This window comes from Rhopalosiphum padi, chromosome 2, assembly GCF_020882245.1.
Source record: "Rhopalosiphum padi isolate XX-2018 chromosome 2, ASM2088224v1, whole genome shotgun sequence".
Lineage (NCBI taxonomy): Eukaryota > Metazoa > Arthropoda > Insecta > Hemiptera > Aphididae > Rhopalosiphum > Rhopalosiphum padi.
In genome coordinates, this window is record NC_083598.1 from 24,805,111 (window position 1) to 25,048,903 (window position 243,793).

The 243,793-nt window shown below is 27.1% G+C and overlaps 10 protein-coding genes across 16 annotated transcripts; 5 read left to right on the top strand and 5 right to left on the bottom strand.

The window, feature by feature from the left end:
- Positions 1–719: 719 nt before the first annotated feature.
- On the bottom strand, positions 720–9,201 carry LOC132921096 (uncharacterized). Of its 2 annotated transcripts, none has more exons than XR_009660831.1 (17): positions 9,041–9,201; positions 8,797–8,953; positions 8,542–8,681; positions 6,546–6,735; positions 5,666–5,808; positions 5,428–5,590; positions 5,219–5,361; positions 4,978–5,140; positions 3,471–3,925; positions 3,079–3,232; positions 2,642–2,778; positions 2,445–2,560; positions 1,908–2,032; positions 1,632–1,798; positions 1,230–1,542; positions 1,053–1,136; positions 720–944 (listed from the first exon to the last, which is right to left on the bottom strand). XR_009660831.1 is itself a non-coding variant. In XM_060983932.1 (17 exons), the coding sequence occupies exons 1-17, from the start codon at positions 9,096–9,098 to the stop codon at positions 837–839; spliced, it is 2,832 nt and encodes a 943-aa protein (XP_060839915.1). In that variant the 5' UTR covers positions 9,099–9,201; the 3' UTR covers positions 720–836. The 2 variants fall into 2 exon arrangements, 1 of the variants encoding a protein (XP_060839915.1); XM_060983932.1 differs by having other exon boundaries at positions 1,053–1,154; positions 1,232–1,542.
- Positions 9,202–18,463: 9,262 nt separating this feature from the next.
- On the top strand, positions 18,464–35,059 carry LOC132920385 (inactive pancreatic lipase-related protein 1-like). Its single transcript, XM_060982742.1, has 11 exons — positions 18,464–18,620; positions 20,363–20,728; positions 21,263–21,398; positions 21,490–21,652; positions 21,760–21,863; positions 22,311–22,582; positions 22,649–22,762; positions 23,997–24,114; positions 24,201–24,349; positions 24,590–24,672; positions 34,609–35,059. Exons 1-10 carry the CDS (start codon positions 18,557–18,559, stop codon positions 24,643–24,645), a joined length of 1,542 nt encoding a protein of 513 aa, XP_060838725.1. The 5' UTR covers positions 18,464–18,556; the 3' UTR covers positions 24,646–24,672; positions 34,609–35,059.
- Positions 35,060–36,811: 1,752 nt separating this feature from the next.
- LOC132920815 (uncharacterized) lies at positions 36,812–81,237 on the top strand. Its single transcript, XM_060983509.1, has 7 exons — positions 36,812–36,885; positions 64,800–65,005; positions 70,511–70,646; positions 72,317–72,450; positions 78,126–78,212; positions 80,837–81,014; positions 81,092–81,237. The coding sequence occupies exons 1-7, from the start codon at positions 36,846–36,848 to the stop codon at positions 81,160–81,162; spliced, it is 852 nt and encodes a 283-aa protein (XP_060839492.1). The 5' UTR covers positions 36,812–36,845; the 3' UTR covers positions 81,163–81,237.
- A 10,115-nt stretch (positions 81,238–91,352) lies between these two features.
- Positions 91,353–96,921, bottom strand: LOC132921910 (parafibromin). 2 transcript variants are annotated; one of them, XM_060985152.1, is made up of 12 exons: positions 96,619–96,921; positions 96,340–96,445; positions 96,145–96,264; positions 95,915–96,063; positions 95,387–95,600; positions 95,130–95,307; positions 94,910–95,046; positions 94,779–94,799; positions 93,620–93,744; positions 93,185–93,414; positions 92,848–92,989; positions 91,353–91,968 (listed from the first exon to the last, which is right to left on the bottom strand). In XM_060985152.1, exons 1-12 carry the CDS (start codon positions 96,747–96,749, stop codon positions 91,932–91,934), a joined length of 1,590 nt encoding a protein of 529 aa, XP_060841135.1. In that variant the 5' UTR covers positions 96,750–96,921; the 3' UTR covers positions 91,353–91,931. The 2 variants fall into 2 exon arrangements, with proteins under 2 accessions (XP_060841135.1, XP_060841136.1); XM_060985153.1 differs by lacking the exon at positions 94,779–94,799 and having other exon boundaries at positions 96,619–96,920.
- Positions 96,922–98,640: 1,719 nt separating this feature from the next.
- On the top strand, positions 98,641–104,776 carry LOC132922555 (mismatch repair endonuclease PMS2). 2 transcript variants are annotated; one of them, XM_060986125.1, is made up of 15 exons: positions 98,641–98,969; positions 99,050–99,109; positions 99,203–99,362; positions 99,429–99,634; positions 100,118–100,257; positions 100,323–100,428; positions 100,488–100,658; positions 100,876–101,040; positions 101,144–101,264; positions 102,558–103,321; positions 103,383–103,531; positions 104,016–104,116; positions 104,184–104,281; positions 104,370–104,519; positions 104,621–104,776. In XM_060986125.1, exons 2-15 carry the CDS (start codon positions 99,050–99,052, stop codon positions 104,690–104,692), a joined length of 2,463 nt encoding a protein of 820 aa, XP_060842108.1. In that variant the 5' UTR covers positions 98,641–98,969; the 3' UTR covers positions 104,693–104,776. The 2 variants fall into 2 exon arrangements, with proteins under 2 accessions (XP_060842108.1, XP_060842109.1); XM_060986126.1 differs by having other exon boundaries at positions 98,641–98,958.
- LOC132922556 (tether containing UBX domain for GLUT4) lies at positions 104,777–109,560 on the bottom strand. The gene is made up of 10 exons (XM_060986127.1): positions 109,347–109,560; positions 109,077–109,199; positions 108,957–109,012; positions 108,715–108,884; positions 108,479–108,638; positions 107,837–108,170; positions 107,279–107,412; positions 106,052–106,275; positions 105,813–105,987; positions 104,777–105,119 (listed from the first exon to the last, which is right to left on the bottom strand). The coding sequence occupies exons 2-10, from the start codon at positions 109,155–109,157 to the stop codon at positions 104,954–104,956; spliced, it is 1,500 nt and encodes a 499-aa protein (XP_060842110.1). The 5' UTR covers positions 109,158–109,199; positions 109,347–109,560; the 3' UTR covers positions 104,777–104,953.
- Positions 109,561–109,951: 391 nt separating this feature from the next.
- Positions 109,952–117,349, top strand: LOC132922558 (N-alpha-acetyltransferase 80). Of its 3 annotated transcripts, XM_060986131.1 has the most exons (6): positions 109,952–110,135; positions 110,291–110,323; positions 115,523–115,659; positions 116,351–116,499; positions 116,957–117,032; positions 117,100–117,349. In XM_060986131.1, exons 3-6 carry the CDS (start codon positions 115,559–115,561, stop codon positions 117,278–117,280), a joined length of 507 nt encoding a protein of 168 aa, XP_060842114.1. In that variant the 5' UTR covers positions 109,952–110,135; positions 110,291–110,323; positions 115,523–115,558; the 3' UTR covers positions 117,281–117,349. The 3 variants fall into 3 exon arrangements, with proteins under 3 accessions (XP_060842114.1, XP_060842115.1, XP_060842113.1); XM_060986132.1 differs by lacking the exon at positions 110,291–110,323; XM_060986130.1 differs by lacking the exons at positions 109,952–110,135; positions 110,291–110,323 and adding an exon at positions 112,078–112,213.
- LOC132922557 (putative glutathione-specific gamma-glutamylcyclotransferase 2) lies at positions 111,857–113,902 on the bottom strand. Its single transcript, XM_060986128.1, has 3 exons — positions 113,452–113,902; positions 113,014–113,052; positions 111,857–112,352 (listed from the first exon to the last, which is right to left on the bottom strand). Exons 1-3 carry the CDS (start codon positions 113,656–113,658, stop codon positions 111,969–111,971), a joined length of 630 nt encoding a protein of 209 aa, XP_060842111.1. The 5' UTR covers positions 113,659–113,902; the 3' UTR covers positions 111,857–111,968.
- A 609-nt stretch (positions 117,350–117,958) lies between the features above and the next one.
- Positions 117,959–237,874, bottom strand: LOC132922553 (protein trachealess). 2 transcript variants are annotated; one of them, XM_060986123.1, is made up of 14 exons: positions 237,080–237,874; positions 216,167–216,199; positions 204,552–204,596; positions 136,966–137,207; positions 130,649–130,728; positions 130,489–130,578; positions 128,358–128,529; positions 127,333–127,454; positions 124,931–125,124; positions 124,299–124,405; positions 122,099–122,246; positions 121,769–121,899; positions 121,528–121,676; positions 117,959–120,896 (listed from the first exon to the last, which is right to left on the bottom strand). In XM_060986123.1, exons 1-14 carry the CDS (start codon positions 237,334–237,336, stop codon positions 119,418–119,420), a joined length of 3,249 nt encoding a protein of 1,082 aa, XP_060842106.1. In that variant the 5' UTR covers positions 237,337–237,874; the 3' UTR covers positions 117,959–119,417. The 2 variants fall into 2 exon arrangements, with proteins under 2 accessions (XP_060842106.1, XP_060842107.1); XM_060986124.1 differs by lacking the exons at positions 204,552–204,596; positions 216,167–216,199; positions 237,080–237,874 and adding an exon at positions 149,014–149,962.
- On the top strand, positions 154,498–154,968 carry LOC132921682 (uncharacterized; the record flags this gene model as incomplete). The annotated part of the gene is made up of 1 exon (XM_060984840.1): positions 154,498–154,968. A coding segment is annotated over one exon (471 nt), but the record flags the coding sequence as incomplete, so codon positions are not given.
- Positions 237,875–243,793: the final 5,919 nt, after the last annotated feature.

A 243,793-nucleotide genomic window follows, 5' to 3' on the forward strand; every position in this document is an offset into this window, starting at 1 on the left:
ATGTCTACGAACCGAACACATTTAAAAAAAGAAAAAATATTTTTCAATATTTCAATTGAAACATTTCAAGTAAAATTTTTCAAATTTAGAACCCTACCTATAATAGTATATATTTACAATTTTAAATATAAAAAGGGGTGGGGCTAAATAGATAATCGTTCTGCTGTGCAGCAGTCGTTGAGTGAATTTTTTTTATACATTTTATTATTTTAAAGTTTTGAACAGTATTTTTTTCAAGAAAATAAATTTTTTTTTTGTTTGGTCCGCCGCAAATTCTTTTTAATTTGTGAATGTGGCCCGTGAGTCCAAAAAAGTTGCTGACCACTGATATAAAGTTGAAACTCTATGAGCATATTTTTAACTACTTATTATGTACACATAGGTAGGTACACACAAAAAAAAAACGCATACCTATTTAAATAAATACATCCATCTATCCGCTCAAAATCTAAAACAAATGAAACAAATGTTATCGAAAATTCTTCTCCACCTCACACGCACCCACACACACACACTCAAAAATCTACTAGATCGAATTTGCTACAGGAATCACCCTCAGAATTAAAAATCGAAATGTTTTAACTACTCCAAAAAGTAATGACATACAGAATAATAACAACTTAGAAAATACACATCATTGTAAGATCAAATAGATTCGTCGTTTCGTTTAGAATCTAAAAATGTCATAATCTGAAAATCAAAAATAATTAATACAAATATTGAAATATAATACTCCATATATTGTATTTTATTAAATTTTTTATTTAAACAAAACATAATATTGTTGACTATGTCATTGTATAATTTATTTAAAATGAATTGATATAGTTATAACATTAACTTTCTGATAATGTAATCTTAACTTGTTTAACTCGTAATGCTGATTTGTCGTCACTCCATGTTGGTAACCAGTGATTCCTGTCCTTCCAGAAATTTAACATAGCCTATAATATTTAAAAAGAAAAGTGGATAAAAACCTATAAAGTAGGTTGTTGCCTATTTATATTATTTAAAAAAAAAAAAAAATTAAGATAATTATTTTAATTATCAACCTTATTATCAAGGTTTGTCCATGGTTTTAAATGGCCATTACTTAAACATCCTTCTTGGAAACTCTTCATACCACCAACTGACACACCAATAGACAAGAAAAACTATAATAAAAATAAGTAGAATTTCAAATTATTATAATAAATAATAATAATTTGGTAATAATTTTAGGTGTAGGTACCTCGGATTCAAGTATGGTATTAGTTGGTAAATCCGCCGTAGTTATACGGTGACCCTCGCCGTCTATTTCAAATACCATAGTATTATCGGAAGACCAAGACAGTTTGAATGTATGATAGTCATTGTGCCAACCATTATCCGATTTTAATTTCATCACTTTCGATTCGATATAATATAGTTGATCAATTTCCAATCCGTATCTTAAGAAGTTTGCACCTTCATCGCTTCCGTTACATTTCAAATCGGTATTTCCAACTGTTTTGGCTAATACCAATTTGTTTAACTCATTATTTACGCTAACCAAAGCTATTTCTAATAATTTAAAAAACATGAATTTATTACAATAGTATAGACATTTTTTGAACTGGTAACTAATTAATGACCGTTTTTATATTATTTACCTGAAACAATCCAATCTCCTATTGGTAATTTAGCAATAACTTCCACTTGTCCAAAATGAAATAATAAATTTTTTTTTGTGGTAAGTCTCGCTGAAACTACAGGTGGTAATATATTAAAAGACACAGCACTCATCTCACAGTTAGCAGATCCTATACTCTTTGTACAACTAAAAACATGATATTAATATTATTATTATATTGATTAAAATACGTGTTTGTTTGTTTTTAAAAGACGTCTATAATTATGAATTAACAATTTGAATTAAAAAAATATACCCGTTCAATAACAATTCACCATTCTTGATAAAACTATCGGATAGCACTGTTGGTCTTATTATTAGCTCTCCATTATCCACGAATGAGTTCTGTTCAGAACTATTGTAAACAACGAATTCATAATCCTGTTATCAAAATGTAGTACAATGTATAGGTTTGAAAATATATTTAATATTAATAATCGTTTATATTCAGTAACATTATTATTACAATGTGCAGTGAGAGTGATTCATTGGCATTTAAAACGTATTATTTCACTGTATCAATATCACATGGCATGTAAGAATAATGTACGTATACTAGAGTGTCTATATTATTACTACGCGTGTTATAAATTTTTGAATAATTTTAAAAGAATTATTTGATTATTATTTATTAGTAAATATATAATTTAGTAATAAATTATTACAAATAATTTTTGTTTTATTCCATATTTCTTACTTTGATTTATCAGTTAATAACCATAAAATCTCCTTAATATATTTTTGATTTAAAATATTTCTAATTTTCTTATATTATTATAATTTTATTACATACTGGTTCTTGTGCAATAAAAACATCATGACTCCAAGTTGAATTTAAGTTTAGTTGTTCGAAAGAGTCTTCAAGACTTAGTAGTTTATCAGGAACTATAATCGTTTCCATAAATTTTTCTTTAAAACAATACATAAAAATTAATATATTTTATTATTTTATCTACTAGAAATCATTATATTTTTGATTGCAATGATTACTTGAGAGATCGTATACGTGTATTCTATCTTCACCACCACACGTTTTACTAGAATCGCCAACACAGGTTATATCACAATAAGTGTCATCTACTTTCTGATCATCTTCTGGTTTCCGGTCACTACAGAAGCAATTGATTCTATAACAACAATACGCATTACAAATTAAAAATAATTAAAATGTATGAGTATTGACAATGCTAATCATAATAACATATTATTCTAGAATTAGAAGCATTTTTCAATAAGTGGTCTGATATGGTAATTGGAATTGAAAGGAGATTAGCTTGGGCAGAACATGCATGTGAGACATAATAAGATTCTATAGTTAAACATTTCTCTAAAAAAAAACCATGAGTCATTTTAGTATAGACTATTAAAACTTTTATAGGAAGATTCTAAAATAATATATAATTGTACTATAAAAAGATATATATTACCCCATAATTCCTGCAAATGTATATCCGTCGTTTTGACAAATTGTTGAACATTTACCAGGTGCATTAGTGTTGATAAGTTCGAATTTTCTGTAATATAATGGAATGTCTTCTTGTACAAAACAACCAATATCATTTTGATCTTGGAATTCAAAATCTGGTTGATTAAAAATGAAATAATTAATTTTTTTACATGACATACAAATAAAAATTTTGTAGTTATTACCGTTGTTATAGTATTATATGAGTTTATAGATAATTATATTTAGTTGATATATTATACAATTTTAACTTAAATAATAATATCGTATAATTAAAATTAATAAAACATAAATACAAGAAAATTATTTATAGTTATATGTATTAATAACTAGGTAGTAATTATTAAATTTTACCAACTAATCCAGTAGAAAACACGCCCATTCTCCAGCCGCCTCCACAAAATTGATTAGCATCACCCGAACACTTAGTATTGCATTGTTTGTCATCAACTTTAGAAAACCTAGGTTGGCTTGGAGGTAGGTCTCCACAAAAACATTCAGATTTATATGTTACGCCCGAATAAGGAAACCCAAGTTTGTAACAAAGGTTTGAACAAAATTCTGGGGTATTCACATCATAAGCCCGCGAGAACCCATGAAATATTCTCTTATTTTGACTTTCCTCGAAACAACCTAAATAATAATTTCCAACCGTATGCGTCCGCCACTCTAATCCAGTGTTGTATATATCTATCGCATTTTGACCACCACATGTATGTTGAGATGAACCAGAACAAATAGTATTACACATAGTGTCCTCAATCTTACCATCTATCGAAGGTTTAGTAAAACTGCATAAACATTCTCTCCTACAACATAAATTATGCCATTTGTATAAAAATATTTTTTATGTTTATTACTTTATGTTTTTTTTTTGTATCTCGTATTCAAATTATTTTATTTTTAATGTTAAATTATATTATAATATTCTGAGTATTTAATGATTTATTTATGCATTCCATAATATAGTATGTTTGCTTGAATTTTCTTGATATAATATATTATTATTTATTATGTTTAACTGTATTAGTTAACGAATACCTACATGCTATCTTATTTTTTTAATTATCTAAAAGAAATAGTATTAACAACATTTGATAACATAAATTAAAGAGCAAGTAATAAAATAACTGATTTATGAACCTAAGTAGAATTTATATGTAAGATGTAACTAACGAAAAAAGTTTCTTCGGGAAAAATATATTTACAAAAATCCCATCAACATTTGGAATGAATACAATCATGTTTTGAATAATATGCAAATAATAAAAAGTTTGCTCGAAGCATGATACTCATTACTCTTAGCTCAAAAGTATAATCATTCAAATATTTTAAAGTTGTTGTAAAACTGGAAAAATATCAATGAAATAATATGAAATATGTACCATACAAAATCATAATGGATGGTTACAATTGTGTTCTCTATTATATCTAAAATACATACATATTAGACCAGAAACATGACGAAAATAACTAAAGATGAAAAAAACATAAGACTTGGAAAACAATTTTATTTTATAATTGAGTCATGAATTTTTCATAAAATGATTCTTAAAATAGTTTAAACTAAGCCTTAAATATTAAATGCTATACCGCCTATACCTAATATAAATTATAATGTATTAATTCAACTAATTTTAAAGAAAAAGTTTGTGGTCTATTTAATTTTTGTATGGCTATTTAGCTATTATGTAAATAAATTATTTTTATTTCTGTTTATAGTACTGATAAAATGTAAACAAAATAATAATGAATACAATTTTCTGGAAATATAGTGATATGTTTTTTGATATAAAATATTTCGTATTTAAATTAAAGCTATCTAAATTACTAGAAATTCTATTTGAATTTATTTACTTACGAAGATATGAGTGCCGCATACGGAAACCTTCTCGCATAACAACTGTGCACACAATGATTAGGAGTAAGGTTAGAAGACGTTATTCCCCAACCATTTACTGTTGGATGTCTTCTATAATTTCTAAAGCATCCAATATGATTCGCATTCACTTTCCCCAGAGGATCTACATTTTTATCATTTTTCAATAAATATAATACGAGGTTATACTATTAATTATAATAAAATGTGCATTTTCTTATACCTGAAAATAATGTTTTGTAAATACTATATGCATTTCTGCCACCACAATATTCAGATGGATTTTCTGTGCATAAAATATGACAATCGCTCTGACTTCTTTTTAAACTATGACGTGGTGCGGAATTCATACATTCACAAACTTTACTATAAATAAATATTACACACATTAATAATAATTCATAAATAAATTATAAAAAACGGAATATCTACTCTTTAGTGGCAGCATATTTAAATCGTTGAATATTACAAAGATTCATGCACCGTTTAGGGCTATTATTTGTATTCATCTCAAATATTATACGCTTTTCTTTGGTTTTGGGTTCCTCATCATCATTACTATCGTAGCACCCAATATAATTTTTTGCTGTATAGTCTATAATTATGTTATTTTTAATATTATTTACATGTTATTATGTATTAAAACACCCGACAAATAATTAATAATAACCAGTGATTCCAGTTGAATACATCGCCATTTTCCATCCCCCGCCACATAACTGATTATTATCTCCACTACAAGGAGTATCACAATTAACGTCTTCTACTTTCGCGGACTTTAATGGTTTTTGATTTCCACACCAACACTCCTTTCTAAAAAAAACAAATAAGATGTTCCTATGTTTAATATTGATAAATTCTTTTATTGAAAAAATCTTAATGCTAGGTAATGATTACATTATTTTAATTATAATGAATACCTAAACCACAATAACTTAAATGTATTAATACAGTTTAAACAATATTAAGTAATAGTATTAACTGATACCTAACCATGATATTATCATTATAATATTTGGTTTTTATAAACACAAATTAAAAGTAATTGTACGTTTAACATATTATTAAAAATGGTTTGAGAATAATAACTTAAGTTATAGTTTTAAATATTAGGTAGGTACCTTCCGTCTGGGTAATCGAACCACTTAAAGTGTCTATAACCACGTGATTTTTAAATAAATGTTGTTCTACATAATTGTTTATTTGTATTGTAACTGTATAAAAAAGTAAGTAGGCAATTAGTTAATAGATTTAAGCGTTATTCAAATATACAATTTAAAATTTAAAAAATAACATATTATGCATTAATTTGTTTTTGTATCGAGTCTATTTGAAAATTTTTAACTGCTGCATTAAGAATTTTAAGGCCCTAAGATTACAAAGGTATGATTTTAATTTATTTTTTAAGATTTAAAAGCTGAAGCAAGTGCAAAAAGTTTAAATCTTACCCCAAAAAAAAATATTATGGCATGAAAAATTTTATAATTGTAAGTACTCAATAGTCTTGCTCATTTTTCTTTATTATGTATAGTGTATTATTTGTTACCTACCCATATGTGTTTCCAAAATATAAGTAGCCCATCATGAAACATATTTCTAAGCATTTTTGAGGTGTATTGTTATTATAAGGTCCAGCTTGCCCTTTTAATATACGATTTTCGTCATCATTTGGAGATTCAGCGTAGCATCCTAAATAAATTGGTATTGGAAAACTACCATGTCCAACAAAGTTCTTTGAAACTGAAATTAGTAAAACAAAATTTGAATGAAATGTATGAAAGTTATAAAATGGTATCATCTATTATCATCGCTTAAATAATATATATGACTACATATTTTCGATTTTAATTAGTAAATGAACAATTTGTAAGAAAACTTGTTTTTCATTTTATTTCTACAAATAGCTCAAATAAAAACAAAATATTTTATCATACTTAGAAAATACTAATATATATATATATTTGATGAAAATTCAAAATGTCAAGTATCTAAAGTTTTTCATTTGATTTTGTCAAATGCTGACTTAACATAAAAATGAATGGTCTCCCTTATTATTTTTTTTTTGTTTTTTTCTCAGTTATTTTGAAAAGTACTGGAATTTTTTACTGTTGACCCTTTAAAATACCCATAAGATCTGTTTTTTTACCAGACACCACCCTCAAAAAGTTGAAAATCTATGCATTTTTATAGCTCCAAGCTGATGACAGACAAAAAAAATAAAAAAGCAAACGTCACATATAATTGTAAAATCAATTCATTCATCGTTTCATTTATAGTGTGTCAAAAATGATAAATTATAGCTAAACAGTTTTTAGTAAAAATTATAACTATAAACTTATTAGGTCCAAATATTTCTAAATATTTATAGTGAATCTAAAATATTATTTTAATTTGATTGAGTTTTACATCTAAAAATTCTCCCGGGAGTATAAAATATTAATCATATAGTTCAAATACAGTATAGAAAAGTGTGGTAACTGTAACAAAAATTGATTAGGACAAAGTGGTGGGCGGTGAGTATCGTTAAATTTAAAAAAGATTTTACCCCATTTCATCAAAAAAATATTGTGAATAGAATGATAAATATTTTATAATAAATGAAAGTTAACTTATGTTTATTTACAGTTTATTTTATAAATATCCTGTATGAAATGTAACGCTACATTTGTATTCGTAAAAGTTCTAAGTAATTTTAACAAATATAGTTAGCTGAAAAAAAACTAACCGAAAAATAAAAGCACTCGTCGAATTAAAAGGTTCGTATTAGTATAAGTTAATCGTAAGTCTCGTGGAGTAAATGATAGTAAGTATCTTTAAAGCTAAAGAGTTAAATAAAAATACGCATAACATGGCGAAAGTTAGGTATGCAAGATACAATTTTTGAAATAAAAAGGCTGGTTAATCGCACAAATAAAGTGTGATGTGGCCAGTCCAGTTAAATTTTGATTAAATAGTACTTATTCCATTTTCAAAAAGTTAAACATTTTATTTAAAATATTTTGAACATACCTATACATATATATACATATATTACAATAATAAATATTAAAAATATGTTCTAAATGAGTTTTGAGAAAACTGCATAAATATTTATTAACTTCTTAACCATTGATATATATATATATATATATTATAGGCGTTTACTTTCGTGGAAAAGACGTAGAATATTGTCTCGACCATTAGGCTATAATATATTAATATAATATAAATATTTATTTACTATATCATTAGAAAACTATTTCAACAGCATAATATGTCAGCATAAAAATGTTTGTATGCCACGAGATGAAACGATATTTTTGTAAACGCTCGTTGTTTTGATGAGTAGGCCGAGTAAGTAAGTTTTTTAATTTTTTTTTATGTTTATAAAAATCACGATATGATTGGTGTTATAAAAATATATAGATATTGTATGTAAACAATTATCAAAAAAAAAAAAATATATATATTATATTTGTTAAAAGTTAAAACATATTATATAATATATTATTAAAAACTAAATACATTTAAGATTTTAAATGCATGAAACAAATTATTCTTACTTACTTGAACTATCTGTTACATATGAAGACACTAAATTTTTTCCACCGCACGAAGCCGATTCATCTCCTGTGCATTTAATCGTACACTCATTATCAAACTGTTTCATTAGTCTTGATATATAATTTTTGCTACAATAACAGTTCCTGGAAAAATTACACAGTAGTCAAATTCTTTTTTGGTGATTTATCAAAAATGTAATTAACGTTTTTCTTTATTTTCATACTACAGTTAAAATACAATATAAAAACAACATCCTACTCATTTTTAAGAATAAAAAATAAATATCTTTTCCCGGAACAAAACGTGGAGCAAGCATGAGGCGATATTGGTGTTAAGGTACGGCTCTCTTCTCCAAGAGTTAATAGTTCTGTATCCAAAAAACATCCTAAGAATTGATGATTTGACTTTTGCGCAGCTAAAACAAATAAAAAATTATTCTATCAAGCCATCATAAGTTTATTGTATTTAAAATTATATTACAATTACATATATATATATTTACCTGTTGTTGCGTATAAATGTAAACTAAATAGTATTAATGATAAAAAATTGAATATCATTATATCTAAATAATGTCAATATCAAGGCGATGTATAAAAATATTTTACTGCGTATGACTACCTAAATCGTATCGGAACTAATATTATATCTTGACGTAAATTTTGTGTTTACCTCGGCTTCGACGTACATATTCAGGTTTATCGAGAAAAATCCCCTCTACCTATTCCAAACGCTGATTTACTTTATAGTATATACCTATTACCAGTTACCACTGTCCACTTCATAAATTACACATAATGTATTTTGTTATTGCTATTTAAATATTATTTATACTAGTAGTATATATTAAATTGCTAATTATAAAGTAAGATTACGTCTGATAATAAATAATACGTTATTTATTTATTATAGGTACATAGAGCTGGGAACCCATACATTAATGTGGATATACTTAACATTGGAAATATACGTAATTTATAATACATATTGTATATATATTACAATGTTTATAATTTACTGTACGATTAACTCGACGAAACTATTATTGTATTTCGCTTAAGGCATAATTGTAATTTAAAAATAATATAATTTGTTTAATATAGAAGCACGTTATTACAATGTTCTAGTAAGTACATTTAAACAATGTTATTCAATGGTACGTAGGTATATATTATAATTATACGATATTTGTCTAACAAATGTATGTGTAAAAAATTAATAAAATACAATTTTTTGCAATAAAATGTTTCAACATATTATCTCAATCAAATTAAAAACTAATATTTGTTTGACAAATATTATTATTTTTATAGACCTCGAGTAAGTTAAATTTTGTTTATAGTTGTTTTTTTTAGAAATAAAGATAAACCAAAGTTGTTAGTTAATTTATATAAAATTAAATATTTAAATTGTAAATTAAAAAAAAAAAAAAAACTGAACTGGCTGAAAAATTAACTGTAAGTTTTGATCGAAAATTACACAGACCAATAAGATGACCTCCCATTAATTAAATATTTAATTTAATATCTTTATATATTTCAGATATTAGGTGGTACACACTCAGTATGCTCAATCTAGATAAATTACCAACAACATACACTTTTTATATATGCTATAAAAATTATAGTATGTATATATATAAAAAAAAATTTACGTTTTATATGCATAATTAGTTAAATACATTGAGCAACTATTTAAAAAACAAATATTTTATACGTATAATATACACATTTTGTATTTTTTTTTTTATTGATTCTGAGGAGAAGAGTTATGAATTTATTGATTTCATATTGATAAATATTTTTTAAGTCTATCATCGCCTTTTCATTTTTGATAGTGTTTTCTGACAGGAAATTGGATCTAGTTGATACTATGGGATGTCAAAAGTAAAAAATCCTGAGTTATTTAACAAAAATGAAAAACAGGAATTTTTAGACAAAACCACTTTAAAAAAAATAGATTTTGATTTTTTGTTGTAACTAAAAATTGACAGACCAACAAAAAAGGACACTATTCTTACATAAATTTGGTTAATAATAAAAATATTCTGTTTAGGTAGTATAGATTTTGCGATTTCATATTTCCATCGGCGAGTAGAGAGAGTATGTAACCTTGTCTATAACACAAGCATTATAATATATAATGTAAAAAAAAAAATAAATCAATGCTATTTATTCGCTATTATTTAAGATGATCTTATAAAAAATGTAAACGTGTTCTTGTATGATTTGACCAATAATTGGTGTCCACGGTGAATAAGTGTAGGTATATTTAATACCTGGGTATTATTTAATACCCACGAAATTAGAGGTCACAACTAGTTGCAGATGTTATGAGATAAATCATTTCCTATTGAGTATTTTATTCACACCAACTACTAAACCGTAATTTAAAATAAATTATAACACTAACGTTGGTGAAATCGTGTTATGCGTAATTGTTGAAACTCAATGTTCCTATAGTCTCAGCTTCCAACATAGTGATTATCCTCTTAATTGTTTAACTTATTTATTGTAATTATAAATTTGAAGACTTTTTAGTTTTTAGTATTTTTTTAAACTGTATTTTAGATCCTGCAGAGTAGAATGATAAGTGTATTGGTTGAACATTTTTTTTTAATTGGGAAAATGTTCCTATCTTTAACTTTGAAAGTGGTTATTGGTCACAAATTAGTTCTAGTTCCTATTCAACAGTCAAAAATTAAAAATATTTATTTTGATGTAATTTTAAAGTGAAAAGACTTGAATTCATCACCAAATATTTAAATTAGCATTTTTCAAAAAAGTATTTTAGTTCTTTTTACGCTATTTGTATATATTTGAAATAATTTTCTTTATTTGTATGTAATAAAATGTTTATAATTTGTATTTGCGAGTAAAGAAGTTTTAAAATGTAATACTAGGACACACATAAGTTTTTCTACAACAATAAATATATTATATTAAGAATATATACACAAAACTGTTTTTATAAACTTCTGAATATTGTCAAAATTTGATATTCAAACAAAAAATAAAGATTTTGATTAACTTGTTGTAGTCCAAAAATAATTATTCGAACTTGAAACTTTTCGCCACTATATAAATATTTATATATTATATACTATTATTTACTAATAATAATATTATATTATAATACTTACCTATCACGATTACATTTAAAAAAAAATTTAGATTAATTTTATGTTATTTATATTAAGAACCTATTCATACCGTTCTACGATACGTTTGTATCACACAGGCTATTATATTCCACTTAAACGTAATTATTAACAGCTAGTAATAAATTATAATAATTACTATAAATAATACAATTTTTGAGATTTTTTGTTTACAAAAATAAGAACAACCCACCTCTAATAACATCACTAAAAACAATATAAATATACAAGTGATGAAATACTCCTTTAGAATTATAGCTTACCATCTTTGCTCAGATTCGTTTTTCATATGCGTATATATTAAATTATAATTAAATTAAAATGTAACACTTTCATTATAGGATCCTACTCAATGATGAGATACGCTTGACACTTTATATATAACAGAATAACTTCTCCGGTTAGTTAATTTAAATTAGCTTAAAAATTAATTTAGTAAATTGAACAGTCATACATTATTATAACTGTACTAATAATTGAAAAAAACAACTTTTCAATGGACTCTAAATATCATTACATATTAATGTATTACTTTAATGAGAAGATGGTAAATTTCTATAACCATATTACCTGGTTATTAAAACTTGTAATTTTAATTTTAGATCTTCGACCAGATATTTTCTTGAGATTTCCGAGTAAGATGTTAGTTAACGTAAATTCATGATATCATAATTCATAATTAATTGTCTTATATTATACATTACTAATGTGACGATTGCTGTCTATTGACGTTGCACATTGATTCTTAGGTAGGACTTAAGTATAAAGGACGTTACACACTAACATGTAAAGTACATACTAACTTAATTCAGACTAAAAGTTTTATTATAAAGTAAAGCAATTTTAAAGTCCAGATATCTTTTACCAATCTAAACTTTAAACTCTTCTTGAATTTAAAATCAAATATATAAGTTATATTAGAAATGTAAATATTTCATAATCCAAATTGAACTATGCCTTTATAGATGAGGAAAGTGTATAGAATCATTAAAATGTATAGTTACTAAGAAATATAAGATATAGTTGAGGTTAAAATATAATGGTTGATTATATTCAGCCTAATAGTATATAAATTACAAAATCAGAGCCCATAAACAATGATGTATAATATACAATGCCTAATACAATATGTATACAATACGCAATATTATGTCGAAATCTATATAATATATATATATATAATTGTATATAGTCATAATCTTTAGATGAGATAAGTTGGAAAATATTATTCCAAATTGATTTGCATTGTTCTTAAAATATTATGGTTTATTATGGTTAAAAAAGACATTGAATTTTTTTCTTATTCTTTATTCAACAATGTGCAAGCTAAATTATATTAATTTTCAGATATCAAGGTTATACTAAGCATGGTTTTGCTTTTATATGTATAGTATAGGGGCGTGTTTCTTTAACACATACATCATTAAGAAGGAATGGCACCTGAAATGGTTTTAAACTAACTATATGAAAATGTACAGATGAGGTAGTCGATAACTATTAGGGTAGATGATTATTGGAGTTTGCATTTTTTTTTTTTTTAAATAATTCGTATATAAATAATAGACACCTCAGTTACCAATATACGCGAGACAATATTGTGTTCCAAATACTGCATGTTAATATAAAAATTTTGTTTGTATATTAAAATTAGAATATAATATTGTAATTTATTTTATATTAACATACTTAGAGATAGTATCGGTAGTTTAATTTATAAAATAAATCTCATCGTGATTCTAATTTATTTAAAAATATCTTAAAATTAACAAAATCAACATTATTTTGACAAAACAGTTAATCTAGAAATATTATTACAATTATTTACAGTCTTCATTTTTGAATAGTGTTTATTTATTCTTACTTTTGTTAATCATACAATACATGTTCTAAACAAATAGGTATTACTTTTCATTATATCCAATTCTAATCTATACATTGATTAGTTTTACAGTGATAATGATGTATGTGAACATGTACTAACTATAAATATAGCTTAAAATTAAGATTTTGAGTAAAAAATAATAATAAACGTTTATTCAAATTTTAAAGATATTGATCTAATTCAGAAAATAAATTTCATGAATTATTTGTTTATGTAAAATGTTGGCGTAAAATTATTACTATATACTAATTTTTCGTTGAATTGCCATGACGTGCGAACACCATTGCATGAACATTCGTGTAACACTATAACATGTACCCTAATATTCTGTAGCGTACAAAAAACGACGAGATGTACGGGTCTTGACAACTATAATATAATATAATATATTATCTTTTAATTTTTTAGATCCTAAGCGACTGGTGATGAATGTATTGATTTTACAATAATACATAAAGTTTTTTAGTTTTTAATTTTTGTGGCAGAAAAATGCTTCAATCTTTATATCCGAATCCAAAATTTTACAAAAACCTCATTTTTATAAAATCAATCTTATAATTTTGTTGTAATTTATAAATAAATACTGTTGAAATTTAAACCGAATATTTATATTACCTAGCATTTTCTACATAAAGTATAATTTTAAAAATATTTTAAGTTTTTATACTATATAATATAGGCATTAAATATTTTCAATTTTTTTCTTCCATAAATATTCAAATTTTCAAATTTATTTAATTTTTTCATACCTAATACTCGAAAACAAGGCCACATATACGATTTGCTTATAAAGATTATAAAAATAATATTTTTTTTTTTTTTTTTTTTTTTTTTTTTTTTTATTTTTAAGCTAGAAAATTGTACAATCTGTAAAATAATTATTTACAATAAGCACAAGTGATTAAAGAGTTAACATAGAAAAGACAAAATAACATAATATAAAGTAACAAAGTTACAAATCGTAATAAGTTAAGTTAAATTACGACTATGAAAAAAAATAAAATAATATTTGATTGATATTTTTTTACATATATTTTTTAAGAGCGCCAAAAAGTTTAAATTTTAACGAAATTGAATAGTCCTTTTAGTGTTTTTCAAGCGTTGATAATAATATTTTGCCTTAATGAAAAACATAAAAATTGTATAAAACATATAAATAAATACTTATAAATTAATTCGACCTTCCGCATTAGGTATCAACAGTACAATAAATGACTATAAATATAAAATATATTTAGTAATAATATCTGACACATCGTATTCGCTAAGAATCATTTTTTGTATTCAATGAATTTTCCTTTCATTGAAATTCAACATATACATTGCAGTTATTTTACACAATGGCGTAGTACACTCGACACCTACCCAGAGCAGTTACCTACTTGTCTACATTTTTACTTGTTTCTTCGTTGATATAACCAAATCAATTTTTAATTTTTTAATAATAACCTATATTTTAATTTCATATACTGAAATATTTAAATGTTTACATAGTTTTCACATTAATGATTATTACCTAGTGGGTACATTTATTGCCAATAAAGTTTAAATGAAAGTTTAAAAACGAGAATAATATTATTTACAGTAAGAATGAAATTAAAAATATTGATAAATCTAATTTATGTGCAATAATTATTTATCTATGATCTTTGCATACCTTAATTTGTAAATAACCATTATACACAAGTCCATGATTAATTGTATATTTATAGTGTTAGGTAAATTGCTTACGTACTTATATTTATTATATAATAACATTATTTAAATGTAATTTTATTTTAATTATATATCAATATGTAATGGTATAACTTTTATAACAGAATCTAATTTATAAAAAATCGCTCTATTCAGAAAAGTATATTGATACTATTGTAGACTGTAGTTATTTATATTGGTATGTATTTACAGGTATTAAAGAAAAAACTTTTAAAATACACAACATTAAAATAGGGTGAAACTCAGTAATTCAGATATTATTGTACTAATTATATTAATGCAATTCATTGCCAATTTCATAAATAAAAACATTTTAATAATTGGTATTTTAATTTAAAAAAGTTAATATTGTGAATAGTTTGAATAAGTTTTTTTTTTAATAATTATAAAATAATACTAAATTTAGTTTCCTACATAAAGAGTAAAATGCTAGATTTTCTTTATGCTGGTTTTAAACATATAACTTATGTACATTATAGATGTTAACGTTAGAAGTGTAATTATTTAGATTCTTGAGAAAGAATTAAATATGACGGAGTTTTTTTTAATAAATTTAAAATTGTTGCAAATGTGATGGATGGGATGAAATTTAATAGTTTAATACTATACTTGAACATTTTGGAAGCAGCATTATTATTAAATTAAAATGTGTCTTGGGCACACAACCCTAATCAATCACTTTTATTTGAAAATTTAATAATATTAGTCAAAACAAACTTAACAGTGTTCGCCAACAATTCACGAGCTAAATCAAATGAACAAAATGAATAAAATGATTATAATAATAATTATTATTATTATAAAGCTTGATAATAATAATTATTATATTTAATAGATAGACCTATACAATTTGATCTTTGGACCTATTAATAATTAAAATATAATAATATTATATTCCTTATAGGAACCTAATATAATTATTATCGATATTAAATATATAATATTATGAACCAAAAACATAACTTTAAAATAACCTATATTATTGTATACTAATCAAAAATAATTTCATAAATTTAGTTCTTAGTCACCATAATAAAATAAGTATTTATGTATAATCATATATTATTTCAATAATTAAACCTTACTTAATTGGTTTTTATTAGGATTATTTTATTTTTACCTTAATGTTAACTCTTAATGAATCTGATTAAAATACATACGTAAAACTACGGTTAAGCTTTGTTTAGTTTAAGTAATGCTTAAGCTTAAGTATATATATTTAAATTTATAAACTATCAATTGCACAATAAGTTTAATCATTTTAATCAAAAACAAATAGCCGGTTTAGGCGGCGAGTAAAATTATTTTTATCAACGTGGGCGACATGGACTTTGATGCACATACGATTTTTTTTTTTGATTTTTTAATATTATTAAAATGTATATTACTATATGGTATATTATAATGTATAAAAATAATTTTATCTATAAACCTTTTTAAATTAACATTTATTCGTCCAAACAGTATTTTTGGTGGTATAAACACTCGCCTAAACCGTATATAATTGTTCATCCAAGCAAACCACATTTTAGGTTGATTCCCCTCAAACGGCCTACACCAGTATTTCTATATTCATTTCAATTTTTTCTGATTGTTGATGTAATTTTTTATAATACCCTAAGCTCATGAAAAACTTTGAAAGCCAATTTCAAATCTAAGTATTCTCAAAATAAACTACTTGATAGCTATTACCTGTCTTATATACTATACACTTTAATAATTTAATTAATATTATAACGATTTATATCACGAAATTTGAATAATAGTATTATTATTATTATAATAATTCTTTTAATTTTATGTAGGTTAATTAAAAAATCATATAAAACTATGATAATCGGAATATTAAATTTTAGTTAATATAATATTATACATTTAATATAGGTAACAGCAAATCTACTCTAAAACCTATGACCATATTATGTATTGTTATGCATATGACACACAATATAACAGTACTATTGTTATTCATTTTATTAAAAAAAAATTATTTATTGTATTTTTAATTCATTTTATCAATTCAAATTTGAACTGTAACAATAATATACTTACGTTTAACATTTAAATAGTTAAACAAGTAAAAATTTAACACATTTTAAAAAGTTAATTCTACAAATTATTTTATTTTAGATTCTGATTGGAGCGATAAATAATTTATTTAATAATCATATATATTTTTTTTGTGTACACTAAAAAAAATAGATAAAATACTTTTAATTTTCACTTTGAGGGTGATTTTGGATACAAAACTAGATCTAGTTTGTACTTTAGACAGGTTAAAATTAAAAATGTCCAGTACTTTTTATATTGTCAGAAAAAAACAAACAAAAAATTAAGAAAACGGGAATTTTACGCAAATTCAAATTGTTATTATTAATATAATCGTGTTGTGACGATAGTTGGTTGTGTGTTTTTATGCGGACCAAATGAATTGAAAATTACATTATACAAATAAATTCGAATAAACAGTGCATGACATATTTTAAACAGATTTAGCAAAACTCGCAAAGCTATACGCACCTATTTTGGTGTTTTTTTTATTACTAATTATTTATGTTATGTTTGACTATAAAAATACATTTTAAACAACTCAAATTTTTAATTATAGGTAGTGAGATTAATTCATTAAAAGCACTTCTATAATGCTAATATTTTTTGTTTGATTTTTTTATTTAAATAATGGTTCATAAAATTAAACAAATTTGATTATATCAAAAAATGAATGATGTGAGCTAAACAAGATAAAAGACGCGTGTCATGACTCATATTTTTAACGGGGTATGGATGTTAGGTTTGAGTATTTGACTTGGCAAAATGACAATTTTAATCTGTGTAAAATAAAAAGTATAAGACAACACGAATATGGTCGTCTCGTTGGCCATTTTTTAGTTGATAAACATAAGCAAGAAATAACAACAAATAAATATATACAAAAGAATAATTCATTTTGTTATTATGTATTACACGTCGACAAAGTTCCTACTGCATATTAAAATATTTTTATAAATTACTCATTGTAATGATTAATTGATTGCTAAATCATTGTGAATATATTGTACTATTGTGTATTGATGGTTACATCCAAGAGTACATCTTGATAATCTTGAACTTAAGGTCAGACACCGGAAAACATTATATACTTATGTATTTTTACTAATACTAAACTTGATTAGTACATATGAACGTTTAACACACGCACATTACGTTCAGTCGATCAATAATCATTCTTCAACGAAGGTGTGAGTCATATTTATATCGTTATGTTGTTTAAGTTCCAGTTTCTGACTGTAGGAATTTTGGTATTCCTATGCACTTTAAATAATTGTAAGTAATTTATTAAAAAAATATATATTTAAATTGTCTTTTAAATTATAAGTTATAATATAAATATAGGTATCTAATTTTTTTTTTTTCGTTTAGCAATATATAATTATACCTATACTAAACGTAAAATTTATATGAATAATATTATGTAATAGGTATTTCATTTTTTTAATCCAAGAGTTTATAAAAACAGCAATACACTTTATATACGCACAGAATATATACATCAGCGATCAGCGTACTGTAGAAATATTAAATAAAAATAATATTTTCAAAATTAAAATACTTAAGTTTTATTAAAAAAGAATATTATTGAATATCACATTTTTTCAATTCTGAAGTTAAAAAGAAATTAATATATATTTTAATATTAATAATAATGTTTACTTGTCTAATATAATATTAAATCTATAAAACTTGAATTTACAATTATGAATAGATTTTAATGTTCTGTTATGTAAAATGTATTATAATAATTAAAGTAATATAATAAGTCAAAACAAAAAAATAAATACAATAAATTATTCAAATAACGTAATAAAAATAAAGTATGATAGGTTTTAAAATAATTTTTAAAATAAACATAATACTTAAGTAAATTGTATACCTATATAGATTTTGGAGTATAAAAAATAGCATAAAGAATTTTTTTTTTTTTAATGAACATTTTAGGGGAAATTTTAGTTTTTCACCAAATATATTTTCTTATTTTATTTTAATTAAACGACAAACAATCATGGATATTCGAAGTTTTCGCCAAATATTTACATTAGCATTTTTTATACGTAGCCTGATATTAAAATCTTTTTGACTCTTTTTAAACTATTTATAGATAAATGCAATTTTTATAATTAATTTTTTTTAATTTTTTTTTTATAGATTTCAATAAAATTTCACCTAATAAAAAACTTGAAAGTGTATTGCAGTGTTTATAGTTATTCAAAAAATATTAATGATACTATATAGAAAATGTTTTTTTCTATATGCATTGGAAGTTTAAAATTTTAAAATTATTTTTTGATTGTAACATATGTATATTATTATAATTTATACACACAGTGCTATTTTGAAATGCAATGTTTTCGACAAAAAGTATTTGATAGATGAAATACTAAAATAAATTATTTTAATACCGATTTATAGTTATATCATTTTATAATATAAAACTTTGTAATATATGACAGACAGTCTTCGCTAATAATTGTTTTTTTATTTTCCATGTTTCAAATTCAACACATATTACAGAGACTTATACTTACTGATGATAGCTGTACATTAAATCAATTACCAAATTTCCTTTTTTTTTAATTTATTTTTTAAAGATATATATTATAAAGTTAATTAAAAGGTATTAAAATTACATTTTTTTTATATTCCTATATCATATAAGGTTATAAAGTTATTTATTTAAAATTACAGTTATAAAATATGATTAACCACAAATGATACAAACTTAATCTACATTATAAATTATAATTTTACTATATAAATTTATTTATTATTAGTTAATACTACATAATAAAATTATATAACTTATTTGTTAAACTACTTTCATAATATTTTTACGTTATAATAAATACAACAAATTTACAAATTTCAACTATTTTATTCAACTACCAAAGCAATACGTATAACATAAATTTCAGTATTGTAAAAGATAACTTACAAAATATAAAAATTATAATATTGGGTTTTAAGTTGTTTCTAAATTATTTATTTTATACCTATTTAATTGTTGACAGGTAATGGACAATTACCGGATCCTATAAATAAAATAACAGGAGTCGTTAAAAATGCAGTGTCAGACGTTAAAGATTCTACCACATCGATATTGCACAATGTTAAAGATGTATGCGAAAAGATTGGTGATTGCGCTAGACAAAGTGGGACCAAAGTAGTAAACAAAACTGTTTCGATAACAAAAGAATCACTACAAAATGGAGCCACTGTGGTGAACAAAACAATTACGACGACCAAAGAGACACTTAAAAAAATCCCATTCAAATCTATTGAAGAAATAATAAAAAAAGCTAAATGTGTGATACCCAAGAATGCAGATAACGTCCTTAGAGCTGCATTACTTCAGCAGTGTATTTCACCCAGTCTAGGTAAAACAAACAAATGAATTTTAAGGATATAATAGCTTTAAAGTAGTTACAAAAATTATGTTAATCAACTTAATTATCTTCTCCTTTGAGAATGGGCAAATAAGTATTTAATTTAATGAGAAACGTTTCATACAAGTAAATTATATAGTAACATGATAATATTTGTAGTAATGTGATAAAATATGGTAAAAAAAACCATTGACTTTTATGCACACAATAACATTGACTAAGTTAGTGTGCGCCATATGATGCTAATAAATGTAATATTATCATAACCCAATCCAAGTATATTTTTCATTTTTTCACAAGATAATAAAAAATGTATAAAATCATTTTGATGAAAAACTATGTGTAAAAAATCAAAAAATCTATATTTTATATAATTTACTTACATTGGATTATATTTTAATTTTAATATTTATCAAGATATTATATTGTTATAAACTAAAGTATAAATTGTATTAAATGTCATAAATCATAATGTTAATTAAATTTCTAAATATTCAGATTAACAATATGAGATTAATTTATTAGGCTTTGGGAACGAATCTAGATGTTTTGATGAACTTGGTTGTTTCCCAATGGAATATCCTTGGACTTCAAACCTAAGACCTTTTCCACAACCTATGAAACCAGAAGAAGTAGAAGTAAAAATTTATTCGTTTACTAGGTATTACATGTTTTTAATATTTTTTATAATTAATCAATACGTATATGTATATAGTATTTACAAATGTTAACTATCAATACATTAATTTTAGAAAACAAAATAATCGATACACTGTACAATTATGGCCAAATATTTTACTAGAAGAATCAGATTTCGATCCCGAGAGGCCATTTACTGTTTTTATAATACATGGATTTAATAGCGATGGAGAAAATCAATGGATGGCTGCTCTTAAAAATGCATACCTAAAACAAGTATGATATAAAATGAATAAGCAATAATATTTAATATTTTTAGACGTTTGTAGATTATGAAAATTGTATAAATTCTAATTGAGAATTTATTTATATTTTTTTGTTAGCGTGATGCAAATGTGTTCTTAGTTGATTGGGGAAAGGGTTCAAAGCAATTTAATTATTTACAAGTTGCTTCAAACACAAGAATTGTTGGAGCCGAATTAATAAGGTAATATTAAAAATTAAATTTAAGAGATAAATTAGATTATTGTATAAATGTATCACGCTTATAGGTAAAGGTACATTTTAAATTATAAAACAAACACATACAATTAAACAAGTAGGTAAATTATTATAAGAATAAATAATTAAAAGATTAAATATTCATTTACTTTCAGTTATATTACATACAACTAAATTTAGTTAATTTTTCTCCTCATATTTTTTAACTGGTTTTATGATTATATATAAACAAAAAAAATAATAATAATTTGTGAATATTAGAAATAATATATTTTTAATGAATCATACAAATGAATAATAATATCAATATTATGATATAAAAGTTTATATTATATGAGCGTTTTATAATAACTCTATATAGTATGACACACAAATACAAAAATTGTACTATTTAAAATTCTTTAAATATAATATCGACCGTTTTTACCTTAAGGTTTGGAAAATATCTCATTGATCGTTATCAATTGGATCCACTGAAAATCCACGTAATGGGCCATAGTTTGGGTGCTCATATATCCTCATATTTTGGTAAAGGCATTCATGGCGTGAATCGAATAACCGCATTTGACCCAGCTCAACCAGGATTTGAAGGTTGTCCAAAGGAAGTAAGATTAGATAAATCAGATGCTCATTTTGTTGATGTTATACATACTAGCTGCAGACCCACAGTTCCATTTTTAGGTTTTGGACTTATCACTCCCGTAGGTAATTATATGAGTTTTATATGTCATTGCAACTTGATCTATTAAATTATACATTTAAATTCGATAGGTCACGTGGACATTTATATGAATGGTGGCTTCATACAACCTGGATGTACTCTACCTCCAATAAATGAAGTAAAATTAACGAGTATTGCGGATTTAGCTGCTGTTCCTGCAGATGGTAATAATATTTTTATTAGTTATTGACATAACAATTTAACATAAATAAATGTATATAATTATGAAATATCGTGGACAATTGTCAATTATTCTAATATGAATGAATTTAAAAACATAATACGATCATTTATTTTATTAAATACGATAGTGATAGTATGGTATTTAATGATAAAAAAAAAATATATTTATTTCAGAAGATAATAATATCATCTATGAAATGATAGTAAAATATGAAATAGTGTGCAAAAAAGTTTCTTTTGCATGAATTGGTGAAAAGTGTTTGGTTAATGGTCGAATTTCATAAATTATTTCATAATAAAACTGACACATGAATCCCCATTTCAGAATAATAAGTAAATACTATGATATTTATTATTTATGTAAATATTATGTGTAACTATTTATGTAAAATAAAGTCTAATATAAAATATCCTAGTCATATAAGATATTTATTTAAATACTAAATAATAAAATATGACATTAAAGAAACCCAATTGCATAATTCAATAATCATGTTTGAAACATACGCAACTAAGATAATTAAAAAATATAATTTATTCAACATTTTACTACTGAAGTTCGGAAATATCATTTTTTCTAATATAAATTAATTACTGCGAAATTAAAATCGATGTGGTATTTAGTACGCAAAAGATAGATAAAGGTAAAATATTGAAAGTAATAATTGCTAAATTCAAAGAACAGCGGATAAATGAAAAATCCAAAAAAAGGATACGTATAGATAGTACAAAGAGAATTAAAATATTATTTAATAATTATTATTAAAACTAAAATAGCAGTATACATTTCCCTATAGTCATAGTTATTAACTTTGTCCTCAATAAATTTCATATATTACCCAATTATACAATTTAGTATTTATTAAAATATCAAATTAATATTATTTAATTTTTAAAAGGACAATAAAAAAAATATTAAAATTAATAAATGTTACTCTAGTCATAATGAACTAAATCATTCGCTATTCTTTATGAATAATTATATATTATAATTACATTGCGGATTTGTGATGATACAATAAATAAATTAAATATGTATATTTTTGAATAAACATTTTAATTTTTTGGTTAAACATGTTATATAAAATAAATAATCACTGATCTCTTAATTTAAATATTTATGAAATAATAATTATTTATTATATTATTTATTAATAATTGTTAGTTATTTTAATCGGATTATTTATTAATATTATGTGGTTTTATGGGATTCAGTACTAGGAACTTGGGTTGCTTGCTCACATGGAAGATCGTTTTCGTATTTCATAGAATCATTAGAGGACAATTGTACGTTCTGGGCTCAGAAAATAAAATTATTTTCTGCTATTACAAAGTATTATAATTTTTTTTATGTTTCCTAACATACGCATACGACCTAATTACTTTTAAAACTTATATAATGCGTTGTGTATTTCATAGTGCTGCTACCGTCGGTCAACTTCAGCCTTTATTGATGAATATCGACAAATGCCAATTTAATGAATGTGTACCATTGGGCTTGGATACTGATCGGTATCCAGGTAGAGGAGTTTTTATTGCAGGAACTGCATTTTTTGAACCTTATTGTAGTAAGTATAATTTTTATTGAACACATTAATTTCGGTAATTAAGCTGAGTAATTTAGATGGCATTTAATAAACTTCACGTGTTATTATATTTCTTTCAGTTTAATACTCTTAAAAAATGATAAAAATATTGGTACATTATGTATCGAAAATTAGTGAATCAAAACTATAATTTAATGCATAAACAATATAATTTATTATGTATATAATTTTTTTTCTATGGATTTGATTATTTACTTACAGAGAGCAATTTGGAAACAGATCGGATAATGCGGAGTGGATTCAAAAATTTAAAATGATAAATTGGAATACATCATGTAATATAGGTAAATAAATCAAATTTAATTTGAATTAATAATCATACTCTATTTAGTGATTGAATAATGTAATATAAAAATAATATTAGAACCCAAAAACACGCATTTAAAAAAGTTGTCGATATTTTCAATCGTTTTTTTACAATATCTATATGTATAAACATATTATTTGCATAACTATAAAAATAAATATTTTATGGCTAATTTAACTGAGGTATTTAATAAAATGCATAGTTAATTAGTTGTGATTAAATTTATGATATATTCGTTGAATAATAATAAGTGCAAACAATATGATACTTAAATAACGTTGTATTTATATTATCTAGTTATCGTAAAGTATGGACTATAATTCCTATGTCTAATGTTTGCCACAAAAGCAATAATAATAATAATAAAGCCTTGTACTCTAACATCAAATCTAAAATATCGCGAAACTTTTAAAGAAATATTGAAATAACAATGACAATACTCAGAAAAAAAAATTCACATTAACCTAAATATATAGCTGCTCATAAAAAATATTATTATGTAGTTTAATCATTAAACACTAATCAACCATATTTAGTTCGATCATAGAAAAATTAATATGGTAGGTAATAAAAGTAAGTCTTAAAATTGTTAATCAGTCGCGATAAGTCAACCATCGAAGCAAGTCGTTCGTTAATTGTCGCTCCGTATCTACGTTTTGCTATCGCCTTTTGTATAATGCCGGCGTCGTCTTCGGGCGGCGACGACAATCGTCCGCACGCTCTTAACAATTCAGTCGGTAAAATAAAAAAAGCATCAAATGCTTCCAGACCACACAACACGGATCAGGAATGGACCACCAAGACAAGTAAAAAAGCATCTCAATCTAAGAAGGTATCAACTCCAACTAGCCCTATATCTCCCACTCTACAGCAGATTAAAAATAATCCACCAGTATTAAATATGCCCAACAATACATTCGATTACGACATTTCGTTATCTCATTCTACTAATGACACGGCCTCTAATAATATGAATATAGATATAGATTTATCGCATTCTACAACCGATCACGCTAATGTTCCCGTTTCCGCAAATACAACATACACCGCTGATATTTCAAACACTAATATAAATTACGATTCCAACGATATACAGTCCTTACGTAATTCCGAACAACTTAATAAATTTTTCTCCGCGGATTATAACGGTCCGTTCACTACCATTGCGGAACATTCAGATATCAACCTAAAAATTGATCACTGGCACCCGTTAAAATATGCAAAAATTTTTTCCACCAATTTCATTGGCATCAACAACATCAAACCAATTGGTCATAAAAAAATCAAAATCACCTTCAATACTAAAGTTTCAGCCAACAACTTTCTCACCTCCCCTCTACTCGCAAACATTGGATTTACAGCATATATTCCATCTACGCTTATCTACTCTTTCGGAATTATCAGAGTCGATAGTTCCCTAACCGAAGAAGATTTCTGGGAAGGACTTGATAACACAGTCCGCGCTATTGCCTTCAAACGCATTTCAATCAAAAAGGATAATGTCCTAACGCCTACTCGTGTCGTGGAAATAAAATTTTTATCCCCCAAAATCCCAGATGCCGTATCAATTTACAACGTCATTTTCAAAATTTCTCCTAGCGTCCGTTCTCCCATACAGTGCAATAACTGTTTGCGATTTGGCCACACGGCTAAATTCTGTCGCAGTAAATCCAAATGCAGCCACTGTGGCTTAAATGACCATTCATTAACTACTTGCCCTTCAATCAACGCAACAGATCCAGTTTGCATCTTCTGTAAACTCCCCCACCTCTCCACTGACCGGAATTGCCAAGAGTGGTCATTCCAAAGGGATGTTAAGAAAATTATGGCTACGGAAAACTTACCCTTCCGCGAAGCAGTCTCTCTCAAGAAAAATAATTACTCCTCAAGTGCATTTAGCTATTCAAATATTGTTAATAAACAGTCTGTGTTAAATCCTTCTCATCAAGTTCCGGATACCTCCACTAACTCTTTCCCCCCGTTAACCTCTCAATCACATTACCACCATACACCTCATAGGAAGTATAACAATCATTCTTCTCACTCTAAACAAAAACAATTTCACGTTCCCAACCAATCTAATTTTTCCCTACCAAATGGGCACTTCATAGATTATGCTAGTAAAAATCGGTCCCAGGATCCCAAACCTCCTCAATTTGATCTAACCTGGGTCAATGCCTTCTGCATCAAACTCTCCGAATCCTTATCCAACTCCCCTAGCCTCTCTCCCTTATCTCCCTCTTCCCTTCAAAACTTAATTGAATCATCCCTTATGTCTTGTCTCTCGATTCCAAAAATCTCCGTTATTTCTTCTAATGGTCAATATTCTACAATGGAATGTTCGTAGTCTTCCTGCAAGACTACCTTCTATCCAACACCTCGTATCTTCCTATAATTGTTCCATAATACTTATTTCTGAGACTTGGTTACTTCCATCCCGTAATTGCTTTATTCCTCATTTTAATTTATTCAGACAAGATCGAGTCGATGGCTACGGGGGCGTCGCAATTGCCGCCCATACCTCACTTAATGTATCTTTAATAGAAATTAAACCCCCCTTAAAACAACTTCTCTTGGAAAATAATATCGATTTAATTGGTCTAAAAATAACAAATATTGACGGTTTACCTAATACATCATTCTGGTCCTGCTACAGTCCAAATGATTCACCTATCCCCTTTGAAGTATGGTACTCTCTCTTCCAACTCACAGATCACAACTCTTTCTTTACAGGTGACTTTAATGCCCATCACCCAGCCTGGGGTTCCACTACGTCCACCAGACGGGGTAACTTAATCTACGATGCGTTGAACTCTTCTAATCTTAATATACTTAATAACGGCTCACCTACGCATGTAGGCAGACCCAACTCAACCAATTCGTGTATTGATTTATCCTTATCCACTCCAAATTTATTCTGGCTTTCAACCTGGCGCATTATAGACGATCCTAACGGAAGTGATCATTTACCTATTATCATATCTGTCAATGTTACAAACCCTAACTCCTTACCAAATAACAGATCTACCTTACCCAATTATCTCTCCCCCAATCTCAAATTTAACCTCAATAAAGCTGACTGGCCCCTTTTTTCTCAACTCATCAATTCCTCTATCCCTCTTCTCAACACTTACACATGTCCATTAAAAGATTATGAACAGTTCACTCATATGATCTTAGATATTTCTAAGAAAACAATTCCTATCAAACGTAATAACCTTAACAATTTCCCTCCCTCTCCCCCGTGGTGGAACTCCTCCTGTTCCGAAGCAGTTTCCAACCGCAAATCCTTATATAAAACCTTCATTCGCTCAGGCTCCGTTCAAGATTATCTTACTTATCGCAATGCCAGCGCTGCAACCACACGTCTCTTAAAAGAATCTAAAAGACTAGCTTGGAAACAATTTTGTACGAACCTCAACCCTTCTTCATCCATTCAATCTACCTGGACCACCGCTAAACGCTTTCGCAATAGTATTGTTACTCGCTCTCGTCCTCACAATGACAGTTGGTTCAATGATTTCTGTTGTAAAGTAGCACCATGTTATGTCCCTTCATCTTCTGAAGCCTTACATAATTCAATTTTGCCTGCCTCAAATACACTTACTAATCACATAATCTCCATGCCTATAACCTTAAGTGAGCTAAACGCCGCCATCGCCTCACGTAAATCAATCGCCTCCGGCCCTGACAACATTTCCCCTGTTATGCTCAAACACCTTCCTACTAATGCCGTCGAGTACCTCTTGAATATACTCAACAAAATTCTCCTCCTCAATAAAATTCCTGACTCCTGGAAAGAGTTTATAGTCATACCTATTCCCAAAGCCAACTCTACCACTGCATTTAGGCCCATCGCCCTGTCCTCAGCGTTATGCAAAACCATGGAATTTATTCTAAAAAACCGCCTAGATTGGTGGCTCGAACATAACTCTATTCTCTCTGACAACCTATATGCTTTCAGAAAAGGAAGAGGTACACTTGATTGCCTCGCAAATTTTTCGAGTAAAATATACCAATCTTTTAACAACAAACATTTTTTACCTGCAGCCTTTATCGACATTCGTGGTGCCTTTGACTCTGTCCATATACCAACTCTCCTATCTCACCTTAATTCACTCCAACTACCCCCTATATTCATTAACCTTGTCTCCCTCCTGTTTTCACATAGAACTCTAAAATTCACATCCCCATACGGCTCTACAAACATACGCTCCACTTACACAGGTCTACCCCAAGGTAGCTGCCTAAGTCCCATTCTTTTTAATTTGTATATGAATTTCATTATTAAACAACTAAATACACTTGGACATGAGTGCCTAGTGTATGCTGATGATCTTGTCATATTCTCCTACAATTCAAATATCGATCTCGCTATTGACTCTTTAAACAATTCGCTCAATCTCCTACAAAACCTTCTATCTTCTTCCTTTTTCTCTGTAGCTCCCGAAAAATGTAAGGCCATGATTTTCACTAGAAGACGTTACCTTCTCTCTTTAGATATCACTATAAACGATTTTCCAATTCCAATTGTCCAGAACATAAAGTATTTAGGACTAACACTAGACTCCAAATTACGCTGGGCTCCGCATCTTCAACATCTCATTAAATTTACCTCTCTTTGGGCCAATTTCCTTAGATCAATTTCCAATACGTGGTGGGGATCACATCCCTCCACACTTTTAATCATTTACAAAGCTGTTATAAGGTCCAAACTTGACTATGGATGCTTTTTATCAGGCTCCGCATCCTATTCACATTGGAAAAAAATTAATAATCTCCAAAACTCCTGCCTTAAGTCAATTATTGGTGCCCTTAAATCTACCCCTAATGCGGCCGTTGAGATCGAGACGGCATGCCCCCCCTTTAATATCAGAAACAGATGGTTGGCTGGTAAATTTCTACTAAAAAACTTCTCCCTTCGTCATTCCACAATATTTAATTCCTTTCTTGACATATACTTCTCCTGGCGTTACGTTAAAAAATCTCTCCCAATTCTTGCCTCCACGGCATACTCCTTATCTTCAATCCGTAATTTTGTTACCAATTCTAAAATATTACCCTTATATGAAATTAATTATTTGGCTCTCTCCTACTCACCTATAGTTCACACCAACAGACATTTTCTGAACTTTACTTCCAAGGCACTTAAATCTATATCACCCATCATCGTCAACAATCTTTTCTTAGACTACATTCAAAATAATTTTCCAAATTCCACCCTAATTTATACAGATGGTTCAGTTTCCCCTCTTTCGGCTGGTTACGCTTTTTTCATTCCTGACTTACACATCTCCATGTCTAATAATCTACCCTCTTCTGCCTCATCATTCACTACGGAATGCTTCGCAATATTAGAAGCCCTTTCGACCATCTCTGCCCTCCCCCCCAGCAGTTATCTCATCGTCTCCGATTCCTTATCATGTCTTCTTAGCCTCTCCTCCGATTTTTTCAATTCCCGTCCTTCTCCTATTTCCATTAGGATCAGGCAACTTCTATATGAACTTACCCTTTCAGATTTTATAGTTGAATTCCTTTGGGTGCCCGGCCATTCTGGTATAAAAGGAAATGAAATAGCGGACTCCATTGCAAAATCTACCTCCTCGTTCTGCTGTCCTTCTCCTACTCTAATTCCCTGGACCGATTTTTGTCCCTTATTAAAATACCATATTTATAATTTATGGCGCAACCAATGGAACGGACTAGCCCCCAATTATGCCTCTTGGTACAAAAATATCTCACCATCTATCCCCTCTCACCCTTGGTTTCACAACCTCAAATTGAATCGTAAAATAATTACCTCTTTTTCACGTCTAAGATTTGGACACACCTTACTACCTTCTCACTCTTATAAACTTTCTCTCAATGACTCTCCTTTATGTATGTTCCACGTTCACGATCCCATGATTTGCGATATCTCACATATACTTTTTCACTGTCCCTCTCTGGTTCCCCAACGCAATACCCTCTTCACCCTAATCCACTCCTTTAATGTCAAACTCGACACTCAATCCATTCTCTCTTCACCAAATGTACCAATTATTACCTCACTTATATCCTTCATCAACCAGACTGGTTTAAAAATTTAATTTATTTGTAATATTATTTTTGTTGTTAATATTGTTTTCTATGTAATATTTATAATCATAATTGTCGAAGCTAATTGTTTACAAAGTTTCTTTTAATAAAAAAAAAAAAAAAAAAAAAAAAATTGTTAATAAATAGGCTCAAATGTAATATAGGAAAAATAATAAAATTATTAACATATAATCAAATTTTAACTATACATTTTTCAAGCCTATACATATAATTATTACAATCAATAAAAGTATCGATAACATTTATAATGATATTTATTAATAATTATGCTTAGACTATTCGATAATAGCTAGTAGCTTTTTTTAATAATTACAATCGATATATATGTTACTGTGAATGTCCGCAATTGGGGAGTGCTGACAGTCACCGGTTAATGTCGTCATACTCCAAAGTCATTGGTGTATGTTGGCATATTGATTAAATTTGTACTGTTTTTAAACATTTTCTAGCGAATGTCGACATTTATATAACGATATTGGTGAATGTTGGTAATGCCAATATTATTTAATATGATCTTATCTAATATTATAGTACCTACCTATTAACTAATACACAAGGTAGGTATTGTACAAGTTGATAATTTTTATAAAATGTTTTATTATCTTACCCTGCGACTTATTATATCTGGATAATATTTTATATTATTGTCTATAGTACTATACTATAATATTATGTGCGAATACGTAACCTATGTCAACATTAACCAAAACCATGTTGTGTATGTCAACATTGACCAAAATCCTAATGTAAATGTAACATCCACTATGTAGTGCATGTCTATATTATTTTAATTTTTCAACATTCACCAATTTAATAGGTGCATGTCGACATTCACTAGGTGATTGTCAGCACTCACCAATTGCGGACATTCACAGTAACATATATATATATATATACCATAAGTACATTTTGTACAGAATATAAATTTATGATTTTTTTGTTTTTATATTGATGAAGGGTTTTTTAAGGCCATTTCAAAGGCCATTCAATAAGTAATATACAAGGTGTCCCGTGAGGATTTACCCATTGCGATATCTCCTGAAATAATGGAGATATCCTAATTCTGGTTTTTTAATAAGATTCACAGGGACAAGAATTATAAATATTTCATGTTTTAATTTATTTTAATGTTTTGATAAAAAAGTTAAAAAATATATTTTTTATTTAATTATTAAAAAAAAAATTGAAGATAGACATTTTGTACAGTTTATTTTTCCGAAAATATTAACGTTTCAACATTTTAATTTCATTAATCTCCTGATTTTTAATATTTATTTTTTAGTTACGAAAATAACTGCTAATTATTTAATACGATAGTGGTATCATTGTATCAAACATGCTCGTGCGGCCGGCGAACTAAACTAAAAAAAAATATTAAAAATTTTCATTTCAGGAGATATTGCAATGGGTAAATCCTTACGGGACACCCTAATAACCAATGCTATTTTTTCTTGTTAATTCATTTTTTTTTTTTTTATATATATTTGAAATTTGAAATCAGCATGAGGAATGTTTGATAAGTATGTTGATGATAAGTTAAGATATTAGGAGTCTTATGTTAAAATAAAATTGTAGAGAAATGATAAAATAATATACTAATTTGACCTTGAAAAATCATAATTTGAATTTCATGAATAGGACTTATTGTCTTACTGTGAATTTATATAGTATGTTTCGTACGCATTGTCAGTTTTTTGATTTTAAAGTTGGGTGGAGCAAATAGATTAATAATAGCACCTTAATTATATAAAATTTTATCAAATAATATTTTCTTCCGTAGTAATATAATACATGCAGGTTTCGTAATTATTGTTAAAACTTAAAAGCCATATAATTTTGAGATAAGATTAAAATGTCGAGTTTTAAAACAAAAAAATATTAAATTATATATAGTCACACACAATGTACATATTGATATATTTACCATTCAAGCTAAGAATAGCTAAATAAAAATAAAACGTTTTAAAACAAATAATTTAATGAATTTCTAACGAGATTATTTGTCTAAAGTAAAATGTACAATTAACTTATAAAGACTGCGCATATTAGAAATTTAGTACCTATATTTGTGATAATAATTTATAATATATAAGTAGTAGGTATTAGAAGGATTGATTTAGAATTTTTATTTTTATTTCGTGTATACCTATATTTTAAAATAACACAGCTGGGCTTATGTAACTAGTTTTTTCGTCTGTCATATTTTTGAATACGCAGTTTAATGTGGTATTAGAATTATTATTATAAATTTAATATGTACATCATTCAATTTATAAAATATGTAATTATGATTTATAACAATTAACTTTTGAATGAATTCCTATATAGATTAAAGGTATAAAATAAATGGAAATTATAAAGAGAAAAGTTTTTGTTTTATACAAATGCGTTATTGAAACAAACGAGAAAGTAGCTAAGTTTAAACTTAAAAAAAAAAAAACAAAAAAAAAATCAAAGGAATCTGTTTTCTAAACATCAAAAAGGCGGTATCTCTCAACAAGAAAATATATTTTTAATACACGTCTAATTCACTTATTTGGCAAAAAATCAATAAAGTTCATTATATTAAATAAACCTTCGACGTTTCAACGTTAATCTTATATTATATTTATAAGTTCTTTGTATAACTATGATTTAACTCGAAGTGTTTTCAGATATGAAATAAAAATATATATAATAAAATAGAGCATAATTATGAAACCTATAGGCATTATATATACATAAACATAAAAAAAAATAATTAAAATAACTATAAATAGAAATATAACGAAACTTATGAATACGTAACTCATTCCAAATAAAATGATAATTACTAAAAAAAAAAAAAATCGCAACATTAATGATGGCTTTTGGTAGAATATTGAATTTATAGTAAGTTAAAAGTGAAAATTCAAAATATTGCAAGAAAAAAAAAGAAGTATGTAATCGCTCTACTGTACAATTGGTGTTGAATGAACCTCGTCATTGAAGAGTAAATCACTGTAATGAATGTGTTAAATTTGAATTCAACGATAAATCATTGCATACAAAAAACGATTTTGAATGAATACGGTCTGTTAGTCTATATTTTAAGATTAAGATATATTTATAAATAGGATAGATTGAATTATTTTTTGCTAAAAAAATTGCATTTGAAAATATCATCGTGCGTATAAACTATAAAGCATAATAAAACTAGCCGTAATATTTTTTCAATGTAATTTTACTGCTCCAGAAATTGATTACCAATAGATAAAAGTGGTGAAAGTTAAAATATTCAGAAAAATTACGAAAATTTGAAAAACAATTTGTTATTAAAAATGAATACAATTTTTAATTTTAAGAGCTTAAGCTTTAAAATGTATTACAATATCTTTTATAAAATAATCTTACAGAATCGTATTTAAAAAATTTCAAAAATATATAAATCCTACTTTCTTTTATAGCCATCTAAAGTTTTCATCTTTACTGAAATTGGATATTTATTTATTTATTAAAATAAATTAATTATAAAATATCCTTGGGAATAGAGGCTGATCACCTTATTCACTCAGAATTTATTTTTATAAGCAATCATTTATCATTGAATTTAAACTTAATATACTTATTACACTGATTTACTGTCTGATTATATAGATATACTCAAAATCTATTTTATAACTTTCCTCGGTTTTATTTATACTATTTTCTAGGGTTTTTTTTTTTACAACAATTTAAATTAATCAAAAAAAAAACAAAAAAACAAAAGTTTAAAATTATAGTATAATTATAAATAAAATTCAAATTATTAACGAACCCATTAATGACTAACAAATATATTTATTTTATGTTATAGCTGTAATTGTGTACATAGAATCATAGCCGGAGCCATAGCGTTATTTTATTCAAATCACTCAGTATTGTACACAATGTTCAACGCAGTATAACTAACAATTTACAAGTATATGACCTGGGCAGTCTACAAAATATTAATAAGAGAACAAAATATTTTCCAGGATACAAAAATAAATTTATAAAATGATTAGTATAAATTACGTTTGTAGGTTAAAAACTAATAATGTTATTATGCTTATGAACACTTAAAACAATACGGCACGATATTATATTATATTATATTTGTTATTATATTCATATAAACACTTAAATTAAATACATTTTTCATTGTTTTTATATGATAAGATATCTTACTACATGTATCTTTATTTCATTTCTAATTTATTTTAAAAATTGTATTATTTATTATTTTAAGATTTTTTTGACCTAAATAAAAAAAATTTGATTATTTATTGCGTTATTATTTAGTTATTAAAATTAACTTAATTCACTATATATGTTATATATTTATCTATTCAATATATAAAAAAACATGAATAAGCCAGAAAAAGTGTAATATTTTGTATACGAGAGGAAAATCATGGTGAGTTAACCTCATAAGTATATCATTATGATTAATTTATAAAAATTAATAACTTTTACATAGTTACAAAATATGTTTTAATTATTTGGATAAGAATCAAGAAACTTACTGACTACTGTAATATAACACAAGTATGTGCACTTTATAATGTTAGATTATCGCTAAAGCAGTATAGAATGTATAAAAGTCGAAGTTGAAAGAAGAAACCCTAATACTCCAACCAATTTATCTGAATCAATTGGCCTCAAAAGTTTAATAGATGATCTAAAATCTTTCTTTAAATCTTTAGTGCCAGACAATCAAATTAAGTGCAATTTTTATACTTCTTTTATTATATTATACATTTAACCAAATGTAAACATTTTGAATTAAGTATAAAGCGATGGAAAATACTGCTGAATCTTAGTTCCAATTAATCAAATAGATACCAAATAATACTTTGAATATTGTAAATAATTCTACTTATACACTCTCATATTTAAACGTATTTATCTTGTAACTTTATAATCATTGGTCTAGTATCTAAATCATTTAAAATTGATAATTTGTTGTTAGTATTTGACAAATACACAGTCATGTTCAAAAAAATAAAAGTTCGTTTTAGAAAATGTCATCTATATTCTCGTATGTTTAATCTAATTTAAATTTACACAAAGTAATATACAAGATTAACAGTAAATAATATTTATTAATTATTTAATTATTTTTATGATAATGTCATGCTATTTATATTATATTATTTCAATTAAAAGTTAAAACTTTTTTATTTGAAAATAATAGTTATGCATAAAATATATTTCTAAATAACAATAAAACAAATAATTCTTACTTATAAATTTATATTCATATATAATTTTATAATTTTATTATACTTATAGAGGAAAACCTTCTTTTTTTATTTTATTTAATTAGAATATAAAAGTGAAATTACAGTTAAATAATTTCAACAAATACAGACAAGAGATGCCAATAACTACACTCGTGTGTTGTGTCATACTATGTTTCGAGTGTCAATACTATATTATTAGCATAGAAAATTACATTGCCAAATTACTACATAGTATCTTGTGATAATTTCATTTTATAAAAAAGTGTAATTAAATAAACTAAAAATTTTATATGCATATAAGTTAGTATCGTAAAAAATCATCATTCTTTTCAAATAAGATACAAAATTACAAATAGTGACATTAAAAAACAAATAAGCATTTGTTTATAATCTAAACTCAAACTCTATCTGCTTGAAATAAATGACAATTTTAAAACTCTCAATAATTTTTAAGTACATAATTAACGTAGATAAACTATAATTTGAACGTTTACATAAACGTATCTCTTTTTAAAATTATATACCTACTGTAATACACTATATAGTGTATATAGTAAATACTATATAAGTAAATAATATATTCCATCTTCCAAGCCTCAAGAATACAAAGATATTTTTAAAATAAATTCTACCGCCATTTCCTGGATTAAATTAAAACATACCTGATTTAATGTTATCTTACTCTAAACCACCAGAGTGCACTAAACACTTCATACAACACGAGAGGAGGGTATGCTTTTGTCAAATCCCTTACACGTGCTCAACCACCAATGCTAGTATTCGTCATTGGTCCCAACACAGTAGTCTGGCAGTGCTTTCGATTGCCATGAAGCTTATAACATGGTTTTTTCCGTTTTTTTTTCCATGTGAGTATATATGGTTCTTAATATATTTTACATAATATCAACTAATCTTCTAGTGTGGTTATTATAAATGTCATTTATTAACAAAAACTTATTATATAAAAATGTAACTAGTAAATTAAATTATTAGAAATTAAGAAAATTACACACAACTTAAGTAGATGTCTATTGTAATTTTAAATTAACGTTAGTATTGGGATTGCAAAAAAAAGTCGCATAATCTTTAACGTAAAATGAAAATTAGATATTATATATAGGTAAAAATTAAAAATGTTGAACTTCGTTTATTTTATATTTCACTCAAAATATAATAATAACAACTTTTTAATATTTAAAATTAAAAGTATTGATATAATATTAATTATACCACAAAACATGATTTTAAAATATAATATATAAAATGTAACAATATAACTTTCAATTAAACAAATATTTTATGAAATGTATACTAATATTGACCAACACTTGGTAATATTTTTTTTATAAACGAGGTTGGTCTATCGTCATAAATATAATAAACATTATATATACTTGTTGATGTCAATAACATTTATTATTGAAAACACAATCAAATTAATATTAATCTACAAAAATGTATTTCATAAAAATAAATAAATAAGTAGGTACTTAATATCACTATTTCTTAGATGATTGATTTGACCTAATATTAATTAATGCACAAAAATAATGGCAGTTAAAAATAAAAAGAATACATAAAAAGCAACATGAAGAATGTATTATTATTCACAAAGCAAATAGATACTTAAAATATAATTTCATCGTGTTCTCTATTTCAATACTATAATAATACTCGTATATTTATGATTTTTATACTAATAAACCAATCGAAACCTTATATATAATGAATACAAGAAGCATACAAAAACAATAATAATTCAAACTACATAGAATTCTATTAGCATATTTTAATAAACAATAATAGGTACTACGCAGCATTAAATTATTGATATTATTATTCTAAAAACATTTGTTAAATAATGGTTTTTTTCTGTATAATAATTTCAACAATAAAATATTTTTAAAAATGAATAAAAATATTAATAATACAATTATAATAATTAATATTGCTTGATAATCTAAATTGCCGATTTCAGTAAATTACATACCTCGACATATTAATTGATTCTTATTTTATGGCTTTATAACTTGAAGAATATACTAAACAATAAATATTTTAATTTTAATTATCATATATTCTCAAATTAATTATTCGTTTTTATAAATCAAAACAATTTAATTGAAAAAAATATATTATACACAATTTTGAATTTAAAAATATTATGCAATTATTTTTTTAATTTAAATGTTCAATATTTAAACGGTATTACCTGTGTAGTTATATATTTTTAATAATTAAAAATGCTAATTTTAATTCTTATATAATATATATATATATATATCAAATATCATACAACTTCATTAATAATCTGCTCTGATATAATTGTACTTTAAAAAAAATGGTTCACATATTTATTACAATACTTTAATATAATCAAAGTGGTTATAGTTCTATTTATTAGTATAGGAGTATTAATTTATTTTTAACAAAATAATATGCTGTCGTTTACTAAATTTTATTTTTTAACTTTTATAAATGTACCTAAATTGCCTATTCATCGCGCCGGGTTAGGATTTTACTAAAATAATAAAGGGTATATTATCTAGATTCTAGAAGCCAAGTCTTAAAAAAAGGTGATAATTAAAACGGTCAGCTTCAACGGGGTTGGTGTAATTATTTGCGGGTATTTGAAAGTTGAAACGTACAAACTTAATATTAAATCATAAAAAAATATTGATTTTCAATTTATAAAACATTTAGATCCTTTATCATTATGCCAATAGTAATAAATCCCCTCGATAAAATTAATACACCAAAACAAACCTGTGTAAACAATAAAAAATAATAAAAAGAGAAAACAATTTCTTAGTATGATAGTTTATTTAAGATTTATTAAAAATATATTATACTAGTATTGAAATAATTCTAGTATGATAACACTACATAATTCAATAAAATTATAATTGATATATTTATAATATTAAAATAAAAATAAAATATTTTTTCTTATTTAACATCATTTTATGGCATTATTTTGTAAAATTTGTTATTCGATATTTTATACTTCATATTGTGTTAAAAAAAAAGATGTACTACATTACTATATTAAATGGATTTTTAATAAGTCTTTAGTAATTATTAACCTTTTTTTATATTTTATACTCCACATTTCCATTTTATTTATTAAATCACATTTCATATTTTGAACTAGTTAAAATTTAATTTTTGAAAAAATCTCATATAGTTTTGTACATTTTTACTAAAAGTGAAATTTCACCAGACAACATTAAAATACGTATTCTATAAACTTCCGCTACAATTTAAATATTATTTTTTGATACATTACATAATATGCATTTTTACACTAAAGATATGTGTACTAACAAGTATAAACAAACTCAATTTGGTATTATTTTTAAGTAAAATTTAAAGTTCAACATTATCAGACATCTATACACTGGTAAACATATAAAACATAAAAAAAATATCACTATATTTTTTAACCTCTATATGTTTAACTAAACTAAATCTAGACTCGATAAAAACAAAACATTAATATTAATTACGTATTTACATCTGAAATATTTAATTAGTAATAAAATCAATATTACAATTGAATCTTCTATAGTTTTTTTATACTGATAATATTCCAGTATACGTTCAGATTCACAATATTATTAAAAATGTGTATATAACAACATTCATGTATGTATATATTATAATAATAATGCACACATAAATTATTTTCGTGTATGGTTTAGACATTTAAACGCTATATGTAACGTAATGATAATTTAAATGTTATACATAATAATACCATTATAGGTACTATTCTAAGATTAATAGTTTCATTTAATTCTTTATTATTTGCTCACAACAGCTATTACTAAATGCTACTATGCTAGTATTGTTATAATATTTTAAGTTTGTAGTCTTAGTCGGTTTCGATGTAAAATATTCTTGTATATTAAAAATTGCCTTCAACGTCCATTGAAGTAATTGGTGTGACACGTGTGGGTGCTTTCAGTTTAAATTTTCAAGTATATTTATTTTTTCATTTATAGATGGCCATGATGTACAATAGTACAATTAACAGAAAAATATATTAATTTACCAAAATATATTATTATAATATTTTAAACATATCAATGACAATGTGTCATACTCGTCACAATCTCACAAGCATTAATATCACAAATACCAACAAAATGACATGATAAATTGATCGTTTAATACAAAATATCCAACACAAAAAAGACATTTATATAGAAAAAAATTCAAAAAGAAGTTAATTCATTTAAACAGAATTTCAATTTATTCAAAATATGTATTTTATTATATATTTATATATAAAAAAAATATTTTCTTTGAAATCCAACCTCTAGAATAATTTTAAACTAAAAACTAAAAATACGAGATAACTAATAATGAAACATAGAAAATATACCTAATATTATACAAAGATATTTACATAATATTGTATTTATGTACATAAATTATTACTATACATTATACAATATGCTGTTAACTTGACACTGCATTAAATATAGACAATAGTAAACAGGTATCAAACACTTATCTTATGATTAAATTTAAGCAAAAACTAAACGTAAAAAACATTAATCATTTTTGATCACTCATTACTTCAATATTCGGCTAATGGGATATTTTTTCTTGCTTTTAACACATAATAGTGTGACAAGCCGTTTAATAACGAAAAGGAAACGAGAAAAAGTACGTGTTTAATGTAAAAAATCTTTAGTGCTCCATAAAGATGACTTTATTAAGCTCAGAGCTATTAACCTTTATATAAACACTACTTTATTTTCTGAATCATTTATATCCCGTATAAAGTTTGGTCAGAATGGGATTTTTTTGTAAGAAGTTGTCGTAATATTAAGCCAGGTCTTAAGTATTATTATTTATTTGCATATTCCCATGTGTATTATGAACTGAATAATAAATAAAGGTAATTTGACATGTATCTATTTCATTGTGTTTATTAGACTTATAAAAAACAAAATAATATAAATTATTTTTAAATAAAATGTATTTTTAAATAATATGCTATTTGCTAAAAGTGTACAGTATTTTTATAAGTGATCGTTATTTTTGGAATAATATTATTCTAATATACTATTTCGACATAATTATAACATTAGACTATAATTTAGTGAAAATGATTATGTAGATACAGGTTATAATATAACGGTTGCATTAGAATTTTCTGCCAAGAGATTTTTGTGAATTTTTTATCTCCGATAATTAATACAATGGTTAACTAACAAGTTTAGTAGATGTAATTATATAAATGTACATTATCATTAAAAATTAGATAGGCTTACACTTATTCTTAAACGTTAATTTTTATAAATTAAATTTTTGGTAAAAATATGAATTGTGATGTTTAACAAATACAAACCATGTTATTTGGCTGTATTCATATTTATCTATTATGTATTTATGTCCTTTATTTAATTGTCTTAGTCAATTTTTTTTTATATATATATATATATTATGAATATATGATTAATATACCTATAAGTTATACATTTATTATTAATGCCACATGCAACACGGCTGCACTAAAAATAAATCTTACATGAATTTCAATTGTATGATTTTTAATTTCTATCTACTGAACGTAATTTGGATGCACAAGATAGAATAGATATATAGCTTGAATTAATTATTATAATTATCAAAGTACAGGTTAAGTAATAAAATTAAAACTCTACGAAAATATAATTAATATAAAATTGTATTTCAAACTTCTAAAATAAAATGTACATTTCATATTCTACAAAAGTAATTTTTGTCAATACGATATCATAAAATAAAACTCTTGACGATACTGTCTTATTAAGTTTTGTTCGTTGATATTTTATTGTCATACCAATTTAAAAATTTAAACTACAAGTTTTAAAAGTTCTTACAAATTTTGGTTAGATTAAAATATTTATATAATATTTTTAATCTGAATTTCTGTCGTGTTAATTGTTCTATTGGATTATATCTTTATTTAAATCTTAATTTATATTTTTATGTAGAATTTTATGCATCGATTTAACTTCAACATAACTATTATAGCGATACCTGTGATTGTTTGAAGAAAATCCTGATTTAGTGTAGACTTATAATTATATATTATTACAATTCATAATTTATGAATATTATTTATAGCACAAATAATATTATATAATAGATATCTACATAGATAATATATAGGTAATGATGTTAACATTTATATATATACGTAGATTAGATCCTAGCAGCTAGGACATCTGACACCTGGTAGACAATTACATTTAGTTAATTTTTTTTCGATGTGTGAGGGGGTCTAAAGTAAGAAATGTATAGTATTTTTCAAAATGATTAAAAAGTAAAATAAGAATTACGCAGAAATGGTTTATTTTTTATTTTTATTTTTATTTTTATTTTTTTTTAAATGAACAATTGTAAAGAGATGAATTTTTACTAAATATTTAAGTAAGCAATTTGTATATACCTACGACTTACGTGTTATCAGTTTTATTTTATACTACCTAAAGACATTTGAAATATTATCAACTATTTTCATTTTTTTATTCTATAAAAATAAAGAAATCTATTACAAGATTCTCTGTAAATTGCTCATACCAGAATAAAAACAAATTTAAAACACAGTTATCATTTTTTTTTTTTTGAGCGTACAAATGTCCAAAATACATACATTTTGAAGCTAAAAATTCATAAAAAATTTAATTTTGAGAAATGAAAGTAAAATCCAAGATTTTTCATGATTTTATTTTACTGTAAATTAAAATAAAAATTAAGTATAAAACCATATATATATATATATATATATATATTATTATGAACGATAAAATTTAAATTTTTAAATAACCAGATATTTCATTTGACCTTATTGGTATTAACATATATGTCAATTATTAACAGTGCTAGTAGTATATTATATTATTATATGAAATAATAATTACTGAAGTGACATATTATAATGTACAAAGCTGATCCAGGAAACGTTATTTTTAGAGTGTTTCGGAGTATTGTTGTCAGGAATATTCTATGTGTATGTCAAATTTTAGCAAATATACTATATTATGTTCGTGAGTTCATACAAAAATTCCATTGAAAAAGCTCTTTTAATTTTTCACGAATTTTTCAATTTTCTAGACAACTTTATCAAATTTTCATTCCGTAAAACCGTTATTTAGACTATTACAAACATTTAAAAACAAATGAGCTGTGTTTATCTATTTTAAAATTATGCGCTTAACTAACAAACAGCATTTCATTTTTTGTATTATATGATTTATTTTGTCAAATATTAGTTTAACTTACCGTATTACTAATAAAAAAATAATAAATATAATAACACATCTTTAAAAATATGGACTGATAAATCAAAAATCATCAGCTTAGAAGTGTTTTTACGTATATAATGATTATTGTCAAATCAAAACTTAACAAATCCAGTAGAGATACCTAATAATCAATAACGATGTACACAAAACATTAATAACAATATTAATGTTTTTTTTTATTATTATTGTATTATTAATTAGTATCGGAAAAATTTTAGTTTATAAAATAATTAAATAATATTAATTTCCAGTGAATTAAAATAAAAATAAAATATAGTCACTTAATATAACTCCCTTTAGAGAGTTAGTGATTTATTATATGTGCATAGCGTTTGAAGGAATATTTAGTATTTACAAAGCGTGGGTATAAAATGAATTTAGATTTACAAAATTAAAAATATCTGCATTTATTTCTAAAGATGTTCATTATATACACCTTGAACTACAATTGCATGAATACGTATTATCAACACGAACCTAGTGGCTATATTATTAAAACAAGATGTACTTGCAATTTTATAATATCAGAAATTTAAACTTTAAGATGTAAAGCATGTTAATAAAGATCGTAAGTCATAAAACACTGAAATAATATCAGAATATATAAATACGTTTTACATACTTTTTTTGTAAATATTTAATAAACATTAAAGTTTAAACAACTATGAAATTCATGATCCTATTATTTATATTTAATATGATAAATTTGTAAAATTATGTTGTTAAATTAAATTAATGTTTATGATTTAATGATTGGATTTTTAATCTATTTACATCTTTATTATGATAATAACATAAAATACATAATGAAATTATTTATGAGTAGATCATACACACATGTAATATACTAATATAAATACAATAAAAACCAATCAGACTATATATTTTTTTTAATTGCCTTAATAGGTTAGAAAATAGATTTTTACTCAAAAATGTATAAATTATTAAGAAATTTAATTTTATAATATGGCAGTTGGTTTTGTTATTCTTAAAAAATAGATAATTCTGTAAGGTCGCATTACTATTGTTAATTCATTAAAACACATTTAATAATTATAATTTTTAATGAATCAATATAACATAACGTTTAACATACCTTCTTGTACAATTAGTTCGATTACAAATATTCGCATAAAAAATGCCAAGAAAAGCGGAGTTCATTTTTACACATTTTTTTATATCTGATAATTTACTTCAATACTTGTAAATTAGTATAACGTATACTATATACTAATAGCCAATATTAATGTTATCCTAATACTAAATTATAGGATGACAACTATTAGTATTTTTTAATGAAAATATCGTTTTCATTAAAATACAGTTATCATACAATGATACAAAACATGAACATTTTACATATCAATAACTTTCTTAATTATCATAATAACAGTTTTAATAAAATACTCTATTTAATATTGTAAAATATTGATAAGGTGATTATTATAAAATCATATTTTTTGCAACATTTGATTTTTTTTATAAATTAATAGTTAGGGTTCTAATCATTTAAATAATGCAAAGACTTTTTTTATAGTTTATAGACAATGTATATTGTGTATATAAGCATATAACGATGGAGCTAATAATGCCCTTCTAATGATAATTTCTGGATTATATGTATTTACAAGGACTTGACCTTATTCAAAATGTGTGATTTGTCTTGTTGAAATTAAAGGAGGGTAATATTATGTTATATATTTCTTATACTTTTCCAATTCAGCTAAATCTAATGAGTAATCATTATAATATAATTAGTGAATCATTCGCATGTGATAAAGTTTTTTTTCTTTATTTTATATTTTTATTATTCAAATACTCTATTCATTGAAATTAATAATATCACTTCAATTTATATATTTATTTATGTGCTTAAAAACATAAAAATTAATAAAAAAGCTAATCAGACATAACCATGATGCAAATACATCCGGACGTCGGACAATTCTTTTTTTATACTTCAACCCAAGATGGTGAAATATTGTGATACATTTATTGCTTTGAAATGATAAACCAGGGTTTGCGATTTTGAGCAGAATTCCGTTACTACGCCTGCAGGTATTCCATCAAAATGGTTGCATGATGGTTGTTAGTAGATTTGCCTTATGCCTGAAGAAACCTCTGAGAAAATAGCAAAATTGCTTCTAAAAAATAAATATTAAATTCAATTGTCTTATTTAAAAATATGATATACATACTACTATTAGGAGAACTATAATAGTTACATTTACCCAAAAAAGTGTTAGAAGGAAAACATAATATACATTTAATAAAATGTTATTGTAAAACTTTAAAACAATAAATTCACAAATAATTTTTAAAAGAATCATATTATATGTATATGTCAGTAAGTAATATACTCGTCTATTAAATTACACATATTTATTTTTGTATAGATAAACAAAATATTAGCAGAACTCGAACAAACAAACAAAAAAATAAATACATTTAATCAGAGAATACATTTAAAAAACACAATTTAGTAGTATATTTCTCATCATATTCTATGCATAGATAGTTATAGAAACTTAAAACTCTTGGAAAAAATGTAAACACATAAATAGCATATAATATGTAACGAACCTATCTGTGTCTCGGTAATTATACATAATAATATTATATTAATTAAATTAATATTATAATATATTGAGTCATTTTAAATTGATTATAATTGATAAATATTTGTTATGTATCCTAAAACACAATTGTCGACGTTTTTATTAAATAAAATATGTACCCTTTAGCAAGTTTTGATTATAATAAATTAACTATATGATATACATTCAATTGTGTTTAAATATAAAAGAAAAATTCTCATATTAAATATATTTAATTTGACTTTTTAAATAAATGAGCATCCAATTACAAATTATTTTTGAATATTTTTTAAAGACACATAATAAGGTGTACACGTCAAAAATACTTTAAAGGCAAATATGATTATTATTCTAATATTATACTTGAAATGATTTGTAAAAGCTATCCACTTAACAACGTGTGGATTATTATATATTGTAGTAGAAAATGTTCTTTAATATATTATTTAACTTACCTTAATAGTACTTCATAAATCATAAAGCATGTAAACGCGATGTTAACCATACCTTGGGAATTACCGATCTACAAAAAGGGAAAACTTTGTAAAGTAAACATAAATAATTCATCATAAGTAAATTTATTAAATTTAAAAAGTCTCTAAAATGTACTAAAAATCATCACTCAATTTCTTTTATACATACAGCATATATTAACATTAAATAATATGGTATTATAATTATAAAACAGCTATGATCATTATTTAACTTTAAATTTAATAATATGCTAGCGTAACGTGCCTTAAATTATTTGCCAATACAATTTTTTAAATAAATTTATATGATTTAAAGAATGGGCTTTATGTTGGTTCTATGAGATTAAGAAATTTTTTTAGATTCTCGAGTGATGTGCTATTCATGCTTAACTGAGAAAACGTATTATTTCTCTAAATGTTGTCCAAATGTTTCCATTTGTTTCAGAAAATATCCATACATCAACTATAATCATAATTGAGCTGATTTTATTAAATAAATGACCTCATATAGTCTTATGTTATATTATATATTATATTAAGCTAGATACTTACATTTGTATTAGCTTATGTTCTTCAAAATTATGCATAAGTGCCTTAAATGTACGACCTAACTTTTTAACCATTATTACTAACTGCTAGTGTTTAAATTATGAATAAAATATTTAGGTATTTCATTTGTTGATTGTTTATTGTATGTGGTATAAGAAGAACACATTAATTTTGAAGAATGTATAATAAAAATAATTTATTTTTAGAAAATAATATTTTTCTATCACATGTATCTCATATTTTTAGATATAAACTAATATATATTATTATTATTACTAAATATTAACTATAGAGTGTAAAATGTATGATTAATATTAAAAAATAAGTTACTAAATAATTATTTTGATGAAAATAATAAATGAAAAATATACTAAAAAATATTGAATTTTATCTATAAAAAATACTATGGCTATTATAAAAAAGCTTTACTGAATACAGTAATAACCAATATTTATATACCAATCTATTCGATATTTGATGCTTAATTTAATAATCTTAGCTTAAGATAGTTTTATATTTTTATGTTACACTAGAAAGGATTTACGAAATATCACATTCAAAAATAGTTATTGAATGAATAGATTAAAATTATATATATATTTATTTCTTATCACATTTTCTACAGTTGTTATAGCTTAACTAAAAAAAAACTATTGTGAGTTAAGGAATAATGACTTATTTAAAGAACTATTCAAAATCAATATACTATATTTTTCAGAATTACTTGTACTAAAAAAAAAAATTAATGATAATAAACTTTGTAAAAAAGATTGTAAAAGTAATTGGTACGTTCTTGGTTTCACTCATTAAATGATTTCTTTTTATGTATAAAGTCTTAAATGTTAAAATAACTAAAAAAAATTATTTCTTGTGATTTTTTTTTTTTTAATAAGAAAAATTACAAAAATTTTTGATTTACAAGATATTACTTACTTACTTATATTTAATAAATTAACTTTTTATATAGGAAATAATTTTAAGTACAAAAACTATACTTCAAACTTTTGAAAATTGCATTAGTATAAACTAAAAATAAATTAAATCTTTTAACGTGCTGTAAGCTTCTGGACGATATTCTAAAAGTTACTGTAGACGTTTTTTCAAGCTATAAAAATTTAATGTGTAAGCTAGGACACAAAAATTTAAACTATAAATATATTATTCATATAAACGGTTTCCAAAATTTCAATATTTATAAAAATAATTTAAAATTGTTCAGAATATTATACTTTACATTAGATTCCTAGTATGGTTTGCTTTAGTACTTTAATTAAATAATTTATTAAAACTCTTATTCCAGTTAAAGTAGTAAAATATCTAAGTATAAAATGTATTTATTTATTTATTTTGTTACATACTTGTTATACTAGTTATGTACTCAATACTCGTAATTATTAATTAGTAATAGCAATGTCGATTCTACGAGGGTATTCATACTTTTTTACAACTATATTTCAGTATTTGAATTGAGTTTTTCCTGAAACTTTCGCATATTAAATTTGGTCATTAAATATTTATTATTCGTAATTTTGTTGGAAAAAATTATCACAGCAGGCTGTAGAATCGAATCGACCTTTTTATTACCTGATATCAGTGAGACAATTTTGAAGACGAAACGATGGTAGCCGTTCCAAGACTTTGTTAATTCCTTTTACGTGGGTATGTAAATATTAAAAAAAATTATTTATGATAATATTATAAAAGTTTTAAAATGTAACAAGAATAAAAAAAAAGTACGCTTGAACAGTCTTCGGTAAGTAGATGAAGCATATTTTTTTTGTGCCATGCTCATAAATTTACCTACTTTTCCCTTTAAGCTTTGTAAAAACTGCTGATGCTTGTTATAATTTCCGGTCTAAGTTAACATTAGCTCATCCTAATATTTACTGAATTCATATAAAGTATTAAAACACTATAAAAATATATTATAAACCACAGTAAAATTAATAAATATTTCAAATATAGGAGCTTGAAAACTATATACATTTTATGTTATAAACAACTATTTATACAAAACCCGTATGTTACAAATTATATCAACGACATAACTCTTCTGAAAAATCTAATAAACCACAATTTTCAATCTTAATGTTTTTATACTAATTTAATCTCACTAAAACAAATGGACATACATTTAGTTATTGATCCAGTCTTTTTAAAAAAAAAAAAATTATCAAAAGTAATACCATTGTAAATACACTTTTAAGTTTTAACGACTATCTATCGCTAAATTAAAGCAAACAAAAAATGTATAATTGTATTTTTATAAAATATGTATTTGTGTGTATAACAATGTATTTGAATCATAAATTTAAGTAATTACTTAGGTATTATATTATTTTAATACAAACGATGGATATACTGCTAAACTTTAATTAACTTTTCAAAACTTATAGTTGGTATAAATGTATAATATTACGAATAGCCATAGCTAACATGGCCGTGTATTTATGGCTCTTCAGCTTCTTAAAGAGAACACCTCTCTTTTGGCTCTACTTCTAGTTTTGAAAAAAAAAAATATAGAATTGTTGATTGTTTTTCTAATAATTATAAACTGGTTTTCCGCAGAGTTAATTATAAATATACGTCATTTTCGTTATTAAAAAATGTCTACAAAATCAAGTCAATTACCGTTCCCTTAACCTGATACGATTAACTAAATTTGAATCATAATAATTTATCTTATGGCTTTTTCAATAATTAGCTATAATACGTCTTCGATGATAACCTCCCACCCTCCCAGAATCACCAGCACAAAAGTATCGTTTATATAAGTCATGTCACTATATACATATTATCAAAGACTGCACGTTTGTCAATAATTTTCGTGTGATTACAGACAAATGGGGTCCCCGAGTTACGTTGACTGCCGAGTCGTGGCAATTCTGCGACGTATATTATGTGCCTCTGTACCGCATTTGTGTTTAAAATAAAATTATGTCATTACCACGCACGCGCGAGCAAGCGGTGACAATATAGTAATTATTTGTCAGGCGATAAACTGCTTCGGTTTATCATATCAATGGATAATCAAAAGCAGGTATTCTATCTATCCACACATATATATATACATACATACATGCTATAATAGCATAATGCAATATACTAAACATACTAATCACCATATATTATGATATGCACTACCTACAGTATGTAAGCCTCGTGTGTGTAGCATTATAATATTATAATTAATAACTCTACAGTCATCTATGTTTTTAACATTACCTATATAATACATCAGACCACCATTAATCATATAGTTGGTTTCGACATAATATTATTATAACATTATATGTGACCAAAAATAATTAAACGTATCAAATGTCCATGCTGCAGTGATCTACGTGTTTTATTGTTTTCACACCACAGCACTATATATAACTACACAATAATAATACATTATTATATATATTTATATAATGAAGTAATAAATCTTGTACGTGTATTTAGTATGTATTTAATGGTGGAGTATATTATTTTTGGTATAATTATTACAGGTAAAAAGCTAAAATGTATTTTATATCGTGTCGTCCACATCGCCATAACCATTAAATAACGAAATAGCGTTTTTCATTTGCTTAAACCTTTTGATAGTATCCCGCGCTTTATCTGTCACGGCCATGCTAAATACTTTTATTATTAATTATAGAACGCAAAAATATCATCTGTTTATTGTACAATATAAACAAAGTATAGTGTCAATCAATGTTGGAAACATAGTTGTAGAATGGAACATTTCGATTTTCAGAAATACAATTTATCACCAATTTTTTTTTTTTTATGATATGCGTCAAAAATAACAGAATTAAATGTAAAACTATTAATTTTACCATATTATACAAATGAAAATGAAGTTACGATTATAAACATGACAACGATGTACATATATACATATTTTATGATTGCGTATCGTTATAAACTTGTAAACATACTTATACCTATAACAATTTCAATAATAATGAATTTATAATCGGTGTATAATCGCATTTAAAATATGATGCTCATTGGCTCTCCGTTCAGTATAAATTATAAGGTTATAGGCTTTTATTGCTCACATAGTTAAATATGATCTTAAAAGTAAGATTTTTAATAGATAAATAATAGATGAATGGAAATTCAATTTTAACATGTTATAATATGTAATATTAATTTTCAATCTTAACAGATTGAATAAATGCAATAAAAACTAGTAAAACACAATTACTTTTAAATCATCTTAATAGTTCTCTAAAATCAATACATTAAGGTAAATTCTAAGATTATTTTGATTTTGATTCATTAATAATAGATATTAAACATTTAAAAAAAATATAATTATGCCATATATTATAGCCTGAAAACATGCTGTATTAGGTTTCTAATTAAAATTTAATATTGTAACTGTGTATTTAATATGATTGCTTAACTAATATTCATTGATTTAAAAAAAATCTATTTGAAACATAAATATTTATTAAATATATAATTCCAAATAGTTAATTTAATAAATTCGATAATTTAAATTATTTCGGTAAAATCATTAAAGTAGGTATAATTAAAAATGTTTCGATGCAGCGCATTACTGAAAGCTAAATTTTTTGGTATTAACAATAAAAATACATGACACAGATTATTATCATTAATATTGTTTTTGAATATACTCATAATTTACCATAATGTATAGGTATATGAAAAAAGTCGATTATCACAGTACTCGGAATATTTTATAGTCAACATTAATTAAAAACACCGTATTTAATATTATGGAATGTTAATATGTTTTTCATAGTCAATTTATATTTTTTTTAAAACTTGTATTAAATAATAATATCTGAACTTAATTATTGTATTCAATAAGATAGATCTAACTTTTGGAGCACCCATTCACTTGAAAAAAGTGTTTAGACTATTGTTAAAAGAAAAGTGCTCAGAATATAAGAATATATAAATATATATGAATATAAGAAAATATTCATAATCATTTTCCGCGATTTCGATCAACTTATACCGTTATAGATTTTTGATTCGAAATGCAATACTACACAAATACTGAAATATTGTGATAATAAAAAGAGGCCATAAGCTCTTTAAAAAAAAACCTTACAGGAAAGAGGAAGCATATTACAATATTTTTCATACGGTTTATGCACTTTCAATTTATTTAAGAGCCTGAAGCAACTATACTTGTAATAATATATTCTATATATTTATAAATTTCTACCAACATGTTAATGAAAATCGAAAATAGTGTAATATTTTACACGCAAAAATATTGTTTTAAGCATTTTTTTACTAAATTTAAAATCAATAACATGGTAACGCCCTAATATCCTGACGTACATACTAAATTTGATACAAATAATTATTAAGTTCAAAATTATATTACATAATTTAAATATTATTTTACAATTTCGCAGTTACAAAATTTAATAAAATATAAGAAATGTTGATAATTTTTATTCATTGTAAAATATTATTAGTGTTATCATTAATATACCTATAATAATAATGTACTAATAATAATAATATGATACTTGAAATTTTGTAATTAAATTATAGTTATAGATACTTTTAGTAAGATGAAAGAAATAATGGGTTTTATAAGATGATTTTTTTTTTATAAAAATAAAACAGTTCTACGTGTTAGTTTTTAACAAAAGTAACGCAACAGATTCTTATTGATTAAAAATTAGTTCAAACCTAAAGATAATACTTTATTGTATTGATTGTTCATTTTAAATAATTCTCAGTAGATATTATTGAACACCTTTTTATACATAATAGTGATGCAAAGCATTGCATTTCTTATAATTATATATATTTTATAGTAAATTAACTGTTAAATACAATGTATTTAATGTATTTGTTTAATATTTTTCAATAAAATTTAGATTTTTTATAAGATTTAACATCGAATAATTAGTTCAAAAAGCGTACGTATGTATATAAACATTTTTCATCGAAAGATAAACATTTTGAATTTTATGTATTAATAGATTATTTCTTTTTATACATATCATTTCTACTTTATTTTAGATCAAAAGAATTAAACATAGTATTCGATGTGGTTATAGTTTTATAGTCGTACTTTTTATAAGACTAAATTCTTGATACCTATATCATAGTTCATAATTTTGTTTCATGACAAATTTTTTTTTTAAATTAACCCTATAGAAATGAAACTTTTTTTGGATTGAATTAGGTATTTATCATTGCTTCAAAATATGTAGTAATAAATAGTAATACTACACCAATATCCATCTACCCGTTGATAATATGATTGAAGTATTCATTGCCTGTGTCTGTTTGTATATCCTATCCCGTTTATTTTTCATTAGTGAAACTTATTAGTGTTTATATATGCTACACCTGCGTTAGACTATTTATTTGGAATTTTTTTATTAAATTAAAACTTTTTATAACTGTAATTATGCTATTGAAACATTTGTACAATATTTTTAATTTAATTTAAAAAAATGAATAAAATAAAAATATTAACTATTATATACATACAACTTTTATATTTTATTGATATTTGAAGTATTACAACAACTTGTTGTTATAATAATTATAATTCAATTTTACTTTAATTTAAATTTTAAAAACCTAAGATATAATAATATACTTATATAATCTAGATATCTTCATAAATACATTTTTTTTTTATTAAAAATAATAAATGGGTATAAAATGTAGTGTTCAATATTTTTAGATATCAGACAGTAATAAACTCGGCATCGAGATAAATAAATAATTCTTATTCAGCGATATATTTCAGGGTATAATTATTATTAAGTGTTTGCAAATCGTAAGAGTTGTAAATAATGTAAATAAAGTACTCGATTTTGAAAATACAAAAAGAGAGGAGAGGAGAAGAGTTTTACAACTTGCATTTTATTTATATTATTTAATATTTATTTATTTATTCATACACACAATAAAGGTAATATTATACTACAGTAATATCAAAATAATTTTTTTTCAAGTTTAATTTAACATATCAATTGTATATTATTCTATAAAGTGAATAGTGATTTATTATGTGAAACTGTAAAATTAGTTGATTTTTAAATAAATAAAAATGTTTATGATAAACCTATGTATATATACAGTAATATTTTGTTGTATATGTTATACACTGCAATATGTACACCATCATTTCAAAACTTACTAAAGTTCCTATAAGTATTTTAAATATATGTATATATAAGGTGAAATATTTAGTAGTTGGGTTGGCCGCTGGGGCGGTTGTATTTAAATATTTTAAATTTGAAAGCAAAGATAAATCATCGCATTTGGAAAATGATTTTGAACGGTACTCGGTTCACTATGTGTGTGTAAGACATATTTCAAACTTAAAACACTTATAAGAAAAAAATGTTGGATAACGATTTTTATAAATTTTAAATTTAGAGTTTAAATTAAATAATAAAAATCTGATTGAAACTTCAAGTCTTTGTGTAAGTAATAATATACCAAACAACTAGATATCCGATACTATATTGAAAACAAAATTCAAAAATATTTAATTTAAATTATATACGTACAACGCTTGTGGATATGTTTAAACAAGAGAGTTCATTTTACTCGTTCATTTATCATAATATAATATATTATACCTACTCCATCTATTGCAAAATGAAAAGAGGTCAATGTAGCTACGTCAATATCGATTTTGTATTTTTCACAATTGAATACTTAAAATAATACGAAATACTATAATAAGATACATATAAGATACAGACACTAAGCACTATTCTCGCTTCGTTTACTTCAGTGTAAGCTAGCATTGTACTAAATATTTTAAATTTGAAAGCGGTGATAAATTATTGTATTCCAAAATTGATTCTAAGAGGATTTCAGCATATGCCATTTATTGTTATGTGAATTTTCGACTTTTAGATTCTGAGCGGAGCGGTTTATTCTAAAAAGTATTTTTTTTTTTGTGTCTGTCAACAACTTTTCAAGTAAAAAAAATGTTTTTATTTTCGACTTAAAAAATTGTTTTAAATAGAAAATTTAATTTAGTAATTTATTTTTTGAGGGAGGAGGCATCAAAAGTAAGAAATTTTAGGTACTTTTAAAAATAATCAAACAAAATCTGAAGGATAATTTTTCGCAAAATCTGTTTTTATTTTTATTTTAATTCAATAATAAATAACTGTAGAACCTTGAACGTTCATCGAATATTATTATATAGTTTATTAGTATTTACTGGATATAATATTATGTTCAAAATATTTTAGCTTTTATTGTGCCATTTATAAGTATTTGAATTTTTTAGTATTTATTTGATTACCTATACTCACTATAGGATTATCTATTACCTGAAAATTTTATTTTTTAATTTGCAAATATTCAGGGTTTTGATTAATTTTCTTAAAATTTAAATGCATATAAATAAATATGTACAAAAATAAATTTTAAAATTTAATACACAGCTCTTTATAAATGTTTGTGTAAAAATTAAAAAATTAACACATAAGCATCATGCATTTAAATTTAAAAAAAATAACCTTGAATATTTGCAAATTATAATTTATATATAAAAATAAATAAAATCATTAATTTTGACAACATATAAAAATATAATATAAGATTCACAAGATTATTGATTTTTTAAACGTATACCCATAAACCTATATACTAACTATTTATCCCCTTACTGCTTTTGCTATTTGGTGATTTTTCAAAAAATATCAATCGTAGAAACTTGAAATTATTCACTATAACTTAAATTAAAATTTTATTTTTTTCTTAAAGTCCATTCATCTATAATTCTGCTAACTGCTTTATACATTTGTTTGCTTGTAAAAACAAACATCTTCATGAAAAGATATATTTTTTTTTATTAATAGGTTTTTAATAAAGTCGATTTGTCGTTTGAATTAATTTTTATAGGTTTATTTGCATTAATAATTTGTAGTCCCTTGATAAGCACTAAAAAACAACGTCACTATTTATTGAAATATTACATCATGCTATATTATACGAAACAATATAAGCAGTCATAAAAAATTGAAATTACGTTATAACCATTTAAAATTTGACGTTTTCGGCATTTTGAATTAAACTTAAAAAAGCGTGGTATATAACATTGAAATATGGAACCATTTCATACTTATCAATTCAATTAATTTTAATAGGTGGTGTCAAACTGTCAACTATCAAGCCGAAGACGCTATTCCTGTTTTGGTAAAAATAATCATTACGTTACTGAATGTATGAAATAAATGTATAATATTTCTAAATAATTATATTGTTTTTAAATAATTATTGATGTTGACGAAAAATCCAATATTGAAACGAAACCACTTTAAACCTACACTAAAAACATGATAAATATCTATAAACTAGCAAACAAGTTAAAATTAAACAAATATGGGAAAATATACAAAATTAAATTCATAATTTAAATACTTCAGAGTGTAGAGACCATGAAACAATTTTCATCTTACTCCGCATTAATTTACTCATAAAAAAAATATTAAATATGCATAAATATCCGCTTTTTGTCTATAAATATTATAACCATATATGAAAATGCACCCCGTAATAATGTACATAATTTGCCTATATGAACCCTTTTTTTAATACAAAATGTAAAATTTAATAGTATTAATAAACATAACACTAATTTTAAAAATAAATAAAATACATAGTTTTAATAATAAAATATCTCATGTGTTTTTGGAAAATTAAAACAAAGGGATAATAATTTTACAAGTAACAGTCATTATTTATAAATACATATATTAAGTATTTTTAAATAATCCAAACAGTGCTCGGTATTGGTAGGTATCTAATTTATCAATCTGCTGTTTTTTTCTTCGCTTAATAATTATATATGTTTATAAGTTACGTCACCTTAAAATCTATAAGACTTTACTAGTAGATTCAAAGTATTTTTTAAAAAATGTTAAATATAATAACAAATTATTAAGTTTTTTTTTTTATTTAAAACAAAACAATATGTAAAATAATGTACTACCAATATGCAATTACTAATTATGATGATACATAGTCGTAAGAAGTTTAAGTGGCGTAAGAAGAAACAAATTATTATAACTTCATTTAATTATTAATTTATAAGTTTAATAAATCGTCATTCCAGTTTCGTTTTAGTCGACGGAAAGACGTCAGGAATGGAAAGAGAAGCCATATTTTGTATTTGCTTATTAATGTTGAAGATTAATTTGGAATGAAAACATTTGTAATGAAGTTCGGAAAAGTCGTAATTTGTAGATCTTTATTTATTATTATATTATAGGTTACCACTCAGCACTAGTAATACTGAGTGATATATTCCCAGAAGCTTTAATAGGACTTACGTGTATTTGTGAATACTTTTAATAATCTAATTATTCAATTAACTTTATAATGGATTATTTTATTCAAAAAAAAAATAAAATTTAATTTAATTTAAAACAATATTTTTACGTATACTTACGCCTATATTTTCCTATATTTCTTAATATTAATATGTTGTACAATTTTTAATTTTTAAACTGAAATATTTGTTTTTATATTTTGAATAAACTAAATTTTACATGCAAATATTATATACGTATCGTTTGTCGGTCAAAACTTTTGTATAGATACAATTTATGATCAAAAAGTTGTTGTCAAACCCTTTTTGTTTACAACAAACATCTGAAAATATGAATTTTAAATTCAGTTGATGTCGCAATTCTTGGTGCTAGTTCAAAACTTTCTAAATATCACAAGGTATTTCTCAATATATTTTTTTAAACTTATTAAATATTTATGATATAAATACATTTGTATATATGTATATATTTTTAAAACATAAGACACCTAAAATAAATTCAAACTTTAGTACAAAAAACATTATTTATTTGAATAACAGAACTAATTCATTAAAATGTCTTTGAAATTAAAAATATAATTAGTTATGCGAAGATAAGTATTTTATTGATTTAGAAATTATTTTTTTTTTGTTATTTAATATTCTCTGGCTGTTTTTACTTGCTACGTTATGAAATAAAGTCTATGAACTAAAAAATACATTGAATGGATTAAACTTTAAAAATTGTATTTTTAAAAGTCATTAAAATATTTTATTTAATGACTAAACTATACATATTGTATATCTTCTCTTCAATCATTTTAGTGATATAGACATTTAATTTAAAATCAAACATTCTTCGCACGTTGGATAAAATATCAAGGCAGTTGTTAATGACACAGAAAGACAAGTATTTTAAGTGCAGATGGCATATAAAAAGCTTGATGTTGGCTACTTCTATCGTAGACCATTGATTCATTTTAAATATGACCATAATAATGGTACTTCAAGATATCGTCGTTAAAACATCCAGGAAAAAATATTTAGGTTAGAATAACTCCAATAAATACCCTTAAAAAAATATTCCAATTAAAATTTAATATATACAAGCAAAATTATTTATAAGTCATATACGTATAATGTGTATTCTCGTACTTATATGACAGCTTCAAAGATAATACATATTATAATTGAAAAATCTAGTGACTTATAATAAAAGTGTTGATCACCAAATTTAATACCTGTAATCATATGTATTATATTTTTATCTATTCGTAAGCATACCTATAAGTACTTGTTTATCCAAAAAATAGTCTAGGAAATGATTCAAGATTGATTTAATTTTTACAACTTAGTAACTTTTCTTAGAATCCAAAAATAAACAATGTTTACAGATACAATAAAAATTTACTTGACTTTTTTACTCTTTTTTTTATTGATAATTTAATTTTAAAAATGTATAGTATTATTTTTAATTTCACTGTTATCTTGGGAGAAATCTTTATGGGATACTTATGGAATAGTTTTCTTTGAAGGTACGTATGTTGATAATTATTGAATAAACAAAAAAGTTACAATTTTGAAATCACACTTGGTTTAACATATTGCCTTGTTGGTTTAAAAACAATGCCATAATAATTAAATTGTTAAGACACAAAATTTTGTGAAATTTAAAAGTAAGAATAAATATAGATACCATGTGTATTTATTTAAAAATGTTTTTTTTTTTTTTTGTTATTAGGTATAATAAATTTAAATTTTCTAATAAAAGAATATAATGTATATTTATAGATACCAATCCATAATGTAAAATTTAAACATATTTAATATCTTTCTTATGTGTATCTGTAAATTTGAAGTGATACTGATTTATCTATTTATTTATATATATATATATATTATAAACTAGATATGTGATCATTATGTGATATAAATCCTACATATTTATTCCCATTAATATTAACAGCAAAACTATCAAAATTATGTAAAATGAACAATACATTTTTCAAAAAGATATATTCCAGTAACTGTATAAAGAAACATTTCGAAAAAATATAATTTATAAGAATTTAATATTTAGGTAAACCAAGAAAATATGAATATAATATATTATGTATGCATAAAAATTCTACTAAGTATAAATAAATAACAATAATTAATTGTTCGTAAAATATGAATGAAAAAAATCAATTAAAGATATTACTGAAAATGGATTAATTAATAATTTAAAAACAGGTACTCTTCAAATAATATAAAATAAACATCAAAGGAATATTAATACTATAAATAAAATATTTTCATAGTTGTGAAGTAAATGAGATCACTGAAATAAATAAACACTATTTAAAGGATTTAAAATTTCCTACGGTAAGTTTAACTTGTACAGACATATCAGATAAATTTAACCCTGATTTAGACATCGCCTCTAATTAAGTATTGTAGCTTAAATTCTATTTAAACCAGGTTAAATAGATCAATAAATAAGGTTAACTTAAATCCTTATCCTTATGGTAACTTCTGTCTTGACAATTAAATTTATAGTTTTCGATTTGAATAAGACTTTGGAAAGGTCAATGTAAATTGAGTAAATATTGTATTAATTATACCTATTAATTAAAAAAAATATATTTTCATTAATATTATTTATGTATATGTAAAAAACAAGGCATTTTTTTCAAAATAAATCATATGGATTTTTATATAGATGCCATGCAAATACATTATTCTACATAATATTTAATTGTATACGTAAGCACGTTAAGAGTTACTGTACTATTTAATTTTATATCGTTATTGTTTCTAAAACTTATGCTATACTAAGAAGTTTTACGCCATATATTTAATGAGAAAATAAAATTATTAATTATTCAAAAATATAATATTATGTTGATGCATTTTTAAGCTAAGCTAAGCTATATAATATAATATATTGTACAATACTGTAAGACCAACTGTCTTCGTGTAAAAAAATATGAATTATTCAATGAATGACATAATATAATTTATACTTATAGATATTTAAGGTATTTATTTACTAAAATGTAAATATATTTATATTTTAAAATAAAATAAATTAAAGTATTATTAAAGTAGGTAAAGGTAATAATATAAAAGTGTAATTTCTTTAGCTAATAATAAAAAAAATGTCTATTTATTTTTAAAAATAGTTTTTAAAATATTAATAGCTTTATTTCATAAACCTCGACTTTACAAGAATGCCATAAAGTAAATATTATACTATAAAACGCATTAGCCTTTATTTATTTTATTTATCATAAGAAAGCTATTTTTGAAAAACATTCATATATTTCTAATTAGTTAAAAATAAAGTTTTTATATAATTGTGTCATATTAATAATGCCATAGCTTTAAAAAAAAATAAACTTTTCACAAATATACAAATAATGCCATGAATCTTAATTATTAGTTAATCAGTTATATAGTTATATATCATTAATTATAATTTATTCTACTTAAGCATATATTATATAAAGCGCATTAAAAACTGTATACGTAACTATAGGAACAGATGTGGCCGTTGAACCATCAAATGAATTTTAGATAATACTGATTTTAAATTTCCTAAAAAATAAGTAAAATCCATTTTCGGATACATTAATGGCAATTGGAATAAGGAACGTTGATTAAATTATTTTTGTCCAGTTTCATCATTTAAATTAAAATAAGCTTACAACAGAATAAGTAGTTTCAAAAAGGTAGTATGAAATCATTATGTTCAACTTTAATTTTTATACGTTAGATATATAATATATATTCATAATAATATTTTCTATTAAAATGTCAATAATGACTAGTTTCATACTTAATTAATGAACGAATCTTGCTAGTAATTGGTCTTAGATATTATTAGATAAATAGGGGGTGATCACAATTTGTAAATACAATTCGTTGAATATTAATAAATATTTTATCTTAAGTGTTCTTGTTTTACTTTATAAAAAAAAACAATTATACAGTAATCTAACACTTAAATTAGTTCATGACCAGTTAAACAAAAATTGAAAATATTAAAGTCAATACTGTTAATAGAGAAGTACACAGTGTAGATGGAAGAAAACTCGTTAAGACGATTTATAGAATATTTCATATACCCTTAGCTAAGTAGAATAAATCAGTATAGTGGACATGAAGTGAAAGTGTGAAGTATAACGGATATTCTATTAAAAATATATAATATGATGTTTCTATGAATTTTGAAATTTAAACGGGAAATCTTATTAATTTTCACAATACACCTACATGAATGATCTGATTTAGCAAAACCATTGATTACTTCTATATTTCTTTGCTGAATGTAGAATAAAGCAATTGATTTATACATTCATTCATACCTACATATATGATATAAATACATACATAATACAAATTACACATAATATATAAATATATGAAATATTTTTTAACCCACACCCGATCATTATTTTTTCAGGAAAATTAAGAAAGTTACTAAAACATTTTAATGGTATCTACTCCATCTTGCATCGGCCTCCTCCCGATTTAACCACTGAATTTGATCTATGGTCATTATAAAAATATGTAAATAAGATCCTAATATATACATTATACACATCACACATGTTATGTATATTTAGTATACAAGAGATTTATAATTGTGTAAAAATTCTATATGATTTTAACTACAGGTTACCTCTTAAATTCGTTACACAAAAAGCAAAGAAGATTGGAAAGATTTATTTATTTCAGTAAGGCTTAGGATGATTTGTTGGAGAGATTTAATCTTGTTGTCCCAACTCAATTTAATACAATATGTGTACTTAGCCGGTGCTTAAAATTCGTTTTCTTAGAACCCAGTACGATAGTTTTTTCTCCTGTTGCAGAGTATGATATTAAAGCCATTAAACTATTGTTTATTTATTCATATAATAACAATGGTATATTTTATAATTTTTTTAATATGTTAATTAACTCATTCGTGCACTTGATTTATTATAAGTATGCATATTTAATTTAATTTAATTTAATTTTTTTTTTTATATATTGAAATCAATACTTTATGTTCGACGCTATGCTTATTTTACCTTACAAATGTCATTGCACATTCCATAGCATCAAATTAATAAATGATTAAAATTTTTACAACGTTATATTTTTAACAAATGTGTGTACCTATAATCTATATCGATCATGAATAAAAAAAAAAATGTTTGTATTTGTTTACATTATTTTCCAATGATAAATAATGAAAAATTGACTATAACCTGGCTGTTTTTATGATTATTTTATGGAGTATTTATTTCTAACCAATCCTGTATAATACCACTAACGTATATACACGGTGACTACCATTTATAACTCAATACATCAGACCATTTTTTTTTCCTTCGGCATTGTCTTTAGTGAATAAAAAAATTATATATTTTCCATCTTTCTTATTACTTATTGTTCCGAAGTTAATGCTAGGGGACATTCATCAAAGTCACACTCAGGGCGCATTTCTTCAGAACTGCCCTCAAGCTAATCCACAAGTTACAACTGATCTTGAACAATAAATTATTTTTCTACGCTTTACTTAGAAATTTTTTTTTCTCATTTCTGTCGTTTATTTTAATTAAAATGTATGTATTTATGTTATAATGGAATATTTGAATTACAAATAAGTATAAACGTAAAACTAATATATTTTTGATAATTTAGTTTTTTCGTATAATTACAAAAATTCACCATTTATTTACTAGATATTATGCATACGTGACAATAAATGTACCTAAATAATATAAAAACAACCACTAACACAATGTCTTAATTTATTAAAAAAATATGTAATTAGTTTATTTTTAACTACAAATAAGTACTAAAACCCCATATTATGTCAACGGTTATCAAAGTGTGGTAGTGGAATACTTTAGGGTTCTGCGAGAATCATCTAGGGGCTTTGGAGAACATCAAAATTCAATATTTTTATTTAAAATTGATATTCCTATAGTTTTTGAGGAATTTTTTTTAACAGCTCCGTGAACAAAAAAGTTTGAGAATCACTGCTATATATTCCTACATTAAAAACAGATTGTATGGAATATACGATAAATTTACAATTTATAAAATATAGCCAAATATATTATCAGTAATCAATCACTAATCGCCTATTATGTATTATTTTATATTTATACATAATATCATCACACAGAAATTATATTTTTATAAAGGCTATACATAAATCCATAATACAAATCCAAGGTAATTATTTTATAACCCCTATCAATATTCTATTGATAACTTACTAGACAGTGCTTTTTATTTTAAAATATTGCTATTGTAAATTAAATTTTAAATTTTATTAAAATAATCATCCATTTTAGGTTATATTATACTAAACATAGTTATAGGGTATTTTAGGATAAAACAATCAGATCATTGAATTTTTAATTATATGAACTATAATAAACTTACAAAATAATTTAAAATAACTGTTAATGAATTGGTGTTATTTGATTTTTATATTCACAATCACAAATATAAATAATATAATATATTATTATTATTTAAAATCAGTTATATGTCAAAGGGAAAACAAGTATAACTATAGTTGATCTTTAAAGGTTATTCTACTTAAGATAATGAAAGGGTTATCATAAAAACAGTAATGTGTTTTATATTTATACTTGGATAACTTTAAAAAAAAAATCAATATATTTATATTCATTTAATTATTAATATATTTGTAGTTACTAATTAGTTATTATTTAAAAATGTTTTCTATTATAATAGTTATCTTCTATAACCTTTTTAAAATATAAACATATAATGGCCAATAAGAAAAGATACAACAGTAAGGTATTATGTCTTGTACATAATCTAGAAAAATTAAATTCTTAACAAGTCTTTAATTTATTCATTACAAAATATAATTTCATAAAATTTTAAGCTTAAATTTATTGCGATGGTTAAGTATGTTTATTCGGTTATAAGCGGTCACTCGCGCAAGCGCGTATTTATGCGTGTGTATGTGAATATGTGTGAATGTATATGTGTAAAGTTTTACACAATGGCATGTCTCTATTCTATAGCAAACATAATTTGATATTCAGAATAGCTTTCCTTCCAGATCAGGGTTACTGGTAAGGACCTCATATGGTTAGACCTCTCGATATATCATTCGGTTCTACAAAACCCACTATTATTCGGTATTCATTCTTAAACCCAATCACTATATATCATCCAAACTGTTCAATATAATAGCTGTCCAGAAAAATGTCCAGAACCATATGTCTGATACATAGAAATAATTTGAAAATACTTATATTAAATTTTAATTAGAAAGTTATTAAATCATTTACCAACATGGTGTTTTTTTTTCTTACGCGGTTTCCTTAAATCAGTGGATATATTTAATACAAAATATTGATATCATAAAATAACATTTTAAAAATCATATAACTAATGTAAATACATTAATTAAATTAATTCATTACAAGTAAACAATAAAATAGTATTAAAAATATTTAGTATATTTGAATAATAAATGTTTGTATTTAAATGAAAATTATTTATTTATATAATATAATTAATGTATAATTCTTATTATAGTGACATTAGCGTTGAAAATAATCGACGTACTCGTGCCAAGGTACGCGGACTTAAAGCAGTCAGTTATACTCGGATGCAATTTCGACGTAGGCCATGACATATTATACTCCGTTAAGTGGTACAAAGATGATCATGAATTCTACAGGTTTGTCCCAGAGAATCGACCGACTATCCAAGTTTTTCATCTTCCGGGTATTATATTGGATGTAAGTATTTTTTTTTTCATTTAAAATCACTTACCTAGATAATAATACGAATATAGTACTATGCGTATATATTTTAATATTTATTACAACATAAAATTCTAATAAAAATTAATAATTGAAAAGAAACGTAATATTAAATTAAACCTACTTCAACAACTTTATTACTTACTTGATAAATGAAAATCAGATACTGTAGTGCCATGAAAAATTCAATCAAAATGTATTCAAAAAGAGGAGAAAAATTAAAAATGTTTATTTTTTTCTATAAAAATAAATAAATCATTTATATAATTTAAAAATAAATTGCTCCATTCAACTTTTACATGTCTTTATTGATAAATATATTCATAGAAAATTAAGTAAACATATCATAATTTAATTCACTAAAAATCAATTGAATTTGGCTGTAAAATTAACTATACATTTTAACAATTATTTTAAAAAAAAAACGAAAATAATTTATTTTCAGAGACCAAAAAACGAAAAATTAAATTAATTCAATTTTAGATAAATATTAGTTAAGACACGCTGTTAGGCAAATAAAAAAAGGGCTACAACATCTAAATTTAATTAACATGGGTAATTTATTATAAAAAAAAAAAACTAGCATGAAGGAATTAATATGTAAAATTAATCCAATTCTACATATAACAAATGCAATGTAAATTATTTTAAAAACTGTGAAGATAATAATAATATATCCTATTATTTTGATACAATACTATTATTGTTTAAATAGATATAATTTTTGTTGTAATTAATATTATGAATAAATATAAAAGTCATTTCTCATAATTAATCACTGAAACTTAAAACATTATTTAAATTCTTTCTATTTAAAATAATATAATATGCTTAAATTTAAAAATCTATCACAATTTTAATAATATAAACATACATGGATATTGGATATACTCGTATATTATTCTAATAACAAAAAATGACAAAACTGAAAAATACAATATCATTATAAATATTTATTCATCTGTTTATTGTGACATAAATATCGGCTTAAATACTCTACAGTGAAAACTCTTTATAACGAATCTAAAGGGACCGAGAGATTTCATTCGTTAAAGAGAGTTTAAGGGTTTTAGAAAAAACAAAATTTAAATTATTTATGTATAAAGGTATGTATTATTATTTATCATACACATTATTATTTTTACATAACATGAGTATTTAATTGCATATTTATTATTTTATTAAATTATATTATAACTATTATATTAAATTATTGTATGTTTTATATTTTATACAATTATTTAAAATACTTTTGTTTGAACTTGTTTACTCTGCCAATATTTTTTTTGTATTTTTCTTTGAATTTGTTCCTTGTTTTAAGATAACTTTAGATCATCTTCACGAAATAATAGGTTAATTTTTCAAAAATTGTATTACGAGACATAAAATATTGTTTTTTTATTGAGAGTGACTAATACGCGTTATAGATATGAATTGATTAATATAGGTTATAAATCAAACCAACCATTATAATGTAATATTTACGTTAAATAGAGTTTTTCGTTATAACAAGTTTTGTTGTAAAAAGTTTAATTTTATTAATGAAATAAAGAAATATTTCAACAATTTACTTTACTTATTTCTTTTAAATTGCACCTTTTTATATTGAAGTAACCCTCATTTTATATTATTTGTAACGATGATATAAATTTTGGTAAACCAACAATATAGGTTTCAAACGTTTATCTTTTAACCAAGAAATTCGTAAATTCCTTTATTACCTTTTTTCTATAAAGAGGATAAGGGGTTATTTTACGTTCGTTCATAAGCTGTAAATCCCGTACTTCCTTCTCAAAAACAGATGTTTTAGAACCTAACTACAAATGTAATACCATTTTATTTAGACACCTAACTTATTTATTATTAAATGTTGTTACCTAGTTATTAATTGTTAATAAATAAATATATAAATATATAATTTTAATTTATTAATACAAATATGGAATTTTATTTAGAAACACTTACCAATGCTATAGGTACCTAATTAAGTGGACCTACGCACGCATATGTTGTTTCCATCTTACAAACATACAACTTAGCAAATTTGCATTCATTAGAACCGATTGTGTGTTGTTAGCTTTAATATTAGATTGAATTGCCCTATTATCAAAGTTAAAGTACGAATATAATCTATACTTAAGTGTTAACTTTTTTCGGTATTTTATTTTTTGAGCAAGATACTAGTATTGCACATATTATAATTTTAAAATGCACATATCTATTATTGAAGAAATATAATACTATAGTACCTATTTTTAATAATAAGACAATTCATTCTAATATTAGAGCTAATACCACAAAATCGGTTCTACTGAAAGCAAATTTGCTATATTATATGTTTTATTAGACAGAGAAAACACATTAAATTATACCATCCTCTTTGCTCTTGTTTCATTAAAATGTGACTTACACAGTTATTATAATTACTCCTATTCCTTTATAAATAACTAGTGGTTAATCAAAGTTTACTGAGGTTCTGATAACACCTTGTAGTTAATAAATCAATTTTAATGATAATTTTTACAATTTTCCAACATTTAATAACAATGAACTTAGTTTTATTTTTTGTCTTCTAGGAATAGACACGAAACACAGAAAAAATAAACAAACTGACAAAAATTGAGAATTACAAAATACTAAAAACTCTTTAACTTTGAATAAATATGAATTATAACATTAGTTATGATAAATCGTTGTGAAGGTAATTTTCAAAATATTCAGTATACACTAAGCGTTAAAAAAGGTATGACTTTATGAGTAAAATTTAGAAATAAAATAATATTAAACACCTACCTGCAGTCTTAAAAAAAAATAATTTTAAGAATATATTTAAATACAAATATAAGTACGTACATTCAAAAAGTATATAAAATAAATTTCAATTACTTTTAATAGAAAACATTTGGATACAAATACAAATATTTGTCATGTTTCAAAATACTTTTTTAATTTAATTTATATAATTCTATAAATATAAGAAAAAACTTAAAATAAATCAAATTTGTTATACTTTAATTATTTTAATAACGTATTAAATATAATATTATTTATATTAAATTTGATTCGTTATTATTTTTAACATATAATAGTGGCTAATTTTTCTGAATCATGTATGAGTTCTATAAAATATCCGGAGGTTTGCATAGTGAATCAATTTTTAATATATCCGGACAATGAAATATACTGCGTTTCATACAACGTACATAAATATGATTGATTTTTTTTTTTAATTTTTTAAACAGTATATAAAAAGTAAGTTCATAATTAAATAATAAAATATTTTTATTTTATAGTTTTTGTCTAATAAAATAATAATAGCTTCAGCCATAATAATATTTAGATATTGAAAAATAAAATTATAAAGAAATAAAGAAATCTAGAAATTTAAACAATGACTTGGCAGCGTATACTAAAATGAAATAAGATAATTATATCAAATACACATTATTAAATTAATTATCGAGCTCGACGTTAACGACCAAAAATTTAAACTTCAACTACCCTGTGATAATTTTTTATGTTAGATAAACAAGTAACAAGTTATTTTATAAATACATTATTTAACTCAGGATCACAAATTAAGAGAGAAAAAATACGGTATTTTTGATAATCAAAATTATTGAATTGTAAAATAAAAATTCCCAGAATAAAAATCCCCAGAAAAAAAACCCAAATTAAAAACCCGAATAAAATTCTTGGAATACACTATTACTCTCAACCATATGAAAATAACCGAATAAAAATGTTTTAAATGCTTACATTCTTTAAAATATTATTTATATTTAATTACAAATACATATGTAGCTGAACTAAAATAATTTAAATAATTTTCAAGTATAATTATTCAATTTATTTTTTAACATAATAATTATTCGAATATTTATTGGTTATTTTATTTTTCTAAAGATTAAACATATTATAAGTAATTTTAAACAAGCAAATATTAAAAACAATAGTTAGTTTTGTATTTTAAGTCACATGGTTATAACTTTTTTTTTATTCTGAATAAATGCAAAAATATTATAAACAAAGAATCAAATATATAACTATAAAAGAAAGTATATAATAAATTATTATATTGTTATAATAATTTCGTAATAAATAATAGTAAATATTAAATAATGAAAACAAAAATGAAAATAAATAATTATAACAAACATAAATATACATATTACAGAACTTTTAAATTAGATTTCAAAATAACTCTTTCTTCAAAAATGTCATCTGATAATTTGTTACATTTCATTATAATTAATATAAACTATGCTATTATACATTTAGAATTAGAGTAATGTTTGGAAATTAATCAAATAATTAAAATTGAAAATTATTGAAATTGTTTTAATATACATTATCAAAGGTACACCGTACACGTCAATAACATTTTAAGCTCTTAAATTATGATTAAAATATTAGCAAACGTAATATTTTATTCCAGAGATTTAGGTTGGGGTTTTTTTTTAGGTTCTTATTTTTGGTTTTTTTTGAGGTTATTCGTTGTGGTTTTTTCAAAGTTTTTCATCGGGTTTTTTTCCCCAGCGATTTTTATTCCGTTTACCAAATTATTCAAGGTGTTTTTTATTATTTTCACAAAATAAGCTATTTTACAGTTGAAATTTTTGTATTCGACCATTTTTTCGTGGAAACGTTTACTATATAGCCATATTACAGAGTTTTTTATACTTTATATTTATTTATACAGTTAATAATTATAATAAACAAATATAATTTTAACAGGAAAATAACTGTTTATTTTTATTATGATAACAGTATTCAATTACTAAATTATATACTATACAATTTATACTATGAAAATTAATATAAAGGGTAAACTGTTTCATTATTTGCATTCATATAAAAATAATAAAATGTTTATGAAGTTATATTTTAAAATAAAAACAATATTATTATTAAAAAAATACATATTTTTTAATTTGTAAGTATAAAATAAGTTTAATTTTAATAAGATCCCAAAAGAAACATAATAAAAACATATGCATGTTTAGTAATAAAAATATATTACATTTTTAAAAGATTCTTTTATACCTAGTACCTACTATTTTTAATTATACTTCTTTTTTGCACTTCTACTTTATTGAGAAACTCGAAAATAAAATCTAAAAACGTCTTCTTTAAGTTACTTCTGTAGACAATCATTGGAAACAAGACATCACTTGGAATTTATGTTTTTAATCAGTAAAAAACCATTTAATAGTTAATACCAATAGTTTTTTCACTTTATTTTGTATCTAAAATATATTAATGGTAAAACATTTCATTAATATCGTTGACTTAAACCATAAGTCTAATTAAACATTTTCATTTTTTCTTTTTGTTAATTAAAATATAGTACCTATACATTTTTATTTATATGGATTTCTTTAAAGTATAATAATATAACCGCACACCATTAGGTTTTCGTCTTATGTATAATAAATAATAATAATTATTAATCATGATATAATTAATATGTTTATGTAGTTATCTCATTGTAACATGCGAAAAATCACACTAAGTAATCTCACATTACAAACTAGTGGTATATACCGATGTGAAGTCTCAACAGATGGACCAAAATTTGAAATGGTTTTTAAGTCCGCAAACATGAATGTTTTAGGTAAATATTAAAATATTTCGATAAAATTACGTTTATGTAAATATAAATATTTTTATCGCTATACATATATATAATTAAATACTTAATTAATAAAAAGTGGAAAAATTTTAATTCAACTATATAAATTATTGCATACGAAAAACGATTCTGAGTGGAGAACGACCGTCAGCCTATATTATCAAGTATTATTATATTAATATTATAGTAATTTATTTTATCATTAGTAATGCAATCGGCGTTCTACGGTACAAATAGGTCTTTACCTAAAAATAAATTAAATATTAAAAAAAAAATTATTCCGTATAATAAAATATAATAATTCATATTCTAAAAGTCACTCCCCACAAATATTTTAAATTATAACAAAACAACTATAATTTGTTATTACTTATACAATCCCAACAATATGTAAAATAAATATGTTTAAATAAATCATTAATATAAAAAAAAAATTTTTTTAAATCTTTGCGTTTCAAAAAATACCTTCTTTAAAACCTTTAAATTCAATTATCAAACCTAAGACTGGAAAATTGGATATTTTTTAAATTCTTAACTATGAAATTGCCATAATATCAATAACTTATGTAGGATCTTGTATGATATTTTTTTCATTTTTCACCGAGACTAAAAATATTTTTCAATACTTTAAAAGAAAAAAAATCGAATAATGCTCCAAAAGGTTATGGCGGACACAAAAATAAAAAAACACACATTATTGTAAAACGAAAACATTAATCCATCTGCTCAGAATCAAAAATTGTATGCATTTTTAACTAAAAAATAGTTTAAAAATTTTTATGATTTTTTTCAAACTTCTAATTTCAATTTACTCATAAATAGTTATCATTGTTTTTTGTGCAATTATTATATTCTTAATTTTATTAATTAAGCAATTCTTTTATATATGCCATAATATAATAATTTTATTCTATTTATGTCATCACTTTTGGATTATTCTGCGATTTATAAATTTTTATCGACGTTTGTATAACTTAATTTTTTAGAGATTTTAAATTTGAATGTTGGGATGCAACAGTCGGGGTTAATTTATACTTGAGTATAAATAATATAAAAATCATTAAATATGCGTGCACCCGTTTTACAGTAAAAAATAAGGAAATATGCTGTTAAAAATGTTCATAAAAAATCCAAGTATATGCAGAATTATGTAAAATAAATTCGTAGTATTATGTTTAATTGCTAAAATATTCAAAAATATATGAGTTAAAATTTCGTATTTAAAATAGTTAAATAAAAATTCAAATTTAAAATTAAAAAAAAAATTTTTTTTGAAAATCTTAAATGTTTTTTTCAAATATAATTATCTAATCAATTTCGAATAATAATAAATCAATCGTTAATAGTGTGTGGTTTACCCAAAAGAACATTACTCGTAAGTTATAACCATAATATTATGTACACTATACGTAAAAAATAAAAAACTTTTATGATCATTTTCATTTAGAAATTTATATTTAAAAACATGTTATGTAACTCGACATTAAGTTTTTAACATTAAACAATTTGAAGTAAGTGTGACATTTCATTTTATTTGTTTTTCTTTTTAGTTAAACCGTATCTAAAATATAATTGTTTACATGAGACTATAATATACACCAAAAAATCGATATATAAAAATGATTAATGTAATAATATTATGTTATTGACAGCATATCCAGAAGAGAACCCTTTGATAGAGGGCGTGCTTAATCGCTACGCGGTTGGCGATCTCTTGTCGGGAAATTGCACTTCCTCCAAATCTTATCCACAACCGTTGATGACATGGTATGTCAATGGCGTTCAGGTGAGTTCATGAATATTAGTAGAAAATTAATATCTTAAACTTATATTAAATTAATTTTAATTAACACGTCATATGACCACCAAATTACAGTTTCTGAATAATTCAAAGTGTATTGTTAATTTATAAAACAAATAGTCGTAGTTAAACCATTATAGGTCCGAAAAGTATATAAAAATGTATTCTAAAAGATATATATAATACATGAAAGTTTATACATTTTTTTATTTATCACAGCTTTTGTTGCAAACTCTGTATATCTTTACACTGGTTACTATATTACTTTGTATAAAAAATAGTTTATTAATTTTTTTATTAAAAATACATGAATGAGTATTCACAATCTAATTTTGTACAATAAGTAAATTTGATAAACTTTAATAAATAACAATATGAAATAGCATGAGAAGGGAGGACCACTAATGTGAAAAACCCCAGACTTTTGGGGAAGTTTCTAATTTATTTAATAAAAATAAGGATTTGAGAGATCCGCAACAATGTCTTTTTAATCAACGGGGGTGATTTTCGGGAATGAATTCACTGACTAAGGTAAATACTAGTGGTTTTTGTGTTTGTTTAATTTGCTATAGCATTTTTTGTAATAGTTTTTGCTGTTTTTAGCTGTGGCAAAAACTGTTACGAATAATCACAATTTGGCAATTATTGTACCAAACAAATTTAGATGGGAGAGCAATTTTATTAGGGTGTAAAAATATTTTTATACTTATTGAGTTATAGCTATCATAAATAACGATTCATTATTGTACAACTTATATGATGATATTAATTCAAGTGATAAATTTGTATTATATAAATATAATAAATATATTTTATCGATTTACTATAATATAGAATAAGTCAGCTTAGTCAGCACATAGGTAACAATACGCATGTTGTATTGTTGTGTCTTATATGTAATACAAAGAGTGGTAAAATAATATATTATTATTATTATTATTTATTATTAGAAGTTGTGTTAATTAATATTGTAAAATAATATCATTATTTATTTAACAAATAAATATATATATATATTCATATAGAAAAGCTTAAATTGTTTGTGGGTAGCTTCAATATTGGACCTTACGGATAAAATGTTTGTAACGCCACTAAATAAGTGGTTTAAAAGAAAATATTGGGTTAAATAAGTAGAGTGGAGATAGGAGGAATATTTTTAATTTAAAGAATGGGAAATTTTATCAAAGCAGGTCAAATGCTTGATAAACGTATAAGATTACTCGTACTCCTAGGCAATAGTTCTTATTTTCAAATGTGAAAATTATTTTATTGACAGTTCGGTGGTCTAGTGGACAAGAAGTGATTTGCTCTAAAACTAGATTTTTTTGGTATTTTTGATAATGTTTTAAGACTTAAAAATGGGTCTTATTCTTTTGAGAATAAAAATAATTATTAATTAATTAATTTAAAAAAATAATGACAACAATTAAGTCGGTTGATAAATAAAGTACCTGTAGCTATAGGCTTAGGCTTAAAACTATACTTTTATCAATTATACATTATTATTAGCAATAAAAATGTATTATACAATTGAAAAATGTATAATTATAATGTTATAAATAGAGAATACTAGTAAAATTCATTATAATTAATTGTATATATATAAAAATCAGTTTAATATTTTAATTTATTTTATAAAGTTTTATAAAATAAAATACTTTACATTAACTGAACATATTCGATGAATTTCAAATTATTTATCACAATATTATTTATATAATTTATATACAATACAAAAGAATATGAATATCTATATTTTACATATACAAATATATTAAAAATTGGATTAATACATTTAATAAAATTTAAAAATAATTATGTAATACATGTTGTGTGATATTTGAACGTGAAATACTCATTATTACTTATAACTGTTATGTTTTAATAAAAAAAAGCTTTTTTTATGATAGCTATGTAATGTAGCTTTTATATCCCTGAATAAATAAATAAATGAATATATAAATATTAAAAATAGATGGTATATTATTTTACCAATAATATATAAGATTAATGAATATGATAATATACCTATTATAGTATTATACTAACAAATAAAATATCTGATATCAAATATTATTCTAAAAGAGAAAAAGCTAAAATACTATTAACCAATAAAAACCTAATTTATTAAGTTTTAATTAGAATAAAAATTAAAAATATGATTTTTATAGATTTAGTAAATATAGTACATGATATTAATATAAACTAATATTTAGTATTTACTACATCTTAAAATAGAGTAAAAAGTATAAAGATTAAGTACATTTTCTAAAATTTCAATGGAGAACTGTAAGTAATTTTAAGAACATTCCTTCTTATACAAACAAATCCAAAAACCTAACGTTCACGGAAACGCCAAAAAATATATTATATCTGATATTATGTATTATATATAACTTGAAATCGAAATAAATGACATATTATTTTAACCCGTTTAAAATTGCCTGACTTTGTTAAAAATTCCTAAATCATATAACCTACCCTAATAATAAATCTACGTTAGAATATTTAAAAAAAAAATGTAGTTGAAGATAAGGAAAATAAATATTAAATAATAATAATAATAATAATAATAATAATAATAATAGTTTATTCAATAGAATAAAACGGGCCAAGGCCCAATAGTACAGATAGTAAAGTTTGAATACAAATACAAAAGAAATGCAATATTACATAAAATAAAATCTTATAAGTATATGAAGTTTACAAAAATCTAAAAAGGAAAAATAGTATTAAATAGATAGGCAAACCCAGCATTACGTATTCACATTGTTCATGTGAGCATTTATTATCTCCTTTAAGGAAGAGAAGAAAAAGTCAACTCTCGTCGAAAGTTTATTGCATAGAGCCATAGCCCTAGGAATAGGTGAGTTTTTCAAATAGTTTGTGCTATATACTGGAATATAAAACAAAGATGTGGAACGGTTATTGTAGGCTGGAATAGTAAAGGGGATGTATTTTAAAAGATCAGGATCATCGGTGATACCATTAATTAACTTATATATAAAAGATATATCTGCTATTTCACGTCTGGAGGATAAGGCTGGAATGTTAAGAAAAGATCTGATTTGTGTATAATCATGATTATCAATGGTCAAATTAAATTTAAAGGCTACGAATTTTAAAAACCTATTTTGAACGCGTTCAATGAAGTCGATATCGGTTTTGGTGTATGGATTCCAGATAGGAGCCCCGTATTCAAGAATAGACCTGACTAATGCACAATACAGGAGTTTGAATGATCTAACGTTTTTGAATTCAGATGAATGCCGCTTAATAAATCCTAGAACTTTTAACGATTTTTTTACAACACTCTCAATATGATCACGGAAATTTAAATTAGTGGTTAAAGTTACTCCTAAGTAATAATTAATTATTATAAGATGTTATTCTGTTCTATTTCATCCAAGGATTTATTAGATTTTACATATTATTTATTTAACATAATATCATACAAATAATAGTTTTACGGTAATTCTGTAACTCTATCCAATGACTTCTCTTGTAATACCAACAATCTCTAATCAAAATCTTGTTGCATATAATTGACATTAAACCTTAATCATATTTATCCACCATAATACTATATATTTATGTATATCAAAAATGTTTAAAAATTAAAGAAAACCAGATGTATTGATAGCAAACAACTTATCTTATTGAAATAAAAATTTAATAATTCTAAAATTTAAACTTTTATAAACAATAAAAATAAAAACTGTATATTATACATAATATCGAACACTGCTATAACATATACCTAAAAAAAAAACATTAACGTGCACTCAAATAATTTTAGTCAACAATTACAACATTATGTACAAGTATATAAGTTATTTTTTTCATGCAAAATATTTCAAGACAAGTAGTAAAAATATATATAATTTTATTTTCAAATAGATACCTTACATTTTATTATATTATAATTTATATTTATGGAAACAACAGTAGCAAGTGAATATTTATTTTATATTATGCTACACATACCATATAAAATAAAATGTATATGAGTTTTAACAGGAAATAAGTGGATGAAACTTAAACTTAATAACTATATTATGATAGACATTTATTGAGTTGAAAACTATTTTATGAATATAGAGATACGTTTGGCCACATATGTAAGTCAATTGAGAATATTATGACAGATTAACCACAAACTACATCAATCGTATTAAAGTGAAGAGTCTATAGTATAATAAAGAAAAAAATGAAAATCGGATTAAAATATTATCCGTATTGTTATATTATTAATGTTCGTTGAATTAATCACGATTCACGAGTCAAGTCTAAAAATTAATTATTATATTATGTACTATGGATATTAAATAATTTATCGATTATTATTTATTACACGCGTATAACAAGTTTACGTTTATTTTTTTCATTCGATACACTTATTTTTAATGATTTTTAAATCACTTATTGATATTAATATCCTCAAATATCTTTTATTCAGAATGAGTTTATTTATGGAATTTAAAACAATAAAAATAATATTTAAAAAGTGTTTAGTACAGTTAATAATTTTAATAAATTTACTAGAGTAAGTGTGTGAGTGCGCGCGTGTATGTAAATATGTTCGAAAAACCTATTAAAAAATCTATAGCCTTAATGCTTTATTATGCGTAATTTAGATAGAGGCCAAAGGGGTTGTTAGCGATATATTTAAAAAAAGTAATAATAGTTATATCAAAAATTATATTAATGATTCAATTAAGTTTATGAGTGTTGTGAGTGCCCATACATATCATCATATGGTATAAAATGTATAATTAATACGAGTTCAAGAGGTAAGCACATACCAAACCTGTGCTGTAGGTTTCTTAGGAGAAGCATTGCATTTTTTAATAGTAAAGAGAGATCCGAAACCTCCATAAACAACTTACTTACATTTAGTGATGTGCTACAAGGTATATTCCCCAAGGAATACTCTCTAAATATTCCCTTAACTCTCGGGAAAATTACTTCAAAATAAAAGTTAATGATACGAGTATAAGAACAGTGCTAGAGAAAAAATTGAATATTTATTACCTAATATTTGTTATATTTAGTTTATTAAAAATTACAAAATAAATATAATTTTACATATTATATACTATATAGGTAGTTTGAATAATTATTTAAAATAGAATCTTTACATTGATAACTGAATTTTAAATACAATTTGAATTAGATTTATTTATATATCATATCATACATAATACAAATTATTACAAATTTCTGAAATTACCAAAAGTTTCTCAAACAATATTGGGTAAAAATTGTTATCATTTGAATAATTTACAACTATAAGTTTAATTATATATTGAAACATAAGACCAATATTTAAAAAATTATCGTATTCCCGATAAATTTTCCGTAACTAAATTCCCGGATATTTGTACATCACTTCTCGCATTACATACCTATACATTTAAGAAAATAATGCGATTTGCTATTTATCAAAAACCAATCTCTCTCAATTACTTAAAGACTTTTATTATAACTTTTAACCCACCCCCTCCCCCGAAATTGATTTCTATTAATCTATATATTAACAATATATAACTCAATCAAGATTTTTTATTAAATTATCTTATGACATGTAAAAGCACCAAAATAATAATGTGAAAACAAACAAATTTGAATAAAAATATTTTTATATTTATTTTATATAGGCAAGCAATAATCAAATGGAGAATTATCCCGTGATGGTCAACCCTGAAGGCCCTTTATATTCAAAAGCCGTAGGAATTCGATTTAAGGTATGTATTTAAATATATTAACGAGTATACTGTTTTCAATTTATTATATTTTAGTGATTAATATTGAAAATATTATTAGTGTAAAGCTATAGGTTTACAAATATGGAATAGCAACTTTAATTTAAGAGCATAAATTCTATTAGATATTATAATTTAATATAATAACTATATTATGTATTAATTATATTCCATTATTATTCAAAAGTTTGTATAACAAATATGAATTTGATTAAACTGTGAAATACGTCTTATCGGTTAGGTGAATTGCATTTTTTTTTTATATATATATATATATATAATAATATAGCTTTAAAATATACTTTTTGATATATCAATTTAGTTATAAGAATTTCTATTACAATAATTTCCAGTACTAAGTTTAAATTTTTTATTTTACACTCAAAACTGTCCGTCATGTATTCATGTGACTCAATGACTGGTTTGCAATCATTGTTTATAACTAAAGATAATATGAACAAACAATACATATGAGAAAATTTTAAGTAATAATATTTTTCAATTAAAATTCAAACATAAGTAATAGATAGCTATAATTTTGCTATCAAATATTTCAAATATCTTTTTAATATAACAGTAAAATTTGAGAATTGTTTTGTGTAATTATATAGGTACATTTATTACCTATGCAGTAAAATGTTAACGATACAACAAATTGAATGGTTTTATTTTTATCCATATGCATCATCAATTTATCATATCTTATGAATTCCAAGTAAATATAGCAAATATACTTCAAATGAATATCATGAATTTACAAAATTAGTTACAATAAATAATTCAATAGGTTTATCAAAATTGTTAGCAAGCAGCTCTTTAGAGCTAATTAAAACTTAAAATATTTAACTTTTGACTTTCAGACATTCAACAATTCTATATATACCATCAATATTATGAAGTATTAATCAAACATTTTTAATTCACTTTGAAGAGATATACTGAATCTTAATTGTGATTATGTAAGATAAGAGTTGTATATTTTAGGTTCTGAGCGCAAATTCTGATTTTAGTTCTATAATATGATGGCGGATTTTTAATTTCCTAATTGCCTTTCACCATCTTTTTGAGCTGTAAAATAAGCAATAATTCATATAACAATTAAAAATATCAAAAATACATATGTACTTCCTATACTTACTTATAAGCGTTTTAAATTTAATTTCTTACAAAATTTTTCAAAACTAGAATTATTTTGTTGTCAAAAATGCATCCATTTTTATTTTAAACTCCTAAAAAAAGGTAATGACACTGGTATATAATATTATATATATTTATTTTCACAATTAAAAAATGAATTCTCCTCATTACTTAAATTGTCATGTTCTATACATAATGACATTTTCATACTATTTAGACTAATTTTAAGCTATTATATAGTCATTTGAAAAATTATAAATTAGCACTAGCTAAAATTGTGTAACATTGATATAAAATTTGTGACAAACCTGTAAAGATAACAAACGTTGATATAGTTTATGTGTCATATTTCCAATATGCAGTTGTAACGTACCTTTAAGATAAAATATATCTAAAGTTACTAAACACCACTATTGGCACTTTCCGCAATAGTTGTTATTGAATGAATTTATCATACTGGTCCAATACTGGTTACTGGATCTCCTCGTTTTTCTAGAGTAAAATAATTTTATTATAGATCACACTGCCGCGGCTCAAGTATTAATATTTAATAATTTTAAGTAATTTAAATTTGAACTTTTTGCAGATTAGAACAAATGTATGGTCCAATCAGATACATATTATGTATTTTTAGAAGCTACTTAAAAATTTTATTGAGAAAAAAATTGTAAACAAAAATTAGACTCAGTTTACTTCTACACCTGTAATTTAATAAATTAGGAACCAGTTTATACATCAACATTTATTTTATTACATCAAAACAACTCTCTAATGACTAATGTCTAATGGTTACATAATTTTAAACACCCCCTTTGACTAGCAAAAAAAGGGAAAAAAGACTAAAATTGGTATTCCTGGTTTTCTTAAAGTTGAGGTGGTCCGCAGCTTATAAAGTTATAAAATATTATCGAAGTTTTCCGTGACGGTAAAAAGGTTAGAAAACACTGGTCTATAATAACTTTAAAAATATTATTATTCATACAAACGAATTTATAATATGATTTTATTATTCTTATATAAATTAGACACACCATCTTCATGGCTTTTCATTCATTCCTGATAATTCCTGCAGGTTAGGTTGTATTATACATTTATATGTAAATTAAGGTGATACTATACAGTATACACATAATTTTCAAGATGCATCATGATGTATTAATTAAATAGTTAATTATTATGTATTACACTGCATCACTACATATCTAAAATGTTGCTTATTAGAATTAGTAAAGTGGCCCGATGAACAACAAGAGATCAATGATTTTCTATGAATATAATCCAACTCTCATAATTGTGTGTTCAATATTTTAAGTGACACTTTTATGCCAACAGCATTGAATTAATGTATTAAATGTTATAATTTATAAATTTACCTATCAATAAGACTAGAAAAATTTAACAATATTTAACAATAGTGAATAATACTTTACTATATAATATAATTTTACTAAAAAATAATATGAAAATAGGTAGAAAAAGATCATTTTCAAGGACCCAATGAAGAATTGGATTTAATTTGCGAAGCAAGTCTCATACAAGAACAGCTGAAATGGCGAAAAATGATCGTTATCCAATCACTCACACAGTCATATACAGAAAATATGTTCCTAGAGAAATACAGAAATAACATAAATACAATATATCCTGGTAGGTACATTATAGTTAAATCATTATTTATTATTAAATACTATTTATAATGAAAAGTGATTGGATTTTGTTAACAGGAAAACATACATCGACTCTGGTAGCTCTATTTGTCGCATCGTTCACACATATGATTGTACACAAGACGTGACAGAACCCTGTTAATTGTATATTATGTACAGATGTGTAAATTCGAGTTTTTTCACAATATACTTTTAAAATTGAATATTGAAGCACTTCATATTTTATTTTTTTCCTTGCATCAAAATAATTTTAAACATTTAGGTAGGTATATAATATAATTATTGCTAATGTACAAAAAAAAAAATCAATCAAACATCTATTGCATAAATAAGTAGGTTGTAAGTACATGCAGTTATTATCGAATTTTAATTAAAAATTTATATTTTTCACTTCGTAATTCACCGAATCTCATTTTAAATTTTTATTTTCTTTTTTTATTGTTCTCGCCAATCCAACTCAATGTGTAAAAATGGTTTCAATAAAATCTACTAACATAAAAATACTTTTATGATATTTAATATATTTAAAAACTTTGATTACATTTTATAGGCCTTGGCATATAAATTTGAAACAGTTAAAATACAAAGTAAAATATTAATTTAAAATTATAAGGATTAAGGATGTATAACAATTATTTGTTTATAATTAATAATCCAAGAATACATTTCAATTTTACAACTCTGATGGGCGATTTAGAGAATATTTTCCCATTTTTGACACAATCGTAAACACACTTAACAAATTTTAGTTTTTTGTTATTTGCAAGAGAATAAACCCCTTTTTAATTTGTTATTTTTTTTTTGTATTCTAACTGAAGCTGTAACTTCCTCTCACCATCCTGTCATTAACATTTTCTCATTTATAACCATCGTTGGCCACCGAATGCTAAAATTCGGTCGAGAAGACAAAAACAACAGGACAAATCGCATTAAAAACATTTCTAACGAGCTACCAAGAATATCCTGTGATAAAAGACAAGGAGGAGAGGAAGATTCCTGTAGATCGGCTCAAACTCGATAGCGACCGCAATAACTTTATTTAATTATATTATATAGACGAGTTTTATACGCTCGGTTCGTCATATATTTTATATATCTTTGTAAACACTGAATACTATGTAAATTGTTTGAAAAATACAAATTTCGTTTAGAGTAACATTGTAATATAGTAAATACCGAAACATCCCAGGTTATAATTTATCAAGAAATGTGTTTAACAATGGTGGATAAAAATAATCTTTGTTATAATTAATTGTAATAATTAAAAATATAGTTTACATTTTTATTCTTTAATACAACAAACTTTGTACAAATTATTTGAATTATGTACATATTTTAATCTCCAATAGTATCTAAGTATTATAAGTTTTCTTATTAAACTTATACAAGATAAATTGGGTATAATAATTTCGTAATTTTTCCAAGCGATGTGGTTGAAAATGTTTTTTAAAAAAAATTGTTTAATTTATTTCTTATACTTTTCTGTATAATATGTTAATATGTACAACGCATAATTTAATACTTAACTTAAATTTCTCACTCATTATAGTCACCAATCACAAAATTAAATAAATTATCGGTATAGTTGGTAAGATAATATATAAATATAATATCATATAATATTTTAGATAACTATTTTAATTCGTGTAGGACATAAATATATATGTTATACAGTTAAAACCAGAAATCAGTCAAAACTAGTTTCCACAAATCCCTTTAATCAATTCTGGTTTTGACTAGTTGAAACTAGAAATAACTGATACCCTCGCCATTAAAATTAGTTTTAACTTACTTTTGTTTAGTTAGAACTAGTTGTCTTAAAAATATATTGGTTTAAAACTTTAAACTAAAATTATTTAGTAAAAATCTATAATTTTTAAATGGATAGCTTAAACTATACAGTTTTAACTGGAGAAAAATAGAAATAAGTACATAATATTAGAATAATATTATTATAGGCATTTATTATATCATTTATTTTGATAGGACAAACTAGTTAACGTAACATTTATAATTGGATAGCATTATATTTTATATTCTTCCTACAAAAAAAGTGATTTATTCCACGGGATTTTTTGCATGTGCATGATATTACCTATACCTAATGATCGTATTTTATTCTCTCTACCACTTTCATTAAGCTTCTTAAAAACAGTTATCGCCTTATCGGTTATATACTTATTTTTCTCTCAATGTCCAAATTGAAATCAAAGTATACAATGACACCGTGACAATTTATGACCAGAACGTAAACAAGAGCGAAAAAAGTTAACTCAGAACCAATAAAAAACGAGAAAACATATGCCACATAGATTCAATGACTACATGCGACGGAGACCACGGCGACACCGACGATGGCGTGGATACCAAAAAAGGCTATGACGGCTGAATTATTATTTTTATTAGGTAGTACGAGTTCGAATACATGTATTTCAGTTAAAACTAGATTTTACCGACTCATTTAAACCTGCAGTTAATTCTAGTTTTAACTAGTCAAAACCAGAATTGACTAAAGGGATTTGTGGAAACTAGTTTTGACGGATATCGAGTTTTAATTGTAACATAAGGTATAAACATGATAATATGATATATTAATGATTGATTTTTTTTATAAATAATAGTATTAAATCTTACCAATATGAAACTATAAGTTTCACTGTAATGACAACATATATTTTATTTGGCATACCGTTATTATGGCTATTAATATTGTTTCAATAATTATTAAAACTTATACCTGTTCTAAAATATTTAATGGCTTGAATTATGTAGGATTATATTATAGGTATATCGGTACTTTATAAAATTGTTATTGTTATTTTAAACAATGATAGTGCTTTATGTTCTAAAAGTGTTTAAGATATGTATAACTAATTAGAATTAATTAATTGTATATTTCAAATATTTGTTTCAAAGGGCAATTAAGTATACATCGTCGATTTTGCATAAATGTGATATTTAGTTTGTAAATGTTTAGTTGGAAGAGAAACTAAACAAACATTCGATGTGACAAACATTAAATTTATGATAAAAGTTTCCTCATTGACTTAAGTAAATAAATTTCATTAAATAAAAAACGAAATTATAACTAAATGTATATACAATGTTTGAGAAATCCAGTTTTTTAAACCATAAACATGATATACAAATATCTTTTTTAATAAATTATTAAAATTGTTTTACCTACTTGTAACTGGTGATTTTTATTCCCGGATATGTTTACCCCAGATAAAAATGACCTAGGTTATTGAAATCCCTCCCCCAATAAAATTATTCTCTAGGGGGTAAAATTATTCACCAGGAGGGTAAAAATAAACTAGGATATAATAATAATTACCGAACAGTTTAAACTATACATGGATATATTTATCTCCCAAGTAAATATATAGTAGGATATTTGTATCTCCAGTGCTTGAATTGGGGGAGGATGTGGGGGGACGGAGTCCGCCTTCTTTTTTCTTTTTTTCTTTAGCGTACCCCTTCTATATATTTAAACGGAACGCTGGAAACGCAACATTTGATGTAGTGAATTTGTAAATCATCAGTTTTTCTGATGGAAAATATACCTATAACCCATTAGAGCCATAATATTTGTATATTTGTATCGACTATGAAAAAAAAAATTGGTTAATAATAATGGGTAATTAATATAATCAATCGTTACGCTGCGGCGACCACACCTAGAGCTTTTTTCTATGCGACCGCTGCGATCCTAGATATTGTGAACGTAACTATTTTTCACTTTTATTAAAATAATTTATAAAAGAAGAAGATGTCAATATGTCAAATCTATGAGTGTTTTTTCAACAAATTTTACACTAATTCGCTTTTAACATCAATTGGCTACAGTTGAGTTAGTTGCTAATTTTTTATAGGAAATCTATAAAAAAAAAAATATTCATAACTAAGTGTTTATAAATAATAAACTTAACTAAATGAACCTGGATGTATGTATTACTAAAAAAGATCTTGTATAATAGACAATTATTATACGTTACAATTTTACAAACACTACCAAAAAAATAAATTAACGTTTTCGTAATGTGTACAATGTTTCGAACAGATTCGTATGTCATTCAACGACATCGCAGCCACCGAATAATCGGATCAGGATCGAATCGCACGCATTGTCAGATCATTACGGCGGCACACGAGACGGGCAGCTCAAACGAGAGCGATACACCCGTAACGCGGAACTCTTAAGAGTCACTGGAACTGTGCCATCTGCTCACTAGATCTGACGTACGCGCGAATCGTCATTTCTGCGGAACGTAACCAGCCGTAGTAGCCCTGCGCGTGTCGTCAATGACAATACGCACAGGGAAACGGGGTTTTACGAATATACGTTCTGTTTGGAAAACATACTTGAACACTTACGAATAACGTATTCCTACGAATGACTGTTTATCACATAACACGGAAACAGAAAAAATAAAATATGCATTAACGCAAATATTTAATATAGTTGTGACGATCAGTGTTCGCGCAAACGCAACAAACCAACCACTGATGCACTGCCCGAACGGTGTCAAACTTATATTATAGGCCAAGGTCGAATTTTGTTTGAGCATATTAGAGCTTGAGCTAAGGAAATGTTAGAGTTGCGAATAGGTATGAATAAAATCACTACTTAATAATACGAGTACAAGCAATGTAATGTACAGGCAACATAATATGTTAATGAACAAAAAATATAGATACAAGATGCCTTCCCTAATCGCGCAAGTCTGCCCGGGGTGGGTCTTGCTACGACGGAGGAAAGACAGTGACTGTGAATGCTGGTCGTTTTGCAGGGCCTTTTATACCCGGTTCATTAGCGATAACACAGGACCGATATCGTGTTCTGTGACAGATAACAAGAAACCGTAGAAATTCCAATAGTGCAATCGCCGATAAACGCACAATTTAAGTAAAAGTTATTATGAGAATAAAAAATTATAATAATAATAAAAATAGTTATATTAATAATAATAATAAGATTAGGAATAAAAATAATAAAAAGGAAAAGAAGAATTTAGAACCTTATCCGTGCATCACCCCCACACCGAACGGAAAAATCCCCCCTCTCGGACAAAAAATTAAAAGTTAAAATATTGAACAATTATTTATTATGTACAAACTTTTCACGGGATCTCAAGACTTTTCCAGAGTTTTTTCCAACACGTTCTTTTCGTATTCGCGTACCTATAGTTTGCGTCTTTTGAAAGCCGTGCGTATATACGATTTTTTTGCCGTACGACCGCAGACAACAGCCCCCCGGACGTTTTTCTTCATTCTTTTTATTTTCGCACATAGAATCGCGGACGCCGATCAATATACGTGATATTTATTCTATTGTTATTGCTTTAATGTACACGTATATAATATACGTTTGATTGGAAGAACATTTGTCGATGTACAATACTGTTTTTTTTTTTATTCAATAAATTGCATTATATATTTATATTACCTATTTTTGTTGTTCTCGGTAGTTAAACTTTTACGTCATACTTATATCTTCAACCACGGGTTGTGCTGTATACCATAAAATCGTTTCTCGACGACGTTTGTGTCGCACGATACTGTATGTCTGTATACATGGGTGTATTGGTGTATACATATAGGTAATAATACATGATAAGTTTTTTGTAGGTGTATTGATGGAGTTATTATAATAACATCATGTTATATATCTTTATAAATCGTAATTTAAATTATAATGTCATTGGATGATGTGTAATAAATAAATAAGTGTTTCTTTATTTTAAAATATTTCTATATAATAATTGTATTGATTTTTTGGGATTTGGGTGATGGCTGAAGGTGATGTGGGGGGCTTTGCTCCGCACAGTAATGTTAATGTGATATTGAATTTTGTGTGGAACGCTCGTTCATCCAACATCCATTGAGTCCACCTGACCCCTTCTAGTTTTTTTCCAAATCAAGCACTGTGTACCTCCATAATGAATAACTTTACAGGGGGGTATAAATTACCTAGAATATTTTTACTGAGGAGTAAAAATATACTAAGTTAATTTTACCCTCGGGGGTAAAAACATTTGAAGATATTAGAAATCTGTGGGTTGCAACATTTGATCTAAGTTTCAGAAGACGGTTAGGTCTTGTGTATTGGAGACTTCTTATAAACACAATTTCTATGTATAAATATACATATTATGATGCATTAATCATATTATATATTTTGGTGTCTATCAATAGACAATATAAATTAAAAATAACTGTAAAAATCACTTTATTGTAAAATACCCTCAGATATTATGCAGACAGCATCATCTTAGCTCATCGTTTTTCGTATGCAATGATTTATCATATAACTAAAAATGAAACACTTATATTAGCAATATATTCAACAACGGCATCTACTATTTAGCAGAACGTCTTAACCGGATTTTCGCATTGGAAGTTACATATCATCAAAAATATTGACTAATTTTTTTTTTTTAATACTGGCGATAAGTCACCAACGCGCGTTTTCCGGCATCCCGCAGTGCGACGAGTTCACGGATGTCGCATGCTCGGTTATGGACGCGTTAGATTCCCCGTGCATGGTGGCCAGCCGAACGGCAACCGCTTTTTACAATCGCGCGGCCCGACGACGACACGGTGGCCGTATTATAATTAATATATTATTATTATTATAGAGCGAGAATGTACTGCATCGTGCGTACAAACTACAAAGGTATAACGACAAACGATATAAAAGTTGGCGGGCGGCGACGGAACAGTCGGCGAAGAAGCCGGACAACAACCAACAACGATAAAAACATTAAAAATGTACTAAAGCGTTTAACGCAGGGCCATATTTATGCAAGGACAAATGGGACATTTGCACTGGGCCCACTCGTAAGAGGGACCCACCGACTTCAGTCATATAAAATTAATTATATACCGTTTTATCACAATATTTTGAGAAAACACAATTTTACTTGGATATTTTGGTGGGTTATACAGTATGTAAAAAGTATAATGGGGATTTCTCAAAAACGACGGTTTTAGTCAGCATTGACGATAACAAAATTTCATTGTCGTTATTATTGTCGTAATATTATATAATAATAATATATAACTAATAATCGTAATATATGTAGTAATACTATTGACGTCGTCTTGCGTAATTGCGTGGTGCATTCAGTCCTGCGATTTACATCAATCATATATTGTATATTTATTAGTCATTTGTGAATTATTTTTAATAATTTAAAATATCAAAATAATATTTAAGTGGTTTAATGAAGAGAAAATTAAAATATAAACGAGATCAAGAAACAAAAAAATTCACGGTAGTTTGGATAAATTTATATTTAGAACTAATTTATCTACTAGCGCACAATCGCCAGGTAAAACATTTTTAATAACAATATGAAGTCATACTCTTCTATGATCCAACTACTCATATACTAATTAGATACTTACAGCATCAGTTTAAAAATATACTATGGGTACATTTTTATTTTAGCATTGAAGAAAATAAAGATGGACAATTTGGGGCCCAAAATTGTAAATTGTACAGGGCCCACGAATTGGTAAATCAGGCCCCTGGTTTAACGTCGAGTAAGTTGCCACGAAGCGATGGCACACTAGGACGCATGTCAAAATAAAAACATTAAAAACGTCCCGGTGTACGACGATTACCTGTCGCGACAGGCGGATGCTGACGAACCGCCGAACGCAATCGAAGACGCATAAAAATATTACGATGACCGATAAAGCAACCGATCAAAATCGCAAATGGTATTTTGCGATCGTACCAAAATATGTCGGAGACGTCTCAACAACATAATATTGTAAAAGTAGAAAAAAACAAATCTCGTGTAACATGGATTGCGGGAACATATAGGTAATCAATGGTCAACATGTCTTTGAATGCAGTGACACGGCCACACGGGCGGTACTAAACGAGATCCATATATATACATATATATCCTGACTGTTGCCGTATGGTGACGATATAATATATATTAAATTTATTATGTATCAAAATACTGTGGTGACATCACTGACATTGGACCCGATTTTTGGCCTACCGGGAAATTTTAAAAAGGGGCCCCCACATGAAAAAAAAGTCTAAAAAGGGCCGCATTACCGAAATATGAAAGGGGGCCCACCGGGAAATGTCCGGTTTCCCGGTAGGCCTATCCGCCCATGCGATCGGGTCACGGACTATGTGTAATATTAACGTCAATACGTCATTGATAACAATAATAATAAGCACAACGGAACAATTTACAAGGTGACCGGCCGGTGTTTGCATCACCGACGAAGACGCGCGATTTCGATGTGATGTGTCGTTCGGTAATAGTGAATTTGACAGGTCGTAGCCAGCCCGTAGGTATTCATAACGAAACTGATACGCCACCAATAATACAAGGGGTTGACTCATATGTATATATGTGATGGCAATGTAAATTACATACCAAGACGTTGGACGACTAGTGTCGTCGGGCGGCCGTAAATTTTACGTACCAAAACGTCCAAAATGATATATGGTTTTGAGTGTATCAAACACTCGTCACTCGATCTACACTAATTAATTTTTAATCATATGTATATAATTTATTTTTTCGATAAAAATAATAAAACTTTTAAACGATTATATAATCTTCAAAAGACTTAACATTCTTAGTAAAGATATTCTTAACATAATGGCTAAAACTTGGCGAAAATAAGATTTAGTATTGTAATTTTTTCTTTATATCAATGTTTATACTTAAAAAAAGTAGGTATTGTACTTAAGTAGGTATAGCTAGTTTTCATAAAAAAATTTCGTATGTTTATAAAAAAAAAGTTCTATTTTTCTATAACTGATTTTCAAAATCTACCCCCCCTCCAAAAAAAAAAACATTTTTCTGCGTACGTCATTGATAATATAATACATCCTACTAATTATCCTAGACTGACAAATCATCTCTGTTCAGAATCGTTTTTCGTATACAATGATAACTGTCATTGCATTCAAATTTAACACACCTATTATAGTGACCTACTCTCCGTGTCTACTATACAGCAGGTCAGCAGAACGATACTCAGCTTTTTTCGTTTTATATAATAAGATTTTCATCTTATTATTAATGTGACTTCTTAATTATGCACTTAATAATTTATGCACTAATTATTATACTTAAATATTTATTATTAAATTAGCTGATTATATCTCTAAATACACGGAATGTTTTAAAATAGCTCACATAGAAATGAAGAATGGTATTATTAAATTTTTATGTGTAACTAATAACTATAAACTATTAGGTATAATATAAGCATTAACCCGTCGTTGGTGTCGCTAATATTTTTACACCGTTAGTGTCGTGTTGCTCACCTATTAAAATACACGTATGAGCATATAAATATCCCATGGTACTGACTACTGACTATTGACAAACGTCAATATTTAACTACTATATAGTATAATAATATAATAAGATAATAATAAAATAACAAGATATTAAACCGAAAATAAAAACAGTATAATTATAGAATATACGGTAAGGCGATCAGTGACGGGCGAGTACAACCACACGATATTATTACGTATACGGCAACATTGAACTCCGATAATTTTGTAAGTTTATTTATAACTTTTAATATTTTTCCCTAAGCATTTTCGTAAATAACTCAAGGAAGCATTTATATAATATTGTCAAAATTCCATAATATGTAAACCAGTGGTTCTTAAAATGGCAATTGTGTGAACGAAATACTCATAGCCATGACAAAATATCTACATATTTTGTCATGCTCATAGCAACACCAACGACGGGTTAAGCACTAATGCACTATAAAGTATAAACTGAAGTCAAAACATAAATTCAATATATTATGTAATTTGTTTTTCTATTAAAATAATAGATATAACTGTTTTAAAACCCCCTGTATAATAGCCATCAGTGGTATTTATAAAAATTAATTTCAGGGGGGTTAAAAATATTTTCTATTTTTAAAAATAATTTTTTTTTATAATGAAAAGTAACCAAATCACTTTTTAGGTTGAAAAGTAAAGTAATTTCAATACTTTCTAAAAATAAATTACCCAACTGATTATTTTACAGCATTTTTTATTAGTAAATTACTTTTTTGATGATTTATACTGTGTTTTTACTGTTAAAATATTGTTTTAGATGTGCATTATTTCACTGTTTCAAAGCAGAATTTTATAATTTTTAATTTTTTTTTTTTTGATTTGCTGCATTTTAACTTAAAAGGCAATATTATAATCCCTAATGTAAAAGCTTTCAGCCATATTTTAAATACTCATTAGTCATTACCTTCAAAAAATGTTAACATTTTTCTCATTCACCTCAATAATAATGGTAACAAATCATTTCATATTTCATTTCACGAATACATCTTTATTAAATTTAAAAAATATATTGTATAATCACAATGTTAATAATATGTCAAAATATTTATTTTACTTCAATACTTTGACAATTAATTAAAAACATAAGTTAACAGTTTTATGATGAAAAAAAATGTTGGCTAGCATACAAAAATGTATAGGTACTGCCTCAGTTATCATTATAATTAAAATAATGAATGATTTCCAATATTTACAAATTTGCAGTACAAACTACAAGTTGTTGTTAAATATTTTAATATTTTTAAATATAAAATAATGCTAGACAAGATATGATAAATAAAATAAAAAAGTAGACTTAATAATAAAAAATTACAATAAGACCTATTGATGGTTTATGTTGATAATATTACTTTTTTTTAAATCAACTATAAAAAGAAACAATTTTGATATACATTAAGACAAAGTATAAATTAAGATAAAACAATATTTCAATTAAACTAATTACTGTATTACTACAATAATGAGTAATACTGTAATTATTGAAAAAACATTATACAAGCTCAAGGATTAATCAATTGTCATTATAATATCTATTATTATCTAAAATCTTAAGCTTGGTTTACACTTCAATATATGTCTGAAAAAAATAAAAACAATTACACATACTTTGATCTAAAAACAATGAACAAAATAAATACTAAAAATTTTAAAACCTTATTTTTTTAAGTTTTAAATTAATATTACTAGAATAGGGGCCAAACGTATGTACTGTTGGTGACTCCTACCTGGAGGCGATATTACACACGATAATCTTCAAACATAAACAGTTAGCGGAATATTTGAAAATAAATATCTTTATTTACAGTTTACCGTCCTTTTTATTATAAAGGTAGTAATCACTCACATGAAGTTAGCAAAAAATTAAATAATTTAATCATATACATTTGAAATGTGCGTGGCATTTGGTAAGTAAATGTTACCTAAAATATCAGGTTTTAATTTTCCGGCTGCGATAAGAGGCAGTCACAAACCGCAAATAAGTTTGGCCCCTACTATATCCATTATACTAAATGGCATTTAATATTTTTATAAATTTTGCAAGATAACTAAACCAACATTTAATTGTTGTTTTTTTTATAATGTAACTTGATTTTATGAGATTAATGTATAATTTGTCTTATCTCAATAAATTATGAAAAATTAGACGTAATACACTAATACAGATGATATTTTTAGAATAATGTGCAATAATAAAAAATTGGTTTTTAAAAATTATCACTTAGTATTTTATAAATTATTGATCTACATTTTATTGATTAAAATATTTTAAATCTATCAATATTGTGTTATTATTTGTTAAAATAATATAATGTAACGTGGAAATTATTTAAGGCATTAACTATGTGGATTAGCTGTTGATTAAATTATTTGCATTAATTTACAATTATCTATTAATAATTCAATTTTTTATATTTATATGCCAGTTTATATGTTAAATTATATTCAAATAACATACTTGTCTAATTTTTCCCAGAATACCATAAGGGTTGCTCTGTCCAAATGACGTCTGGTCCTTGATATTTGCAAAACATTAACAGCCCATTTGGCCACATTTGTATCCAACTTCATTTCATCAAATTTTAAATGAAATGCACAAACTGAAAATTATACAAAAATTTTGATTATTATTTTTATTATAGTAAATTATTATTATTATTATTTTTTTTTTTTATATATATATTAAATTATATTATAGTATATTATGAATAAATATATTTTTTTCTAAATTCAAAATAAAAGTAAAATAAAACAATGGCATAAAAAAAAAAATAAAATATTCAAATAATATTTACTTTTAGAAAAAATTTCTACAGGATTGCCATCCCATGGCCATCCTTTAAACTGCCACGCAGGTCCCATAACAAACACAGCAACCACTCTATCCCATTCCCCTTGTGTCAGTCTTTGAGGATTGTCAACCACACGGTAAGGCACTGTCATGCCCCCATCTTTACGACGTTGCAAAAGTAATTCATTATCACGTTTTGATCCACTTTGTTTTTTTTCTTCAGTTGAAACAAATCTTTAAAAAATTAATTAATTATTTAATCAGAATTTGCTACTAAATACATTTTTAATATAATTTATTATTCTAGAATAATTAGTTAGATAATACTACGAAAAATTTGTATGTACAAATAAAAACAAACAATAAAAATTACCTTTACCTTTATATAATATCATAAATTTAAAAATATTTTTAAGTGTTAAAAAAAATAAATATTTACTTCAGATCTTGTAAAATTTCTCGAGCGTTATGCATGGATATTAATGAAGACTGTCCAGCAGGGATGACAATAATTGGAGTCCTTGATATTCTTTGTTTAGCTTGTTGAGAAGCAGTCAATTTGGCCTATATATTATCATAATAAAATTATTACATTGAATAATACAGAAAAATTGTCCATCAATAATCTCCCCTCGTCCCCAAATTAAAAAAATATACCTATTAAACAATGCATCAATGCTATTATTATTATTTTTTTTTTAATTAACAAACATTATACAAAAAAATATAGTTGCATAGTTGTTTGGCCTATGTATAGTCATAACATCAACCTAATAGTAAAATATAAGAATATATAAGAAAAATTGAGAAAAAGTAACAATTTTTATTTTCATTATTCAATAAAACCTTCAATACAAGCAGACTATACCCTGTCCGCTGAGAGAGCTCAAGTTGTCGTGACTCGTGTAAATAGTAGCCACTGCCTTAAGATAGCACTCAGTGGTTTACGACAACATACGACAAGTTCACTTGGTGTGAGAAATTAGACCTCGAAACCGCGGAGCAACTTCATTTGGATGCACAGCTGACTTGCACCCTCTTAACGCACTCAGTATAGAGGCATGAAGTAACAATATTATAAGCAATGCATTGAAAAATATTTTCAACCATAGATAATTACATACTACAAAAAACACAACTAATTTTAAATAACTAATTATTATAAAGCTTTTTATTTAATTTTTCATATTTTTTTATAAACAATATTTTGGTAAGTAGAAATGCTAAAAATTTTCGTCATCATAATTATCAATTTAAAATTGAATCTAATTGATATTTTAAAGACTTTTTTAACTTTGATAATAGTTTCTAGTGTTTCTACTTTAACTAGCAAATCAAGCACCTTTCAGAATCATTTTTTGATTACAATGATTTATTATATTTATCCCACTTCGTGTTAAGCGCTATTATTTTTACCTCAAGTATTTATTTTAAACATTTCAATTCTATTTTGTTTTACATGCTATACAAAAAAATAGAAATTTTATATTTTTATATAATAATAAATACAATAAATATAATATGTCACAATATAAAACCAATTAATTGTACCAAATTCTAATAGTTATTATATTAATTGAAATTTTTTTTAAACTCACCAAAATTTCGTTTTCCGTAAACTTTTAAAAACAATTAAAAATTTAATATTATTTAAAATAAATAAATTAAATTAAAGTTCAACTGCCATTGGTACCCAATTTATTTTCATTATTACAAGTAGTTTACTTACATGTGGCCCAGGCCGAGAAGATTGTTGTACGGGAGTGACAGTAGCTACTGGTTTTTTTGGAACTGTTCCTTCAGTCACAGATTTCAATGTCATACCGTGATATGTACCCATAGTATCAATTTTAAAGCCTTCCGTATCTAAACATCAAAATGTTTAAGTTAAATACAATTTAAAATTAGTATCAAAATTAATGAAACAAATATTTAAGGAATTGACTAACCTTCTCTTGATTTAATAAATCTTTCTTGGTCATAACGATTATAAACAGTTGGCTGTGGTATAGTTGGTTTAGGAGGAGCTACACGTGGTGTGGCTGACATACTATGTGATGGACGTGACCTCCCATCTTCGCGGTTTTTTATTGATTGAAGTATTGCAAAAATATTTTTTCCAAAAACCTTGTACACAAATTAATATATAAATGTGTCTATAATTTCTTTTAAAATAATTTTCAAATTAACTATGTTTGATATTTACTTTTCCATTGCTTTGTAGAATAGTAGTACGAGTTCTCCATTGTCTTTCTCGCTTAATGATATCCTTTGTTATATCTACATCAAAATCCAACATAACTCTAAGATCTGGACCAAGACCAATATCATCATGTCCTTTAATGGTAGTACGTTTTTTTGCCAAACGTTTAGCTTTAATTGCAGCGATTTTTTCAACAGACATAGCTTCTGAAAGTGATCTATTAAAAATAGTTAAAATCTGTATTATTATGTATTATAAGCATATACATTGTTTTCAGTTTATTCAAGACCATTTTAGACTCGGGATTAAAAGTCTAAATAATTGCACTATGCCACAACTGTAAACATATATTGACTAAAATTATTTAATTTAATAAATTCAACTTAAATAAGGATTTTTAAGAATAATTATACAAAATCAATCTTATTTTACTAAGCCTAAGATATTGTATTAATTTTATAAAATGTGAACAAATTCAGATTAGTAGATTACAACTTTTTTTTTTAAATATTGCATTTATTCAGTATTTACTTGATATTATCAACATTAACAGCAGACTCTTTAGGAGCATCCAAACGTGCAGCCAACTGCTGTTTAACCCTTTGAACTTGTAAAGTATCTTCCATACGAGGTTTTTTTGCAACTGATTCTTGTACATCTTCGACAGCACTTCGTTTAACCTATTCAAAATATTAAACATAGAAATCTAATTGTAAAAAACAAAAAAATGTAAAAAAAAAAAGTATAAATTTAAATTTAACCTGAGTTGGAATTTCAAGAGGTGCACTGCGATCGATACTGGCAGATGTAGATAATTCTCCATTTAAATAAGCAAGAAGTTCCCTTCGATCTGGTCTTCTTACAACTGGTATATTTTCAGCCTAATAATCCAAAACAATGTTATAAAATTAAATCAAATCAAATAATTGGTACTCAAACAATGTTAAATTACTTACAGCTGCTTGTCGCACATATACTGGATGCGTGAGAGTAACATTCTTTAATAGAAATAATAGACATTCCAATGTGTAATATTCTTTTGGTGCGCCATCTTTACCAGAACTATAACACCATACAAGAAATAGGTAAGTACATTTATAAGATAAATATATTAATGTAAGGTGCTCTTATATTGGTAATAATGATCAAACTAAATATTATATAATACTTGCATTAAGTCGTAAACTGTTGTTTATGTATACAATGGTACATGAATTGTATTCCCATTTACTTACCCATACATCAAGAAGTTTGTATTAACAGTTTTTGACCAAGATAAGTCGCCAAATAATATGTGATTGTCCTTAATTATGATTTCTTTTTTGTTAATATTGTATGTTCTTAAGAAAGTTAGCGGGTCTGCCATTTTGGTATAAATTTACAAAAAAATAGAAACAATGTTTAAAATATTAAATAATAAAAACTTCAAAAAATATTTTTAATTTTGTGTACGTACTACAGTGTACTACACGACAGACTGTACTACGTACATTGATTTGATTTAACTAAGTCTAAAGTGACTGATCTTGTATTTTTATCAAAATGATTATCAAATATCAAAACCTAAACAAAAAATACTAATGCGTTATCATTAATTCACTTATCACTATAGACATACAGTGTAGCATCAAGCATTAATATTTTTATCCAAATGAGTACTAACTACCACGATTAAAGATATACTTTATATCTTTAATCGTGCAGTATATCTTTAATCGTGCTAACTACTAAGTATTCATTAAGAAATGATGTAAACAACTAACAGAAAAATCCACAACAAAAAATTCACCCCTAAGAAAAAAAAACGCACAATTATTTAATTAATGATTGACCTTAATTAGCATTTCATATTTTACAAATTTCTAATGAAGTTACGGTAATAGAAAGTAAAAAACTCTCGTTACTGTCCTTGAACTTGATATGTATATTTTTTAAGACATATTATAGTTATTACTACTAGTAGGTACAATATCTTAGATTAAATTAAATTTACATCGTCACTACTTAATTATGAGTTAGGACATAAATAATTAATTATATAGTCGTGTTTTTAATTTATAAATTTATAATAGATAGGTACAGGTAGCTGTTATTAAGTTATTTTTAACTTGTTGCATAAGACGTGTCGCAGATCGATGTGAATAGGTTTTTCGGTTAGTGGTATAAATAGCTTAAAATGAATCTGCAGTTTTTAAAAATGGCATCGTGTTTATACCTAACAATAGTTCATAAAATATGAAATGATGAAAAGTTTCAAGTAGTACTACCTACGAATTTGAAATCTACAAGCCATTTTCATACATGTAAAGGTAGGTAGTAGGTACATATATTTTAATCTATGGTATTTAGGCATAGGCGTGCGCACCGTGGGTTCCGGGTGTGCCTGGGCACCCCCCGACATGTAATTGGGGCCCTAAAATTTAAGTCCTATAGCATATACATGGGTCCGTATTTTAACTAATGTTACTAGAATAAAAATGGTATTTTTTCTAAAATATGTGGTAAAAAAATTATGTTTTGGGATAAAAAAAATAATACAACGTAAAATATTTTAAATTTGCGTGGTAAAACTTATTATGATTATAACAGCTAGATGTTATTGACTACAAAAGTAAAAATAATAAATAAATATTGCAATTATCTTGAAAATAGATTTTAGATTCAACTATCTAATGAAATATTATATAATTTGGTATTAGTAATACCACTGATAAATATGTGATATAATTATGTAAGTAATGTTTATTCGTGCATAATAATTTATTAAAATATATGTACATGTATTGTTAAGAGAGGGCCTGAATTGAGAAAAGGGCCCGAAAAAATTACAGGCACCCCCTGAAATTCTGGTCTGCGCACGCCTATGTATTTAGGGTTGCCATAATTTCATCGAGCAAATCCGGGACAGACAAAAAAAATAGCATACCATTGGTAATAGAAGAGATCACGAATCAAGATATACTTGAAAGTTGAAATTTATATCTTAAATCATGCCAATCATGGAGATATTTTAACAGACAGTGCCCACGATTATCGTGTATCAGCATTATAGTAACGTGCTGCGACATTGTTTACAACACGATGTAGAGAAAATAATAAATATATTATGTATTCTCTACAAAGCGGTTTACAACTTACTACCACGGATATATATACTATATAGTATCTATATCCGTGCTTACTACCGTGTTGTGTTGTATACCGTGATAACCTTACTTATCAATTATTATCAATAATCACTGGTCGGTTATTATCACGGATATCGCAAAACATCGTCGGCGACCGGACAATTTTTGAATTTCATCCACTATACAGTTTATATATACCTATTATTATTATACTACTTAAGTGTGTAGTAACTTTCGATCGTGACTTCATTGTGTATTATGAAATAACACGAACATATTTTCTTAATAGATAATATAGTCATTTATTAAATACTGTAGTCTATAAGCGATATTACTGGACAGTCAGTATATTATAGATCTATAAAAAGATTTTTAAAAAAGGTGACATACGATTTGTCATGATTTCTTTACAAGATCTCCAAGACTAATTTACTATATATTTTGGCTGTTGGTTAAAAGTATTTCATATTATTTCAATTACCAATCTTTTCTAACTACTGTTAGTTTATGTTGAAGTTATAAATTGTTTATATTTTAGATGTCTGGCCAAATCAAGCCAATAAATAAATTGGACGTTCATAAAATATGCTCTGGTCAGGTAAATTATACACAAAGAATATGTGTATTTATATATTATGTTATTATTATGATGTACCTACTACAATATACAATGTCTATACATTTTTTAAAGGTGGTATTGAACTTGGCTACAGCAGTAAAGGAGTTAATAGAAAACAGTTTAGATGCTGGAGCCACTTCAGTTGGAATAAAACTAAAAGAATTTGGTAAAGATTTGGTAGAAGTAACAGATAATGGAGCTGGAGTTCATCCAGACAATTTTGAAGGACTTGGTATGATGATAATGATATTTAATGATACTGATATTTAATCTAAGTACAATTTTTTTGCGTGTATAGCTTTAAAACACCATACATCCAAAATTCAAGAATTTGCTGACTTGACTTCAGTAGAAACATTTGGTTTTCGGGGAGAAGCATTGAGCTCATTATGTGCTTTAAGTGATGTAACAGTGACCACTAGACATTCATCACAAGAGTGTGGAATTAAGTTAGTGTTTGATCATTCAGGAAACATTAAATTGAAAGTCCCTTTTGCTAAACAAGTATGTTTCTATGTAAATATATTAGTGATGTCAAATATCCAGATTATTTGATATCCAAATCTAAAATTTAAAACATGAATTATCTGTATAATCAAAATAATTCAAATTTTTACATATAAATAAGATTAAACAAATTGCAAAAACGTATTAAAGTCAAATATTTTGAAATAATATAATATTATTATCGATAAATAATTGCATATTATGATAAAATGGTATAATTTTACTATAATTTTTGAGCTAAACAATTATTTTTAAATCTTAAGTCATACCATCTTAAATAAAACAGAGCCTAAAATTTATAAATTAAATAATAAGTAATAAGTTTAAAATATCTGAATTATTTGGATAACCAGTTTATCCGAATAGTATTGGATTCCAGATATTAATGACACCACATATAAATATATGTATATAATAATATATAAGACAATAAAATAAATTCTTCTTTATACGTGTGTAATAAAATTATGTGTTAAATAGATTGGAACAACTGTTACTTTATCGAATTTATTTTCTTCATTACCTGTAAGACATAAAGAGTTTCATCGAAATTTAAAAAAAGAATTTGGAAAAATGATCCAAGTTGTGACTGGTTACTGTTTAGTTGCTACTCAAGTGAAGTAAAATAATTTTTTAATACATTTAGTTAGATCTATATGAATAATCTTTCTTTTTTTTTCCATAGATTATCGTGTGTTAATCAAACAAAATCTTCGAACAATGTTCTTCTATCAACACATGGTAGCAACACAGTATTAGAAAACATATCATGTATTTATGGTTCTAAACAAGTAAATTACTTACAATCTGTTGTGTATGATTTTGTTTTTTATTAATTTAAATATTTCAGGCCAATAGCTTATTAGTTTTAAAAAAAGTCATTCCTGCAGATGAAGTAGACGATATATCAAATATTTTTGAACTTGATGGTTATATATCTAGTTGTGACCATAGTGGAGGCAGAAGTTCTAAGGATAGACAATTTTATTTCATTAATTCAAGACCATGTGAACCTTTAAAAGTACTTACATATTTTATTTGTTAAATATTTTTAGAATATTTTCATATGGAATTTGGATATTACTTTCATATTGGCGATTAATTTGAATCAAAAATCAATATCTACAAGTTGACTGATATTAATTACAATTTTACAATTTTAATAAAAATAAACAATACTAAATATAGAACAGTTTAAAATTAAAATAATTAATACATAATGTGATATTTTTTATTAGGTTATAAAAACAGTTAATGAAGTTTACCATCAATACAATCAAAATCAATATCCATTTGTCTACTTGAATATAACAATTGCAAGAACTGAAATAGACATTAATGTGACACCTGATAAAAGACAAATATTTTTGTCAAATGAAAATTGCTTAGTCTCAATAATTAAAGTGAGTATTCATATTTATTATTCAGCTATTATAATTTATAATATCTTACTTTAAATACATAACTGTCATTATAATCTGTATTTAAATATTAATTTTATTATAGGCTAGTTTAAATAGATTGTTTGAAAATATTCCATCTACTTACAAGATTAATACACAGTTGTATGAATCAATCTCAACTAAAAGACCATATGAATCAACTACAGAAAGTAAAAATTGTAAATGTAAGAAAAAAACCATTTATATTTAATAGAGGAATCATATTTTATTTATTTGATAGTATACTTAAAACAAGTAAAGGAACAATATAAATAAATTATTATCAAATTTTAAAAAAACAACTATGAATTTTATATTATATTTTAATTTTAAATATATTTAAACGTTTATCCATATTTTATATTTTTCATGTCATTAACACTAGTTTTATTATTTCTTACAAAATTGTATAATGCAAAAACTGTATTGTGTATAATAATGGAATTCAATAAATATTTATATTAGAAAAAACATAAAACCTCCAAATACTTACAAATTAATTTTATTATACTATAAAATAAATAGGTATTCGTTTAGTATGCATGACCTACCGGACCGATAATTAAATAATAAACAATTGAAAAACAGTTATACTAAAAATCATAAAATTAAGTTATTTTATTATTACAGATTACAGATTACATTCAATATCAGTCAACAAAATATCAATATAAAAAAATGTCATAAAATTATTTTATTAAAAATGTTTTTTAAAAAAAATACCAATACCAACACTTATAAAATTAAACCAGTCAACAATAGTTGCATTTGAACAACCCGTTAAATCAGAAACAGTTTTAATGGGTAAATCTTGTGACCAATAATAAATGAGTTCTAGTATTTGACCCAAACTGAGATTTGAATTGTATCGTGCATTAAGATCAGTATATGTAAAAAATCCATTTGTTGATCGTATTGATTTATATATCTGACAACTTTTTTTAATATATCGTATAGTTTTAATTTCTCGAATTACATTCGTAGCTAATCGTTTTTTTCTAATATAAATCTTTGTTTCACTGTGACATTTATGGCATAAATTAATTTCGTCATTCTGTGGTAATAGTTTATTTTTTTGTAAAAATTTTAACACTGTTTTTTCAGAAGAAATAATCGCATACAATTCGACTGCTAACATTTTAAAATTTTAAACACACGCGATTTAAAATTAACGCCTGAACATATACTGACAATATTGTTGATAAAATGAAAAATCTATTGGTAAAAACCACTTAAATAGTTATATTATATAAAATTAATATAATAAAATTATACAGATAAGCAAGCATAGGTTGTCCGTCATCAATTGTCCGTACCTATAATAATAGTATAAATAATCGTTTTGGTAGATCACATACTAAACGAATACCAATAAATAAATACCTTAGAACATTAAATAGTTCACATCTATTCATGTTATAACTTTAATAATTGATTGCCTATACTACATTGTCTTAATTATTGAAAAATTATTTCAGTACTGAAATTGGATGCAAGTAATGATTATGAAAGTAAAGAAGCACCTAGTCATTCAGAACAAATTAAAGCTAAACTTAATAGATGGAAATCTGATAAATCTAAAATAGCAGCTGTTCCTGAAACTATAGATAAATTTTTTAAATCAAAAGTTGAGCATATTGATGATGTTCAAAAAAATAATATTGAAGAACTAATAGAAAACAAAGTATCCAATAGTCCATTAAAGTGTACTGACACTATTAAAATCAATGACAAAGATGAAAATACTGATAAACAGAAACAAGAAAAGATTAAAAATGATGAAAAAAATTTCACATATATAAATAATTCAGAAAGTAAAAATATTGAATTAATTGAATATTCTATTCATAATTCAATTAGTGAAAATATAAATGATAATACATTTTGTTTAAATAATGTTACTGAAAAATCAAATACTGAAGTAGACATTAAATACGATTCAATAAAGACGAGTGAAGTTAAAAATGTATCTATTGAAGATATTAATACTTATTGTGAATTATCAAAAATAAAAACTAATTCTAGCATAGAAATAGACACTTCTATAGCACCCAAGAAAAGAAAATTTGCAGTAGTTGAAACTAACCTTGAACAAATTAAACAAAGGCTGAGAAATTTAAGATTTCAAACATCTGAAAAACAGAAAATAAAAACAAGATTTTATGCAACTATTGATCCAAGTAAAAATCAACAAGCTGAGGGTGAATTAAGTAGAGAAATTTCTAAAGATATGTTTTCTAAAGTAAGTTGTTGTATTATTATTTTTTTTTAATAAATGCAGTACATTCATTATTTCTTTACAGATGAATATAATTGGCCAATTTAATTTGGGTTTCATCATTACCAAACTTGATGCTGATTTATTTATAGTTGATCAACATGCCACTGATGAAAAATATAACTTTGAAACATTACAAAATAAAACTAAAATCACAAGCCAAAAATTAGTGGTGTTAGTAACGATTTTAAGTAAAAACTAACACTTACCAAATCAGAATGTTTTTAAATTGTACTTATAATACTCTTTATGAAAAATTAGAATACATTTAGATCAGTGGTTCCTAATCTTTTTTGGTTTAGCACCCTTTTACTGATATAACTGACAACTTACGCCCCCCACATTTCAAACAATCAAAAAAATTGCATAAGATGGACTAATATTCTAAATTACAATAAAAACTATTAATTTAATGTTTAGTAAATAAATGTTTTACTTAACTTTAAACTTTTGTATAACTTCTGATTTTTTGTGCGATAATACGTTTCACTGGATACTGGTTTTTTTTGTTGCATTATTTCACATTTGAGAGCTTACCGCCCCCTGAAGGATCAAAAGGCCTCCTAGGTTAAGAACTACTAATTTAGATATTTAGATGACATTAAAAAATCTTTTTTTATAAAATTAAGTGTATTAATTGTATTTTTTTTTTTTGTAGACCTCAGCAGTTAGAATTAACTGCTGTTAATGAAATGATATTAATGGAAAATATACATATTTTTAAAATTAATGGATTTGAATTTCAGTTTCAGCATGATGGTAAGTTTTATTTATTCTTATTTTGAATCATGTTGAGTTATAAAATGTGTTATTTATTATGTTTAAGCTGAACCAACAAAAAAAGTTAAGTTAACTAAGATCCCAATGAGTAATAATTGGAGTTTTGGTAAAGAGGACGTTGATGAACTTTTGTTCATGTTACAAGTAAATAATAATTTTAATATTTCATCACGCAAAATTTGTATAAAATAATTTTTTTCTTCTTTTTAATAACTAATAACCCATTATTTAGGATGCACCAAATACTCTTTGTAGACCTTCAAGAGTTCGTTCAATGTTTGCTTCTCGTGCTTGTCGTAAGTCAGTTATGATTGGTACAGTATTAAACTTGAGTGATATGAGAAAACTTATTGACCACATGGGAGATATTGAACAACCTTGGGTAAGATAAACACAAATAAAAACAAACTATTGACTTTTAGTTGATATGTCCAGTGTTTAATTATAATATAATTTGAATTTATTTGTGCTTATCTGTTTTAGAATTGCCCTCATGGAAGACCAACAATGAGACACTTAGTAAACCTCTCATTATTAAATGTTAATAGGGAATGAATACATACTTTGAGAATATTATTTTTTTACCAGTACATAAAAAATATGATAACACAATAGATCATAAAGATTTATAAAAACAAATTGACAATAATATATTTTTATTCAAAGGTTTTAAAATAAAATGGTTATTAAACTAATTTTATTAAAAAAAAAAAAATAAAAAAATATAAACGCCATACAAAAATTAATAATTATACACCAATAAATGATAATTAATTAATTTAAACACAATTTTTAGTTTATGATTTTACTTTAACCTTATACTGGCTTAAACCATTTAGGTGTCTTCCCACTATTTGCTGTGGTTTTATTTGGTTTGGTAAAAACAGCTGTTTTAGTATTTTGATTTTCCGATTGTTTACTTGTTCCCGGCTCTTCATTATATAAAATATCATTATTTGAAGTATTTTGAATTCTTTCTTTTCTGTAATTATTTATTTATTTTTAATTAGTTTATTAATGCAAACATATTCGAGTCCATAAAGGAAATATAAAATATTTGAAATTTCAAACAATTTAATATTTTTTATAAAATATTACAATACCATTTTTGAGTTTTGATCACTATGGTATCTTATTTCTTATAACAATTGATTTCAGTGGTCTTCAAAAAAAAATTTACAATATACAGGAGTGAAGATACTAATGAATATTTTAAATTAAGAACTATCTTTTAGTATTTCTTAAAAATTGATGTAAAATTAGAATATGAAATTTTTTAAAAATGTTAACATAATTATCTTAAAATTCCATAAAATCTAATGTACTATAACCAGAGTACTATTGGAATTTCATGAACACATGCAACTGATCAATTGTGTAATAGTTTTTAACTCTAGGACCGGTTTTATATTATATGTCACACCATGCGTACAATGATATGATGATTTTCAAGTGTACAAACTACAAGTTGTAGTTAGTGTGACATTAATTTATATAAATTATAATAATATTGTATGTTGAGGTATACAATGTTAAATTATTAAGTTATAAATGCTAATAGATAAATAATAAATAACTTATATCAGGGTATTATTTTAATACCTTTCTCTGAAATATTTAGTTTTTTTTATTAACCTCATATACATACACGATACACATAATATGAACTACTAACCTCACAAGATAAGCAGCTATTGAAGCTTGACACCCAGATACAATTTTCTGTTTGAGCTCTGGTTTTAATTGATCGGTTTCCATATTACAAGAAAAATGAATCATTGCAGATGGGACACATCCGCATTCCAATAAAGTTTCTTCAGGTTTCAAAATAGTCTTAGGAGGTGTTGTAACTAAAATCATTGGTACATAAATTATTTTTAAATTAATAAATGTTAAAATTAAATTGGCTCTTACATAAACAAAATTCTAAAGACTCATCAATGAGGTATTTTCGAATAAAATTTATTATATCTAACACAGTTTCAGTTGATTTGAATATGGTTTGCAACACTAATCTGTTAGGAAAATGTATTCTAATAATGCAATTTTTGTATTTATGCAATAAATTTAATTGAATTTGAGTTTTTTCTAATTCCCGCATTGCACTTGTACACAGTTGACCATCTTCTAATTGAGCCCTAAAATAAAAATAAATATAGTTATAGATTCCTAAGTACAACTTGTCTATCTTTAAATTGTGGTATGTAGTTTTTAAAACTTATTTTTCATTAATTTTGTAATGTCAATTGATTTTAATCATCGGGGCATTTGATGATACACCCTATTCACATTATTTAATTATTCAATAGTTATAATAAATATAATGAACTATCAAATATTTGTATACAAACTAAATAGCATGAAAATTTTTAAATTAACAGAATATTATTAGAATAGCTTTCTATTATTTTTTCAATCTATTAAACAGATAAGTGTAACTATTGAATAAACTAAATACTAAATGTATTCAAACAGTTAATTATTTTAATATTAAATACTATTAGCTATTGATTAATTTGTCTATAGATAGTATCTCAACAATCGAATAGTTAGTTCAAATGACAAAACTATCAAATTATTTGAATGATAATTAAAAAAAAGAACTTAACTGTATTTAAAAGTTAAGTATAATAAGTGGTAAACATAAAATATTGAAATAACAGATTAAAATCTATAATATTATAGACGACATTTAAGAATAAGGTCTAGTTTATAATATAGTTTTATTTTTTATACATTTATGTGTATCATAAGTGATATAATTAAATTTGCACATTCTTCTGGATACAAAACATAATTAAAAAGAAAAAATAATGTATTTTATTCGAATATAAAATTTAAAAATGTGAATTAATTGTCTCCCACATATAATATTCTATTACGTGAAAAATGCCTTAAAGTCTGATCGAATACCTAATTTAAAAATAAACATTTTATTAGGATTAGAGATTCTAAAATAAATATTTTTTAGTATTTAGTCTTATTAAGAGGACATTATATCCACATGTGTTATCTCCATCTTATTAATGCATAACATGGAAACTTTAACGTTTACAAGAATCCGTGTTTTACTTGTTAAGCATAATAAGATTGACACATGATGGTATAATCGCCATTTATTATTATTGGTATAAAATTTACCGTGAATTTTTCAAATCTCTTAGTACAAGAGTAACATCTTTTATAGTTGGTTGAAAGAAATCATCACCTTCATCTTGATATAACACTGATGTACCATCCATAATATCAAATAACAATGTGTCGCGTTCATCTAACTAAAATACATTTTAAATATTATTAACTTTTTTTTTAATTTATAACTATTACATAAAATTGTATTGCATTTTACTATAAAAATGCAAATTTATTTTTCTTATTTTTGTATTTTGTTACTCTTGTAATACAGTTAATGACTCAAATACTAAGAGATGACAAAAAACAAATAGATAATGTTTGTTTTAAGCAGTGTAACTTGGATATAAGTTATACACTTTAAGGGACAAGAGAAAATTAAAGTTATTGAAACTTGACTGTGATATAAAAATAATATTGAATACATTTAGTATTACACTAATAAAACTTTTATAGTATATACAAATAGATATTTGTTAAAATAGGTATATAGACGGTTTAGAATAATAATAGAAAATACAAAAGAATGTAAATAAAAAAGAGAAAAATGACTGGAATCTTACTAACATAAGATATAGACTTCTTGAAATTATTGAGATCTTCATTACTAAGAGTAGGCTTTTTATTGCTGTCTTTTTCTTTAGAGTCATTATCGAGGTTTTTTTGATATGATGACATATTTATAGGCTCAGATTTTTCAACTGTCTCATCAGTAGTTGGTTCAATATCCATGGTCTCTTGTGGACCTGTGGTCGTAACATTTGCAGATTCGACACTTGGTGATGCATTTGTTTTTGTTTCCTTATGACCTAAAACTCTGGGAGCTTCTTCAAGTTTCGGTTTTCTTACGGCAGGTACGTATACATGAGCTTGGTCTTCAGATTCTTTTTTGTTAAGTAATCTAGTTAATTAAAAATTGACATAAAAAAAAATATATATAATCATATTAATTTGAATAATCAATAAATAATATAGGCCAATAATAAATAAATTTAAAAAATACAGTTGCAACAATCACCTAAGAGTTGATATTATGTAATTAATTATAAAAATAATTATTACTTAACACATTCACTGTATTTTAATATTTCTAGTTATTAACAATAATAAATGGTCAGCTAGCAAGTGACGAATATTTAAATAATATTAGACAATTATTATAAAAATTAGAATACAGTGAATATATAAAATAATTGATTCTTAACTCACCTTAACAAGGCTTTGCCACTAACAAGACCAATGTCTTTTAATGTTTTTTGCTGCAATTGTTCTTTTCCAATTATTTCCATTCTTGTATAAATTATAGCTGGACTTTCATAATTAGAAAATTTGTCCTTCAATAATGTCTGTATGATTTCCCATAGATTTTCTAATCAAAAATAATATAATTATTGAATACATATTTAAATTGTAATAAATAAGATAAAATTTTTAATATAGCTTACGGCTAGATGGAAATTCGCCTGACAATCTAGATCCATCTTCTATTTGTAACCATATACCAACTGAGCTATTTTCCCTAGATCTTTTAGCAGGTACTAATTCTAATAGGGCATTATTGGCAATATTTGTAAACCTGATTAGACTTGTTGTATCTAATATTTTGTTGTGATATCTATAGAATTAAGAGACAATGAAACGTTTTACAATGCGTTATGGTTTATTAAAAACGAAGAAAATTGCTTACTTTAAATCAAAATCATTGCTGTTTGCTTTCATTTTTGTGCAGGCTAATTCTATTACCTAAAACAATAAAATGTATTTATAAAGAGGAGTGCTTAGAGACCATGTAATGTGAGATACTTGCTTTAAGTACAGTCATATTTGGATTGACTTTCACGTTAATTCTAGCAGCATTTTCACCTAATACAACTAAATTTGTTGCCATATTTATATTAGGAGTAGTAATGTAGTTAAATTGTACTGATAGCTATCGAATGAAAAGAAAAAACACAGTATATAAAATTTAGAAAATGTATAAATTAATATTTCTGATTTTAGAACAGTATATTATTGATAATAATGATTATTGATTATTATAATGAATTATTAAATAGTAATTTCATTTTTTTTTTACCGTTCAAAAATAATCTATATTTTCTAGGTAGTAAGTACTAGGTCGAAGATACTAGAGTCTAGCAGTTGGCTTTTAGGAGTTCTAAACGTCTTGTATCTTGCAACATAAAAGTACGCGTAGAAAATTAGGAATAATAATTATAAATATTTTAATTTTATTAAACTACAAACCACTTAACGACTCGACCACTGTGATAACTGATAAGATAATATCCTTCGTCATTCAAATTTCAATTCAAAATATATAAAAAGCATGAACTAAGATAAAAAGAAAACAAAAATGATAACTGTTATCACTTATAAGTTATAAATTCAAGGTGGATATAAATATAATATAATATACATAATATAAATTTAAAATTATGTATAAATTATTCACATCAAGTCATCAATGTGTATAGAAGATCTTATGTACATCGTGATTCGTAATTCACATTTATTTACATAGTATAGTCGTCCGAGCACATTATAATTTATTATTTTGGACTTTGGTAGTGGTGCTGTTGAGATGGTGTGGACATCCGCCGGTCAAGCCTTATATTATTTTATGTGCATTGGTCATAATTATGGTGCTTTGGTGCTTATCAAATCAGTTATACAACTGATATGAGTATTTTACCACAATTTCCCATCCCGAAACATTGAATAATGAGTAGTATTTTTAGTCAACACCAAATTAGTAAAACACTCTATTGCTAATTTACCATTACAGAATAAAAATGTGGACATGAGTACCGGTCTTAAAAAGTTAATACAACCTAACGATTTATTGTTATTGTTTATTGTTTAGGTAACTGTTATTAATTGATATTTTTATTAAAATAAATTATTTAAAGACATATTTATTCAGACTTTAAAAACTAGTATATTATTGTATCTACATTTAAGTTAAATTTGTTAAAAGTTTTTATTTATTGCTAATTTTTTCTTGTTCACGCCTTTAAGATTATATTCACCTTGGAATTCGCTGCATACTGGGTAATATATTATTTGAAGACAATTTATTATTAATTATTGAAAAATTAATACTTAAATAATATTTAGACTAAAATTTAATGGTATTTTAATATGTCGATCATCCTGTTGTTAATAATATATAATATGATCACTGATCATGTTATTCATTTGAGCATTTGGATCAACATAGTTTTACAATAGTTTTAACTTTAGAACCATGACGTCATTGATTATGTTCTGAATGCATTATGTTGCAATCAGTTTTTTACAACCACATAATTTAAATGTAAATCATGGTATATCAACAGAAAACTTTAAACAATGCCTAACTTAGGTAAATCATTTAATGTCTTGCTGAATTCAATTTTATAAAGCTATTTTGTATCAGAATTTTAATACTACCTTATGTACCAATAAATTTATAAAATTTATATTGAAACAATAGAAATCTAAATAGCATAAAAAAACAAATAGTTTTATTTTTTAAAAGTTAAGGTTATTTAAATACTAAATCAGTGACATATTTTTTAATTTTTTCTTTTGGAAAGGACCAGTGAACCTCAGTAGTATTTAATTTAAAAAAATTGAATAAGAAAATCATTTATTTTGAAAATATAATTCTTGGGTAATAATAAGCAATTTGCATAGGAAATATGCAATTTAATATTTGAACTAAAAATGTTTGAAAATAATTTATAGTTATTATCTATATTTATTAAAATTAATTTACACTATTACCTAATAAATTATTTAATCAAATTAATAATTTTAAAATGTTTATACTTAAAGTAATTATTCTTATTAATATTAATTAACGAGTTAATTAAGTAACTACTTAATACTATTTATTGCTGCATTAAATCGTGGACCTATATGTTTTCTTGATATATACCTAATCAATTTAGTTTTGAAATATTTATTACCTAAATAAATTCGTAAATAAATTAATATAAATATTATAATTATTATCATTTACCATTAAATTTGAGTAAAAGTGATAAATGTTCCAACGACTTTCCAAAGCCGATTTTAGGCTTATTAGATACAAATTTATTGTATAATTAAACACCTTATTAGATATTCGGTTATATTATACAATATTTTTACATATAAGTAATGAGGTTAGAAGTTAAGTTAGGTTGTGAATGTACCATTCAGTGAAGTAGTTAATTGTTTCAATAAGAAATGAGATGGGTTGGAATGGATAATTAAGAATCGTTTATCGTGGAGTTAGAGGAATATGGAAAGATCTTTGGCATCAAGGGTGCCATTAATTATGGAGGAGATGAATGCCTGATTCGTAGCATCACTACAGAAAGTTAGTTTAGAAATATCAAGAATTGAGCAGATATGGGTATAGTTATGTGGTGAATGTCTAATTTTAAATTTAAAAGCAAGAAAGCCTTTTTTAAACTAAATTGATGCACAGTTGATCAACGTATCAAACAGAAGTAGAGAAGGTAGTGACAGTTGTAAATATTCTATCACATATATAAACAAATCATGTTCATGGGTGAAAATAGTTTTGATTTAGAAGTAAAATTATAATTCGTATTGAATAAAATAATATATATATATATACAAATTTAGTATTTATAACAATAAAATATAATTTTTTTTATATATAAATAAACATGAATCAATTAAAAATGTCTTATATTTTTGATTAAAGTATTTGTTTTTCCTTACTATTTTCGATGCTTTTCAGAGCTATTTCAAGTTCAAATAAATGTTTATCATCTTCCTCAGGAGCTATCCGCCTCATTTCTGCTGCTAATTTATGTACATATTCCGGATTTGATCCACTGGTTCCACTGCATATTGCTATTCTGGAAGCTATTTGTTGAATAGATGCTTCACCAGCAAACCACTCATTGTTTTCGTCTGCTATATACACTGTGACTTCAGATGGTATTTGATTTTCATTTGTTTTTGTATGAAATTGGACAACCTTCTTAGTATAACCGGCACGTTCACGTAGATCCAACCCCGCACATACGTTATCTATATCTCGATTTTCAATCGCATACGCTATACCCCATACTCGACTCTAAAATCATATTAAATTGAAAATTTTAGGTTTTCTATGAAGTATCTCTAAGTAAGATACCATTTTTTTAATCAATAATATTTTAACATTATTATACTTAAATATACGATATATGTAGTATTTGTTTGTTGTGCAACCTAGTTATATAAAATATATAACCTTGCTACTAAGTGACCTTAGTCAGTGGTCATTAAGAGGACATTACACCCCCATGCATTGTCTCCGTCTTACAAAATGCATATAACTCCATTTATGTTAAATATTAGAGCAAATTGATCTATTATAAAATTTAAAATTTAGAATATTATTTAGCAAATCTTTAAGGTTTTATTTTATATTTTAATTTTAAAACAAGTTATGAGCTTTTTAAAATTGTACAATTGCGCACTTAAGAGTATAATCCTCTTAATCTAAAAATTTAATATTATTATATTATATTAATCTGTATCTTGATATTATGTATTGTGTCTTTAGATCTTGGTAACTTTATAACAAACAATTGTCTTGTGATTATTTTTATATAGCATGGTAGCAATAACATATTACTAACAAATACCATATTATATTGAAATTTGTATTATATATAATATTAAATATACTATACACATTATACATACATATATTAATTAGTAACATAATCCAAGAGCATTATTCAACTTACTTCATTAGTTGATGGTAAAAGAGTCACTACTCGTCCAGGCTGAAATTTATCAAAAAAATTTTAGAAGTTTTTGGTATTAATAAGGTATTATAAAGTGATGATACAAACTGATTGATTTTCTATCGAATAAGTGAAATAGGTAAACATTTTAATTCAGTTTGTTGAAGAACTATAAAAACTATTTTTAATAGATATCAATAATAATATAATATTATTTTATAGAGAACTGAATTCATTAATTTATTTTAAATAATAAAAAAAAATTCCCCATAAAAAAGTGAGCTTGATTGGATTTAACAAAAATTAAATATTGTAATTTGGGTTTGGATCGACCTCAAAATTTATGGTTTGTAACATCACTAAGTTAACACAGTGCAAGTGCAAATTGTAAAATCACCATATGAATAATTAAAAAATGACATATTATTTTAATCTTACTAAGTCATTGGTTCCTCTATGGTCTGGGCTAAACTGATAAAATCGCCTGGTGTATCCTTTTATGTATCCAGGATATTTTTTTATGAATGGAAAATTAGTTTTCCATATCAATGATCCGTAGCCAAATATCCAAAACATATGGTTTTTTAACTCATTGCTCAGTTCATTGTTGTTAATGTGGCTGTTTTCAGATTTATCTGGTTTCATTATTAAAATACTATAATTATTTTTTTTAAAGAATAAAATTTACTATGTCTACATCTATTGTTTATAAATGAATAATTTAATATGATAACATTTTGATAGGGTTTCTAAGGATTAGTTGGAAAATAGAATGAAAATAATCAATACCTATTATTTTGCCATTACACTTTTCGACAAATAGATGGCGTTGTTGAACTTTAAGTAACAACTTACTAGACATATTTTTATTTAAAAAGCTCCAACATTTAAACCATTTTGAAATAAATTTGTATAATATGGATAATCATAAAATATAATTGACTAGTAATTAGTAATTACTATACTATGCTAAACTAAAGTATTTATTTTATATAATATGTATACATTATGCAATTTAGAATAAATATGTCAATTTAATTTAGATAAATAAAACTAATAATTACATAGTTAATTATTATTAAGATATAAAATAAAAATCAGAAAATCATTGATATAGTTATTATTTTTATAACTCAATAATTAAAATGTATAATTATTTAATAACTCATTGAAAAACAATGTTATAATATAATCCTTATAATTTTTTTCGTTTGTCAACATTAAAATTGTTCATGTTGGGTATTCTTTGTAAGAAATAGTGAACAAGTGATTGTTTAGAGTAAAGTTTAATACATTTTTTCCTGTGCATTCTATTTTCTTTATATTAATTTGTATTAGCAATTACTTTACACACTTTTAAAAATGATAATGTTCCTAAAATATTATTTTTTTACCAAATAAATAAACTAATATTTTTAATTTTAAAAATTATTATTTTATTTTCATTTTTGTTATGTGATTATATTATAGTAAAGACTATACAATTATGAATTAAGTCAATATGAGTTTTAAGTATTTTCATATTTGTTTGCTTTTCAGAAATATTTATTGTATAATATTGAGCTTTCTGATATTAAAACATAATATAGTATCAACATTAAAGAATGTACAGAATGTAAAATATTTTTTTTCAACAAACCTGTAGTTCTGTCTTCTGTGTGGAGTATTTTTTTTTTAAACCAAATTGGTAATAATTACTGATTTTGCGTTTTAATTAAGTATATTATAATATATATAATTAATGGAATTTGTTTATGAGTCTTGTCATCGTTAAATAATAACTAAATAAAAGTTCTAATATTACTCTACAATCTACATAAATAACATATTATTATACAGGTTAGTTAATATCATAGGCGTGTTTATGGGCCTTGTCTGTCCTGCAAAATTTGATTTTACTTACATTATAAATTGTAGTGCATAATATAACCTTAATTTTTTTCAGTTTCTGATTTCATATAAATTTTTTTAATTTTCATCATGTGGACTTGTAACGTATATAAGACTATAAAAATTGATAATTCTAGTGCAGTAATCCCATATTCCCATCCTCCTGGATATGCCACAGTTGTACACGACCTGCGAATGAGGCCTAGACACGCCTATGGTTAATACTATACTATTACATTTAGGACACAATGTTTTAATTTTGACTTATTTTCTATAAAGAAATCAAAATTATTTAAGTTGTTAGAGTTTAAGATTCTATACATTTAGTACAAAAATGTTTGCTTGTCGTTTAGTAAAAAACAATTAAATTACAAGTATTGATTTGTGGTATATTAAAAATTATTCTTTGCAATAAATTCGGATTATCCATATAGCCATTTTAAAGTTTATACACAAAAAACATCAATAAAATAAAATTGCTTCTAGATTTGTATTGCCTTAACCTCATGATTAATACATTATAGTATGATTATTATTTATTTAAAAAAAATAGATTTATAAATAATTAATATTTTGTTTGGATATCAAAATGTAGTGTTATACGTTAACATTTTTACAGGTACAGTTATTTTTACATTTATATTAGAATGGTAACATGGAACAATTTGAAGTATTTCCATTACACCGATATAAACATCTCACCAAACAATGTTGTGCTGTAATTAATTCTGAATGGCCACGCAGTGAAATGGCTAGGTATTTATTGAATTCACTAATAACTAACCAAGTTTCTCATATATCTTTTATTGTTTTGAAATTAGGGCATGGTGATATTTTATATTTATTGCACTTTCAAGTCGGTATAACACTTGAAAAAATTGAAAATAAAAATTAAATTATTTGCAATTTCACAAAATGTATTAGGTTTGTCTATCAATAAATATTATTTAATAATAATAATTAAAAGTTATTAAAAATCTTTATGTCATAATATAATTTGATTAGGAGTTACTAATAAAAAAAATGTCAAATTGATCATAAATTTGTGAAAAGCAGATAAATTTAATGTAATGAATATTATTAATACTTAAATTATCGATTACTGTTTGTCTGTTTAATTAGATCATAATAATATTCAAAGTCTCAACTACTTCAAAATGTTTATTACCTTACATTCAACTATATTTTTGAAAATAATTTATTAATCATGTTATACACTAATGTACAATAATTGATTTATGTATTTCTTACATAAGATAACAAAGATTTATTTAATAATTTGTCCTAGATATTTTGCTTTCAATTTTATTGCTATTTTGTATTCATAATTGACAAATAACATCAATATTTAAGTTATAAGTAAATTTTAGGGAAATTATCATAATATGATAATAACAATATTATTTTTTCAATTTATCGATGTTTATGATGTGTATGTGTCATTTAGGTTACATAGTTTGGAGGCGTCTTGTGATACCTTGCCAACTTCTTTGGTGCTGGCTAAGGAAGAAGAAAAAGATAACTTCAAAACAGTTTTAGGACATGCAAAAATTACACCAATACCATCTATTCCAGATAGTGGTTTTATTGAAACAGGTAATTAATATTCTATTTATTTCTCAACTAGTATTAATGATAGTAATTAATAAATCACATTATGATATATTTTAAAAAAAAGTACTCTCATAAAGAAGATGTGTTGATAATCTATTATAACTATAATAATTTTTTTTCAAAGCTTTTGATTACTTAGATTTTTTAGGTATTCATGTAATACTAGAGCTAATATATATATTATAATGCCTTAAATATTGTGCTTGCTGTTTTGATTATACATAATATCCTATCAAGTTAGTGTTTTCTTTTCTGAGTGTAACTAAACTATATATTGTACGAACATTTAAATTTTAAAACAATTGTATTGGTCTAAAGTATAACTTTCAACAAATTTCTAATGTGTGATATTATGCTATAGCTTGTATTCACTTTTTCCACATTAAAATAAAAATACATGATTTGTTTAATTGATAATAAAAATTTGTATTGTTTTTAGTGGTAATAGTTAATAATCACAGAGGACAAGGACTAGGAAAATATCTTATGCACAAGACTGAAGAATACATGAAAACGTAATTATTATATAAACATAATTTAAATTATAATTAAATGTTTTTAATTGTTAAATTATTTTCATAGGTTGGGCTTAAATGCTGCCTATTTGTCCACGATTGACAAACAAGAATTTTACTCAAAACTCGGTTATATTCAATGTCAGCCAATTTCAATTTATGGTGGCCGTTTGAGTATTAATAATTCAAAAATGGTTTCTGTGATTGTACCATCAAGAAAAACATTCATGAAAAAACAACTGACATGAACTATATTTTAAAATTATTTTTGTTTATATTTTAAATTACAAACAAGGAATAAATATCACTGATATAAACGTGTGTCTATTGCACATTTCAGTTAACACCTACTAACAGCATTAACTTCATAGTAGTAATAATAATAGTAATAATAATAATAATAATAATAATAATAATAATAATAATAATAATAGGTAATATTAATATATATATATATATTATACATATGTGTGTAAAAAATTACATTATGTACAAATTAATTGAGCCAACGTAAAATAATAATAATAATAATAATAAAATAATTAACTACCTAACATGTTTTTAAATAATACAATTCTTGTTTAAGGGAAAGAAACAAATTTGAATCGTAAAAAATAATAATATATAGTATTTACTGAATCATAACGATAGTGTAATAAAAAAACACCTCGTAACTTATTACTAACAATACAGATGAGTGCAAGACTGAAATATTGTGGTGTCTTCAGCACTTAGTTTTAAAATAAATTTGATATGATGTTTTATACGTATAGCTTATAGACCTATTAAATAATAATAATAATGATAATAAAAGTCTACAATATTTTTATCTCATATGTATAAAATAATATGTACAAACATGTAGCGCCATTTTGACGGGATATAAATTTAAGATAAGTATTTTTAATACATAAAGTTGTGCAATGTCATTGAGTTTATAATTGGAAATATTTTATTAAGTTAACTATTTTTGATAAGTTTTCATAATTACATTTTAAACCAAAAATAAACGCCAGACGTCGAAATTGTCAATTTTTTTAAAATGTAAAAACATTAAAACTAGGTATATTTACACACCTGCAGTGGTACATCATTAATTGATAAAAAAAATTGGTAGGCACGCAGTTTAAAAATTCGACACTAAAATACAATCTTTGGTTAAAATATGTATGTATAAAAAAAAAGGATATAGTCTTAACAAAATATATAGTTTGTTCATAGTATTTATGTGCATAATATATATATTATGTAGGTAGGTATTACGTATTTTATACAACCTTTGGTAGGTTTTTACAAAGTTGGTATAATACATATATTTAATAAGTCTAAATAAGTATAACGACAATATTACAGTCTCAAACGAATACAGCAGCAGTAAATAAAATAATTAAAAAACTAAGTATACCAATCGCACATAATAGCGGTGCTATTCTACATGCGAAACCCGTATTTTCTTGGACATCTAGTGAGTTCTATAAAATAAAAATAAAACGCACACACCGGATTAGGTGGGAGCAGGACGTAATACACGGGTTATTAAAGTGTAAGGTATACTTTGGTACTTAAAACTTACATTACCTTTTGACTATTTTTTGATAATGGTAAGTTTAAGATTTAATGATATTTCTCAAAAGTTATTTATACTTCGTGGTTTGTTATTTATAAGCGTTCTAAGTTTAGAAGAGCGATTTGGGGCAGTAAATGTCACGCGTGGCGAGTGGGGCAGAATATATCATCCGAGTAGGTACCTACTACCTATATCATCGAACTACGCATTCTATGGACTTGTTTTCATTTTGTATAGATACCTATTTACTTTATTATAATATTGCACTACAACATCGTTGACCTCAGTTTATATCCAACAACTCAATAGGTACTTGCTTGTACATATAGTACTCGTGATGTATTTTCTAGTAGGTATATATTATATCTCTTCCGACCTTCATCGATGCAATATATTTTATCATTTATAAATGTAATCTAGGATCAAATTATGTTTAAACTATTCCATTATTTTAGTCTTTTCTTTATCAGTCCAATAATAATAACAAACGTGGACATTATCTACGTTAAAAAAAAGGGAATAATATCAAAAATATCGAGAGAAAATATTGCAAATTTTTAGGTACCCGCCAACTAACAAATCGCTGTGCCGCACAATAAAAAAAAATATTATACCTGCAGCTTTGTTTGGTTTCTTTGAAAAATAAGATATGTCCGAGGAAATACGAGCGAGCGTCGCGCTTAAAAATTAACTCCTCCACAATATTTACGTATTATAATATTATGCTTTCGCGGGGATAATGGCGTAAGGGGTGAAATGTACCTACAAACGATATCGTTGTCATCGTTATTATAAATCTAATTCGACTGAGCACCCCATTAAGTGGGTGTGGAGTACCAGTTGTGATGGTTCTTAAGCGGGTCGGCGGCGTACACGGACGACGGCGGCGGAGGCGGCAGCGGCGGGCCAGTAGCCATCGTCGACTTGGATGGGTGGTAAAGATGGAAGCCGGCGGCCGAGTGATAAAACGCTGCGGCCGCAGCTGCAGCGGCCGCGGACGTCTGGTCGTAATGGTCGAGTGGCACGGCGGGCGGCGGCGGCGGTGGCGCCGGAGGTGCAGGGTTGTACGGCTGCGGTTTCAGCGGCAGCGCTGGCGCAGCGGACGACGTCACCTCAGCGTGATGTCCGTACTGCTGGTGCAAGTGCTGTTGCCGTAACTGCAGCAACGCGTCCGCGGACGTCGGCGGCGGCGGTGGTCCGTACAAATCGTACTGGTGTTGTTGCTGGTGCTGGTGCTGCTGTTGTTGCTGGTGCTGGTGCTGGTGCTTGTCACGCGGCGACACCGACGACGGCGGAGTCATTGCCGTATGGTAATCTGCATAACTGTACGGCGGTGGTACGGCCAACGCGCCGCCGCCGTTGCCAAATTCGTTTTTCTGCGGCCCGAACTGTTGCTGTTCCGAATAACCACCCTCGCTGCCCGGCGGCGTCGGCAACGTGCTCATTTCGCCCGCGTAATACGAGACAGCATTGGCACCGGGTGAGCGGGGAGCGTGCACGTTGGCGCGGATTACCGACTCGCGGTTGGCGTATATCTGCCGGAGCAACGCCGAAGCGGGCAGCGTGGTACCCGGTGCACCGCCGGACGGCTGTTGGCCGTGCTGCGACGCGCCCTGGTGGTGGTGGTGCTGGTGCTGCTGTTGCTGTTGGTGGTGATGTAGGTGATGGTGATGAGGTGGCCCGGCGGGGTGATGGTGATGCTGGTGCTGCTGCTGCAGGTGTAAGCCGCCGTTCTGCTGCTGCTGCTGTTGCTGCTGGTGCTGCTGGTGCTGCTGCTGGTGATGAAGGTGGTGGTGATGTCCCAAGTGGTGCGCTCCGATCCATTGGATCGTACTCTTCTGTTGCTGTTGCTTGAGCAGCGCGTCTGTGCTAAAGTCGGTCGGTTGGTGCGCTGCCGTCACCGCCGATGACGCGGACGTCTTGTCTGTGGCCGGCGGCAGGTGCTTGGACATGGCGTGCTCGAGCTCTTTCACGGCGTTCGGATCGCTCGCGGTCGGCCTCTTGTCACCGCCGCCGTTCGTCTTCGGTGGACTGGGTGGCAACGTGGATTGACACGACGACGAGGCGGGACTCAGGCTGGCGAAGTGCTGTTTTCTGTTCACCGACACTTCCTCTTCCGAGCTGCTACAGCAGCTGTCCGCTGCCGCCGCCGACGCAGCCGCAGCCACCTCGTCCCGGTCGGCGATTTTCCTTTTGTGCGCTTTCCGTTTTTCGTTGCCCGACTTCTTAGGTTGTATTCCTATATTATTGTTATTATTGTTGTTGTTGCTGTTGTTATTATTGTTGTTGTTGTTCAACTGAAACGATAACGAATCAAATATAAATGTCAACATCATCTAGATTCTAGAGGACAAAATATTAAGTATAAAATATAAATAAGTATAGAGCCGATAGAATTATATTATATTATCATTGATGTGTACCTAACACATAAGTACCAAATAAAAAATAAACATTTTCGTGCAAGTAAAATACTAGAAAAGAGTTTAATTAGTTTTATATAGCCTTTCAGGATTATTTTGCTTATTGTTATCCAAAAAACTATATTATTTCATAACTCATAACATGATAGGTAGTTTCATAATATTACAATGATGACACAAAAATCACACAGGCCACTTGTCATATTATTTATACCAGTAGTAAAATAGGTAATACAAGTAGGTCTGTTAAACTGAGTAAATTATGGTCTAATCACTCTAATCTATATGGAAATGTATAAATCCAAATTAATTTAGTTTACTTAGCCGCGGCGGGAACAATAAAATATAATTTGTTTGAACATGGGGGTCTTAGAATTTTATATTATCTACTTGGTATTTATTTTTGTATCAATTGCATTATGCCATCATCATAAAATATGTTGATCTCATTATTCCTTGTAATACTTAAGTAGTTTAAATTACGACATTGTTCAATTTAACTCACTTGTAATCGTTCGGACGGTGCGTTATTCAATTGGGTTATGTCCACATGATTTCTGCCTCTCGTCGGATCGCCCTGTCCGTCCGCCGAATGACCATCGTCTAGGTCGGCCGGTGTCAGGTGATCTCTTCTAGGATTTCCTCCTCGCCCATCTAAATATAACCGATATACAGTTTTATACTTCATACCATTGCTATATTAGACTCAATATAAGTCATAAAATCTATATGATGACCACACTTACCACCACCACCGCCATCGGGTGAACCATTCTCAGGGTCGTTGCCTCCGGTTTCTTCTCTTTTCACCACCCTCTGTCTAATGTGCTCTTCCATTTGGCAACAATCCATTATCAAATTGTCGAATTCTCTGGCACTAAAATCATCATATATAGGTATACATTAATACATTATACATAATATTATACACCACGATCAATATTCCGCAGAGGTTCGGATAATGTAACGCACATTTATTTTTTATTTTTATTATAGCTGGCGAATGTTCTGAATACAAAACGAGGGGACACACCTAATTGGCGCGGGGTTAAAATTTAAAATAATATACAACTTACCTGACTACGTAGTTGACGCAAATTATGTTCTGTTCTTCGGCGTTTTTCGAGTTACAGACCACCGTACCGCACGTCTGCATCCAAGTGTAACCACCATTTTTATTCATCACTCTATAGTAGTGCGTCATCATTTGTCCTTTGTTAATCACTGAAATAAAAAATAAAAATGTTAATTTGATTATAGTGATAAATGAAACATTTTTATACAGGTATTAGGTACACATTATATTTTTAAGATCCAACTACAATACTACATTCAATTATTATAAAATTAATATCGTTAGTTAGTTTTAAAATTTGTAAATAAACATAAAATAGATTTATTATTAATATCTAAATAATAAAATGAAACATTTATATTTAATAGCTGTTAAAAATATTAGCTAATTTCAATAAAATATTACTAAGATTATAAGTTGTTACATTTATAGCTAGATGTATAACATATAATATATTTGAAGTTAGAACACTATATTATGTTATTTAACGGTTAACGGAACTATATACCTATTTATACAATTTATGTATTATTCCATTACACCAAAAATAAAAACGTCCAATACATGTAGATAGTATAGGTAAACAATTATAAATTATATATATTATGTTTGGAACCTACATAACATATCCAGCTATTGTTATAGTGAAGTGTATAAGTAGGTAGAAAATTCACAGTTTAAAATGTACAAATGGAAATAGTTATATATAAAATATAATGTCTACAGACACACGACGAATAATTCATATGATAACAATATAACATCCGATTTTTATTATTGTCCGAAAGCCTCTTGCACGCGACTCGAGTGGAATATTTACGAATTAATTTTGGGAAGACGGATCTATGGCGGCGCTACAATAATGTTTAAGCATTCAACTCATTCGATCTAACTATGACGAAATGGACATTGTTTTTCCGTCTACTGCTGCAGTATTACCGACCTACCTATACGGTATTTTATAGCAGTAGGGACTGCAGGGGTCGGCAAACATATTGTACCTTAAATTAGTTAAATTTCTTTTTCGTATCCTGCAAGGCTGCAATACCTATTTGATACTTATTTAATTTTATCCAATGACAAATTTTCAACATTTTTCTTAGTGGCGGGGTTCACAAAAATAATATGTATTTCAAAAGAATTATCTATATCTTAAAAAGAAAGAAAATAGTTATCGACTGTAATTGTATTTATACGTTTGTAATACTACATTAATTAAAATTTCTTTTATGTATTTTACAAAATAAAATAATTAAAAATTGTTATGCAACATATTATTTTGACGTTTGGGGTCCACCCACGTAAATTCGCTACTTCCTATAACATAAATTCTAGGCGCTCATTGCACGAAGACGAGTAAAACGTACTTATAGGTCGTACTTACAGTCCTACGCACCAACTACGTATATAATATTATACATATACAATAAAACGTACACAAAAATGGTCGGGTCCTTTTTTACAGATTTGTCATTGCATGGCAAAACATTACATTATAGTACTATACCCATACGGCCATGCGTTAGTATCTTTCTATGTCTATATGTACTGAAGATGACAACGACAGTGACGATGATGATAATGATAATAATACACACGCGCGGCTACAGAGGCACTTGCGCCTGTTGAAATATGCCGGGCAGGTATCGCACCGGAAGCTCCGCCCTCCCCCTATTCCGAACCATATAGCCATTACCCCGATGGCCACACGTTAGATGTTATCGTCGTCCACCAACAAGAGTCATCGTCTCGTGTATGATGTATTCGGTGAAGACAAAATAGGTAAGTACATATTATAATATTATACTCGGTGCGTATTACTGTTCTGAATACTGATGACGCTCTTCCGGTCGTTATTCAATTACGATTGCGTATAAATATAAATGGCCACCATTTATATGCCCGTTAACGCGAGATATTATAATATATATCATAGGTAGGAGGTATATCTAGTTGAAGTTTACCTACCTACTTAGTCACCACATAATATACGATACTCTAACCAGTCTAACCATTGCCCAGAGACCCGTATTATATTATTTTACATTTTTATCTGTATCTGCAGCGCGTGTACTATTACAATGCGCACCGTCGTACCATTCAAAACTATAGTAACGACCGTATTGTATTATAATATAATATTATAAAGTTGATGGCCGTAACATTATATAGTGCGTGCATGTCGTAGTATATATACTTACGGTCTAGGTGACATTTTCGGAGTTTCCCCACGTCCTCGCCGTGACACAGGGTATACATGTTCATACCAGTTAGTTCGTCGGCCGTATAGTCTAGTATTTCCGCCACCCTGTGATATAATAATAATAAATCATCGTTATACATTTGCGTATCTATGCGTATATGTAAGAACTCAAAGTGAAATTATCTTTAACAACAATAGGTCTCACGGTTTTAGTATGTTTTAAAATTGTATAGTCCATAATATCTTATATATGAATACATAATATAATGAATATAATGTTCCAATACATAAACTATATTATAAAATAGTGTTGTAGGAAATAAACATATTTTTTTCATATTATTATAGTTGTTAGTCGGTGCTGTATTTTGAACATTTTTTGTATTATTTTGTAAATTAAAACTAAAATGTTTTTTATAAATATCTAGATCCTAGAGAAATATGAACATCTCAATCAGTGGCGTATCCAGGGGGGAGGGGCCACAGGAGCCATGCTTCCCTCGTTGGTCGTATTTACTATTTTTTGTTTTAAAAATTTATATTTATTTGTATACATGAACGCATACTACAATATGTCTTATAAAATTTTAGACTTCTGGATACGCCACAAATCTCAATCGATATAATTACCTTGGTTCGCAATGAGCTATTCGGAAGTCGAAGTATAGTCTGGTGACGAACATGTCGGTTTCCAGTCGGATTTCATGTACGCTAGGTGGGGGTAGAGCAATAGCCAAAGACACTGCGCCCAAAAGCGGTGGTGCACATTTCCGATTGTGCGAAAACGTGTACTGTGGCCTCAGTCTGCAAATCAACAGCACCACCTGTGACATAAAGTAAGATCGTGAGTTTTCGATAAAAAAAAATAAATTTCCTAGGAAATTAAAATTTAATGGTTTGTGTAATTGTGTGATGGCTGGTGTGTATAATGTGTATATATTACTATATGGTGTATATTATTATATAGTATAAGGTTGTCGACGAGTTTTTATCGCCTTAATAATATCATATGATATACATCATACATAATGTACGGCTGTTGTGGCGTGTGAAAAAAAAACAGTGGTTAACGCGACGACATCAACAGTTCTGACACGTAAATGACATAAAAAAGAGGTAAAAAAAAACAACCTCTCGGAACCAGAGGCGTTCTTCTCTTGTATACTCATCACGATCACTGGATATGATTTGTACATCCTAACAACGGTCTTAAGTCGGCCGCCTATTTCGGTCATTCAATTTTCGTTTTACTATACTCTAAACGTTTACATGTTATGAAATACACTTTTATTATTATATTATTGTTTTTTTTTTTTTTTTTTTTAGACGCTTCCGACTATAGTCATTGTTTTTTCGTGTTTATGTGAATCGAATTTTGTATATTATTGTTGAATACTAAAGTGTCATCTGCCTTTTGTCTCTAATTCTATCGGACTATAATGAAATCGGAATAAAATGATCAAACGCATGACACGCACAATTATTGTTATTAAATTGTTTTCTATTGTTCTTTTCATGCAAACTTGTTAAGGGAGTTGTTTTTAAAACAAAACGTTCACGGATCTATGGCGACTTAATTAATTAGGCTCATTCAGAGTAGACGTTAACAAAATTATCAGAGTTGTTCGTCCATAAAACCCAAATCATTCAAACACACACATACGTGTATATTATATATATATAATACACAATATATATATATAAATATATGAGTATATGAGTATGAAAAAAACCATTGGGATTTTTCTCTCGCCCACCGTCTACGGACCCAAGTATAAAAATTATCCATGGTTATTTAACCGATATCTTGTTTTTGTATTAGAGTATTAGAAGCAGACCAAAAATCAAGGTGAAAAAAAATACCACCTAGGGATGAATAATACCGTGATGTAATAACTGTATAAGTAATAGATAGGTATAATGGTTATTTTCTTTCATTTATCGAATATTTAATTGTTTTTATTCATGTAAAATAAAACTCTTATGTAACCATTGTGGAACACCAATTGTGCATTATTATAATTATTTATGTTACAATATCAGTGTTAATGTTGTTTTATCATCGTTTGAATAGCTTTCTCTTTACCATTGTCACCACATATGTAAACATATATACGCGCATTATACTATATTATATCTACGTATACATTTAAGCAGTGGTCAATTTTGTGGTGACAGATTGCTAAAGTATGGAATTTGTAAACGCATCATTGACCATGTCCATGTGTTATTTATACTAGTTTATCTATTACATTATGTGTTACGTATACACAAACTGATGGTAATTCTGTATACACAATACCGCTGTGTAAATAAATAACAATAAGTAAAAAAATAAATATTTTAAGGTATTTGATAATTTAATTTTATTCTCCCTTGTTGTTAAATTTAGACCGAAAACTATGGTTTGGATGCTCGAGGAGATATCCAATTAAAATGGTATAAGTATTTCGAACAAAAGTACTAATTTTTAGTGGTTTCAATGAATCATCATTTATGTTTGGGGTAGAATTTTCCTTCAACCCTTGTATTTTCCCCGTCTTTATTTCGCAGCCCCCTGTTTCATTAGGTCAACACAATCATTCGTACTTTATACATTTTAATATGATTGTTCAAGTATTGATGTGCATGGAAAAATATTTTATTTTGAAACATTATTTAAATATAGGTACTATAAATTTTAATTCTTGTCGGAGTTTAAGTAATTAAAGTAATTTTATATAAAAATATATAGTTATATCAATACAATTTTGTAGAATGGTAAAATTGTAATTTCTAAAGATTATTAGAATCGAAATATTTTCAAACTATATAGGTACTTAGTATGACGCACTCATTTTCGGTTGTTTTAAGCTTAATAATCACATAACCATCAACCCTTTACTACTTTTGGTTTGAAAATTACACTTTTCCCCTTCAAATGAAAGAATTCATATATTACTGAGAAAATGAGATGAAATATATAATTCTACACCCTATACGTTGGTAATAATATCCGTATTAGAAAAGTATATATATATATGTAAGCTCACCCTATATCCGGAGGATTTGAAATGGCAACCACGTTTAGTCAGCGTCGACTTCATTCTAATGCAAAACGCTCTGTCTAAGCCTTTATATGCATTTGTGCTAGATAGAGACATCACTGACGAAACTGAAAATAATATTACAAAGTAATAATTATAGTAAATATTTATAAATGTTTATATTATTCAATTTTTTAATGGATATAACTATTTGTTTTACTATTATTATTATTAATTTATTTATTGTTTTCTATTAAAAGTAAAAATTATTGATTAACTATCTACCTATAAGTGATTTAAAGTTTTTATTATTTAATTATTACGAAAAATATAAAATTATTTTTATAATACTCTTTTATTATTCATATTATTATGTATATCAGAATAATAATATTATTTGTTACACAGTAATGGAATATAATCTTATATAATTATGTGTTCGAAGTCACGACCATTTGTGGCCAGAGTAATGATCCGTGCTTCCTATTATATACTTCAGAAAATCTATACGATATTATAATGTTCCAAACTATAAGCACATGATCGGTGGTCAGTGTGTGAAAAACGATTATATTTTTATATATTCATTACTCAAACATATTATGAACAATTTACATTACGTTACAGATGTCATATAAAATAAAATAAGGCCTATGATTAAAGTCTAAGAATAATTTCGACAGAATTAAAACGATTTCAATAAGTATATCTTTTTTAAATTTAGTATTTGAGCAAAATAATATTGTGTGAACCTATATTAGGTTTAAAATCATAGCCCCTTGCATCAATTCGTAAAAATACTCCGTCACGCACTATCGGATCGAGCGTATTGTAACTGAAAAAGGACCAAACTAATTTTTCCCTCGGACTAGATGTTTTTTTATTTTTATTTTTTGGTTATAAATTGGATTGCATTTCAGTGTTCTATACGGCGTGACGGGGCAATAAAAAACACTCAGGGTGAGCGTGTGGCTAATCACGTGAAACGTCGTAGAGTGTGGCCACCGTTGTCTGAAGGGATGAAAACTCACCGTCGGGATTGGCCGTGCCTACATTAGAACTTCCTTCTTCGGAGCCAGCACTACTGGGTGACGGTGATGCCATCCCCTGGCCTTGAGTCAGTCCTAGGCCTAACTGTTCGGCCAACTCAGAATGATCAGCTTGGTGAATGTAGTCGAACACACTACTACCGGTCATCTCTACCTGAAAAACATAACACCGATAAGTAAAGGAACTATAATATAATAGTTTGACATTTGAAAGCCTCTTGAGATATTGGTTGTACGTTACTAGGGGAATTAAACTATTTGGACTTAGTGAAAAATCTTCCCGAATCGTCCATCATTGTTACAGTCCGTAACGTTAATTTAGTCTATATATAGGGCTGTGCGCATGGTCTACAAACACTCCCCCTCATCACCCTTTCACCGAGAAAGGTAAGGGAGGATTGACGGGTTTTAAAGGTTGCGCGGGTGGGTTTCAGCTCGACTCGAATTCGACTCACGTACACTTGAGCCGTGCGAGCGTGTTCCTCATTCGTAATTCCGAACCGTACTCTCTCTCGCCCGCCTGACACAATCAATAGCTATGCTGCAAAGGCCGACACGGGGGAGACCCAGGGTTTTTGCGCTTTTGACGTGGCCTGTACACAGGACTATGGTGTGCAGGGTTGGTTTCTAGAACTGACGATTGTTTCTACATCACATTTTGCCCAACAAACTAAACAACACTGGTATTTTGGAATATGGATGTATACTATTATACGCGTAATAGTTATAGGTTATATTATAAAAAAACTAACACACTTATGAACATTTAAAATAAAATATAGTTATAGTTCATCCTTACGAGAACACATAAAATAAAGACATAATATTTACTAGTTAATGAAAGCAAATATAATAATACTAAAAATGTGAATTTTATGTAAATAATACTATAAAAATATACATAATCAAGTTTATATAAAATATATTTTTTTGAGGAATTCAAAATTAATACATTATATAATAATATGCTTATTTGAAATCTTATTATAAATTATATAATATATATATATATAACCTTAATCACTTATGCATATCTAATGGTATATTAATTACTTATAATTGTATATAATTTGGATTTAACAAGAGAAATATAAGAAATTGGTAAACCAAACTATTTTTTTTTGTTTTAAATTATTTTGACCAATAGAAATACCGTTCCAAAGTTCCAATATAATATAAATGAATCATATAGTTATATCTGTATATATACATAGTAATATCGTATAAATATTTTTTTACAGATATAATTCTTTTGGGAGATACAAATAACAATTTTAAGTCATCATCTTAATTACGAAATATTAAAAGTTAAAACAGTATATTGTGTTTAAATAATTCTATGAAAAAATAACGTATATTTCTAGAGGTTCATGGTCCACTTAAAAGAAATAGCAGTTATACACAACTGAGTGAATAAAAGAAATAAAATAGATTTTGAAACAATAGATAACGTTATACTAAAAAGTATTTAAGCAACAATGTACAAATCAGTAACAATTTAATTTTAAACAAGTGAATTTATTTTAATGCCATTATAACGTTAATTTAATATATTTGAAAGAAGCGTGAAAATAAATTATACCAATTATGTATAGGGTTAATTCAAGTAATAGATAAAAAAAAAAAAAACTATCATTAACAATATTGTATTCAGTTTTTAGTTAGTAGTAAGGTCAAATTTGAGTTATTACCAAAGTCAACACGGAGTTAAATCAGCATTGTTTGGTGTAAATTATACTTTGAAATTGTTTCACATGTACATTATCAAGTTTCCCCATGTGATATTGTGTATTTAAATAATTATGCAATCATATATTGTTATTTAGTTAAAACTGGATTAATATATTATACATAGCGGTTTATGAGGGAGCTAAGTGTTTCCCCGTTGTTACAAGTAGAACAGTGTTAAGGGCAATTATTAACATTGTCCGACTCAAATTATATATATGTCTTTTTCGAAGGGGAGTTTGTTGTACGGGAAGTGAAGACTTCAACAATGTATAGCTTGGCGTTTATATTGTTTTACAGTGAACCTATACATACTTCTGTACAAAATATTGAGTAACAAATTACAAATATGGTTTAATATTGTACGGTATTTCAAAATACTCACTTGAGAAAGACCTAGGTAGATGGACACGGTTTCTGATATGTATAGAAATCGTCCGTCGGAAGCTAATGCAAATGCAAAACCGTCCAACGACTGTAAAAATAATAAGACATTTTAATATTGTCGAGATGATATTTTAAAGTTGTATTTTTTAATTTCTTACTTGAAGTATATGTGTGCCTTGGTGCTGTTCAAACAATTCCAAGGCTACGGTACTAGGAGATCTGTTTCGAGCTGAGGTTCCTGAAACATGTATAAACATTCTATATTTTCTAGTTAATGTTCATCACACATAGTATACATTATTATATGGTATCCAGTTTGTGTATTTTTTTCATTAAATGCGTGAAATCATATCGTTTCCCTCAAATAAGAACTGTTTCCATAGCCCCTACATAAATACGTCCAGTTTAATCAAAAAAGTCTATCCTAATCCTCAACTGAGTAAACATTTTCGTCCCCTAAGCACCCTCGCGACTTTCATTTGGCAACTTGGTCGTTTACTTTGCACAAACAGTTTGGCGTAATAATATGTGTTAGTATTAATAACATATCTCCCTTATTTATTAATCGGTATAATAATCGAGCCAATCGCAATAAGTCTAAAAACAATTAATATGGACATTTATTTTAAAAAATGTACCTATTTTAAACGTAATATGAATTTATTTGTTTAGTTACAGATACATTGTTGTTTTCAAAAATGCTTATGACACCGTGATAGGTATGCCTATAATATTCCAAATACTAATATCGTCTATATCACCACTACCAGGGACCATAAGTATTGCAGCAGGAGAATCGTCCCTTGGGACAACTACCACATGTGTTCCTGGCGGTGTCAACAATTATTTATTGTTCTTTTTACTAAGGGGAAAATTCCCAACTTTTGGAATATATGCTATATGAGTATCAAATACAATATGAAATTAGTTTTTGTAAATTGTACTTTTAGATATTATTTTATATTTTAGGCCGAGAAAAATGTATAACTTTTTATTACCGGATTTATTTTTTGATCTATTATTTTTTGTATAGTAGTTCGAAATTGATCGGCACTCAGATTTAATGATAATAACGGCAGTAACTAATACAAATATATGAATCAAGAATATAAATCATGAGATATTATTTATAATAATAGTAAAGGTACCCACGATTGGATGCTTAATTACAATTTTTTATCTTGTTAAAAAAATTGTAAATGTCATACAACGAGTTATGTTTTACATCAATTTGTGATTGTGATTTTGTTATAATTCTATATAGTATTATAGTCAAGTGTATATACTATATAACATATATTATTATATTTTATTATTGTTATTTTTTCATTTATATTATTATATGATACATAAACAATATATCTTTTATACATATAAAATACTTTTTCTTTATTAAAATATATATCAATATAACTTATAATTAATAATTTTTAAATACCAACTTTATCACTTTACATAAAATACCAAATATATATTTCAAAGGTTTGGCAAGTATAATAAATTGACCAATGTTAAACTGATGAAAACTTGTAATTCAATCTCTCTCGCTTGTTATTAAATAAGTTTTTTAAATTTATTTATTTTTTGCTTGACTGTAAACACAAATAAATATATACACATAGGGTGGAGAAATGCACCTTTGTTATCCAAATTAACTTAAGTCGGTGGCGCGCGTGTGTGTTTAACAAATCCCGTCCCCCTATTTTGCGGGTGGCTGATTGAAACCGCAAAAATAAAAAGAGAAAGGGGGGAATGTTTAAAGCCCTCCCCTTACATTTAACTCAGTTAGCTCGAGGTTTATTCATGGGTTCCAGCAATCAGTCGGGTAGTGTTTTAAACTCTTCTCGCCCCAAGTTCCTCTTTGTGATGATAACAAGCCCCCAGGCACTCTTAATTCGCTTTAAAGTGATGTCGGCTGGATTTGTTTGACGAAAATATTATTACAATTATTATACCCACAAATTATAATCAAATTTGACGGTTATTGAGATATTGTCAACACGGAATTATTATTAGTTTAAAATTACAGGGTAGTGACAATTTCACCGTATAATACAAAAAGTACAATGCCACTGTAAGAGCCAAATATATATTTTTACATAAATTTATAATACCTTATATAGTATATATTAACCCAATAATATAATATCGATGATTTAAACTTCGATTAAAATCAAATAAATATATTATTATGATTGAACAAATAAGATGCATATAATATCAAACAATATTAATTTTTTAGTAGAAATCTTCTAGGAACAATAAATTATATATGATGAGGAAATTTTATTGAAAAATCTATTATATAAAATATAATGTGCCTAATGTTTTAATAGATTTATATTAGACGTACCATTTTAGAACTAGATTTATCTATTTTTATTCTAAAAATAAAAAAATTGAAATAGTTACAATGAAATTATCGTGTTTTGAACCAGACAAGATGTAACGGAGCAAAGCGTATTTTAGTGTATGATAGCAATCTAAGTACGCTATACAATAGTGATGATGATGTTGATGTCGATAGCATGTATAGAATTTTTGCTGGCAAGAGGTGTAATCAAAATAATTGCCGTGACGGTGGTACGACATAAATATTGATCGGATGATTGACCGTGGAGAGAGATGAGTTTGGCGGCTTAGGTATTGGACAATGGGCATGTGCTCTCGAGTCTCGTGCTGATAGCCGTGGAAAGAATTGTCATTTTTTTCCAAGACACGAGTCACAAATTACTAACTGTCTCTTGTTCTTTTAGCTTCTTCGTCCTTGTCCCTCTATTTTTTATTTTTTACACGCCAGTCTCCTATTGTGTCACCGAACAAGAAAGCTCTGAATTATTTTATATATATTATATAGGCACTGCGTTTTGTCATTATCATTAGAAATCATTCCCGAGAATTTTTCACCATATTTGCCGGTATAATCTAAGTATGTTATATGAAAATAACAATAATCAATAAAAATCAAAAAAATCTAGTAGACAGTAGAAAAAAAAATATATATATCAAATGTATACGGTATTTAAAATGAACTGATTAACTGACATAGACAATTCAATTAAGTATAATTAAACACTATTTATATTCGTTATGTATAATATATGTGTTATGACGACTTTTGAATAGTGACCAATTTTTTTGTGTCGTAAAATCATTACAGAAAGTTCAATATAACTTTACCAAAATATTATATAATATATTATTCTATCTTTGTATTTCGTTAGCAAAATTCATATTATTTTAAAGACTATTATTATTTAAGTAATTTAAATGTACTTGTAATTAAAAATTTCAGTCTATTGTTTTATTAGACTGAAGTGTAATTTTTCCTTATTTCACGTGTTAAAAATAATTCTATGCTATACCTAAAAATGTATATAAGTATACAACATAATACAAAAATCATATTAGATATCATTTTTGGAAGTGATCATATGAAATAATTTTATAATGCCAACTGCTATAATAACGTGTTTTATATAATATACTTTGAGAAAGAAAATAAAATATGAAATTTATATAAACAACATAGCACATAAAACGAAATACTACAATATCTATGAATCAAAAATTCAAAACATATACTTGACTATATGGCTAATGGCTAAGACAATGTGACCATATAAGATAAATGATACGTGACATTAGAAATTGTCCCGGTATAACAGTTTGGCGCGTGGAGCAGCAATGACGTAAACAATTGATAGTTATTAAAGTTTTATACATATTTTTGGGATACTCATTTTGTAAAGTCAAATTGAACAAGAGGTAAGTAACTTCACCGGATTAATTTCACGAGATGGTATTCGGCCGAGTCCCGCAGGGCCACTTCGGCAAAGTTATTATATAATATAATAATATACAGCGATGATGTCAACTAAAATATAATAATATATTGACTTTGAAAAAAAATAATGCATAATTTTATATTTCGTCGGTAAAAATCGGTGCAGTCGTGTGTCGCTGGCTATTCGTCATGATTTGAATGTACGTGGGGGCGCCTAAGACTTCGGCAGCACGCTAACGGGCGCGGATGGATGGGCATCGCGACGAGCAATACAATAATAATTAAACCATGAATATAAATCATTATTATTATTACAATTATTATAAATAACGTTGAGATATGCTCAATGATTTTCGAGTATTGACCACGCCCATCGCCCTCTTCCGTCCTAAAACCTATTACGCGTTCGCGCCTCTTACGTATGCAAATTGGCTCGTGACAAAGTGTTCGTTTATAATGTACGCAAATTTCATCGTATACGCGCGTGTAGTATGGTTTTTGTGTGTGTGTGCGTGCGCGTGTGTATAAGTTGCGCACGCCGTCACGGGGATGTCGGCTGTGGGTGCCTCCTTGTTAATCTAATAACACTACCGCCGCGCCGCCGTTAACTAAATCGGCCGCCGTCACCCTCTTTTATACGCGTAATATTGGCGACGCGACGTTTAAGCTAGTTAGATCCGTATTGTGTGCGCGCGCACCCACGACTTAGGTATACACCAATGTTATCATTATTATTATTATTGTTACTGTTACTATTATTATCATCATTATCGGAAGTCGGGACACTGTATAATATTATGTACGCCGTACGCGGAGTCAATCGTTCGTGCAGCGCCCGCGGCCGCGGTCGATCAAACGAACCGGAAAATATTACAATATAATATAATATTATGTTATCACTATTCACTATATTATGATTATTATTGCTCTTGTATCAATCTATACATTATACAATAACCCATATACATCTTCGCTATAAAATTGCGTTGGACTTACGCATACCAATTACTATAAGATATAATATAACTAATATCCTTGTAATTATTATTGTATCTTTTTTGTAAAAAATTTATATCTGGGTAGTCTTATTTGAATTTTGAAGGAATAGAAAATAATTATTGAATTAAAAACGTAGGTATTTTTAAAAAGTGGTGAAATCGTAGAATTAGCAATATTGTTCGGGGGTACCTACAAAATATTTTGTGTGCAAAACCACATCATGTATAACACGCACAATCTACACTGCTGAAAAGACTGCTGTCACCCGCAGGCTTCATAGTCTCGACGGACACTCGATAACGGGTAATTCGATAAACGTTGGGTAAAATAAACGAATTTACTTGACCATTCGACGAGTGCATTTAAACGCTAAATCGAATTACACCAGGCTGGTAATGTTTTGATTGACATTTGTACGGTGGTCATAGTGTGGTCATCAACCCATATAAAAATTAAAGAGGTGTATTTCCAAAACGAAGTTTGTCATGGTAGACTGTAGGATCATTAAACGTAGAACGTGTCGAAAAAGTATTCTCAAGTACTCAAGAGTGTGATTTAGAAGTTTTAAGAATCGGAGGAATTTCAAAAGACCTGAATAAATAATATTGATTACCAAAAGTCTAAAAACATAATTTATTATGTACCTATATTATACGAGTATATCACTAATTATCAAAAATAAAGTACAATTAGAAAAAATAAATATAAAATATTTGTTAACAATATTTTAAAAGAATATTATGATTGCATATTTTACTTATACATGTTTCATTTATATTGATATAAATATGGGAAACATAACATCTTATTTTCCCTAGATCTTTTGAATTTAAATCATACATTATGTATCTACTTAAATTATCAGGACAGTATGCAAGTTCTTCTGTAGAAGTAATAATTTGATTAGACGATTATTTCTTATAGCGTAACAAAACGTATAATAAGATAAAATGTGCATGTTTTTGTTCATGGTTTGAATTTATTTACTCGAATACAGCAGCATAATTTGCATCGGTAATGATAAATCTAAATTTTAATTTAATATATACAATTTTTAGAAGGTAATTTTTCTCAATATTTGTATAAATTAGGGATGCCCTTAATAATTAATTATTATACGCAGAAATAAGAATATTTTTACATAGTATAATATAAAACAGTAAAGAATACATTATCATACTTTTATGAAATAACGAAAATGCTGAAAATTATATATGTTTAGTCCCTTTTTTAAAATTTCAAACAGATCTGCCCTTTAATTGAATGCCGGTCAAGTGTAAAAGTTATTTTTGTCTTCCTTAATCCAACCCCCCAAAAAACTGTACTCGCGCACCCGGAAGAAAAAACGCGATATTACAATACAATCGTTGGTGCAGTTTAACTGAATCCGTCAAATTAGTGATTGTCAAAAGCAATGTCCACGACAAGTGCAGACATCAGCCCTACGAAAAATAAACTGTATTAAAAAGAAACGTTACTTTTTAGTCTATAATATAGAACGTTTTAATTTTATTAAAAATCTTCAATTATACATCAAAGACATTATGAGTAATAATTTGTTTGGACTTAAATAAGTTACATAATTTTAATGTAGTAATATAATATCTAACTAATAGTACTAATTTATGTCATCGATCCCACACCTGACATTTACTATTTAGTATAATACAAACATGTGTGTTACTTTACCTTTTAGGTTTTTGGATGCAGATTGTGGGCCATCCCTAGTCCACGGTGGGTCGCCGTGGCCTGAGAAATCCCTCAGTTTCAGGTACGATATTGTCAGCCGTATGATGGACGCTTTATCCAACTGCGACGTAATTGCTGCTGGCAGCGGAAGCATTTTGGCCAGCTCGTAGAACTCGTAGTTCTCTTTGCCCCGTCTTGACCTAGCTGCGTCTCGACTTTTTTCTTTTCTCAACTCGAGTATTCTAAAAAAAAAAAAAATAATAATAATAATAATGAATAAAAAACAAATTAAAATTAAAAACCATAGATAGCCGATAAGCCTTATAAGAAGTTTATTCACACATAATATCGATTAATGGGAATAATAAATTTAATGGAACTTGTTGCTGAAACATATTATAAATCTGACGATTAAAATGCACGAGCTGTCGAGAGTTCGTTTTTAATTATTAAACCATACACACGTAGTCGTCTTCGTCAATAATATTGATCAAGTAACCGGACGAGTCCATGTACGGAATAGACGAACAAACCCCCGAGCGTTATATTCGAGTCACATGCGTTGATGTACATCATATCGCACACACTGTGCGCCGGCTAACTATTATTACTCTTCTCCGGATTTGTCAACAATTCAAATTTACCGGTTTTTTTGATCGTATATGTTGTATCGTTATACTTATACATACCTATTATTATTTCGTCGACGTTGTTGCATATAGGCAATCGTTGGGTATATCGTTTATATTGTATAGTAACCATAAGTATAACGTCTGAGTGCAAGAGAGCGTGATGTTATGTTTAAAAATCTGACCTTCACAAATTTTCTAATTGCCAACTCGTATGGATAATAATTCCACTGTCAATGATATATGGATAATGGATGATATAATAACTGTTGATAACTTATTAAATTAAATGCATACATATTTATACAAGAAAATCAGTTAATAATCTCGAAAATATTGATTTTACTAATAAATTTCATTAATTTGTTAATTTTAAATAGGTACCTATATCTGAATATAATACTATATATAATTAATCTTTTACGTTGAACACCTTTTAATCAATTGGTTTTGGAGTTTAAATAATTAAATTAACCTAAGTACATTATTTAAAGTTGATTGAAAGTGTTTACATTTTTAATACCTATACTCTTAAAAAAATAAATGTATAATGTTGAATTTGTAATCGATTTTTTTTTCACCATTTCTAAATGTGGTTGGCTGATACTGAAGTAGGTACATGACTGACGCAATATATGATCTAAATACGATAGTAGGCAGTCAATACTCAATATTTATGAGCAATGCGTGTTACCCGAAGATCATTTTATTGCGTAGACGACAATAGGCGGGTATGCATTTTTTTATTATTGTGATCATTCATATCATATTCTGACACGACCATTTTCGGTATTATGAATCGTTTATTGTTAAATTATATAAGCTATCTTTTTTTTTTACACCGATCGTATCATTTTTCTCACTAACAACCTGGTCAGAAAAGCAATAAATTTCCCGCTTAGTACATATTGTGTCATGAGCGATCAAGAAAAAAATACTGTCAACGTAACATTAAAAAATAATAATAAATAATAAACTAACGATACGATATAAACATTTTTTTATGTCACAATAACCGGACAATGTGTGTGATGGGAAAATAACTTAAGTAAAATATAATTATAACGGCGGTTACCAATTAAATATATAACATATAAGACCCCAGAAGTTATTAGAAGAAAACGGATTTAAATTAATAAGACTGTTTGTTTTTAAGGGGAAAATAATGTCCACCGATATCTGCCGATTTCCCTTGGGAGTGACTTGACCCAACACTACCCTCTCCACACAATCAATTGCATCCGAGTCATATATTACATATATACTATACGTTTAATCAAAAATATACTTTAGGATATCATCCTCTAATATTAGACTTATAAACTTATATATTGTATACATTTAACAATAAATATAAGTTATTATTGTTATAAAGTATTTACACAGAATTTAATTTTTTTATCTATTATTATCGATATACGCGTATACCAGAAAGTTTTAATCATGATTTAAATAAATTACATTTGATATGCACCGATAAAAACTTCTTGACAATAGCCAATAAGTAAAAAGTTTTACAACTATAAACTATTTTATATAGTAGAAATCTAAACATAAAACATTTTTACGCAATTTATTCGAGTTAATGTGATACAATTAAATTATTGAAATAAAATTCATCGTTACATTTGATATTTACAATAAGAAATTTTAAATTTAGTGACATAAGAATGGGGTTTTGTTTTTATTTAGCTCGTACCTATGACTATATCCATATAATACAATGATAAAATAATTGTCTAATTTAAATATTATGTTAGCTTTGTTAGTTTCACATAATATGCTGTGCTTCAAGATAAACTAAACATTATAATATTATATTGATATCAAGTTTTCATAATTGTATATACAAGATCAATGATAATTAGTTTTAAATAAGAAATTTAACATGACTTATATATTATAATATTATATATTGACTGATTTTTAAATCACGATACATTACATGAGATAAATACTGCACAATACCGATCGATGATCAAATATTCTAATAATTTTTTGGTCGATACTATAGGTAGTAGGTACTTATATAATAATATTATCTAGGTATATTGGAAAATAATTTAAATTCCTATACATTTTAAGTTGTAAAAGTTGAGTGAATATTTATTCATGTGGGTGTATATATGTATATTTTAAATGACGAAATCATACATTTAAGCTTACGGTTACCGGCGATAATCAAGAGTTACGATAAGCTTGACAGTTGATGATTTAAGGGCTTGGTGTATTTTGAGATTTTGACAGGCACAGATAATCAAATACATATAAGTATACCGTTACAGCGCTACCGTTCATTACTGCAGCGTCCGAGAAATTACGTGATAATTTCGCTGTCGTATTGGCAGCCCTTGAACAAGTTTCAAAGGCAAACGAAGTTAACGTTCATACAATATATATACACCCACACACCCGAGCTGATGTACCCGCAGTGCACATTGATTGGCGGTGGAGGAAATAAAAACGTTAGCGTTTCGATGTACACGAGGGGACAAGGTGTAGTGAGAAAATAGAAAGAGAGGAAAAAAAGGAGGAATTATCAATGACAACGGTTTCCCCTTGGCGCGCGCCAGCCACTTGTGTTCTTCTTCTCTTCTTTTACGAAGCAAATTGACCAAATTGCCCGACCAGAGGCGGCGGTGGAAGTTCCCGCGGGACCGTACGAGCTGTGTCGGCGGCCACTCGGCACTTTGGACCCCGCGCCAACGTACACACCGTGTTTATTAGGTTACCGGTTCTCTTTCGAAAAACATTTTCGCTTTTACAGACGGACTTATATATATATATATATATATGATTGGGAGCGTGTATGTGTGTCTCTGTGAGTGGTTGCACACTACCATGCGCGAGTGTAAAAACATTTTAAGTATCGAATGACCGACAGTCATATTTCATTTAAATACTAGCTCTTTCACAAATATTCCAATTCAACTCACCAAAACGATATGAGTAATATGACAGATGAAAACCGAAAAAAAAATCCATCCATGTTATAACTTAATGGCTTTAATTCAACATATTATTATGATTTAAGACACAATAATACATATGCAGTAGTATGATAACTGAGTAAAAACGCTTATTATAACGTATCTAATTTAACACTTACTTAACTCAATCAAATCAAATTTTAAATAATAATAATTAATATTGTATAAAAAAAATGCCAATTACCTAATGGTAATCTCGTTGTAAATTTAGCGTATTCAAATACACTATTATTTTAGTGGTTTTAACGTGGTTTTGAATAATTTTTTTGTTTTTAATTTCTAAAATATAAAACTTTTATTTCTAAACAATTATAAATAAAATGTATAATACTTATAAAGAAGCTAATTTAATATTATACATAACCAGATTAATACTTATTTAAGTATACCTAATTTAATTAATTGAATGTGCAATATTATTTTTTCAAATAAGAGGCAGATTATTAAATTATATATTAAACTAAACTCAGTATAAATTTGTTTAAATTAAAAATAATCATGATGATTTTCTCGTTTTTCTTGTTATTCAATCATAGGCATACTATGTTTTTTTTAGTATCTATATACTTGAACGATTGTATAGTTCATCGAATAAGTCAGATATTTTAGGTTTTATTTAGATTTGATTTCTAGTATACTTCTAGAATCGTTTATATTAGAATAATATATATAAAAAAAATATGCAAAAAATATTTAGAATTTTTAAATTATATTATAGTGAATGTTAGTAATTTGAAAATGTTTTTTTTTTGTTATTGTTCTTTTTTTAGAATACAAAGTAAAATACAAATGGCTGTTGATCTCATTTTATATTAATAACATTCCGTTACGGATCACGTGAAACGTTGTTTTTTATATTCGTAGACATTAATTTTTTTCTTCTTTCATTTCTATTGTTTGTTCGACATTTTTAAGAGAGTGCGAGAAACACCGTGGTTAATCCAGAACAGCTACTGGGTCTTGTCGCCTTTGACCTGGACTGAAAGCCGCCGCCCGAGTGTTTGATTAAATAATCCATCATTAATCTCTTCTGAACAATAACAGAAGAAAGAGAATGATCGACATAGAAAGACAAGAAAAATATTAGAATTATCTTCTATTCATTCATTATTATACATATTATTATTATTATTATTATTATAAATTCTTTGGATTTACATTGGTGTTGTTATAGAGCTATAGGATCGATTTCTAGGCGAAAAATTGTGTACGTGATTTTAGTTATTTTTACTGGAAATGCATTTTTCTCCCTTTCAAGTTTTTATGACGAGAAAGCAGTAAAAGCCAGCAAGAAGGTCTATTACCTGCAATTCATCGGAGACCTATGAAAACTGGACATCCTCGAAAATCGAACTTCCCGTGGGACTGTGTTTGCAACTTTTACAAACCCTCTCCAATGTAGATTATCCCACTGGACAATTTTATGTTGTCACTCTTCGTCTATACAACACCCGACTTATATTATAATACTAGATTTCTTACATTAGTTATTTTAACTTAATTTAAGTACTGGTATAAAATATTACAATCAAATTTACTTTAATGCTATATATAATATATGTCTTATAAATTGATTAATTATAATAACAATATAATAAAGCGATTAGACAAGTTCTCAAACTAGTCATGATTCCCGTTAGTTAGAAGCCACTTAAAATAACTATTATTTATTATTGATGTTCTATACCTTTAATTATTTTTAAAAACCAATGGAGAGAAATTATAACACGCAAAATTTCCATGGCTGTGAATGCCACTGCGCAGCTACTTATAAATAAACCAATGCTATGATAAATAATATTAATAAATATATATTGTATCTACTGTAATACCATATATTGTGATGAGTAGGTTTTCATTTCAAAGGTAAATATACCTAAAAACTATATTATACAGTTTAATACAGAAATACATCAATGTTTTAATGTACATTTATGACAAAGTGAAGGTAATGGAAACTTGGCTCAACTTATACACAATATATAACCAATATATGATATTATAGATCTATACAAGATTGAAATACTAGTAATTTAACAGTACACCTGTACCTATAAACAAATAATATCAATAATTTATAAATTTGTCTGGTATAGTCGACACAATACACAGTGGTCCGAAGATGAAAACAGGACATATCTCTCTACATTTATTTTATGTGTACCTAGTATAATATAATGTAGACTATTTGTAAAGTCCTAGGTACGCGCATTGTATAATATAATAATAATATGTGATCGCGATAGAGGACGGACTTAACAATAATATAATAATAGATTGTAATCAAAACGACATGAAAAGAAAACGGTGAGCAACCAATTACCCGGTATGCATATATATATAAATTATATACCGTTAAAGCCAGACAGACGTGTTTGTGTGTTATTATTATTATCTTCGTCGTCATGTCATCGCACGTTTCGTATATTATGTGCAAGGATTGGCACGCGGCACAGCTGATGACGGACGGACTCGCGGACGGTCGGTCGGTCGGTCGGAGCTGGTATCACGTGCGTGCGTGTACCACCAGCGGTCACGTCCGACGCGCGTATATATATAGGTACGCGTAATATAGTATTGGTCGGGCGGCGAAATCATAGGTACGTGCGGACGCACTATCACGTGTATTCGTGGACGATATAGTACGGTGGCGTGACGCGCGTCCTACCACACCCCCTGACCGGCGGCCGACCCACCATCATCACCGGAGGGTCGATCGCGACCTGACCGCGCTGCTGCAGGTGCCGAGTCCGCACGGTCACCGCGGAATCACGTATCCGTCCGATAACTGACCTCCTGAATAACGTAACGTATTATACGCGCGATAATGGTCGACCGGTGCCGCAGTATATAAGTACCTGAAGGTTTCGCCGTGGTTTAGACGAAAGTAATCGATTCGGTTATTTTTTTTCTTTCTCATATTATTATTTACTCTATTCGAAAATCGTGATGTTTACGTAACCGTAACGGAGGTGTTTGTTGTTGTTGTTGTTAACAGTTTTCGCGCACTGATGAGACGTATATGCCGTAAGTACGTGTATACCTATGGCCATTATAATAATAATATATTCAGTGGCATAAATAGGACTGTGCAAATGCACCACATGTGTCATCACCATAATATGTTGGATATCTGATGGTAGCAAAATTATCGCTTTGCACCACCAAAAAACTTCGAATATCCGATTACCATGCAAGTGAAGTTAAGATGGTCTATAGCTGCAGCGTTTATAATATAAATATGATTTAATTTAGATACCCACTGTTATCAAATAACGATAATTTTTAGAACAGTAAAGTTACTACTACTACAACTTTTCAAAAAACGACTTATAAGCTCAACTAACATAAACCAATAGTAATTTATGAATATTGAGTTTAAGTACACAGCTAGTCTTTCAACTAATAATTTAAAATGATAATTAAACCAATTTTTTTTTTTAGTTTGTATAGTCAATATAATATTAAGACGTGTTTCTATTAATGCATTATGAATATACTGCAGATTTTAAGTAAAACATTAAGTAATTATTATCCTATTTTATAAAAAATAAATTTTAAGTGGATTATTCGTATTAAAACAAGAAAATTATAAAAGCATTAATCAACATCAGCATCACCACAAATTAAGTCAAACGTATACTAACTGTATACATCAGCTGTAGCTTATGAGGTTGAATATATTATTTTTTCCTTGGATGTACCATCTATTATTGCCTATTAAACCTGTAAGACGGATGCGTCGTTGTGGCGATTTCCGATGGATTTCGATTTTGTGTCAATATGAACCTGACCCATCCTCCTATTTCTAGAACCATAGAAAAATCCGTAGTTGCTGAACATAGATTTATTTTGCGAACAAATTGTAGAGTTTTTTTTATCATTTGTTTACGTAATAACGCATAAAATATGTTTAAGACCATACTTCTAGCACGTGTTAATATACTCGTGTATATACTACACATAAAAAATATTTCCACAAATTACAATTGTTGAACAAAAGAAAGGGGAATAACACTCGTAAAAAATGAACTTTATAGTGGGTACATTTTTAATCAGCCGTTCCATAGTCGTTTGTATTGTATCTCCAGAGGGAGGAAAAATCGCTGAGTTTAAAAGGGTAGTTTTCCTTGTTTCAGTCAACTCGATTTTAAGTTTGAAACTTATGTCGTTTCACGTTTCGATGATTATAAACATAAATATTATTAAGTTATAAAATTTAAATGTTGTTGAAATTAATGATTTAATTGTTGCATTGGTTTAATTTCTCGACATATATATAATACCAGTTGTATAATGTAATAAAAGGCGTGGTGAATTGGAAGTTGTCACTCGTGAATAACTCGTCACAAAAATGGATACAGATATTTATATTTGATTTCTAATTGCAAAATGTTGCAATGAAAACAAGAAATACATTTTTGGCATCACATTATATAAAAAAAAACTAGACTGTCCAATTATTTGAATTGATGTTTTTACAGATGGTATAAGTATTTCTTATATTTAATGGAGCACACGTATAGGTACTTTTATGCATTACATATATCAATATATCAAACTATCAGGTACTCAATATCCATTTAAATCTCCCTATGTATATAGTTATAATGATAACACCAATAAAATAAAGTTAGTATAACTACCTATAATAGTATAATAGTAAGAATTATAAAATTGTCGTATTTTAAGTATTAGCTAACTAGATTAGTGTCTGTATATAATGTGATATTAGGTTATACTAATTACAATAATATTAAAAAATACAATTCTAATGATACTCGAATTAACTATAATTAAATATACAGCTATAATAGTTTACGGAAAAAATATTTCATTCGTTGCACTCAGATAATATTGACATGGTCTCAGGTAATGGGTTGGTCGTTAAAGAAAAAATATACGACTTGTATACGGCTGCGTAAGAAAAAGGGGAATTTACGAGTGTTTTTCGGCCACACAACCATAAAACTCGGAAATAAAGACATTTGGTCAGCAGCAATGCAACAGTATTGAAGTCCCATAGGAATATAATGTGTAGACTAGGCAAACGGAAATGAGCTGCTAAAATACGGGTGCAACCGATACGATCACAAGCGCTCTGACGTTAGTTCTGTGCTAGACCAAAAGGTTCAGTATGTGTACTACCTATTATCAACATGCGATAATAAATAGCAATTCAGGAAATTAAAAAGAAAACACCAAAGGAGCCTTATTATATTCTACTATATACCCCTTTATTTTGGTGTGTCTAACTACAATACGTTTCAGTCGTTTTAGATAAAAAAAAAAAAAAAGACTTAGTTAATATTATACGCTCTGTTTGTTATTTTATAAATAATTTCACAGCGTCAATAGAATAGCTTATAAGTTATAAATCTTGAAAAAAGATTTAATAATTATAGCATAATGAATTCGACATATTATTATGATTTATTATGTATGGTATTAGACCCGAGAGAATATATATCATAGGGGGGGGAGAATTATAGCTAATAATGCATATTCAGCGATATTTTAAAATTATAATTATAAATAATCTTACATATTCTAGTATAGGTATCTTATAATAATTTGTAGATAAATAATAAATTAGAATTTATAGTTTCTATTTATAATGTATAATATGAATATACAAAGTATAGAGTATAAGTATACAAATATTTGTCCCAATAATATAGATTTAATGCGGCTAGTAAAATAAATAGCCGTAACAGGGGTGGACAATTTTTATCAAGACTAATTAATATAAAAAAATTAGTATTGATTAAACATAGAAAATAATATTTCCTATTTTAATTTTGGGGTTTATATATTTACGGTTATATCATAGATGATGAAACATTTTCTTTGCTTTGTCATTATTATTATTTTTTTTTTTTTTTGAGTTAATGATTTGAGAATAATTGACTATTTGTGCAGATTATTGACTAAATTTCACATCGTACCCACATAATTTTTATAGAAATGGTTACAACCATTATTAGAAGTATTGAGAAACTTAAATGATTGTCAGTCATATTATATCTGTTTAAAATAATTATATTCCAGAAAATACATTATGTCTTTAAACATTTATACATGAATGGTAAAAATTCGACTAAGGATGACAAATAAAAGTTGCCTGGAGCGGCAATTAAGTAAATCCGACTATCGTCTACCAAAAAAAAAAAAAATAAATAATAATATATATTAAGTTTTTCGATTAAGTACGTAACAATATGTTTCTTTTAAATAGTTTCACATTCAAATGACAAGATATTATTGGTTCTCTGAATAGAACAAAAGATTAAATGAAAAGATAACCAAATCGTGGGACGATTATCTGATGATATAAGAATACCATACACATATTTTATTAACATTTTGTAATGTGGCGTCCCTGGGATGCACCCGTTCTGCACCACCAGCGATTAATATAAACACTTGTTATAATATGAACGGTGTACGTCAACTTGGGGGGGAAGGCCTAAGAATAGTCATAGCTATTATAAACGATTGGATTTATAAAAGGAAATCTTAAAAAAAAAATAATAATAGTAAGGTATAGTTTTGATGAATCTACAGCTTTGTGACTATAAACAACAAACAAACGCGCAAAGTCATTCTGAGATATTAACAGAACTCGATAGTCGATGATCAGTAGCAGTAGTTATTATCGAGACCGTGAAACGTATATAGGTACTACACACTATGTACAGTCGTAGGATGGGCGCTAATGAAAAGTACATGGCCGTCCGGAGGCCACCCGCATCCAATTAACGTTAACAATGACAACCGTAGTCGTTGTGTTCAGGAATTCCGAACAGTTTTCGGCACGCGTCTTATCTTCGCTTCTTCAGTAAAATTTGAATCGGAACAGAATACTGTTTCCGGAGTAATTAAATTATTTTTTATTTCTCTAAATTTAAAAAAAAAAATGAATCTGAATATAAAAATTCATGGATAATATCAAACGATTCATTTTTTTATGATCGACATTGCATCATATACTCAGAGAAATAGATATAGGTAGCTACGGGTGCAGGTAAATTATAGAATACAATCGATCATATCCCTTTCTTATGTCTAAATATACATACCTATATATTTTTTTCGAGAAAATACAAATGTTATGACAGTATGGTATATACAACTAGAAATATGTGTAACATAATATATATAGAAGCTAGACTAAAAAAGTTGACACACGTAAAATAAAATTGTATATGTAGTTGTATAATATGCACTCAATCTATCATGGGCAAGTACCAAAACACATATATAGTTGAACTAAAAACAGAGAACTAACAATAAAACAAAATATTTGTAAATCACAAATAATAAACCATATTTTATAATAAATAATTAAAAATAACAGAGTTATTATGTTACATGTGAATAATATTATTTAATATAGGTAATTATTTTTTGTCAAATAGAAAGTTTTATAGATATTTTACGAAATCAATTTATATAAATAAAATAATATTTAACTATTTTTATTGGAAAGTTTTGATGGTATCGAATTTAAACAGATATAGATTTCACCATAGAGTTGTGTTTTAAAATTCATAATATAATTAATAGATATAGTTAAAAACTAAAAAGGACTTGTTGGTTTTACTATGTGTATTGCGTTTATATGAAAAAGCTCGAAAATCTGTATGCAGTACCTACTTCTTTACATTAATGATCAGACACATTTTATGACATATTCGTAGGTAAGTATTTTATTTTCATAATATTATACCTAAAGCTAGTTTTGGAAAATTAAATGTTAGAGTGATGTTTTGAATGCTATCAGTTTTCAAATACATATATCTAATTGTGCCGCAGCTAGTGGGCTTATATGCCATACTCAAAAACAGGCAATTCTTAAGTTTCCGATGTGTACTATTTTAGCGCAGTATGAAATTATGATACGCAAAGAATATAAAATATTTATCATTATATTTATAGATATACGAGTGTACGAGCTAGTATATGGCGTAGCACGTAACATATTATTACAATACCAACAACACTAGTATATTATTATGTGCATTTTAAGTAAATAGCATTAAGTTAATCTTTAATATTATGTTCCCATAGAAAAAATTCCATAATAAATATATAACGAAACGATATAAATAGGTATACACTATATAACTGCCTAATTTATAATTTACCGGTAGCCCGTAGAGCTATTACAACTGGATGTCGGGAAAGATACACTTTTGGAAAACGTCGGATTATCGTGTTATATGAACACGTATACAGTTATATTAATGCATATTATAAACCTAAACCACAACGATCGATGTATACCTAGTCATGTAGACTGTATCGCGGTATATATACCTAATTCTCGGTAGTCATAGAACACAATACAATGTGCACTAACAGAAGTTACCGACAAACTCAAAATATAATAATAATATTGGATCAAAAAAATATAGGAGACTGACCCTGGTTCGACGAGCGGCTGATTTTGTTTGGCGAACGGCATGCACAAGTCAGCCGGCACGAACCACGACGGGCTGAACGCGGCGGCGGCCGATCCTGGGCCACCGCCGCCGGGTCCACCGGCCGCGTGGTGATGATGTCCCACGTTGGCGGCGGCCGGATGTCGCTGGAACGACGCAGACGCGTAGTCCATGGCCATCGCCTGGTACGGCAGCATGATGTGCGTGTGTGAAAAATCCAGCGTACGTGAGCGCGCGCGTCAGATGTTAGCTGCGGCAGCGCATCGCGTACGAAGCTTATAAAAATATATTATCCGACGACGAACACCTGCGACACTGACACCGACGACGACGATAAAAACTGAACACGCGCGACGGCGGCACTGCCGAACGGTCTATACAACCGATATAATACTATAGAATAGTGCACACGAGTGACGTATAATATTACAATTTTGTTGAACGTAAGTTACACCCTGTACGCGCGGCGTAGGGTACACAAACACGTGGACGAAAGATCAAAATCAGACGAATAAAAAACGTCTCGTTTTGTCACTAGAAACCTTCATGGCGCGCCGTAATAATTATATTCTCGCGATAACGTATATAATTATAATAATGCTGTTACCTGTTTATACCGGCGGTGGTGGCGGTGATGCGAAGCAATCGCGTAACCGTACGACGACGCGTATTATTTTAACGTTATTATAACTATTATATTATATTAATATTGTTATGCGCGTGTGTTGCGTAATAATGTACATTATATTGAGAGGTGTTATCGTAACAGCCAGCAATCGCACGTCGTCGTATCGGCGGTACCTATGTATATATTAGCGCGCGCGCGACGTTACGAGAAAATCCAAGACGACACGTCCGGGACGGGCTGATTGCGGTCCGCACTGAGACGACGTCGGTCGTTCGTGCCGGCGCGCGGAGGGTTCGACGCGGCGCGACACAACCGAGACGCTGCAGACGGCGGCGGAGCGCGCGCGCTCTTCGCCGGACACGCCCAGGCACGTACACCATTGGTCCTCCACACGCTCCACCCACGTACGCGCGCGCGAACGTCACGTCACCGTCACCACCGCCGCCGCCGCTTACCTGTTACTATTTTTGTTACACCGTACGACGCGCATATTATATTATGCTATACCGTTTTGCCGAACTATATTCATTAACGGCGGAAACGGCCGTCACGTGCGTCTCCCCCTCGCCCCTAACGAATACCTATATGGCTATACAGTACATACGTATATGTGTACATCAATACACGAGTGGGTGTGTTTGTGTGCAGTGTATGTGTGTCTGGGTGGGTGGATGGGTGTAGGTGCGAGGCGCTCTTCCCCAAAGCTGCAGAATCTTGTGGGTTTTAGAACCTCAGCACGATCCATTTTCTCGCCCCGTTTCCGATGCTGATTTTCCTTATTATTATTATTATTACTATTATTATTGTAGACTACCATGCGTGTGATGTGTATACTGCGTGTAACATGCGTCATTGTGCTAATATAGTTATAGGTACTTATACTGTCATTTGATCGATTCATTTATAAGTATTTTTAATTATTATCATTTCCGGCGCAGATGTTTACCTACAGTACTTATTCTATAATACTATTTATAAGCAATGAAAAATATAAATAACATTATGTTATTACCTATACCTATATATACCTAAATGTATTCATATGGTCGAAGAATAGAAAATCAGAATTTTGTGACTATAATAATATATACTATATATAGATTATAGGGATTTATATTTTATATGTACTGGTTATATAAACTATGTTCAATATAGGTACCTTATCTAAACCCAAATGGTTATAAATTTGAAAAAATACTTAAAACGGTATGTTAATATTGAATACACTCTGTTTGTCTATAAATACATAGCCTATAATATATCTATATCAAATATAGGTTATAAGTATCTACAAATCACAGTGTATACTAGCTATTATGCGGCCTATAATATATAAATTTTAGTTATTTATATGATATCAATTACATCATACGCTTAATGTTGTATTCAGTGACGCCGAACTCAAGACTTTTTTTGTGAAGCAAAATCTAAAATTTTTGTTTATTTGACTTCTTACTTCTATATTTCAGTAATTCACGCTATCAGGTATCAATTATATAGTATATGTAACACCTTATTTAACTTTATTAACCCATTAACCCCTAGAATTTACATGTACCAACCAACCAGGACCCACCAGTCCATTTAAGAAGTAAAAAGATCGTTTCACATGGTATATTATGAGTTCAAAACCACTGGTTGTATTGATTACCCATAAAACATTATAATATTAATTATATAATAGGTACATATATAGTAATAATAATTTTTATTTATTTATTTACGACGGAGAAATAATAATTCGTTTCCAAAAATTATATACAAACAGTTTTAGGTAGGTACACTATATAAATCAATAAAAAACTGAGGATACATCTTAAAAATAAATTTGGATATAGATAATACGTACCTATCTATATAAGAAAAAATAATTATAATATACAAGAATATTTATGAAACTAAATATTCAAATATGTAATTAAGTAACTATATATAAGTATAGGTACTAAAAAAAATATTACTGTTGTAATAAAAAAGTAAGGATAATTTATAAATACAAAGTGTTCGAGATTATATATATATATATATATAACGCGTTGGTAAAAATTATTATATATGTTTTCACCATCATTTGTCACACTTCAGTGAATCGTCTATTAATTTTTAAATAGAATAAACATAAATTTATATTTTATTTTATTCGTTTCATAAACCACCGAGAAACGTGTAAAGGTCATCTACTAACCAGTTAAAAAAAATACTCTATTACGCTACGTTAATTTTGTGGTATATAATACGACCCATTTAAGAATTAAGATACACCAACTATCATAATAATTTTATCAATATAGGTCTATGTTTTGAATATTATGAATGTATGAAACAAATATAGGAAATATCTTAATATAGCTCGTAAATTAAAGTCAATTAATAATAACATTGAAACTGAGTATTAAATATAAATAAACGAGTATAATATATTATTATTACAATAATAACTATAAACGTAATTATTTACCAATGAACTAAAATCAAGATTCCCATCTCATCCCCATGAAAAGAATTGTTGGTTAGCAAATAATATAGATAGTCACTTATACCTTCAAATCACGTCCAATAATTTTCAATGAATTAAACGTGTTACGCGAGAGCTCATTTTCGAAATTTGACAGCGTACACACAATATAACATATATATAGTATATAACGAACTAATTTTATTTAGGTGCACATAATTGCATAATATCGTATTATGTAAATGTCAGTGATACATAAATGATTCGATCGAAAAATCATACAAACATTACAAACTGGGTCAGATCGAATAAAAAATAAAAATTCAAATGAAATCGTGCGCTATACGGGTGCAAGAAATAATATTTTCAGACATACCTATGGGTATACATCGTGGATGAGATGCCGTTCTCGTAAAATAGCGAGTGCCCTGTATAAATTTATGTATACCTATAAAGTGGGGGGCGCGTATATAAAGGGGGTCTCTACCCAAATCAATATTCAGGACGTTACTCGCTTGCGGACCTCCGCCACCGCTACCGACGTCGGTGTTTGGCAAATGGCCGGCTCGACATTCCATCACAGTCCTATCTGTTCCTGCAGTACACTAAAATATAATGGAATATTTATATTATTTATGGGGCTTGATCGACGTGATCTACCGATGAACAATCGTTCGTCACGTGGAATTTATAATGAGCAGTTTGACATTAAAAACAAAATTGAGTTTATATATGAGTAAATTATTATGATCATTTATAGATATTTCTATGGCACATGTGGATAGCGTGCCAAAATTGACTTTATGGACTTAGCAACTATGGCAACCAGCAAGAGTTGTATAATATTAGCTTTAATTTGACACTATTTTTTTTTTAATATGCTATGTTACCAAATCATTATTATATTAACTATAGCAATAAATAATTATAATATTAATTAAGTATTATTATTAATGTAAATTATAATAGAATAATATATAAATTTAAATTGTATTTAATGTATAAAATAATGTAACAGGATTAGCAGTGTATTAATTAATGAAATTAACTTTTCAAGACGATCAATTACTAAATATCATCTACCTATATATCGACAATATTATTTTCAACATATAGTAATAAAATAAAATGTATAATGCATATCATATTTTATCGAATATTTTTTATGTAGATTAGAAAAAGAATAATTTAATGAAATATTATTAACCACGGTTTAAAATTTTAAATTGGACATAGGACCTAATTATAGGACATAATTATTGGAAACTTAGTAAATTAATATAACTGTCTAATAAAAAAAATAACAATAACAATATAATAATATTGTACATGATATAGTTTTACAGAAAGCATATCACCAATTTATTTGCTACGCAGTGCGCAAAATCCTTTAAATGCAGCGGGGGCATACATAATGTAACTTAAAAAGGCGGCGACATAAAGGGGCAATATTTACGACGACGAGAAAAAAGAATAAGCTTATATATTATACTCCTTAAGGCTGACAAATGATGCTATTATGACCAACCGCATTTGCCTAAGCTATGGTCCGTGATATTTTCTGTCTGAAGTATTTCTGCAAAATGTCCACGTCAAAATACTACTATAGCCTGCATTTGTCTATAAGAATAGCGGCGATATAGCGCAGTACCTACAATTCTTTACGGAGGATCTATCTGTAATAGAATCAACTTTTTATAAATCTGTCAAAACAGATTGTACTTATGAAATGTGGAGAAGGTTAATAAAACGTAATCCGACTATAATTATGTCCATCAACAATATAATATTATTGTGAAAATAAAATATATATTCCAATATAACATGTAATAGCTATAAATAAATAAATTAGAAAAATTGTACGTTATTATTATTATATAAGTGTTATTATTGACAGATTAAGTATAATATTTATCAAAATAACTATATTCCACAAAAAAATTACTTATAGTATTATAAGTAGAATACTAGAATATATGTAAATTATGGTCATAGGCAGTGAATTAAAAGAAATGTCTTTCTTAGGAAGGGAATTACCTGGGCTGAGTCCAATATATATATAATATTTTTAATTTATTTTTCTTAGTAATTATATTTATACTTTCATTTTTATTTTAACAACAATATATTTATATACAATAAATTTTGATTACTGATTATTAAAATAATATTTTACGTGTAGCTTCATCTCAAAACAAAACTAGAAAACTGTAGGATAAAATTGAAGAGACCAGTCATCTGCAGTGGCGTATTTAGGGGGGGGCCAAGGGGGGCAATTGCCCCGGGCAGCACTTTTTTGGGGGCAGCAAATTTAACTGGGAACTTTTTTTTTAATAGATTGAAATAAAATGATAATAAAAATGTTTGTTATTTTTTAAAAATTAATACTTCATTTGGATTTTTGTTTAACATTACTGAGTTGTCAGTATTAGAAGTAAGACAAAAAGCTGAAGTGTTACAAAAACAATATCCTCAAGATCTGGATATATCGTTTATGAATGAATGTATTCATTTTCGTAGTTACTTAAAAGACTTACCAGAAAGCGTAACAACAAAATCGGTGCTTTATTTATGTAAAGTCTTGAAAGATGATAATTTACATGATATTTACCCATACGTTAATATTGCATTGCGAATGTTTTTGTGTGTTCCTGCGTCAAATACTTCAGCCAAGCGTTCATTTAGTACTCTTAAAAGAGTTAAAACATACCTTAGATCTTCTATGAGTGATAATCGTTTAAACTCTTTGGCGATTCTAAATATTGAATCACAGTTGACAAATTCATTAAACTATGATAAAATAATTGAAGATTTTGCAAGATCAAATGCGCGACGAAAAAAATTAATTGAATGATGTTTGTAAACATATTATGAGAATAAATTAATAAATTTTACAATTGGCTTTAATTTTTTTGTTATCATGGGTACTACTAAGAAAACCTACGATATTCAACATTCTAGGACACTCGATAGATTTTTATACTACATGATACTATTGATACTATTAGCATATCACATGTATTGTAAGTTTTTTTAGGGTAAGAAAAATTGCTACTATAAAAAAAACTGTGAGAGAAAAAGGGCATTAAAAAAATGTGTACCCGGGGCAGCAAAATTCTAAATACGCCACTGGTCATCTGATAAGATAATACTCTATTATAATCTCTTAATTACAAAAATAGTTTTCTGTTAAAATGTTTGCATTAATAAATTTTTTGGTGGTATGGGGGAAAAACCTCCATAGCTCTATATGCTTTTGAATATTTAAGCTCTCTCTAATATTAAGGATCTCCTATTATGACAACGATTGATCGTTGAGCATAAAATCATTAAATATAAAATAAATATTAACTAGAATCTTCTATACAGTTATATTTATGTGTTAAGTAGTGTCCAAAATAATATCCTTAAGTGTCTAGTAAGAAGTGACAATACAACGCAGGTACCGTATTTTAAAGAATTACTATATTGAACTTATTAAAGACCTTGGAGACTTTTTTTTATATATAACGCCGTGCGTGTAGAAGCCGATATTATTGTTCCATTTGAATTGAATTTGGTTTAGCGTAGTAGGTATTATATTATATATTATATACTTGTATATATACATTCAATATATGCGTATATATCGACACATGTATCATATGCATTGGAGGAGAAAAATTACTGTAACTCAAAGGCGTGAATAGGGGATGAATAAAAAAAAGGAAAAAACATTATTTTGGCATTTCATTCAGACATTGTTTCCGCATAAAAGGACTCCGGAGGGTTGATATGTGTCTGTTGGGTCAAAAGGGGTCAAAATCTTGATTTTCTTTGCATGGACTCTGAGACGTGACCACTGATTATATAGAGACCAAAACTCTTCCCGGGGGTGAACTTACGTTTCATGAAAAACTTTAACATTATTCATTTTCAAATCAATAAATATTATTTAAATATACCTAATTCAAAAACACTAAACGAATGTTACGAAAAAAAATTTAAGCTTGTGTATAATAAAGTTTATTTAAAAAATAAATAAATTAGATTGTAAATACTTATATATTTATAAAAAAAAAGGTAGGTACGTTATTAAGCAAAATGCACTTTTATAAGCACAAAAATAATATATAAGTATACAGTTAGTATTACGTATATTTGAAAATTTAAGTTTATGATGTGTAAAGCGAATTTTTACAATACAAGTATAATGTATATATTTGATCTTATTTATTATTAATAATTGTCGTATCAATTAAAGTGTTCTCCATCGTTATTTCTAGAATATAGACTTATTTTAAGGTTTGAAATGTTGGTATCGGGTGTTTAGGTGAAAAGAAAACTCAACTGCTGACCAGTAAATACGGTGCAATCAAGCGGCCGCAGACGCTTCATTAGCCCTCTCTCCCTTTCTGATCCAGTTACATCACCCCTGCAGTTCTAGCCTCATATTATTCCAAACTGAAGGGTAGCAGTACCTCATATACACACACTATCCCATATCAGTCAGTTTTATCTTCCTAACTTACTCCCTCCTAAATTGGATTTATGAAGAACAATTCCATCAGGCCCTAACAGGTGAAAGAATAAAGTAATTGTAATAATCTTAATATGCTTAAAATTAATTAATGTATGATATACCAGCATATTAATACGGTAAGAAACAATAATTAAAATTTATGAAATTTATTATTAACCGTTTAAAAAAAAAATGACTAATACTTGTTTTAAGGGCGTACCAAGTTTTTTATCCTATTAATTAATAGGTAAATAAATCTTTTTGTTAAAAATATAGGTTTAATTTTAAAATAATTTTTCTATAAGCAATGGAAAAAAATATTACATTATAATAAAAAAAAATTTGATATATATTTCGAAATTGACAATTATCGACTGTAAATATTAAAACACATGGTTGTAACTTACGGTTTTTTACTGAATAAACTAATAAACTCTTTGCAATACACTTATTAGTAATGACAGCAACTAATCCAAAAAAGAGAAAGTATATAATATACATTTTTTTATATTCATAAATCATGTTAAATTATGACTATTACATCTACCTATAGCATTTGACACATATATCAAAATCTAAATTGGCATTTAATGTAGTAAATAGAAAAAAAAACTATGATGTGGTATTTATAGGAAATAGTATAATATTTTTATAATGTAATTTTTCTTATGACAACCACATAAGTATTATATAATCGTATAATCGATATTTGATTCCTGAAAATGCACAATGTGTCATATTTCTATCATATAATACAAATATAATATGCACATTATAATATTATATATGTAAGTATACTCTATATACTATATTCATATTACTACGTGTATGTACTAAAAATTGAATCAATATATTTAATTCAACAGCAATAATAGAAATATGTTGTTTCGAAATAAATATTAGTCATTGTAAAATAAAGAGGTCGCCGAAATTGATTAAAATAAAATGTGAAAGCGAAAAATATTTTTAAATTAATTCATAATAAAATATTATTTTGGTACTCTCAAACATTCATTTAAAATCATTAAATATAATGTTATTATCTTGTCGTGGTTTATAATTTTCTTATTTTTTTTTATTAATCTTCATCAAATATAATAAACGACTTTTATAATATTTTTCAACTATTATCGATTGCTATATCCATCTAAAGGGTATAATATCTAATAATTAGGTATATATAGTAGATTTGTTTCGGGCAATATCATAAAATTAATAGATACAATATTTATTGACGATAACTTATAATATAGATTGTAAGCTTACACAAAACAAAACGCGGGAAATACTTAATTAATTGCATAACTTTAGTGAGGAAATTAAAAAAAAATCCTATTATTATATACCAATAATTTGTGTATAAATGTTAAATGTATATTATGCTAATAACAAAAAAAAAACAAATAAATGTGTCTACCATAATTTAATAGCTAGTAATTACTAATTACTTTATGCGTGTATCGCAATTTTTTTTAGTTAACTACATACTAGGTGTAATATAGAAACTATAGGAATGATGGTACCGGGCTGCAAATAATATAATATACCTATTTATATAATAAATATAATACTATACAAGTGAAGCGTGTATTATCGAGAACTTTACATAATACCAAATATAATATAACATTATTATCTATATTCTATATACTATTATAATATAATAGTATATTATTATTGGTTATAAATATAATGTTATATATCTATATATTGCACGTATATTTAATCAATTATATTATATACGCACGTATACACCTGCAGCTGTAGGTGTAAACGATTAACAACAACAATAATGCGCTAACTTCACTGATAAAATGTACGCATGCAAAACTACATGCTAGTATTTAAATTATCCATAGTATGTTGCTATATTGGACATAAGTGTAGTAAACTATTGTGGTTTTACGATAACAATATAGGTTATAGCTGGTAAGAATTTATGATGGTTATGTGTTTTCTATATGACGTAACTACTTAAGTTAACTTAGTATTTTTTAACGTACTAAATAAATGTTCTTGGAATAAATAATTTTTGTTTTATAGACTTTCATACTGCAATTTAAATTACAGGGTGATTTATAAGCACAATCATTCAGTATTTATGCTTAAATTATACTTCATATGATACTATATGAGTATACCTACTAAAATCGGTGAATTGTGCATAATGCGAATATTTGACCAGGGGTTACTCGGATTTTACAAACTCATTTAGGTAAACATACATATTATAATATGTAAATAAACATAATTTTAAATAATACCAATAATTGTCATACATTATATAGCGTATACATTTGAACAAGTAACTTGTGAATAATAGAGGTAACATGAGGTGCGCGTCTTACCTTGATGCACCGCTCTTGGATCGCAATGCTTGGGAAACAAGTGACGCGTAACGTCGGACCGGAAATGATGAGGCTCGCAAATTTACGCACAAGACGCGTTCCACTAGAATTTCGTCGTGCTGCACACCACTAAGAAATACGCATTCACGGACGAAATCGTGAAAATAAACCGGTCAAGAATTGAACGGCACGAAGGACGCAAAAGAAAATGCTAACTAGTGGTAACGACCGCGTTTTTTTTTATAAGATCAACTGACTGACGATTAAAAATGCATCGCGGTTAGTGGTTGTTCATTTACGAATAGGTATATCATGGCGTATACGGTTTATACAACCTGGATAGTGGTTACTAAATTTATACTGCGGTCTAGGTAACCGCTGTATATAAGGTTTACCGTATAACTTGCGAGCTGGTAAACAAGATATTTTCTGTTGGTTATTACGTTTAATTCCGAACGCAATGTTCACAGCGCCATATATGATTATTGAAGAATCAAATCTTTTTCGCGTTGCCATTAATGAGTGTATAAAGTTTCGTTCAGTGCGGTGGCATACCGTGCGTAACAAGTCTTGTATATTATATTTACTCGTTCTATTTATAAATGTATTCCGAGCCTCGTTATGTTCGATTTGATGAAACGTATATAACCCTTTTTCAGATGATAACGATCCAAGGGTGGCGCGTCAAGGTAAGACACACATTATAAGTTATTTAGGTACCTATATTTTTATTATTCACAAGTTTCTTATAGCATAGAAAGCCATTACAACCGTTATATTAAGAATTTATTATATTTGCACATAATTTGGTGCGAATACCACCTATACCTATATTATTATAATAATATGTAGGTACAAGTATATTGGTAAAATCCAAATCAAGCGTCGATAAAATAGTGAACGCCGTTTTATTTAATGCCTTAAAAAAAGACCTCAGAATCAAGACTGTTATAAGTATACTCAAATATATTAAAAAATATAATTCGAATAAATGCATTATATTTAAGCATAAAAATAGTTTGAGAATGATCAAAAACAATATAGTAAATATGTAAATTTAGCGGGGACTAGTGACGTATTTATGGGAGTGGGGTTCTAAGGAAGAAACGTTCGTTCGTACAACTGTTTGTAACAAATATTTTTGTTGGAGAGTATGTGATGAACTAAAAATCAATGTGTTTGCTTGTGATCGTGTTATTTTTCTTTATTTAATTTGTTTTCATATATTAGTTCTATACGTGGCGTGTAAATATTAAACAATTTACATCTTCAAAGAGGAGTAGATGGAGGGTAAAAAGAAAATTAGCAACGGGGCACGAAAATTCTGAATACGTATATTTGTGGTGTATATATAGTCCCACGAAAGTACGAAACTAAACAAATTAGAACAACTACTGTAATATTTCATTACGTGTATAGTAAATCCCGTGCGACCAATTAGTGTCGTAGTACTTCCTGGCAGGGCCAAAATGGTTCCATATTGCATATCGATAAGATCGTATCTGTCCAGGGCGTATTTTAACTTATGATGCAAGTTCAAGGATCGTCCGGGATCCCGGGGCTGGGATTTAATCGCCATTTAATTACGCGTATATCGGTCCCAGTGGGCCGCCACTAATTCATTTAGATACGCGCGCGTTTCTCTACAATCTCAACACGAACCGACAAAAAGGGTTTGTACTTGCCGGGACGAGGAGTAAAAGATAATAAAATGGAATGAAAACAACAGTAATAATATTATTATGGTACACAAATTCTAAAAAATAAAAAATAAAATAATTATATAATTCGACCCAAACGGACGTAACGCGCGTGCAGTGCAGTCCTCCCTCGTGAAAAACCAAACGCGTGTAGGTATATATACTTACCTACATTACAGTATATACACTATACATTATATATATATAAATATCTACACAACAGTCGGAGTCATTCCGACTACATCTCGACCCGAGCCCGTGTCCGATTTTTCACGGCCATTGTGATTCGTTTCCAGAATATGGTGCTTGTGCCACTATTTTTTCGTTTATTGTACCTACAGAGTATAATATAATATTTATATTATATATATATACACACACATAGACTATATTATATACGTAACGCGCGCGCGACGATACAAAATTATATATATAACATGTAATATAAGGTATACAAATATAATATCACGGGCGCACGCTTTTCCATATATATCTATATATATATAATATATATAAACCCGTGGACTGTTGTGTTGTACTACCTTTAACTATACGTATACGTATACACACATACGATAATATACTAGACCAGTCTTAATATAACATATAACAATGGGTTGTACACGTGCATAATGGACATCAAAAAATTCGATACGTATATATTATATATATATATAATGTATATCATATACCTATATTATGCGCTTATACTATTATTATTATTATTATTATTATATATGTGTGAGGAAGAACTAGGAGAAGAAGAAGAGAAAAAAAAGGTATTTGACCACAGGCCCGTGACACATTATGTGCATCACAGCTAGTGTGTGTGTGTGTGTGTGTGTGGACTGGTGGTTGTTGCGGAGACGGTAGTCACTATATAGTCGCTGTAGAATACGCCGGTCGCGTCCATATACATCCGCGGAGAATGGAAACCAATAATAACACCGTCCGTTGTCGATGGGCGCTGAAAAAACCAATTTTATCCGTACGTCACGTACGTATACACATTATATACCATGTGCCAGCGCGCGCGCTCACGGTGACAGCGGCATTCGTTACGGCTTTGTTTACATTGAACCGCCGGCCGGACGCCCACGGGCTGATGGGCCACCAAACCGAATTTGATAGACACCCGTCCGCTGCCGCCCGGGGACACCCCGAGTTTGTATTATTATATACGACTACTTTGCTGCGAAGCATCATCTGTTATTGTGTTTACCGCCGGTTCGATAAAACGAAATAAAAAAAATAGTAATAATGATAATAAACGTTTTTATTTCACTATTATTAAACCTATTCTTCTATTATTATTATTAAGAAGTTTCAGACGGATTTATTATCCACGATTGCGATTTTAATGCTTGACCAATACCTTTAATGCCTATTTTGTGTACCTACTTAGTTGCTTTGCCGCTGGACATTGGCGACAGCATGTCTCTGTATACCGACGATGACTTTGTATATACATAGATTTCTGAAGCTTTTACACGTGCGAACAACGTTTAGTTAGCAATTATAAAAGTTTTTTCTCGTTTGACTATATATATCGTATGAATATAAGAATATATAATTTAAGAGGCTATGTAGGTCAAGTTATAGGTTACAATAAACCCAAGGGAAATGGTTCGTTAGAGGAATAATATTTTAAAACGATAATTCAAATGCAAAATGTACCAGCACGCTATAGATAAAGCTATAAACTTCCAAATTTATTTTATGAAGGACTCTGAAATGTATTTTTGAATGAATACCTAAATAAATCAGAAAATCATATTTTGTATGCAATTTTTACTATAACACTTACTTGTTTTAAGTTTTAACACGTTGTTTTGCACTATAATTTTAAACAACACGATAAAAACACGCGATTTATTTTGAATTAACAGAAGTTTAATGTACCTATAGGCATAATATATCTGTGTGTGTTTGTGTTATGATATTCCCTTACAAAAACCTATAACTGAACACTTTGGGGTTGAATTGTATACAGATGCATACGATATTACGATATATACACAGTAGTAGTGTGTTATAAAAATACAGTTATATTAATGTAAAATATTCACGTTCGAATCGGTGTGGGGATTCAGATTTCTGTGGTGCATTAAATTTTTACAACCGTGATAAATCCAGCCCCTATATATATATATACGCACTTGCACACATATACACACATATTTATATAGACTTCGATGTGTTGGTTGCTCATAAAACGTCTTTGGATATTGTGCTTTCCAACCCCCCAGACTTTTTACCGTTCCTTAACATTAGCCCTGAAACCACGACAAACTCCTGAACGGTGGATAAAACGTTTCACCTCATAAAGTTTGTCCCCCTTTTTTTTTCTTATACGTACAACATTAACAAAATAACAAGACCCTATCGCACCTTTTCCTTGATGCAAATTGGTTTTAAATTCAAACCTGATTCTAATAAAACGAAAAAATATGCGTATATACTTAATGTACGCATTTAAGTAAATTATAGGTAAGTTCTATAGGTGGAATATACTCGCTTATACGAGTATACAACATTTTTAAATTTGTCTATCACAGTTTAAAATATATAAATACAGAAAAGTTCCTATTCATTTTAATGATACATAATGCATTATGCAAATTATATCATTGTTATTATTACGTTTTATAACTTTTCGGTATTCTATAAAGAATTTGAAATATTCTAAATAAATATTAAAATAATATTATTAATTAAGTAGAAGTTTGAATGTAAGCATATTACGATAAAATGTTCAAAAAATATACTTAGTTTCTAACATAATACAATTTATCTCGATGACCTTAGCGTGAACAATGTAACGTTTGATCGATCTGTTTTTCTTTTGTCTGCTTGCTACGTGATGACTGATAAAGACTAAATATCAATCGTTTTTGTAAGAATGCCGTTATCTGCATATAACTCTTTAGGTATCTATAATCTGTTCCACCACAATATATAAATTACAAAATCAAACTATTCGTGTTTATTTTTAGATAATGTCTACCTAGAATAATATTAGTATATTACAGAATGCTACTTTTTAAATCTAATATTTTGTAAATAAAATAATAATTATATAGTCTAAAATATAACATTATTAAACGAAATAGGTATTTTAAACATTCATACCTTGTTTAGTTAGATATCTTTAATTTAATACTATTTTATCATTATATTCTACAATTTTGTGAGTGTATTTTATTACTTGTATTACTACCTTCAATAATAACCTTAGATTATAATTGTAATTTTTTAGGATGTATTATAAATATAACTTGTAACTTTAACAGAAGTAAACTAAATCAAATATCTGTGTCGACGATAAATTTAAATGTTGTTATGTAGTAAATACTTATATAAATACAATCATAATATCAAAATAATTTAAATATTTAAATTTATAAACTATAATATAGGTAGTTTGTAATTATACAATACAAGTTAGTTGATTGTAAACGAAATGTGAATAGAGAATTAATTGTATAAACTTCAATCAAAGATATTTTATTTCGATATACCCTTGTTCGTAGGAATATACCTTTTATTTGTAACCATTTTAACTAACTTTCAAGTAAATAAGCCTAAAATAAACTTATATTTCAAATGTTAATCTAATATTATATATTAATATTTTGAATTAAAATATCAGAAATAATAATCTTTGGAGTTTTTACTTGTTCAAAGTATTATTGTTATTTCTTTAAATATTTAGTTTCTAATTAAAAATTGAATTTAATTAATTTGTTTAACTTTAACAATTTTAAAACACTTGTTTTTGGATTCCAATATAGCCAATATAGATACTTAAATATATTGAATTTAAATTATTAGCTTGCATATGAATAGTTTTATCATACTGCAAATACTTAAACATTATTTTTATAAATTACTAATATGGATTTAGTACTTTCTTTGTATATTTAAACTTATATTTCAAAGAATATGAAAAACATATGTAAAATTAAAATATAATAATAATTAAATCGACTTAGAAAACTAATTATATAATGAATTATGATTAAATAACTACTCGTAAATATTTTTCAACTATATTGATCTTTAAACGATCTCAAAAGTCCATCGAACTAAATTTAGTTACCAATGGCGAATAGTGTTTTAATAAGTTTATTATTAGATATATACAAAATTATTTTTATATAATTAGAATTTTTCAGAAAAATTTCAGTATAGATTTTTTTTTGGTATTTCTTTATGAAAATGATTGCATTTAAAAGATATTTATGTAAAATTATGGAAGTATTTATATTTTATTAATATTATTATTTATTATATAACGATAGTAATTTTGTCTGTAGAATAATGAAGATTGGTATAGGCAACTCAATTGACTAAAACGTTGCATTAGTACACAGAAGAATAGCTGGTGAGGCGTTATCGTACAAATTGGCAACGAAGATTAAATGAGAGAGGGGGGTCATCTAATGCCATGCAATTTCAATGAGAAACTTATGAAAAATATGTATCAAAATTAAGTCGGGCCACCCTATTCAGATTTCCATCTTAAACGAATCTCGTTATTGTTATTACAGTTATTATAAAGGGGGAGAACTCAGAGCTGGCAACAATTCTCGGCAAACATTTCCTCAGGCTTTTTATATAAATATATATGATAAAAATACATATTTTTTGTGTTTTAAAATGAAGAGGGTATTTGTTTAGAAACATGGGAGGGGTAGAAGTGTTTGCAAAAAGTTATGGTTGGTAAATCGCTAAAAACTGCGGCACTTGACGACTTAACAACGGGCCATTTGCTCCTCTCTTAAGAACGATCTTTACAATCTGTGTACCGATTAACTCGACCCTCATCTTCTGAAGCACTTATAATTTTTTTTTAAATCACCTCTAACGTAATATTCCATTAACACCCGTGAATCTAACACTAATGTTGACACTTCGACAGCCCATAAAACATTTCATTTAAATAAAAAAAATATCTATTTGTACAATAAATCTGTAAAGCTAAATTCATTAAAATTTAATACATGGAAATTTAGTATTTGATTGTATGAACCATCGAAAATATTTATTTTACTTTTAAACTATGATATACTTCATGATTAACTTTTTGTTTGATTCATTTATTCACAACATTCTGAAATCAATATGTTTCTATAATTATTTTAATCAACATTTTAATGCACTTATTGATGGTTGAATTATTTATTCTTCAATTTTAACATACTTTTTCGAATAACTTTTTATTTTTTTTTTCGTTGATTATGAATGGTTCGGCTTTGACAATATAGCATTAAAAGTCTACATAATATATAAACATTTCTCGAAACAAATATTTGTATTATAAATTAAAATTGAATTTAATCAACATACTTTTTTTTAAATACTTAATTTAAGCGTGAAATGTATAATAAGTAATTTTGTTCATTTAAATTGATTTATTAAATGGTTTAAATTTTTTCAAATGTTTCGCAAATAAAATTAATTTATACTTCTTTTGTACTTTTATATAGAAATATAAAAAATGTTATCGTACATAAATATTGAATACACAATGATGTTACCAAAATGTTGCATCTATACAATTTTTAAAATCGAATAAGCTCTAATTTTTAACAGCGAATAGCCTCTAAAAGTAATAACTAAATACAAATGATAGATGACAATTTACATTCTCAGTATTAAAACTACTATTGTAAAACGTACGTTTTTTTTTTTACTGTTCGTTTTTATGAGCTACTGTATTTTTAAATCGCTCAGTAAATGCTTCAAATAGAGAGAGGGTTGTTTTTGTGCTTCAACATTAATATATATATTTTTTTTAAAAGGGAAAAAGAGTGCGATAGGAATATTAATTTTGGACAGAGTCGGCGTTAAAATATTCCCCCACGAATTTTTAATAATAATTTTTCTCTACCCTTAAAAAAATATATAACAAATATATATATGTACATACTCTATCCCTGGAAAAATCTCGAGCTTTTTATCAAAAGAGTTAAAGAAACGAGTGGAGGAAATGAAAGCATATCAAGGGCTGGTTGGGAAGATGTAATAAATAAAACAGCCGTCCTAAGGTGATAATAAAAATAAATTAACAGCGGGGAGGAGAAATATAAGAAAAATATGAAATTTTAATTTTTTATACGCTTAGGACTCTTACAAATATCAGATGATTTAAGACCGGCGAGTACGGTGATATTATTTCTGTAGCATTTTGCTTTCATTATAATTCATAAAGACTGAAAAAAAAATTAAAACACTTAGGAGAAGCAGTTTATTAGACCCGAGGGACAACGATGACGATGACGACCTGCGCGTTTATCTGATCTTTGGATGACAAGATGAAGTAGTATTCTCCCCCTCACTGAATTATTATAGTAGTACACAATATGATTTAACTTCTAGAACACGGGATCAGGTGACATATTTGTGTATGTATCATTATGTTTACAGGTATATGAACGGTGAGTGTAGAACAAATAATATATCTTCTTCTAGTGACCCGCGCTATACTATTTTTTTAGTTTCGTATACTATTATAGAACACAGTTTATCAGTTTTGGCGTATATTTATATTATTATTGTTATTACTATTGTAGCATAACCTATTGCCGGTGTAAAACAAGTTGGTTGTATTTTTTTCCATTGCAACATCCGACAATAGTCTATAATATATTTCTAAACTGGTGTCGGGCAAACTACGGGATCGAACGAAGAAGAAAAAAGTCATAGGGCGAAAAAAACGTCTTGTTTCTCCTCCCTCCACCACCTCTTCGTTGGTGCGTAAATCGCACCCTAATAATGGATTGTCTTGGGCATTATTGCAGGACCCTTTCCGTGTTGATCTGGTTACATTTATCATACAGAGACCAATATACGACGAGGCGAGCCGATCATTTTTCACACCCAGCTATAGTCAGTAGTGTGGCACATTCGATACGAAGGAAAACTCCGTAGAAAAAAAATATTGTATTAATATATATATATATAAATTATATTGTTTCCGGCAACAAGCGGCTAAATTCAAGGGCGGTGTGTTGTATATGACCAAGTAGAATCCACGACCAGATTGGAAAATGATATATACCTAATATATATTATATAAATATATATTCCGTTATGGGAAAAATCGGTCGTAGATTTATAGTCATCTACGGATTATATAGCACGCCGACCCCGGGATTCATTTTCCATCTATATTTATAAGTGTAGCCAAATTGGTTTAAGATACCACAACGATGATATGTACTTGGACCACCCTATTTTTATTATATTTGTTTTTTTTTACATGAAACAAAAATCATTCATTTAATATAATATATTAAACACATAACTATATACATTAATAGTTTTTTTTTTTTTGAAAAATTTGAAATAAATTGAATTTTACTGACATGTCAATTTGTTTACGTTTAATACATATTAATTAGTAGTTATTATCGACCGTGTATTTAATAATCATTTTAATTATAAAACTATTTTTAGGATTTGTTTAGTTTACCGGATAACAATTTGTTGTGAATGTAATTTTAGATGTTTATAAGTGTTTTATGTAAGATATTAAAATCATTTTAGAAAATAATCATAGGTATCATTTGAAACATGTGACTCGCAAAAAGGTCAAGAAGGGTGTATTAAAATACATAAGGATTTCGCATGCATAATACGGAATACAATAAATATTATATTGTTCAATCGGGATTTCAGAGCTTCATCATAATTGCTCTGTTTTGTTTGTAAACTTACACAAAGTCAACTGTAAGATTTAAATTGTAGTTGGCCGGGGTAGGTAGACTTTTATGGACAGCTCAAAAAAAACTTTTTCAAGAATTCCCAGAAAAACGGACTGCTAATCCAATAAGGGTCAGAAAAACATTCCCTCTCCTCTCTCCCATGACAAGACGCACGGTGAATGACAATTTATTTGGTCCTAATTACGTTTCTTTCACCCCTACTCCTTATCGTATAATATCTAAAACGTCAGTGAACTTCGTCAACACGGTCATATAATATCAGTACTGTGTGTGGTGAATTTGAAAGCACGTTTCAAGTCTTGGAAAACAATGTGAAAAGAGTTTTATCGTCCGAAAAATATGAAATAGTGGTTGTGGTAAATAATCGATTTCAGACTTTTTTTTTAGAAATATAACGAATACTGTGTTTGGTAGGGTAAAACCAGCGAATACGAAAAAAGGGGAAAATTCATATTTTCGCGTTTTTTGTATTTTCAGTCGGAACTTAGTATTCAAAGCACAGACAGCGTTTGGAAAACTGGAGTAGACGACGAATGAACACAGTCGCAGATGCACGTCACCCCTGACAATTTTTCTACTATAATATTGTGCAATCTATTTTATCCTTATTTATTTATGTTTATTTTTAAAGAGAACTTAAAAATACTAAAAACTTAATAGTAGTAACAGCGTTAGCTATTCAAATTTTTGAATCAAATATATAGTTATATAAATATTCTAAATTTACTTAATTTAATACTATAATTTTTAAGAATTTTATAAATGTACAAGTTGTGTAATAATAAATATTTAAAATTTGAATTATTAGCAAAATAGTTATACATTTAGTTAAAAATAAAATGATTAATAAATGTATTTTACAATGATAATGTAGTTTCAATTAATTTAATAAATATTTTTTCTTAAATTTAGATACGGGAAAAATAAAAGTAGTGTGAAAATATTGCAAGCAGATACCTACTTTACCTATGTAGTTAAAAAAATTAATTGTTTGGCTTCAATGCCTCAAAATCATTGAAAACTATATAAAATTAAATAAACTGTAGAAATAAAGAAAAAGGTAAAACATTTTAATTGTTAAGTATATTAATTCCCATTCATATTTATCTTTAAATTAATTTAACAATCGTCAATTATAACAATACAAAACGAATACAATATCTTTAGTTGATAGCAATGAAACAAATAGACAAACTCCCAGGTTAAATACGATTTTATTTGGCTTAACTATATTATTAAAAACTATAGATTTTAATTTAACATTAGATACCTATTGTATACATGATACTATAAATAGTATAAATGGTATCTTCTTACGTTGATGTTGGATAATATATTCAATAATCAGGTATTAAAAAATAAATCAACATTTATGAATAAAAAAAAAATTTCTTGAATAAAATAACAATAAAAATTAATAAATTATTTAAATAAATATTATTTGAATATTTATGTACTTATACTCTCAAATATTTAAATTCTTATTAAGTATGTACCTAAGTATTACAATTTTATTTTAATAAAGTATTTTTTCACTCTCAAAAACTGATATTTGGTTAATGCACGAATATTTGTATCTCAACCATCGATTCACAAAATTAGAGTAATGTAAAGATATATCGAATGACGATGAGATATAATATGATTCCAACTGTGTATATTCTGTTGGTTATCTTGTTAATCAAAAATTTAAATAACGCATATCCTTTTACTTCGTATTATAATTATATATACATATGCGTTTTGTTTCCATACCGGTGGTTCCACAGAGTGTCCCCATTAAGTTTAATGACTGTTTAAAGTGGGACGGATGACGGAGGTTTCTTAAATGGAAAACCGTGAAACTGGGGTGGAGGTTAAATCTAATCTAGACAAGCGCCAGGAAATTATACAAGATATTATAAAGGGAGCAAGTAACGGTTTCGAACGTCTTAGGGAAACACGCTGCAGTTATTATTATATAATATTATGTATATACGTTTGTTTAAGTATAAACACACACATACCATTTATATATGGCAAAACTTGTATAATGAAACTGTAAAATTATGCGGATTCGACGTTATCCATTCAGTGGTGGATTGGATTTCGTTTTGCTCGCATATCTGAGTCACGTTCGAAATGATGTATTTTTATTAGTATAATACGATAAGTGTTGTATAGGTATGTAAGAGACTTATCTGATATATTAAGTAGCTTATTATTGATTTATAATCGAATAAAAACTCAATGTGAACGTAGTTGTTAAAGTTTGAACGGTAGAAACATAATATTAAAAATTATAATGCTGTTATATATTCATGCATCATGCGCACAAGGTGTTTATATTTATTATAAACTGTTTCTATTAAAAAGTTTATTTTAAATTTAAATACATGTATTATCTAAGATTAATACAGAACTTCATAAATGTAAAACAAATCATAATCAAATAAAAAAAACTTTAGAGTTAACTATGTAATATGTATATACTTTAAATTGATTAATAAGTATACAGAAAATACGCATTATTGGCGTTATTGCAATATTTATTACCTACCTGCATTTACAGATACCACAATACACAAAATTATTATCAAAGTTATACTATAAATTATAATATAAAGTGATCGCATATTGCACAAACAAAAATCTTAATAATGTTTTATCTGTAACCTTAAAAAATGTCCTTAAACGACTTAAGTTAACACGATGCACTCTGGTCGTGAAATATTTATCAGAATTATTACAATGTGTATGACTGTGTAGTTTTAGGGTCGGTATGACCGGAGGGTAGGTAAGGAGATCCCTGACCGGAGGGTCCCTGTTGCTGTCGTGTTCCAATATGTTAACATTCATAAATCATCGTTTAAAGGGCTACTCCCTCCTGCCTTTTTACCTTGCCCGCAAAAATCGTGTCATCTATATGGAAATCAAACGTCATTCAAAGATATAAATGAAAAATTATGCGACGGAAACATCTATCCTCGTTCCTCGTTCTCCCTATTCCATTCTCTTGGTAAGTATCGACTTCATAAAAAAAATAAAAATATTCCTTGACGTTATCTTACGCACAAATAACTTTTGTTCTGTCAGACATATTTGTCTGATTATAATAATATATTTTATTGGTAAACAAGTAAATTATTATCTATAAAATAACAGACAAACATAATATTATTATTATATATTTATGTTAAGCGTTATGGTTGTGGTTAGGTCAAAAAGTTCAACATTATTAGCAACACAACTTTTAAACGGAATTCAGTACATAACAGTATATAGTCGTATTAAAATATAAAGTAATAAATATATTTATGATTTAATAAACCCATTTTTCAATGCATAACTATAAATGAATATTTAATTTTATAATATCTAACTACAAATTGCATTCAATATCTATGTAATTAAATGTTTTATGTTTCAAACAGATTTTAACGTTTTCAAACATAAAATAAATATATTAAATCCATTTTTTTAATTATTTTTTTTTGATTTTTTAATTTAATAACATTGATAATAAGTGTAGGTTTTCTAGAAAGGTTGTAAATATTGTTAGACCCTAGGGTAGATATAGATACCTACGCGTGTATTTTTGGTAGGAATTTATGAGCTAAATTCAATTTCTTTAGATATAAAAAAAAGGGGAATGCCACCCTTGGTCAGTAAAATAAAAAAAATACTCGTTGAAAATGGATCTATGAATTATTGGCGACTTTTATTTTTTTTTATTAGCGATAACACTGGCGTCCGTGAGCTCGCATCATATCCAACGGATAAAAAGACAAAAGCTCTAGAAGTGGGAAGAAAAAAACCGTTTGAACGACTAAAGAAATGTGCAGTCTTAAGCCGAACCGTTGTCATTTTATGACCTTTTTGATAATTCCATTATATAAAACTTGTGCGAATGAAGTGACAAAAAAAATTAATTTTTGGAAAAGAAATGTGAATGAATTGTATTTATTATACCTAAGTACTTTACAAAACCATTTTGAGTTTACATGGTTAACTAAATATTTTACATTATTATAGGATCACAGTTATAACATATTAACATCAACATTTAAAATACTAATGAAATGATAAATAAAATAGTTGTATTTACATATGTTTTGCACAATAATAAAATATATAATAACTTAAGTAGGTATTTCAATTCTATAACAAAATGTTAGCAATGTTTCTACAAATTTTACAATAATGAATAACATACATCGTACCACTTATCATGAATTTATTTTCCTTTATTAATCCATACATGGTAAATAATATTTATGTTTTACACGGTATATTATTTATTATATCGATAAAAATAAACGAAAGCTTGATAGTAATAGTAAAAACCACTCATTATTTCTAAAAAAATGAACGATTAGATATGTCTCATATAATGTTAAAACCGATGTTTTATTTTAAATTTTGTTAATAAAAGTGAAAATTGTTTATTGTCTTCGAAAATTTTTTTTTTAAATTTTAAAATAATAAAAGGCAAAATAATGGTACGCAACTGTGCAAAAGCTCAGTTGTTTGTAAAGCTCACTAGTAGGGTTGGAGAATTTCTAGGGGCGGAGAGGTGGAGCTTCGAGTAGCACAATAACGACGCCGGCGGACTACGTGCCTTGCATATACAAACCAATAGTGCCAGGCGCTTACTCTCTGTCCATTTCTCTTTCTCACTTTAACTTTTCTCTCTTTCTTCCTCTCTTTATCTTTCTCGCTCTCTATTCTCTCTTTCTTCCTATAAGTGTATATATATTGACTGAACACAACGCCTATTTATACTTAGAAGTAGACAGTATATTGTGATGGAAAACAAAAGACAATTTTTATCTGAAAACATAATAAATATAAAATACAAATTATTGTATTTAATTACCCGAATTTTAAAATAAAAAAACTTATCATAATTTTTTTAATTTTTGATGGTACGTAATAATACTTTATGAATTAGATATTAAATATTTTAAGAAAATTGGAGGCTATTATATTACATTATATGAGACAATTGTCTTTTTGTCATTATATCGTTATTGTGCACAAATTAATAAATTATATATTATAATTGTAGTCTTATAGGCGTTATACATATATTTGTGTGAAAAAATGTTGATATTAAAAGGACATCCCAATTTCTTGAATCATTTTTAGTGTATAACTTGTAATTTATAACAGTCAGTATTCTACGATAGACAAATATCAATAAACCAATTACTTTTAATATAAATCATTATTTTATAGTACTAAAATATGAATATATTATTATTATATGATAACATAAATGGCAATAATTTGTTAAACGACTGATTTCTATCTATATTTCTGATCTATAAAAAGATAAGTACCTATCTCGTATACTTGTATAATATAAATATAGGTATTAGGTATACATAACAAATTATAATATACAACATTAATATACCTACACATAATAGTATAATATAATAATATATTATTCTATATTTTCAAAAAACTCTAAAATGTCGATAATAACACAGAATTAATATTTAACCTGTATTGGCAGTATTGTTTGGATTTCGTACACATGGATAGGAAAATATTTGTGTAAAGATTAATCTTAATTTACACTTACAAACATTATTACGTAGGTACCTCCTTACTTCTGATATAAAAATAATCAATTATAACCAATAAAACTGTTTCATAAAAAATTTATCGTTATTTCGAATTTTATCATTTTTAGATTTGGAACGCTATTGGTCTTACGACGATAGTTGTTTTTTTTCTGTCGTACAGGTAAAAACTTTTGCAGTTGGAAAAACTGTTAAAAAGTTTCATGTATAGTATATCAATCGTGTAAACATTTTAGTTCATGATAAATGTTACGATATATTATGTACATTTGCTTTTACGTATAGCTGGAACATAAACTAGGGGAATTCCCTTGTCCATGTAAATTCTGTATGCCGTATATACACGTAGCCACATAAACTGCCTAGACAAAAATTTCAAAAGTAGTTTTATTGGAAAACAAACCTTCACTTACAGCCAATAATTTAATGCTTTCAATTATTGTAAATATATATATATATATTAGGTACTCAAAATTATTATTGGATTGTTATTATACGATTAATAGAGTACACACTACACAAGAATGGTTTATAGTGTTTTGTTTAAGTTTTAAATGTTTATCTCGACTTTCAACTATAGTTATCCGAAATAAGTTGTACCTATCGATTTATTTTTTATTGAAATTGTATTGGTCCATACTCCGTATGACAGTACTCCAATCGATGTGTCCTTAAGCGATATAACTTTAAATTTTAAAATTTAACATACTAAATTAAAATAAATAATTCTTATATTATAATCTGAAATAAACATTTATTTTTAATTATAATTGAAAAACACTGAAAATTGAACAGTATTTTAAAATATCAAAAATCAGAATATCGTTGGATTTGAAACTCGTGTTGATGTATCTGTTTCCAATATCAATTCACGTCAACTAGACTACATAATTGATCGTGTTGTACAACAAACAGCTGTTTTGTTAACGCGTGACCAATCGTCTGTGGCTGGACGAATTCGCGTCACGTCTATAATATAAAGACGACCGTTTTAATATGCACCACGACCAAGGACCGCCCTAAGTACCACGTGAGATATCGATGATGATGACGACTACCGCGGTTACGTGTGGGTTAGTAGTGAAACGACCCAGTTTCACATTCACCCCTCTAAAAGATTGGCGACCGAGGAACAGAGAAAAAACCAGTATAGGAAATGCTTCCCCAGAGACCGTAACAATGAAAGATCATCGTTTTATAATTGAATCAGATCATATTATAGAAATGTTAACGTCTTAACTAACTGCATTATTTCATTAATACCTATGGTATTTATGTAGTACTTTATATGGGTACATTATGAAACTAATCCTATCTGTAAGTCAATTAAATATATAGTAGATAGAAATTATACTTATTTATAAGATATATTAAATACAGACATGCCAAATAAATTGTATGCAATCGAGTGCAATAAGATATTAAAACAACAAAAGGGGTTTTCATATTTTCTCTCAAAGTGATTATTAAAAACATCTTACCTACCTTTACAAACTCTTGTATGGTTTGTTGTTTGCCTATCTTTCTTTAAAAAGGCGTTTTGTCATACAATAATAATATTACATGGGACGATATCCATCGTATCTAAGGAGTTGAATATAGGCAATTTTTTTAAATTTTTACTATATTATATTATAATATTATAATGTTTATTATCAAACTTACAAGTTATAACCTACCTAATAATGATAATAAATATAATTTAAAAAATATCAAATTTGTAGTTTAATATATTTTTAAATAATGAAATATTGTTAACTTAACATAACTGAAATTAAAATACATATTAAAAATATAATTTAATCATATCATTATTTCAGTATATTTATGGGTATACCTAATCATTTTAAGTCAAACTAAAACTAATTTTAACATTGTAATATGCAATAGTATGACTGTGATAGTAATTCAAAGGCCATTGATTATATAGCTAAGGAAATAAAAATAAATAAAAATAATTTATATTTTATATAAAAATTAAAATACTTGGAAAAATTATTATTTTATTTTCATAACTATAATTTTATACTTAATAAGCCAATATATTAAGTTGTATTCACGAAAGTTGTCACTAAAACTTTCATTTAAATTACTTGTAAAATCACTATTATCAAATTAAATACAAAGAAAACGTCAGATTTTTAATGTTTCTATAGGTACATTATACATATTAATTAGATACTAATAAAATATCTTTTAGTTATCTAATATTAGTAATTATTATACCTAAACACAATTATTTACGTCTCAATATAAATTTATAATTTAAATTTGGAACGACAGAAAAAAAATATTATGTATCATTATAATGCAATTTAAAATACTATAATATGTGAAAAAATCAATTAATCCTATTGTCGAATTTGTAAAAATAACTATGTTCATCTGAAATTTTAAAACCTTTGAAATAGTTATTCAATATTATTTGCTTGTGGCTGAGTGCCAAAAAACTTCGTATACCTCCACTACAGTACTTACAATAATAATATGTAAGTGATTGCTCAGCAACAAGTGCACTATATTATATTACACTCTGTATACATAAGGTAGATTATGATATAATACCGAATGAGATAAATATCTCGGGGTGTTTACTTTTAATAAGTAGCTTACCGAGCCAGCCACGAAGGTGCGAGAATTAAAGTTACTTCTCTTTCACCCCTTCGGCAAGGTTTAAATGTGAGGGAACTTTCATTTCAAGAACAGCAAGGAAAAATATGAAAAGTGAATATTATAACTAAACTTACAATCTACGCGCGAAATTTCACAAAAAGTAAGATTGAATAAAATAAAAAATAAAAATTGATCATGATAATAAAACAAACAAAAACCTGAGAAGTTGCTTCTGCTATATAGCGGGTTTATAATGTATCTTGTAATTTAAACTAGTCACTTTAAGATTTTAATTTGATAGTTAAACATTGCATATTCGAAAAGAATGTTGAGCAGGAATACATCTAAGTCTCTGTGAATAATGAATAGTGACTTTACTGAGTACTCAGTCACTATTTATAAGAATTTTTTTTTTTAAATATGGCATATTATGTTATAATATTATATTTTATTTATAATTAGATGGAGTTATTTTAATAAATAGGTACTGACAATTTATTTAATTTTTCTTTTCCACCGCCATATTAAGCATAAATTATCCAATAACTACCAAATATCACCTTCAATATTAAAGATCGTAGCATTTTTTCTGCAGTATAAAGTAAATATCAAAAAGGTATTTATACAAACACATATTATAAAACTCATACTTACATTTCTATTACTACCTATGCTTAAAATCTAAAATAACACTGTGATTTAATTACTACAGTATAATAAAATGGACTATGCATCATTCGTACAGATATACGAAAACGAAACTAACTGATAATTATGTAACATTGATATTGATATAACTACTAGTATATTATTTGACAGAAAATAATTTATAGGAATGTAGGATATGTTTATTACACTGTAATACATCATGATTCATGACTATACCTAAAACAGTGATAGGTAATATAATAATAATAAAAATGCAAGTTAAAAGAAAAAATTCATCAAATATAGAAATTTAAGTCTATACCAGTGGTTCTCAGCCTTTTTTTTTTACTAAAATCAAACACTGCGTCACCCTCATATCAAAATAATATACAATTTTAACTGAATATTATTTTAGAATTATTCTTATATTAAAAAAAAAAAAACAGTATGCAGAAAAATAATATACTTACTGTATATACTTATTCAAATATTCAATAACCTTTTAAACTTTAAATTTATTGTCAAATAACCCTCGTATGTCATGTCACCACGGTTGAGAACCAATGATCTATACTATTATTTAAATAAACACTTAAATTTTGTTAACTATTAATAATTTGTTATACACATACTATAAAATATATAGGTATATGTTCATTGCACTTTTTTTGTGTATGATGCATTGTCATCGACATAATTAATTATATACACTATTTTTAACATAATGTTATTATACATTTATACAGAATGTTACATGATTTTTTAATAGTAAGCCATATAATATCGCATATTGTCATCCAGCACCAGCATACAATATAAGATTTTGATTTGATTTTTTTTTTTAAATTCTTAGAATACAATTTTATGATTTAATACCTATTTTTTTCTTTTTAAGTTAAAAATATTAAATGAATGTTAATAAAATCAACATGCGTATTATAGTGCTTACTGCTTATCTATAAAGAAATATTACATTTAATTATTTAATTTATAATTGCATGTTTAGTAAAAATTATATAATATGAAATACCCGGAACTATAATATTACATTATAATGTGCTATGAAATTTAATTTTTAACTATTCTTATAAGTGCCTACTAATTAATCTAATATTTTTATCGGAACAAGGTATCTACATTTTTAAAAGGTAAGCATTTTAGATATATAATCTAAAATGCTTTGAAAGTTGAAAAAATGATAAACTACACCATTAATACTATGACTGTAATAACTGTTTTAAACATATGGGTGTAGGTTTGCCTATATCATTATTCTGTATATTGAGCTATTAAGTATACTGAACGTCGTAAAGCCATCAAATAAACCCAAACCCTATTTAAATAATAACCACCATATTATATAAGCCATTAGCTATATAATACTTTGGTAACAAACCGTGTGCTGACAATAATGTTTAATATACTAGGTAAATAATCGTTAAATTTAAAATTAGATCAGGAAGTAAATAAAGAAATAATGAAATGATCAAAAACGTATAAAAAATATAATACGATTGTAAGCAATAATATAAGCGCAGTTTACAATGGGCAATAGGTGTTTTGATAGGTAGAAACGAATGATAACAAATTATATTTAATTTTTTTTCTACACGCATTTTGTCGGTATTTTATGATTTAGCATTAATAAACCACGGAAAACGGCACATCGGAAGCGTAAATATATATATATATATATATATAGTTACATCTATAATAGCACGAACGTTGGCACACCTGTCGCCGTGGTCGTTGAATCGTTATCGTGCACACACGGTCATCTGTCATGACCTTTTGAACTTCACCACACACACATACGCACACATACACGTTACGTCATTACATGTACCTATATGATATTAAATTCATTATTTCCAATTCGTTTGGATTTATAGGGCAACGGTCGAACGGACATTAAAAAATAAAAAAAATAAAAATAAACCACAGCGGGTGTGTGGACGGATAATTGAAAAGAGAATATTTTGAAGAAAAAAAAAAAAACACAATTCATAAGGCGAATATAATAATATCATTATATTATAGGCAGGTATACTACATGTATCTAAATATAATGCCGGAAAACAAATAAATATCTCGTCGGACGCGCAGCTAGTAATAATAATAATAATAATAAATACAGCATCACAGCGTAAAATATGACGACGATAATAATAATAATAATAATATTATAATACGTCGACGATGGGTCGTTACTCGTTTGTGCTGTCGTATCGGTCGGCGGCGGCGGCGGCAGCTTTTTGTCGCGGTCAACGCGATATTAATTGAAGGTGAAAAAAAAATACGTGCGATGACGAGACGGGTGATAAATGGGGCCCCGTCGTTAGGGCGAGTCCTCCGCTATAATAGTTGTAGTTCTGCTCTTCCCACGACGCCGCGGCAGATTGTTTTGATAACGGACGAGCGGTCCGACCGATACGCGAGTGCCATTATCACGCATACCATACGCCGGTACGGTCATATTTTACATAGGAACTGTATATCAGCTGATTCTTTCAATGCGACACCGTTATCGTAGGCGTTGTATTGAGAAATATTGATATTTTAAACGATTCGAAGTAATTCCGGAAAAACGTTAATTTTTTTTTTAATGGCAACATAACTAATTTAAAGTCCGAGCGCTCCGATGAATGCATTAACTTTACTATGATTGATTAGATTTTTAAGTTTCAGGGTTGTTTTTGGTAGACAATTGGATCTAGTTGGTAGCATGAAAGCAAGAATGTCCCTTTTTTATGATCGGGAAAAATAGAAAAAAAACTAAGGAAAAACGGGAAGAACTTTAACACAAAACCAGTTCTTGACAAAATCGATTTTTTACTTAGTGTAAGCAAATGAAAGACGTAGTTTCAAAATTTTTTAAAAATGTATAAAATTAATAAATATGTACAAATGTGTATGTCAAATTGTAGTTATACATACTTGTTATTTTATATTTCTAGGTTGATCTGTTATAAAATATGAAGAACATATATAAAATAACACACTGCAACTCTCAAAATTGCCGAGCTCAATTAGTCCATAAATTTAGGAGTTCTATAAAACACATCCGCAGATAGTTTTATATTATTATGAAATATATTTTAGCTATTTCTTACCATCCCAAGAACAATATAATTTGGGTTTTTGGATTTTATTTTTAAATTGTTAAACACACATAAAAAAAAATATTGCTTTCACAATTATCCAAAATATAATAAGAGATGGAAATTGTACAATTTATTGTTTTCTACAGACAAGTTGCATAAAAAATTAATATATTTTAATACATATAAAGTACAAATAACTAATAAATAACAACTCTATAGCTAATGCTTAATTAAAATTGTTCACGAATGACAAAGACGTCAAATGTAATTTATAAAATATTTCCATCCAAGCCATAACATTTTATTAAGGAACTTTTAACCAAATACTCATATGAATTCATAAGAGGAATGTACATGATAATGGTCGATCGCTTAGGATTTATTATAGACTGGCAAAGAAATACACACATGCCAATTCTCATGAAATAAACACTATTAGATACGTAAATATTTATAAATTAAAATTAAAACAAAATTAAACTTAGGCTTTTATTAAAAACACAATTAAATTATTGCTTTTACAATCAATATTTTACAACTATGTTTAATTTAAATAACCAAATTTTAGAAACGAATAGGTATATAACCATATAGGTGAACCAATTTTTTTCTGTACACGCATTTACAATTAAATACAGATATTTTAATATTATAAAGAAATGAAGTATATTGTATAAATAACTAGAGAATAAAATAAAAATATTTTTAATTCAAGCGGTGTTTAGTTTTAAATTTAGTTTATTTGGGGTAAAATTAAAAATACAACTGAGAAGACTGTAATAGAGTGTATTTACTCAACCATTATTTTTTTATTTGTTACAGGCGATAATTCATTTTAGTTTTTACGCCTTATGATTTATGCTGCGTTAATTGCGTGAGCATAAATCACCCGGTTTAATTTTGTCTTGAGGTCTATGCGCAACTGGACGATTTAACGTGTAATAGGATATTGAACAAATACGATCCAACAAAACATAACATATTTCAGTAATTTATCAAATTTACATATATCTTAACCGTGGTATTTTGAAAGTGTATAATGCACATTAAAACAATGAAACACTTCATAGTTCATATAAACGAATAAAGCTTCTTTGATCACTAAAACTATTCATTTATCATAATGATGGATAATGCAGCACTCGTTGTTGTATATAAATGTAAATACTACATAATATAGGTATAATTTTTAAAACAATAAATATTTTCGTACATACATGTATAATTTTATATTTTTCAAATTATTTTTCACTCGAATCAGCAGGCAATTAATATTGTAAAGGCCCAAATTAATATTTAGCAAAAATTCATTTTTAATTTTTGATATTGGAATCGTACTTATTACAAATTAGGTGTACTTTAAAATAATAAAATTAAAAAAACATTCATTGATTATATAAAAAATAACACTTAAAGATCATGGCACCTTCTAAGTAGTATCTTTGAGTATCTGTAGTCTTGTAAGTACTCAATATCCATAAAACATAGAAAACATTTCTTAAATTGTGTGTTTTAATTGAATAACTATTTATGACAAAGTAGGTGTTTATAGAATATATAGGTACTAAAGGTACCGACTTATGCGGACCTATTAAATATATACAAAACAAAATTATTGAATATTCGAAATGTAAACAACTGATATTATGAAACCAGTGTTTATTTCAGACCTTCTATTCCCGGATGGGGGGGGGGGGGTACGTAAATGTTCGATATATGCCATAGGGACTAAATAACAATAAAAGGAATTAAAAATATCGTATACATTTTTTTCTAGGGGTTATTCCGAACTATATTAATATTATACTAAGAAATGTATTTTACTTTTAACGCGTACGAGTATATTATTAATATTTAATATAAAAATATATTGTTTTGTGCATAGGTAGGTACCTACACTGCTTAAACAGCAATCTTTATTTTTTTATAAGAATTTATAGCGCATTGATTTATGCTCATCGATTTATTCATTCATCGGCAATCATTTCGTCGCGTGGACCGCTTTTATAATATTATGTTTAAATCACTTATACTTACAGTAAGTGCAACTTTCGTGGCATGTAACATTTGTAATAACGATTGTAAATACTAAGTATTACGAACGTGCAATAATGACGTGTCAATTAGTACAGGTAAAGATATGCGTTCTCGGCGAGGGGCCACAGCGGGAGAATGTATGTTTGCCGACAATAAAACAAATGCGGGTTTCAAATATATTATATTATGTTAATAATATATATAATATGTAAAGATACACACATAAACATGTAGATACTCGAAATTATGCATTGCGTAGGAAAGAGAAATATTATTCCGATTTTCGACGTCACGGGTCTTTTTTTTTTTTTAAAAAGCATTTAATTAAAATTATTAAAATAAAAATAATAAAATCCTATTGTTTCAACGAGGCCCTTGAGGCGAGATGTCCTCGGCGGCGCGGCGACGTTGGTGACGTCACAGAGTCTACTGTATATTTGTGCGCGGCGATCGTATCCTTAAAGGATGACGGACATCGCCTGCTGTTCAGTGTACCTACATGTATATAAAAAACAGATATACCAGTTTCATTCAACAACCGGCGTTCTCTGCCACACCTCTTTTGTTACTCATTCTTAAAAAAAAAAAAAACAGAAAACAAAAAAAATAATATCGTAACGAGAGACGGAAAACGTTGCACGTAATATTTTCTGTCCCGTTTACCAAAAAAAAAACCACCGCCGCAGCCGCCAATGATGATAACATCTAACACGATATTTTAATTTAACGACGCGCGCGCAACTCGTTTTATCATTATCATTATCATATTTTTGTTTTTACCGCCGAAAGCCACAGGTTTCGCCACTTCAGAATCATATCATGCTGTTAGAAATATACACATTTCTGTAATAGTTTTTGTGATTCGAAATGTTAATATTGTCACGACTGAGAAATGTAAAGCATATACAATACCTGGGTATTGTAATTATATGTTGTTTAATTTATTTAAAATTTATATAATGTTTGCAATGTAAGTTCCTAATAAGTAGGTATGTAAATTTACAATTTTTGAACAATTAAAATAAAATTTGTTATAATCCGTTATAGATTTTTATTTGGAACGCTTGTACAGAGCCAGTATTATCTATATTATGTTATTATTGAAAAAAAAAACAGAGAGTGAATATTAATAAAATAAAATTAACTCAGTAAAAGAAGAATAATACTGACAAAGAAGTATATCACATATAGTGATTTATGTAGTTTGTCCTCGATTGTCATGTTACTAATAATAAAGTTTACGTATGTTCTTTTTTATCTAACAACGTTCCCGTCATAAAATTCGTATAAATCTTAAAAGACTAGTCAATACCACAGTTGAGACAAAAAAAAAAAAAAAACATTTATCATTTGTAGTATTTTTTTTTTTTTAATTTTAAATTTAATTTCTTTAAAAGATATAACCTTGTTGTAAAAAAATACAACTGAAGTTTTATACACTCGAGGTGTGTTGAAGAACTGGACAATGATCTGCTTATGTATATTTATTATTATGTACTCCAAATATCATTTCAAAGTTGCACATAGAAACGAATTGTATAAAAGGGTTCGCGGTTGGGTTATCATTTATTTACTTAAATAAAAAGAAAACCAACACACAAAGAGTGGAAAGCATCCTCACGGATAACATCTATTTTAACATGTATAACTCATTGTATCTATTTACGTCGTGAGCTTTACATGGTATATTGTTATTTACACTGCTATTTATGAGTAATATTAAAAGTATATAAACTAATAAGCTTTATTAGTATTTTTTTTTTATATATATAGCATCAGCTTATTTGTGAACAATAGCCATTAAATTAGATCAATCTAAAGCTTCTAATTTACTTAAGTAAATTTCCCCAAATATGTGAATTGTAAAATCATTTAGTAGGTATCTTAACGTAAACAAATACGTTGGCAACAAAATTATTTCAACACTGCGGTGAATGACTAAAATACCTTATTATAGACGCTAAAAATAAAACAGAGAGATAGTATTGCAAACGAAGGGACGACCTGAGGGATGAAAAACGTTTTAATAAGAAACAGAGAAGGGCTAGCAATGTAAAGGGACAATAATGATAAAAACTGCCAGTGCAGCCGGCGCGGTCATTATGTAAACGAGAGTCATCAAAATAGTAGTGACCGCTGTTTGCCCCTACATAAGTTTATATCTGTTTTCCCGATGGGTCAAGGGTTGTTTTTATATCCACGTTCAGCGCCCTAGTCATACAATTTCTGACCAAAAGCTGTAGGGTCAGCCAGCTAAATCGACCAATAAAAGTGTATATATGTATATCGTACGATAAATTTGAAAAAAAATAGGCCTGGCTCGATGGGGTTTTATCCAATATACATATTGATTTAACCTAATCTATGACTAAAAACAAAACTACATTGGTATGTTGAATGATTTTTGAAATACACCTCTGTAATGGGCTACTCGTTTCAATGATATTTGTATTTAAATAGAGGATGAAAAATGAATACTATATATTAATATATATACATATTACACGAATATAAATAAAAAAAAGTCATACAATGTTTATGTGACATTTTTATTTTAATAATAACTGTAATACGATATAGACATCATATATGATTGCTTATTTGTGGTTATCCATCTACTATCGTAGAATCGTCTAAAAAGAATAAAACTTTTTTTACGTGAAATAGGTTAGATTATAGGTAGAGCATGGAAATGTAGTCGTCTTGATATAACCGTGTTTTTACGATTCATTATGGAAATACAATATATGTCATACAATATGAGCTTTTATATTTATCAACTTAAATTATTCTGATAATATCCGTATATAATTAAAATTAAGAAAAAAAATTCGATTTACCAGCTATGTCCTGATTAGTCCTAATTATTTATTTACTATACATTATACTTTACAAATATATGGTCACTCAATTATCCTGTTTTCACTGAGACATAAAAAATTAGTTTAGGTCACTGCGATGGTCAATAGCCAGTGTTAGGTTTAAAGCTCATATTATCGTAAACATATATAAATACCTACCTACTTAATTTTCAACAAAAATGCAATTCTCAAATATATGTACCTACAAACGGTATATATTTATGGAATATATATATATATATATATATATATATATATATATATATATATATATATATATATATATATATACATAAACACATACGTATATTTAATTATTTAAAAATATACCAAGTTGAATTTTGTTTTTATTATTTTTATTATCTTAAGAAATGAAAATAAACGTAGAACAAGTATTAATTCATCGACAACTTATGACAACTTTGAATGTGCATTTTTGACTATATTTTTCTTATTTATATATTAGTCACGAATTTATACGTTTAATTTAAATACTTTTAAAGAACTAAAACGAAATTATAATCCAATAATTATTTTAAAGCCGGTAACTATACTCAATTCATTATTGTATACTTACATGGTCAGTATTTCATATTAATACTACCATTTCATTGATTAGAGTCCCTGAAGTTGTAAGAGTACTTTTTGATCTTTGATAACTATTTGCTAATGATTATTATACTAATTTATTAGTATTTATATTGTTTTCTTCGTCAATTAAAATTAAATCACATTAATTCTATATGATTGATTCAAATTATTTATAATAAAATAAATAAAATATGTTTTTCAATATCAACTGTTAGTACCACGATAACATCATAACATTCATAACAATATTATAATGTCTGATATGGAATCACCATTTTAATAATTTAACGTCTAGGGGTTTTTGAATATTTGCTTACAATCCGTTGCATTGCACTGATTTTCTTCGAAATTACATTTTGTCGAAAATGATTACTTTTTGGTTTTACGCGTCTCGATGAACTGTGCGGACGCATCATCCGAACGGGCATCACCCATTCGTGCACGGAACGTGCCGACAAACTTCTCAACAGTGGTGGTGGTACTTGATTAAAATAAGACGTCATCGTCACAGTTCGATGTATAAATGACAGCCCATTAACGGGCACGACGGCGGCGGCCCCCGGAGGATCCATCTCCTCTCTTATTTGCATCCAGATTGATAATATCTCTGTACCGTTCTTGCCACTACCGCCACTCGTACTCCACTACACCTTTGTCTTATTGTGTGTGTATATGTGTGTGTGTACGTGTATGCATATATATAATGTGTATACTACATTATAATATTATGCTGCCCCTGCACCAAGCTAATTTTCTCTCCCTGTCCTATTTTCACAAAGTCATTTGTTACACGATTCTCTTGTTGACGGCGACGGTATGATTACGGTATATATACGTACTATAGTAACTGTCGTTACTTATAAGGACCCTTCATGTATAAAACCTGTTGGACCCGAGTGCGTATTAGTGAGTATACACGCCGTAGATGTGACTCATTTCGATCGTCCATTTTAAAATGATCTCTAATAATTAAAGTGCCCTTGTTAAAGACCGTTTAAATATCACGTTATCATGACATTTAATTACATCCGTTATCAATCATTTAATCAAGTATAAATGCATATTAATATCACATTTAAATTATTCTAAGACTTAAATTATTTTCAAATATTTAAATCAACTTATAGGAGAACCTATAAAGTTAAGATTTAATTTGAGTAATGAAAATATTCTTCTATATTTATTGATCTAAGATAATAAGTACTTATACCATTATTGTAAATATTTTTGATCATTTATACGTATTTTAATAAGTAATGACTGTACAAAAATTATTGATTTTAGAAATTGATTAAATAAAGTAATTATAAAGACCTCACAACAATTACATCATGAGTAATAAAAATGAAAAACTAAAATACTATTGAGTTTGATATTGAATACAGAAAAGTAATTATTGATATTATTGTGGTATATTACGTTTATCCGTACGACCAACGTACTCGTGTATTTTTGTTTATACGCAGTAAATAATAGAGTTTGTAAATTCGACAATTTGACAACACCTATATATATATGTGTGTGTGTGTATTTCGAACTGTAAATTACATTTATAAGATACACAGTAATATTATAATACACAAGAGTAATTGATAACATACTTTGATGTATTGAAAAGTGTATGTTATACCGTTGTTTCGTATGAAAATGATCGGAATGTTCAGTTAACAGAAGTCATGGTGTGTTCGTATTATTTCGGCCCATTAAGTAAAACAGAAAAACAAATGAAACGAACATTTTTTCAGCTATTTGCGTCTTGGTGTTCGGCGAAAGAAAGAGGAGAAGGGTTCCTCCGGTGACCGGTGACAAATGGGCATAAGAGGCCGATGGTAGAAAGAGCGTATATACCGATTGCCGAATTCTTAAGGGAACAGTTCGTTTTTATTGGATTATCTTAGGGCGTCAGGGCGAGGAGGGTATTAAAATTTTAGACGGAAATGAACCCCTGGAGGTAATTTCCTTCCGACTTTTATTCTACTACCCTTCACTCGAAAACAGCTATTTCTTTTATGTTATGTTAATTTCTTTTTCGGTCCGCCACCGTCGAGGGGTCAAATACGCGTATTTTTATATATACGAAGTGCAAAATGGTAACAAAAAAAAAAAAAAAAAAGAAAAAAAGAAGCTCTGTAATTGTAATTATTGTATTTTTTCTCTTTACGTTTTTCCTTAGACTTTTTCATTATTTCGACTATAAAACATGGGCTGGCAATAAAAAAAAAAAGCTAGAGGGAGTTTTAATCAAATCGACATGGGATTCGACAGCGGTGGCGTTTGCTGTTTTGTGGCTGCGCTTTTTTCTCGTTAAAACTTTTTGGTTTTACGATAATCATACCACCTCGAAATAAGTCGTAAACGTTCGAATCGCTTGAAATCAACCTTTGTAAACATATATTTGAACAATGGTATGAAAACAGTATACCTACTATAGGTTCGAAAATTGTATTTTGACAATTTTTTAGTTAAAAATCAAGAAATACGATCAAAAGTGATAAAGTGATCACTTGAATTAATACTTTATAACTTACATAACGCATTTAAAATTAGCATCATAACATAAAATAAAAAAATCCTCGGTTAATTTTAATATTTTATACTTCAGTTCGATTTGCATACAAATTTAATAATATTTTTTACATGATTGAGTTACAAAACTGCAAACACATTGAAAATTACACGATAGAATATTATTAACTATAATAATATTCAGAAACTGCTTTAAAAATGTTTGAATATTATGTTTTATTTATTCATCTCTTGCAAAACTATCCAACGCTGCCAGACGCTGACTCTACGTAGGAAAAAACGCATTTATTATATAATGTACATTAAAATAAAATCTTAAAAAATAAGAGAATCCCTTGGAAAATAAAACATCGTCGTCGGCAATCGAAATAAAATATTTACAAGGTCAGCCGCGGGGGCCAATGCATTAGCTGCTTGTACGCGAGCGGCCAAGAAATGAAGTATCTGTCCCCGCGGACCTTGTACCACTGCGGTCTGACTAAATGGATACGAATGGCCCATAAAAAAGATGTTTGAGACGACCATAAAAATGAATCATTTACTACTCTATGTGCACAAATACAACTGCAGTAGCCCGTTCAATCATAGTGATTGCCCGCAGTAAATTTACGTTTTTAATCTCACCGCAATTGTGAAGAGGATTCAGATCCCAAAAATATAGAAAAGAAATCGATAAAATATCCGATAACTGTCTGCAGGCGAGTTTCTCTAAGGAAATTCACTTTATTGTTATATAGAAAAATACACTTAAATATAAGTTCACTAATTAGTTCTTAATATTGTTATCAATCGATAATAAAAATAAAAAATAAATCTTGCCGTTAAAACTGATAATGTTATATAACCATATTATATATTTACCATAATATTATATTGCAGCGACAAGGCGAAGCCTTTAGATAAAAAAAATATATACATCATATATTATATAACATGGTTATTATTTTTTGATTATTTATGGTTGAATTTACAATTCAATTTAGAACCACGATTTTAGACTTTGAGTTGACTCCCACCTGCCAACACTCAGTTAGTGTGCTTGACTCCCTATAATATGTATTCCGTTAAATGCATATTTTATATAATATTAATTTCTATAGTTCATCAAAATCTGTGTTCTTTTCCGATCAAATTCTTACTAAGCATTAAAATATTTATAAATTCGATGAAACTTTCAATCGGGAAATCCAGCAACTTAAAATCGATATCAATGTATTACGCACATTATATATATATATATATATATATATATATATATATATATATATATATATATCAAAGAAAGTTTGGTTTCAATAAACATATAATATTTTTGAATCATACTATAATATATTATATATATATATATATACATATATATATATATGTATGTATCTATATATTTTGGAATAAAGCTGTTTAAATTAAATTCTTTTTTGATTTACTGTGTGTAATGAGTAATTACTATTTTTTATAATTATGAATACAAGTTATTTTCAAAAAAGTTATTCGTGGTAAATAAAAATACATATTTCTTAGTTCCTATTGATCACTAAAAAAAACGTTTAGAATTTGTAGTGGGTATAATATGCTATATAATCAAACAAATTTTCATATTCCAGCTCAGCTGTAGGTATATAAGTAAATACAATTTTCAGTATTATCGTTTAAAAAACTATCAGCATAAGAACAATATGCATTTAATCATAATGGAGATCGGATATCCGCATAGAAGATGGATTAGTGTGGGTGGTCCGTGTTTATTGAAATAAGACAGAGCTTATCTGATTAAATGCTTTCAATTTTAATTAATATTTATGATTTTTTTTTTTGTTAAAGGCAACAATTATAATAATTATAAAATATTTTCGATCAAAATAAAATGAATATATTAATAAAAATATTTAATAATTAATACGTGATATTAATTTAACATACAACTATTTTAACAATTTTATTGCACGTACTATTAACAAAGCAGATAATTATTTTTAAATATTTAAAATAAACATAATTTTTATTTTATACTTAAACTAATTTAAAAAAAGTGTTATTTTGTTAATTGAAAAAATGCGGAATTTTAATTATTCTTCAAGTTGAAGGAACGCTTAAATTAAATGAAACATAATTCCAATGTTTATTTTAATTTTTTTTTCCATTCCTATTTTTATTCAAAGCCTGTAACTGTTTTCTGGGGCGATATTTTATAGCTGAATATAGTGAATTTTTAACTCCCCAGTTTAATTTACAGTCATTAAAAAAATTCTTTACTTTTCAACTAAATTCTGTAATAAGTATTTAATACGTACTCGTAAATAAAAAAAAATGTCCTAAAAATATCTAATCTAAATAGTTAAGTATTCAGTTATGTATAATGTATAAATCTGAGATCATGATAGGCACACTCCATTTAAGCTTTGTTGAACCTCCTCACCAAAAATAATCCAAAATTTAATTAATATATAATCCTGTGGTCACTATTGATTTTAATGTCCAGTAATCCGAATGGGAACCCCCAAACTCAACCCTTTCTCACATTTGACCCATCAGCTGATGCGCGTAATCCCATATAGACTGGTCCAGTCGTGTGCCATGTATAATTAGAGGATAATACGAAATTAGCCTTGTTCACCTACATAATGCACAATATGTGTCTATGTATAATAATAATAATAATATTCAATATGTATAATGTACATATATATATATAGGTATATATATTTTAATTAATTGCAATTTATTTGTTAGTAAGGTATATCAAATGAGAATTTATTAAAATGAACAGATTTAAGAAGTTTGTCAATTTTAATGGTTTTGGTGATTCGTTAAAATTGTTTATAATATTTCAAGAACATATATGTACATTTTATTATATTTTGATATAATTAATAAATAATTATTTTATATCATTTTATATATTTTATTATATAATAATATTAATATATATAATTAAAGTATTACATGTATAGTCAAGTGTTAACGTGTAAATATTTAAAAATTCACATTACTCATATTATTTTTAATTAAATTTATCAATTGTTCATGCCGATAATGGTATAATAATTAAAAAAATATAAAACTAAAGTACATAATATGTGTGAATTATTATCATTTAAATTGTTTTAATAATTAATATCATAAGTCATATAATGACTCTTTTAAAAGATAACTATATGCTTGAAGATAATATACTAATATATATATAAGGCTATAATAGAACTATAGAAGAGAGATTAAATATTTCATATCATCTATTTTCTAATGTATAACATCTACATAGAACCTATTGAACAACGATCAACATTATAAGCACGACATATTACCGATAAAATTTGGCACCCTTAGTTCTTTTTTTTCGCACCCCTCAGACACACACACACACACACACACACATCCATATATATATATATATACATATACATACATACAGTTAGACACATACACACAACACACAATCACCCTTGAAGACGATTTTATGACGATGGGAGAGAAAGAAGGGAAGGTCTTGTACGTAGGATTAACCCACACACTGTTGGAGGGGTGCAACATACAACGATAATAATAATAATAATAATATCAAGACAACGAAAGAAATAACGGAGTACAATAGGGAAAGGTTAATAATTACATTCTTTAGCCCTCTAAAAGGATTACGACGTATGTGTCACCCAGAACCTGAATGACAAAAATTTAATACAACTTCAATTTTACCATTCAAAAAATGCAATTTGTTTAATATAGTTTAACCTATAATCGAAACGAAAAATAATTTTTAAAAAAATAAGAAAATTATTTTGTTGCTATTATAATAAATTATAGAATCATACTTAAGCATAGAATAATAGAATCTGCTGTATCTATTTTCGATTTATATTGTATGATTTTAATAATCTCATAATCGTTAATGAATACTGTAAAACGATACGATTATATAGAATATGATATATATTATTTAAGTTCATCTTATGTTTGAAATTTAGTTAATCAGTGTGAGTATAAAAATATAGATGTCTATTTTTGTTATATTATATTTATGTAAAAGTAAATATTTCTTTATATTAAATCCAGTAGGAAAAAAATGATTTTCAGTCAAAATTAATATTTGTCGACCTTTGTCGATATTTCAGATTAGAGTCTCAAAAATGATAAATTATGCATGTAAATTGCACTTATGTTTGTGTGTTAAAAATTAATACTTAATAAAATTGATTCTGGTAACAAGAATAATGCCAACAAAATATTATACTCGTTCGTGTCCCAACCAGTTTGTTGTGACGGAATGCTAAGAACCTTATAAATCGTGAGCTGTTGTGGGTGTTACCCAATTAAGTGAGACCTGCGATTACATACGAGTATGTCTATAATGTGCAATAGGAAGGGTAGGGTCCTAGAAAGACTCGATATCTCTGAAAATAATTAAAAATACACATTCAAAGCAGAGGGAGTCATAGTAGTGTATTATGATCATATTTTAGTAGGAGAAAAGTTATTTGTGAATATACATATGTAATATATGTATAAAAAAACCTTCTACATGCATAATGATTTTACCGACTTAGTTAGGTCCGTTGTGGCGGCTAATAATTCCATGGTCCACTAATTACATGGTGGACGTTGTTTTTTCCTTGTAGGTACCTACCTTCATTGTTATTACATCCAACGTTATTAGTTATATGATTATGGTACGACAACGACGAGTTTGATTGAACTTGATGGCGGTTTAAATAAAATTAAAAAAAAATAAATAGAATAATATATATTTATATATATATAAATGCATTCAAGAGAAAACTAATTAGTTTTATATAGATTATAAAACCAATAAATTATTTTTTTTTTACTTCCCATGTAGTATTTAAACTTATTTTGCAGTTCAGCGTTTAGCTTTAACCACTGAGTAAATATAGAGTATGAATATCATGGTTAGTTAATATCCATAATATGCGTTTAGCAGATTTATATAAATAAAAATTGTAACCGTTTTTTTATGATTCTTTAAATTTATTATATTTTATAAATATGATATATATCATAAAAAATTCATCTTAATGAATTTTAATTAATTTTGTTTTACTTGTAACCAAAACATTTTTTTAACGTAAAAGTAACATTTACTTTAAGTTACTTTTATTATAAAACGAATTATTACAATTTTAATTAATAACTCAGAGAAATCCTAAAGGGTTAAAGAACTCTTTATAGAAGAAAATAACCGTTAGTATGTCAATTTTATGTGATGAAGAAATGTTTACGATTTCTCTGAACGATTGCCCATTAACCAAGTTGATTATGTTACACATAACTATAGTTTTATTTATTTTAACAATAAATTGCACAACTATTAACTGTCAATAAATAAATAATAATTATGACCAAGTGCAATTCTATAAATAATTCCTTATTGATATATTTAATTTTTGCAATAGTTTATTAAAATATGGAACTTAAAAATGTTCATTACATAGGTATCTGGTATACTTATTTGAAAGAATAATAATTAATTCATCAACGTTTTCATAATCAGAAACGGGCTAATTCATTAGTTATAACTAAAATTACTAATTTATAATCATTATTGTCAATTTAATAATTTTGATTATAAAGTATTTTAAATATAGAATAGACATTTTTAAATTCTTAAATTTGAATAATTTTTGCTTTAAAATTTACATTCAAATTTGGAAACAATTTACGGCTAGGGCAGTTGTATCTAAAAATAAAAAATAATGTAACCTTTTATTATTTGTTAGAATATTTTATAATCAAAAATGTCGTTATCAATACTGCCAATACTCTTTCTTGTGAACTTCTTGTATGTGAAATTGTTAGAGTAATAATTGGCTAAGGAATAAATATGATAATATTACAATAACCGTATACGAGTAGTATTAACTGCAGAGTGGGCTTCCGAATGTCCTTTCCAACAAATTATACAAATTATAATCGTATTTATACACCCTCCCATGTATTCGTATACATTAGAAACTGTCTTAATGAAAGGGTGTGCAGTGTGCCAGTGTACACTCGAGGGAAATAATAACCGGCGGCGGTCGTGGCTATAATAGGTGGCTATGATGGTTGTTGGTTGTGAGTGCATCGCTGTGTACTAAAGGTGTGCGAGCGTGTGTGTTAGTAATGTATAGATGGATTATGAGTGTGTACGTGTATGTGTGTGTGTGTGTGTCTTTTTTTAAATTTTTACGTAAACATTTTAAACTCGGTAAGTATAATATTGTATATACACATATTATATACACGAGAGTAGGAACCTTGGCGGTTTTTACCCGTGTCGCCGGTAATGGCGTTTATCTGTTATGCAAATGAAACGGTCGAATGACTGGTGGCTGCGGACAACGGTAACAAATCAAGTGGCTTTGTGATGATATATTGTGTGAATAGGATGGCATATAAGAGTACGTATAGATTCTCGAAATAGATTTTTTTTTTTGATGACGACAACGAAGGAAATTTTTCGATTCCACTCTTAACCTTCTATACGTTAAGGGGTCGTAAAATTTTATTCCCCTACTCTAGTTTTATTGTCTTCTATCGGAATACGTTTAATGACCTCTGCGACACGGTGTTAACCGTTAAGAAGGGGAACAAAAGTCAACAAGATTTAAGTAAACACAATAGCTGTGCGCGTTTATCCGAACCGTTAGAGGTAGTTGTTGTTTTTTTTTCACTTCAAAGAAATTGCCGCACGTTTTTCGACCATTCTAAAGTGTCATCCATACCTCTCTCCCCCGTATATAAAAGCACGCGGAAAGTTAATCGAAAGGCTGCCGGATTAGACCACATTTGAACGGTAGTATTAAACGATTCGAAAGCATCCTCGCATTTAAAATTGATTTTTTTTGTGTTGTCTTTACATTTTATCCTTGGTATAATATTTGTATGAAATGTAATGAATTTATTTCAAACACAATATTTGTTCAACATTAATGTTCTGTACATGTATTACGGTAATTAATAATCATTACGATTGTATTGATGTACCTGTGATATTAGAACGGTTATAAAAACGAGTTTACTAGTTTAATCTGTATTAGGTATTACTGTATTAGGTACCTTGCTGCTGCAGTAATATAATTATAATGATGTATAACGAATAATCGCAACGAACTGATACAGTTATACTAACGTTACGGAGGCATATTTTATTTTCTACGTAATCTCATTTGGAGTCTCTAAAGAGTATAAAGACTAAATATAGATTTATTAGCAAATGCACAAATTAAACAATAATTATCATTTATAAATTACGTTTTTCTTATACAATACAAATACATGCAGTATTTATGTACAATTCTTACTTTGTGATACAATTATTATTGGTACAAATAGATTGTTAAATAACTATTATTTTTTTGCTCACAGTAGCCAGTGATATAACTGGTCTATAAATCATGAATAGGTCACAGGTGACGCATATATAAGTCTGGTGTAGGTTCGTGACAAACCGATGAGAAAACGTAAGTTCGATAATATTGTATTCGTAATATTACATTTATTCCGCCGCCGAAAGATTGTCATGATTCGCATTATACAGAGTGTTTATTTAATATAGACAATTATACAGTCTGTATAATATATAATCATGCACGACATTCAGTTCTGTTGTATGAGCCGTAATCGTCATAGCAATATTTATATTTGATTGAGAGGTCATCACACACCCACTATTTAAGGGACTTAGTATAGGCAACGGTAATTGAAGTTTTGAAAAGAATTAACATTTTAGATATTAAATTAAATGTTTAAATGTTTATACTAATTCAAAATAATTGTATGGTTGTTGCGTAATCACGCGATTATAATAATATAGATAAACGATTTCATATGGTACCTCTAAACTTACGAGTACAATATTTACAGCAAATTTATCAATTTTTCACACTATTATATAAAAGATAACATTATCTGTATCGAAGCATTTTTATTTGTTTGATATCAATACTCACCAACTAATAATTAATTAATTAAACAAACGATTTTTACCAGTGAATGGTTTAGTTTATCGTAATAAAACTCTTCTATGCATATTGTTAGAATTTAGTACAGCTAACTGATACGTCCCTCGCCAAAACATAATTTCCATGAATTAACTAGAGTTGGTGTTGTGGCGTTCTATTGATATAATAATTTTTTATGTTTATTACGTTAGTTAAAAATTGGTCGGGTTAAATAACGATTTCGATAATAAATATAATATTATAAAGTTTGTCATATCGATTCTACCATTTTATATCATAAAACTTTTTTTAGATCACGGGTTTAATACTATCGTCTACCGTTAATATTGAAACGTCATAAAACGAGTGATGGACTAAGTGAAGCTGTGAAAGAGTATAAGACACGATATATACAACAAACGAATGCTGCAAGTGCAGCAATAACAACGGCGACGACGACAAGTGCAGCAGCAGCAGCAGCAACAACAACAACAACGACAACAACAACAACACAACGACAGCAACAACAAACCAAACGTACGTGACGTAGGACGTTCGTCTCCGGTTATGGGTCACGTAGTCCGCGGGTGTATGCGTTTCGTACGCGCGCGTGTGTCCGTCGTCGCAGTGTACAGCAGTCGCAGCGCCGATCGGCATGCTAAATGCCCCTGACCTAGGCTGCGCACGCCGATCGCGGGCCGGCGATGACGTCGGACGTGAAAATAATGTATAAAAAAATAATAATAATAATAAAATAAATAAAAAGAAAGAGACCGACCGCCGCCGACGCCGATACACCCGCGCGCGGTACGGGTTACGTGGCCCGGGACCTGCACCGGCCCAATTAACATTCAACTCGGTCGCAGCCTTCGTCGCGTGCGAGCGACGTGTTCGACCGGCCGATCACGTCGTCGTCGTCGCTCTACGGCCGCCGCCGCCGCCGTTGGGACGACAAATCTTCGGCGGCGGCGGCGATGCCCGTTAAAGACGAGACGCGCAATATTATCGCTGCACGCGCGTTCGTTACACATTATATATATACCTATATCGCTGCACACACAACTGTTGTACAAAACACCTTTCGTCCGCCGCCGATTGTGGCGTTACAATACCGCTACGACGTGGGCACGACGTACCCAACTGCGAAACGCGCCACCGTCACGATGTGTGTGTGTGTGTGTGTGTGTGCGGATAATAATAATAACAATATCGTAAACTACGATTTGATGATGATGCTTCGGTCGTCTGCGTTTGAACGTCGTGATGATATAACCTGCAATAAACCGCACTGGGCGATCGACGTCCATCGATTTTCATCGCGAGAGTCGCGTATAGTCTGGGAAAACCGTTTGCGAGTCTCCGGATATTATGGTGCTCACCGCGATGCTGCGGTGGCGCGTTAACTAGTACATGTAGTGTAACACTCGACGTGTTAGGCATATAAGTACATACGAATACGATTGTCGTTTTTATTGTTTACCCGCCTAAATGCGTAATCGCGATATCGCATTACTATTAAGCATAATATTATATTATATATAAATATTATCCGTAGTGGCGTACGGAGGATATTTTACTGATTATCCGATTAATAATAATATATAAATCATGTGTTTCATTACGCAGTATTGTACTTAATATATAACGTATAGTGCGACTATACCTTTATTTATTTATTTTTTATCTGAAAATTATCGATCTTCGAAATATGTGTAACGACTGAACAAATATTTGACATTCACCTAAGCGAGAATCGTCGTTACCGACGATGATAATATTAGTAATATTGTGTTGCGCGTTTGAATTTTGAATACAATTTCTGACGAAGACGACTCTGTTGAAATTAATTTGTATGCGCAGAATACTGTGAATGGTGTTCTACTTTGTTCGCCAAAGAAGACGAACCCGCAGTGCATAACAGCACTATTTTCTATTGAATCGCTTCCGCTATTTTATTTCATACGTAACGCAGTTAATGTAACGGATATAATATTATTATGTATCCAAGTGACTTAGCCCGGCCGAACACATAGAACGACACCGGACGCCAACGGTTTTGTAGACGATATGGTACTATATTACATCATATACCGCACGTTTATCAATATCACCAGTGTAATATTATTTGTTTACAGATATTACGGTGAATTCAATTATTTAACTCGATGAAATCTAAACCCATGTATACCGGTGAACGCCATCTGAGATGAACACCAATAGATTTAGTAGGTATTATATAGATGATGGAATGCGGAATATGTACACGGAACACATAATAGGTACATGCAAGGTGTGAAAATGCATCAGTAATAAGCACCAGAGTGTTGTTTTTTTTGTGCTTTACAAAACGTCAGTAATTATGTCGGTCGGATTAGCATTTTTATAATATATGTATAATGTATATATATATATATATTATATGTACATATATATTAGTATTAGTGTATCTTTTTCTCTCATCATTCTCTGCATCATATATATTTACACGGAGAAGCCGGTTTAACACGAAGACATATTACCAAACAATGGCCTACATAATTACAGAGTGTTTCCTTGTGTCCTTCGTGCGGTGTGAAGTACAATATTATAAAAGAATAAGAATCGAAGGAAAAAATATATATATTTGTGGGTGGGTGTGCGCGCGCACGCGCGCACCTGAAAAAATTCCAGAGGAATTTAACATTTTGTTGCTTTTAACTGATATTACGCGCATCTCATTATTTTTTTAAGTAAGGGGAAAAAATTTAGTAAGATATTTTTAAGATTTCATATATGGACAGTATAAGGAATATAATAATATAAACCATAGTTAAGGAGATTACGTACAGTACGTACACTATATTATAATTATCAATGATTAGTATGCCTTGGTGTTATTTTGAATCCAGTATCAAGAACTTGACTTTTTGTTTCACATAAATGCATTTATGCATTATCATTACTATAATTGCATTTGTTTTAAAACATTTAGAGTTTGACTTAAAAATGCAAACGGTTTTTTTTACCTATAAGCTGCATATTATATGTCAACAAAACAATTTATTATACAGTTTATACTCAAAAAAAAATGTACGTCAAATATTTGCAATAAATTCATTTTAAACTACCTATGCTTACTTTTCTAGTTTTATATTTTAATCAAGAAAAATAATCTTTGTCATTATTATTAAAGGAATAAATTAAACATACAAAACGACTTTTTGAATTCAAATAAACGACAAATTAGCTAAAACTTAAGATTTAAAATACCTAACATTAAATATACAATTTAAACAACTTTTTTGCGTAAGTAAAGTTATATAATATACATACCTATAAGTGATTAACCATAGTTAATTATACATTTTAATCTAGCATTTAAACAACTTAACCAAGTATTAATTAACATATAAATACAATTTATAACCATTTTACTATCAGAATCTATCAACAATAATCTGCAAATTAAAAATATATATGCATCTAAAAATAATATATATAGGTACACAATACACATATTACATTTTTAATGCTCCAGTTACCTCAAAATAAAAATATAATGTACTTGCGTGTTATTTTTTTATTTTGAATATTTAAATTATTCTATTTTAAAAAGATACCGAGTGGGGCAAAGTTTAGCTGACAGTGTTCAATAATTTTGTTTTAAATCTTATAATAATTTTCAAAAACTCAAGAATAATTATTTAATAACTCATTTTGTTTTCAATTTCTTATTCCAGGAAATCCCGAACTAAATATTCGAAGTCTTTAGATTGTTCAAGTAAAAAAATATATCTACAGGAAATAATGAGAACAAACCTTATTGAAATCAAGTCTTCCCTTGTGTATCACTTCGTTAATCACAAATGCTCAAAATCTAAAACTAATAATATTACCTATTATGGTATGGATATGATATTATATTGTATTTATATTATTTAATACGATTTGGATTTATTAGATTAATACATTTAATATTTAAAATTTATAAAATATGATAAAATTAGTATCATGAAGATAAATATAGTTTTATTTTAGATTAGTTCATAAATAATGTAGCTACAGTTGAGTCATATCAGCTAGTATTTAAAACAGCTTTACCCACCGCCTCATCTTTTGAATACTTGTTTAAAAAAAGATTGACTTTCAGCGAAAGTTTTTAATAGTGCAATAGTGAAATGTTGATTTATTTTTCATCACAAAATGTTTTAGAGTGAGTTTCACACTGGACAAATACAAACTAACAATTATGGAAAGCTATTAAATATAATATTTGACTTGTAGGGAAACGAGTTTTCTAGTACCTATTATCATTGTTTATTTGTGCCAAGTTTCTTTATGTAAAGCGTGAACATATTTTTAATTTACTTGATGTATTTTTGTATTAAAATAATCAAAATAAAACAATAATTTAAAAATATCTGTACGTTACATATCAAAATTTTTTGAAATTAATTAACTGATCAATAACCTGTAAACCGTTGTTTTCTCACTGATTTATTTTTATCCCACACTCTATAGCAGCAATCAAGTAATTCATAGCAATTTGGTTATATTCACGTTATTAGGTTAACTATACTAAGAGACGATTAAAATCATATCAATTTTCCGTGGCGGATTTATTAGGATTGAAGCGCCGAGAATCGATTACCTCAGGCCCCGCCAGTGAATACATATATATTATGTTGTATACCTAGCGTTAATAATCACCCGATCGATTTTGTCCGCTCGGGCTTCATCAGAAAATTAAAACCATGGGATGCTTATTTGTCAATTAATGGTTTTATCGTCATTTTTTTTTTAACCCCAATACAGCCGAGATTTATACCTGCGATCATCATGATTGAACACTGTCTGAAACCGGTCCGACTGGAACACTGTTAACGTTTTGATAGGGTAAAAAAACAAATAATAACCGGTAAGACAATGGTACTCGTATTACTATAGCAAACGAAAAACCCGATCAATGGAAGGTGAACGAGCACGTAAAATAGCGAAAACTAGGCTACATACTCCAGCCGATTGCGTCTTGTATTGTATAATGTTTGTCTGTCTGCAGTGTTCTCGTCACTGCAGAGGATATAATATTACGAATAAGTGAAGAACACGTCTTTCTATGTAGTATACTAGTATTATGCACGTCATATAATAATTCGCATTGCAACCGTGATATCGAAATAGTATTGTTTTTACTTAAAATCTATTTGCACCGATAAACATTGATTGTTTAGATTGTGTTTTTTAAAGCATTTACAATAACATATAATACGTATCAACCAAAAGTCGATTGTAAGAGTACATATTTACCTATTATTAGGTTATTGATATTAGTTTTTATATTTTATTTATATGGTAACTACTAAGAGAAAACTTATTTACTGTCCTAGTAGCATAGAAGAAAAGTTCAAATTTGTTGTATACGAATATTACTATATAAGTAATAAATAAATAGTATAAATATTTTGGGAATTTTTACATTTGTAATGTAACACTAAATATAGTTGTATTGCCTTCTTTATTTATTATTACACAACATTGGTGACCAATGATTGATCGACTGTGTAATTTTTTATCTTAATATAACCCCCTCATTGTGTTTCTCAGTGACTTTTTATTCGATTTTCAACGTTTTTATTTCATCACTTAAGATAAAAAATATAATAAAATATATACTACATAATAATTTCTTAAAAATTAATGGAATAAATTATTTGTCGTGCATTTTTGGAGACAACCAATTTAAGTTGATCTCTTTGATATTCTTAATACATATTTCACTAAACTAAAATTATATTAAAAAACACATTCAAAAGTATATATATGCACAAAGTTATTAGAATATAAATATTAAGACGTAAAATCGTATAGATTGTTTATATTTTAACGTCTAATAAAAATAAAATTGTCTTTTTTCGATTATTTTAAACCTATTTTCATTTTGATTCGGTGTAGTCGCCAGTCGGATAACAATATGTTCTGTTCAAATATTTGAATAGTTCGTCCATGCCAGCGAAGAGAATCGTTTATGGTCAACGGACGGACTATACGGGGGCCTCGTGCGTGAAATTTCCACCGACGAAATTAAGACATCCCCTAGGTATTAGCCTTTAACAATGAAATCAGAAGATGATAAAAAAAAAATGTGAGTAGGTATTTCCCATTAGTGTATGATGTGTGCATACAGAAATCGGCCGTGAAGCGAACCTAACTGACGGCACTTGTCCGGAACAATGCCATATTTCAATAAAGTGTGGTTTTTGGATCTCTCTGTGTATTTATATTATAGTGCACATCCTTGGAAAATTGATTGTTTTTATTGCTTATGTACAAGTAAACAACGATGGGAAACTAAAATCAGCCATTTAATATAATGCTATTATACAATATAGACGGATGTACGAATATATTATATATACGTACCCATTTACCGATATTAGTCACAATAGTTCTTCATAACTCAAAAGCAAACCGTTTCAATAACAATTCATATTTTCAACTAATTTGAAAACGGCATGAATAGTTCCTACTTGTCTGTTATCACCCAAACAAGAGGCCATCCAACATTGTATAGGTACTCAAATAATTGTAAATAATTACAATAAAAATATATTGTAGCATAAGTAGTAATATATATATAATTCATAATTACACGCAAATAAACACACCAATAATAATAATTCGATTTTATAAAAATCTTTTATCTACTAAATTTTCATTGTAAACAATTATTAATTAATAACAATGCTAAATTCTACTGTGAATAACATGGAAATTAATTTTCGAAATGATATTTTAAACGAATGTTTATAAATTAGACACTAAAAACTATACATGAAAATATAAAATAGTAACATCAACTAATACGTCATGATAACATTAAAGAAAAATAGAATTCAACTTTTAAATTTTTAACTAAGAAGGTTTCCCTCTTTTTTTGTGAATAGATCATGTATAGGTCCAAGATATAAAATATCGTTGAGATGCAGAGAAATATCGGTAACAAATTTAGTTTTTATATTAAAGACTACCGACGGTCGGTTTGCCTATGTTTGTGGTGTAACGATAACAAACAAGTAGATATACCTACATAAAAAAAACACACTATAATATATCACTACTATATTATTATATAGTTTCTCGTCATTTTTATTGATAATCTTATATCGACATGAAAGATGCATTAATGCTAATTTGCTTTTACTATTATGAGATATTCTTTTACTTTTTAAGACACTTTTTCGAGTAGTATCGAAGCGATGAATGTAGGGTATGTACCACAATACGTTTATTGTTCGAAAATATCATATCACATTATAGTATTATTGTTAGGTATTTTTACTAAATTTATACAAGAGTAAGTGAAAACTTCTAATATCAAATTATTTAATTGATCTAAACACTTCAACGAATATTGCAGATCAATAATTTAGATTCTATTTTTTTTTTTGAATTCTTATTTTTAAAACGCGGATTTAATTTTTGAACACATTAATAGCTTATGTATGGTGTGCAATGCAATAGTTATATCGTACAAAAATAAAATATATTAAATTATTATTGCTTGAAACTTCAAAATTTACCTAGAATTTCAATTGTTGTTGGTGGATCGAGGCTATCGTATTAAAAATTGCATACAGATAACTTAAATCCCATAAACGATAGTTGATTAAACAATAAACCAACGGTAAATATTAATAGCACACTTTATTTGAATGATACCAATTACATAACATTAGATTCATTAAAAATGTGTTCTGCCCACAATTAATATTATGGTGCTTTTAATAAACATCAAATAGTGCTTAACATACTGTACAGTCTGTACACTGTACACTGTAAATGTAGTTCATATAATGTCTTCCAACAGAGTCCGTTGACCGTTGTTTTTATATTTTTTTTTACTTTTCTAATTAATTATCATCATCTCCAGTCGTAGGCGTATCTCAGACTTATTGCGTTAACCTCCAAAGTCCTCGGCTGCAAACAGCTATGGATTTTATCCTCACGAAACCAGTATAGGTACGCTCTGTCGTATAATATATACATATGTGTATAGATATACTATACATGAAATTAAACGCATATTTGTATTAATGTTCTTGTACACGTTATTAGTTAGTGGGCAATAAATTTTAGCAGTCAAACCGGACATTTGGGTGCCTCCTGATAATAATTGATTTGTACACCGGGAAAACTATCTATTCTATCGAAACACCTATATAGATACGCATATCGTTTGCCCGTTTCCGACATTACATCATGTTATAAAATATATATATAATATATTACCTGGCGTTCACCGATGGGGAATGGCCATCTTCAGACAACGGTTTCCTATGTATAAAAAAAAAAAACAAATTAGAAAAACAGTAAAAAAATACATACTACTGTAAAGTTATTGTATTTTATATATTTTTACAATATTTTAAAATGTATTAAAAATAGGCACAGTTTTTTCTTTGATAATAATTATTACCTACTCAACATAACAATTCATTCACGACATCGTTCATAATCATAATAAATAACAACACATATATTATAATATGTGTCAATGTACCCGCAGCATGTAGATACTTTTATCTAAAAATGTAAGTACCGCAGATTTATTTTAGAAGTTTTGAACATTACGATTTCAAGGCTAACTTGTTAAATTTAATGTAATTTATTCGCAGTATAAACCTTAAGTTAAATAGACAATTAAAAATGTGTGTAATATGAATACTGTTTTAATTAAATGTTTTAAATTGTTTTAATTTTTTCGAATATATAAATAAAATATTATTAAATTGATAAATGAAGAATGATCATCCATTTTTAAATAATATTTTGAATAATTATTACGTTTATATTTTTCGGAATGAAACATTAAGAATATTTAAAATTATAGTTTGTCAAAAATTGTGTTTGTATGTCCCCTTTCTTCAACCCTCCTCGGGTAATTGCTTTGTATTCATTTAGCACATTATAATAATATTTGAAATCAATTATTATGATTCACATTAAATAATAAATTATGATTCTAATTAATATTCTTAAATTTTATACTGTAGTTTTGTATTTTTTTTTCATGTTTTTGAAACTTATTCCATACAAATAAACATACATTTTTTTAAGAATATTTTAGATTTTTTGAATTTATTTTTTAACTTAATTGTAGGCCATGGCTTACCATGTTATTTAATTCTCTTGTGGTCACCCATCCGAGAAGAAGTAACCGGAGGAGCGGCTTAACACCAATGCAGAATTGCAACTGGTGCATTCTCTTTACCATGCCATGCCCCAAAATATTTAATTAAAGTCTTTAAAATTGTATATTTTTTTTTGTATATTTAAAAATATAGAATAAAAATAGAGGGCAAAAAAGTAGTTTATAAATAGTTAATTTATGATCATTTTAATGTTATTTAACGATTTTACAATTTTAAACAAAATTTAAAATATAAAACTTTTCAAGAATTTATTACATAAGTAATTATATCCTAAAAAATATCTCTTTGTAATAATATAATATATATCTTATTATTATACGTTATATTACCCATAAACATCAACTACTATTTATTAAGGTAAACTTCATCTATACAATTTTTACAAGAATGATCATGTATGATAATTATCTAATCTTTATTTATACTAATTTATGTATTTCTGTTGGGTAGTTTCTTTTGTCAAGATATGCATGTCAAAAAATTCAAAATTATCTCATATGCTTAATGTAAAAAAATATATATAAGTATATTTACAGATCATAAATAAAAAAATGATGATTGTAAAAAAAAATCTTAATCCATTATTTTAATAATCTACATTGCACCATTATTCTATAACAAACTATACAATAAATTGTACAAAATATTTTATTTTATTTATAATTCAGCTAGATACACAAATTATTATGAAAGCAACAAATAAATAATAATAAATGTATGGTAAAACCATTTTGAAGCTTTATGGACTTTTATATCAGCTATTTTTTATGATTTATTTAAGCGATGTAAGCTATTTATCGAAATAATTTTGCTTAAAAATGTATAATTTATAAGTAAATTTCGTTTTTACGATGAATATTCATTGGTTCTCGCGTGTGAGTACTCTGTATTTTTTTTTATCAAGGAAAGTAATATTTTATACGCAGATATTGTGTTACATCCAGATAAATGGACATTTAATTATTTTAAGATATTTTATGAGTAATTCGTATAATTAATTCATACAGTAATAATCAGTAAAAAAAAATGCTTCCCAGAAAATAATAAATTCTTTATTACACATAATATTGTTTGTTTGGATATTTTGTTATAAGATAGTATTTGACTACCGTCCAGCAGCTTTTTTTAAAAAGTATTTACCAGTCAATTGGTACCACGCGTAACTATCGTAATTAATAACAAGACATTTGTAATTTTTTTAAGACGTGTAATCTGTATAGGTTTAGTTTAAGTACCCTGGTTACTTTCTAAACGTCACACGGATGAAGATCACGTTACTAATGGATAATAATTAACCACAGATACGGTCACGGTATATATATATTCACATATTTGTGAGGACACGCGAGCTCCAAACCAAACATTACACTCTCGTAAACATTTATTATAGACGCGAGGTTGATTTTTTTTCTTTGAAGTTCCTCCCATTAGATCGTTAATATAACTGTCTAAAAAAATGGCCACGCTTATTTAGTACCTGACGACTCCTTATGCCTAGTTAAATAAACGTATATTGCTTAAACATCTATATATTGGTGAGAATATGGAATTAACATCAGATTTAATGTTAAAGTTCTAATATATTTATGCATATTCAAATCATATAATTAAAAATGATGAGATATGTTTTTAAATTATTTATTCACAAACTACACAATACACAAATCATGATTTTATAAATTATTTAAATAGTTATACTCATAACAACCAATGCATGTATGTAATTAGATTTTTTTAAATTATACTAAAAAACGGAATTATTTAAGAGAATAATATCGAATATAATATGAAAACAGTTGTTCAATTGTATAATAACAGTCTTAAGCTTTATTCGAAAATATTTTCATTTAAATCGTAATATTTTATAAATTCCCAATGTTTACAAATTAAATCGTCGTAAAAAACCCCCAACGTTTACGGATAATTTTATGATCATTAAGTTTGGTAACATGTTAAACATTCGTTCTAATATATTCAAGATAGTCCAATTCAGAAATATAATATAATAAATTAACCAAAGGTACACTGAAAACGCAAACTACCGCTGCTGCAATAATACCTATATATATAGAATAACAGAGGCGCGTCCGTGAACTGTATTTCTCGATTAATATAACTGTTATAAAAGTGACATTATTGACATCGGCGTTATCTGGCTGTACAGCAGAATTAAAAAATAATATTTTTTCAAATCACGTTAATAATATTGTCAATAGTCGGTTATTATAACCGAATGCAATATAAACAATATATGCTGCACTATTGACTATTATGTATACTTACAACTCATTATTATTAAACACTATAGTATTGTTTTGAAATCGCGTCATACACGATCATATATAAATGCCGTAAATATTATTATATTATTATATGCGCGTAAGCGTTTGTGTGTGTGTGTATATGTATCTCGTGCCGTCATTACTCTTACACATTAGCCGACAGTGGTCGGTGGTGTGTCCGACAATATCGGATGACCCAGAACACAATGCACAAGACGCACGTGCCTGGGCTCATTTGTACGCTAAGTCACGTATTTACTGGCAGCTGCCATACCGCGGTACGTGTGCATGCGTGTGTGTATATTCTCGCAGCTCCCGGTGAAACTTCGACCCTGAACGTTATATTTTGCATTAAACTTTCCGTCCGACGTACCACCGCGTAAACTGACTCGTGCAACACAACTTTTACCTTCTCCTGCTGGATGTAACAACAATAATAATTGTTGTTCGTGCCCGCTAATTTTGACGGCGCACGATTGATTACATCTAGGAAAACGCGTAATCTCCGAAACGATAAAATATTATGTGATAACTGCAGCTATGTATATAGTGTTTATGAAACAGTCAACTTAAAACCAATGCTAAAGTGAGAGGGAGGGAGAACGCGAGGGGATTCAGTATAGGGTTATCTATGCAGGTATAATACATGACCTCTAAGAATAAATTAAAAAACATCATCCCCTTTGCGATTTTATTCGCTGAAAAGTTCAAATCTGACTTTAAATGATTGCATTATATGATTTAATTTTTTTTTTTTTTAATGTACCCACCTGCTTGTATACATATATTTAATCATGTAAGTCAGTGGTTCTTAAACTGTGGTCTGTGGCCCCCTGGGGTTTGCGACACTCGTGTTGGGGATCTACGCGGGCTATGCTGGTGTTCCGACCTTGACCCATAACGTAGGATATTTTGTAAAAAAAAAAGGTATTCGAAAAAAATTGGTAATGGAGGGTCTGTGATTTTTAAAAGTCTTTCATCAGTGATCCGTAATACAAAAGTTTAAGAACCATTGATATATGTAAGTCGTATAATATATATTTAATTGTAACGGTAAAAATAATATAAAAGTCTCAGTCCTAATAACTATTAATTTTTATAATTAAGGACTGTCTAAAATCGATTGTTAAATTAGTTTAATTCGACCTACGCTTGTGTCTTATGTTTTTATCATAAGATCAATAACGTAAACGTGTTGTACTATGCATTTATTAAAAACTGTTGATTACAAAATTAGGACCCGAGTTCCTATGAATGTTTTAAAATAATAAAAATGATCTTTTGTTATTTTTTACTAAGCTATTTTTAAATTAAAAAATATTATAGTTTAAGGACAGTGTTGTGTTATTATATTAACTATTGTGACACTATACAGTTGCACATACTTTTGCAACTAGAAAAAATAATACAAATTCGTTAGTACGGTTTTTTTTATTTATTATTATCTTGATACCTATCTGTTTCTACCTAGAAACAGAGATTAATACCTACTAAAACTAAATAATGCAGCGTTAAATTTTTAAATGAAAATGTTAATATCTATTTATTAAATTATAGATACAAACACATTTTTAAACAGTGTTTAAAAATTATAATTATTTTTATGACTCTTGTTTCATTTTAGTTTTATGATTGATTATATACAGTATATAATATTAGTACAGTATACATAATCAATGATAATATGTAGATTGTAAATATCTACTGAGAAAAAATAAAAATGTTCTGCGTGAATAAATAATTATATTCAAAAGACAGCTCTAATTTAAAACCGAACATATTGATATTGTTTTGAAACTGATCTATATTACTTCAAAATTATTCAACAATTGTCGATAGTATTTCCTTACGAAGTGATGTTAAAAAGTAGAAAACTTAAACCTTTAAAGTAAATTTACTACTCAATCGGTAATTTTTAAAGGTACTACTGAAAACTTTTTAGAATACATTTGACTTAAAAAGTCATTCCCAGAAAAATATACTAATAAAAAATAATAAATAAATAACATTGTAAAATAAATATACTCTTCCAAAACATTATTAATATAAAAACCATATTTAGAAATTAGAAGACGTGATTAAGATAATATTTGAATAAACAATATAATATGATAACTTTAATAATGGTTTAATTTAATAATAGTATTTTTATTTCATGAAGTTTATATAAAAAAAACACTTTTAATGAGAGTTCATAGTGTTTAACTATAATAATGTTTTTAAATTTAATAGGTGCATTGATCTAAGTCATCTCAATATCTCAAACAAATATTATTAAGTCCTACATATTTAATAATAACTGCTTTTCACTTATCAGCATTAAAAATAGATATTTTTTTATCACCTGCAAGATCATATTATTGAGAGTAAACTTTCCGGTCTTAGACACGTTATTGGCCTTTTCAATAACAAAAGTCTATAAGAATAAACAGTCGTAATAAATATTATTAGATAAACTTATACGCATATAGTGCATACCCTCCATAAACTGACATGGTTTACTCTAGCCAGTATCTATATTAATATAAGTAAAATTAATGTGCCAATTATTTTTCCTCTTGCATTATTTAAAGTGTTAAGTTAAAACCGCACTATTTTTTAAGTTAAAATTTCTATTTTTATACATATATTACGCATAGTAAAATATATTCATTCGTCAATTTAAAAAATATTATTTAGTTACATTTAACTGTAAGAAAATCAAAACTATTAAAAAAAAAATATTAGAGTTAATACATAACAAATATTTAAATTTCAGTTATTGGTTACTGACATAATAAAGCAAAATAAAAAGTAAATTTAGTTTTGTCACAATTTAAAAGATAATATAATTAGGTTTTATCAGAACGAATATCATAAGTTAATAGCTGCCTATGCTCTGTAATGAATGATAAACAAAATCAAAAGTATTATTATTTACATCAGTAGACAGTATTTAGAAGACCACGGCTTGTTCGCACTGTTCAAAATATTGTATTTCTGCTCATAAAAACAAATATATATTTAAAATGTTTATTCTTATAGATTTTTATTTTGTATATTTTCCATACAGATATTTGCAATAAACTCGCACACCATACATACGCGCGCGTGCGCGCACGCACACATACACAAATCCGGACATACAATTATTTCATTCCGTAAAAGGCTTCACCAGGTTGACGTTCTAACTACGTCCCTCTCCCCTATCATTATACAGTAGTTGACGGTCGTTGTTTTATGCGATTATTTATTATTATTTTTTTTTTCATTCTTATTTTCCCCTCTTTTTCTATTTTCTGTCTCTTTTTCATACCTTCCATTTACTGTTTTAATTTGAACGATTGTATTCCAATGTCGCCCTCAGACTACATGCCCACGTTTGGTCGTCTCTTTCCGCTGGCCATTACTCTCATCAAACCAACACTAACCCATCATCTGTCCACCGACGACCGTTGCACGAACAGTAGGTATTTCCACTTTGTTAGTACACACACCATCATAACATATCTATACGGTGTATTCGCGATAGCCGTTTTTGTAAATATTTTGTCTGTGCTATTTAATTTGTACTGCATGTTTAATTCTTATTTTTTATAATAGGCACTATTGTAGTGTTGTAACATATTAATCCATGCAAATATGATATAGATCTATTAGCTACCTGTACACTCAGCATATTATATAAAAAAAATATGAAATTTTTACGTGAAAAAAATATTCGTAGATTACTAAACACATTTTCAACGGCATATTCAAGAATAATAGCACAAATGTATATATATATAATACAAAACATCTACTTCCTACTACACTATATTATAATATGCGGATAAATGAAAAACGCTCGACACGTTATTTTAAACCAAAAATGTATATTATTCGATTTCTTACCTGGTTGAATTCTAAGATTTAATACCAAGACGTTCCTAGGTATATATGAAATATATGTTCATATATTAACGGTCTTTATGTGACAAATGTGTGATGGAATATACTGACTTGAAAAGAATAAACAAAATTACCATAAAGTACAAAAGTAACGGTTCGGCGAAATGTCCAATGCATTGCACTAATGACTGTAGGTAAAAAATGGTTTCAGATGTATGTACTTAAATTTCTTTTTTAACATAATAATGAAGATTATGAAAACCCTAGTGAAGTCTATTTGCATAACTGATTTTTGTTTTGTTTTTTTGCTCTGGACAAGATGTTTAGTTCATTAGATGTTTTCCTATATGTATATAGTATATTATATTATAATATTATTATAATACGAGTAGTATAATATACATCATTACATCACTATACAGTATACATCTTTAAATTTTGTTACCTACATGAAATTAAATATCAACGATCGGTGGAGTAAAAATTTTATTTTCTACTATCAATGCTTCTGTCAATGCGACAATAGAAGAGGAGTTAAAATACGCATCGGATAGCATATAAATCATTGATCCTGGGAGTTGGGACCATTGTACTGGTCTCTCTATAAAAACAACATTATCTCGTAATGTTTATTTAAGACTGTCAAAACATAAATATTACTCACGATTGGCGACGGACAATAGAAATTACCTGTAGAAACGATTGTTTATATAAAGGGACCAAAAGATTCTGCAGTAGTACCTAGTATTCATTTCGGGATTATTTATTGAATACGGTTAACGGTATATAAATGGGGGACACTAAGGGATACCATGGGAAATTGTAAATGAAAATGATATTGGACATAAATTTTATTTTCTTATTTTAACCATTGCCAACTCGATGCTTGATATTACAATAATACTGTAAATATTAAACATCGAAAGATACTTAAATGTAAATTAACAGAATTAACGCAGCTATTGGCTATGGCATGTTTTAAAAAATTGAAAATTATATTTGTGTTATGTAACTAAATTATATTTAACTAATGTAATATTATTATTAAGTTTGATTACTTTTTTTATAGATGTTGTTGTCGTATTATTTTTTATATAACATTCGGAACAAATAATTATTATCTTATTTATTATGTTCTGTTTTAATGATTCTTAAGTAATGAAATAACTTCCTAACTCCTAACTATACTGATCTATCTACATTTTATTAACTCGATCAATAACTTAATAAATAGACTAAATCATATTTATTTAATTATATTTTGTTAATACTAAGTAGAATAATATAGGATATAAACTAAAAAATACTTAGTAACTAACTGCTCTATGCGTTTTAAGTATTATATACGATAAACAATTTCTAATACAAAGAAATAACTACGATTTGTTTACTATAAAGAATTAATTTTAGTAATTTTATCTGTGATGATATGCTCAATGAATGTTATAAGAACAAGATAAGAAGAATAATTAAACTGTGATTTTATAATTATTTTATTGATCAAACAAATTTAAATAATGAAACCTTAACATAGAACATTTCATTTTTATAATATATTAAATTTTGATTGAATCATTAAATATAAATAATAAATATAGAAATAACATGTTTAAGATCTAAATAATCACGATTTGGATATTTGTCCATATTATAAATTAATGTGTGACATATTATGTACTATATTACCGATATAGATAAATGGTTATTATAATTTGTGAATTTAATTTAATTTAAAATCATTATTTAAAGAAATAACTATACGTCTTTATAATTATTTTAATTTTTAGTCAACGATTTATAAACATTAAAATATTTTAAAACTTTAATCAGTTGTATCATAAAAATATATAAGTATGATGTGCAATATTAAAAATTTAAAAAGTACAAAAAAGGTGGTTTAAATATATTATAAACATATCAATACATTATATATACATCGGATAAAAATTAAACGTATAAAAAAGAATTAAAAACACGGGACAACAATCATGTTTGTGTCATTTATCACCGGTAAATATGAGAAAATATAGTACATACAAGTTAAATCGTTCAATTTTCCAATCGATTTCATGCGATTATTTGTATACAAAGAATTAGTTACAGGGAACAAGGGTAAAAAAATTGTGAATAGTTTTTGAAAAATAAAAATAATTGTATTAACGTGTAACGAAAAACCGATGTCTCATTATACTCTGTTATTACGGATGGCTTAATCATTTGTCATCTTACACCACCGGTTGAAACTCCCGTCAACAACGATTATAAATCTGTATTATAATCGCGCAAAAGAATTTTCTATCTGTCGATTATTTTTGAACGCCGTGCGTGACACTGATAAATATGCGATGAATCGTTACGAAAATTATTTTCAAAACCAGATGTTTGTTTAAAATGCTACTGTTCTTCATAAAAAAAAAAAAAAAAACCGTAACTACGGTTTTGGTCGAAAAACTGCAAACGGTTAGACTAGGTGATCCCGCAGCAATAATGATAATATAATATATAAGACTCGTATATAAGAGGGCTAGAGAGGCATAATGATCATATTGTATAATTCTAATTTAAACGCGCGTTTGATAATTGCTCAAATAATAGCGAAAAAAAATTATCCGTAACCAACATTTCCCACGCGTTTCGTGTTAATAATGTAATGTAGTATGTGGTAAATGTTATACTACACCATATACGCAATAATATTATCATGACGTATCCGTTTAATGCAGATGCCTTATAGATGTGTTCCTATACGGTACAATAGTTTTGGACGTCGTCGCGCCGTCGTCTATTCGACGGAATTTTCAAGTACATATATATATATAGGTATACTACCTACCTGTAGCATAAATTTATTGTGTAATTGTTCGAAAACAACGCCGCCTGTATTATATGCGATAGTAATCTTCGATATGCACACATTTCGTACAAATAAATAAATAATAATAAGAAAAGAAAAAAAAAACCGTTGCTCCAAAACGGGGCGTTTCGTTTTGGAAAATCATTTTTAACCATCCGTCATTACAGGTGTTTGTTTTCTATTAATTTCATTACGTGACCAGTGTTCCGATGGCATAATATTATCTTATGCACGCGTATAATGTATACATATATGTGTGTATATTATATTATATACACAATAGATTATAATATAAATATATACGCGCACGCCCGCCCGCGCCCGAACGATCCCATCGCGTTTTCGACATAATTATTCTATTGGTTGAACCAGAACACGGCAGAAACCGATGCGTTGTTCAAAAAACGAAATGCATATTAAATGTAATAGCGATATTAGGTACTATCGTCGGATGGATTTTATTTTTATTTCTTATAGTTAGCTGTTTACCGGGTGAAAATAATACGAGTCTCACGATCCTGATCCCGTGCAGGTCGCGTACCTATTAAATATACCTATGATATATTAATGAATGAACTCGAACTGCAAAGAATAATAATTATCAAAATCTATATAAATATAGGTGTTCTTAATCAATTAAGTCTCGACTGAAACTCGTCTTTCATAATGAATAATCAAAGTCATACATAAATAATGTTATAAATCTTTGCTTTAACGATGAAAATTATCAAAATAAATGATAAAAAAATAATATGCAAATATTTACGAATTTACCTATATAATATTATATACATATTTAATTTAAATCGAAATATAATAAATAAAAAATTTTAAAATTGTGTTAAGATTGATTTGACGTTTGAAGACCCTAAAGATCATTCTAGTTATATTTTAAAATTTAAATTATAGACGTTTTTATACACAATATATTTAGTAATGAACTATGAAGTATACATATTTTTCAACTTTTTATTACATTTATTAAGTCCTATATATCTATATCTATGAATATTGATTAGGGTCAATTTTAAATTTCGAAAAAAAGTATCATCAAGTACATATTATTTGTAAAACTAACAAATATATAGAGAATTAATTATAATAATATAATATATAAGGTAGAGGTATACCTATGTATGACGTTTAATAATATATCAATATTTTATATTAACGGTTTTAAATATACTTTATGGGACACATTACAATAAACTTAAACACATAAACGTCATAAACTATTAACTTGTATATCAAACAGTAAAAAACAAAAAAATCATTTCGAAATGAATAAAATACATTACCGTTTACTATCGGGTTGTGTTAAGCTAAATTGGTATAGTGGATGACTTAATAAAGTGGATCTAGATTAAACCATATTGGCATATTGTAGACGATTATGAAACGATAATATAAGTGAATCGTGTTATTTCTATAAAGCGTTAGATGCCTACAGGAGGTTTCTTGACAAAATGAAATTCCGGTCGTCGTGAATAAAGGGCAAATATTTCCATAATAAACGATAGGGAAGGAAAAAAAATCACGAAATTCCATATTATTATGATTGAGTTCGTAATTTTTATTAAAACGTTCAATTCCTTTGTACTTATATTATTCTATAATATTATAATATGCAGTTATTTTCAATGGAAGACTTAGCATAACATTTAAGCTAAAAAAAATTATGCATACCTTTCGGGCCAACACAGCGATTCATCTCTATACCTGAAATAAATAAAATAATTATTATTATTGGTGTTTTAATGTGAGTTCACGTAATAAAATATGAAAACAATTTTTCTTAAACTTGTAAATAATATTATGTACGTATGTTAAATAGAATTTTCCACATAACAAACTAAATAAATTTAATATTTTCATTAATTTCATTTATTATATTTGATAGATTATCATTTGTACTGAAATGTAATAATAATTTTTAAATACAAAATATAAGTACACAAATAAAACCAAGAGAGGATTAATATGTATTCAAAAGTAATTAGTCTTACGCTTAAAAGAAAATTACCGTGGAGGTCGTATATTATTCATTAAATATATGGTGTAATTTTATTTTTGTATTACGTTCAATCGACAAAACCGGTTCCATTTTTCAATAACTAATATTTTAATAATAATAATAATAATAAATGTAAATTTCTGTGATGAGTTTATTCTTTGCAGCAATTCATTTTGACTGACTTAAATAATATAGTGAAAACCTTTTTGAACGAGACTCCGATCAGAACGAATTGTTTCACACGGTTGGGCAGTCCGGACAGAATTCCTTTATGTTTTAGTAATGAACTATATATATATATAAATAGATCGAACACAATCAAATCTTCACTATATATCCTCTCGAATTTATCGCAAACTATTTTCACCTGGTTTTTTTTTTTGTTCCGTGTTCTGCATAGTTAGTAATAATATCGTGTTGAGAAATTTGTCAGAACGGCCGATATTGTTACGATATCAATCAATATCGTATATTATGTTCATAATATATAGGTATATAATTGCATACGGCGTATACGGTTTTTAGCGTCACATACAACGCGCATACGCGTATTGTTCTCTTTATCATAGCAGTATACTCGTATAATGTTATACTTCACACTGGATAAGTAACGAGAGTTTAAAGCCAAGAGAAATATTGCAAATATTTATACTTTATAGGTAGGTACATTTCAATAGGGATGAAATTGAAATTGTAATTCACTTTTGGCCCATTTTCTCGTGCACACATGTAATGTATGGAAAAAATCGCAGATACTTTAAAACACTTGCCACCGCTGTAAACACGTGTCGCCGAGAAAATACTGAGTATAATATTTCCTATCTGTTTATGTGCATACATTTTGGGGTGGGTTATAGGCGATATTACACACACCCTGGCGCGCACACACATATGCAGTGCGTTATCTCTTGAAAATCTCACGGGTGTCCAAACCAACGATTTATTTTTATTGCTCATCGATTACAATCTGCCGGCACCAACCGTAACAGGTTGCGCGATAACTCATATAATACACGATATTATTATACACCTACTACTATATCGATGTTAATCTCCACGACATCTTAATTCTTAATATTATTGCTGTTACCCGAAACATGTGTCAAACGCAACTTATATGGTGGGGTGAGGAAAATTCGACGCGACTTTGGAAATTAATTAGTAACATACCCGGGTCCACCACGTGTGCGTTATGGACCTTAACGATTGTTTTAATCGTTGTTTGAATGTCAGAGGGAGTTATTCCCCGTCGCTATTTCAACCACAAACACTATACGTATGTATTGAATGCAATAATCAAAAAAAAAAAAAATAATAATAATAATAATAATAAAAATGGACACATGATGCGCTTTACACGAGGGACACAATATATATTACCATATTTTGAGTAAACCACAGCAATAAAAAAGGTTTGTTGACATTTAAAATTTAAATGTAATGACTAATGTTTGATGAACACCAGAACCATAAGATTCAAAAAGCAGTAGTATTATATTGATTTTTAATAAAAATATTTAGAAATACAATCTTTAAACAAAATGTATCTCGATATCGAACCGATAAAAAAGAAATATGTCACAAAATGTAATTATAGATGATAGGTAAAATAGACTTATAATTTAGTTTGTACATTAGGTATACCATGGTAAGATGGTTAATAAATTAGACAAAAAATATAGTTTCAAAAATAGAATTTTATTTAAATTTAATAACGTTAATATACTTCCTGTTGAAAGGTAATACTCAGACTTTTTAAATTATGTGCAGCGGCGTATTATTATTAGTATTAAATCTTGAAAGACTTAATTTAAATTCTAATTTTATAAATGTAAATACAAACTTTAAACTTTAACGCAACCCTAAAGTTTATTATAGTTCTACATAGCAAATACACGTAAAAAAGCTGCAGAGTACCTACCAACGGCACTCGACAATTATCACAATATCCTGTCTGTACTTCTTATAAACATTTATGTTTGACACATATATACTATTTCTGGCCAACATCGATAAAGTCGATTTTTCTTTATACTTTTACAACTATTTCCTCATCAAGTTAATTACCTGTGGGACTAATGTTGTATTATATAGTGGTATAAGCCTAATAAGGTTTTATAACTTTTCCAATAGCGGACAAGGATATTGGTGGTGTGCATGTATAAAATCGGTAGGTACCACAGTTTATTTCTCAATTCCTTAGAGGCTTTTCGACGAGTGTAAAAAAAACCCTCAAGTCATTTTTTTCAGCTTTAAAAATTAATCCCATTAAAGTGAAGACTTCGTTCTTATTGCACGGTAGGGTAAGTAGAGTGACGTCTTTTCTGTGCAGCCTGCGGTGTATATAATATATTCATGCGGTTTTCTCTTTCATAAGCACCTCTGATATTTTCGAAATATGCACTCCGCCGTCGCCCCCGGAGTGATTTGCATTACAGAAGAAAAACAATCTCAAGTAAATCCGATATGAGGGGTGTTAGATGAGCACACTGTTACTACCAACGAGTTTTAAAGCTCCAGCAAAGTGCAATTTCAGTGGAACAAGACAAAGCTACACATGTTTTGAATTTTCTTTGATTTATGGATATGTGTGTATAATATAAGGTGACACAAGAGTTATGTATATAGTTATTCATAAATACATAAATAATATTATAAAACAGTGTGACGTATCGATAATAAAATGTATTATTTAGAATTAAATGACAAACGTCCATATAAATATTATTGCGATGAACCTCGCGACGCAGTAATGATCTATCTGTGTATCATTTTAAAATAAAGTGCACATGCGACATATCATATATATCTAATAATATGTTATTCAAGAAATAATAAAGATTGGAATATTTTTTTTATCATCAATATGTTTTTAAAAATATAAAATTACATTTTAAATTTTTTAGTTATATTATAAAATAAATGACTTTAATTTAATTTAACAAAATAACTTAATCAAAACAATTTCTGTACAAGTAACAGTAAGTATAGTATAGTAACAGTATTAATAAAAATATATATACCTATAGGTATTTAAAATATTCAATGTGGGTATTTTTTTAATCAAAATACTCGTATTGTTCGTACCTATTTATATTTTTGTATGTTTTTTTTATTTATGGACTTTTCCCATTATATTTTAAAACTATATTTTGCAGAGGGTAGAAATAGAAGTAACGTTATTTTTTTTTTTACATTCTAATTTTATGTTCAATATTATTATCTAAAATTACCTTGTCTCGTACAAAACTTAAATCATAATACGTCTATCGTTCGATTTATTCGAATAAATCACGATGGAAAATAACAAAACATATTTCGACCCTAAACCATCTGTTTGACTGTTTATTTATAAACTATAAATACACGTACAGTATACACGATATTGGATATTGTATTAGCTATTTTCTTTTTTTTTTTCAGAGTACAATAGAATCGGAGAAGAAAAATAAATGAAAAAAAATATTTGATAATGTGTATCATGCGTGTATGGGTGTATAGTATAATGACAGCGATGTGTACGCGGCGTTTTGGTGGAGGTGGGTCCAAACACCTTCGTCGGAAACCACTGCAGCAGCGTCCAGCAGTCTGAAGCCAAAAATATGAAAGGAACAAAATGTAATTATCGGTTGTGGAGGACCGCAAATTACCCAGGACAGACGTATAGAAGTACTCACACATCGCACAATGGTGTAAATAATTATTACCGTACGTACAATCCGAATTTCCCACCTCTAGAATCGTGGATTATTGTAATCATTCGGACGAAGTCATTGTTTTTTTTTTTTCGTTTTTTTTTCTTCCCTCCTCGGTCCGACATACGTGACGGTTCCCTTCATTACTCGTCGTGACCGATACGCAGGTGTACGATACGGAATTACCGATGTACGTTTTGGAGATAATAAATGCTCTTCTCTATTATACTTGCAGGTATTATAGGTGTACGTACATATAATATGCGCATATGTTTATACGATCGAACCAAATAATAGATGTGAGTGCCGTGAAAACAGTTTTCAAACATATTCCTACCATATTATATATTAATGACGATCAACGATCAGATATGTGTTTGCCCTTAAATATAAACTACAATTCTGTCTGCGGACAAATTTGATAAATTATTTTTTTTATACTCCGGGTTGAATTTAATTGCATAACTATATTTTTTAAATATTCTTGAAATTTTTTGCCATCTAACTAAAAATATGCGGGAAGTTATATTGTCTTTATTATGGACATATTATATACAAATATTTGTTATACTTAGTAAGTTGTAGGTATCACATAAAATATCAATTTTCGTAAAGAAGCAAATATTTCTAAAAATACAGATAATAGAATAAATCACCTAAACAGGTTGTATAATATTAAGAAATAAGTTTGAGATATCCTTTTAGAAAAAAAAATACAAGCAATAAATAGTAAATCCATTATTGATCGCCAAAATCGATAATCTGAATAAGTCTTGAACTCTTAAAATGTATTTAAAAATTTAGTAATTTTATAGATACTATTAACTTGTAAATCAGTTTTATAATTTTCAATATTTATTATTCTCTATTACCATTAATTCATTGTCATTCTACTATTTATAAGCTTTCGGGGGTACAACAAATACATCTAAAATGTTGATCGACACTTACTTAAATATTCTCACTTACATCGATAGTTGATAAGATATAACATAAGAATTCCTTAAAACTAGCTACGGTCACTAATAGCGTATTAAAAAAATAATAACTGGTTTCGTAATTAATGTTTAAACTTCAATAAACACAGACAATATAAATACCATAGGTATGAAATTTATTATATGTCTAGAACTCGCGAAAAACACACTTCGATTTTCTAACTGCATATTGTATACTTTAGTTATTAAGAATCGTTCTGCGTAAAGTTACACGTTATTTTAGGGCCTTAAAAACGTTATTTGGTCAATGGTCATCAAGAAAATTGATTTTATATTATCCTCAGAATTGAAACGTCAAGTCAATTGTAAAAACGAAAATAAACGTATAAACATATAAACGTATGAGTACAAACTTGATAGAAACTAATTCATCACTTTGAAATGGTTAAACAATTATGTTTTTCCCTTCAGAAAATTATTATAATTTTTATAAATCATATTGTTACAAAAATTTTATTTAAGAATTTATCAAATGATATTTTTACCGTAAGGAAATCGACCGTATACATTTATAAGTATTTCAAAACTAACATTCTAGATGTCTATATAATACATACTCATACGCGCGTATCTACATATATTTACACATATTAAGTTTTACTATAGCACCACAATAATACATTGTATAGAACTATACCTATAGAATATGTTAAAATTATTATAACTTAATGATTCTGTCACGCATCAACATTATTATCAGTATTAAAAATATTTTACACTATGTTTGTTCACTGCGAATTTATACATATATCGTGATTATAATATTAATATATTATTACTATGCCATTGACAAACTATGGTATTATAATATACGGTATGTATTACGCGCGAGCTTCAGTTAAATAACAAACATGACACATCACATATCAGTCAAGCAGTTGCACGCACGCGACCCGATGAATTGCATGTAGAATGCAAATTAGTATGCACACGGCACAGGTTTCAACTGTTTCAAGTTTCTATTTTGATTGGCTACCTAGTATTGTTTTCATTATTAATATTTATGAATTAAAATACCGTCACATTATTGTAATATTTTCATAGTGTGCAAAACTTGGATTTCAATTTACATACATTTAAGATGACTTGTATCTGAAAGGAAGTCTTGTACAGAATTGAGGTTATAATTTTACTTTTATAAAATCAGCTCTTATAATTTATAAATTAGGTAGATATATAGTCATAATTGTACATAGATTTATACGTGGACTGTTACTTATATTTAAATTATTTTTGACATTAAGAGGACTCTTCGCCCGCATGTGTTTCTCCATCTTACAAACGTACAACATAGTAAAAATCGTTTCACGCGGACAATGATCACTTATACTGTAGTTCAAGTTAAGCAAACAAATGTTAACAATACAAACAGCAGAGTTTAATCTGTGCAACATCGTTTTTGTTTTTAACTACAAAAAAAGTTATTCAAATTTAAAAAAACAAAATAATAATGAATTTTGAAACGATAAAAATTCTTTTTCGTATTGGTGATATCAAAAAATTAAAAACTCTGCTCCATTTGTCCTTTCCCGCGTGAAACGGTTTTTACTATATGTTGTACGTTTATAAGAAGGAGACAACACATGCGGATGAAGCGTCCTCTTCAGCAAAAGTTTATTATTAAAAACCCGATGGCTTATTTTTATAATTTAAAATCAAAACACCCGAAATTACTCACGTAATCACTAAAATATTTTCAAACTATTATTCGATATGTTTTATGTTATTCTGAATCAAAATATATAATATACTAATACTACCCATATGTAATTTATATTTTATAATATATATGAATATATCTGTACCTACGTATAATTCTGTTCTGATGATTGCTTAAAAACAAATAGAAAATATTACGTTTAAATTATAAATCCAATTATATAATAATATCTTATATCACACACTGTCAGTAAATTAGTGTTATAAATCGAAAATATTTTATTTTCAGTTATACATAATTGCGAACAGCAAAAGAAACGCACTTGTGGTGTACCTATATACCTATTTACAATTTACTATACGCATACATTTATTAACATAAATATTGAATATTATGGTATCTAAATTATTAGATTGTATTTAAGTTATTTTTTGTGGTTACGACTAATGAGCGAACATTTTAAACATTGGGCAAATTCATTTTTCGTCGTGTATCAGCATATTTTATAGACTATACATTTATTTTTTTGGAATTTAAATAATTTTCAAATAAAACTTTATATCGTCATAATTAATAAATTATTATCATCGATGAGTGTGTTATAGTTATTTTGAAATATTTTGTATTCGTATACGATGTACAACATACTGTATTTAAATTTTTTTTATAATATTTTTTTGATTAGTGTTGTATAATTATAGTCTTTACGTATAATATGTCATATTAATAAAACATATACACCGAATGCTGCTTATAAAAATTGGATCCAACAAGTTACGATGATTTAAAAAAAGTCATCGGACACAGCTATTTTTTTTTTCTATTTTACCTCTTATTTGTGCAACACAAATTTTTTAGTCACGCCGTATAGTGTAACATCACGTTGTTACGCGGGATGATCGGAATATATTTTATTCTATTAATATATTATATTATACGTTATACACAATATACATAAAATGTAATATGAATTTGTCTGCCGTATACAATATACATAATACGTATAACCTACGTTCTCCGGAGGACAATAATAATTACATGTAAGTCTTTCACTCGGTCATATACATTATGATAATATGATGTACACACCGCGGCAGAGGAGTCGAGAATTTGCAATAGCACTGATGATATTATACGGGACTGTCGACAACGGACGGACAAGCCCTATAAACAGACGCGTCTGCTTGGGACCAGTTTTCGAGTCTCGTTTTTCCGTAATGGTCTATTGGCTTCGCGTCTGGATAAAAAACCGTCGTGGTTACAATATGGCTATACATATATGTATACGAAACGCTATAAAACGCTACTTATCTTTTTTTTTCTTTCTTATATTCTCTTATTTACCTCGAATTTTTCTTGCCTATTTTTTTCCCCCGGCTTACGACATCCCAAATAGGGCCTGATCGTGTTAATTATCTGTATCTGAGGTACGGCCGGGAGTAATTAAAAATCCGTGACGCGACATAATTGAAATTGAATCGGATTAACAATGGCCAGACAACAGTCATCATACGCATTAGACACGAGTCCAATAAAGAATCGGCTGATAATCCTCAATTTTTTATTTATTTTTTTTTATTTAGTCTTTCGACGTCAGAAAAAAAACGGAAAGAAGTATGCAATTTATGTAACATTACCATTTGTGGGACCCAAAAGCCTGTAGGCAATCGACATGTTAAAATAGTATTCAGAAAGAAATGTGAATGTTTTTTTTGTACTTTAAAATTTTTGAGGTCACCTAGTTCGACCATACAATGGGCTGAGACATATTTGTGTCTTCCTGACGCTTTGATGAACTGATATAGTGACAAGTTTAAGATTAAAAATATATAGGACGAGTTTATTCGGTTCATAAACAGTCGTTAAAACTAACGCTTACAAATCCAGACAAATATTTCATTAAAATCGGAATTTGTAATTTTGCACACTAAAACAACCTATACAGTAGGTAGGTATATATAGGAGGTACGCCGTTAAATTTTCATTTGTAAATGCATAATAAAAAAAATAATTAGCAAATGTTATATGGCCATATAGTTATATAGGTACTGGCGGGTATTTCTATAAAATTTATGTAGGAGTATAGACTTCTTTTTCTGATGGATAATATTTTTAAATATATACATATATCATTAAATCAATAGTAAGTACCAATATAATTATTAGTTTATGTTAATGTTAGTAAAAAAAATATGATTTTTAAAATTTAAATTCAATGATAAACATTTATTTATTTTATTATATTGTGATTGAATACAATTGCAGTTGTTTTATATAAATGCTAATTTGTGTCCAAAAATAGATGTTAGGTGTGGTTTGACCCCTATGTTATTTCAATAAAAATGTGTTGTGCAAATGTTTGGAGATTAATAATAACTGTATAAATGTGTAAACATTTTTAAAAACTTCTTCGTTTCATATGTGTGTATATATATATATTCTAGAAATAATGTCAAATAAGATATGTTAATATTCGGCCGTCTTTTATTTTATTGCTATATTCCTTACAATTACATATTTATTCTGAAAACTAGACAAAGTTAGATAACGGTTAAAATAAAAAACCGATAGCGTGGAATCCGGAGGATAAGTTTGTACATTTCCAATGGCCATCCATAGGTTGAAAATATCAGGTAATGGTTTACGGTGTGTTAAACTGCATGTTAACGGTTCTTTCTAAGCCCTTATATGGGGTGTCTAATGTGTCCGAGCAAAGGCCATTTTTGTGTGTTTAAGTATGGAATAAAATTTTAAGACCAAAAAGCTACTTCCTTGATATACAGTGGTTATCTTTTACATTACGTTTATGCCTGTAAATAGTTGCTTATTGTGTGTCCATTTGTTAAAATGTAAATATAATAGTATTAAAAAACGCGTAATCACGTGCAAATCAATATTTGAATCCCATAAAATGTTATCAAAAATCCTAGAATCATCAATGCACTATTTTTTATTATTATTATTATTTTTTGTGTAAATAAAAAATCATGAATTATTAAAAAAAAAGACTTAAATAAATGTCCTTGATTAAAGAAGAAAAAAACGTTACTCTGTATATAGCCTGGCGAATTTGCCTGCGTAATTTAATAGCTACTGGTGTGAAGTAATTTATCGGCATTCGAAGACAATATTTCTAACATATGCCATTACGCGTACACGACTACTATGAAAGAATTAACCAACAAAACACGATAGTTACGTCTGGACACAAGATTTCAATTAAAACGAACATGATGCCTACTGCATCAGTCTGTATATATGTGCCATTTATGTTTGTGATAATGAGTTAGATTTATGAGATATACATATCCAAGAAACATTTTGTTTCGTATGTACTTACTTATTATATTGAACAACGAGTCAACGTTTTTTAACAATTTGTTTTCGAAGGTAATATATATTTTATATCTATATATTTATTTTTTACATTCGTCAGCAACTAAAAAAAAAAATGTCTGATTTTATTTTAATAAGACGTTTTTTTTCACCTATCTACATTATATGATCACAGTTCAAGGTATAATTGTCATAGATCTAATAAAAACAAATAAAAAACTAATTTTTGAACAACTGTTTCTTAAGAAGCTATGTACAAATCATTCTCTATAATTATTTAAGTAAATATACCTTCTTTGTTATGTAATAAAAGCTAAAGCTTGTCACGAACTGTACTTAACCGTAGACCGTAGAAGCTATATCATAATATGGCAATCAATAAAAAAAAAATAGACAGATATTTGAGTGGTAAAATATATCAAAATTATAAATTATACCTATTACCTACCTATTTTAGATTGTATGTTAATTTATTTTAGAGTTTGATCTAAATTTTATTAAAATAAATTATTTACAATAATTATAATATTAATTAATCATTGAGATTTAGTTTTTGTAATGTATTCGATTATAATGTAAAATATATTATAAATACCTATTTATTAGAACTGGTTTTAAATATAATTTTCAATAATTTATTCATAATACTATGTAAGATAATCGTTTTATTATTCACTAATAGAATCATTATAACTAATTATTATTATTATGAAAAAAGAATTTAATTTATCTTCCGGTTTATATTTTAAGTAAAACAAAAAAGTTGTTTTTGCGTATTATAAACTATTATGTCACATGTGTGATTCAAGTTTTTTTTTTTAATGAACGCTTAGGTACTATCCTTTGTTAAAAGATGTATAAACGATTTATTTGACATATTATAATTAGGTAGGCACAATATAGGTACATACACATTTTAAATTATAGTAAATACCTAACTAAGTATTTAAAACTAATAATCTTCATTATTGTTATTAAAATAAACAATTATCGTATTAAAAAAATGTAATAATATTTATTTTCATAGGTGCATATGTATATTAATATTTTTTTATATTTTTAATTATTGTAATTTTATTAATTTAATTAATAATTTGTATTACTGTTACTCAGAATAAATTATCATGTTTTTTTAACATTGGAAATCAGTAACGGACAGTTATTCTATTTTATTATAATTAAGTATATGATTGCAGTTAAATTTTTATAAAATGTATAATAGTGGTGTAAAATAATGGTATACTATAATATGAGTGGCCACATACATTTATATTCTGATATTGCCAAACCCACAACCGTTTTAGATGAGTGTGACGTAAATATTACGTGTTGTTCTACGATAAGCCATTAATTGATAACTTTACCATATTATATAGGTATGTATATAATCATGAAAAGAAAAAATAATATATTGAGTCTAATAATTGAAAAAAATTGTCAATAGTATGGCGATGCACACACATCTTTGGTGGGTTCCATCACCAACCGTTTTATTATTGAAATGTCGACGGGGACTTTGAAGAATTTGAAGTGGCAATGGTCGTTGTTCATTTCGCTTCAATAAATCAAAGACTTTTGTCCATATAACACTCATATATATGCGCATCGAAGGGCGTAAGTCCGTCTAGTATCGGGTGACAATACGGCTTTCGGTCGTATCTCTCCCCCCCCCCCGTGCAGCGCCATTCCATCCACCGCCGTCGTTTCATACGTTTATATATATATATTTAAAAAGCTTTTCGTTGTAATGCCCGCGCGGAAAAGCTGCGGATGATTTGTGTGGAATTCGTGTCGGGTTTATTAGAGTCGACCGTCCCCTTTAACCCGGCGCTGGGCCGACTGTGTTCCAGCTGACTTTCGACAATCACCCGTGCACCATACACGCACATTCATCCCCACGCCGTCGTCGCCGTCGCTCAAATATTATTTACGACGTCTAATAATAATCCCCACGACGACGCTCCCGCACGTCTCCTGTGTGTCCTGTATTCCTTTTCCCGACGCCCAAATTGCTCCGGATTAATAAAACACTATACCGCACTAATAGTCCTAACGAAAACTATAGGTACACCACTGCATATATATATATATATAATATATTATATTATCTTCGGTCGTGTGTAGGGTTGTGCGTCGTATACAGATTATAACGCTATGTCGAGAAATACAACGATGTCCAATATGCTTTTGAGTTATAGAATATATGTATATAATATTGTAAAATATATGAGATATTTTGATTATGATAATAAATTATGTTTATATTGAAACGAATTAATATTCATGCTTTTAATACGTCGCGTTTCGTTATAATGCAATAGACACTGACGATGAGATGCATTATTTTGTTTATATGAACATTATATTATCACGAAATATAATAATGTGATCGAAGTAATATAAATGTAATTACAATTTCATTAAGATCTTATATTTAATTTGTATTTGCACCGAGGTGGTGTGCCGTCGTGTCCACGATGACTTATAGTAGAATTAGATATTTAATTTTATTGAAAAATTAATAAATAGTAATATTATAGTATTTCAATATTATCGTGTATAGGTATGTACTTGCATACAAAGTTACAAAATGATAATATTAATTTTTATCAAAAATTTGTTAAATAGCTCAAAATAGGTACATTGTAATTTTGTATCGTGTTTTGTTCATTGTTTTTTTTTTTTGAATTTGAGTAAAAGTATATTACATTGCAGAAAGCGTTACGATAAAAATTACAAGGTTATTATGTTACTTCTAAATTATAGTACGGACGTTATATTATATCCGCAGTAGCTGAACCGGTAATCGAGTGCCTATACTTACCACTGAATAAAACGTACCTATATGTGGTATATTCGTATTTATTTTGTTTTTATCAGATACATTATAATAGTGACTTATTATTTCTCTCTCTCTTTAAAAAAAAATATTACCAGATATACAATATTCGGCATTTCTCTTTCTCTTTCTGTTTTAATGTGAATTTCATGATAATTATTTTGTCACACGATATTTACTGGATAGGCCAGTCTATAATAATTCATACCACTCAATGTACCCCCATCGTTCCAAAAACCGTCAAGTATACCTATTTGAAGTCTAAAGGAAAATAAAAAAACAAAACTGTGGCACTTTATTCTCAACAGGTACCGCGCACCGGTGCAATATAAATTTTCAGTTTATACCGAAAAAAAAAGAAAAGACTAAGCGATAACTGGTGGTAATAATAATATCATCATTGTTATTACCTTACCAACCACGGTTGATCATCAGATAAAGACAAAAGGGGAAAAAATCCACGATTTTAACCGATTATAGGTTTATTTATTTATATGTTATAGATTATATCTAGATTCTAAGCTCAATGAATATGTCAACACGAGTTGTGTCATATAAAAAAGAGCATTTAAAAATGTAGTTATATACTATAGTGTAGATATTACACGTGTTTGATCTCAGACTATAGAGTCGTTAAATTATATCCCAAATCTAGTGGCTATAACAATAATTGCGATTTTATTCAAATATACAGTTAGGCATATAATACTTATGTGTAATGTGTGTGTGTAAATACATGTTATATACAATATACACATTATTATATTTATATATTTTATAAAAAACAAAAAGGGTTGCCGGATTGGGAAGATTGAAGCTCGTAATTAGTTGCGAATCACTATGGGATTTAGACGAACAATACTAATGTATAAAACATTTTAATACTTATTATACAATAATATATTATCTACATAATACAAGTATGTAATACACCTAACCTTATGAAGAATTTTGCCATAATTTAATATTATGATAGTACACGGACATGGAGCTCATTATACACTAAGTGTATTATATTATAAGCTTACCTACTTATTAACCTAAGATTACATTTTTTTTAAAGAAATATCTAAATCTATTTTTTATTGGTTAAATAAGAATTAAAAAAAAATCTAATTTAATATGAATGATATTATGTGTTAATGATATATAACGATTGAAAAATAAAACCATACCATTATTATCTATTATATTATTAGTATTTTTATTCCTATATATTTTTGGAAATATATCGTACAAATTTGCACCTATATAGTATATATATATATATATACATTATAGTGCCAAAGTGGTATTACATATCAATAATGTTTACTAATAATATATAATGTGTGCCGTAAAAATGTTCAAGTGTGTTTTCGAATTTATACTTGCTTTTAAAGTTATTAAATTTATTTCAGAATATCTATAATTTTAATTAACTAAAAATAAGTTATTATTACGATGTATTATAATATAATATATACATAAATAATATACAAAATAAATTGAATCGAATAATTTCGTTAATATAACTATCATACATAGAACATTAAATTGTTTCAAAACCAAAATAATATACGCAACCATCATGATGTTAATGGTTGGTGATTTCTACAAACTGTGTTTGGAAAAAGTACTCATTATAATATTATCCATTTGTGCACCCTGTATACGCGTTACACGTCTTATAGGCTATACACCCACAGACAACGGCCCCATATGAACGAATGAACGATTTACGACAAACGCAATGTCTCTACATTTTCAGTCGATCTAACATATTATTCATATAACCGAGTTTATTGAATCGGTTTTCATTGAACAATGACCGTTTCCAATACGGAGAGGAACCTCGAGTTTTGACTCTAATGTAGTCAATTATTGGTATTTGTAAAGACATCGGATCTATGTGTGTGTGTGTGTGTATATATTTTTTATGTTTTTTTTTTGTTTTTGTTTTTGTTTTTTCATTCTTATTCCTTTAGCTGCGTTTCCGTTTGTGAATGAGAGTGCTCGGCTCGCTGCTGCAGGAACAAAGAGCACATAAATATGCTGGAATGTGGAGCGACTACCTGTCAACGAGCAAAGCTTGTCAATCTTTGGCGTGTATATAGCGACAGTGGTAGCACGAGTCCAAAAATAATAATTTTTCTCTGCGCCTAGACAAGATAGAATAAATATAGAAGGAAATACTTTTCAGAAATTTATAGACACGGTAAACTGTGAAGAAATAGCCATTCAGATAATTATATCAATACGGTTTTTACATAAATTTAATAGTTTATAATACGTGTTGTTTTATTTGATAGTATATGCCTACTTACGTAAAAAAAAAAAAATAATATGATAATTAAAAAAAATTATCATCAATTATAATACTAAAAATCCACGCTAAAATATTATCTATACCATTACAAATTAAATATACATATCTAATAAATTGTTATCCTAAATCATCAACTGACTTGTGACTGGTCTACTTATTCGGGTAAAATATTTGATTATTGTTTAGCGATTTTAATTACAATAAATCTTAATTATTCCAAATTTACCGACGTTAAATTTAACTGAGGTTGTATTCATAGTCAATGATGGATCATAAATTATATATACATATTTAAATCGAATGAAGAGGAAAAGATTATTACCTTTTCTACATTATACAATCAAGTGCATTGTATTATCAGATATAACCTCATATTCTGCTATGGTTTAATTAAAAATTTTCATTGAGGTATTTTAAAAGAGAAGGCGCTTTTTCTTTAAAATATGGTATAATCATTATTGGTAATTAAATATAATTAGATAAGTGTCAGTCCATATATTAACACTATAATAATTTCATATTTATTATTAAAAATTATATATTTACACTATCAGATCATTTCCAAATGTATTTAATCAAATCGCTGACTGTTCATTACTTCAATTTATACATTATATAATATGTGCATGGTTGAAGATATAAATTAATTGTTTAACTCATTTTTATAATTGACACATTTATTATATAATATTATTGAATAATTTTAATAATTTACAATTGTGTCCATGTGCAGTATTATATATATACATTATTTAATACTTACATTGAAAAAAATCTATGATTTTTGATAGAGGTTACATAAATCTGATATAACAAACCCAAATCCCCCATTTTATTTTTATTTTATAACGAATTTGGTATACTTTAACTTTCAGTAAATACACCCTAAACCCATATTACAAACCACAATGACATATGTATCATATACATATATATTTATTTAAAAAAAAAAAACATAATAACTTCGATTCGAATAGGAAAAGCATATTCCAATATCCCTTCGAAGGTCATCAAGGACATTAGAGCGACCGCAACCCAATAATTTTGATACTTTTTTATGTTCCTTTGCTCCCACATTGGTTTGTAATGAGAAAATACTCACCAGCCCTATTACCTAGTAGGCGGTTCCTTATATATCGTCTACATATTGCTTTTAGGTGATATTATGATTATAAAAAAATAATTATTAGTTTTTTCCTATCTATTATTATGTGATATGACGTTTTTACGGTGCAGCGTGTGTAATATTTTGAAGTTATGATATAAAAATAAACCGGTTTACGTTTAAATTAAATACATATGTAGACAAATTAACTAGACAGCGTCTAATAAGTGTTCTACATGAACTATGGTGTAGTATGTACGAGGCAAATAATTCTTTTAATTTTTATATAAATCTTCAATTTATTTTATTTTTAGTCAAATTTTTTATTTCTATGCTATTATGTATTTCTCGAAATTTTTCATTAATTCATTTAAACTTAATTTTTCCGTTCCTAGTGTTCCTATTTAAGTAGTATGTACGTTATACCATAATATCTGATGTGCATCAATTGAATGTAAACATTTTCATAAACACAAACTTAACAGAAATACGTATTGATATAAAGTTAACAAAAATTAAATAAAAACAGTGATTAAACTATATTTATAATAACACAAAAAACACTATTATTGTATACGCTTGAAATAATTAGAAATTGTCGATTATTATACTTTAGAAATGATCATCTGTTACATTTTGATTAAATCAACTAAACATATTTTTTGTTTTAAATTACCACGATTTATTTTATTTCTACTACAATCAATTACATTAATGTGTTATTAATTTATAATATTGCTTAATATATTTTAATATTTCATTATTGTTACATAATTTTTATACATGTTCGGTCTGGAGATCAGTACACTTTCAATAAATTATTTACCAACATATGAGAGGCTAAAGTGGCTATAGGTATATTATAATATAATACATTGGTGGCCGGCCGTTGTATTCGACCGTTCAATTTATATACTTTTTTCATGTGAATAGTTTTCAATTCCGTTATTGATTTTATAAAAAATGTAATATGATTGACATAAGAAAATGTATTATTTATAATATTTTAGCATCAGTTATTGTTGATAGTTAATAAGATATACAATTTTGTGATTACTGAGCCACTAATAATTTTTTTTTTTTGAGAATTCCAAGTCATCATTATCAATAGGTATTTAGATTTCTTATTTACAGTGATTTTATTAACTATCATTTCATGTATGAATGTTAAGACGTGTTTACTTATTAGTAATGTCTATTTGAACGTCATACAATATTACAATATGATTATGGGCAACGTATATAACCAGTATTAAATATACAATAAACAAGAGGCGTAACTGTAGACTATATTATAGTGGCTATTAAGCAACAAAGGACAATTTAAGGGTTGAATGAATTTAAAAGGCTTAGGTATATAAAAAAGAGAACGTCGTATAGGTAACAAAAAAATGTTAAACGAAATTAAGTCAAATAATATAATATGATATACGTACACAATGTGTACTACACATATAATATAATCTATAAATTACAAACAATATACAGGTAATACACGGGAATCACAATAAAATTCTTTTTTGTTTGAATTGCAATATATTTATGTATGTACGCGATTATTTTTTTATATATTAAACTAATTATATCTGAACACTTTCTCTACTAATTACCTATACATTCTATCAATTGCATATATAGGCAATATGCCAATTACACAATTTAAACAGATAATTGTTTGAACCGCGGATTTGAAGAATGTTTAAGGATATAAAAAGATGTATCAAGTAAAATTCAATATAATAGACTAAAACTAAACGCTAAACGTTATAAACTATAATATTATTACATAAAGCTAATAGCATTTTCGTTCTAACCAAAATCTAAAACAAACAATTAACTTTTCTCTGTACATAACTTTAAATTATAATATTATTTATTTATTTAAATTATTTTATCTGCTTATTAGTTATTAACTGTATATCTAATGTTACTAATCAGAACACTGTTATTGGATTCTAAAGAAAAAACACGAATCAAAAAAGTTTGTATTTCACATCGTACTCGTATAATCGATAGGAATAATAAATAGGTACCTAAAGTTAGATCAGGTGAATTTTATACCATGTCTTTGCATAATTCAGGAATAATATATAATCGTATTGCTTTTTAATCATTGGTTTGTTATTGTTAAGTAATTATTAATATTTAAAAAATGCCTATCTAATAATATGATATAGATTTAAAAAATTCAACTTATAAAGTTATAAGTCATGCTGTCGAATACTTGGTAGCCATAGTAAGTTATAACCGTGCGTAATATTAAGTAAAAGTATAAGTAATAAATAGATTTAATATTATGCCTATAATAATTTGACGGTTATTCCGAATTTTTTGACGAACAAGGTTTATTTAATTTAAAATAGAATAGTATTACAAATCAATCGTTTTTGCCTAAATGCTTCAGTGAAAGACAATCAAAAACGGTCACTTAAATACTTATTACCCGTATCGTTATAGTATGTTATATAATAATATGTAGTGTGGATGCCGGTAATTTTATTATATTTTTGTTCATTTGTTGGCTTGTTACAAGCTGATACGAACTATGTAATTGTTAACGTTTTACGGAAGAGTTTTATTTGTTAATATTAAACAAAGAAGGTGGCTTATTATTTTTAACTTTGGGTTTGCGGGACTCTATTCTATGTAACAAATAAATCCTAGTGATGCCCTATAAAACCATGTCAAATTAAATTCCCGTCATTATTAAAATATTTATACTCGTCACACATACAAAAATATGTAATTTAATTTCTAGATCAGAGGTTCCCAAACAATAGTACGCAAGATACTACTATTATAGTGGTACGCGAAAGGCCACTTAATGCCCTGCGTGGTATGGAATTTACTACCTATCTTAGGGAAGTAAAAAATTATAGGGAAATGAGTACTCATCTTTTAGTTTTACTTTCAGTCTTGAAAAATAAACTTTTGTCCAATACATTTCAATCGATATACCTAAATGTATTTATTTATTATTTATAGAACACGTACATAAACTTGTATATTCGAATAATTGAAAATTAAAAATCAATACAATATAATATAGATGATTATACTCAGAGATGGTTAAATATTTGGTGCTTACAAAAAATATATACAATCTTGGATTTAAAATATTAATTACTGACTTTTAACCAATATCTGGGACTTTTATAAAACGTTAACTATCATACACAAGTATGTATTTAAGTGAAACCAGTTATAGGCAAAATCAAGTTTTCTTTATCATTAGCCAATTGTGGTAGCATGAAACTTGATGGCCCTAGAATCTATATGAGGCGGAAGCCCCTTTAAACACAGAAATTAGTGATCTTGGAAAGACATTTTTCGAGCCTTTATCTGATTAATGCAAAATTATTAATATAATTTTTTTTTTTTTTAGTGTAATAAAACTCTTTATTTGGCTTCTCCGAGTTGGACATGTCTGGAGACCTCTGCCTAAATTCGTCACTGCCGTTAGTTATTAATAGATTTATCGGTCTAATCGGCATGTTAAAATGCACAATATTGTTTGGGATAATTTGGGATAACACAATGATGACACTACTAGACACTTATTAAAATTATAATTAATAATTCTTTATTATTAAATTAATGTATCTACATACATTTTCATTTATTTTTATTAAATGTGTAACAACCGATAAATGTCCATTATTGTATATTTTTATACAATTTAAGTAGTCACTAAAGTTGTACACTTGTACTAAATAAAATTGTTTTTACACAATTTAAATTAAATTACCCACAGCTATTATTTAGCGCAGTTGATCTATCAACGCTGGAAATTACCAAGTGCAACTGGTGTATCGAATTAAACATTTTGAACACAATCGATTTACTAATTTACTATGAAAATGTAATTTTAAGCGTAAATTTTAAACTTCCTTACAGCTTTTATACACTTAACTTACTAAATTTAATAGTTGTAAGTATCTTTTTTAGTAGGTACATAAACTACATTTTAATTTTTATTATTTAGAGTAGGTAGATAATCATTTTGTACGTATATTTTGTGAATAAATATAGCTGAAAATATAAAATATTACAGCCTAACTTCAGGTTTACCTAACATTTTAATATTCTAAATAATATTTATTTTTAATATATTTTGCATTTTGCTTATTATTTGTCTAATAATGTTAGTTTATTTCTCGTATTATTCTGTGTACAATATTAAATATTTTATGTGCCTTGTATTTTTAATATATTATAATTTAAGTATGAATAATATTAATGCAAACATCATATAATACAACAATAATCAATAGCTAATAGCATGATATTTAATACCGTGTACCTAGTCGAAATATAACAGACTACCTAACTATTTGTATATTAGAAACGTTTATTACTGCAATTTGTATGACCGCGGCAGTACCTACTATACTATAATATAGATTATACCGTGATTATAATACCAGCGAAACTCGCTGTCGGGGGTCGGAAAAGCGGTACACCTAAACCAAAGTTTATGGGTTTCGGAACCTGAGAGCCTTATTTAAATAACTATATTTTAGAAACCTGCAAATCCTAAACTGGAACCCACGTTATTGTTATTCTAGGAACCGAAACGCTAATATTGCGGAATATCGTATAAAACGGTGTAACGATAATATAAACTGCAGTGTATGGACCTACCTATAGTACGGAAAGGGCTGTGGCACGTGCAGATCCATCGGCGTGTGCGTGGGATGAGCAGGGTGAAAACCGTTGGCGGCGGCGGCGGCTACCGCGGCGGCGGGGTGCAGATGATTGTGGTGGTGGTGGAGGTGGTGGTGATCTGCGTCGGCGGGACGATGATGATGGTGATGATGGTGGTGGTGCCCGAGTACCGCGGCGGCAGCCCACGGAGTCGCACCGCCGCCACCTCCGCCACCGTCGAGCTCGACGTGCATGATGGTGCCCCGCGCGGAATAATATTATTCCAACGATACTATGATATATTATGGTAATATCGTACCGGTCGAGTAAAAAATATGCAAAAATAAAATAGCGAACGGACGACTACGGCACTCGTCAATACGTATAATATTATCACCAAACACGATGACATCGACGGCGGGCCATAGCGTTTTGCCTCGTATGTCGAAAAAACACTGAAAAAAAAATACGATAATAATAGGACGCGAACAATTATTATTAATATTAAGCCCGAGAGCGCACTGGGCCGTACGGTGTGACGGTCGTCGTGCAATGCATTTGAACACGGTGTGCAGTGCTTGGAAAAGGCCGATCGGGACGACGCGAGCACCGGTGGCGGAAAAACCGACGTGACGGGGGATCGCGGCAATAGAAATAATATTATTATTTAATCACGACGACGACGACGCGAGAAACGAACGCGCGTACGGACGGACCACGGGCGGACAGACAGACGGACCGGTGCAGCTGATACACGGTCGGCAGCGACGCGTCATTGATAAACGGCCGTGTGCCGGTGGCCGGCTCGCGTATAGCATACGTACCGCGTATCTGCGACCCGATGGGCGTTCACCGACGGTCCACCACCACCGCGTACCGTCGCTCCGCCTTCATTGCCGAACGCCCAGCACGTAACAATAATAATAATATAATAATAGCGCATTATTACATTACGTAATGTTATTATTATTATTATTATTATTACTATTCCTAGATATACCGATTATATTATTATATTATTTTACCGTACCCGCGAGTCGCGAGTGTCTGTTGCAGTTTACCTGTTGTGCATCGTCGTCGTCGTCGTCGTCGTCTGCACACCGCACACTCATCGTCATAACGTCTCGACCGGACGATGACATAATAATATATTATTTCGCGATGACAGTATTAATTTATCACGGTTTTTTTCGTGGGTGGCTTGTGTGACGAGGACGTGTAAGACGAATAAAATATGTATCACATTAACGTTATCGTTACCGTGTTTATCTGCACACACGCCAACTGCCTCGGCGTTTTTACTCGCCGACCATTAATAATTGCATTAAATCGGTTATAGGTAACATTACTCTTGCAATAATTACACCTGCACGCTGTAATGCGCGTGCGCAGTACGATTTGCATTGGGCTTAAGCTGTGTATCCACCCGGCGGGCGGGACCAAATGAATATTGTAATATATCTACACACGTTGGTAGGTACCGACAACAGATAAGCCATTTAATTGTTTATGAAAATAATATTATTAACACATACCTAAATAATATCATATCATTATTATTATTGCGTACGGCCAACACGGCGCAAAGTATACTTTCGAGACCGCACTGCCTGTTACCATAAAATGAAAAAAAAAACTGTGTACACTGTACACGAGTTTGGACCGTTTGGTCTTAATTTGTCAAATAATAGTGTTAAAACGATATTATAATAATATAATGGTATACGTGCTGAAAAATTAATTGCTTTTAATCGGTAGGTACCTAACCGTGTACTGAAATAATGTTATTCTATGCACTAGGTACTTATAAATTATTCGAAAATATACTAATAGGCATTATGCAACATAATATATATTGTATAAATAGACGTGCTAATACTTTGTCTATTGATCGTTCCTTCAATTTACTAAAAAATCCGCGTAACATCATTCAAAATTCACATATACCTGTTGTTATAATTTTAGTAGATATGTAACTTGAATAAAATTCAAATGCATAGAAGATGGATAAATAGGTCAATGCAATTTAAATAATATTCCGTACGTTATTTTTTTTAACAAGCTGAAAGAATAATAATAAAATATAATTCATATAATTTACATTTTAATTACCTAATCATCTATTACCATAATATTATTTAAAAATACCTTTTTTTTTATTTAACTAAAAACTAAAAACTAAAAATACATTAATCACGTCAATTTTATGTGATAATATATATAAGAATTACATAATAATATGTAGATGTATAATCATTTATCAGGAAATAAAATGATATTAAGCTTCATATCAAAAAATGTCTAAATGATGGTAATTTTATGTTAGCTTAAGAATCCTATTGAAAACATCTATTATACAGTATAGAGTGTAGACTATAATAGTTCTATCCAAGTTATATTTAATAAATAAACTTTACCAAATCTATATTAATTATTAATTATTATATAACTCCATAAAAGTTTACGGGCACTACTCTATAATGTTCAATAGAAATGGTTCTCGATTTATTGAAGTTCAACTAAACAATATACACAATTATTGTTACTTACTAATTATTATAGGACATAGTATAGGTTCTTTTTGAAATATTATTTACATGTAGGTTTAATGTATTATTCACATATGAGTAACCCAAGCAAATGTAAGAATGTACCAAAAGTAATATAAAAATAATTGGTAACAACTAAATATTATAGAATTTATTGTATCTATTTCCATTATATTTTTTTCTATTCATTAGTTCATCACTGAATGATTGTGTTTAATATATAACTGATACAGTTATTACTGTCTAAAACAACAATCAATCAATATCACTAAATATTATTAGAATTAACCAGCTATAATATTTTATACTAATATATTGTATCAACATAAGAAATGTATACGCAGCTAGGAGCTTAGCCAATCAATGAAGCAAAAAAGAAATAATATGATAAGCATCTATGACCTAAGCACGATAAGAAGAAGTAATGGTTATGAATTATGATCTATATAATATAATATATTTTATCATAATTAAACAGTCGATGTAAATATGCAAAAACCACTTGGTCAGAAAAAATAATAATAAAACATTAAACAATGAAATTCGCCATCTCGTCGAGATTATAATATAGATTTTCATCCGGCCCTGAAGGTTAAGTATGAGAGAAGTGTCATGATTTTATTTTTTATTACTAAGTTTATTTGCCATAAACTAAAATTCAATAATGTTTAATTCTTAAGTTTTATTAATATTTCTTTTTAAAAAAAAAAAACATTAAGAAATTGTAGATATGCAATAATATTGTATATAGTTATAGTATTTACATTTTACTCAAAATTGTATGTTTATCTATATATTGGATATACACACTATAAAGACACTATACATCGGGGTCAAATTCTACCGAGGTGGTCGTAAAAACAAGCAATTAGCGTGTATCATGTGGTCAAAATCGTTCCATAAAATATATACACCCCTCGATTGTTATAGACATTAATGTTCTGTATACGACGTATAAATTGTAGGAACTGGTAACTCTAATAATATAATTTGAACCACGAGACATTGAGTTATATTATTTACAAATGTTATTTGAAAATTGATAATTCCATTATAAATTATATTCCATGGACAATAAAGTAATATTAGATATTTAAATTAATAAAATATCTGTACTTATGTTTTTTTTAATTAATACTAATCTATACAAAATAGCCTAGTATTAGAAATATTAATAGTGTAAAGAGACAAGAGTATTGAAAAGTATCATCTGACAAACTAAAAATATATAAAAAGTATAAATAGTTACAAACTTACTGTATTAAACTATAATAACTTATAAGTAATTATATGTTAAAACATATAATTTAAAATGGGTAAAGTTTATGTAATATACATTATAATATGTACATTTTTTGATTACCTATTAATTTGATTTTTATTCTTGGCATTTAATATAATTAATCTTTGCTTAATAATGATGAATAATTATATTTGTCTTGACATTTGTAATTTTCAAAACAAATAATCCATGTAAGATGCAACAACAAATCTCTAATAATAACAATTATTATTATTATTATAAGGGCATATAGTAATAATTTAGAGAATACTATGATAAGTCATAATCTTTTTAACACACCATTATGGTCGATGTAATAATAATTTATAATTTGTTTAAAGTGTTATTGTAATGTATCTTGAATACTAATTTTTAAACTACTACGCCCCTCAAATTTATGCTGAACGATGGGGGTTACATTTTTTATTACTAAAATAATTCGATGAATTGCAAACATTTCTTTTTTTTTGCATTATAATGTGAATAAATATATTAGCTATTTTATTTATTATGTGTATAGTTATCAAACACACGCAAGTCAAGTACATTGGTTTGATTTACTAAATAATTGTATATATGTTACATTAGATCAGTATTCGTGTTGTTATTACTATATGTATAGTTAACTACATACATATGCCTTTATTCAATCATATCTATTGCTAACCATCCCCCAAATTTATTACTATGAAAAGTTTTTTAAAACGCATCAAAAGGTTTCATGCGGATTTCTTCACAATAAATTCTTACCTAGGTAGGTATATGATGATGACCAATGAAGTGGAAATTGTTGCTTATGTGAGTAAGCCCCAACTACAGTAGACTATAGCAAGGATTAAAAACCATTACGCAAAGGGTTCTTCAATATTATAATCCTACTTAACAATAGATACCCATGCCCGCCAGCCAGATGTAAAAGACGACGGACGTTTATTCGTACCCAGATCACATGATTTTATGAAATAATGTTGTTCAGTATCGAAAAATGATTAAGTTATATTATGTTATATATTTTTTTTTACGTATCTATGTGGACATGTGGCTATATGGTATGTCTAATATTTTCACCAAGAAATTGTTATAAAATGTAAATTTCAAAATATTAGCAATCAACTTGTATTTTTTCTTTTGGCATAATATTATATTAACTAGAAAATATTTAAAACGTATAACAATAAATTACAACAAATTACAATATAAACCTATAGTATTAATAAATTAAGTGTAGGTATTTATATATAATAAACCTATAAACGTATTGACAATGTTAAAAAAAAAATAAGTTACTTAATACTTTACTCGTCAGTACTCAGTAGCGTCACTATAAAGAGAAAATATTTTAAAAATAAAAATTTAACTTTTACTTGTTAGTAAAATAAAATTTCAAGGTAATAACAATTTTTTCACCAAAAATGTAACATGACAAAAATTGAAAAATCAGTTCACGGGTATTTCACCAATTTTTAAACATCATCATTCGACTAGCAACCTAAGTTAAACGTCAGTATAAGGTTATTTTAAGATATTGAAAAACCATGAAAACAATTATAAATAGTTAATACATCACAATTTATTATTAATTATAAACCAAACAAATATATTTTAGTCAGTCCTTTCTAAACATATTCCTGAGAGTTCATTAAATATTTTAATTATCTAAATTTTCTTGTAATTTTTACAATGCAAGCATATGTTGTTCAAAGTTCAAACGACTGAATTACAATCAAATATTATATATATTACCTGTATTATACACATTTATATACTTAGTATTATATTTTCGTTTATTTTTGTTTTATTTTGTAATTAAATTAAAATATTGTCGATACAATCCGAAACGACAATGTGTTATAAATTATAGAAAAAGAATTACAGATCAAAAATAATTTCCATTACCTTTTCGTTTCCTACTTAGAATCTACTTAGAAACAGCTTTAATTACCTACGTGTAATGCGTTACAAACAAAGTATCGTCGTTATAGACTTGCATATATAGCATCGCGTTACTTCGTTAATCTACTATAGTGTTACTACTCAACGCTGTGTATTATCGATATGAACTTTAGGTAAATACTAAATATATTATATCAAAGTCGTATTTCTACAAAGAGCGTAAATAATTAATATATATAGGTTATCTATTAGATAGCTTATATGGTGATAACTTATTATATTAATATTTATAATTATAATAATATACTATGAAATTAAAAATGTAGTTTATAGCGTTTTATCGTTATAATACAAAAAATAATACAATTTATCTACACTGTTTATATAATTGTTAGTTATTACTTTTAAAACATTTACTTTGTTTAAGATTTTCAAAATATATTTTTTATAAAATAAGACGAAAAGTAGGTATACGAATATAAATATACTAATTATTATTCAAGTATTATAATTAATGAGGATATTATCATCGTTATTTGTCTAATTAATACTCATATTTCTGCTTGACATTTTTACTTACAACTTTTAAATATTTATAAAATCAAATGTTGACTAATGATTTTCAAATTATATGCATTACATGTAGGTAAAGTAGCTATACTATTGTCTATTGAAGACTGAAGTACATATTTAGGTGTTTAAAAGTTAAAACTTAATTATATATTACCACATTACCTTAAAAATTGTACATGCAGATGTATAATATTATACATAGAACCAAAAAAAAAACAGTGAAAATTATGTCTGTATAATATACTGAAAATTAAAATACAAAGCAGTTTTTTTTGCACGTAGTAAGACTTAAAATATTTTGATATTTTAACATGTTCAATAAAAGAAAATCAGTAGGTCGACCTTGTATTGTATTTTACTTAAAATAAACAAAGAACATAATATTATGAAACTTACGGTATTTATAACATAAAT

Excerpts from the sequence above, each read along its gene's own strand:
- LOC132920815 (XM_060983509.1), top strand. The coding sequence starts at position 36,846 with ATGAAGCTTATAACATGGTTTTTTCCGTTTTTTTTTCCAT. Across the intron at positions 65,006-70,510 it reads TTCCGGGTATTATATTGGAT|TTATCTCATTGTAACATGCG; the intron begins GTAAGTATTTTT and ends ATGTTTATGTAG. Across the intron at positions 70,647-72,316 it reads CGCAAACATGAATGTTTTAG|CATATCCAGAAGAGAACCCT; the intron begins GTAAATATTAAA and ends TGTTATTGACAG.
- LOC132921096 (XM_060983932.1), bottom strand. The coding sequence starts at position 9,098 with ATGATATTCAATTTTTTATCATTAATACTATTTAGTTTACATTTATAC. Across the intron at positions 2,033-2,444 it reads TTTTTATTGCACAAGAACCA|GATTATGAATTCGTTGTTTA; the intron begins GTATGTAATAAA and ends TTTTGATAACAG. Across the intron at positions 945-1,052 it reads GGACAAACCTTGATAATAAG|GCTATGTTAAATTTCTGGAA; the intron begins GTTGATAATTAA and ends TAAATATTATAG.
- LOC132920385 (XM_060982742.1), top strand. The coding sequence starts at position 18,557 with ATGTTGTTTAAGTTCCAGTTTCTGACTGTAGGAATTTTGGTATTCCTA. Across the intron at positions 20,729-21,262 it reads GTGTATTTCACCCAGTCTAG|GCTTTGGGAACGAATCTAGA; the intron begins GTAAAACAAACA and ends TTAATTTATTAG. Across the intron at positions 24,115-24,200 it reads TTATTTTCTGCTATTACAAA|TGCTGCTACCGTCGGTCAAC; the intron begins GTATTATAATTT and ends TGTATTTCATAG.
- LOC132922553 (XM_060986123.1), bottom strand. The coding sequence starts at position 237,336 with ATGCACGTCGAGCTCGACGGTGGCGGAGGTGGCGGCGGTGCGACTCCG. Across the intron at positions 204,597-216,166 it reads TCGCTGTGTTGGCCCGAAAG|GAAACCGTTGTCTGAAGATG; the intron begins GTATGCATAATT and ends TTTTATACATAG. Across the intron at positions 130,729-136,965 it reads TGCATCCAAAAACCTAAAAG|GAACCTCAGCTCGAAACAGA; the intron begins GTAAAGTAACAC and ends TACATGTTTCAG.
- LOC132921910 (XM_060985152.1), bottom strand. The coding sequence starts at position 96,749 with ATGGCAGACCCGCTAACTTTCTTAAGAACATACAATATTAACAAAAAA. Across the intron at positions 95,601-95,914 it reads GTTAATGTTGATAATATCAA|ATCACTTTCAGAAGCTATGT; the intron begins GTAAATACTGAA and ends TATTTTTAATAG. Across the intron at positions 92,990-93,184 it reads TGTAGAAATTTTTTCTAAAA|TTTGTGCATTTCATTTAAAA; the intron begins GTAAATATTATT and ends TATAATTTTCAG.
- LOC132922557 (XM_060986128.1), bottom strand. The coding sequence starts at position 113,658 with ATGAAACCAGATAAATCTGAAAACAGCCACATTAACAACAATGAACTG. Across the intron at positions 113,053-113,451 it reads ATAGAGGAACCAATGACTTA|CCTGGACGAGTAGTGACTCT; the intron begins GTAAGATTAAAA and ends GATAAATTTCAG. Across the intron at positions 112,353-113,013 it reads TTTTACCATCAACTAATGAA|AGTCGAGTATGGGGTATAGC; the intron begins GTAAGTTGAATA and ends ATATGATTTTAG.
- LOC132922555 (XM_060986125.1), top strand. The coding sequence starts at position 99,050 with ATGTCTGGCCAAATCAAGCCAATAAATAAATTGGACGTTCATAAAATA. Across the intron at positions 99,110-99,202 it reads ATAAAATATGCTCTGGTCAG|GTGGTATTGAACTTGGCTAC; the intron begins GTAAATTATACA and ends CATTTTTTAAAG. Across the intron at positions 104,520-104,620 it reads GAGATATTGAACAACCTTGG|AATTGCCCTCATGGAAGACC; the intron begins GTAAGATAAACA and ends TATCTGTTTTAG.
- LOC132922556 (XM_060986127.1), bottom strand. The coding sequence starts at position 109,157 with ATGGCAACAAATTTAGTTGTATTAGGTGAAAATGCTGCTAGAATTAAC. Across the intron at positions 108,639-108,714 it reads AGGCGAATTTCCATCTAGCC|AAAATCTATGGGAAATCATA; the intron begins GTAAGCTATATT and ends ATTTTTGATTAG. Across the intron at positions 105,988-106,051 it reads GTCTTTAGAATTTTGTTTAT|TTACAACACCTCCTAAGACT; the intron begins GTAAGAGCCAAT and ends CAATGATTTTAG.
- LOC132922558 (XM_060986131.1), top strand. The coding sequence starts at position 115,559 with ATGGAACAATTTGAAGTATTTCCATTACACCGATATAAACATCTCACC. Across the intron at positions 115,660-116,350 it reads CCACGCAGTGAAATGGCTAG|GTTACATAGTTTGGAGGCGT; the intron begins GTATTTATTGAA and ends TGTGTCATTTAG. Across the intron at positions 116,500-116,956 it reads TAGTGGTTTTATTGAAACAG|TGGTAATAGTTAATAATCAC; the intron begins GTAATTAATATT and ends TATTGTTTTTAG.